The 288358-nt window shown below is 34.0% G+C and overlaps 25 protein-coding genes and 2 long non-coding RNA genes across 46 annotated transcripts in view; 12 read left to right on the top strand and 15 right to left on the bottom strand.

The window, feature by feature from the left end:
- The window catches only part of LOC132604271 (small ribosomal subunit protein eS6), a 3513-nt gene extending 2557 nt beyond the window's left edge, over positions 1-956 (bottom strand). The window contains exons 1-2 of the mRNA XM_060317706.1: positions 810-956; positions 608-672 (exon numbers count right to left, since the gene is read on the bottom strand). Of these exons, the coding sequence (XP_060173689.1) occupies positions 608-672; positions 810-815 (71 nt within the window). The 5' untranslated portion in view covers positions 816-956. The remainder of the gene's footprint in view (positions 1-607; positions 673-809) is intronic.
- Positions 957-18171: 17215 nt separating this feature from the next.
- LOC132602595 (uncharacterized) lies at positions 18172-21295 on the top strand. The gene is made up of 2 exons (XM_060315406.1): positions 18172-18435; positions 20669-21295. The coding sequence occupies exons 1-2, from the start codon at positions 18268-18270 to the stop codon at positions 21212-21214; spliced, it is 714 nt and encodes a 237-aa protein (XP_060171389.1). The 5' UTR covers positions 18172-18267; the 3' UTR covers positions 21215-21295.
- Positions 21296-29642: 8347 nt separating this feature from the next.
- Positions 29643-32362, top strand: LOC132604272 (gamma-glutamylcyclotransferase 2-1-like). 2 transcript variants are annotated; one of them, XM_060317707.1, is made up of 8 exons: positions 29643-29856; positions 30351-30491; positions 30575-30651; positions 31011-31067; positions 31247-31303; positions 31457-31497; positions 31654-31725; positions 31811-32362. In XM_060317707.1, the coding sequence occupies exons 2-8, from the start codon at positions 30383-30385 to the stop codon at positions 32073-32075; spliced, it is 678 nt and encodes a 225-aa protein (XP_060173690.1). In that variant the 5' UTR covers positions 29643-29856; positions 30351-30382; the 3' UTR covers positions 32076-32362. The 2 variants fall into 2 exon arrangements, with proteins under 2 accessions (XP_060173690.1, XP_060173692.1); XM_060317709.1 differs by having other exon boundaries at positions 30356-30491.
- A 145-nt stretch (positions 32363-32507) lies between these two features.
- Positions 32508-39096, bottom strand: LOC132604273 (putative RNA methyltransferase At5g10620). Of its 5 annotated transcripts, none has more exons than XR_009568691.1 (9): positions 38894-39095; positions 38747-38784; positions 37937-38079; positions 36191-36257; positions 35728-35805; positions 35407-35552; positions 34633-34712; positions 33567-33968; positions 32508-32977 (listed from the first exon to the last, which is right to left on the bottom strand). XR_009568691.1 is itself a non-coding variant. In XM_060317711.1 (8 exons), exons 1-7 carry the CDS (start codon positions 38943-38945, stop codon positions 34673-34675), a joined length of 564 nt encoding a protein of 187 aa, XP_060173694.1. In that variant the 5' UTR covers positions 38946-39096; the 3' UTR covers positions 32508-32977; positions 34633-34672. The 5 variants fall into 5 exon arrangements, 3 of the variants coding, with proteins under 3 accessions (XP_060173694.1, XP_060173695.1, XP_060173693.1); XR_009568690.1 differs by having other exon boundaries at positions 32508-33299; XM_060317711.1 differs by lacking the exon at positions 33567-33968 and having other exon boundaries at positions 38894-39096.
- Positions 39097-41055: 1959 nt separating this feature from the next.
- On the top strand, positions 41056-49476 carry LOC132604274 (UDP-galactose/UDP-glucose transporter 7). 5 transcript variants are annotated; one of them, XM_060317713.1, is made up of 8 exons: positions 41056-41212; positions 41875-42010; positions 42854-42998; positions 43095-43340; positions 44416-44526; positions 44634-44792; positions 48782-48925; positions 49031-49476. In XM_060317713.1, the coding sequence occupies exons 2-8, from the start codon at positions 41979-41981 to the stop codon at positions 49193-49195; spliced, it is 1002 nt and encodes a 333-aa protein (XP_060173696.1). In that variant the 5' UTR covers positions 41056-41212; positions 41875-41978; the 3' UTR covers positions 49196-49476. The 5 variants fall into 5 exon arrangements, with proteins under 5 accessions (XP_060173696.1, XP_060173700.1, XP_060173697.1 ...); XM_060317717.1 differs by having other exon boundaries at positions 42893-42998; XM_060317714.1 differs by having other exon boundaries at positions 41058-41274.
- A 12509-nt stretch (positions 49477-61985) lies between these two features.
- On the top strand, positions 61986-64518 carry LOC132604276 (probable WRKY transcription factor 11). The gene is made up of 3 exons (XM_060317718.1): positions 61986-62683; positions 63309-63434; positions 64153-64518. Exons 1-3 carry the CDS (start codon positions 62001-62003, stop codon positions 64334-64336), a joined length of 993 nt encoding a protein of 330 aa, XP_060173701.1. The 5' UTR covers positions 61986-62000; the 3' UTR covers positions 64337-64518.
- Positions 64519-77735: 13217 nt separating this feature from the next.
- Positions 77736-80794, bottom strand: LOC132604277 (exocyst complex component EXO70I). Its single transcript, XM_060317719.1, has one exon. It carries the CDS (start codon positions 80195-80197, stop codon positions 78170-78172), a length of 2028 nt encoding a protein of 675 aa, XP_060173702.1. The 5' UTR covers positions 80198-80794; the 3' UTR covers positions 77736-78169.
- A 1867-nt stretch (positions 80795-82661) lies between these two features.
- LOC132601915 (cationic amino acid transporter 1-like) lies at positions 82662-85420 on the bottom strand. The gene is made up of 3 exons (XM_060314965.1): positions 84843-85420; positions 83390-84163; positions 82662-83266 (listed from the first exon to the last, which is right to left on the bottom strand). Exons 1-3 carry the CDS (start codon positions 85261-85263, stop codon positions 82662-82664), a joined length of 1800 nt encoding a protein of 599 aa, XP_060170948.1. The 5' UTR covers positions 85264-85420.
- A 2464-nt stretch (positions 85421-87884) lies between these two features.
- LOC132604278 (uncharacterized) lies at positions 87885-89576 on the top strand. Its single transcript, XM_060317720.1, has 2 exons — positions 87885-88308; positions 89143-89576. Exons 1-2 carry the CDS (start codon positions 87931-87933, stop codon positions 89323-89325), a joined length of 561 nt encoding a protein of 186 aa, XP_060173703.1. The 5' UTR covers positions 87885-87930; the 3' UTR covers positions 89326-89576.
- A 1809-nt stretch (positions 89577-91385) lies between these two features.
- Positions 91386-92310, bottom strand: LOC132601916 (uncharacterized). The gene is made up of 2 exons (XM_060314966.1): positions 91477-92310; positions 91386-91403 (listed from the first exon to the last, which is right to left on the bottom strand). The coding sequence occupies exons 1-2, from the start codon at positions 92308-92310 to the stop codon at positions 91386-91388; spliced, it is 852 nt and encodes a 283-aa protein (XP_060170949.1).
- Positions 92311-117550: 25240 nt separating this feature from the next.
- LOC132604279 (probable E3 ubiquitin-protein ligase HIP1) lies at positions 117551-122285 on the top strand. The gene is made up of 6 exons (XM_060317722.1): positions 117551-117691; positions 119485-120580; positions 120825-120875; positions 120956-121054; positions 121202-121366; positions 121941-122285. Exons 2-6 carry the CDS (start codon positions 119510-119512, stop codon positions 122082-122084), a joined length of 1530 nt encoding a protein of 509 aa, XP_060173705.1. The 5' UTR covers positions 117551-117691; positions 119485-119509; the 3' UTR covers positions 122085-122285.
- Positions 122286-124140: 1855 nt separating this feature from the next.
- LOC132604280 (delta-aminolevulinic acid dehydratase, chloroplastic-like) lies at positions 124141-130986 on the top strand. Of its 4 annotated transcripts, none has more exons than XM_060317725.1 (13): positions 124141-124291; positions 124878-125209; positions 126385-126496; positions 126576-126649; positions 126934-127002; positions 127409-127492; positions 127611-127680; positions 128296-128351; positions 129243-129364; positions 129873-129944; positions 130057-130138; positions 130220-130297; positions 130618-130986. In XM_060317725.1, the coding sequence occupies exons 2-13, from the start codon at positions 124913-124915 to the stop codon at positions 130780-130782; spliced, it is 1281 nt and encodes a 426-aa protein (XP_060173708.1). In that variant the 5' UTR covers positions 124141-124291; positions 124878-124912; the 3' UTR covers positions 130783-130986. The 4 variants fall into 4 exon arrangements, with proteins under 4 accessions (XP_060173708.1, XP_060173706.1, XP_060173709.1 ...); XM_060317723.1 differs by having other exon boundaries at positions 124177-124534; positions 124900-125209; XM_060317726.1 differs by having other exon boundaries at positions 124178-124466.
- Positions 130987-132917: 1931 nt separating this feature from the next.
- LOC132604281 (ubiquitin carboxyl-terminal hydrolase 18) lies at positions 132918-147598 on the bottom strand. Its single transcript, XM_060317727.1, has 11 exons — positions 147241-147598; positions 143883-144063; positions 143702-143790; positions 143523-143608; positions 143263-143425; positions 142973-143096; positions 142510-142667; positions 141758-141842; positions 136368-136580; positions 135529-135590; positions 132918-134133 (listed from the first exon to the last, which is right to left on the bottom strand). The coding sequence occupies exons 1-11, from the start codon at positions 147327-147329 to the stop codon at positions 133254-133256; spliced, it is 2130 nt and encodes a 709-aa protein (XP_060173710.1). The 5' UTR covers positions 147330-147598; the 3' UTR covers positions 132918-133253.
- A 1355-nt stretch (positions 147599-148953) lies between these two features.
- Positions 148954-153527, top strand: LOC132602596 (beta-1,3-galactosyltransferase 7-like). 2 transcript variants are annotated; one of them, XM_060315408.1, is made up of 12 exons: positions 148954-149354; positions 149751-149859; positions 150367-150413; positions 150649-150866; positions 150956-151019; positions 151614-151686; positions 151768-151888; positions 152102-152189; positions 152278-152403; positions 152683-152792; positions 152906-153071; positions 153181-153527. In XM_060315408.1, the coding sequence occupies exons 1-11, from the start codon at positions 149263-149265 to the stop codon at positions 153052-153054; spliced, it is 1197 nt and encodes a 398-aa protein (XP_060171391.1). In that variant the 5' UTR covers positions 148954-149262; the 3' UTR covers positions 153055-153071; positions 153181-153527. The 2 variants fall into 2 exon arrangements, with proteins under 2 accessions (XP_060171391.1, XP_060171390.1); XM_060315407.1 differs by having other exon boundaries at positions 148956-149354; positions 152906-153525.
- Positions 153528-158955: 5428 nt separating this feature from the next.
- LOC132604282 (cytoplasmic 60S subunit biogenesis factor REI1 homolog 1-like) lies at positions 158956-164259 on the top strand. Its single transcript, XM_060317728.1, has 5 exons — positions 158956-159169; positions 162634-163218; positions 163301-163470; positions 163630-163848; positions 163939-164259. Exons 1-5 carry the CDS (start codon positions 159065-159067, stop codon positions 164096-164098), a joined length of 1239 nt encoding a protein of 412 aa, XP_060173711.1. The 5' UTR covers positions 158956-159064; the 3' UTR covers positions 164099-164259.
- A 2479-nt stretch (positions 164260-166738) lies between these two features.
- On the top strand, positions 166739-173777 carry LOC132604283 (uncharacterized). Of its 5 annotated transcripts, none has more exons than XR_009568693.1 (5): positions 166739-166899; positions 170130-171070; positions 172484-172717; positions 173237-173273; positions 173450-173777. XR_009568693.1 is itself a non-coding variant. In XM_060317731.1 (4 exons), the coding sequence occupies exons 2-3, from the start codon at positions 170232-170234 to the stop codon at positions 173271-173273; spliced, it is 876 nt and encodes a 291-aa protein (XP_060173714.1). In that variant the 5' UTR covers positions 166739-166899; positions 170130-170231; the 3' UTR covers positions 173450-173777. The 5 variants fall into 5 exon arrangements, 2 of the variants coding, with proteins under 2 accessions (XP_060173714.1, XP_060173713.1); XR_009568695.1 differs by having other exon boundaries at positions 173471-173777; XR_009568694.1 differs by having other exon boundaries at positions 166741-166899; positions 170163-171070.
- Positions 173778-174932: 1155 nt separating this feature from the next.
- Positions 174933-182933, bottom strand: LOC132604284 (transcription initiation factor TFIID subunit 10). 2 transcript variants are annotated; one of them, XM_060317732.1, is made up of 6 exons: positions 182636-182933; positions 182477-182541; positions 180627-180689; positions 176303-176360; positions 176191-176244; positions 174933-175304 (listed from the first exon to the last, which is right to left on the bottom strand). In XM_060317732.1, exons 1-6 carry the CDS (start codon positions 182732-182734, stop codon positions 175224-175226), a joined length of 420 nt encoding a protein of 139 aa, XP_060173715.1. In that variant the 5' UTR covers positions 182735-182933; the 3' UTR covers positions 174933-175223. The 2 variants fall into 2 exon arrangements, with proteins under 2 accessions (XP_060173715.1, XP_060173716.1); XM_060317733.1 differs by having other exon boundaries at positions 176191-176241; positions 182636-182925.
- A 7180-nt stretch (positions 182934-190113) lies between these two features.
- LOC132602597 (protein GLUTAMINE DUMPER 5-like) lies at positions 190114-191461 on the bottom strand. The gene has a single exon (XM_060315410.1). The coding sequence runs from the start codon at positions 190772-190774 to the stop codon at positions 190316-190318; it is 459 nt and encodes a 152-aa protein (XP_060171393.1). The 5' UTR covers positions 190775-191461; the 3' UTR covers positions 190114-190315.
- A 4894-nt stretch (positions 191462-196355) lies between these two features.
- Positions 196356-197593, bottom strand: LOC132602598 (protein GLUTAMINE DUMPER 5-like). Its single transcript, XM_060315411.1, has one exon. It carries the CDS (start codon positions 196989-196991, stop codon positions 196533-196535), a length of 459 nt encoding a protein of 152 aa, XP_060171394.1. The 5' UTR covers positions 196992-197593; the 3' UTR covers positions 196356-196532.
- Positions 197594-203499: 5906 nt separating this feature from the next.
- LOC132602599 (protein GLUTAMINE DUMPER 5-like) lies at positions 203500-204722 on the bottom strand. Its single transcript, XM_060315412.1, has one exon. It carries the CDS (start codon positions 204168-204170, stop codon positions 203724-203726), a length of 447 nt encoding a protein of 148 aa, XP_060171395.1. The 5' UTR covers positions 204171-204722; the 3' UTR covers positions 203500-203723.
- An 18932-nt stretch (positions 204723-223654) lies between these two features.
- Positions 223655-228219, bottom strand: LOC132604285 (uncharacterized). The gene is made up of 2 exons (XR_009568696.1): positions 227089-228219; positions 223655-224208 (listed from the first exon to the last, which is right to left on the bottom strand). It is a non-coding gene; the product is annotated as an uncharacterized LOC132604285 (long non-coding RNA).
- A 4776-nt stretch (positions 228220-232995) lies between these two features.
- LOC132604286 (zinc finger protein CONSTANS-LIKE 4-like) lies at positions 232996-234952 on the top strand. The gene is made up of 2 exons (XM_060317734.1): positions 232996-233840; positions 234343-234952. Exons 1-2 carry the CDS (start codon positions 233100-233102, stop codon positions 234667-234669), a joined length of 1068 nt encoding a protein of 355 aa, XP_060173717.1. The 5' UTR covers positions 232996-233099; the 3' UTR covers positions 234670-234952.
- A 15189-nt stretch (positions 234953-250141) lies between these two features.
- LOC132604287 (pentatricopeptide repeat-containing protein At5g66520-like) lies at positions 250142-252383 on the top strand. The gene has a single exon (XM_060317735.1). It carries the CDS (start codon positions 250363-250365, stop codon positions 252250-252252), a length of 1890 nt encoding a protein of 629 aa, XP_060173718.1. The 5' UTR covers positions 250142-250362; the 3' UTR covers positions 252253-252383.
- A 175-nt stretch (positions 252384-252558) lies between these two features.
- LOC132604289 (probable protein phosphatase 2C 59) lies at positions 252559-259394 on the bottom strand. Its single transcript, XM_060317736.1, has 9 exons — positions 259238-259394; positions 258953-259138; positions 257093-257220; positions 254690-254788; positions 254441-254599; positions 253755-253841; positions 253578-253669; positions 253096-253170; positions 252559-252961 (listed from the first exon to the last, which is right to left on the bottom strand). The coding sequence occupies exons 2-9, from the start codon at positions 259033-259035 to the stop codon at positions 252803-252805; spliced, it is 882 nt and encodes a 293-aa protein (XP_060173719.1). The 5' UTR covers positions 259036-259138; positions 259238-259394; the 3' UTR covers positions 252559-252802.
- An 8200-nt stretch (positions 259395-267594) lies between these two features.
- Positions 267595-274008, bottom strand: LOC132604290 (uncharacterized). Of its 2 annotated transcripts, XR_009568698.1 has the most exons (5): positions 273438-274008; positions 270866-273335; positions 270449-270778; positions 268286-268450; positions 267595-267933 (listed from the first exon to the last, which is right to left on the bottom strand). It is a non-coding gene; the product is annotated as an uncharacterized LOC132604290 (long non-coding RNA). The 2 variants fall into 2 exon arrangements; XR_009568697.1 differs by having other exon boundaries at positions 270449-273335; positions 273438-274007.
- A 1219-nt stretch (positions 274009-275227) lies between these two features.
- On the bottom strand, positions 275228-278669 carry LOC132604291 (peroxidase 46). Its single transcript, XM_060317737.1, has 4 exons — positions 278215-278669; positions 277291-277470; positions 276338-276503; positions 275228-275877 (listed from the first exon to the last, which is right to left on the bottom strand). Exons 1-4 carry the CDS (start codon positions 278461-278463, stop codon positions 275462-275464), a joined length of 1011 nt encoding a protein of 336 aa, XP_060173720.1. The 5' UTR covers positions 278464-278669; the 3' UTR covers positions 275228-275461.
- Positions 278670-284934: 6265 nt separating this feature from the next.
- LOC132604292 (small ribosomal subunit protein eS10z-like) lies at positions 284935-288285 on the bottom strand. Its single transcript, XM_060317739.1, has 5 exons — positions 288162-288285; positions 287336-287384; positions 286497-286776; positions 286268-286403; positions 284935-285134 (listed from the first exon to the last, which is right to left on the bottom strand). The coding sequence occupies exons 1-5, from the start codon at positions 288162-288164 to the stop codon at positions 285057-285059; spliced, it is 546 nt and encodes a 181-aa protein (XP_060173722.1). The 5' UTR covers positions 288165-288285; the 3' UTR covers positions 284935-285056.
- Between the last annotated feature and the right edge of the window lie 73 nt (positions 288286-288358).

Raw genomic sequence — 288358 nt, forward strand, 5'->3', positions numbered from 1 at the left:
AATAGCTGAATTGTACTATTTGAGCTTAATTCTTCATAAAGTATAGCAAACAACCTAAACAAACATATCCTTAACTTTAAAACCCCCAAATTATTGATCTTAGCACTCACTTCCATAACTCTATACTTTTTTCGTATATTAGTAGCTGATAGTACTATTTGAGCTTAATTCTTCATACAGTATAGCAAACAACCTAAACAAACATATCCTTAACTTTAAAACCCCAAATTATTCATCTTAACACACACTACCATAACTCGGACTTTTTAAGTATGTTAATAGCCGAATAGTACAATTTTGGTTTTAATTCTTCATTCGTACCAAACAGTATGTTACATCAAAATAACCATAGACTATCAAACTATGAAACATAAATAACTACCACAAAAATACCCCCAAATAAGGTGAATTTTCAAAAATATACAACCCAACATAAATACATAAATCATTACGCCATATAGCCCAATATACAGCATTATACATTATGTACGGACCTTGTATAAAAGTATAACAAGCATGAGCTAAATAGGGTAATAAACTCCAAGTATGGGCTACGTGGCGAAAATATTGCTCGAAAAATAGTAAAAGACGATTGTAGTAGCCTTACAGTTTCTGGTCATCGTCAATCTCGAGCTTTTTTTGGCACCCAGTTGTCGGGTTAGCTATGTTAAACTTCAAAAAAAAAAAAAAAAAAATCACAAAAATCAATATATTGTAAATTGACAACCAACGTAAAACTAGTGAATTCACAATGAAAAATGTAACAAATTAAACAGTGTAATACTAGGATTTAAGGTTAATTAAAGTACCTTCATGTTCGATTAAACTCAAAAGAGCCGCCAAGATGATAATGGAACTCTCAAATTTCACTCTGTGGGTTAGGGTTTAATGGGGGGACGTATTTATTTATAATACAGGCTTTTCTAGGTTACCTACTAATGGGCCCAATTTGGGCTTATTGAATTTTTGGACAGAAATTTTGGCTCAGCAAGGAAGAGTTGGGCTTTTTGTGTATGGGTAAGCCCTATTTACGGATAGAAGTGCACAAAGATATAGTCAAAAGATTCTATATTTTTAAATGTAAATTTTATTTGGCATAATTTACTATGTTACATATTTATGGAATATAACTATACTTTTTAATAATTAAGTTTAGTTAGCTATAATATTATATTTTTACCACTTATAGCTACCTATTTTTCTACCAATTAACTTACCACTCCCCACACTCTTATTTTTTAGCTGCACACTTTCTCTCTCCCCCCTTTTTCTAAATATACACGTTTCTAACTCCCCATCTCCCCTAATTTCATGCTCTTCAAATCAGTTTCTGATTTCTTTCACTTCCTTTTTTTACTCTATATTAACTGCTCATTAATTTCAACCTTTTAGCCCTAAAATTCAACTCTATTTCCTAAAATATGTAAAATTCTCTGTTATTTTTGTGTTCTCCCTCATCATCTTTGTTTCTTTTTGGGCTTTACTAAGCCACATATTTTCATCTTTCCATGTATTCAATGGAAGTCCATTTTCATACCTTTGAAAGAAAAGTTCAACATTTTTTGTGCAATACAAGAGCTTGTTAGCTAGTACAAATTTTTTGCAAATAGTTGGCAAGTTGCAAAGGGTCATTAACCGTTCCCACCCATCTTGTTTCATAATCCATACGTGCAATTCTTTACTCCTGATTTTTCCTCCATATAAACTAAGGCAACCTTTCACAGTAGTCAAAACAAAGAACTCGTCCTCACCTACAAAATCTAAATTTGGTTTTGCATGTTTTTTCACTTCATCTAGAGTCACGTCAAAGTATAAGATTGTAGTAGTTGTACATACGAACCCGTCGATTTTCTCATTCAGAGACCAAAATAAACAATCTTGAGCGCTAATCCCCTCCGTCGCCGGCCACCGGAATTTTTGAATACAGATCTGAAGTTTTTGTTATTGGACAAGAGTAAAAATATTCATGTTCTCCGAGAGTTATTTTTTCTTATTAATGATTCACTTCACCAGATATGTATTTTACTTGCATTTTTAGTATATTTTTATCGTATTTTTCGATGAACTTCAGTTAATTCCTGTTTTTTCAATTCACCAGATCTGTATTTTTGCGTACATTTTAAGTATATTTTTGTGGTATTTTTTATTATTTCAATTAGTTTGTGTTTTTAATTGTGTGTGATATATTTTTTCTACCTAATTTGTTACTTGTAAATTTATATGATTTTGAATTTGTGTTTACTTTTTATCAAAGTATATTTTGTAGTATATATTCAGTGTATTTGACGTGTATTTTTACAGCACAGTCACACACTGTTGTAGTGACAACCACAGTCATTTGACATTGATATATTTGCATTATATTTATAGTATATTTTCAGTATATTTTGAATGTGTTGTTATTTATTGTGGTTAATTTGTTATTTTGTTATTTTTTTATGTTTTGTTAATGTAAAGTTTCAGTATATTTTGACGCATTCCAGCTGAAATTGATGCAAAGTTTCTCCGTATGAGATACGAAGCAAATCGACAAGGCAACCTTGAATGCATTTATTGATAACGAGCAACCACCAATACCTGTCAAGGCTACCGTTGATTATGATGCAGTGATTTTGGTAGATGTTAAGGAGTAGATTTGTAAACAGAACAGTTTATGTTTTAAGTTGTTTTTTTTTTCTCCAACTTTTTTTTGATGTATAACATCACTGTTGCGACATTATTTTATGAAGATTTTAGAAGAAGTTTTATGTATTTTGGTAATGATCCCGCTTGTTGTATAGTTTAATCGTAGATTTGAATTCTGTTTTTATTACATTTATATTTTTCTTGTATAGTTACTGCTAAAAATTTTAAAAGTGCATTTCAATATCAAGTTTGTATTTCCTACACGTTTTCACTATATTTTATTGATGAACCAGGAAGAGTTCTATGCATTTTCTCTATATATTCATGGTACACTTGAATTCATTATTAAACCATAAAATCCATTTTTCTGTACAATATACTTCAAAAATTAAAGAACAATTTTAATACTTCTAAAATACATACGAAATACAAGTGAAATATATTGTAAATATATTCATTACGATTCAAATCTTATGGATCAGTTAGAATACACTCAAAAATACAATCATAATACAGATAAAATACAGTGAATCAAAAGCCACCCTTAGGGATTAAAGTTTTTTTATGGAGTCAAGTTTTCCCTTCTTATTAAAGTTACTAAATAATATTCAATATCAGCTTATTGCACTCAATAACTAATATTTTTTATTTTTAATAATGTAATTTCATTCAATATTTTTAATAACGAACACAAAACCGATGGTCATAGCATCAGGAGACAATCTCAACTTGTCACTATGCAATTCAGTTGATGAACAAATCAAGCTTTGCATGATTTATGGAACATTAAAAAGAGATTTTTTTTTAGTTATATTTTGAGAAAAAATATGAAGAGAGTTTTTGAATTCAAATTTTATGTGAATGATTAGATGTGGAATGAGATATGTGATTACATATGGAAGAGAATGAGGTTTGCGTGATTTATGGAACATTAAAAAACAGATTTCTGTTTAGTTTGAAAAAGATTTTTTCCCCTTAAATAGAGGCATTATTTGCTCAACCGTTCCGTGTATTTAGTCTATATTTTGGCTATATTTATGCGACGCGTCCAGGACCTAAATATAGGTAAAACCAGCTACGAATTGTAAATAATGAACTTGTAGTTATAGCTTGTTAGAAGCAGCTAAAAGATAGCTATTTGTGAAAATTTTACTTTTTAAATATACGTTTTACAATAGGTTTGTCCTGAATTTCCAACCTTAATTAGAGTTTACCATAATTGATTTTACTTTTTTCACGAAAGGAAAAATACAAATCTTCCATATTTAGGTAATCCCTTTCTTGAAGGAAAAGGTTTTGTATTTCTGTAAAGTGAAGATTCTTCCTTCCCGCAAAGAACACGAATAACATCCACAATCTAGTCGCTTAGAATGTTTTGTTTAGGAGGAGATTTTTCGCTCAATAATTGTTATGCTTTCTTTTATGTTAGTCTTTTTATATGTAGGTCACTTGACCAACTCATATTTTTATATTAAATGTTATATTTCTTTTAGTATAGTTTTTTTATCATCTGATTTATCGTCGTTCAAAGTTTGCAACTATTAGCTTCCGCATGACGCCATGTTATTTCGATCCTAACACTTGAGACTTGTGAGTCTACAGTTGTAAAAACTTTCAAATGTACGTGTCCAGATTTTGGCTTGCCAAGCCTAATTTCAGACAATTTAAAAGCAAGCAAATTTCCATCACACGCATTAGACTAAACTTCTAACGTTTTATATGAAGTTATAGGACTATTGCGAAGAAAAAATTAGATAACTGAACTTCGGACATCTATAGAGTGAGTCTTCATCTGAAAAATTATATTCCCTAACAATATGAAGCATGAGCCTGCGAGGTCTATAAGATTGTGTCAATCAATTTTAACAATATATGAAACAGTATACCTACCATGCATCATATAAGAAAATTATTTTCGAATATCTTCTACCAAGTCATAAATTTACTACTGCACAAGAAGATGGACTACTTGTCTATCATCTTTCAAGATGATTGCTCGGTATACCTGAGGCTTCTTTTGAAAAAAAAAAAACGAATTATCAAACAATATGCTTTTTGCTACCAAACATCAAAGCTAACATAAGTTTAGACAAGTATAACAACAATAAGACCCTTAACTGATTATGAATACAATTTTTTATTTTGTTAAAAAAAAAAAAAAGTGATTGCGCCTATTGACGTGTTCATTCAAGAAGGCCTATTGATCCTGTTAAATTATAAGGGCAATATGTTTCAAGAACAGAACTAAAGATATTGAATTGTACTGCTATGGTTTGATTAAATTTGTTTTCTAAAAATTGTTGTCTAGTTAGGCCTTCCACTTTGCCTAGATTAAAAAAGGAAAAATCGAGACAAACTATAAACACTTGAATAATTGAGCAAGATTGTGAGGATATGCAATTGCAACTTTTAGCCTTCGATGGAGTAACTGAGTGGAAGGCTGGATGAATTGGTCTAAAGATATATGCTTGGTGCAATTGTGGATTAGGGCCCGCAATAGGGTATATTAAAAATTTGTGTGTGTGTTAAGTTTCGTCTTCTGAGCCTTTAACAGGCGGCGGTTGCTATTGTACACCGGTGTAGTGACCATGGCTAGAAGACGAGCAAAAACACAGGCACAGGGACAGGAACCGATCCGAGGTCGAGGACGACCACGAAAAGTGCCGCTGGCTACTTTTGGTAGCTCTGTGGGGGCACAGATACCAGATGAGGCTATACAACACGAACCACTGGTGACTAGTGCAGAAACGAGTGAAATTACTTCGAGTTCGGCTGGAACGACACAAAAATTGCAAATAAACACCCCTCCAGCAGCCACTCAAGCGCCTAGTGGAACAGATCTGGCGCCTACCGTAGCTCCTGGTAATGATGCAATAACCGGAACAGTAGCTAAATCTGACCTAGAGGAAGGAGAGCCGCATACAACACCATGGGTGAATATGTTCAAACAAAACAGATCTGCGAACAACGGTATGGTTCTTGAATATATCCCTCCTCAAATCATGGATGGTAAGCCAGTAGTGCAATTGGAAAAAGATGAAGTTGATAGGGAAACATAGAAATGGCGGTGTGCGTTAATTGTGTATGCTATTGGTGAATGCCGGGGGTATAATGCTATGTATCGATTTGTATCACAAAATTGGAATTCTGCTGAGCCTGATATCTTCCTTCATGATGATGGATATTTTATTGTTAAATTTCAGTCACTGGAGGATATGCACAAGGTTTTGACTGAAGGGCCGTATATGTTCAACTTTCGACCTTTGATCCTTAAACCTTGGACAACCGATTTTGATTTTGACAAGGAATTCCCCACAGAAATTCCCTTATGGGTTAAGTTTCCTCAATTGCCTATGAACTGCTGGGGGCCAAATTCTTTGAGTCGGATAGCAAGTTCTATAGGTACCCTTATGTTTGCGGACGAGTGTACAGCCAAGCAGACTAGGGTGTCGTTTGCAAGGATACTTATAGAGGTGAATGTGACTAAGCCACTACCAAATGAAATTACAGTGATGGATCCCAATGGAAGAAGCTTTGCTCAAACTGTCAGGTATGATTAGAAACCATTGTTTTGTGAGGTTTGTCAAACCATAGGTCATAAGTGTGCTCCTACTACTCAGCCTATTGTGCCAGTGAGACCAAGAAGGAACAGGGGTCGGAGGAACCAAACTCAACAATGGACAAACAAGGAGGCAGTAAAGGTCCTTCAAACACCCAACGCACCAGAAAAAACCAATAGCCCTATGGTCCCACTTAAACACCCATCCCCTACCCGAAGTGAACCAAAAGAGACCAACTCACCGAAAGCGAAACCTCAAGATCAACTGGTTAGAGGTAAGGAGATGTGTAATAGCCCAGAATTTACACTTGAAAACTTCCCAATCTTGTATTTTGTGCCTCTTAAGAATAGATTTACAGGTGTCAACAGTGTTGGAGTGTCTACTAGTTCCAACCCTCATGATAAAGGAGGACAATATCAATTATGACATGGTTGTTTTGGAACATAAGAGGGGTGAATAAGAGATACAAGCAGAAAGAAGTGAAAAAACTGCTGAAGAATAAACATATTACATTGGCTGGTCTAATTGAGACGAGAGTTAAGCAACCTAAGGCAAGTAAAGTATTGAATAATATTGTTTCGGGATGGGGGCACATACACAACTATGAATCAGCTAGTAATGGCAGGATATGGGTGATTTGGGACACAAACAGATACAATATTTCTCCCCTTAAAGAGGCTGATCAAATGATACACTGTATGGTCAGGGGTATTGTGGAGCCTACTGAATGTTACTTAACTGTTATATATGGTTTTAATACTATTGAACAGAGGAGAACACTTTGGGAAAATCTTAAAGACCCCACACAAGGTATCTCTGGACCATGGATAATTAGTGGAGACTTTAATGCATTGCTATATCCTCAAGACAGACTCTCCAATACTCCTGTACAGTTTGCTGACATTAAAGATTTTGCTGAATGCATGCATGACACCTTACTTAATGAATTACCGTGGAAGGGGGACTATTACACTTGGAATAATAAACAATATGGGGATGATAGAGTGTGCAGCAGGCTGGATAGAACTTTTGGCAACACTGAATGGATGATGAAATGGGGGCATGTGATTCTTGAATATGATTTGCCAAACATATCAGACCATTCGCCCATGCTGCTGACGCTAACGGAGCCACAGAAAATTACTAGGGTGCCTTTCAGGTTTTTCAACGTCTGGGCTGAGCATAAAAATTTCCTCGCTATTGTGGAAGAAAAATGGAACTCGAGGTTAGCAACATATGGTATGGCAAATGTGTGGTCAAAGCTGATGACACTTAAACCTGGATTCAGGAAGCTAAATAATGAAGAGTACAAAACGATAGTCCAGAAAATAGAGCAAGCAAGGACTGATTTGGCCTATGTGCAACAAAAAATCAGATTACAATGGTGTGAGAGTTTACAACTCCAAGAGAAGGCCATAATTCAGGAATTGGAGAAGTGGTCTATGGTGGAGGAAAGCATCATGAAACAGAAATCCAGGGCCAAGTGGATCAGACTAGGTGATTCTAATACAAAGTATTTTACGGCTGTGGTAAAGGAACGAAGCCAAAGGAAGCAAATCCAACAGCTTACATCTCTCGATGGTCGACAGCTGACAGAGCCACATGATATCAAAGAAGAAATTCTCAGCTTCTACAAAGGACTAATGGGAACATCTGCTCAACACTTGCCAGCTATTAATAAACTAGTTATGAAACAAGGACCAACTCTATCCCACCAGCAACGACTGCAACTCTGTGTACCAGTGACCGAAGCAGAAATTCAGGCTAGCTTGGCCTCTATCGGAGATGAAAAAGCCCCCCGAATAGATGGATTCAACTCTGTGTTTTTCAAAAAATCATGGAGGATCATTAAACAGGATGTCGTAGAAGCAGTTATGGACTTCTTTCGTACAGGTACACTATATAAGTCAATCAACTGTACTACTATTCCTCTTGTACCCAAGAATCCCAACCCTGCAAATATAAAAGAGTTTAGGCCCATAGCATGTTGTTCAGTGATCTACAAACTCATCTCAAAGATATTAGCCTCAAGAATGCAAAAAGTGATGACGACGGTGATATGTAAGGCGCAAGCAGGGTTCATCCCAGGAAGGAAAATAGGTGATAACATAATACTTGCTCACGAATTGGTGAAAGGATATACTAGAAGACATATTTCACCTAGGTGCATGATTAAAATAGACCTCCAAAAGGCGTACGACTCGTTGGAATGGGTTTATCTAGAGCAGTTGCTGCTGGAGCTAGGATTCCCTGTTCAATATACTCATTGGGTCATGGAATGTGTCAAAACAGTTAGCTACAGTGTCCTGATAAATGGTGAACCCTCCACCCCATTCGTAGCTGCTAGAGGACTAAGGCAAGGGGACCCGATGTCCCCCTTTTTGTTTGCAATTGCTATGGAGTATCTCAGCCGGCTATTGAACTTGCTAAAGGATGACAAAGGGTTCAAATTCCATCCAAAATGTGCTAAATTGGGACTGAGCCACCTATGCTTTGCTGACGACCTTTTATTATTTTCCAGAGGTGATTTAGCCTCAATAACAGTTCTTCATCAATGCTTCACTAACTTCTCTCAAGCTTCAGGCCTTCAAGCAAATCTTGGTAAGAGCTCTGTATATTTCGGAGGAGTGTCACAAGCAGAGCAAGAGAGAATACTGCATAAGCTGGGGTATACCCTTGGAGTATTTCCCTTCAAGTATCTCGGGGTTCCTCTTGCAACACAGAAAATATCGCTCATCCAATGGCAGCCACTAATCAACAAGATTACTGCAAAGATAGCCTCCTGGACCGCAAGGAATCTGTCCTACGCAGGAAGAACTCAACTCATCCAAGCAGTCCTTTTTGGAATACAAGCATATTGGTCCCAACTATTTCTAATGCCATTCAAGGTCATGAAACTGATCGAAGCTCACTGTAGAAGCTATCTTTGGTCTGGAAGCAGCACGATTACCAAGAAAGCCTTAGTGGCATGGGAAAACCTTTGTGCTCCTAAATGTGTAGGAGGCCTTAATATCACTAATATGAACTTGTGGAACAGAGCTGCTGTAGCAAAACACTTCTGGGATGTCGCACACAAGACGGATAAGATGTGGATTCGATGGATTCACACTTATTACATCAAGGGCCAACAGATGGAGAATATTACAGTACCTAAGCAGGCGTGTTGGGTGATTAGAAAGATGTTCGAAGCGAGGAATGTTCTTAACCAGATTCATGCCATCAACCCTACTAAGAGTGTGATTAGACAGATTTATCTTCAGCTGTTACAAGACCAACCTAGAGTTCCATGGAAATGTTTCATGTACCGGAATGATGCAAGGCCAAAATCCAGGTTTACCACCTGGTTGCAGCTACAAGGGAGACTATTGACGACTGATAGACTACTAAAATAGGGGATAGATGTGAACTCTAAATGCTGTCTATGCCAATTATATGATGAATCAAGAGAGCACCTATTCGTGCAGTGCCAACTCTCCAGGAATATGTGGGACAGAGCCTTAAATTGGATGCAAAGTCAGCCTTACAATGCTAGTACGTGGGAACAACACTTGAACTGGGCTATTAGCCGAGCAAAAGGCAAGTCTCAAACAGCTCAGATATTCAAAATGTTGTACACAGAAATCACTCATGCCCTATGGATTGAAAGAAACTTGAGAATATTTGAGAAGAAAAGCAGACCATGGGAAACCATTATGAAGGAAATCATCTACGTTATTTGTGTCCGAGCTCCTCCTAGGATTCAGAATATAGCTCATAGTCTTATATTCTAGATTAGCTCATTGTTGTCTGATAGTTTAAGGATGAGTAGCTTAGTTGTGTATAGCTAGCTACAGTTTTGTAAATCCTACACTTTGGTGATTAATAGAAAAGTGATTTAATTACCAAAAAAAAAAAAATAGGGTATATTTTAGGGAATTTTGCATAAATGACTACACTTTGGGGTTTAAAATTTGCCATAGCTACAGTTTCAATACTTACATTGCGTAGCTACAGTTTCCCCGCTGTATTCAAAAAATGGCTCGCTGTATTCATAAAACGGCCTGAATAAAAAAAATTCAAAAATTCTTTTCACTGTATTCAAGTCATATGTATTCAACTCAGCTGTATTCATGTCAAATGTATTCAACTCAGTTGTATTCATCTATAGCTACTTTTACATTGTATTCACTTTATTGTATTTAAAAATCAGTGGTATTCAAACAACATAAATACAAAAAATATTGTATTCAACTTGTTGCATACAAAATATTTTTTAGTGAAAGCAGCGAGTAATACACTAAAAATTGAATACATAAAAAAACATAGATACACTAAAAATTAATAAAAACACTCAAAAAAATTGAATACAAAACAATAAAATGAATACAATAAAAAAAATTAACCAAAAAACTCAAAAATAATGAATACAAATGCTCCGATGATCTCGGAAGATCTGAGAAAAGGGGAAAGAGAGAGATCTGGACAGAGATACACTCAACAAAACAGGCAGAGAGACGAGCTGGTTTAGCCGGAGCTAGTTTGGACGGAGATGGCAGTGGAGGGTAAGATCAGAGAAGAGGTGGCGATTTGAGAAGTGATGGAGGGAATGGTCGGGTTGGTGGTTTCGTAGTGGCTGGAGATGGAGGGCGTGGTGGCAGATCTGGTAGGTGCTATCGGAGTTCCGCCGGCGGTGGTGGTTGTCGGAGCAGAAGAAGACGACTTAGAGAGAGAGGTGATGGAGGAGAGAGAAAATGAAGGAAAATGGGAGGAGATTGTGAGAGAATAGAGAGAAAATAGTTTTTAATTCTAAATACAATATAATTTTACTATACTAGTTACCTTGTGTAATTGACATACAAGATTTAGCTATGAGATGTAGTTTGGGTAAAGTATAGCTACTAAATATAAATAAGGCCTAATGTTCACTACACTATGTAGATTTTCTTATATTTTAGTGTTAATTGCTATCACCGGTCACTTTTGGCACTTTTTTAAAAAGTAGCCATTGATATAGAATCTCTAAATCTACATGTCAAATTCTATGACGATATCTTACAATTTTATATGTGAAATCTGAAACTACGTGATAATGACTAGTGAGTAGTTTTCAATTATAGCAGTTAAAAAGTGAATTTTAAAGGTGTACAGTCAAACCTCTCTATAACAGTATCGTTGGGTCCGAAATTTTTTACTGTTATAGAGAATGACTGTTATACACATATAACATCATTGAAATTTAAATAATATTTCGCCGTTATAGGCAAAAAAGATGTATAAAATCTAATTTTTCTAATTTTTCATTTTTAATTGTCAAATTTTAAGCCTAATCACACTTTCTATAATGAAGGAAAATCTTTTAATGATGAAAATATATATATTCATATGGTATTCTTTGTGATAAATAATATATTAAAGGATCAAATATTTAGTCAAAATCACTACACTTATTATTGGTAATCATAGATAAGTCTATTTTTATAATGATGGTTCATTATTATATTACCAAAAAAAAAAGATTGTTGTTATATAGGGGGTAATTTTATAAAGAGCGTACTGATATAGTGTTGCCTGTTATTGTTATAGGTAAAATACTGTTATAAAGAAGTAAAATATAATATAAAAAATCGGTTTCGAAAAAACTTAGCTATTATAGAGAGATGTTATTATAGAGAGGTTTGACTGTATATCCATCTTCATTTCAGCTGCAATCGCGCATTCCATCGTGGAGGTCTTTGCCTCCTCCCATCTTTTCGCTATCCTCTTTATGTGATTGCAGAATTTGAAAAGATAGTCATATTTTTGAACCGTCAAAGACTAGATGTCAAAAATAAAAAAGTTTCCTTCAAAAGCATTGTCAAATTCTGTCTATCTTCAGAGATATATATTTTTGAAGTTTGACTATGTTTCATTTTTTACAATCTCTTGCACCTCCATGGCTCTAAAGCTCCTATTGTTTTTTAATTCATATGCACCGCATCAATTATTTCATACTTTCCCAATGTATCACACAAATCATTTACTATAATATATTTAGTATGAAATTCACAATAAAATAAAACAAATCCTTAACTCGATTGAATTTAATTTATTGGTCATGTGTTATATATCTGTTGATGTGCGAGATGTGCTTTTTGTACAAGAAAATTTTGATTATTAATAAACTCAACCATCTGATTGATTCTATTTCTAATCACATGGTTATCAACTTATCATCGCAGTAAATCAAATAATGTGAATTCTAAACATTACTTAATTAACATCGAAGTAAATGATCATAATCACGCACATTCTTTTGTAAGACTTTATTTCCTTTTGGTAAATCATCAAATTAAAGATTATTTTCCAGTCATTCAAGTCATTTATAATTTTAGATAGCCCAATTAACACAAGTAGCACTTTTTCTCTAATGAGTTAATTAAGTGGGTCTTCTATGATTTTTTAAATCCATTTTTAATGAACAATCATACAATCTATTATCAATTTTGAAGTTTCCAAGACGTGAGGTACTTAGCTTTCTTTTATCAATTTGTTTAATCAAATAAAAGCTTTGTAATTAAATCTTGTCAACTTTATTAATTCCTAATGTCTTCTTTACAAAAAGCTAGCTAGGGAGAAAAAGACAACGTGATTAAGATACCAATAATTTTTTGAAACAATTACTACTATATGTTATCGTCAATTTAAAAGTTGAGAGGCCGATTTGTTTGACGAAAAGGAAGAACAAGAAAAACGTATAGGCCAGGAAAATTTGTTTATTTTAATTTGATCTAAAAACAGTTATGTGTGATTTAGTTTGTCCTTTTAGCAGTGGCATATGTAGTTCATATGTTGTGCGCTCATCCCAATTAATCTAATATATAATTATGGCTCAAACCTCGATTATTTATTAAAAATTCACTACATAAGTATACATAACATATTTCAATCCCAGTATATAATCGATTGTGATAGAATTTCGGTTATTTCAAACTTATAAAGTTCAAATTTTGAATTCGTCTCACTCAATTAGTTCCAACTAAATGGGCGGTAAATTCTCAATCAATTTCAGTACATGTTATGCACTAATTATAACGACAAACTTATTTTTCTCATTAAAAGAAATCTAAAAGATTAAATTCAAATTAAAGAAAAAGATGGCTACCATCAAGACTTATATGTTGTCTAGTGACATCGGTGAAAGTCTCTCACGTAATAGACGTAGGTTTCAATCTCAATGTTTTCATCCCTGTTTCCCTTCTAATCTAATACTGCGGTGCAGTGACAGAGTTACCTTTGCCTCGGGGAGTCAATTGTCACCTCTTCATTACACTGCACATATACGCGCGTGCGCGCACATGCATTACATGTTTGAATTCCTTAATTTCTTGACGTGTCTAGTTTTTTGTTACTTAAAATTTGCTTACTGAAAATTATGAGTCCATTAGTATTATTTAAATAAACAACAACAATATATCCAGTGTCATTTTACAAGTGGGATCTGGAGAGGACAAGATACACGCAGACCTTACCTCTACTTTTGTTAAAGTAGAGGTAAGTTAAAGGCAAATTGTAAAAATATGATATATGAGAAAGGTGGAATTGCAAAGACAATTTAAAGCTGGCCTGGTGGGAGCATAGTGAGACTCCAACAAGAGAAAATTGACTAGCAAAAGAGAGATAATGTGAAAGATAAGGAATAGTACAAAGGTGGCAAACCAGATAGCACGTATTGCATGCCTCATCATTTGCCTCTTTTTCCTGATCTCCCATGCAATGATTCATTCAACAAAAAGAAATGGAACGTAACGCATTGCCGCAAATGTTTTGTCTCCTTTCGGTTTCTTTCGACAAAACTGAATCATCTTACGGTTAGAGGCGAAGTCAGAATTTAAAATTTATAAATTTTAATTTTTTATCGAACACATAGCTCGTTTAACATATAGCTGGTTTAGTTACTAAATTCGTAATTAAATATATATACATAATACGTGAATTTTCTAATATAAATATAGGATCTCGCAAAAATCACTGAACTTATAAACTGAACTCGTACCTAGTATGGTAGCTCCGCACCTTGCTCATAGTTACGTATGAACTTAATACTACTCACAACCCTTCCTATATAGTCTCCTCCCCCCACCCCCGATCCTCTCGAAATAGTGGCCTTTTGTCTGTGTAATCATTTGGTATTGTGAACATACTGGATGAACTAATTTAAAGTTGTGCCAAGATAAGTAAATCAACACTACAAGAAAAAATATATTTGCTAATATTTTTTTTTTTGTTACCATAGATTGATTATTGTTGCAAAAAGTACTTTTGACAACAAAAAAAAATAATATTTTGTTGCATGAACTTTTCCCAACGGCTGTTATTGCAACAACGTGCAACAACTTGTTTTTTTGTTACCAAAAGTACTTTTTGCAACAATAATCAATACAATGGTAACAAAATTAAATTCTTTGGCAACAAAAATATCATTTGCCAACAATAAAACTAAGTTGTTGCCAAATATAAAAAAATTTGTTGCGATTTCTATACTTTCTTGTAGTGTAAGTAAAATGAGTAATACGCTGGCTATTGAAAGATGTTTTCCTAGAGTTCGAATTCAAGACTAAAAAAAAAGATTGAGGGTAGGGAAGAGAGTAATTCAAGCTGGCTATAAGTTCTTTATATATAATTCAAGCTTTATATATATACTAGTTATGTGAGGCCCGTGCTAAGCCCGGGCCCAAACTCAAGATATAAAAGTAGATATTTTAACTAAAGAAATATAATTTGTGTTAGTACAAGTGTACAACAACAACAACAACAACCATATACCCATTGTAGTCCCACAAGTGGATAGTTATATGAAAGCAAAATTTTCATTCCACTGCTTTAATATTTTAACTTCAATTTTGATGAAATTATTTACTTCAAATCAAATGTGGAGCCAGAATTTGACATTTATAACTTATGTATCCTAATTTTCTGAAGTTATTTAGTTCTAAATAAATAATCTATACATAGTTAATGAACTTTTAAGACAAATACATAATTTAACTTGTGCAGCGGATGGAGCTGCTCCTCTCTTAATTAGGGATTAGGGGTTCGAACATGAATATGGAAAAAATCTTTGGAGGAAGCGCTCCCCCGAATAGGCGCGATACAGTGCGAATTATCTGGATTAATTGGGCTCAAATGCAGATATCAAGCACCAACCAGAAAACCAAAGAACATGAAAAATGAGGTAGGAGGTTCGATAGCTTTTCAAAAGTAGACCTTAAAAACAAAAAACAAAAAAATTGACTTAAATAAATAAGATTAGGACCTAAAAGTAATTAATTAAAAAGTTTTTAAATTTTTTGGAAATTATTGTGAGGACTACAAAAGTCCCCAGGTTCGATAGCTTTTGAAAAGTAGATCTTAAAAACAAAAAACAAAAAAATTGACTTAAATAATAAGATTAGGACCTAAAAGTAATTAATTAAATTTTTTTAAAATTTTTTGGAAATTATTGTGAGGACTACAATAATTTGTGTTAGTACAAGTGTACAACAACAACAACAACAATCATATACCCATTGTAGTCCCACAAGTGGGTAGTAATATGAAAGCAAAATTTTCATTCCACTGCTTTAATATTTTAACTTCAATTTTGATGAAATTATTTACTTCAAATCAAATGTGGAGCCAGAATTTGACATTTATAACTTATGTATCCTAATTTTCTGAAGTTATTTAGTTCTAAATAAATAATCTATACATAGTTAATGAACTTTTTTAAGACAAATACATAATTTAACTTGTGCAGCGGATGGAGCTACTCCTCTCTTAATTAGGGATTAGGGGTTCGAACATGGATATGGAAAAAATCTCTGGAGGAAGCGCTCCCCCCGAATAGGCGCGATACAGTGCGAATTATCTGGATTAATTGGGCTCAAATGGGGATATCGAGCACCAACCAGAAAACCAAAGAACATGAAAAATGAGGTAGGAGGTTCGATAGTTTTTCAAAAGTAGACCTTAAAAACAAAAAACAAAAAAATTGACTTAAATAAATAAGATTAGGACCTACAAGTAATTAATTAAAAAGTTTTAAAAAATTTTGGAAATTATTGTGAGGACTACAAAAGTCCCCAGGTTCGATACCTTTTGAAAAGTAGACCTTAAAAACAAAAAACAAAAAAATTGACTTAAATAAATAAGATTAGAACCTAAAAGTAATTAATTAAAAAGTTTTTAAAATTTTTGAAAATTATTGTGAGGACTACAAAAGTCCCCACATTGAATTTTTCATTGTATACTTCCAACCGGCATTTAGACCAAATTCATGGAATTAGCACAATTGCATGTCTAATTAGATTCATTTTTTATGTTAGAATATAGAGGGGATTTGAGGCTCTAAAACCTCAATTGAACTGAGAGAATGTGAAATATGGTTAAATACTTATTCGTACCGTGTGTTTACATCAAATCATGTAAAATTTTATAGTCAAGTAATTTAATGAGACGTTAACATGTTGTTTAACCATGGTAAGTGCTAATTTATGTATCTATTAACTTGGTGTAAATACGAATATGGCCAATTGGCCAGTAAGTTTTACCTGAAATAGGGGTGAGAAACCAACTATTACATTAAAAAAATTCAAAAGGTCATCCACTTTGGCACAATCCTCAAACTTAAAAATATCTTTGATAAAAATCTAGAATCCTCCTCATATAAATTTATACTGGTTTCCTTCTCATTATTAACTCTACTAGATAAGATGGGTAATTTTTACTTTCACTTCTATTTCTCAAAATGTTCAAACAGCCATATCTTCAAAGCAACCACATATGAATGCACTTCATAAAGTCCTCTATTATATTCTATTTCAAGTAATTTTATGGTTTATCTTTTCATTTTTGATGACCTTTTTGACTAAACTTTGTGAAAATAACAACATAATCAAACAAACAAAAAATCCAAAATCTTAAGTGGTACATGTATGAATCCACTTACCAATTTATCTATTTATTGCATTTTTATATGTGTTTGCTTAAAGAGAAACTATACATTTATAAAACAAAATGCATCATGCCTTTACGTATTTGACACTACTACTTAGATTAGTCGTTTTCTTAATTTGGTGAGTGACAAACTGAATTTATATATGTAATTGCCAGCAGAATTATTGTAAAGATATGTTTATATATTGCCTCTTTTAGAAGCTCTAACTAGTGAATTTTAATTTAATGTCATCTTTACTAGATCGACAATCTGATACTCTCGTCAGTCGACAAAAAAACCAAATATTACAACTTTGAAGAAAATAGTAAAACTGCTTTTTTTTTTTAACTTTCAACGATAAAGATGGCTTTCATTAACTTTAGGAGATATATTTAGTTTTTACTCTCTAAAGATTGTACTTATAAATACAGTAAGGGTATATAGAATACCTTTAATTTGTATTAAAAAGAGAGAGAGAGATTCTTTATATGTGTTGAAAAATACTAGGTCAGGTCTACTCATAAAAGGTGCTAGTTAACCAATTAACCCATTAGCTTGTCTTCCTCTAAATCCTTAATGTAACATAAAAGCAACATAATGAGTGCTGGAAACGACACAATTTTTCATTGCACTACGGCAGCTAGGTCTGCAAAGGAATAAGCTATGCATCTTTAAGAGGATACCTAGGCTGTGAAAATCAAGAAATTAATTAATTCATCCGTTTTGTGGAAATTTTTACCAACCGATAACTCAAACTAATATTTACGTTTAAATGGTACAATACGTGTAGACATCTTTCTAGCTATTGGATGAATTTTCTTTCTCTCAAAGGAAAAAGCATGCAAAGAAGCAACTGAAGAAAATATAAAAATAAAAAGCGAAGAGAAACAGACAAATAATTTCCGACACATGATTAGAAGCATGTTCCTCTAATTTTATGACGAAGTGGAACTCTACTTTTTATTTTATTTTCTTGGACACTCCTTTTTTGCTTTAATTCCGTACATAGCACCCAATATAGTCTATGTTCATTTTATTGCTAACCTATACATATAGTGCAATTGAGAAAGTAACTCATTCTTCTTCAACAAGAGGAAAAGAAAATAGAAACTCACTTTATTAGAAAAAGGGTCAAAAAAGAGAGAAAAAATGGAATGGAGGAAGTGTTACTTGGATGTACTATTGGTGCCATTAGGGTTTATGATATGCATGGGATATCATGTTTGGTTATGGCATAAGGTTAGAACTCAACCTCTTAGTACTATTATTGGAACCAATGCTAATGGAAGGCGTTTGTGGGTTTCAGCCATCATGAAGGTAATTAATAACTTCTTCTTCTTCTTCTTTGAGCAAGCTAGGAGCATACGGTACCATCACTAGCAGAATATCACTAATTTCCAACTGATGTCCCGTCAGAATTTAGCTTGATGATTAGGGATTCTGTCGAAAACGTTACTGATAATCCAAATTTTGACAAAATTAGTTGGAAATTAGCGATCATCTAATAGTGTATATTATATCTAGTGAATAATAAAGACAAATGGGTGAATTTAACTAAGGCTTGTGTTGGCGGAGGAACTGGATTGTGAATTCACCATGCATAGGTTCAATCCTTCCGGACTGAACATTCACTCGTGTAGTAGTTATGTGAGCTAGCTCATGATGCAGTCAGTTGTGATATATTCAACTTTTCTCTCTAGTAGATTTATCTGCAATATGCATGAGGTACAAAAGTTTTTTTTCTACTTTAGCTTCTTGCGAAATTGAGTTGTTTGAATAGTGTGATAATTTAACTTTTTTTCCTCCAAAGTTAATAGAGGAGTATAGAAAATTAATAGTGGCCATTTTGCATTTAGCGTTCGATCTATGGATGAGAATGCATTTTGTAGGCAATGTTATTCTAAAATGTTTATGTTCCTTCAAAGTCGTTTTTTAACTACTTTTCAAATAGTTGATGCTTCAAAACAATGGCACATAATCATCAATGACTTTCTCTAGATGAGAGAGAGAGAGGGGTTAAACGCCACGTACTCCGTCTAAAATGTCTTAAACTTCTTGAAGTATACTTTGTCTAATTAATTGTATGGCTTGCTTGAGTCAAGACAAACCCTTGAAATGCTGAACCTAGCGTCTATCAAGCGAATATAGATTCGGGTCATATGTACCTGACGTTTCCAACTGTCAGTTGAGAGTCAGGCCAGGTGATGCACCTGACATTCCCAGATGGTGGTGGTTAGTCTCAACTTACACGATCTCTTTCATATCTCATAGACCAAATTCATCGCGATTTTAGAGTTTTATCAAAATGTATAAAAAAGAAGAATTCGCCACTACATCACAATATCTATTTCAATTAATTCCTTTTTTTCTTTTATTTTTTATCCTTTTGGGGAGATTTGTTTTGGTTGGTTGGGGGGGGGGGGGGGGGTTGCAGCTTAGAGTTGTTACATCATGATAGAAGCATTTTTCGTGTGTAGCTAATTTTGTAACGGATGAATGAAGGAAGAAAAGAGTTAGAAGCAAGTAATAATCACTTGCAATGTGCAAAGTTGTCCGACAATTAATAATCTTAAGTTAAACAAAAACGTCTTTACATTTAAAGGTGTTTGGCTTCTTACTATGTAAGCTTGCCTGCTTGTGTTTTCTTTCATAGAAAAAGACGGGTAACGTATAACTTTTAGCTTTAAATTGGCTTCATAGTTACAATTAATACAATTCTTCCAATAAACTGTTAATTTGCCGCTATTAAATGTTAAACAAAATATCAACCAAACAGAAACCAGGAAAAAGAACAAATGATAAAAGGCAATAGACTTCCATTACCAAGCTGTGATATCCAACTAAACTTCACGATATATGAATTCAGATAATCTTCTTTAATTCCACTCATTAACCACAGGATTTCAATCCTTTTGGACATTATGCGAATTCCACTGTGTTACTAATGATTATTGAGACTTATAATATTTTTTAGGTAAGTAGTTTCTAATGTATATAAATTTTATTCCAAAACACTTAGCTTGAAGATTCGTTCTATGACTTCCGTACTATGAATCTGGCCACGTTAAATGGAACGTAGCTTAGGAGTATCTTTTGAGTCATCTAATTGTATATAAATACTACTCACTCTATCCCAATTTACCTGATATACTTTCTTTTTTAATCTGTCCCAAAAAGAATGATACATTTTTATATTTAGAAATCATTTAGCTTTAAACTTCCTCTTTTACCCTTAATGAAATAATTTACAACCACACAAATATCTATATATGACTTCTTTTAGACCACAAGTTTCAAAAAAATTCGTTTTTTAAACTCCTTGTCTAGTCAAACTATATCACATAAATTGAGACTGAGGGAGTACTAAAAATCATAAATGCACTCATCATAAATGTTTTTGACGGACAAAAAATCGAAAATTTGCTCATCGTAAACGTTTCTGAAGGACTTTATATCGGAAATCACGGTTTAATACTTTAGATACTTCTTACTCCATCAATACATATAGCTTAAGCTCTTATATATTTTCCTTTCCCTTTCAATTTTGCAGGACAATGAGAAGAAAAACATCTTAGCAGTCCAAACACTGAGAAACACAATTATGGGAGCAACCTTAATGGCCACAACATCAATCCTTCTGTGTTCTGGCCTTGCAGCTGTAATAAGCAGCACTTATAGTGTCAAAAAACCATTAAATGATGTCATTTATGGGGCACATGGTGAATTCATGGTGGCACTAAAATATGTGACACTTTTACTACTTTTCCTGTTCGCATTCCTTTGTCACACATTATCAATTAGGTTCATAAACCAAGTGAATTTCCTCATCAATTGCCCACAAGACAATTTGGGAATAGTGAGTCCAGAATATGTGACAGAGTTATTAGAAAAAGGATTTGCTTTGAACACTGTGGGCAATAGGTTGTTCTATGCAGCTTTGCCTCTATTGCTTTGGATTTTTGGGCCTGTGCTAGTGTTCTTGTGTTTTATTACTATGGTCCCTATGTTTTATAATCTTGATTTTGTGTGTTCCCAAGCAAAGGGTAAAATGGACCCTTGTGAGAATTGTAATGGTGCTGAAATTGTATCTGTGTAAGAAAAGTGATACTTGACTGATGGACTATGTATTATTATCAATATGAACGTTGTAATTGATATATAATTGAACTTTGTCCAATCCACACTAGTTATTTAAGTTACTGTATTTAATCTTGCATTGCAATTTTCAAATTTCAACTCTATTTTGGATTCACTTAGCTTTAAGAATAATTTTCATTTAACCCTGTTAGCATTATTTAATTTGGCAAACCATATCCCATTTACCTTTTGATCGGAAAGAGAACCATACCTAACCACAAAGTCGACGGTGAGATGAGATAATAGTTTTCTAAATACTTTATTTTAAAAGATAAAAAAGAATTTAAGTTATCTCTATACATCATCAGTATATATTGTTTTACACTATCAGGCATCGTCCCTATGCGATATGAAATAGGGGTCTTTCCTTCACATATCGAATGTATTATCTTGACTTTATCCCCAAGGAGGTAAGCATTTGACTTGACACATGCGTATTGAAAGGCCAACAACTACATATAAGCTAAAAAATTACTAGTACAGAAACACCTAGCTCGCTTGCATTTTCATTGGAATCAAATATAGATGAGAAATCTATATAGTAGTAATAGCAAGGCGATTTCTAATTAAACATAAGATACAATTTCTAAAGAATAAGAACGTAGCATTCTTTCAAGCGATTAGCTCTCTTGTATTTTCATTGGAATTGGATATAGTCACAGAGGTGGCAATTTGAGCCCATATTTAGAAAATTAGCCCATTTTACACACATATTAGTGAGTTGGGTCACTCATATTTCAGGTGGGTGAATATGAGCTTCAAGTCTCTCTTTAACTCATAAAAATATGGGCAAATATGGGTATCCATATAAGAACACACTAGACTCAATAACAACTCATTTTGAAAATGAGAAATTTCTTTCTTACCTCCCACCCCAACCCTTACCCCACCACCCACGCCGCCATTCCCCCCACCCCCACACACTTTTTTTTTATTTCATATACTTTATTTTTCTTTTATAAAAAGCTTATAAAAAGGAGAATTTTTTTTTGTTACCTCCCACTCCGATCCCTACCCCCACCATACCCCCCCCCCGCCCAAAAAAAATTCAATTTCATATATTTTACCTTTATAAAATTTTATAAAAAATGAAAAAAAATTCTTACCCCCACCCCTCTCCGAACCCCCCCCCCCTAAAAAAAAAATAAGTTTCAAATATTTTACTTTTATAAAAGTTTTATAAAAAATGAAAAAAAAAAAGAACTCTTACCCCCACCCCACTCCGAAACCCCCCCCCCCCCCCCCCGAAAAAAAACCAGTTTCAAATATTTTACTTTTATAAAAAATGGGAAAAAAAAATTCTTACCCCCACCCCACCCCACCCCTCTCCGAACCCCCCCCCCCCCCCCCAAAAAAAAAATCAATTTCAAATATTTTACTTTTATACAAGTTTTATAAAAAATGGAAAAAAAAAATTCTTAGCCCCGCCCCACCCTCTCCACCCCCCCCCCCCAAATTTCAATTTTCATATATATTACTTCTATAAAAAAAAAAATAGAAATAATGGAAAAGAATTTCTGGTCCCCCACCCCAACCCCCTGCCAAAAAAAAAAATCAATTTCATATATTTTACTTTTATAAAAAAATTATACAAAATGAAAAGAAAAAAATTCTTACCCCCTCCACGACCCCCACCCCTCACCCCTGAAATTTATATGAAAAAATTAATTTAACCTGACAAAAGAAAAAAATTATAAACATAAATTTGAAATAATATTACACTTGTATAATATAGGTTAACACATAACCAACTTAGCCATTTATCACCCAACCCATATTTACCCACATAAAATATGGATTGTTTGAAACCCAACTCATTTTTGTTCAAACCATTTTCAACCAAATCAAACCCATCCATTTGCCACCCCTAGATATAGATAGAGAAAACAATATCGTAGTTTCAGCCGGATAAAAACTTAACCTCAAGGGATTAGCTAGCTTTTCTATTCACTGGAATTGGATATAGAATGAGAAATATCTACTATTTTTCTTTTTTAAATGTAAGTGATTTTTTATCGCGAATTTTGACATATAATGTTTAAGTTTTTAAAAATAAAATTCACTACATACTATAGTAACTTGTCCATTTCTAACTTAAGTAATAAACATAAGATACAGTTTCAACATGATACGAATCTAACCTCAAGCGACTGATTTCTAACTTACTGGATGTAGCTCTGAAATCTATATTGTAGCTTACTGATTTCTAACTAAACATGAGATACAATTTCAACAGAATAAAAACTTACCTCAATGGATGTTATTTTTTACGTCAAATCAATAAATATAAGATATGTGTCTTTTATATTCAAATTTATCACTTGATTAATAGACAAGTAGAAGAGAAAATTAAAGATTTAATTTGATTGATTTGCTGATTCAAACCGAATAGTACCATAATTTGTTGGACTATTGCAATGTGCACGATAGAATTGTGGATTTTTTGAAGCTTGAACCACACATGTTATGTTTATTGATAAGATTGAGATAAAATCATGTGCAATGCCATCAATTTTTGTACGTACCTCATGTCCCTTTTCCTTTTGCCAAAGTTGATCTTGATTAATTTTAACAGTGTTCGGGGTAAATTTTGTGCACATTCAATACTTTAGTAAATGAAATACTACTTGTTATTTTTCACCAGTATAAATGTTGAATATTTCTTCTGATTAAAAATAAGAGTTTACTTAGCTTTTTTATTTTGATTTAAAGAAATGTCCACTTACATAATCAAGAAATAATCAATTTTATTTTTCCAGATTTAAGTGCTAAGTGACCAGATCTCAGTGTGTCAAGTTAATTAATTTACATATCTATATATTATTAAAAAGAGGATAGCTTTAGGACAATAATTAGTTAATTAGTTAACAATTAGTTACTTATTAGTTATTGTTTGAAATTAAATTTAAAAATAATTGAATTGATGAAAAGTTACCAATTTAATTTAAACTAGAAAATTAAAAAAACAAAAACTGCACGACCCCATTCCCTATTCTCCCCACGTCCTCACCAATCACTCACCCACTAAGCGCACACACAAACAAACAATATACACTTTTTATTTTAAAAAGAAAGGGATAAAATCAGGAAAAGACCAAGATAAAAAAAAAAAACTAACCTAAACCAACCAAAAGCTTTCACATACGTAACTTCCCCATTCCCCGTTTCGTGAGTGTAGTTAATTTTAAGTTTGAATTGAAATTTAGTTGTATCATTGTTGAGAGCTCCAAATGTTTGCACCATTATCTCTCACGTATAACTTTAGTTTTAAGTTCTACATTTTTTAAATTCAATAACACACATACAAGTTCTTTTGGGGCTCCTTCATTATAGCAGTTGATCACGAAACACAGTTTTTGCTGGATTGCATGATAAAGGTAAATCAACCGTTTTTGAAATAGAAAATGTGAGTTATGATAGAAAATATATTGCATTCAAATCCTATGGTTGCAGAAATTGTAGGATTTTGTCATCCAAAACTGCATGGTTTATGCACGCTTGGATTTGCAGTTAGGGATGCCATTAAATGCATTTGCGGAGGTGAATAGAACATGATCAAGAGCATATCTGGTAGATTTCTTTTACATGTCTATCCAGGAGAAATATTAATCACAAAAATGCTACCAGAAGGATTGAGAGTTATATGTCAAGTGAAGGCTAAGGAACGTAACAAGTTGGTGCTTTTCGGATTTGTGGATCTTGATCGTTTAAGTTGATTTTTGTGAGTGTTCATGGTTCATCTCACAATGAAAGAATATTTTGTATAATAAATTTAAGTCGTACTTTATGCTATCTATTTATACATTTTGGATTCATAGATCTTGATCATTTTAAATTTAAAAGAAAAGCACATTTTTCTGCTTCCTTCTTAGGAGTAGCAAATTTTATTTCCAGAGAATATAGGCAACAAAGAACATATTCTTTGGCTCCTTTTTTGTAGCAATAAAAACACAAGTTTTTCTTTCCTTCTTTTTACTTTATTTTTTAAAATTCGTATTTATCCAAATCAATATTCGAAGTTCCTAACCAGTTCATGATTTTTAATTTGAAATTATTAACAAATGTCCATCACAACTTTAAAGTTTATCATCATTATCTAGACACAAAGTTTATCTTGAAATGAATTATGCAAATGTTTTTTTTTTCCAGAAAAATATAATCCAATCTCAGTTATATATAAATGACGCAGCCACACTGGACAGTAAGTTTTAGGCTCCTCCTCCACACTTAAGATCATCAATTGATAGGGAGGTGGGACTGATTTTGACTCAGCTATTCACATGCAGATGGATAACAAGCTTAGTATAGTTACTAAGTTGTTGATTCCATTAGGTTCACACCAAATGGTCGTTGGATCGTATCCGACGCACACGTCAATCATGTATGCATATTTTATATTGTACTCTCAAGTTTTGGTAGTTAATGTTATGTTGATCCCATTTACAGGTAGTCCATGTAGCTTTCAGTTTTCCTTTTCTTGGCGAAAGTTATTTTGAAATAAAGGCAAAAATATTATTAGTGGATGTATAGTAAGAAAACTATAAGAAATTGTTTATTCTGAATCCATTGACCATGCTTTTTTGATCTGCCTCTCCTACTTTATGCAATTTAGTAAATACGGGGTATAAATTGTTACAAAATTAATGATTATTTATCTTATCTTTCATATGTGATTATTGCATTACAGGTGTTCACGATAGTAGTAAACTAATTCACATCGGTAACTTTCAAGAAAAGAAGGTTAAACACGGGTATGATTTTCACTCAAGCTCTATGGCTGAGGTATTTTTATTTTTTTCATACGTATACTCAACAATATCAATCTTGATTTTTCTCATAGTATTGATCAGATCAAAAGTTAAATTTGGTGAGAAAGATGTTGAATTAATACAAAAAGATTCGAAATTTTCAAGGCCATCACCTTGGAGTTGTTGTTCTACAAACGTTTTCCGCGTTAAAATGTTCAAAATCTGTCGTGTGGAGTACTTAGTGATTATCAAGTAATTCACATTAATTCAAATTTACTTTTCAATTTCAGGTTCAGTTCGACTTTTTATATTTTATATACTTATTGCAAGTAGCGTTGTATTTTTTCTTAAGCCTAAGTGAATGCAATATCATTTTGAAGCTTGTCGTATCGTACTATCCGTAAATATTATTGTTGCAATATTTGTTATTTGTAAGTGTCGGTGAATATAGTAGATTATGAGATAAATCATAATATCATCGTATTTAAAACCCCATTATTATAAATCTTATTTATTTTTTGGTTCAATAATTATTCTAATCTGTTTTGCAAGCACAATAAGTGGTGATGAATAGGAGCATGATCTTTTTGTGCCAATCAACATAAGGGTAGGAGCATGATCTTTTAGAGCCAATGAACATAAAGGATGAAGTGTTTAATTTACTAAATCAATTCAATTAAAAGTATGTTTTTTTTTATTTCTTATTTCACCGTCTTAATTAATAGATTAGTTTTTTGTATGGTGATGCTAAAAAAATGTAATTCTTCTTACTTTTATAATAGTATAGATAAATAAGAGAACCATTAATATGATAGCAATCAAATATAACCTTCATTTACCTCTTTTCACTTTTTAAAAACTTTAAAAGAAAATAATGAGCTGAAAATGTCGTCTTACATGTTCTTTTTGTGCACCAAAAATAGAAAAAATGCAATTTAAGCAATCAAGATCAGCAAGTTATCGCAGTTGCAATGTAAAAGTATTATAATCAGAGCCGCAATCGACTAATACTTCATCCTATATCAAAACAAGATTGTTCTAAAGAAAATGTCAATTCAACTAAAAGATGAGGTAAATAATTTATTCACATAAGTTTAATAGTTGAATAAAGTAAAAGAAATTGAATTTTAATCTAAAGCTAAAAACCAAAATAAATCGAATAATAAAAAAATCTATATTAAATACAATGAGAATAGTCGGCTTAGGTATTTAAATGTTATATATTATATTACATTTAAAGGAGAGTAGTACACAAGGATTTTATTCTATGATTATATGATTCATTTACCTTAATTTCAAATTTCATTGAGATTTTGTTGAGTATACTCTATTGAGAAAAAAGATGACAATTGAAATTTTAAAAAAGCAATATGATCTAATATGTTCGAACAAGTCATATCACAATTTAACATGATTAATATTTTCTAATGTTTTCCGCGCATCGCGTGGATACGTATACTAGTCTTAATTAAGGATAGTTTAGTCCAAAAAATAATAATCCAGGAGTTAGTATTTTTAAGTGTGTGCTAAAGATTAAAAGAACACTTATTTTGAACCGGAGGGAGTAATTATGCTCGTTAATATTTGAACTATATAAAACGAATTAGAAAAATGTCTTTGAATAGGTAATCGTTCGACAATGCAACTTACATCCACCATAAGCTCGACGATTTCTTCTTCTGGATTTTCCAAAGGTAATGATAGAGTATTTTAAGTACTGACGACTCTCGATGTCAAGAAGAAGATCAGCTAGACGAGACATATTACTCATAGGTTGATAATTACTTCCTCCGGTTTAAAAAGATTGTCTACTTCACCTTTATTTTTTTGGTTTAAAAAAGAGTGTCCATTTACCGAATAAAAAAAAATTAATCTTGTTTTTCAGCTTTGCTTTTATTAAGTGTTAAGTGACAAATCTCAATACCAATTTAATTTAGGATAATTTAGTCAAATTACTTATTTTTCCCTACAAGTTATTTTTTTAAGGTGGGCAAATTACTAAGTAGACACTCTTTTTTAATCGAAGGGAATATAATTTAGTCAAATTAACTATTTTCGCCCCTTAGGCTCTCATTTTGATTTTTTTTTAACCTCCTATTTGTCCTTCAAGAGTCTGTATTCAATGAATTTAATACGTTTAGCACTAGTCTAATCTAAGTACATTTATGGGTAAGATTTTTAAAATCAATTGGGCAACTTGTTTTCAGTTCAAGATTTTTGCCATAAAAATTTAACTCCTCCATATCACCGCATTAAATTCTGGTCCCAAAACGCGGAAAACGAGTTAATTTAATAAACTGTCTAAGTTCAATGAATCTAGGCTTTTCCTTTTTTATTTTTATTTTTTTTCCTTTCTAAATTTTATGAAAAATTCAACTAGGTTGGAAACAACGTTTGTGAAACTCACACACATTACATACATATGTACAAATTTGTTGACTAACTCAAATGTCAAAGATTGAAAAAACTGGAATATAAAATATAATAAGAAGTAAATAAGAAAAAAATAAAATATTAGTTTCACGTGCAAGGCATGACTTTTGATCTTGATGAAATTAGATGAAATTGGTTTGGCATGACCTTGAATTTAGTGGAGTTAGGTGAAATTGAATTTTGTTATATTAGCATTATCTTTAACAAAATGCATTTTACAAACGTTGATCTTAAAAGAACATATTGCTGCGAGATGGTATATATAGAATATTTTCTTTGTAGGTTGTCATTGCATAAAAAAATGAAATACAATGTGATGTCTATACATCTATAAATTATACGGAACTAATTACTTTTTAGTTACATTGCTTAGGGAAATGAAAGTACAATAACTTGTAAGAATGCAAATGTTTTTTTTTTTTTTCAAATGGTGCTATCAGCTATGGCACCATCATCTACACTTATTTTATTCCATATTAAAAAAAAAAAAATCAAGAAGAATATTTCAAAAGTCAACATGGATTTTTTTCTCATTTTTTTAAATTTTGGAAAGCACATTGAAAATATACTTTCATACCACCAAGGGTTGGGGTTGTGTTGCAACGGATCGAATCCCTTCATTCTTGATCAGAGATCTCGAGTTAGAGTCCTGATTGTGGAAAAGAATGTTGATAGGGAGCGTTGTCCCTTTTGATGGGCCTTACAGGGTGTGAATCCAAAATAGTCAGTACCCTAATACGAGTGGGACAAAAACAGAAAGGCACAATGCATCGATAGCTACTTAAACTTGTCAGTGTATTTCAAACACACAAACCACAACATATTTCAATTGAGTACTCGAACACATAATAAAATAAACATGTTAGGCACTTCTGACTTTAATTTTGAAAAAGCTTTTGCTCGTGTTTACATTCGCCTATTATGTAGATAAATTAACCACATAAAAAATGTCAACTCATTTAATCATACACATTAGCCTCAACATATGAGAAGAAAGTGTCTAATAAAAATATTTCATCATACATTCAAGTGGTCAATTAAAACATACCGTAATTCGAGCGTCTAAACGAAATTTATTTCGAGGAAAAAATCATACTTTCAAGAAAGATGCTCATAGATTCTCACATATGCATATACAGAAGGGATATCCATACATACATATATGGTAATTTCTGTTGGTCCCTCTATAAATACTTTATTCTCTTCTTCATAAACCACACACAAAGAGAGAGAGAGAAACCATAAGAATAAGAAGAAAAATACCCACATTGCTCTCTCTTTTTCTCTCCTTAATTTCATACAATTTGCCTGTTTTGAAACCCTCTTCAGTTACATTTTTATCTGAAGAAATTGTGTGAAAGTTTGTCAATTTTTTTTAAAGGCATTGCCTTTATAGATTTGAACATAACAAGATTTATTGGTAAGTATTTAATCAATTCCCATTTTTCCCCTTTTGATTATTTTATAGTTTTTTCTTTTCTGGGTGTTTGTCTTTTTTTAGCAATTCTATGGATCGTGCATCATCATCTTGTACATTGAGCTGCAACACTTGTACTGTCCTATTTTTGTGACCCTCTTTTGCTAGCATAAACTGATTTTGACCTTTTTTGGTGTCTCGCAATGTGACAACTGGTAAAACACTTAGGTGTCGTTTGGTTCGCGGACAAAGTTATACTGAGATTACATTCTGTACTAATTTATCCACCCTTCAATAAGATAAAGTATAAATTTAATCTCAAGTTTAATCCTGGAATATCCCAACTTATCCCATGAACCAAACGTCCTCTTAGCGCCTTTTTATGGCATATTTTGTTCTAATATCTAATTTTTTTCACCATTTAAAAAAAATATTTTTCTGTTTTTTGCCTGATTTGAAAAAAAAATGTATTTTTTAATTGATGTTATGGTCAATAGTGCAGATATTATCTAGAGGAAGATTCAGAATCATGGTATTTTGGATTTTTGGCTATGGTTCATTGGTATGGAACCCTGGATTTGAATATGATGAGAAATTGATTGGTTACATCAAGGATTACAGACGTGTGTTTGATCTTGGTATGTTCTTGTTGCTACTTCAAGTTGTTGACTTTTATTTGTCTAAATAGTAATTTTTTAATGATATTTGTTGAATATATCAGCTTGCATTGATCATAGAGGTACACCTGAAAAACCTGCAAGAACCTGCACTTTGGATGAAAGCAAAGGAGCCATTTGTGTAAGTGAATATTAGCATCTATTGCCTTTTAATCTCAAATCTTTCCCCCATATGTAACCTAACATGTTGAACACTTAATTTATATACACTACCAGTGTAAATACTTAACTTATATACAGTACTATTGAAAATAGCCAATTTCTTTTGGAGTTAATGACTCTGTCATGGATTTCAAACATCATGAGAATGTCCTGGATTTTCACTTGTTTAAGTTTGAAATCCATGATACTGTCACGATGTTTCTGCATCAAAAGTGGCCACTTCTCGACGAATTGCCAAACACTGGCTATTTTTTTGTTTCAAAATTGATCCGAAAAGTTGCTAGACTCAATTTAACTTTTATGTGCATTTTCTTTCAGTGGGGTGCTGCTTATTGTGTGAGAGGAGGACCTGAAAAGGAAAAGAAGGCAATGGAGGTACATTTCTCTTTTCCAACTGTATAGTGTTTGTTTTTCACAGCAAATGTTATGTGGTTGCCTCTGTAGACTTAGCATTACAATTTTGTTACATACCCTCTGATCAATATCACATTTAATCATCTCAGTGTGATATATTGTTTGGAATTGATCCTGATAGTTTCCTTTTCACTTTACAGTACTTAGAAAGAAGAGAGTGCGAGTATGATAGCAAGACCTTGGTGGACTTCTTCACTGTAAGTCGATAACCTTTTGAAGTCTAGTAAAGCTCTTGAAAGCTGTTTGTTATAACTTGATATGTGGAATTTGATTACCCTGCTACCAAAAGGGAAAAGACATACATTGTGTACTTTGCTAACTGGAACATGTTTCCCTTCTTTCTATTTCAGGAAGAAGACTCCTTACATCCTGCCTTAACTGGAGTAATAGTGTAAGTTCTTTGGCTGCTATCCTATTTGTATATCTTGCTAATTTGGCTCTATGCAGAATCCAATAAAGCACTAAAAAACATGCTATTCAAAGAACACAAAAATGGTAAACAATTTAGTAAAATGATCATTGAATTGATTCAAATTATATATTTCAGGTTTACATCCACTCCTGACAAAGAAAATAATAAGTATTATCTTGGTCCTGCCCCACTTGAAGAGATGGCTAGGTGAGTTTTCATTGTTCCGTTATGTGATCTTTGCTCTGAGATAGAATATTTTCAATATATCTTAATTTTCCATATCCATATGCAGGCAAATTGCTACCGCCTCTGGTCCCTGCGGAAATAACAGGGAATACATATTCAAAATGGAGAAGGCTTTACATGACATTAGTCACGAAGACGACTACATCATAGAGCTAGCAAATGAAGTGCGCAAAGTTCTTGGAATCGGGGGATCTGTTCCAAAGGAGAAGAAGTTACCTGGTCCTTCCCAAATCCCACTCAAATCCCACATTTCACCTGTGAAAATCCGCCCCTTGCCAGAAGCTATAGCTGCCGTTGCTGCTGACTCCTGACAAATGAAATGATCTATTGATCTTTAGGAGGATGAGTTTTTCTCTTTTGACCTGACTAGAATTTTTTCTTCCAAAAATGTTACTTACATATTTAGTGATGTGTTTCTTAGAAGTATCCCTTGTGTTTTTTCCTTTTCTCTGAACTTAAGACTAGGAAGCTAGAATGTGGGGTAGGATAATGAGTTGAGTTGACATACTAACCAGCCAGACGACTTTGTGGCCAGTTTGAACATGGATTCTTGAGTGATTATGAGCACAATTTAATGAAATTTGATTAGTTGCTTACATGTTGAAAGTACATGATCAATTTATCTATATATGAGTATGCAAAGATTGTTCACAGGAAGTAAGATGAGCTTTCCTTTCCCTTTTCAAGGTTGACAATAATCCCTTTCTTTTTCATGCTAAAATTCTTAAGTGAGCACGTAAAAATGTTCTAAACTCTGGATATTATTTGATCATATTCATATGTTCTTCCAAGCCTCTAATGTATGCTTGGGGATAATGTTTTCAAAGAGTTCATCAGTTAGGACATTCGAAGGTAGTTTAAAGTTTAAACTATGCCTTTTTTTTGTTTTTGGGTAAGTTAGATACTAATATAAATTAAACCACTGCTATAGCAGCTAAATTGTTTGCCGGAGAGTTCCTTCCGATTTGGTACAAAAGCATCATCAAAAGTACCAAAAGTATCAATGTTACAAACAATGATAATTCTTGTAAAATTAGTTCCTTCCATGTCTGCCCAAAAACTTCTATTCGCATACACCGGAGTAACTATCATTTGCATTGTCGCACCAAAAGTCTGATCCTTTGCCCCTTCTTTAGCTAGAGCATCTAACACTTGGTTCTGCTCCTAGTACACATGCCTGATCTGGGGGTTCCCTAGCTTCGTCATCATAAATCTGCATTCATGAATTAGGGCACTGTAAATTTCATGACCATTGCTGATCATGTGAATTGGCTCAGCTGAATCTCTTTCCACTACAAATGGTTTCAAGTTCTGCTGCACTGCAATGGTGAGGCCTTCCAGTATTGCTGTTTGTAACAAGGGGTAAGCTCTTGGTGAATCCCACTATCCAGTCACCATTGCTATTCCTAATCACCCCTCCCAATCCACCAGATCCCAGGTTTCCTTACATGCCCTATCTGTGTTTAGTTTGTAATACCCCCTATCTGGTGGAATCCATTTAACCAGGATGGTCATGTTGGGAGTTTAAACTATGCCTAAAGAATAAGAAACAAAAGCTCTGGTGAAATTTGCAAAGATTACCATATGATAAATATCAATAGGAGATAAAAAATAACTTATTAATATCAGGTAAGACAGAATTAAAATGTATAATTGAAAAGCAAATATGTTAAGAATAGTTCCGTTAAGTCTTTTGAATATTGTTTTGGCAAACGTCTCAAAGGAATAAATATCTTATCACAAGAAACGAAATAGTTATCTAACTTGGTCTCCAAATACTCAAAAGAGCCCTAGTAGTTTACCGGATAAATTGATAAGTCGGGCATTCCTGGCGCACCAAGCGAAACCAGTGGTTTCTTGGTCACGACCAGCTAAGGCTTCATTAAAACTAGTGAAGATGGCATAACGAATCATTGTAGTGGCTAAAATATGTTGGGGCCGGGCTCGTCAACACAAGAGAAGTGCCATCCCATTTCACAGACCGTGCCGTAAACAAAGTCAAGCATCAACATTTCTTAAGATCTCAGAGTCGAAACCACCTCCTCCTCTTTAGGCGGGAGGTTAGGCACGTCCGATATCTATAAATGGGGATCAAGGTCATCCTCAAAAAGTACTCCAAACCCGACTTTAGTTGCTCTGATGGTGGTTGAACGAAATTTGGAAGTCATTTCAGTTCCTTCTTCCAATTCCAAGAAAGAGAAATCCTGAAAAATCAGTCAATGAATTATCGACTGCATTTCATGGATGGTAACTTTACTAATAAAGGCAATAACCCAACCGTCTTAGGAGGACTTTGACAGGCTTGCCGCCAAAGACATCTAGCTCCTTGATCATGTAGTTAAGTTAGTGAAGATTAGTTTCATCTTTTCGCTGTTTGCATTAAGTTGGCCTAATTCCTTGAGCCGAGGGTCTATCAGAAACAACCTCTTTACCTTTCAAGGTAGGGGTAAGGTCTGCGTACACTCTACCCTCCCCAGACCCCACTTGTGGGATTACACTAGGTTTGTTGTTGTTGTTGCATTTAGTTGGCCTAAAATTTTGATACTATGATTCTGAGGAACATCTCTCTAGGCTTTCAGCAGCAAAAGGACATCTTACATGTCTCAGTTAAGAATATGGTGATTTGCAAGGTTATGAGATGCTAATGCATGTGAATTGTTTGCTAACCAGTTCACTTGAGATACTGCAGCACAACGGGTAATAAAGCTCCTTTTATTTGAATAAGTAATTAAACCATTACTTTCCACACTCATTACTCAAGGCCAACACAACACATATGTCAAAGCCCGACTATTAAACTTATATTACAACGCATCAAGTTCACTATGAAATAGAATAGAAGCTCAAAAATTAAGGCCGAAGTACTACCTGTACATGTATTGCTTTATCATGGATAAGACATCATTGTCTAGTGATGGTATTTCTGTCCTTTAAGAATGGTCCACGCTCTGTCAAAATATTCAGAAAAATGTATCTATTAGGTTCCTGGAAATTTATGCAAGACATGATGGATACACAATCAGATTTGAGACAAAACGATTAACGCCAAGACACTTCCCACATACATGGATGAAAGGAACCAATAAAGAAGGTGCGGGAGGAACTACGTGGCTAGCCATTTTAGCACACTATCCACCGAAGTTGCAGAATACATGTCATGAATCTCATTTCCGGGAAGCTTTTGCTTGACTAAAATGATCCTATCTCAGACAGTATCTAATACCGAGAGGCACTGAGAATAGATGTTTGCTTTTTAGTTCGAAAGATATATGAGGCTTTTAAAAGGAATGGTTTTCTGTTCACTGCCAAGGGTTTTTCGGAAACAGCCGCCCTACCTTTCAAGGTGGGGGTTAGGTCTGCGTACACTCTACCCTCCCTAGACCCAACATGGTGGGATTCTACTGGGCTTGTTGTTGTTGTTGGTTTTCTGTTCACTGTTGTGTTATTATTAAGCGGATAGCTAATGAGTACAGAGCGACTAGGACACATGAACACTTCAAGTTGTGAAACTATGTTCTCAAACAATCTTCTCAACATTGAAATATTTACCGACATAAATGTGTGTGTGTGTGTGTGGGGGGGGGGGGGGGGGGGGGGAGAACAGCACGAACACTTCAAAAGAAGAATAGTTTCCACTCTCACCTGTAAAGTTGTTCTATCAGTACAACTAAGGCAATCTCATGATTTAAGACTAAAGGCGACAATTTGACTGATATGTTGGCTCTTTCTCGCAATTGTCTCCCATGTCCGTAAGGTCCACCTATGCAAAAGAGTAGGCTTGATGCTCCCTACAAGACAGAGAGGAGAAGAATCATTCAAAAAATCTAGTGTCTATTGTCTTTCGCATAGATTCCCTTCCTAGTGATGACTTTAAAATCTGCAAGGTCATTTCATGAAAGAACTTCCATTTCTCAAGGGAGATTTACTGCTGAAGAATGATAGACATGACGATGCATCACTCACCTTGTTTCCAGCATCCCCAATTAAAGAAGCCATCTGCTCAGATCCCACATCATGACCACGCTCATCCAACATTACAACCTGTTTTTAAACAGATTACAGACAGTGAGAGAATTCCAAAAGAGAAAAATAAGGGGAGAAGGTAACCACATTTTGAATACAATGAACATAATAGTAGGGATCATTTTGGAGATCAGCTTTCTTTAGAAAGAATCTTTCAGAACTGCCGTCAGTGCATAATCATTCTTCAGAAAGAATAGTTCTGCAACACTTAATTTTGTCAGTAAGCTCTATATCATTTAATACAAAGAAGGTCCTATAAGTTACGAACTAGAAAGAGTAATGTTCGAAGCAGTTTGTTCCACTTCACCTTTGGCAATTGCAGACAGTTTTTTGACATTTACAAGAACTATATCCACACAAAAAATAAAAACTTGGAGAGAGCTAAATGCTTCTGAACTGTTACCCATTCATCACGCTTGATGAGGCCCATAACAGCCATATCCTCATGTTCGATTTGAGCCACTACATCACTGTTACAAATGTAAATAACAAGCGTCAGAAGAATATTCTGCTTAACAAAAACTGAAGGCTAAGCTTCCAATAGAGGGTAAAATCCGTAATGTAGATACATGATAAAATCGTACAACGACTATGAATTAAAGTTACTCAAATATGCCAAGGCTGTCATTACACTCTAATATGAAGCAGAAATTCAACTGATTCCATTAGTGGCCCAATGAAATAAAATGGAACTTAACCATATAGCAAGGTAGTTGATGTGCTGTGATTTAGATCATAGCTTACTGGTCTATACAAATTCCAAAAGCTTAAGCGAGAAGGCCCGCTACATATAGTTAGGGGCGGATGCAGCTGTATAGCTTCGGATTCATCTAAAACCGGTATATCCAACACAGAAGATAAATATAATAGGTTTAATACTAAACAATTTAAAGGTTGAACCTATAAAACTTAAATTCTGGATCCACCTCTGCATCTAGTGTTCACACAAAAGACCATAATGTTGGATGTTAGATCAATACTGCTACAGTATTTCTAGAATAATTCAGTTTCTTAATTTTAGTAAGAGTAATCCTTTACTAGTTTGTAGGAAGTATCTATTACTTTGTTTATGCAGCTGTTTAAAACCTTATGGTTGATGAAGTTTAAGAGACAGATTTTCATCCTTATTTTAAATTTGCTGCTTGCATCTCTTTTAGAAAGAAAATCATAACCCATATTTCTGCGGTCCCATTTAAGTGTTTTACTTTTCTTTTTGGTTTGTCCCACAAAAGTCTCTTTCTATATTCAGTGAGTTTTCTAATTCCAACATTCTGTTGGAAATCTTACGGAAAATACTTCAACACGAACACGTGTAGGGACTTTTCTTCATCACGAACACTTGTAGGAACTTCTTTTACACTTGAGGAAAATGCTTGATCACGAACAATTGTAGAGAATTCTTTGTAGCTTGAGGCATGCCAATGGCACTGTCCTTAAGGATATTTCACCCGGTATGGGTGTATCCCCAGGATTCAACAAGCTCTTCTAGTACAAAACTAGGAGCTAGAATCTAACAAAGATTTATCTTAAAGAAAACCCAACACACATCTCATAAAAATACGGGGACAAGAACTTGATTTGATCTCTCTACTTCTCAAAAGAAACACAGTAGAAATATATAGAAGGAATTCATCTCGGTCCTATTTCACCCACCAAATGAAAGGACTTTTGCAATATATATATGTAAAAGATCCATAACCTGAGAATGATTGACAGTGTCAATTTTCAAACGGTTATAATGCACTAAAGGGTATATGGTTAATGGCAATAAAGAACCAAATTTAATTGCCAACATTTAATGGTCTGTACCCATATAATGGTCAAAAACGTTAGTGATATACCAAAATAATGGTTAGTTAAGGCTATTAAAGATCAAATGTATGTTACAAAGAAATGATTCAGACATTAGAGATGTTTATGGCCTATTATATTTTGAGATATTAAAAAGAAAAGAATATTTTTCTAACACATTCTACGTGACAAGTTTAAGACCACAAGATTTAAGGACTACACGCATCTTTAATTTAAGACCACAAGATTTAAAAGTTTTCCTTTATTTCTCAAACTCCGTACGGCAATCAAATTAAGACACTTATATTGGGATGGAGGGAGTAGTTAACAAAATTTGAATGGCAGAATTTGAACGCACCGTGCATTTCTGGGATTAGACTTAATCCGTACATCATCAACGCTACAATAATGCTTAAGCTTCTTCATATACTCATCAACAATTAGCTGCACCCCTTTTGACCGCTTCTTTCCCACAGTTAATATGCGTATAGGTATTGCTCTCTGTATCAAAAAAACACCAGAAAAAAATTGCAACCAATTGTTACACATATGATAAATTTCTTTAGCGTAAGGACCCATTTGGCCACGAGAATTATTCACTTTTCCCACTTTATTTGAAAATCAGGTTTCGCCATGAAAATTCCAGATATAACTTGTATTTAAAATTTGGAAAACACCTAGAAACCTGTTTTCACTTTCAGTATATTCAAACAACCAACTATTTTTTTGCAAAAACTATAGTCGAACACAACTCTAACTTCAAAAATTCCAAATAAAGTGAATTTTTTTAGGTTTCTATGGCCAAACACCTGCTTAATTAAAAATTGCAAGCAATTGCATACATATGATGAATTTCTTTAACTTAACCCGTTTGGCCATGAGAATTATTCACTTTTTTCCGAATTCTTTTTCCACTTTATTTGAAAATCAGCGTTTTGCCGTGAAAATTCCAAATACCACTTGTATTTGAAATTTGGAAAATACCCATAACCCCATTTTCACTTTTTTTCACTTTCAGTACGTTCAAACCACCAAACATTTTTCGCAAAAACTATAACCGAACACAACTCCAACTTCAAAATTTCCAAATAAACTGGAAAATATTTGGTTTCTATGTCCAAACACCTACTTAATTAAGCAAAAAGAGAGATAAATTAAGGAACTTTACCACTGATTGGCCAGCAAATTTGGATTGCTGTTGCTTTCCTGGAGAAATTGTAAAAGGATTAAAAACCAAAAATACACACACACACACACAAAAATAAATAAAAATATGGCTATGGGCATATTTGCTAATTGTGAAAGATTGAGGGACCTGAAGGAAGTGAAAACTTTGAGTTGAGACCTGCTAGAGGCAACACTGCCATTTCAGATGAAAAAGTGAAAACTCTGAATTTATTTATCTTATCTAAACTGTGGCTGGTTTTTTAAAGAATTATGGTTTGCACTCAAATTTTTTTAGTTTCTCAATCCAGGGTAAAAATGTTTGTTTGAGTTGGTTTATTAAGTTAATTTTCTTAAGTGAAAAAAATAATCATAATTACCTCTATTTTACGAAAAGGTCTTATATTTATCTTCTGTTTGAAAGTTTGGCTCACTGATACCTTTAGCATAGCCCACATTAATTTATGAAAAAAATTTACTTTTATCCTTTTTGTTAGCAGAGTCATTAAAATAATAAAAATATAAAAGGTTTAAAATTATCCCTCAAGTTTGCCAATTATTTACTTTTGCCGTATAATGATTTGACTAGTTCAAAACTCTTTTGTCATGCTTTCTGTTGAGCCGAGCGGCTTTCAGAAACGGCCTCTATACTCTATCCTCTTCAAACTCACACCGTAAGATTACACAGGGTATGTTGTTGTTAATGTTATTCTATTTTGAACTTTAATTTGTACATATTAAAACTACAAAATAATATTTTTGGCAATCATTAAACCATCTTATGTACTAATAAACAATGACGGAGCCAAGATTTTCGCCGAGGGGGTTCAAAATATAAAAAAGTAAACATACGAAGAAGCCTAAAGGGGTTCAACATCTACTATATATACATAAAAAATAATTTTAACCTTGTAAAAACAGTATTTTTTTCGGCCGAGTGGGTTCGGATGAACACCCTCGGCTCTATGTGGCTCCTCCACTGCTAATAAACACACATATTAAGTCGTTTTTTTAACCTACTCCCTAATAAACACACATAAGTCGTTTGCGAGAATTATTCATTTTTTTCGAAATAATTTTTCACTTTATTTCAAAATCAGTAGTATTTGGTTATAAATAATTCCAAATCTATTTTGAAGTTGGATTCCAAATTTTGAAAAGTACCTCGAACCTGTTTCCAACTCAATAATTTCAAATAAAGTAATACTTTCTTCTCTCCATGCAAAAAATATAAACTCCATCAAATAAAATGAAAAATATTTGGTCTCTATTACCAAAAGCCTGCTTAAATTTCATTTTTTTTTTGCACGGATTGTCCTTCTTTTGGGGTGGTCTTTAAATTTTGCCCCTCATATTTGTGTTCTTTAAGTTTTGCCCTTCGCTCGGATACCTGAGGTTCTGGGTTCGAACTCCCGCTCAGGCATAAAATAAAAAAATAATTTCGCAAGGCAGGGCTGGGGGGAGTGTATGCCGGATCCGACATACAATCCTTAAGGAAAAACTAAAGTTATACCGGAGGGGCAGACTTTGCTTTGAGACATATATTTTATTTTTTTTACTTTTCAAGGCAAACTTTTAATTATGCCTTAAGGAAAAGTTCCGTCTTATGGGGCATACTTTTAGTTATGCCTTAACTAAAAGTGTGCCCCATAAAATATAACTAAAAGTATGCCCCATAAGGCGGAACTTTTAATTAAGACAACACTAAAAGTTTGCCTTAAGAAAAAAATCTGTCTTATAAGGCATACTTTTGGTTATGCCTTAATTAAAAGTCTTTCCCATAAGGCATAGTTCCTTATGGAAAAGTTTTGCCCCATAAGGCATAACTAAAACTATGCTTTGAGGAAAAGTTATGCCCCTCCGGCATAACTTTAGTTTTTCCTTAAGGATTTTATGCCGGATCCGGCATACACTCCCTCCAGCCCTGCCTTGCGAAATTATTTTTTTATTTTATGCCTGAGCGGGGGTTCGAACCCAGAACCTCAGGTATCCAAGCTAAAGGCAAAACTTAAAAAACCACAAATATGAGGGGCAAAATTTAAAGACCGCAAATATGAGGGGCAAAATTTAAAGACCATCCCAAAAGAAGGGCAATTCGCATTTTCCTTTAACTCCTTACAAAGTTTCAATCTGAAAATAATTTTTAGGAGTCATAAAACTGCACAATTTCTAATCTAAAATAGTACAAATAATACAATGACCAAATTCGAACCTCGTAAATAGTAAAGTAAGAGGCACGTTAGAAGTCAATATAATCCCAACCGCAAATACCGGCACATTTCCTTTTACCTTCTAAAGCCGCCCATCAAAATGGACTATACTCATCATCAACCAACAAAAAAAGAAATTTACACTCCACATAGTATACTTTTCCTTTCTCTTGATCCAAAAAAAAAAAGAAAAAAATCAATTCCTATATACTTAACAAATTATGTAATCACAAGAATTACTGTATACTTATAATAAACAGGTGATTTGATTTTGCTATTTTGGGAAAGTGGGTATTGTGATTGTGGGTTTATATTTATCTTGGTATTTTTCATTTTCCTATTTCATGCTTTAATTATAGGTATTTTGATAATTCAATCTTGAATTAATTCCTATATACAAGCATAAATTTAACAATAAATTATGTAATTACAAGAATTACTATATACTAACACATAAAGCAGGTGACTTTGATTTGCTATTTTGGGAAAGTGGTAATTGTGATTTTGGGCTTTAATTATATGTATTTTGATAATTGTTGGTGCAAAAGATTTAATCTTGAGTTAATTACTATATACAAGCACTAATTTCATAACAAATTGTGTAATCACAAGAATTACTATTTACTCATATATAAAGCAGGTGATTTGATTTGCTATTTTGGGAGAGTGGGTATTGTGATTTTGGGTTTATCTTTATCTGGGTGTTTTTTATTTTCCATTTTTGTGCTTTAATTTGTGCAAAAGATTTAATCTTGGTTAATTAAAAGCTGCATTTGAGATTAAATTAAGCAATCTTAAGGATTATAATTGAAAGTTAGGATATTTGGACTGCATGTTGTACTTTTTGGCTTTTATTTATTTATTTATTTATTTATTTCAATCTAGGTATTTTTCTTTTTTAATTTCTTGTTTCAAATTGCAGTTTTTTTTTGGCAAAGGAGTATCAATGAAGTAATGCAAGGCTATCTTTGAGGTTCAAAGACTTTCTGTTACTGAAGAGTTATTTTCTTTTTGTTTGTTGGACAAATGGAAATTATGGATACAAGTCCTTATTTGAGGTTGGTATTCTTTCAAATTCCAACTTTGGTCCTGAAATGAAATATTAGTTTAGCTTTGTGAATAATATCAGTTACTTGCATGCAAATAAATTATGGTTTCTCTAACAATTCGACTTGTCTTCATATTTAGACATTAATTGTTCATCTCTTTGTTGTATCTTTAGCTTTGTTGTTTGCTTTCTATATTTTTGCCTAGTTTGGTATTTTCCTAAGAAAAATCCTTCCACTGAATTCTGTGGCAACTTGATGAAAGCAAAATGTTGAAATGGCTGATTAAGCACCGCTTCACTTAATGACTAAATCTGTTTAAATTTATGGAAAAATTAAGCAAAATGAATGGAACATCATCTATTTCAGTTCACTTAGTGACACATTTCTTCTTCACTATACCGCTCTTCGCAAAACTTTGGGTTTTGAGAGTGTCCTATATCTTTCACACCCCAACAGAATTGCATGATAGACTCGTATAGCTTTGTTAAATAATAGCCTAGTGCAAAAGGTTTATATGTATGGAGGCAGGCATGTCGTTACATCCTTTTAGAAAGCAAAATACATTAGGAAGACCAAATGGTCAGGGAATAAGAGTAGTCACATTCTACTCTTCGCAATCTTAGAACGAAAATGATACATTAAGTGTCAGAACATAGAAGTATATTACGATCATGTTGTTTGGAGTTATATCATTATATTACGATCATGTTGCTTGGAGTTATATCATTCTTTTTATATGATAAACCTTGAAAAATCTAACCTGCTACCTCTTGGTTGTAAATGGAGTATCTTGTAAAGGAGACCAACCTTCTCTCGTCTGTTTGAAGTTATTTTATTGTATATGGTTTCTAGGAACTTATTGACCAACAGAACGCATGTATTAAATGGCAGTTTATTTTCTGCATTCTCCTATGGCATTGCATCAATGGCTATGGTTTTCATCAACAAGGCCGTGATCATGCAATATGCGCACTCCATGACTCTTCTGACGCTCCAGGTACAATAACATGACTTATCAGTATACACACAACATATTGGATTTCTTTTGTTCTTACCTTTTTTCCCTGTTTGCTGGGCTATACACTGTTATTAGCAAATAGCAACAGCTTTGCTCATACACTTTGGTAGAGTCACGGGATACACAAAAGCCAGAGAATTAAATGCAGAGACCGCGAAAAGACTTTTCCCAGTTTCGTTGTTCTACAATGCGAATGTGGGATTTGCTTTAGCAAGCTTGAAAGGAGTAAATATTCCTATGTATATTGCCATCAAAAGGCTTACACCACTTGCTGTACTAGTAGCTGGATTCTTTACTGGAAAGGCTAGACCTACAACTCAGGTTAGACTTACGTAGTTACTTTTGTTTTCGTTTTCTGCGACTTCTACACAAACGTCCGTGCACTTGTCACTATAAATAAGAGGATCCAAATGTTTATACATATTTGTGAACAACAGCAATATGATTCTGCATTTTAGTTTTCTTCAACTTCTTTTGTTTAAAGTCTTTTGGTTTCTTTCCTCCATATGAGGAAACTTAGTGGAAGATTGATACTAATAGTTTGTCGTTTTGTGTCTTTGATGACCTTTGAGAAGTGAAAATCACATATAGGTAACATTTTTCTTTTAGTCTACTATGTAGTTGATATCGCCCAAATTACTCGATGTACGAAAACTGGCTAAAAAGTTTGGGTCGTACACATATATGGGGATTTCAAGTTAAGTGTAGACTTTCTTGCTAGTGAGACTAGTCCAACGGTTGTGGTGACTTTAGACTTACTATTGACTATTCTATCAGCGCAAACAGTCAAAATTAAGCTAATGCAAATAGCAAAATACAGTCAGAAGATTAGTTTGGAGAAGTATCAATTTCCCTCCCTTTCCTGCTAGGATTGGAAATCCTGTATTTTACATACCCATAGGATTGAGTCCTTGGGTTTCCGAAATAGTGTAAAACGAAGTGCTTCGTATCATTGCTATTTGACTCGGACCTGTTCTAAAAAAGTCGAGGTATTTCGAATTGTTTGTTGGCACGGACAAAGGCAGGGAAAACCTCTGAAATTATTTCAATATTGAACCTTGGACATATGAGAGTTCCGAATCGAATCTCTTTAGAAAGAATTAAAGTATAGGGGGGTTTGGCTTGAACTTACACTCAAGTAGAATTTGATACAGTAATAGCGCACAAAACTTGATTTTTGTTTGCTAATAGATATTCTTCTCTACAGATGCCAAATTGATATATTGTTGATTAATGAGCAAGCTATATCCATCTACTATGGCCTGCCAATTTATCACCCATTGAGTTTTTGCCTAACCATGTACTAAGTGCCACCACCTCTAGTGTGTCAATGATAAAAAGAGCGAATAAGGTTGGTACGGTAAACCTACTAATGGGATTTCCTGTCTTATTTCAGGTAACACTTTCCGTTATACTTACTGCTGCCGGAGTTCTTATCGCAGCTCTTGGAGATTTTTCCTTTGATCTTTTTGGATACAACATGGCCTTTATTTCTGTTTTCTTCCAGGTCTCGCCTTTTTTTTATCATTTAGTGCTCTTGTTGCATGTATGCATTCACTTATCGAGATTAAATTATAAATTCGTCCTAGTTACATGTCCTTGTTTCATTTTCAGACCATGTACCTTGTGTTGGTTGAGAAGTCAGGAGCAGAGGATGGGCTTTCGTCGATTGAGATCATGTTTTACAACAGTTTTTTATCTTTGCCATTTCTGCTATTCCTCATCATAGCCACAGGAGAATTTCCAAATTCTTTATCCATTTTATTTGCAAAGGTTAGGTACTTTGCTTTGTTCTGCATAGTCAAACATCGTCCTTTATTTCTACTTAGAAGCAAATGAGTTGGTAGTTACTGCTTGAGTAGTGTTAGACAATTTTGAGAACTTCCTATCATTGCCTTGTCAATCAAGTTAAAGAGAAAAGGGAAAAGTAAAGGGAGATAATACAGAAGTATGTATCAATAATACATAAATTAGAATGATCAATGAAGCTAGAATGAACTATGAGCCACAAGGATTTCAGATCCCAACGGAGAAAAAAATGACTAGGTGATTTCTTCCTGTGTGTCTAGGCTTTGGTGGACATAGTTACTCAGCATATGTGCATGTGGAGGTAGCAAGTACATGGTAGAATAGGCAAGGTGTGTGCATTGACTCGGTCACCACTATTATAAAAGTCTATACTTGTTTATCCTAGTTGAGATCTGCTATATGAATCCTCTATACTTGTTTATCCTAATACTCAAATTCTAGAGGTACGCTAAATCTTATAATTTCCTGATAACATAAAAATTTATAACCAAACTAAAAAGCTCTCGTAAAATGCAAGATCTAATGTAAGTGTAACAATAACAACTATGCTTTAATCTTAACTAATTGGTATTGTCTATATGGATTGTTTGTTTTCATATTTTTCATGTTTATAGCTAAGTCCATTGGGTTTTGAGAGATTATAGGGGTCTTATGAGACAATTTTCGTCCTGTGATTTAAAGTCTACCTCATGCTTTTTAGCATGTTCAATCATCACCAATGCCACACTTAAATAGGTGCATCAAAAGGTTCATGTAGGACATCAACAAACCATCTCAAGCGAGCTTTTCTCATTATTCTATATGTGTGCTACTTGCACCATTTGTCATATGTGATCATCTTTAATCTTATCTAATCTTGTAGGATCGCATATCGGTATTAAGATTCTCATTCCTATGACACTCATCTTGTGGATATGTCGAGCTTTAAAAGACCTAACATTCACTCCCATATGATATTGCTTGTCACACAAAGTTCTATGAAACTTGCCTTACACTTTGATTGGTATTATTCCATCACTAGTACTCCTGTAGTGCTCCCCGTGTTATTAGAAATAAAAGAAGATACATAAATTATCTTATAGATGAATTAATTACTTGCACCATCAAATTGCCATTGAAATTCAACATCCCGTTTAATGACAATATTAATCCAAAACTCAAATTAATCATCACTATAATCTAATTTCTACGAGGCCATAAAGGAGATAACTTTACTTGTAAAATTGATTTTCAATTTTCAATCAATCAACTATAAAATTAATTAATTTGCAGCATGTGGATCCGTCTTTAAGTTCTTTAGGATTTGTATTGAGAGTGTAGGAGAGAGCAGCATAAGAGAAGCCAATAATCAGAAGTAATCGAAGAAGGGACTCACGTACTACAAGAAGAAGAGAAAGAGTGATTGTTTCGATAATGAAAAGGAAAAAAAAAATCAAAAGAACTAGATTTAAAAAATCTAGTAGCCGCATAGGCGTTAGAAACATGAAGGTGGAAGAAACAACAAGAGAGAGAATCCTGAAACATACTATGGCTAGGATTCGTGGTATCAAATAGAAAAGGGTCCTTGTTTTACCTCATTTTTAATTTTTTTTAATCATCTTTAAAGTTGATTCAAAGAAATGGATACTCCTTGCTGGATGACTTAGCACCACAATTGCTTTAAGCTTGCATTACTTCAGAGCACTTGGGTTTACCTGCCTGAAGCTCGCATTACAACACCATGCATGGGTTTACCAGGAATCTATAACCCAACACTTCGCGTTGCTCTGCCGCAAAGTGACGAAGCGATGACTCTACATGACACTAAACACTTATCCAGTTTTATCTTCCTATTTTAATTCCTCGCGTTTTATCTTTATCCATGCCACTCTTTTTGAAGATTGAGCTTAAATAGCTTAATTGTCCGCATTTAGGCAATACGGTCCCATTTAATCTTATTGCAGTTTTATTCTTCTTATGGGGTTGGTACTTTAGTACACGTTTTGTTTTGTTTTACTTCCACTTATCCTAAAACACTTATTCACTTAAGTGCTTCTTCATCGTTTCAGCTTTTGGTTGATTCCCTTGCTAGTTTCGTTAATTAACAACATTTGCAAGTAGCATCTACTGTATAATATCAGTCTGATTAATTTTAGTTAGCTTGTCCATTACTAGTTAAACAAGTACATGCTCAAAGTAGATCCCCATCGTAAACCCTCAGTTTGAGAAACTCCTTTGTTTCTCCTCCAGATGCTGCTCTGTGTACTTAACTTTTATTGCATTTATATATTTGAGAGTGATTCATTTTTTTCTCAAGCACCAACCAAAGACTTCCAAATCTCTGTCATATGTTTTCTTTAAGTCAATGAATATCTTGTGGAGATTGTTTTTCCTCTCCTTATAAATTTTCATCAATCTCACTTCTAGATATTTTCTTTCATAGGTAAGAGGTAATCGATGTTTTAGATATACCAAGCATAATCCAAACTTATTCTTTATCAATAAGTCTGTGTTCTAGTATTCCTAGCCAAAGTTTTATTGTGTGACTCATAAATTCGTTCCTGCGATAGTTTGAGCAACCTTAAATATTTTATCAGAGTCAGTGTCCGTTTCTCTCCACAAGATAAGCATATTTTTACTCCTTATCATAACATTGCGTAGTTTTGTTGCTATAGTTTTCCTTTTCCAATCATTTCCGAACTTCTATAGAGGTGTCATCTAATCCACAGGGTTGTGCAACCTTCATGTTTTTATGGCGTTCTTTACTTAGCAAACGTGAGTGTACGGGTAGAGCTAGTGGTAGTAAGATATGTATTGAAAACCGAATTTTGAAGGTCAGTCGAATTAAAGAATCATTTCACCATTTAATATATGTTGGATATAACCAAGATTTTGCTTAAAGCACATATTTTATTGATAAAAAAAGATATAAACACGGTTTGCAGTAGGTTTTGGGATTACTGTTAATTTCAATGTTGAATAGGCTATTTCATCTTTGGTCTCCAAGTTAATATGGATCACTCTCTCTAGCACAAGCACGTAAATGACTGTACGTATATGAATGATATGTCTATATGTATGTTTTTTCTTTTTTGTTTAGAAATTTCACGAGTGAGACAATAGATTTATGCAAAGATAAATCTTGCCAGGTTTAAACTTGAGTTTACCAAAACAATTTCAGTTGAGCTGAGTTTGTGGAAAGCTTATTTACGTTAGTGAGGGATGCGCCTTCTGGTCATTTTCACTTGTGTGTGTGTGTGTGTTGTATTTATTGTGTCGACTTTTCCTTTCAGCCTCTTAGATTTCATCAGAATGGGATAGTTTTATAAAAGTTATAGAATTAGTGGAGCAAAATCCTCAGACTGATATCAGGATGACATTCCATCTAACGTCCTACCCCTGCTCCATGATCCTCTTTTTCTTTTTCTTTTTTTCACCTCTTTTTCTCCTTTGTACATGTGTCTTTGTGGCGATTCCTTTCCTTGATTTATGTTCATTGTGCGCTATCAGAGTAATAACAAATGAAGAATATGTAGTGTAACAATAGGTGGTTTCAAATTGAAGAATTCTATTGCTACTGGTTTTATGAGACATGCTACTATGCTATTGCCTTCTACATTCTTTCGTGTCTTTTGGATTTTTATGCATCCCTCAAATCCCCCCTATTTATGATCTCCTTAAACGTGTTCATCATTTGGGGACCTGAAATCTGCCTCCTGTTCAATTCATAAATTTTCCTCTTGAACTCCTGTATGGACCAGGCCAGACAAAAGGAAATCTAACTGAGTTGCTAACTCAATATTCAATCTGCAAAATCTGGAAAAGGAACTATTTCTGTCTCATTGGAATTTTAGACACAATTTTGAATGGAAATATTCAAATCTTCCTTTTGGCTGTTGAAGTCTATTTTTATCTTTTCTGAATGCTTTTTCAAATTTTGTGGTTCTAAACTGGTTCTTTTTTCCCATGAACAGAGTAGTTCAATATCATTTCTTGCGATTCTTATTCTTTCATTGGTGATGGGCATTGTCTTGAACTACACGATGTTCTTGTGCACCATTGTTAACTCGGCTTTAACTACCACGATTGTCGGAGTCCTCAAGGGAGTCGGATCTACGGTACGTACGCAGCTTCAAGTTTTCTTTTCTTTCTTCAATAGCGGAAGTAAAAATCTTGGCAATTTGTTTTGTCGATATTTCCTAACAGTATTTCAATATTCACAGACACTTGGATTTGTCATGTTGGGAGGAGTAGAAGTACATGCTTTGAATGTCATAGGTTTAGTGATCAACACAGCTGGGGGTGTGTGGTATTCACTTGCCAAATATCAACAAAAGAAGAGCAAGTTACCCAAGATAATGTCCGATATCGAAGGTCATCGTAAATAAAAGCTTCCAAGTTGGTTCCACAGGGTTCAATATTTTTTTTCCTCCATTCACGTTGTGAATAGGAAACTACAGTTTCATTCACCATTGGTTTTGTCAAGGCAATAACCATGTGTTTTCAAGTGTGGTGAGTAGAATCAGTTCAATTCGATAGTATCTTGAGCAGGGACTACTTGTTACATGTAAACGTTGGAGATGTTGTGTAACCTTTTTCTTTCCTGTTATCCGTTTGGTTTACGAAGAACATGATCAGATACACATCAAAAGAAGAATGTTTCATCTAAGTCTTGGTTGACAGAGTTATTCCGTGCTTGTATTTGTAAGAGAAAATCAAGTTTTCATTGAAATAGGATCCGCATAAGGAAAAACACTGACATCCGTTGGTTATTAGCAGCATCCCTAAAATGTTTGGGGTTGAAATATGGCTTTTAAATTAAGTTTCAAATAGCACTTGTCATTTGTTGGTTCTTAACGGCATCGCGAAAAGGTTCGGGTTGAAATATGGGGTTCAAATTAAGTTCCGATTTAGTGTGTGCAAGTTAGTTCGAACACCATTGTTATCCTAAAAAATAAAGAAGAATAAGCTTGTGAATCCTGTGTCTTTAGACACTTCTTCTCAGCTTCACTTGTTACTCTCTTAATATGACTTTAGCAAATCTCATTGTGGCAACAATATATCCTCTGGTATAAGCTAAAAGAATGGAGAATTTGACATAATCATTTTTTGGAGACATGGCGAAGAAAAATTAAGAAAATGAAAAAGTATACGATTGTCACTATTGTAGTGGTAGAATGGTCATATTCTCTTCGTGTTGAGCAAAACTTGAAATGACCAAAGACTTTCTTTTCAAGGTGACCAAAGACTTGAAAAACAAAAATCGCTAAGGGTGGTTGTGAGATGGCTAAGATTTTTACATTCTTATTCTTAATTAGAGATTTCAAATTTGATTCCTAGAAATGAAAAATATTCTGATAGAGACCATTTTTCCTTTAATGGATTTTACAAAGTGTAAATCAAAATTAATTGAGTCTCAAAATGAATATCAGACATAGTTGGAAAACCAAAAAGAAAAGAAAAAAAAGCAATCACACACATATACGCGTGGGAATGATCTTTTTCCAACATATATTTCATTTGCCATCTGTTGTTTGACAAAGATTTATGAACCATAGTCATAATAAATAGTAGACTCATTCTATGTTCTAACTTAGTCTCTTCAAAGTTGGTTTTAGTCACTTCAATGTTGGTCGTATCAAAGCTCTGTTCCATTGACTACTTTTTTCTCACATAAACTACATATTTCAGTTCATAGTAAAAAACTTCGTACTTTCACATGAAAAAAATCATTTAGACTCATATTTTCAAAGTCATGTTAAGTGATTTCTTCTCATTTATTTTTCTAGTGGACAATTATATAACAGCTATGTTGGTGGATGATAGTAAACGCCATTGAAAATAATTAAAGTACATGCAAATTGGCCTAAACATCACTATACTTAAAAATTTATAATATTAGTGTGGTGCAACATGGTTGATGTTCTCTAGATAATAGGTATCCGGTGAATTTCTGTCTCAGTTTTGATAGCCAAAGTTATTCCATACTTGTACTGGTGAGAGATAATAGATATTTCATGAAATAATCGAGGTGTGCATAAGCCAGTCTGAACATCGCTATTATCCAAAAAAAAATAAAGAAGGCGGCAAGAAGGATGAGCTTGTGACTCCTATGCCTTTAGGCACACCTGAACTTCACTTGCTACTTTCTTGACTGGATAACCTTATTGTGACTTTGTAGTTTTCGTTGCGACAATAGTATGATCCTCAGGTATAAGTTAAAGAATGGGGAATCTTACATAATCATATTTTGGAGACTAAGGAAAGAGAAATTAAGAAAATGAAAAAGTAACCGGTTGTCACTATCGTAGTAGTAGTAGTAGAATGGTCATACTCTCTTCGTGTTGAAAAAAACATGAAACAAGGAAAAAAAAAAAAAAAAAAAAACTATACCAACTGCTCTTTTAAGGTGACCAAAGACTTGTAAAAAGAAGACCCGCGATAGTGATAGTGGAATGTATATTATCGTTTCACCTTTAAAATAATGGTCTTGAATTCGAGTCTTAGGAGTGGTAGATTGGCGTTCACTACTAGAAAAATATGTTTTTCCCACTGATATATGTTATAAAACATGATTTTCCACTTCATTTTCATCGAACCAGTTCACTGGAAAAACGCATGGTGGGAAAAAGTTCTCATTGAAAAGCTGGTAAGCTTCCTACTTTTTTCCGTGTAAAAATGCTATTATTTAAGTTTTTCTCACCGACGTTCAGTGGGAAATAGTCATTGAACATTTTTCACTAAGAAATAGATGGAAAAATAGAGATTTTTTAGTAGTGCTTACGTAGTACGACTTCAGATTAATTAATCCCAGTGCGGACTATCGAATACCGTGTGAGAAAAAACAAAAAGAAAAAAATTCACATACATAGACGCGTAGGAAAAGGTCGTTTTCCAACAAATTTCATTTGCCATTGTTGCTTAACAAAGATTTATGGACCAAAGTCATGATAGTAGACTTATTCCATGTTCTAACCTTAGTCGCTTCGAAAGTTGGTCATGCCAAAACTCTGTTCCATTTACTACTTTTTTTCTCACATCACATTTTTCCGTTCATATTAAGAAGAAAGTTAATATATCAAATCAAAGTTAAAATCTTATATTGAGTTTTTTATTTATTTATCTAAATTTTGGTGGAAATATGACATTTATTTCTGTGGAAAATTAAACATAATTATAATATTAAATTACATGCAAACTATCCCGAATATCCTTGTAGTTAAAAAATTATAATATTAGTTATTTTTGGTACATAAAAATTCGTAATATTAGTGGTGCAACATGGTTGATTGTTTCTAGTTTATTAATAAAAGTCAAGTCAACTCCTATCAGAGAATCTCAGCCGTCTAATCTCACCTCGCTAATCAACGGTCAGGATGCTACGCAAAGCTGTTACTGGCCATAGCCGGTTGACAGAAGTCAGTCAACGACTAGGCAAAAAGATATAGGTTTCCACACAGAGTCAGCTTTAATATGTATGCTTTATTTAAATGTCAAATGTAGCTTCGTGTATTGTTTCTTAATTGGAAAAATACAAAGAAGTCAATCGTTTAAAGATTTTATTCTCTTATTCTATGCCTTTTTTTATTTGGGAAACTTCGGTAAATGTACTCGGATAATTAATTAACATGTCCGAAGTATACATTATCTATACATCTCGATTGCAATAGCGGCAGATCCTAAATTTTAAGCTAGTGAATGCTTTTCTTTTCATATAAAGTTACTATAAATCACATAGTATAGGTGCACAAATATTTAAATACGGTAGTTTGAAAAGTTAATGAAGAAAGCACACAAAAAAAAACTCTTAGCTTCTTAGGAAAAAACGAATTCGTTTGAAGGATTTTTTAACCAATTAGCCAGACTTTCTTAAAAAAAAAAATATATTAAAACGCTGTTTTTTTCTTTTCTTTTTCTTTGTTAAAAGAAGTTACATGAATATAAAAGAAAATCAAAAGCTAAAGTAAGTAAAACAGAGGTGGAGGAGAAATCACTAAGTTGAAACTGAGTTAAAATGGAAAGCCATATATAAAGTATAAGTAAAGGAATTGAAGAATCTGCATGGGCAGAAAGAAGGTTTGTTGGAAGAAAAAAAAAAGAGAAAAAGTAGAAAAAAATTGACTTTAAAGCAGAAAAAGATGATTTGAGTTACAAAACATTTTGTATCATACCAGGTTCAAACCCGCACACTTCTTCCCAAGGTAGGCTTTCATGCCAGCCATCCAATCAAAGCACCCATCAGGATTTTCGTTCACTGGGTGCTTTTTGTTTAATATATCTATCATTTGAAAAGTTTCTATACAAATATACATAATTTACGTCGGGTTAATGGGTGCTCGAGCACCGGTAGATTGCATGTGGGTCCGCCCCTGCTCGGATGTATATATTGTGCATAGATATGTATATTATGTCGAGTGTATATATAATATATGTATATTTAGTGTAAAGTATATAATACCTATACATTGGTTGAATGATATTTAGCTGCAACATTTTCTATTTATTTTCCATTCCATTTTTTGGAATTCATTTTTTGCCTCAATTAACTTTGGCTCTTCACTATAAGATCCATTAAAAGGAAAACGCTTCTTATCAGGTTCTTTTTTATTTTCAAATTTCAATTCTGAGAATGCTAACGCCCCTTTCATTTCCCTTTTGAGTTGGCCTGTCATAAAAGCAGAAGAAAAACGAGTGAATAGGCTAGATATTTATCGTTTTTTTCTTCAAATTTACTATATTGGCTTAGATCTAATTGAGGTTGAAAAGATCTTATCCATCAGACTAGGGGTGTTAAATAGGCGAGTTAGAGCTAAATTTGAGTGAGTTAAAATGAGCTAAGTTAAAGAATTCCCATAAATGAATGAGTCATTAACTTGTCCAAAAATTACATGGGCTGAAATGAGCTGAGCTAAAATGACTAAATAATGGATCATAACCCAACTTGTTCGACACTTACCAAGTTCTAATTTTCTGTTTGTTTCACTTATAATTAGTTTAATTACATAATAAAACTTTTATTTTATTACGACTATGAAAACATATAAAAGTCTTCAAAAAGAAATGGCTAAACCCATCGATAGACACCTGTGGTCATCCGGTTCTTTCACTTGAACACCTCAACTAAACTTTGTTTCATTTAGACACCTAAGGTAGGGTCCGACTGTGTCATTTAGACTTTTTTTCGCTGAATCAACCAAATTTACAAAGTGTGTGCAATACACTCACTGCTGACGTGGCGAATTACGAATAAAATAAGGACATGTGTCTTTCTAAATAAAAAAAAATTATTTAAAAATATTTAATAACAAATTAAAAGTAATACTCTCAAAAAGAAAATTTTGATTTACACCCAATCATAAAAGGACACATTATTAACAAAAAGAAAAAGAAAAAAAGGACACATTGAAAATTCTAAAATGAATAGTTGTTCTTGGTGTTTTTCACCATCTTGATGTTGTTCTTGTTACAATCACGATTTTAATCCAAATTTTCAAGAGAAACTCCTCCAAATTTGTTATAACTTTAGCTAAAGATTCCCCACCAAGACCCAAAGACAATCCAACATTAATTTCTCAAAATTTTCATCAAATCAATTAACCTATTTTAAACCTTCAAGCTTTCTAAAGACTCCACTAATGGCAAGTTTTTTTTTTTTTAAAATCTTTTTGGGAATTTTATTTTTCTTTTGTTTATTAAATAGATTTATCCAAAGAAAAATCATTTTCTTGTCCCGTAAACGCTTAGGGAGAGAGAGGGTGGTGGCGGTCTTTATTTTTTCCAGTGAACAAGATAGCAACGGTGGAATGTTTGTTAAACGGAGAAGAAAGAGAGAAAGAATAAAGAAGAAGAAGAAGAAGAAGAAGAAGGAGGAGGAGGAGGAGGAAATAAAAAGAATTAAAAAAAGAAAGATAAAAACTGTTTTTTGGTCTCTTCATTCACCAGTTTGGTGTGGAATCACGCAAGTTGTCAAGTCAGCGAAAAGTGTCTAAATGACATAGTCGGACCCTACCTTAGGTGTATAAATGAAACAAGGCTTAATTAAGGTGTTCTAGTGAAAGAACCGGACGACCACAGGTGTCTATCGATGAGTTTGGCCAAAAGAAATAGTCTAACGAGATTTTTTATTGAATCAATATGGACTATATATCAACCCAACTTTTAGATGACTGAATTAGACAAATCAAAATAAAATGATTTAGTAAATGGACGGGTCATTAACCTGTCTAAACTTGAACAAATTAAACAAATACTCCCTCCGTCCCAAAAAGATTGTCCTCTTTTTACTTCGCACAAAGTTTAAGAAATAAAGGAAGACTTTTGAAATGTGTGGTCCAAAACAAGCTTTAGATATTTATGTGGTTGTAACTCATCTCATAAAGTTAAATTGTTTTCATAGAAAGGAGACAATTTTTTTGGAATAGAGGGAGTATTATTTTTATGAGTTAATTTTATCCCTACTTGGTGTTCTCTTATTCGATTCGTACAATATTGCTGCAACCTTTAATACCTATCAGAATACAAGTGGTGGCTTATATTTTATTATTCTCTGGTGTATTATGATCTTGTTTAGTCAATGATCCTAGGAATCATTTGCAAGTGGGTGAAAAGCAAAACCAGATACGATGATTTTTTATTGATTATTGGATGCCAGCAAGCCTTATTTTATCTTTTGAAGATATTTTGTGATTTTTTCTGTGATTTCTTTTGCAACATGTTGGATTTGGGACATACTTTGTGTAAACGATATGCTTTCCAATAGTCTTTTTATCCATGTATACATTTTTTAAATTTGTTAGATTGATTTTGATCAATGTTATCTGGTTCAACAAATAGATTTTACTCTCAAATTATAGAATATTAGAGACTTTATAGCCTTACTATTGCCCCCAACTTGGTCCAACATTTTTAAATTCTCGTAATGCTTCCACTATAAATTGGTAGCTTTCTATCGAATTGGCATGATGAAGATATAAAAATGATAAAATCGCTTAATTTGTTCAATTAATATATGATGAGATGATAATCTAATATAATTGTACTAATTAACTATGAGTGCTACATGGCGATATCATCGGGATTTTAGGGAAATCATATATATATCAATGTCTCAGCAATTGCTCATAACAAGAGATATAAATTCTTGAATACTTGTTATATTTGAAGATTTTTCACTAAGGGGATTGAAAGTATAAAATAAAAAAATAAACAAACATGAAATCAAGGATATTCAATATTTAGTATAGATACATTAAAAAATGAGTTATCCATAAAATATAATTTTCTGGTGAAAGGGACGCCAATTGTGATGTGCAAAATACTAGATTGAAGTCTCTCCTCGAAGTCTTGGACACATGAGATAGCTCCGCGCTGCTTGCGACATGCAAAATACTAGATTGAAGTCTATAATTGTATTGAATAAATTGGATTATAGGGACAATAGTATATATAAGGACCACATTAAAAATGTTAGGTATCTCCTAGTAATTAATAAAATTTGTGTGTTATATAATGGTACTTAGCTCTAATAGAATCACAAACAGACTAAATTGAAAAATAAATATACCGACTTTAGAAAAGTTCCGAAAAGACGAATGCGAAAAGGATAAAAAAGAAGAGAAAAAAAAAAGTTATCAGAATTCCATTTTACTATTATAAAGTAGGATTAAACACGAAATATTTGTATTTTGTGATGTCTCGACTCACTAGTTACTAGTCCCTCTATGTAAACTAATTACTCCCTCCGGATAAAAAAAAGAGTCCACTTAGTTTTTTTTTTTTTTATCAAAAAAAGAGCTCACTTATCAAATCAAGAAAGAATTAACCCTGTTTTTCCATATTTGCCCCTATTAAGTATTATATGATCAAATCCCAATGCTTATTAATTAGGGGTAATTTAGTCAAATTACCTATTTTTGTCTAGGGTTAGTGTTTTCTTAAGAGATGTGCAAATGACTAAGTGGACTTTTTTTTTTTTTTATCTGGAGGGAGTATTTTTTAAAGTATTTTACAAAGATTATACTATGGTAACAATTTTAGAATAATCGGACCAAGTCAATTATATCTCTATAAAATTTGACATCAGGGATTGTAAGTTATTGGTTAGCTGGGAGCAACTATAGATATTTCCCTACTTCTAAAATATAGTAATTGTTTAGGAAAAATGTTCTTTTAATTTTCTTTTTATTACAATGTTATGTTCAAGGTCAACTCACAACGACACAACAATATTGTACAAATTATAAAGAAGTATTTAATCAGTTTTTGGTTTAGGCTAATCAATCTTTGTATTGAGATATCATCGACATGTTAGTCAAGTTGAAGTGGCTTAAATGAATTGAGTTGATAAGTATATTTTAGAATAACTCAGCTCAAAGTTTGTTTCGTTATTTGTTCAATTGTTTGTCTAGTTTACTTTAGTCGACCAAGTGAAAAAGAGGTCCTTTTCGTTTAGGTAAATAACTAGCAAACTATGCCCGTGCGATGCATGAGGCTCAACGTGATTAATTTGGTTACTCAATTTAGTTAATATTTATGATTTGTATATATTGCAAACGATACTGCGATTTTCCTTAGTGAGTCTCCATTTTTTTTTTATTTTCCTCTTATTTTTCCCCTTAATTTCTCAATTGTTGTTAAAATTTATCTTATTTTGGTTATGTCCGCCTCTTTTTATATTTAGTAAGTTGACAAATTAAATATCCTACATTTCATGTTTATAATTACAAGATTCAAAGAATATTTTATTATATTATACATATTTTTAATTTAGAACCACAAGATTTGAAAGTTTATCTTTATTTCTTAAACTCTGTGTCTAGTCAAACGCAGACACTTAAATTGAGTACAACTGAAATTGTACTCTAAGTAGAATTAATGTTCAACTTCTGAAATGTACACAAGTTAGTCCCTGCTTAGAGTACAATTTCAGTTGCTTTTTGTACAACTTATGGTTGCTGTGTTCGTCCACCTTGGACGTTTATATATAATTGAAATATAAAAAAATATAAGAAAAATATAGAATAGAACGGAGGAAATAAATATGTCGGAGAATTAAAATTGAAGTGCATACATGTATACATGAGAAGAGAATAAATATTCATCAAGAACGTGAAAAGTCAAAAGTGAATAAGTAAAAGTGCACGGAGGAAATAAATGTGTTGGAGAATTAAAATTGAAGTGCATACGTGTATACATGAGAAAAGAATAAATATTTAGTACTATGACATATGTCCACGTGAGATTTATTAATTCTTAAAGAACGTGAAAAGTCAAAAGTGAACAAGTAAAAGTACACGGAGGAAATAAATTTGTGTAGGAAAGTTAAAATTGAACTGCATACGTCTATACATGAGAAGAGAATAAATATGAAGCAAGAACGTGAAAAGTCAAAAGTGAACAATTAAAAGTGCAACGAGAAAATAAATGTGTCGGAGAATTAAAATTGAAATGCATACGTCTATACATGAGAAAAGAATAAATATTAAGTACTACGTATGACATATGCACATATTCAGCAAGAACGTAAAAAGTCAAAAGTGAACAAGTAAAAGTGCACGGAGAAAATAAATATGTGACGGAGAATTAAAATTGAAGTGCATACGTGTATACACGAGAACAGAATAAATATTCAATACTATGGCATATGTCCACGTGAGATTTATTAATTCTTAAAGAACGTGAAAAGTCAAAAGTGAACGAGTAAAAGTGCACGGAGGAAATAAATTTGTGTAGGATAATTAAAATTGAACTGCATACGTTTATGCATGAGAAGAGAATAAATATTCAGCAAGAACGTGAAAAGTCAAAAGTGAACAAGTAAAAGTACACGGAGGAAATAAATGTGTCGGAGAATTAAAATTGAAGTGCACACATGTATACATGAGAACGGAATAAATATTAAGCACTATGACATATGTCCACGTGGGATAAAAAAACAATTAGTTAAAATGTACAAGTTATAGAGTTTTTGGTACAAGCATTCATTGCGTGTACAATTTGTAAAACTTTAGGTACAAGTAGGTATTGCTGTGTGGTCCTCTTGGCCACTTATATATAATAGAAAAGTGCGTGAAAGTATAGAAAAGTAAGAATGTACACCATATACGATATACAAGTACTCCTTTTCTTATGAATTAATTTGGATTAGAATTTTTGGGTAAGTTAGACTATGGTCGTATCAACCTTTCAATTTGTATATCTTTGTTTAACCCGCTCAATTGTGGACGGTTGAACATGTTACATTTTTTACATTTTGGTAAATTTATCTAATACCCCATTCTCAGGTTTTAACTGAGGATCCTCAATTAGGGATGACAATGAGGCGGTACGGGTTGACAGTATACAGGAGGGGCCGATTGCGGGCGGAGGTCTATGGGCCCCAATCCACACCTCCCCATCTCCCATTTTATGAAATTTACGATTTTACTTTGTTTGTTTTCTTACCTAAATGAAAAACGAACTAATCATATAAGGTTTCTTTGTTTTTTTTTTTTCCAACAAATTTTATTACATGAAATACAAAATAATCAACTCAATATACTAGATTTACGGATAAAGTTTTCCATAAGTTGATAGATGTGTATTCTCTTTTTCTCTCACTCTCTGAAGAAGATCAACGAACAACTGATTTTTCTTGATTCTTTTAAATCAAATTTTGCACACCTGAAAGTCAGTTACGATTTGACCTCGAATGCCTAAACTTCATAAAAGATCACTGATTCTTTTAGCCGCTAGCGGCATCCCAATTTAACAAATACGTAATTCTTAAAAATTATTTAAAAATTTAGCCAATTTTGATAACCTTCATATTGACCTTGTTATTGATACTTCTTCCTCTTTTAATCTTCAAGTTTGAAGTTGGGGCAATGGGCTTTGCCAAACCCCAACTTCATCTCCTAAGGTCTAAATTTGAAATTTAATCTCGCTATAAATTTCAAAGTTAAGTTGGACAAAACCCAACTTTAATCCCTACTGTCTGAATTCAGATATTTTAGACACCCTATTTCAACTTCAACCTCCCATATATGAAGTTGATTATGAGCCAACTAAAGTTAAAAATCTTTATTAATTTTAATTATTATTTAAATAGGGGTAATAAAATGGTTATTTTTGCACTTCAGCCCGTTCATTGCTGTATGAACCATCCACTTCTTTTTTTTTTCTCCCTCTGGTTATTCTTCTATGTAAGTGCAATATCTTTCTGATTCGATCGATTCAGTTATCATTCTTATTATGAGAAATCTCTAATTAAGAATAAAAGAACATCCAAGCACCATTATTTTGTATAATTTGTTCGAGTATATAATACGTATATGATCAAACACATATGTGGATAACCGTTAAAAGTTAAATAAAATGTACGACTTTATGATCTAATATAATATCTTTATATGAGAAAATGTTTCAATTATTCATGATAATTATGTACTTTTCATTAATCTAACATGCATTAATCTTATATTCATTTATACTTTCATGTTTACCATATTTTAATAACATTTTTTTTTAATCAAATAACTTCTAAAGCATCAATATAGAATACAAAAGTTGGGCTAATAGGCATCAAATACCATTATATAAGAAAAGAATATTTCATTGAGAGATGAATGACTAAATATTCAAGAATAATCTAGGTGGGAATATAGTTTGCATTATATTTATGTAATCTTAAACTCTTACTTTTCGGTTAGGAACTTAGTAATTATCTAATAGAACAACTTTTGTTTGTAGTTCGAGAGTGCATAACATGTGTTGTTGCAACCTCTGCTTTGAAATCAAATTTCCTTTGGCCATTGTGTGTAACTGTGTATACAAGCTAGCTCTCGAGTAAAAATTGTTCTCGTTGAACATATAATATTCTCAATATATATTTTATGTGTTATATTAAACTTGTATAATCACGCACATAACTAAGGACAGACCCTAAAAATAGTATGACTCTTACACGACAAGTTAAATATGAAAATCAATCGAATAATAGTGATATTAAAGAAAAACCGAGATGATTGAGACGATTTTGAAAGTTTTAATTTTAGTTATGTACCATTGAGTAATCGCAAATATGTATAGCATAATTTTTTAAAAACTGCCTAACTGAATTATTGACACCTAAGTACCAAATCATTATACAAATAAAAAAGTATTTCAACAAAAATGAATGGTTAAAGATTTGAGCGATAATCTGGGTGGAGATGATATAATCTGCATTATATTTTTGTAATTTTGAACTATCAATTTTCCGTTAGGAACTTAGTAGTCGTTTAAGATAGAACAATTTTTGTTTTAATGTTCGAGAGTGCATAACATGTGCTATTGCAACCTCTGCTACGAAATAAAAAAAAACTCCCTTGAGCATTGTATGTATACAATCTCTCGTAATAAAAATTGCACTCATCAAACATGTAATACTCGTAATATATACTTTATGTGCTATATTAAAATTTATTAATATCTTACATATACAAACAAGAGATCCTAAAAGTAATATGAATCTTACATGACATTTTAAAAATAAATTCGAAAGCTAATTGATTGTACCAATATCAAAGAAAAATTGATATAATTGGACGGTTCTGGAAAACTTAATTTTGATTATATACAGAGTAACCAAAAAATTAATATAATATAATTTTTTATGAATAATTAATTGAACCGAATTATTAACACCCCTAAATATCAAGTATTAGATAGTCATACAAAAATATCTTTCACATGAAAATGAATGGCTGTTGGAAATAATCTGCATTATATTTTATGTAATCTTGTTGGGGATTACCACTATTTGCATTATACATTTATGTAATATAATAAGTTAGATAACCCAAGCATTATATTACAACAATCCTCAATATTTGTCCCTTTCTTACCAGCTAACTCTCCCTGGCCCCATCCAAAAAATATTAAAATATACGCATATAACCTTGTACCATCTGCTTCTAGAGATGTACCCTTATTTAATCAAAAAACAAAAATCAGAGTAATGATTTTATTGTCAGTGGGTCCACCACTTCTGCTACCAGCAAAGAAAGAGAAGCTTTTATTTTGTCTTTTTGGTCATCGCATAGATATTATCAAACAAATCTCAGCCGTTAGATCAAACAATTATTTGACCTTACCTGGTTTCCCGGTTCCCGGTCATCATTTTTTGCCCTTTATATTTCCCACCCTTGTGCTTGAAAAAAGAATATCACAAAAATGGCATTAAAAATGATGGGTTATTCAAAAATGAATGAGCAATTAGCTATACAAGAGGCTGCTTCAGCTGGTTTAAAATCAATGGATCATTTAATCCAGTTGGTTTCTCATCAACAACAAGAGAAAAACCCGGTTCAGCTTGGTGAGATAACTGATTTTACTGTTTCGAAGTTTAAGAATGTTATTTCTATGTTGGACCGAACCGGTCATGCCCGGTTCAGACGTGGTCCTGTTCATGTTCCGGTTCAGGCTCCGGTTCATCCTGATTCTTTTACTTCCTTATCTCTATCGCCGTATGTTCCTACGGCGAAAGAGACAGTACCTCCTCCTGTTGCGGCGGCGCAACAGACAGTTGTTGCGCCGCGGCAGCAGACAGGGTTGACGCTTGACTTTACGAAGCCAAGCGTTGACCGTCAATCTAGTGCTGCTGCTGCTGCTGTGAAACCGAAGCTTTTTGAAGCTGGTGTTTCGATGGCGACAACTTCCACGACGACGAATTCGTCGTCGTTTATGTCGTCGATTACTGGTGAAGGAAGTGTATCGAATGGTAAGCAAGGTTTGGTGCTTCAGGCTGTTCCCGCTGGGAAACCCCCAATCGCCGGTAAAAGATGCCGTGAGCACGAACACTATGAAGGTGTCTCCAGCAAAATCTCCGGCTCCGCCAAGTGTCACTGCAAAAAGAGGTTCGTTTTAAATATTATTTTGGCTTAAAAATAACTCAATTCGCCTTGTTGCATGAACATATAAGTTATGGTTTATAAGCATATAATAATTCATATTAATTTGGTTTATTGTTGTTGTTTTGACTTAAAAATAAATATTTAATTTTTTTTATATAAGGCGAGATTTTTCGAAAGCAATCTCTATGACTCAGAAAGAGGTCGTAGGATTTGCGTACATCTATCCTACCCTTCTCAATTGTGGGATCACGCTAGCATCATGTTATTGTTGTTATTTTACCAAACTTACGAGCTATTGTGACTTAGAACGCCTAAAATAGATCAATCGAAACGGCTCTTAGTCTGCTATCTCTGTCTCTCACCGACTTGAGCACTTTAGCAAAACCTAAGACAAATACAAATCTCCTCATTGACCAAAATAACGCGTGATATCCACGTTCCATCGAGCGCGTCGTCCTAGAATATCGTACCTTTGATGCTTTGTTTTTTCTCCGTCTTTGTTGACTTCATCATTGAATTTACGTTTGTCCAAACTCCCTTTACAGCTACGTGTTTAAAAAAATATATTAATTTATAAATTTTAGACATTTTTAATTAATATTTTTTTGTTTGTATTTTTTAAAAACAGGAAATCTCGTGTTAAGAAAGTGGTAAGACTCCCAGCGGTAAGTTCAAGAATCGCAGATATACCAGGAGATGAGTTTTCATGGAGAAAGTATGGTCAAAAGCCAATCAAAGGTTCTGCATACCCACGGTAACTACCATGCACCTTCAATCACACCTGTTTATTTTTGTTATCATAGAAAATGAACGGATCAGATCTGATGTAAAAAAAATTGATAAATTACTATGACATAACAAACATTTAGAGTATTTACGAAATTGATATATTACTCTGACATAACAAACATTTACGAAACTTAACTAATTTTATAAAATTACGAAACATAGATATTGTATTTTCTACGTAACGTACCTATCAGCGCTTATACAACTCTTTGACGCGATTTCCAGCTGATACCTGCTTGCTACAATTACTCAACATGACAAACGTTTAGACTGTATTTACGAAACGTAACTAGTTTTAAAAAAATTACGAAATGTTGCTACTGTATTTACAAAATACAGGTAGCGCTGATACAACTCTTTCACACGATTTTCACGTGATACCCGCTTGATATAATTACTCAACATGACAAACATTTAAACTGTATTTACAATACGTAACTAGTTTTCTAAAAAATTATGACACGTAGCTACTGTATTTAAGTAACATAGCCATATTAAAGCAAAAAAAATAAAAAACATAGCTATCAGTGCTGATACAATTTTTTTTACATGATTTTCGGTTGATATCCGCTTGATACAGTTCTTTCATTGATATTGCTAATATCCACTAGATACAACAACTATAACTACGTGATTATGCTTTGAACTATAGTCATTTATGAATTTTTTGTTTTAATTCTCAGGGGTTATTACAAGTGTAGCAGTGTACGAGGATGTCCAGCTAGGAAACATGTGGAAAGGGCAATGGATGATCCTGCGATGTTGATTGTGACTTATGAAGGGGAACATCGTCATACGCAAGTCGCGATGCAGGAGAACAATTCTCAAATGGTGACTTTTGGGTCAACGGAAGAGAGGAAGGAGTGAAATGAAATATAGGGTTAAGGGTATTTTTGTAGTTTGGATGTAGTGGAGGGGTGGAATTGATATTTAGAAAAGTTAGAGGTTAAAAGGAGTAGAGAGTTGTAGTTGTGGGATTGGGTTGTTATGTAAATTTGGAAAATTTTAGGGGCTGAATGAGACAAAGGAAAAGTTTAGAATGTTGCAAATTTTGATTCCTTTGTTTAATTTAATACTCATATCGAAAAAATTAGCGTGCAATGACTAAAAAAAATTAGTAGACGCTTTAAGATTGAACTTTTAAAAAAGAACTTATGAAGTTAAGTTGGAAAAAATTACTATTTGAAAATTAGAGTAGTGTTTGAATATGCATCACCCTTAAAGTTAAACATTGTGAATGGAAATTTCTTTTCTTTTTTTAAATCAAATTTATTAATTTGACAAAACACATCTTTGAATTCAATTGTTTGCTTACAAATTTTGCCATCGAATGATCTTTGTCTTCTTCCGAGAGTCTTGCCTTTGTTTTAATAATATTACTTAATGAGGAAGTCAAAAAGGTTGTGCAATCAATGGGGTAGGAATATTGAATTCGATCATATTCTAAACTAAATATTTGACAAAGTTGGGATTCTTAGTCATCACCAACTAACAAGATTCTATTCTTTGAAGGACTGCTTCAATTAATTAATAAAAGTACAAAATGCTTGTTTATGCATATATTAGAAGCTGCTGAATATTTGATGGATGTATATAAACTCTTTAATAAATTCTTTTTTTCCAATTTATATCTAGGTTGCTGCATTTTAGGAAGAATTTGTTTCTAGCAGAATAGGGAAGTAGTTTTAGAAAATAAATGTGGTATTTAGGAAGCAAGCCTTACGCACACTTCAATTAAATTTCACGAGGTATCCGCTATCGCTGTCTACAAAGACTTTGACAGGTAGGAAAGTGGTTCTAAAAAATAAACGTGGTAATTGGGATATCTAGCCTTGCACGCACTTCAACTAAATTTCACGAGGTATTCGCTACATCTGTCTACAAAGACTTTGACAGGTAGAAAAGTGGTTCTAAAAAATAAATATGATACTTGGGATATTTAGCCTTGCACACACTTCAACTAAATTTCACGAGTTTCACGAGGTATCCGCTACCTCTATCTACAAAGACTTTGACATGTAGGAAAGTGGTTCTAAAAAATTAAATGTGGTACTTGGGATATCTAGCCCTGCATGCACTTCAACTAAATTTCACGAGGTATCCGCTACATCTGTCTACAAAGACTTTGACAGGTAGAAAAGTGGTTCTAAAAAATAAATATGATACTTGGGATATTTAGCCTTGCACACACTTCAACTAAATTTCACGAGTTTCACGAGGTATCCTCTACCTCTATCTACAAAGACTTTGACATGTAGAAGAGCGGTTCTAAAAAATTAAATGTGGTACTTGGGATATCTAGCCCTGCACGCACTTCAACTAAATTTCATTAGTTTCATGAGGCATCCGCTACCTATGTCTACAAAGACTTTGACAGGTAAGACAGTGGTTCTACAAAATAAATGTGGTAAATGTGATACGATCCCGAGGAGCACACATGACTCAAATCGAGCGTATGACATATATTGCTCAGTTGTGTGGAGTGAAGATAAGATGGATGGGACGATGGTAGCTAGCCATGCAAAGAAGCTATTCTCGAAATTCAAGTCATCATCCCTAAAGAAGACTACCAAACAAGGCTTTTATTTCATTAAGAGTATTTTTGTAATAACTAGCTTAGTCTTCATTAGACTATTATAAATACCATACTTGGTCATTTCATTACTTAGTTAATGATGAATTGAGAGTTGATATGAGTATCATAGTTTGTTTGGCTTACTAGCCTTAGTTTTAGACTTAGTTGATGGAGTGTGATTCCATTGTTGGCTTTTCAACCCAATTTCCATTGATTTCATGAAGAATTGTTCATTTGTGGATATCAATTGAATTTCTCTTGACTTAATTTCAAATAGTATAGGTTCTCTTAGGTTGAATTCAATTGGGAGGGTTTGGAGAATTCAATTGAGAGGGTTTGGATTTCATATATCCAGGTTTGCCCATAAAAAATTAAACTTGTCATATTTTATTTGATCTTGGACCCAATTGATAAAAAAGGGGTACTACCTTCTACCTAAAAGAAAAAAAAGACCATTTTCTTTCACTCCCACTCTCTACTTGTTCTTCTTCTTCTCCTAAACCCTCCATTAGAGACTTCAATACACATAAAGTACTTTCCAAATATCATCAAGATCCTTCTAATTTTCATACTTTGAATATATTTTGGAATGTTGCCACCAAGAATCAAATAGGTTAAGCCTTGTTTTGAAAATTCTAGGTTTTGGGTTTGTGGAGAAGCTCAATCAATGTTGTGGTAAGCTTGTTATTCCACATATTTTGGGTGAAATATTCAAGTTTTTGTTAGAGATTTTGAAACTTTGAAGTAAGGAAATTTAATCCCGTTTTTGGAGCTGGCTAGCAATTAGTAGTTTGACCATAACTTTTTATCTATAAGTTGGAATTTGGTGATTCAAAAGGCTGTGGAAAGATAAGAAAATTATCCACAACTTTCGTGTTTTGCAAAAATCCTAATTCCTCTGTTTACTATGTCAAAAATGGGCTGCAAGGCAGCACATAACTGCTGTCCAGAAATTTTTCTACTAAAAAATTAGCAATAATGGTGACCCATTTAGCCCGTTTTTGTTCGTCATGATTTACTTCTATATCGTTAAATTCCAGTCCTTAAGTGAGTATTCCATTGTGTATTTAAGGTACAAGAGGCACTTGTAAAAGCTAAGGAAGTTGATATAATAGCTTGATCGTTGCTTTGGGGATTTGTAACTTCTTGGTGTTTGTTTGAGCTTCAGTTAGAGGCACTAAAGCTCCAAGGTTTACACATATTCTTGAATTTCACATTTTATTTAGTTGGAGTATTTTGAATATCTTAAGCTTGGGTAAAACTTGTCTTTACTTTAATTTGCTATCCTATTAGGTTGTTGCTAGTTAAATTCTTGTTTCGCTATGTTTAATTAAGTATGAATACTTTGAGTCAGTCGGCAACTTTGAATATCATTTAGTATCATGTGGAATGCTTTTGTAAGACAAACTAACTCGCCCACATATACGGATTGCTTAAGCATTATTGCATTCTCGTTGGGACTTTGTCCTTCTTGTGAAAGTGACTTTGTCACTTATATTGGCATGCCTCTTGAGGCTATTCGGATCTTATCCAATCTTGACTTTGGATTCACATTTCATCTTAATTATGGATTGTGGTCCATCATAAGTATGAATGGGGAAGCCACTCTCAACATAGTTCTTGATTCTCTTGATTATTGGGTGATGACCCTACTTGATTTGGGACTCCGGTCCTTCTTGTTATTTGATTATGCTTTGATGTGATTGCATGATGTATGTGTTGGGCGAAATTAACCAAATGGTGAACTTGCTTGGATTTACTTTGGAAAGCTTCTTGATATTTGAGATTTTGAATATTGATATCTTGAACTATTTTGATATTTGATATTTTATTCTCTTGAAAGGATTGTACCTTCATTTAGTTCTTGATGGTGATTTTGACAAGCTTATTCCTAGAATTAGCGATATGTGCCACTATTTTGATATTTGATATTTTATTCTCTTTGACAAGCTTATTCCTATCGTTAAGTTTATGTGCCACTAAGCTTTATGATTAGCGATAGTTTGTTACTATCGTAGGTGATGTTCCGAAAGAGACTTGAGGATGGCCATTCGAAGTAGACTCTTTGGATGCTAAGATGAATATCACATTTGCATGAGCACGTTTATTTTGTATACTTTTGGGGACTTGCACGTGATCCATGTGATACACTTAGATATGCATTTTTGAATGAAATTTGGGTCATGATGCTAATATTTTGTAACTTGGTTTTGATGAATGACTTGACAATTTTGAGAGTGTCCATGCCCAAGTCTTGTAATATATTAAATTCAGTACTTGTATTGAACTTGGGAACTTAACTAGTTTGTATTTGAGATTGGAAGTTGAATTTCATGCTTGGTATGAGCCTTGGATGTTGTAGCATGAAAAATATTTCTCTACTACGTGTTTGATGAATTCTAAAGTGTTGATTTAACTCATAATAGGTGTTGTCCATTTTTATGATTGGATATTTCTATTTTGTTTTAGGAGGTTTCTTTTAGATCCTACTATGTTGAGATGTCGTATTTGGAAACTTGTTCACATGGGCCTATTTCTGCTACCACATGATAAAGTCATTGTTTTAAATTTGTTTATTCTACACTTTGTTGTACGCTTGAATACATATGTATTTATTATTTTGTTCTATTCGTGAACATGTTGTCAAATAAATTTTATCCTTAAATTTAGTTACTAGTCTATTTTGGAAAAAAAAAAAAATAGGTTCGGGACGATTATTGAAATTACTTAGTATGGATTAATTTGTTAAGTAGCATCCTCCCTAGGGGGTTGCTACAATTCTCATCCCAATTTCTTCAATTCTCACCCCCAATTTCTTGTTATTTTAGTTTCCGCGTCTTTGTTGTTTGAATCCATGTCTTCCACAAGCCGGATCGCTATCAACTTGGAATATCTAGCCTTGCAAGCACTTCAACTAAATTTCACTAGTTGCACGAGGTATCCACTACCTCTATCTACAAAGACTTTGACAGGTAAGAAAGTGGTTCTAAAAAATAAATGTGGTATTTGGGATATTTAGCCTTGCATGCACTTCAACTAAATACGAGTTTCACGAGGTATCCGCTACCTCTGTCTACAAAGATTTTGACAAGTTCTACAAAGTCTTTTACAGGTAGGAAAGTGGTTCTAAAAAATAAATGTGGTACTTGGGATATGTAGCTTTGCATGCACTTCAACTAAATTTCATGAGTTTTACGAGGTATCCGCTACCTCTGTCTACAAAGACTTTAACAGGTAGGGAAGTGGTTTCAAAAAATAAATGTGGTACTTGGAATATCTAGCCTTGCACGCACTTCAACTAAATTTCACGAGGTATCCACTACCTGTCTACAAAGACTTTGACAGGTAGGAAAGTGGTTTTAAAAAATAAATGTGATACTCGGGATATCTAGCCTTACGTGCACTTCAACTAAATTTCGCGAGTTTCACGAGGTATCCGCTACCTCTGTCTACAAAGACTTTGACAGGTAGGAAAATGGTTCTAAAAAATAAATGTGGTACTTGAGATGTGTAGCTTTGCACGCACTTCAACTAAATTTCATGAGTTTTACGAGGTATCCGCTACTTCTGTCCAAAAAGACTTTGACAGGTAGGGAAGTGATTTCAAAAAATAAATGTGGTATTTGTGATAACTAGCCTTGTGCGCATTTCAACTAAATTTCACAAGTTTCACGAGATATCTGCTATTTCTGTCTACTAACTTTGACAGATAGAAAGAAATTACGTATTTTTGTCTCCATGAAGATTTACACTTGAGACATGTTCTCAAGCCACTTCATTGACCACTAGGTCATATCCTTACTTGCTATATATCATGGTTCTTTACAAATTTAACCTTAAAATCTTTGTTAATACAAGGGAGTGAGGGATAATGAGAAAGATTATACCTGTAAAGCTGTCACTGAGATAAAACTAATTACATTATGGTGTAGGGACGTTATTTTTAGTATTATAACGGAAGAGAAACTAGAGTGAAAACCTTTTTGGATGTATCACAATGTAAATAATTGTGTATGTATGTATGGAGATTAGTTTTTGGGCACGTGCATTGCACGTATACCCCATGTCAATCAGCACATTCTTAGTACAGTACAAATAATAATAAACATGTAAGTAATCAATATTTTAAAATTCGAAAGGGAAATACAAGTTGAAATTGATGAATAGTAGTCTATTTAAACGACTTGATCGTCGATCGTTATTGTAGTTTGTAGCTATCCACAATCAACTAAGTTGGTATAACCTTTTTTCTGATGCAATCTTTTAATATATCAAATATTATTCAGGTTGACAGTTCTCTCACTTTTTGATATACCGCGTAATTTAAATGTAAATATGAGTAGCTTTCATTAGTCTTTGGAAAGTGACTTTTCTTCACTATCTCCTTTTTTATGGAGCAATTTTCTTCACTATTTAGGAGCCGTTTGGACATGCAATTTGGATTTCTTAAATTATAATTTTTTTAATAAACATAAAAACCCCACAAGTTTTGAAAATCATCAAAATTTTCTCAATTCTTATACAATCTTACCAAATGAGTAAATCATAGTTCATAATAAAATTAATACGCTACTAGAAGGCCTTTCTGAAAAATACAACATCAATTGATCAAACTTTAGTTCAATAAAATGGAAAATTTAACATAAATAGTAATGTAACTATTCTTTAATATAATCATCCCACATGGTACGAACAATATATCTACCAACTTATGATTGGTAAACAACAACAACAACAACAACAACAACAACCCAGTGAAATCCCACATCGTGGGGTCTGGGGAGGGTAGAGTGTACGCAGACCTTACTCCTACCAAGGTAGGACGGCTGTTTCCGAAAGACCCTCGGCTCAAGAAAAGCATAAAAGCATAAAAAAGTCAGATAAGACTAAGAAATTCAAAGCGACATGGCAAAGCAATAATATAAAATAAAATAATGCAGTCGACACAGATACCACAGGATAGTGAAAGCACACGAAATAGCAGATAATAGCATAAATCGGAGCACAAGAAATTATATTGCGATACTGCGACTACTATAAGAACGGATAACGAGACTATCTACTAGCCTTCTACCCTAATTTGGGTCCTCCAAACCCTCCTATCTAAGGTCATGTCCTCGGTAAGCTGTAATTGCGTCATGTCGTGTCTAATTACCTCTCCCCAATACTTCTTCGGTCTACCCCTACCTCTTCTGAAACCATCCATGGCCAACCTCTCACACCTCCGCACTAGGGCATCTGTGTCTCTCCTCTTCACATGCCCAAACCATCTCACTCTCGCTTCTCGCATCTTGTCTTCCACCGAGGCCACCCCCACCTTAACCCGAATATCCTCATTCCTAATCCTGTCGCTCCTGGTGTGGCCACACATCCATCTCAACATTCTCATCTCGGCAACTTTCATCTTTTGAACGTGAGAGATCTTAACTGGCCAGCACTCCGCCCCATACAACATAGTCAGTCTAACCACCGCTTTGTAGAACTTGCCCTTAAGTTTTGGTGGCACCTTCTTGTCACATAGCACTCCGGAAGCAAGCCTCCATTTCATCCACCCTGCCCCAATACGATGTGTGACATCATCGTCAATCTCCCCACTGCCTTGCACAATAGACCCAAGGTACTTAAAACTACTTTTCTTCTGGATGGCCTGGGTACCAAGCCTCACTTCCATGCCAACCTCCTAAGGTGCTTCACTGAACTTACACTCCAAGTACTCTGTCTTGGTCCTACTCAGCTTAAACCCTTTAGCCTCCAGAGTATGTCTCCAACCCTCCAGCTTAGCGTTAACTCCGCTACGAGTCTCGTCAATCAGGACTATGTCGTCCGCGAAAAGCATACACCATGACACCTCACTTTGAATTTGCCGTGTCAATCCATTCATCACTAAGGCAAATAGAAACGGACTAAGAACTGATCCCTGATGCAACCCCATCACAACTGGAAAGTGCTCTGAGTCTCCTCCTACTGTCCTTACTTTAGTTTTGGCTCCCTCATACATATCCTTGATCACCCTAATGTACGCCACAGGTACACTTTTAGCCTCCAAGCATTTCCATAGGATCTCTCTTGGAACTTTGTCATAAGCCTTTTCTAGGTCGATGAATACCATGTGTAAGTCTCTCAACCTCTCCCTATACTGCTCCACCAACCTTCTCACAAGATGGATGGCTTCTGTAGTTGAGCGTCCCGGCATGAATCCGAACTGGTTCTTTGAAATAGACACACCTCTCCTCACCCTCATCTCCACCACCCTTTCCCACACTTTCATAGTATGGCTTAGCAGTTTGATACCTCTATAGTTGTTACAACTCTGGATATCTCCCTTATTCTTGTACAGAGGGATCATTACACTCGCCCTCCATTCTTCGGGCATCAATGTCGTCTTAAAGATGACATTAAACAACCTAGTCAGCCACTCCAAACCTGCCGGCCCCGCGCTCTTCCAAAATTCCACAGGAATCCCGTCAGGTCCGATCGCTTTTCCCCTGCGCATCCTACGAACAACACCCCTAACCTCCTCGACCTTAATACTCCTGCAATACCCAAAATCACGCCGCCTTCCTGTATGTTCTAAATCTCCCAACACAATGTCTCTGTCCCCTTCTTCATTCAAGAGTTTGTAGAAGTATGACTGCCATCTCCGTCTAATGAGAGTCTCCTCTACCAATACTTTGCCATGCTCGTCCTTGATGCACTTTACTTGATCCACATCACGTGCCATTCTCTCCCTCGCCTTGGCTAGCCTGAACAATTTCTGGTCCCCTCCTTTCTATTCTAGTTCAGCATACATGCGTTCAAAAGCTGCCGCTTTTGCCGTCGAAATCGCCAACTTCGCCTCCTTCCTCGCCATCTTATAAAGCTCCGTGTTTGTCCACTTCTCCACCTCATCCTTGCTTTCTATCAACTTCGCATACGCCACCTTCTTTGCTTCCACTTTCTCTTGAACTTCTCCATTCCACCACCAGTCTCCTTTATGCTGGCCACGACTACCTGTCGAGACCCCCAACACTTCCCTTGCTACCACCCTAATGCAACTAGCCGTCTTATCCCACATACTGGTCGCATCCCCACTACTATCCCAAGCCCCCATATCCTCCAATTTCTCTCCCATCTCCAGTGCACTAATCGTGGTCAAACTACCCCATCTGATCCTAGGTCGGTCATCCACGACCCTCTTCTTCCTCGTCCTCTTGATCCCTAAATCCATCACCAAGAGCTTATGTCGGGTTGTAAGATAGTCGCTCGGAATGACTTTACAATCTTTGCACAGACCTTTATCATCCTTCCGAAGGAGTAAAAAGTCTATCTGAGTTTTAGCCACCGAACTACGGAAGGTTACCAAGTGTTCCTCCTTCTTTGGGAAACTCGAATTGGCTATCACCAACCCAAAAACTCTTGCAAAATCCAAAAGTGAGACTCCTCCTCCATTTCTGTCCCCGAAGCCAAAGCCTCCATGCACATCATCATAACCTCCCGAAATAGGCCCGATGTGTCCATTGAAATCACCTCCCACGAATAGCTTCTCAGTAGGCAGTATGCCTCCCACTAACTCGTCCAAATCCTCCCAAAAGCGCCTCTTCTCCTCCTCGCCTAAGCCCGCTTGCGACGCATATGCACTAATAATGTTCAAAGTGAGTCCTTCATCCTATCAGTGACCCTCCTAACCTCTACCACCTGATCCCTTAATTCACTATCCACTAAAATGCCCACCCCATTTCTATACTTCGACCTACCAGAGAACCACAACTTATACCCATCTACCTCCTTAGCTTTAGGACCTACCCATTTGGTCTCTTGGATACAAGCTATATTAATCTTCCTCTTCTTAAGAATCTTAACTAGCTCTATGGACTTCCCCGTTAACGTCCCAATGTTCCAAGAACCTACTCTCAACCTAGACGCTCCTTTAACCCACTTATCCCTCCTAACCCTCGCCCCCGTCCCCGAACGAGAACATGACCCTAGTCTACCATCACTAAGCAAAGCCACAAGAAAGAGTATGAACTAATAAATTCAAAAGTCTAAAGTTAGCAAAATGTTACTACAAATGTATGGACAAATAATGGATATAGCAACCGGAGGTACCAACTCCAGTTGAACTGAACCTGGTTGCCGCCGGAAAACACTGTTCAACGTCCGAGTTACTGTTCACTGTTCACCGTTGAAATTCTGTTCCCAAATACCTGAAACAGGAGAAGAGAAGAGAGGGGGGGGGGGGGGGGGGGGGGGGGAAAGAAAAAAGGAACAGGAAAAGAAAAAGGAAAAAGAGAAAACAGTAGGGAAAAAGAGGGGGCTGCCGGAAGATGGTGCCGGAAAATTCTCCGGCGATGGCGCGACTGAGTTCTTGCAGCGCCAACAGCAGCTAGAAAAAAAAATGAGAGAAAAGGGAAAAAAAGGAGAAGAGAAGAAGAATAGGAGATGAAGAAAAGGGGAGGAGAAAAAGTAAATCTGGCCGGAAAAGTGGCCGGCGTTACCTGATCGCCGGAGTTACCTGGTCGCCGGACGCGGTCTGGTCGCCGGACGTGGTGGCAGGTTGGGTGGGGGGGGGGGGGGGGGGGGGGGAGAGGGGATGTTACCGTTGAGGGTAGAGGGGAGAGAAGAGAGAGAAAGCAGTTAACAGTAGTGGAATAATGTTTAAAAATATGATTGGTAAATATATCTACCAACTTATGAGTTTTTTTTTTTTACAAAATATAAACGTATGAGTCAAATTTTATATTTATATTTTTTGAAATCATAATTTCAAATCCCAAATCATGCCTTTTTGGATGATTTGGGATTTCATCTCATGAGATGAAATCAGAGATGAAATCGCATGTCCAAACGTTGATTCCATCTCATGATTTCATCTCATCAGATGAAATCGCATGTCCAAACGCCTACTTAATTTCTCTAAATGTAATTGATTGGTAGAGCTTCTTCTTTTAATAAATCTTCCATAGTATGGCTTACAGATGTTACAACTTCGAAATTTTTCCCCAGTTAAATGATGATGAACGCGTTTTTAACATCACTAGTTTTCGATACGTGTGTTGCACATGAATTCCATGTTAATCAGTACAAACTTTTTAAAATGATACACATAAAATCTCTAAAGACAATACTTGCACTTGTGACACAACCATATATTCAAGTATTCAGATATGTTTTTTTTGTAATTATTCAGAACTTCTCTAATATAAGTGCAGTTATAGATGCTTTTTTCACGTTAAAAGTTTCACAAATTCTGATTAAAAATATTTTTCAGTTTAATAGCAACTCGTATGAGTATGTTTAGTCCAGGAAAGTGCATTAAATCACTGTGATGTATATAATGTGTCTATGTTTACAATCTTCATGTCTAATATATGCCAAATTAAGAACATAACCTACAGGTTGTTGTAGCTCTCAGCACAAACATTAAAGGTATGTAATAACATAATTACAGAGGTTATTTTATCAACATTGGTACCAGAATGAGTTTTTCAACCTAAGCTCGTTGTTCTCAACAGTTCTAAAACACTCAAAAGCAAGCTATGCCTATCCAAGAACCAAACTGCTATGGGCTTCTCCTCTATTGAATAAGTGGCTTCCCCAATTTTACTCGACATTGAATTGACTAGCTTTTGACTGCTGAACTCGATCCAATTTGTTTCATAGCCGTAGCTTATTGGCTTGAGATTATGCATTGAATGGTTAGCAGTAGTACTTACAATTCAGATTATCTGTTTCATGGCTCACATGAAATTATTCTATTGAAAAATTCATTATAAAACAATTTTCTCTATTGGATTCTCAGTTAGTTAGTTAACTAGAAATTGTATGTGCCCGTCTGATTCGATGTTGTCTTCCCACTTGACTAAGATAGAGCCTCGACTAACTCAATATTGACTTGTTGTATGTAAGTTTTGGCTTTCCAATGACCGCTAGACGAAAGATCTCTATTGATAAAAGTTCTAGAGTAAATTGTATCAATACATATCCCGCGGCACAAAATTGGAGAGCCATCATCGCATCCATTAAGCCTAACGCTCACCGAGCTAATATGTTACGTATGGTATCCTAATAAGCATAAAACATACAATAGCGTAAAACGACTCACAGATAGCAGAAGGCACTGAGTTGTCATGTACCATCTTGATGAAAGATTGTGACTCAAGTGTTTAAAAAGTGGGTCAGTGGACGCTACTTTTACTGAAACGTGTATGTGCGAATACGTCCCAAAATCATAAATATCCACCAAGTCCTTGGAGCTTCTAAAAAGCACAAGTCTACAAGAACATCATTTAATTAATGATTGTTTTAAGGTTGTCATTGAGAGGGGACACTACTATAAAATCTCCATTATCCCACTGAAATTTTTTCTCGTTGGGAAAAACCTAAATAGTAGTGTTTTCACACGAAAAAATTAAGAAGTCTCCCAGCGTTTCAATGGAAACTTATTTTCGACCATGCGTGTTTCCAGTGAGCTTGTTCGGTGGGAATGAGGTGGGAAAATCATGTTTTATAGCACAAATTTCCCACGGAATGTCAGTAGGAAAACCTCTTTTTCTCGTAGTGGGAAAAGGCATTCAATAACCATGATTGGATAGAGAAGAAGAAAGGCAACCCATGATTCAATAACCATGATTGAAATGGAATTTGAATATTCTCATCATTTTAGTATTGATTGCAATGATTTTTTATTGGGATAAGGTACCGTAAATAGTACCGATTGTTTTAATCTCCTTTCCACTGTAGGAAATGGTGTTCAATACAGAGAATGGAAAACAAAGCATAGGAAGTGAAAAAGAATCCTCAAAAGGCAAGAAGCTAGTAGGATAAAATCTAACAAAGAAACATAAGAGAATCATCATTACAAGACAAATCTTGTATAACTCATAGTCAATTGCCTCAGCTAAAAAGTCTAGAGTCCAGTAAGAAACGTAAGTAAAAAAGCATTCATAACCAATTATCAAACGGAAAAGGGTCAAATACACCCTTGTATATCAGAAAAGGGTTAAATATACCCCTCGTTATACTCTGAGTCCATATATATCTCTGTCGTTATACTTTCGATCCAAATATACCTCTCTCATTATACTTTGGCACAAATATGCCCTTAATTTTAACACTCAGAATCAAATGACCCATCCCCAATTTATTTAGAAAACCACCTGTTTAACCCGACCCAACCGTTTTCTTTTTCATCTTCTTCTCTTTTGTGAACTAAACTATGAAATGTGCTTATTTAGCTGGTGGATAAACTTCGATTTTATATTCTGTTTGATTATCTGTATAAGCTTCAAGATTGAAAACATTCCTAGTGTCTGATTAGGATTTTAATTGTCCTCATCTTCTTCATGTGTTTTCTCTAGATTATTGTTTCACTTTATCCTGATTAATTTGATTTGTGGATACGTGATAGATGCGAACACTACAGGAGAAGATGCAAAATCAGAACCTTGCTGCAATGAGGTCTCTTTTCTGGTGTATCCTTGGAGACGAATTAAAGTAACAAAAGTGCCATTTTCTCCGGCTACAAAAGAGAAGAAGATGAAAAGGAAAACGGGTCGGGTCGGGTCGGGTTAAACGGGTGGTTTTCTAAATAAAGCAGCCAAGCAGGTATTTAAAATTGGGGGACGGGTCATTTGATTCTAAGCTTGACACGTGTCCATCCATTAAAATGGGCCTGATCCAATCAGCAGAGGATATTTCATGATCAAATAGTAATTGCTAGTAAAGAAGACAGCATATTATCTTTATTGATAAACATCGTTCCAACTACGGTTCAAAGCTCTACTTCAACTGACATTTCCATCTAACAGGAATAAATAACATGTTGCTATGTAAAGATCATAAAGATACATATAAGAATTGGTAAAAACTCTAGAAATGAAAATTACCTATATTGTACAAGACAGCTGCAACAAATTGGAGGACAGTACTGCTTCTTCTTACTTCGTCACTGAATTAATCAGTAAGTATGCGGAGACATACCTCCATCGATCTAACTTAGGGGGCCCACTTTTGCGCTGCGAAGATGTGCTCATGAATTGAACGACCAAAAGCTTCTTTATGCTTGTAAATCTGACCTGGCTAAATGGTAATCAAATGAATCCTTCATAAACTTACTATACACAAAGCGACTGATGGCCATCTACCAACTAGTTAACAGTAGGAGAAGTCTGATTCTGATCTGTAATAACATTGCTGAATTTTCCACTAGGATGCCGGACTTTGAAACTACCATGTTTAACAGGTTTTGGATGAAACAAACCATTCAGCATTTTTTCCAAAGACTGAGCCGTATATTTCACATATTTGCTACTTCCTTCTTGTTCAACCAACGGCCCGTAGTTCTGCAGGTAACTCCGGTAAACAGGCACAATTGCCTGAATGATTAGCTGGCATGTCTTATCCCGTAGGTCTTTGTCCATCATTACCCAATTAGACTGCTTCTTATACATTTCATCAAATGCTTCATTAAAAGCTTTTAACCGTTTCTTCACAAGATCACGAGCTGTGGCACGCCCACCAGAAAACAGAATAAGACCTTCCCTGCTTAATAAAGCAGGAAGCTTTCCCCAGCTCTCTTTCAAGAAAAACGTGGAATAGTACTCCTTGTACTTTTCGTGTTCTCTTAACCAAGGATCTCCCAGCAAACCTCCAAGCTTTGTTCCTTTCAGATGCTTATATAGATGCCAATGATTATTCATCAAGAACACATACGATAAACTAAGGTCTTGATAAGCTTTCGACCATGTCTCTAAATTCACATCAACAGCTCTCATTATATTCATTAGCTCATTTATGAGAAGGCGCTCTTGAAATTTTTCCTGCTTCCAACTTCTTTCAATAATCAGAACTTGCGTGAGGATCGACTTATAATCGTCACCAAGCAGCTTATTGCAGTAGTCGGTGATGAAAACGATAAGTTTCGGTACACTGCCATCAGGAGGAGGCGGCATTTGCCTTTGCAACTCAACTTGAACCAGAAGTTCCCAAAAGATCTCGCTAGCCCCTTCAATCACGCTCTTGATTAAATCCCTCGTCAAATTTTGTATTTCCACACACGCGGCCCCACCGAATAGCCGATTGAAATCCAATCTTAACTTGTTTAGAGATGCAAATATGTCCAACAGCTTTAAGAGCTTGATAGGATCTTTCTTACTCTCTGTAACAGTTTTTCCAAATTGAAGGAATGCTAGAATTCCCGCTTGGGCAGCTATTTTAGCGAAACAGCTCATCCAAACATCCAACCCTATTCTCTCGAAAACATCGTTGCAAAGTTTATATTCAGCTTCAAAAAGATGCTTTACAGCAAATTCTAAATGCTTACCCCACTGAGCAATATGACCCTCTATGCTCTGCACATCATTGAACTCAGAGACCGAGATCTCTAGATAATCCAAATTAAGTGCTTGCAAACTTGCCCGGACATTAGAGCTCCTCACCTCAACATAAATAGATATGCACTTATCCAGCCTGTTATTAGCAATTAATCTTCCGATTATAGCTTGTAGCTTCTGGATAACGGGCACTGGCAAAGGGGACGGAGCAATGCAGGGCTGTTCACCGGGCAAAGCTGGATCGGACATTGGCAATGGAATAGTATTTTCAACCAAAAGCCGTCGAAATTCACTTTCTAATCTGTCCAAAGCAACTTCAAGAAGCCCTCCATCAAGCCGACCCTTTTCCTCCCCGTTATGCAATTCCCTTAGGGAACTCAATGCTTCTTTCATACTCGAAGTAAACCTATCATCCGCAACAGCATGGTCTTCTAGATACTCTACAATATCCGCCAACCATTGAATTGCCATCTCACAGTTCTCCCCTAAAAATCTTAATGCCTCTTCTAGCCTCTTAAGCACACCAAGGTACCCCGGGAGGTCCGACTGAGGATCGGACAACGACTTCTCTAGCCCATGAATAGCATCAAACACTTTTAGAACCGCCGTCGCGGGGACCACGGCACGGTTAATATGGCCCCCAACAGCACCAAGTGCATCTTTTTGAGCCATAATTGGCCTTATTGCTGCCTCCAAAGATGGCAATCTCTGAATTATCTCATCAAATCTAGGCCCAGCTTTTTCAATAGATATCCCTAAAGCTTTTGACTTTTCAAAATTTGCCCTCAAACATTTTCTTGCAGACATCAAATTTTCAATACTTTTCTCCATTTGGGTCATCATTAAATCAACCAAAAACACACAAAACCAACAAAAACCCAGTAATCCACTAATGAATCAAACAATTTAACACATAAAGATTGTATCTTTCCCCTTATATATGCAATATACATAAACAAACTTCAAAAAACTCAATCTTGGTCCTTATAAGACTAAGTTACAATCACTTTTGTCAACAAAGTTCACCAAACAATTACCAACCCACAACCAAGAAACTAAAAAACTATTCATACAAAAAAAAAAAAAGACTAATAAAGAAAAGGGGTTGTCAAAAACAACTCACGGATAAATTATTGCAAGTGAAGATCCAGTAAAAATATGAGCAAGATTTGAATTTGGGATTTTTTGTATATACTGTAATGAATATTTGGAAAAAAGAAAGAGGGTTTGAGAAAGTAAACCCTAAAGATAAATCGGGAAATGAAAAGAGAGTGCTTTTTTTACAGTACACTCTTTGCTTAGTCCAAGAATTGTCCTGGAAATGACAAAGTGCTGGACAGTAGGCTACTTACTGCACATTCATTTTCTCTCTCTTGTTTCTTTCTCTCTCTTAAACTTTTTGACAAACTGAGATTTATGACATCAATTTTGAGTTGATTCTACTTGTTGTCACACCTTTTGTTTTCTTGTGCCGTTGCTATTGCCACTTTTGGAAATTTTTGTTTCATTTTTATGAATTTATCGCGGACAAGATAAGGGAGACGAGACTGAGATGATTCCAATATGTGAGGAGAAGGTGCGAGCAGGGGCGGGGCTAGGTAGGGTTGAGGGGTTTTGGTGGAAAATTATTTTGTATATACAAGGTTAATATTTTTTAATGTATATATAATAGATGTTGAACCTTTTTGACTTTTTCGTGTATTTACTTTTTCATTTTTTTAAACCCTCTTAATGAAAATTCTGGCTCCGCCTAAATGCGAAGATACGTCAATGAAGAGGTGTGAGAGGTTGGCTATAACAAACACCAGTTGGTTGATGACATGACCTTGGATAAGAAGTTGTAAAGGTCGAGGATTAGGGTAGATGGTTTGTAGGTAACAGAGTGTTATCGTACTTTTAGTAGTATAATTTAGGGTCATCGCGTGGTTTTTTTTCCCGCTAATGTGTATTATCTCGGTTACTACGTACTACATTTGTTTTGTACTTTTGCTATTTTGTTGTCCCTTTTTATTTCCTACATTTCTGCATCGGTTACATTTCTTTTGAACCAAGGGTCTATCAGAAACAACCTCTCTATCCAATAAAGGTAGAGATAAGGTCTCCGTACATCTTACCCTTTTCAGACCCCCACTTTTAGGATTACACTGATATTCAGTTATTGTTGTTTCATTTTTAAGATTTTTCTGCCCAACCCATTTTTAAGAAGGAACAAGACTTGCTTGAATATCAATAAGTTGTGATTTTGAGTCATGTGAAAAGTAAATAGAAATATTGTTAAATTTTTAGACTGGAGTAAAGAACAATAAAATAATTAACGTTCCATAAAAGATTGATAAAATGATAATCATTCAGGGTTGAATAAGAGTTTATTCTTAGATGATATTACTTCCTCTCGGAAAAAATGTATTTGGAATAAGTGGCCAAACTATCTATTATTTGAATCAATTTGGACATTGTTCCTCGATTTTGTTTTTTTTGAAATAATCATACAAATTTGGAATTACATAAAATTTACTAAGAATTAATTTTTAAAAACAAATATATTTTGGGAATGTTGAAAGCAAAAATTGTAGGAACACTAGTTTGATTCTAAAAAAATTGATTTCTTAATGTTGGTATAGAAACACGACGGATATACTCAATTCAAACTCTATGAACTAGGTCTTCAAGGAAGGCCAAGAAGTAAAAGGTCGAAGGAAAGACGTTAGTCTTGAAACAACTATCAAGGCTGAGAAATCGAAAGCTTACATGTCGAAAATCTAATTAATTCTTTTTTCCTCTTAAAACTAATTAATCTATAGTTTAATTTATATACACAGATTATATTACCTAAGTTTAGTGGTTACAAATACCATGACTACCATGTCATACACAGCGAAAACATTTCATTATCCAAACAAATCACGTATGAACATAAAAGCTCCAATCAATACGCTTAGTGATATTCAATTTTTTAAAAGTATGAGCATATACAATATACATTATGAAAGAAGGCTTAGGCCCTCAATATTTGTGCTAAAAACAATAAAATCTTTCATGCTACAAGCCAACACATTCTCGATCAGATTGGAACACAATAAACTAAGACAAAAATTTGAGACCATACTAATCAGACGACGCCATTTCATTACCGGAAATAATAGGAGCACAATAAATATCTACCTACATCGGGTGCTTACACCATGGTTAAGTAATTTAATAAAGTAAAATATGTATTAATTAACCATGTTAAAGTGCTAGAGGTGTATGTGCAAACACATGTCATGCATTTATTGGTTTGATGTAAATACCCAAAACAGGCAAATCTTTACCTAGGAGCACTAGGAACATCTTTGCTATCTACACCATTTCCTTCTTCAATATTCTTCCACCCTCTACCCTTTTCAAACTCTTTTGCAGTGTCATAAGAAGCATGAAGCCCAAAAAACAAGTAATACACCAACAAAAAACCAGTCCAAGCACCAAACCTAATGAATGAAGCCTTATCTATTGATCCTAAGAGGAAAATGTTAATAGCAATAGAAGCTGATGGTAACCATGGCACTAGTGGTACACCCCAAAGCTTTGGATTTCTAGCATGAGGAACAAAATACCAAAGTCCAATTGTTGCTAGTAACCAAATAGGCACAGTAATGCAATAGCCAATCCATCCATGTTTACTTAGTCCCCAATAAGTAGCTGTGGCAATGGAGGATGCAAGAATAATCAAGAGAAACGCGATAAGCTTGTTGCGATTTGCAATCGTTGTCTCCCCACGAACATAGTAACGTCGAACGAGGAGAGCAAGTGCCACGAGCATGAAGATGAAGAGGGTGGAAATTGAGAGAAGATTGGACAGAATATCGAGTTTCGTGAATAAGGCAACGATTGCAGTAGCACATGACATGACAGCCGTGGCATTGACTGGTGTACCTACACAGACAAATCCAAAAAGTCACTACAATCACTAAAATTTCAACAAATCTGAATCAATGATCTCAAAAGTGCATTGGACTTGTCAATCAAATTTGAATTCTAGATCCGGCTCTGATGTACCTGTCTTGGCATTTACTTGAGAAAACCATGGAGGCATCATGTGAGTTCTTGAAATATGAGTTAGATAACGCGCTTGACCAACTGCGCCCACTAGCAAAACCGATGTCATTCCTTTCAATGCCCCTGCAGCCACAATATATTGTGCCCAATTCCATCCCACAGATTTAAACGCCACGGAAAATGGAGCCTTAGTATCGATGTTCTGATATGGTTGCATAAGGCACAAAGTAATGGCTAGTAAACAGTACAAAAAAGTAGTGATCACCATAGAACCAATTAGTCCAATTGGAACATCTCTGCCAGGATTTTTAGTTTCCTCAGCCATAGTGGAAACAGCGTCGAAACCAACATATGCAAAGAACAGAACTGCAGAAGCTTTAAAAATCCCACGAACGCCATATGGTGCAAAATGGGAGTAGTTCTTGGTATCCGACTTTATTAGGCCACATATGATGATGAAGAAGATCACGAAAATGTGAACGATTGTGGCAATATAGTTGAGACGAGATGAACCCTTTGTACTAAGAATTGCAATTATACAGATGATGATGCAAACTCCAACAGCAATCGGATCTAGTTCATTGTATCCGTCTGCTAAACTATCCACCTTGATGAGGAATTTGTCCGAGTCGAAGTTTAGTAGAGTGGCAAAATAGGAAGTCCATGTACGAGCTACTGCAGCACCAGCGATACCATATTCAAGAAGTATATTACCAGCAGCAATGAAGGCAACAAAGTCGCCTAGCTCCACCCTCAAGTAGGCAAATGAACCACCTAAAACATCATTATTCAACTTCATTAGTGTTACTTGAGTTAACCATCCATAAAAGGTGAAACTAGTAATCTGAAAAATAAGATAGGCTACCTACTAATGCATCATAGATAACAAGTTCATAGTACCTTACCTAATGTTTGTTGCCATAGATGAGCCTCAGCCCCTATGCATGAATCATCACGACACACTATAAATCACCAGTTGGGGCGGGCAGACCATTTAGGATCTAGTGAGACTCACTTATAAAGGCACAAATTTGACATGGAATGAGTCGGATGTCAAAGGGACACAAGTGAGCGGAGGGTTGAGGGACGGAAATCAGGCAAGAAGCAACACATTTATACCCTTAGCGAGTTTCTAGGTCACACGTGTGAGATAGAGTGTGGGTGTTAGAGCAGCCTCAAAATCAAGACTAGTCGTTGGAATGCAATGAATAGATAATCGGGGGAAGTTGACAGGATACCCAGGTAAGATCAAACCTACCTCAAGTCTCGTTACAGAACTTTTGAGCATTAAACAAGGGCTAAAACATAGGCTCAATAAGTGCAACAAAATTTAAAATCTTTAGTTCTCTGTTTAACTATTCTCATAGCTGATTGTTATATCCCCCATCCCCTTCCAGACACACACAAAAACAATGAAATTTATGTACTAATATAAATTTAAACCATCTATTACCTGCTACAGGAATCTCGACAGCAAACTCCGTGTAGCAAAACACAGAGAGCAAAGCGGAGACACCAGACACAACATAGGATAAAACAACAGCCGGGCCAGCTTCTTGATTAGCTTCAAGACCTGTGAGAACAAATATTCCAGCTCCAATAACAGCTCCCATGCCAAACCATATCAAATCCCACCAAGTAAGTGTCTTCTTCATTTCATTCTGGCTCCGCGCCTTCGCCTCCAACTCTTCCTCATCTTCGGAACGTGTCAGGATTCTATCTATTAGCCTCGTTGGCGTTTGTATCAGCGCATTTGCGTAATTTCCCCAGCTTTTAAATGATTCCTCGGGGAGAAAATCATCTTTCGTGCATGAACATACTCTTTTCCTTATTCCTCCATCTGACTTTGTCTGTTGATCAGCCTTTGTACTCATTCTTCACCACTTGCCTGCTAAATTTAAAAAGTTTCAACACAAAGAAAGAGAGAGAAAAAAAAAAAAAAAAAAAAAAAGGAAAAGCCCATGCAACGATAGAAATGCGGCACAAACATGTACATAGGAGAATACATAATTTAATGTTTAACAAGAAAAACACATATTTGTAATGGAATACTTACACTATCAGATAGATCCATCACAAAATTGTGTTGAGACTATTTTATGACGGAATTCATCGATTTGTGACGGTTTTAACTTCCGACACAAACTTTTTATAACTTGAATTGTGACGAATTCTTTTGTTACTATCCATAACACTTTAAACTTCATAGAAAAGCTACTTTAAGAAGAAAGAAAAAAATTAGATGCCTCTTTAAGATGGACCAGGAGTAAAATGATTACTCCCTCTGTCCATTTTATATGACATTGTTTCTTTAATTATTAGTCTGTTCCAGAAAAAATGACACATTTTTATATTAGAAATCAGTTTATCTTTATATTTCCTACTTTACTCTTGATGACATGTTTTATAGCCACAAAAATGTTATTAAGACCATAAGCTTTAAAAGTTTTTCTTCTTTTCGTGTCGAGTCATACACCGCAAGATAAGTTGAAGTTAGAAACAACAACAAAAAATGGCGTAAGATCATGTACCTATGAGAGACCTCTGGTTGATCACAAGAACAAAGAGAGCTCTAACAGAAATTCAGAATATAGTAGTATGTGGCTAAACTTATATAACTAGGAAAAAGAGTGTGTTTCTTAACGATAGTTTCTCTGAATTCATCGTCCGGCAAAAGATACTAAACAACAAGCTATATAGAGTCCAAATAAAAAGAAGTCTTTTTCAAGATCATCTATAAAAGTTAGATTCATACAATAGAATTTTGGTTTAATTAATTAGTATGTGAAGAATATCATTTTAAGCTTGGGTATGAGGGATGTATGAGTGTTTGAGTGGTAAATATGTTTGCCTTGAATTATTATTTTCACCTTATGCTTATAAAGCATTTACGAATTTAATTGGCCTGTTTTTGTACTATTCAAAATTGAGTAATTTTGCTTATTTAACATTTGATTAATATCACTCAACCACTAAGAAAAAAGTCTTTTTTTTTTGTCTTTGACGCTTAATAAAACTCAAACTAAAATTTTAAATCAAGTGAAAAGGTTGAATTTGAATCTTTTTGCCTCGAAGAAATTTGAACACTCGCATAGTCGCATTTCGTGTTTGATCTGCATTAGTGGTAAGGACAAATACAAAATACTAATATGAATGTCACGAATATACCAAAAATGTAACAGAAGGCAAAATTGAACTATTTGGAATGATACAAGCACAGATTTACACATTTTCTCTTTGGCTAAAATGAGCATAGTTTTAATCCCACACATATATAGGCTACAATTAATAAATTAAAATGACCTAAACAGCAAAGAATCAAAAATTAAAAATGATTAATAAATATTAGAATAAAATATAAATAAATACAAAGATATTATCTTAAAGCAATACAATCGACACAATCTAATGTTTGCATTTTAATTCTTATGATTAAAAAATTTAGTGGTAAAAAACACATGAACTATTACTTTTTGCGCGAGTTACACACCTTAACCATCAATTGTTTTCCTTTCCTATTTGAACTATCATCATCTGTGTATTGAAACACACTTCAAAACTGATTAGGCCATTTATCAAATGTTCCTTTTTATACTTGAATTATCACCATCTAGTTTACTTGAATTATCACCATCTAATCAACTACATGTGTTCTAATATATACTCTCTCCATCTCATAATAAGTGTCATCTTAATCAAAAAAGATTGTCCCATAATAAGTGTTAATTTAGAAAACCAAGACATAAATTTACTAGTTTTTTTCAACCCTACTCTTCGACAAAAACTGATAAGTTAAAGTAACATCTAAATGAATGATTAGAAAAGCCACACAGTAACTTGATATTATTCGATTCCCAATGTCAAAAGGATTACTACTTGTGTATGCTCTAATCAAGAGTAAAAAGTAATTTATTTTTTATTATATATGAGTAATTTAATAAACTTCACATTGCATTATTAATTTCTTAATAGGGAAAAGGGTCAAAAATACCTATTTACTTTAGGAAAAGGGCTAAAAATATCCTCCATTACAAATGTATGTCAAAAATACCCCTCCCGTCATTAAAGTTTTCAAATATATCCCATCTTAAAGGAAATCCCCAACATAACTAGATTTCATTTTTAAACTCGCTTCATTTAAACCCGACCCAACTAAATAAAAAATCCATATGGGTTACCCGCTCCTGTGTCTAGTGGCTCCAGATGTAGGACTCGGGAACAAGTTGGTCGCATATGAACTTTTTATGTAGTTGGATCGGGTTTAAATGGAGCGGATTTAAAAATAAAATCGGGTTATGCTAGAGATTTTCGTTACGACAGGAGTATATTTGAAAATTTTAGTGACGGAAGGGGTATTTTTTACCCAAATTTATAATGGAAGATATTTTTAATCCTTTTTCCGAAGTGGGGAGGCATTTTTGACCCTTTTTCCTTTTTAATATGTCTGTTTTTTTTTTGCTAAGATAGACACTTATTTTGGCACGGAGGGAGTAATTAGAAAGGGCAAAAAGGAAAACACAGAAAAAACTTGAAAAGCAGAAATGGGAACTCCATTCTGCTCCCGTTATGTTACGTCCTTTATTCCCACCTTAACCCCGTCAATTCCGTTAAAACTCCCAACTAATCTCCGTCCGCTAAACGTCGTCGTTTCATCTCGAATGGAATCCAACAACTCCACCACAACCACCGTTACCGGCGGCGACAACACAACAACAACAACAACCGTTAACAATGAGAACTCCGTTACTGATACGGTTGTTCAGTACGTTGTTTTACGGAGAGATTTAATTGACACGTGGCCGTTAGGTAGTGTGGTTACGCAAGGCTGTCATGCTGCCGTGGCAGCTATTTGGTCTCATAAAGATGATGACGTTACTCTTCAGTATTGTAGCCCTTCCAATCTCGATTCAATGCACAAGGTAGATTATTGTTTAATATTCCCTCCGTCTCAATTTATGTGATTCAATTAGAATTTCGAGAGTCAAACCGTTAATTCGAATATATAATAAGTTTTTTTAAAAATAAATTTACATATTTAAAAAATAGTACAATATAAAAAGTATTATAAGTCATAATAATTAATAATTTAAAATATTTAAAGGACATGCTAGTAAAATCACGGTCAAAGATTCTCGTGGTTGACTCACAAAATATTGGGAATTGGGATAGAGGGAGGAATATTCATCATTTTTCTTTCAGATTCACCAGATCAATTAATTATACTCCCTCGGTCCCAATTTTAGTGTTTTAGTTTCCTTATTCGTATCTCCCAAAAAGAGTGTCTCTTTCTGTATTTTAATAAGTTTGACAATTCAAACATCCTACGTGTCAAGCTTAAAACTAAAAGATTCAAATAACATTTTAGTACATTACACACATCTTTAATTTAGGTATTACAAGATTTAAAAGTCTCTTTTTATTCCTTAAACTTTGTGGTCTGACAGTTAAATTGGGAGGGTTGGAGTAATACATTGATCATGTAAATATATCTATACAATCAGACAGCTAGAAGCTAAGTAGAGGTAGCTCTCTGTAAAAAACAATGATTGAACCTGAGAAAAATGTTCAATAGCGTTTATTGACCCCAATTCTAGTTTACTTGTGGTTAACTTATATTATGCAATGAAGTAAGATTATTTGTAAGAAACTTCATTATAGTCAGGAAATAATTTTCAGAATGTACTTTTTGTCTCGGTATAGAGAATTTAGACAAGATCAAAGATTCAATGCAACTTTCTTTCTTGGTTATGTAGGTAACTCTTGAAGTGAAGGGTGAAGCCCAGATATTGAACCTGGCAGAAAAGCTAAAAGCTGGGGGCATTGCTCATAAACTGTGGATTGAACAACCAGAAAACATACCAACCTGTCTTGCTACAAAACCTTATCCGAAATCCCTGGTATCTTCATTTTTCAAGAAGCTAAAACTTTGTAAATGATGAATTTCAAGTTCCAATCGGTAATGTGACACCGACACAAGTAGGCTTAGTTTCGGTATAAAAGAATTGGACCTAGTTTGCTAATGATGAGCTTCAGTATTTGTAATGATTATTATTCCTCACTGAACCTGTTGACCTTTGTATGTGGTTCATCTGGATTTATTAACCTGGTGATTCTGGCCAGACGAATATTGGTCTTATCTTCAGCTATATCTGAAGTCTTATTGATTTATGCTCATAATCTTTTGGTAGTGGGGATGGGCTTGTGTGTTTTCTACTGTGGCTTCACAACATTATTGCTGCTGTGCCACTGTGCCATTCTGCTTATTTTCTTAATTATCAGCCCAAAATTTTCATGTTTGGTCTGTCTCTCCATAAGTTGTAGTGGCGTTGGGTTGGTTGAGGATTGCAGTACATAAAGAACCTACTACAGCCTAGTTGGTTGAGGAACCTGGTAATTCAAGTTCCTTCCGAATTCTTTTGGGAAATTCGTTCGTGGCATTATTTTTTTTGGCTATAAAAGTCTGTTACCATAGAGTGAGCCATCATAATTGGTTGCCTTCCGTATTGTCTCTATCGCCAGTTGCCTTCTATGAAATGTTAAAAAAATTAAGGTTCTTTGCATCTTTTTAGATTAAATGAAAAAAAAATCACGTCTTCTGAATTATTTTGTCGTGCACTGAAATGGATATACTGCAGCAGCTTTTTGGCCGTTGCCGTAAACTGGTATATGTAGCCCTTATTTTGAAGGATGTGATCGAGTAGTTTGGGAAACTTTCCAATTTAGTCTATAACTAGGTAGCAATTGGATCATCTAATCAATCATTACAACTGTCAATCCAATCATTTCCATTTCAGTTCATCTAAACATGTCGTTTTACTTTCAATTACAAGTACACTGTGTTAGTTATCAGTTAAGTCCAATTCTTTCATTAATGCAAATTTCGCTATTAGGATGATATCAAGAAGTCTAGGAATTGAAAGTTGAGAAGTAGAATCTCCTTTCTAGGTCAGTGTTCTAATGACAGTTGAGAGTCGTTCAGTGATAGTTTTGAGTTAACATTCAATCTGATACGTTACCATTTTGACCACCAATAATCCTATAAAATAAATTTCACTACCCACATTCAAAGGGAAATTTTACACGCGTGTACAAATCTGATTAATACACGGAACACCAGGTTTTTTTTCTCACTGGTACTTCTATACATAGCCGTTCAAGATAAAAGCTATAAAGCAACACAAAAGTAAAACCACATATATGTCCTATCTCGTTCATTTTTTCTTGTTTTTTTTTTCTTTCTAAAATTCTTTTCTTTTTTTTTTTTTTTTTTTTTTTGGATGAAAAGAATTGTATGGTCCTAGAATTTACTTACGGAAATACCCTTCTGACCTACAATTATAGATGAATACAATTTTGGTGATGCATTCCCTATCAGCCAAACTGTAGCAGCATGTTTGATCTTCCACTCAAAGCATGTCCAGGTCTACCAAAAGTTCTAATTTACACCCTGAAATTAGAATATTTCCAAAACGTTTATCAGAAAACTATGCACGATTAAACTGCAAATGATAAATATATTTTTATGTCACAAGCATCAGTTTCTCAACAGAAACACATATTCATTATATTTAGAAATCAAGACACATGATAAAAACATGAAGTGATTTGATTACAGTTATGTTATTGTTACTATTCATGTTGATACTATGATTTTATCATTATCATCATCATCATTTCCATTGGCTTCTGAACAAAAATTGTAATACAGAAAGTTTCTCAAAGCTGGGAACAGAAGAAACTGAATAGTACCTTTTTCATTTTATCATACAGCTACCAATGAATATATGCATACACAAAAGCAGATATACTCACTTGGGCTCCTGCAAGGAGATGACAGTTTCAAAGGCACCAGCCAGTGCTCTCACTCTGTTCTTCCTTTGCTCTCTAAGCATACTTGCAGTCTCTTCAATCACATCATTGGAGACCACAGATTCTTTCTTCCCTTGCACCACTTGACGCTGAGGTTTTGATGATGCCACAGTAGTATTAGTCTCCTTCACTGCTTCAACTTCCTCTGCCATTACAGCTTCCTTTTCTTGATTTCTTCCTTCATCCTCTTCTTTCTCTTGTTGATTCTCGTCCATTACTTCTACTGTGTTCTCTTCAAGATGAAGCTCATTGGTAATTGCTTCTGGTTCTTTAGGGTTGCTGGTTTCTTCAACAAGTTGTTCCTCTTCTGGTTCTTCCATCTTAATGATTTCTTGGTTATCTACAACTATTTCAGCATTATTTACATTTCCATTATGCTCTTCTTGATCTTCAATGGCTGAATCGTCTTCTCCTGCATCAGTGTCAGCATTTTCACTGTTGTCAATGATCACGTCGCTCTCAGTATCAGTAACTGGCAATTCTTGATTATCTTCTTGCTCTGGTAGTTCAGCATGAGGAATAATATCCTCGGTTGCATGTGGAGAATTAGCTATTATTGATGCTTTAGGTGTTAAATCATCAGGACCACCCTGATCATCTGTCGATATGTACGTGTCTTCTTGACCAGTTTCAGCCTGAGGAATAACATCCTCCACTACATGTGAAGAATTAGTTATTGACGCTTTTGTTGTAGAAACATTATGACCATCCTGATCGTTTCTTGATTTGTGCATATCATTATGACTAGTACTGCTAGCATCCTGTTTCTTGGAGATGGTGCCAGTGATTGTGGTCTTCTTTATGGTCCCTGGTCTAGCAGACATGCTGGTGCCACGTTGTTTACCGGTTGCATCCTTAGTCATATGAGGTACTCTAGATACTGGTTTCTGGGAAGTTGAACTAGTCTTGCCTGAAAACGACGAGGATGACCGAAGAATTCTCTCTTTGGGGTTAGCGTTTTTTTGCAAAGTAGCAAGAGGAGGCTTATCAAATGATCTTCTTCGAGTTAGAGTAGGTTTATTGTGAATGCTGGAGTCACCTGATGAAGACATTGTAGGCTTGAGATAGTTAGGAACATTCTTGTTTGATGTAGTTGAATCTGCTCGTTTCCGCACCGGAGAGTTTGTAGTTGATGAATTGGGACTTCTGAGATGATGAGGAATGGGATGTGAAGGAGATATCCCTCTCTTCTCCTTTCCTGGTGGAGCAGTGTCCTTTGCCCTAGTTGCCATTATATTCTTTGGCTTAACGAGATTTTGAACTTGTATTTTGCTGCAAAAGAGTAATAATAGGTTAGAGTCATAAAGAAATCATCTAATGGACTTTTGACACAGCCTCTATAAGCATTTTTTTCTTTTTTATGTCAGTGTTGTTAGGTTTGAAATTCCACTGTGTATGTTTACTCACATTGTTGGTTCTAAGTATGAATAAAGGAGGCGGCTTGCTATAAGTTGACAGTCAGTTGGCATAAAATTTGTCAATTTATAATGGATTCTCCCTAAGTTATTAGATGTACTTGTTCGTGCTCATAATGTTTTTGTGTTTGTTCGAAGTCCTAAGACTGGACATTAGAATATACTGATTGGCACCTTTATAACATTCGTTTAAATTTAATATTTTAACTCTGCCTCTTTTAAGTTCGAATCACCACTAACCTCATAGGAGTTCTAAGCCTGGTAATCTCAAATAAATCATCAACAAAAAATTAGAAAATGGGAATTCTCCAATTCAATGTAGAGATATTGGACTATTTCCTATTAGTTAATACTTTTTCTGACTTTTACCCCTAAAGAATACAATAATGAAAATAAATAAATAAAAGGCTACATAGTGCACAGATAAGCAAAAACAGCAAAGTGTGTATGTTGGTTGAATATTTGTAGCTTAGACTAAGTAGCCCTTAACAAACATACAAGCAAATGATCAAACACAGAAAAGGACCTTTGGTAGAATATTTATCATCATTATATTCAATGAAATGACAAATGCAAGCACTCTTCAAAATCTAGCCAAATTTCTACTATAGTTGGAAATATAATAAACTTTTCATGCATTTTGGTCACTGGGTATGTTGTTATTTATTTCATGTATTTTTTTATCCCAAAAAAAAAATCTTGTGCTCCTCCTTTCAACCCTTCTTTTATTACCATTGCCTTTTTTCTTTTCTTATCCTAAACCATACAACCCCCACCCCCACGCCCCACCCCGCGGCCCGCCGGTTTAATTATCTGCCAAACCAAAAAGAATGTACTAGTGGAAATTTGTTGCTCGTATTGTGAAGCAACTACCAATGGATAAGAAGAATCTTTAAGGTATGCTCAGAAATTACAAAATAAAACAACAACAATAACATATCCAGTGAAATCCCATAATGTGAGTCTGGGGAGGGTAAAGTGTACGCAGACCTTAACCCTGCCTTGGAAGGTAGGGAGGCTGTTTCCGAAAGACTCTCGGCTCAAGAGAAAACATGGCAAAAAAGGTCAGATAAGGACAAACAATTCAAAGCAGTACGAAAATGAAAATAACGGAAGCGGAAAACGCCATGCTAAAGCACTAAAACGCTTGTCTGGCAATCATGATTTAATGCAATATCTTACATTTTCATATAAGGAAAATATACAAATTTAACAAAAGAAAACAGTCAGAGGGAACAGAAAGAGACTGAGGAAACAACACCTTTTATGATAAATGATGATCCATTGCCTGCAGTACTATAGATAGATAATTGTGACGGGAAATAAAACTAAAGGTATTTGTGAAGAAAAGAGTTTATAAGTAGGAAGGAACAAAAAAGAAAGTGAAGAAGAAAGAGATTGATGAATTTGGAAAGAGTTATTTTTGGCAGTTTGGTTGTTATATTATGTACGAAAATTATGGACAACGTCCCAAGGTTATGGAAGCACATAAACACAAAGATGTGATTATCATTACAGCTCACAGGAAATTATTAAATATAGGAGTATTGATTTGGCTATTTCAGAAAGGAATATCTGTCCAACTTCTATTAATTAGTCTAAATGATTTTTTTTTTCAGTTTGTTGGTGTATCCTCTTAATTAAATAATTAGTAATGGGCAGCACAACATAGTATGGTGCTCGGCCTGCACTTTCCCTCACTTCATAATCTAATTTTATGCATTGGTTTGTCAACAACGATTGAGTTGGTTGACATTGAAATACCATATAATTTAGATAAACAACTAATTAACAACATCAGAACTAATCATATAATTTAGATAAACAACTAATTAACAACATCAGAACTAATCAATCTTTAAAGTCAAATTAGCTTCTATTAAATTATTTTTGTCTGAAAATGAAACTTTAGAATTAAAAAAAATAAAAATAAAAACTAAAAAGTCACACCAATGTACAGATGGTAGCCAAGAAAGGGGGCACTATAATTAACTAACGAAAGTGATCGCACCTCTTCTACAAATCCTTTTTTTTGGGAGGCAATGGTGGTGTGCGTGGTAACTTGTACGTACCTCAATTATTTTATCGGGTATTTATTATTTCTCACCAAATAGGTACTAAATATTTCTTGCCTCCAAAATTTAGGCAAATGATAAAAAGTCGCCTAGTATTTCTTGTTTTTGTTGAGATTTGACTTCTCTAGCAACTACATAGCCGATTTCGGGACCCCTATTTAAGGTATAACATATGTTTATAAACTTTGTAAGTTTTTCCAAGATCAAAAATCAACACCATCATGTAAAAATCACATATTTAGTGATAAATTCGCCTAAAGTTTAGCATATTGCTTGTGCAAGTAAATTTTAAATTATTTTGTTTGAGGTTTAGACATTAGTGGCTGAAGTTTGGCTTGCCTAAAGTCAAACTTCAGACATCTATTCACGAACTTAAGGCATATATGAATCACGAGGTTGATGCTGAAAACTTAAAAAGACTACAATCCAATTGCCATTTACTCGTTAATGCACAAGTTTATTATTCTACAAGAAGTCCCATAAACAAAATTACCAACTGACCACCTTATACAGTACTCAACTCACAAAGATTGGTCAAATTTGAACAATCCATGTTGAGCTACTGGACTTCAAATGCTTCTGGCAGTTGCAGAATATCATCAACAAAATTAGCATTCGTGGAAAAAAGAATTAGCATTCAATTGTAGTTAAGGGTGTCAAGTGGGCCGGGCCCGGTAAACCCGGCCCACCACCGGCCCAGCCCATACCCACTAAGAGGTGTAAGGGGCTAGGCTAGGTGGGTTTTATTAGGAGGCTGGGCCGGACAAGGTGGACAGCCCACCAGCCTGGCCCACCAGTAGCCCTGGTGATGGCCCACCGGGGCATCGGCCCGGTCCGGCCCACTTCAAATAAAAAAAAAAACAAGATAACTACTACATTTATTACTAATAATAAGTATTTTAAAAACATTGTATCCCACTAAATTAGGAGTCTCTTTTTACGGGGCACTTTAGTTTTCTTTAAAATTGTATTTTAACGCTAGGCAATCTTGTTTTCTCAACAAATATACCTTTGATACATTTTCAGTATATAGTATATATTAGATTGTGATAGCACTTATCTCAACAAATATACCTTTGATAAATCATTCAGTTCAATTTCATGTCTTTTCACAAGTGTCTACACAACACACCGGTACCCCCCTCCACCCCCCCCCCCCCCCCCTAATAGGCTAATACCCGACGCTTCGAACTTGTGGAGATATATGTCACCATAATGTTGACATTTAACATGTTCCTCATTTACTTGCTCAAAATGCATCCACACCGCACTTGAAGTTGATCTTCGAACTCGAGGAGAAGGTGGAGGTGAAGTAATGTACACTAGTTGAATAACAAATTTAGATAAAGAGAGAATTGTGGAAGAATTGTGTGAAAACGAAGAAGAATGGAGGGGTATTTATAGTTTGAAAATATGACCAAAGTGAAGTTATTCATAAATTTAGGGGTTCAAATAAAATTAGCAACAACTAGTTTTTTAAATTTACAACGGCTAGCTTTTTGAATTTGACGACGACTAAACTTTTTTTAATTTAGCAATTTTATCATTAGATGTAAATGTTAATTCTATTATTATTAGTAAATGTAAATGTCTATTTTTGTGTTAGAACTTAAAAAAAAAAAAAAAAAAAAAAACCCAACCCACTAACTATAACCCGGCCCGGCCCGGTTAGCCCAAGGTGTAGCCCTTATCCGGGGTGGGCTGGGCCGGACACCCTTTTCCCCTCTCCAAGCCCGGCCTCCGAACTTACGGCCCGGCCCCTTGTGGCCCACGTTTAAATGGCCCGGCCCAGCCCACTTGACACCCTTAATTGTAGTTGCCTTAATCTAGAAACAAGGATGGCATTATTCTTTCTCAAGAGCTTCCATATTGGTTAAGATCAATATCATATGAGCAACTAAGAACAAGGAGGAGGAGGAGGAGGAGAAGAAGAAGCGGGGTAGTCTTGTCTAAAGTTTATCAATACGGAATACAAGTTAAATATTTTGGAAAAACTAATAATTTCTTAAATAACATGGTCAAAACTGACTACCAAGTGAAATTAACACAAGGAAGAGTGTACGACTATACTCGATTATAACTATAAATTATGGTACCTATAAAATCGGCTGAAGTGAACAGACACCCCCGAAGTTGTAGTCATATTTGCTTGAACGTCAGTCATATGTAACCTCAAAAGTTAGGCTTCTCTACATGTCTGAAGTTGTTTCGAAGTGGATAAATGTGCCAAAAAAAAAAAAAAAGGGTACAGATTAAATAGTAGTGTCCAAATAAGATATCCCGTGAATCTTTCACCCTGAAATCAAAGAAAGGGTGTCGCATTAGTAAAAAGACTCTTACTAAGCATTTTGTGTTTAAAAAGGGGGAAATAACCCATATATACGGGCCACACATCTAGTTTGCAGCCGATGTAGTCCACTATCCCACTGATGTATAGATAATGTATATTTTCTGTATAACTATATATAAACATTACATATACTCTGTATATATAATGTGTATGCTTTGTATAATCATGTATAAATACAGGAAACCAACTCAAATTTTAGCAGAATATCATTAGTGTATGGATAATCTATCTGTGATGTATAACTATAAAATCCATCATTTCGATCCAATTGTACATTTTAACACAACAATCTTCATTTACAGTAGATAAACGCCATTTAAATAAAATAAAAAAAGAACTTAAAGCCACCATTTTTGAGTGTTCGAATCCTTATTCATATTTTAGATCTAGAAAATTCATTACAATATGAATTGGTAACTTGAATTTGACATGACTTGCTATTTTACGACCTAATTTTGTTGTGATTACTGCATTTAAATGGACATAATCTAGATGAAAAGGGAATAAGACAAAATTCGAAACTCCATTGTTGGCGCCTATAAGTTCTTTGAGTTTAAAAGCGAATTTGAAATTCATTGGATGAGGATCGAGTGGGTGTCGTATGATTGTTGAAAATAATATTATGAGTCAAAATATGAAGTTTCCAGTAGATTGGGATTGATTTGAAGTGAACTAAAGAGGGATACTGAATGGCTATTGGGCTAAACATGTGATAAACTAATAGTTAGGTCAAATCTAGTAAACAAGATGACCGAATGGCTATTGGGCTTAATTATCCCTTTGCAATTTTTACTTGGTGTAACTTTTTCTAAGAGGTAATTATTAATAATAACTACCTTTCAATTTATTTATATTTAGTAGGTACAATGATTTTGTAAATTACCATTCATAGTTATATCAAAATACATCAAGTTGGATTGGTTTAACCCAGGTTCGAACCCAGCCAACAACATTACTTTTCTTATATATTTTTCCTAACTTATTCTCCTTATATTTTGAGTGTATTTAGGTGTATTTCGCCATATGTATCATCAAGTGGAGTGGATGAAGTGGTTATTGGGCGTGGCTCTACCCATTCTCACCCAGTTCGAACCCAACCAACAACATTACTTTTCTTACATATTTTTTCTAGCTTTTTCTCTTTGTATTTGAGTGTATTTTTCGTCATATGTATTTGACTCATATTGTATCTCATATGTATTTGGCCTGAGTAATGTATATGAGCCAAATATATATGAGGTGAGTGTATTTGGCCAAGTCAAATACATATAAGCCAAATAGTATTTGGTCAAGTCAAATACATTAGCTACGAATTGTAATTTGGCAAATGACAGTTGTATAGTAAGAGTCTCATATAAGGTAGTTATATCTATAAGTTTGTCTTTTAAAAAAGAAATATTGTTAAACTGGACTGGACCAATAAATCCTTGGGCTAGAATAATTTGGGAATTTAGAAGCCTATTGTGATAAGCCCAATGCCAGCAGCACTTGGGGAAGAGGCTCAAATCATCAATTGAACTGCTTTGGGCAATTCGCAGTAATATCCTTATTTTGGAGCGGTCTTTAATTTTTGTCCATAAAATAAAGTATTTAACTTTTGTCCTTCGCCTAATATCTCAGGGTTCTGGGTTTCAACCCTACTCAGGCGAAAATTTAAAAAAAAAAAATTGTTAGACAGAAGTTGCCTAAAAACTCTGCCCCATTAAGTATAGTTTGCCGGCAAATTATGCTTGATGAGGCAGAGTTGCCTACAAAACTCTCCTTAAGGTAAAGTTTGCAGGAGGCAAATTATGCATGATGACACAGAGTTTGCCTGCAACCTATGCCTTAGGGTAGAGTTTTGGGCAAAAATCTGCCGCCTTCAAAATTCTGCCTTAAAGCAAAGTTTTGAAGGCAAAATTCTTCCTTAAGGCAGAGTTTCATAGGCAAAATTTTGTCTAGCGAATTCAAGTTCTACCTAGCGAATTTTTTAAAACATTTTACTGAGCGGGGGTTCAAACCCCGAACCTAGGAGTTTTAGGCAAATGACAAAAATTAATGATCAGCAATTTGAGGGGAAAACTTAAAGACCAGTGCATTTGAAGGGCAATCCGCACAAAAAAAATGAACTGCTTTTTTTTTTTTGCGCAGATTGTTCTTCAAAGGCACGGGTCTTAAATTTATGCCCCTCAAATTGGTGGTCTTTAATTTTTGAATTGCTAATTTTTGCTTAACTTCTTGTTCAACTAAACCGTAGTAATACGGATTGGATTTCCTAGCACCTTTTCTTTGAATTTAACCTTTTGACTTAAATTTTTAAGTGGTAGAAACTTAGGAGCTACTTCAAAAGGGATTCTTTTTATCTAAAAGTTGTAACTTAGAAAATTTATGAAGCAAAAAAGATCAGTTGACTTGGCACACTTAGAACGAGTTTTGAATGTCCAAGCTAGTTTATGTTTAATTTTCAAATGAAAATCCAATTAATTGTTAAAGAAAACAGGACAAAAATCATTTTTAATCCAAAGAAATGTTGGGATTAGTGAATTTGGTGTACTAACAAATGTTTGGTTAGGGAACAATGTAACTCCTCCCCTATACTTGCTTCACTACAATTCCTCCGCCCAACCCTTTAAAAGAGGTTAACACGCGTGGCTGGGTAACACTTATGTCTAACATAATGTGATATTATCTAATTTGAATTAGGTTTGTAATGTTTTTTCCGAAAAACTGAACTATTGAAAGTATTCAACCTCTTTTAAGTAATTTTTTTTATTTTTTATTTTCCACGTGAATTTGTTCATGCACACCCATTAAAATGAATCAGTTGACCTTTGATGAAGGATAGCAGTCTTTTTAAAAGAAATTGTCTCTTTCGGGTAAGAAAATAGGTTTCATGAGCGGGAAAAAAATCATCTATCTATGATAGAGTAATCTATGTCCTTCAGGAATTTAAGTTTGTCAATTGTTGCTGCAGGGATAGCGGTAGAATTCCTCCAGGATTTTACAAAGCCAATGAAATTATAGTTTTCAGCAATTAACTTGAATTTTTCACAAGAACGGAACTGTATTTTGTAATGAGTATCTAGTGAAGAAGAGAAGAAATGAGTCATCTTTTTGTTGTATTTTCGTATTGGAGGAGATACGATACTTATAATACTTTTAGAAGTCTGTTGGTAACAGACCCAACCATTTCCAACGGGTGCCTTTTCAAACACCAATAGGGAAATTTGGATGCCGTTCTGCGTCACCCCAACCATCGCACACTACAGTGGCCACGCATTGGCCACCACGCCCGTTGGGTTGCTTCGTCGAGTACGGCGCACCGGCCTTCTCCTCGCTTCAAAATTCACTCTCTCATATGCTCCCATCAATACTAACTATTCCAACATTTAATTTGATCATAATTTTCTTTGGAAGTCTAAGTTGGAAAGTTACTAGAACCTTTGATGGACTAGACTTTTTTCAAGGAAAAGATACATCCCACAGTTGATAGACCAAATTTGTGACCTTGATCTCACTAGTCTTGATTGCATATGATATAAATACTATATTAATAATTCTCAACCAACCTTTTTTTTAAAGAGGGAAATAATAGCACAGCAAGTCCCCACCAAATGCCGGTTTTTATGCTATTTATTATTAAGGCCGTGTTAGTTGCTGATTGTAATTTGTTCCCTTCTTTTTAAATAAAGCTCCGCAAAGCAGTTCTGACCGAATATGTTTGTCCCATTAATGGGCCATTAACATTCACGGACTAAATGAATAACTTTAATCTATAATGAGATTATTCTTAAGAAATTAAAAAGTACGATTCGCATTAGAACATATAATGTAATTTCAGAATTAAATGAATGAACTACTCTCTCAGTCCAAAATAAGTGTCAACTTAACAAAAATCACGTTAATTAAGAAATCAACAAATACAATGCGATGTTTACTAAACTTCCCATAGTTATTAGATGTGTTTTGATAATTGAGCAATAATAAAGAGACACCTTTAATGCTAAGGACATAATTGGAAACATATGTCAACTTTTGTCTTGAATTCCTACAGTGATATTTATTTTAGGGCAAATTCTTATTGCTAAGATGTCATTTATTTTGAGACGGGGATGTAATCTTGAAGGGAATAAACTATATATACATATAAGTGATTAAATAGATCTTAGATTCTTTTGTGAGAGTCAGAGATCTATCTATTCGAAAAAGAAAAAAAAAAAGTGAAAAGGAGAAAAGAACAACTAAGAAAAACTTGACCAAATGATATTCCTTGTGACTTGCACGAAGAAAATCACGAGAATCAAAAGAAGAGAGGGAGGTGACATCCAGAATTCTATGAGACAATTCTCATTTATTTTACATTGGGAAGGAGCAAACTTAAAATTTATTGAAATTTAATAAAGACACTTTATAAGTTTGATATACTCCTTTGTTCACTTTTACTTGTCCACTATTTCTAAAATAGATTTTCATTTTTACTTGTCATTTTTCACATATCAAAATAAGATAATTACTTTTTTCCTGTTTTACCCTTAGCATTAATTACTCATTCTAAATCATTTTCCAAATCCAATACAATTACTCTACTAATTAATATGGGCATCATGGTAAAATATACACTTTATTTATTATTTCTTAAATAGCGTGAAAAGTTAAAAGTGGACAAATAAAAGTGAACGGAGGGAGTATATGTCTAGCGGGAGTTACAGTGAGATGGATTAAATCTCTTCACTTTTAATTAAAGGTTTCGAATTCGAGTCTGATATAAAAAAGATCTGGCAGAGAGTGGAAAGAAATTGCACGATTTTCCCTTCAAAGGGGCTGATCTTTAATTTTTAGCCTTTTGGCAATTGAACGTATGCCTAGTGGGTATGTAAGCTTTTTAAGGGCATGGAACATAATTTGTGGAATATTATAATGCGAAAATATAAGTTTATCCCTGCAAAAAATGTTATTTTTATAAAGGATAAAAATCAAACAACAACACAAAATAGGGGTATAAGAGCCAATGACCAAGTGTGTCCCCTTCAATGACGCTTACATATTATGAGTCTAGATTAATCGGGATTTAATGCGAGCACCAATTATCGGGTGGAAAAACAGAACATAGTGGGGGGAATCTTTCATTCTCTTCAACAACAAATATCTTTGCTCTCATATGTTCATCTCTAACAACAACAAGCTAAAATATTTTATTTGTAACTGTTCCCAATCTCACCATCAATAACTAGACATTATAAGTGGAATTGTATCGTAAGATTTTTTATTATAATAATCACTTTGAACAAGAATGAAATAATTAAGTTATAGTTGTCAACCATACCATTAAGGGGCTTTATAAACATTAAAAGTCAAATAAATCCCCTTTATAAGAGTAATTTTTTCATGGGCTAAAATATATTCATACAAGTAGCGGTCAAAGTAATTTGTCATGAATTTAACTTATAGTATAACTTAACAATGTTTTTTTTTTAGATTAGTTAATATATTTTAACTTATTGTGACAAATTAACTGCAATATTCTTTAAGTTGTTAATGCCACTTACTATGAGTTGTTATTTAATAATTATCTAGATGATTTAATAGTATAAAAATTCTTTTATATTGTCAGTGGATAAAAATTAAACTTACTCATGTCATTTCCTAGTTGCATTATAACCATAGTGCATCAAAAAGACTTCTTTCCACTATATCATAGTACCCTTGGAACCTTAGTTCATATAGACTTAATTCTTCTCTTAAAATCTTTTATAAATTATTTTGCCCTTTGACTCTTAAGAATAAAACATACCCTCGTGACGATGCCCTTAGATTTCTAGAAAATATGATGAGGGCACTGTGCTTTAAACTTTAATGGATAACTTAATAAATAAATAAAATATAAATGTTGAGTCTTTCAAGATTGATGGAAAATATACTTAAAAAGAATAGCTTAAGAACAAATTATCAATATTGAAGAAGATGTTTGTGTTTCCTGTGCATTTTTATAATGGCAAAATGTACAAAGTTTACAGAGTTTGTTAAGTTAAATTTCTTTTCATATACCAAACACGGAGTTTAATGAATTTGAAGTACCTAAAAAACCTTTATGTATCAAACACAAACCAGTAATAGCATTTTGTTTGAACTCAAAGTATTTGTGTCAATAACAAGTGGAGCTGTTAATTTGGAAAATGATGTTATTTAGGTCATAATCTCAACAATAGCACTAAGACATATGTGCTAATTATTAGATCCACACAAATATAATGGTCAAGACTATGTGTCATTGGTTAGTTGCCTAACTAAAGTGCATCAAAACCTCACAGGCTCACACTAATTAGGTCATTAAATTGTTTGTTCTTTTCGAAAACAGAGAACAATATATTGCACTAAGAGAAAAAGGAAAAAGAGAAAACTTGACTTATTTAAGAAACTCATAAAGTTATTAGTAAAGTAATAGTTAATTCATCTAATAACACTAACAATGTGGGTGAACACCCCCCCCCCCAGGCCCCTAAGTTAGATTTAGGACCTAAAACTAGCACGACTTTGCACCAATATATACGGAAGTCTATAAGATTGCTCCTATTTTACTTCATGATTACAAAGAACACCCTCTTTAAGTAGAAACTAATAATAATAAATCAACTTATCGATAATTAAGCAAAAAGATAAAGAAAAGAGGTTAAAATATTGTATATTTTATTTAACCATCCGATATTCGATACTAGCCGCGCTGGTGTTAGTAGACGAAACGAAAGCGAGAATTCGCAAACATCAATGAAAATCCAATACCCCCAAATCCTAAGGATTAATCCTTTGCAAGGTTCACCCATGAAGGGTGAGTCGAGACCCAAGAGCTTCAGCCTGCAGGCCAAAAAGACGTAATCGATGGACAAACATCTGAATATTTTTGTACTACCCTTGTTAGTCTTGGGACGAAGCAAGTTAACCAGCTTGAGTAATATAAATCCGCGTCGATAAGTCCATTAAGAGATAAACTGCTTCTTATCTAGTAGTTCTTTATTTTCGGGGCTCAAACTCAAGACGTGATCAAAGGCGAAGAGATCACAATCATCCCACCAGATCCCTCGATAGAAAAAAGGAGTAAATTGCACTCCAGAAAGAAATCTTCATATTATTCCAAAAATTCCCCCAACACCTCCCCTCTCCCACCAAAAAAAAATTTGAGAAAGAAAATGAAAATCTTAGACTATATCTTTTTATTGGATAATTGTGACTTGTGAGGTGGTCAAATACAAGATGACAATTAGTCAATAGTATTGGGTCCGCAGGACAGTTCGTGTACACAAGTCTTTGTGTTAAGTCTATATCCCTTCGTGTTCCACCTAAACTCCAATTATTTGAATGAAAACAAATCATTTGTAGCCGAATATAGAGATTTTATATAAGAATTTAAACTTAATGCACTGACAATATACAATTATAAACTAGTATTAGACTGTTAAAAATAATTAGACGTAATTACTATAATAAGTAGTATATGTTGCTTGCCGACAGTAACTTTCTATAATAGATTAAGCTACACTAATAGTGCAATTATTTCTACCGTATAGATATACATATGTAATTAAATCATAATTTCATAATTTCTTAAAATAATAATGATAAGTCTCACTTAACCCGGGACAGAAAAAACGGGTATATAATGCTCACAGGAAGTGTAAGTTTAACTAATATTATGTTGTTAATAGTAATATACTTAATCATAACTCTTAAAATATTTTCTCAATCACAGCCATAAAGGCGTACAATATATATAATGCATACTTATTCTTCTTTTTAAAATAAAAAATAAAAAAATACAGCCTTTTGAATTCCCCACGAACTCAAATGATTGTGTCACCACCTTATTTTATTGTAAGAAGAGATCAAGTATAAGTACTCTTCATTAACAAATATAATATTTTATCTAATAAAATTTATTTTTTGTACAGATATTTCTATATGATGTTGTTTAAATTTTTAATAGGTGTTACCCACTAATACTGGTTATAATTATACTGCCTAGTTTGCTCCCTGGATTTGTACTCTGATTTATGTCTATTTATCAAATAATAGTGTACTATGTACTTATTTTAGCATAAATAAATCTGTTAAATGCCTTTTTTAAGAAAATGTGTGTAGCATATAATTGTGACGCTCATAATGGAGGGCGGGCCAAAGATATAGAATGATAAGATTCTGGCAGACTACCAAAGAAGTGTACATGTTACATCTTAGACGAATCCTACATCGGAATAAAATTGAAAAATGATGAGTTTTATAAGGCATATTATAAGTTTACATGGTACACTTATTTTTGAGTTCGATAATGCTGTAGACCAAAAGAGATATCTGTGAGGTCTGTTAGGCGAAAGGTACAATATATGTCATGGACTTAGGTCATGATGACATATACGATATCAAAGTCTATTGGTCCGTCATACGGTGATTGGGCAAACTTCACTAAGGACACGAAGAGGGTCGAAGAGAAGAACCGTAAGGCTTCAAGTTTCCAAAGAAGAAGTGCATGTTACATTTTAGATAAATCTCACATTTATAAAGTATATATAACATAAGGTTAAATTTATAAAGTATATATAACATAAGGTTAAATCAAATTCATGAGAATTATTAGATCAAAACAAATAATACGTGTCATCGGATCGTAATAATAATGATAAATCTAACAGAAGAAAGAGGTTGTAAATTGCTGGATTAGGAAGTAGCCTTTTATTTCTTTTCTTTTTTTCCTTCCATATTGTTAATGGTGGGGTTTTCTTCTGTCCACAAAAGCAACAGCTATAGTATATGGCTTCAGATATTTGGAGTTGGCCACTCATTCTTTTTCTTCTTTTTTTTTCATTTTTTTATTATTAGAGATTAATACATTTGTGGTTCTTCTAATTATCAAATAGTTCTCTGTATTTATCCTAGATTATATATATTAGACCTCAGCCAATCTAAAAGGCTTACATATAAACACGTCTTTGTAAGATACAATTTTCTGCAAATACTTTTTGGCTGAAAATTGTTGTGCGCTTCTGCTTAACATTACTAAATATAAGTTATAACAATCGACTAATTGTACTCTTTCCACAAACTTCAATAAATATCAAAATGGCACCCTAAAATGACTGCCCGATTAGTTTTAAATTAGGATTCAAATACAAATCTCAATGATTCGACACAAATATTTTCAACCCAAAATCAATGAGTTAAGGTTACTGCACATACAATGCACATACAAATCTCAATATATTTCATGTGACAAGAGTTTATGCTAATTAAATATGGTGATCTAGAATTAGTTTTAGATGAAATTAAGGGAGATAATCTAAATTCATTAAATAAACTTTAAGAATCAATTTAGTTCTTCATATATATTTTATGCTTAAAATATTAATTCTCAGTTAACCAAATAAAAGACTTAAAGATAATTTAATCTTAACTGATAACACTATCTTCATTTTCAACACTGTCTATATATTCTACTTTTAATATTTGCAATATGTCATATATATTTTCTTCATCAAAAAATATGTCATATACTCCTATATTTTAAAGGTGATGGCATAGTCCACAAGAGATCTTTATTCAGTTAAAAAGGATTAGTTAGGAAAAAGAACTAATTACATGAATCACACTTGGTTCAACAAGAACAAAATATAACCAAATACAATCATCAAAATTAAGGATAGTTTAACCCCTTCTTCTTTTCCTCTTCTTTATCACCCAGGAGTCAATTCCTCAAATGATCATTGAACTTGTAGAGAAATCTCACAAAAGTAACTTTTGAAATTTTTTGGACAATAAGATCGTCAAACTATGTCATTGTTTCCAATAAAGTAAACCATTCCATTTTTAGATGTAAGACCCCTTAACCCATATATAAATTATAAAATCTATTACCTAGGTACAATTTTTCGATACTCTAAAATTCTTGTTCAAATTAACATTTTTCATACTTTAATAATAAAATAGAAATATTCAACGTAATTTTTCAAGCTATAAAGAACAAAACAATATAACCATTTAAGTATGCTATAAGGCTTTCTTTGTTATATCAACTTATGTAGAACTGTTTTGATTTTTTTATATTGCTCAAATCCAGAAGTTAAACATTTTACTAAATAGAAATGCTTGGACATAATTGAGATCCATGAGACGTTATGTAGATGCATGATGCGTGTTATTATTATTAGTTTGTAAGAATTAGAATAAACTTGCTTTATTGGGAGAATATTTGGATAAATTTTCTCAAGGATTTTTTTTTTTTGTTGGATAACTACTTTGTAAAAATAAAAACATTTATATATGCTTTCTAAAGCTTAATATATTACAATCAAAATAATAAAACATATTTTTGTTCAGTTTACAATTAGCCGTATAAAATATTTTTATATTAATTGTAATCCACTTATTTATAAAACTTAAATAAAATTACAATATTACAAGTTCATCTTCAAGAATATAAAAATAGTAAATATTATTTTTGATAATTTAAATTTTATATATCAAGGAAAATTATTTACAGTAAGTTAAAAAAATCTATAGTTAAGTACCGTGCTCAATTCTACTATCATTCAACCGTATCCTTTTATTGGCTACTTAGACACAATTTTGCAATATTCTGAAACTTTTGTTCGAATTAATATTTTTCATATTATGAAAATAAAGTAGAAATATTCAAATGAATTTGTTAATTTAAAGAATAGGTTAAGGGTCTTGTGTCTAAAAATAGAATGGTTTACTTTATTGGAAATAATAATATAGTTTGATGACCTTATTGTCCAAAAAAATTTAAAAGTTACTTTTGTGAGATTTCTCTACAAGTTTAATGACCATTTGAGGAATTGACTCATCACCCATTGTAATTGTGCAAAGCTCTTACATAGGGGAAAAAAAACATTTATACAAATTCTACCAAAAAAAAAAAATCTTAAAAAAAAAGGCAGGACTTGTGCAAAAAGGAAGAAAGTTCTCCAAAAAACAATACTCCCTCCGTTCCATAATAAGTGATTTTTTAGGCTCATACACACCCTTAAGAAATTGTTCAATTCTAAAAAATTAGTAGTGTTTTTACTAACTTACCCCTAATCAAGTTTTACTACTTTCTAAAAAAAGAAAAAGTAGTTAATGAATCTTGACTATTTAAATAAGGGTAATCTTGAAAGAATCTTCCCAAAATCTTTTTGAAATTCTAAAACACCACTTATTTTAAAAAAAATTGAAAAGCCTCAAAAAAATCCTAATTATGGAACAGGAAGTAATGTGTTTGTCATAAAGAACACTTATCATGTCAAAGATCTTTAAATGATTTCAGATATCTTTTCAAACAATTTTTTAATCAAAACCATAGAAGAGTAGGTTTTGATTTTCCTTCAAGAAAAATATGAAGAAAGGTGCATTGAGAAATTAGTGGTAGATAAGATAATTTTTTTGAAAATAAGTAAAATAATAATCTCACATTAATTAAGAACTTAAATAATATTATTTTCAATCTATAAAATCAAAACTTTATTTTACTCGTTTAACATATAATGTTCATTGTTGATAGAATTATTTACTTCAAACTTATTTGATGTCTATCTGGAACTCATTTAAGATTTTAATACTCCTTCCGTCTCCATTTATGTTACACTCTTTCATATAATATTCAAATGATTTATAACCACACAAACATTTATGGAGTATTTTGGATCACAAGTTTCAAAAGTCTTTTTTCATTCTTAAACTCTGTGTCCAGTCAGACACCTTCCATAAACTGAGACGAATAGAGTAATATATTTTATTTTCATCGGTATTAGGAAAACTCATATTTTCATATTTTAATTTCTTTGCCACATCTTTTAAAATCATTTAACATAAATGATTTCACGTTTATACTACAACATTTATAGCATGTCTTTACACAAATTAACCTAATGATATCATAAGGATATTAATAAATAATAACTAGAACTTATTAATAAAGTAAAAGATATTTAAAAAAATACCTGAAAATAAATTAGGAGATTTTATAAGCACATATTAGCTCATTAAAATAAGCAAAACTTTGGAGTTTAAAGTAAATAGAGAGAAAAATAATGCGGGACATGTTTAAATTATACTTTCTCCGTTCCAAATCACATGGCATCTTTTACTTTTGTGAGGTTCAAACCATGTAAACTTGTCAACTTTTCTTTAAACATATTAGCATTGCAAATCTGTGGTACTTTTTTTGTCACGCCCCGAACCATGGCCTGGGCGAAACAAAGCACTCGGTGCCTTACTACATGTGACCGAGCAAACCACATGGCTTGCTGAATCATCATAAGGCATAACATGAGCGGAATATAACGTGAATGCATGATGAGCCTTTATAAAATGTAGTAAGTCATAATACTTAATAAAAATACTTGTTTAAACATGAGTGCGGAAATAACATGAATGAGCCAAAATGGCTATACGACTCCGAATGTCTGACATAACCCAACTGATTTGTCTAGTCTATGAAACCTCTATCATGAGTCTGACTGGAAAACATACTTACTGGGACAAGGCCCCCAGCATACCTTAGATGCATAACTAATCATAAAACAAAAGTTGACTAAACCCCGAATGAGATGGGGCTCACCAATAAGCTGATACGAATGATGTCATATTGAGCAGATGTGTCGTCCTGTATATCAGTACCTGCATCGTGAAATGCAGGCCCCGAGCAATAAAAGGGGACGTCAGCACATTGAATGTACTGGTATGTAAAGCAACTGAAAGAAATAACATGGGACATGGAATAACATGATAAGAACTGAAACTGAAAACCTGGACATGAGCATGAGCATGAGCATGGGTATATATATATATATATATATATATATAACATAAGTAAAACATGATAAGTAGGGAGAGCATTTCATAAACCGACACATGATATCACCACGTGGATACGTGGAGTCTGGTACCTCGCCGGACCAGCAGAGCCCTTATACCTTGCCAGGGTATAAGGTGTTAACGTGCCTGATGGATCCATTCAGTGTAAAATTAAGGTATCGTCCTAACTGGGCGGAGCGATCCTTGTCCTATGGTGGCTACATAGTTTCAGGCTATCTGAGCCTTCTCAGTAATTCGTGCAACTCCCAAAAACATGAACATAATATAGTTGGCTAAGAAGCCCATGATTTTCGTGAATTAACTTGTACTTGTCTTGTAATCATGATTTCACGAAATAACTTGTAAACATGGTCTCATGAAATAACTTGTAAACATGGTGTCATGAAATAACTTGTATTTAACATGTATGTATCTTGTATCATAGCATGAAAGTAATTATATAATATAGTTGCATGAAAACTTGTAGACATGTAGGATATTCATGAAATAATCATTTTTATTTAAAAACATGCATGCAAGAACCCATGGAATACAAGATATGGGTTTTCATGCATTACGGACGGATTCTCAATAATCATAAAGAAATATTAAGAACTCAATGATGGAATTATAACAAATCATACATAATATAATCATGGACATGGACCTAGGGTTATCATGAGCATGGTATAGGAACCCTAGTTTTAGTAGAGAATCATAATTTTATGTATTATGAGGCGTGGGGAAGAACAAGGATGTTCCCACACGTAGATCGTAACTCTACATACCTTAGTCGCTCCAAAACTTGAATTAAAGACTTGAGCTTTGAAGAAGGTTTCCAAAATCTTGGATTCTTGAACCTTGAGATGGGTTTTCTTGAAAACCCTAGTTTAGGAATGATAATTTCTTGTTTAGCTTACAAAGAGAGGTATTAGAATTGATTTGGAATAATTAGAGTAGGCTTACCTTGGTGTTCTTGATGATGGAGGGGGGTAGGAGGTCATTCTAGGGTTTGAAGGAATGAAAAATAATGATTTGAACTGATACGGACGAATATATACTGTTATTGAAAATTAAAATTTCGGCCCAGTTAAATACTGGCCGTATTTTGAAATACGGACTGCACAGCGTCTCTTCAGTAAAATGACTATAACTCTTTGCACAGATGTCCGTTTGACCCCCATAATATACCGTTGGAAAGGTATTTCAAAGCTCTACAACTTTTATCAAGGACGTTTTCCCAAATTCCAAATACGTTTTGAAATACGGGCCGTATTTTGAAATACGGTCCGTATTTAACCATATGACATCTAACTGCCAAATTCCAGAATGCTCAGAAATCCTTGGTAACAGTTTACGACTTGAATTACGGGCCGTATACTGAAATACAATCACTGTTTATGGGCGTAAACCACCATCTTACAACTGAACAGAAAATTTCCAATTTCTACATTCTTTATCTGATTTTCTAAGTCTAGGATCATGGTCAAAGCTTAGGTTAAAGGTACGGGGTGTTATATTTTTTGTATAATTTTTTAATATCTAAATTATAATTTAAAAATATTAAGTTGAACTTAATAAGTAAGAAGTATTTTCACCTTAATTAAATGGTGCCAATTTAATATGAATTCTTGATTATGGAAAAAAATTAGTTATTTAAAAAATTCGAGAAAAAAATACTATTAATGATGTAAAAATTTATAAAGCACCATATAATATGAATCAGATTAATTAAGGAGTAAGAACATATTGACAAAAATTACTGCAATGTCAATATACACTAATTACAGAGGTCCAAATAGGAATAGACTTAAGAAAAAGAATAAGTGCATAGTGAGAATATGCAAGAAAAAGGTAACGACAACTACATGTAGTAGCTTGATATCATCAAAGATCAAAATTTTGTACTATCCATGTGAGAACGATAAAACTTTATATTCTCCTTTATATATAGTAGTATTATGTTTTTATACCAACTTGGTATCAGAGCCAAGTTAGCTTAGAATAACTTAGGAAAATCTTTCCTTATTTAGAACTAGTGAAATTATTCGCGTTTCGCGCGGTTATTAAAATATTAATGAATTTGTTATATTTGCACTTTATATACATACAAAAACTAATTGTATGGATTGATAGTTTCTTATTATAATTAAGGAGTATGTAACATATATTTACTTCTTTTTAATTATTGACCATTCATATGTACATAGTAGAAGTAATAATAATAATTTAGGGTGGGTGGGTGGGTGGTGAAGTCAATGGAATCAGAGGTCATATTTTGAAACAACATTTTATCGTATTAAGTTGCAAATAATTATTTTTTGTTTCAATCCCGTCATTAAATACATTAATCATTACGCATTTGATTTTTTTAATAGAAAAGATAACTCGGTTATAATATCATGCATATGCTTACTCATGATCAACAGAAAGTAGCAAAGCTGTACAAGTTCTTTTCAAGAAGAAACATGGAAACATAAAAAAGAGAACAAAAAGTGAAGACCTTTTATATTTTCTTTCTTTTATTTCATCTCTCGGATTAAAAAATAGATAAAGGGGGGAAATATGGAGAAAAAGGCATAAAAAAAATGTATTTGATGGCAGAGGTGTCACATCACTATTTCAAAGATCACAATTATATAATATATATAAATTTTCTTAGTTATGTAGTTAAATGTATGTAAAAATAACCTGCACTATATAAACAACGAAAAGAAAAGCAACAAAAAAAAAAGATTGTTAAATACGCAAAAGAGTAGAAAATAAATAAATTAAACAATGACATCATAAAATAAATTAGTTCATCTTTTAATTTTCGTTATGAGAATAATAAAACTCTTCATCACATCCTACCAGTTAAACTAAAAAGTTTTAATACAATTATGAATAAATAAAATAAATTCTCTAATTAAAATAACACAAAACACAAAAAATAAACTAATTTTATTTAATATAAAAATACCAAACCCTTTTTTCCTTCTTCTTTTCTTGAATAAAAAATCTAGACAATTGTTAATATGATACTACTAAACACTATGTATGATATTTACAATATTTCTATTCTAATCATACCTACCAAAGAATAATTATTTCATAAAGAGGAAAGAAATCTAAACTATACAAGTCTCTACAAATCATTTCTTCGGTTGTAACTAACTATCAAAAGTTTCTTGAGATCTATCAAATATTGTAATCAAACTACACAATCTGATTAAAAAGTTAGTGTCCGTCGCAAAATAACTTTCGGAAAAAGCAACCACACAAGTGTCAATCGCAAAATAACAATACTACTAAAAGTACCTCACCGAGAAAATATTTTTGATCATGGTTCGTTGGAGCTTGGAGGATGATAATACATACAAGCGTAAAGAAAATATGCTAAAGAAAGAGCGACCAAGCACATAAAGTTGAACGGAAGACTTGCAAACGAAATTTTTTCTTACCTATATAGTCCTTGCCTTGACACATTAGTTAATCCAAAAGCTAAAATGATAGAGAAGAGAATTTTGGATGAGAGTCTTCATGAAACAAAATATGAATTTATTTAGGCAGAATGGAAGAATACCATAAGGTATCACAAACTTACAAATTAAAATATGGGGGTTATGGGCATGAAAAATTAAAGTATGAGAGTTATGGCTATTACTAAGAGGGATTAAAGAGGTGTGAGTTATGAGTAGTTACTCCTTGTAAAAATATTATATACAAAAGAGAAAAATACTTAAAGTAATAGGTGATATTCTCATTTAATAATTACAATAAGGCCAAGAGAACAAAATAAAAAATAAGTTTGTTAATTGAACGCAAAGATTTGAGACAATTTTTGGACATGACAGAAAGGTGATCAACTCTTTAAATAACCAAAAAAAAAAAAAATCAAAGAAACTTAGGAGTTATGAGTCTCAGACGTGGGCAGGGGATGAGTTTTTTTGCTTTTTACTAACATTTAGTATACATTAATTGGAGGAGAAAGAGAAAAGATTTAAAAATATAGTTAGAGACTAAAAAATCTCAAAAAAAGGAGAAAAAAGATAAATGGTTTTCTAGGCCATAGAGAGGTGCCACATCACCTTGTCTATGCCTAGCTTTATATTATATATAGATTTAAAATTATACAATTTTCAGCACGATGCAATAGTCAAATATGAGAGAAAAATATGATTCTTTGCTAATGACTACATCAGATGAAGAGTTTGAACCTGATAAAATGTATCTAAGAATGTTATGGACAAATCAAAAAAATAATTTAATGCGAAATTATAACTATTTGTAGTGGGTAAGAATCCTCGTAAGTTAATATATTTATAATTAGACATTTATCCAAATTGATTTAAGTTTGGTCGGGAAGTATAATCAAACTTTATTGTTTACCATGTCGAAATTCTATAGTTAAAAATCTAATACAAAATATGTATTTATTTTATAAATTATATTTAAAAATTCAAACTTAGTGACACGGCTATCTTAGGAACATATGTTTTGAAACTAAAGTTTTAACTTTTTTTTTTTTTGTACCGACGTCTTTTACTGCTTTGCAATCAACTCTTAATGAAACTCTTTGTTTATTAAACCATGTCGAAATTTGATAATATATGCCACTGCATATAAAATCTCCTTATTATATTATTATACTTCTTGTGCGATCCATTCAAATTTTTGAGCAATAACAAATTAATTGTTTTGTGATTGTGGAGAGAATTTTTGCTTAGGGATGCTGGTATGTCCCATGTGTGAGAATACCAAGATAATTGTATCATTAATCAATCACAATGTCAATAAGTAATGTGACTTCAAATTCTCAAAATTAAGAAGAATTTCATAATAATTTAGGCCTCATTTATTTTATTAAGAAGATTAAGACGTTTAAATTTAAAATGCACATTTGAATATTCTGATGCATTAAGATTTAGATGTCTAAATCTGAATACACAGCTAATATTAAGATAGTGTATTAAGATCTAATATCAAATAATTAAAAAATAATTCGATATTTATATGTATAAACTTTGTCTATATTAAAAAATTAATATATGAAAATTCTAGTAAAGTACGGACTGATGTGATATCATATTAATTAAAATATTTTAAAGAAATTATATGGTGGTCGGTAATAGTGATGACAAGTGGTCGTTGTGGTGCAGATAGAGGATGTGTTGACTAATGGTGGTGTTGTGACTAGTAGTTAGGAATGTTGATGGTTGACAATAGTGGTTGATGGTGGTAGTATGGTGACGACTAATAATGGTGGACGATGGTGATCGTGATTGAGGATGGTGGTTGTGGGTGCTATAGTAGGCCCTTTCTTACTTGATTGAAATTGAGATACAGGATATCAGAGGGAGGGACTCAAAGCGAGTCTAGTATCTTGCAGCATCACTAGCCAGAAGCCATTCATTAGGCGCATTTGCTTTAATTGAATGCTTCCATGCCCGATAAAATTGATAAACTGAATAAAAATTCTTTTGTTTGGGTCAAAGAAGAAGGAAAGAAGAAAAATCATGTTGGTAACCGAAATGGATGATATTGATGAATTTTCAGTCTTTATAAAATCTTTAAGTATACATCTAAATTATAGTAATCTTTTCTACAAAGCCTAATCATTCATATATATTTCAGACTGATTAAGTGGTTGAAACATAAAAAAAAAAAATACCCTTACTGATTAAAATTTGAGTGATTAAGTTTTAGACCAAAAAAAAAAAAAACTTCATATTAAGATCTAAATAATTATAATTAATACTTCATTAAGTGTAATAGCTTATTTGGCCAAGCTTCTAAAAATAACTTATTTTAAAAAGTACTTTTAGCTAAAAGCAGTTTTTGTTTGACCAATTAATTTAAAAAGTACTTTTGAGCAGTAATTAGTGTTTGGCCAAACTTTTAAAAAGTGTTTCAATGTGTATTTTTCTCAAAAGTATTTTTCAAAAAGTACTTTTGGGCAAAAGCTATTGTTTTTAGCTTCTGAAAAACTGCTTCTGCTACTCCTCAAAAACACTTATTTTTTCCCAAAAACTTGGCCAAACACCTCACTTTTTTTTAAAATAAGCACTTGTTGAAAAAATAAGTACTTTAGATGGAAAAATAAGCTTGGCCAAACAGGCTATAAGCAAATTAGGCGTTAATAGCATTATCAATTTATTTTTTGGGGTTGAGGGAAAATTAGTGTTAATAATTAGTTTTCACTAGAAATGCTCAAAAGTGCCCTTAATTTATTGGAAATGGCTCAAAAATGCCCTCCATCATGCTATTGGTTTAAAATTGCCCTCAACGTTTATTTTGGGTTCAAATTTGCCCTTTTTTAGACGGAAAAAGGTCATGGCAATGGGATGGGGTCTCATTTAACACGTGGCTAGTTCTTATTCGCCCATGTGGAATGGTGACCCAAAACAAATGGGCACCGACCCGAAAGACTCCACTTGACCCGTAAACCTAAACCCACAATAAAGGACACAACCCAAAAGACTCTTATCGTCTCCCAAGCCATCTCCGGCCAAATTCCGGCAGCCAACGAGCTCAACAAGAGAGCTGCATTCACCACAACTTGTTAGTTCAAAAATGGTAATCGAGACTTTTAATAAACGAAAACGATTACATTTTACCAGAAAATTAGCTTAAAACCCACAAAATGGACGAAAAACAAACACACCCACGTAACAAAAACAGTGAAATTTTGCATAAGATTCAAGAAAGACAACACAGTAAAAAGAGAGAGCAAGATGGGCATCTAGAGTCCAGCAAAGAAAAGAGAGCCAGCAAAATAAAACCCTAGTGGTAGAGAGAGAGTTTTTAGGAAGGCTACAACTTTAAGCTACTTAGCAAAAATGGTGATGAGTGGGAATTTCGGCTGCCGGAATTTGGCCGGAGACGGCTTTTATCACTTTTTGTTTTTTCATACCATCCCTATCATCAATACTTCCCCAAAATTGGTCCAAAAAGCATGTAATAAAGTTAATATCCGAATCAATCTTATTATTGAGAAGGGCGCTCTTTACCAACGTATGTAAAAAATGTCGTTTCACCATTGCTTAAATGCTTTGACATGCCTCAACAGTACTCAGCATTCATTAAGTTCGAGTAACATTTTCATATAGACAACCTAAGCTCGTTGCAGGAATTTGGCCGGAGATGGCTTGGGAGATGATGAAAGTCTTTTGGGTTGTGTCCTTGATTGTGGGTTTAGGTTTACGGGTCAAGTGGAGTCTTTCGGGTCGGTGCCCATTTGTTTTGAGTCACCATTCCACATGGGCAAATAAGAACTAGCCACGTGTTAAATGAGACCCCATCCCATTGCCATGTCCTTTTTCGGTCTAAAAAAGGGCAAATTTGAACCCAAAATGAACGTTGAGGGCAATTTTAAACCAATAGATGGATGAAGTGTATTTTTAAGTCATTTTCAATAGGTTAAAGGACATTTTTGAGCATTTTCCGCTTTTAGATTAGTTGGGGACCAAGTAAAGAAGGAGTCAATGACTACTTCAAAGATGGCAATTGAAACATGACGTATACCTCATCAAGAGCCGTCAATTTCGTAACTTTCTAAACACAAATTTAATCCAACGGCTCACATCTATTTACAAGACTCAATTGGCAATACGTCATTTCAGCATTTGTTTGTTGAGGACTTGTTAAGTCTCTCTATTTAAGTCTTCATTCATTTTCATCAAAGCTTCCAATCCTACTCTTTCTCTCTCTCTCTCTCTTTCATTTTTTTTTTTTTTAAAAAGCCTTTTAATTTTGTTAAAGAAGAAGAATAACAAGAAAAGAAGAGAAAAAGGTGGATAAAGAAATAAGATATATATATATATATATATATATATATATATATATATATATGGATTGATTATGATACTGTAATTATCACTTTGTTGTGATTTTTTTTTTTTTTTTGGAATTGGGTTTGGAAGTAATGAGGCAAAAAATGAATTTTGAATCGTTTTTGGTTGATTATGAATTTATTATACTGTAGTTCACTTTCTTGTGATTTTCTTGAATTGGGTTTGGAAATAGAAAGGCAAAAAAAAAAAAAAAAAAAAAAAAATTTCAGTAGTTTTTTTCAATAATGTTTTGATTGATTATGGTGCTATAGTTTTCACTTTCTTGTTATTTGTTGAATCGTTTTTTGAATTGGGTTTGGAAGTAGAGAGGCAAAAAATAATTTTTCAGTTGTGTTTCTCAATAATTTTTTTGTAGATTATGATGTTATAGTTAAGTTTCCTGCAATTTCTTGAATTGGTTTTGGAAATAGAGAGGCAAAAATGAGTTTTCAATTGTTTTTCTCAATCATTTTTGGTTGATTATGGTGCTGTAGTTTAGTTTCCTGTGATTTCTTGAATGTGGTTTTCAAGAAGAGAGGCAAATTAGAAATTTTCACTTGTTTTGTCAGTCGTTTTTGGTTGATTATGATGTTATACTTCAGTTTAATGTGATTTCTTGAATTGGTTTTGAAGTTTATAGAGGGGGAAAAGGAATTTCAATCATTTTTGTTTCCAATTTTTTTTATTCATTTTTATTTTGTGTTTGTATAGCTTCCCTGATTGACTTCCTTGGTGACTTTTCATTTACTTTTTACTTTTTTATTTTTTCTACTCTTTGCTTCTTGTCTTGTTGATCAGTTTTATTGGGATTCTTTATGTTATGTCATATGTGTGTTTAGTCTTTTTTTTTATTTATTGGTGAACTTTACTTGCCTCTGATGAAAGTTTTGGAATCTACTTTTGTTGGTTTCAAGTCTCTTGATGGCTTTTAGTTTCACTTTTTTATTGGCTCAGTGTTTGAGTTCACAAGTTATACTATCTGGCCTATACTATTTTTTACTTCTGTATTCTTCTTAATTCTTCTGGCTGGTTCTTTTAGGTTAATATTTATGTTATTTTCTTGTATTTCATTAATTTCTTTCATTTGTTTTGGAGTTTGACACCCCTTTGTGCTTTATCTAAGTATGATCATGTCAAATATTCTCAAAGGAACTGTGGTTTAGCAAATGATTCTTGTCATTTATATTGTTTTAGCTGTGGGGTTTTGGTAGAATTTAGGAGATATGTTGATCTTTGAATTCAGTTTAAAGACTTGTGGATTATTGACTTGATGGGGTTTTATTCTGTTGAAGCCGATGAGTTTATTTGCTAGAAAAAAAAAGCATGTAGATTGTAGGGAAAGAAGAAAGAGAAAGTGTTTTTGGTTGTGTTAGTACTAATAATATCCCTCTAGAGAAGGTTCATAAGTTTTAGAGAATCTAGTGGAACTATTTTTTATGATATTATGAGTTAGACAGAGTTTTAGTGATCTACTTGTATATGAACTGTTATGAATTTCAATATGATTTATGCTTGAAGATTTTTGATGTTGATCGCCTTAAAAATCAGATGTCTGCTTAATATGGATGGAGTTTCACTTAGCTAATTGCTAACGATACTTCGAACAACTGAACTTGATCATTGTTCTTGTACTTTAGTATTTTACTGAAATCCCGTTCTCTAATGAGAGTTGTCATTAGCTGCAAAATTAATAACCTCCTTGTGGCAAGGCCTAGTCAATAATTACTAATTCTGGACTATATGTTTTACGCAGAAATAAATGGTGCTTTGTGTAAGACATGGATGAATATTCTGTTAAAAGAGCTGCCAACGGGCTTGTTGCCCCGAGAAGAGGTTTAAGGGAAACGACTGACAACAAAGACAAAAATGTTCAGTATTGTCCTCGACTTGGATGTAGTGGCCGAGGCAATTATATGAAGAGTACCAGACTCGGAGGAATGGAGAAACCTAGACCACTAAGGCCTACTTTCGGTTCTTCAAATGGAAAGGAAGTAGTTGGTAGTTCATCTTTGACATCTTCTGGAATGACTAGTGCGAGAAGGTCTTGTAAGGAATTTCACAAAAAATCCTCTTCTAACATTGAAAATAAGCTATCAAATAGCAGTTCCTTACATGAAGAGCAAGAAGTTGGTTCCTCTAGTGGAACATTGAACAGTAGACCTCGAAAAATATTTGGTCATGCACCTGGTTCTTCCAATCAAAAGAGTCCAATGGATTCCACTGTTTCTTCATCGTCTAAATCCATTAGTGCTGGGACGAAAGGCGGTAGTAGTAGTGGGGAGGGATATAGGTTGAGAAATCTGAAGTGCAATTCCATATCGGATGTCCTCCCGTATAGTCGTTCGCCATCAGAATCAAGTACTAGTAGAAGGGAAACAGTAAAAAGGAGAAATGCTGAGGGTGAAAGCAGTTCATCTTCTAAAGGGAAGAAAATGAGCGGGGCATCACCAAATGAAGGACGTGCTATTCGTCCCGCTACTGGAATCTCCATCTCTGATTCAAGGAATAGTAGAAGCTCGGATTTTAGTGAGGGTAATCGTGCTGTATCGGTTAGGACCCGCAGTTCAATAAATGTGAATACTAGGTCTAAGTCTTCTGGCTTAAGCCAAAATTTACCTGAGCCTGAAACTCCAACTCTGGATATGCCTAGTTCGTCCAGTCATTTTTTCACAGATTCCTCATCAAGTGATTATAGTGCTTATAGTTTACCTGGAAATGATGATGATGATGACGATGATGAAGATGATGATTTACCTGGTGTAGTACCCTTCAGTTCTGCAGATATCGACATTAACCGATTTATGAATCGTGAAGCATTGCAGCGATATAACATGGACGGAGTTGCTCAGGTATTTTTTTGGAGGAATTCAGATTGAATCTACAGTGAAACCTCTATATAACATCGTCGTTTGTTCCGATATATTTTGGGTGCTATAGTGAAATGCGGTTATAGAAAACGTATAATATAACATAACATGAAAGATTGATTCCACAGAAAACACGTTTGTTATAATGAAATGTTATAGAGAGATCTGACTGTACTTCCTAAAGCTTACTGATAGTTAAGTATATTCGTCTTGATTTACTTTACAGGTATTGCTGGCACTTGAGAGAATTGAACAGGATGAAGAGTTATCTTATGAGGTAGTTAGTGTTGATTATTTTTCTTCTCCTGGGAATTTCCTATTTGGGTTTGTGATAGAGCTCTTATTTTCTATCTACAGCGACTACTTGCATTGGAGACCAATTTGTTCCTCAGTGGCCTTAACTTCTATGACCAGCATAGAGACATGAGACTAGATATCGATGACATGTCCTATGAGGTCTGTATTTTTTTTTTATTTCTTCTCTCACAAATTATAAAGAGACATTAATACCATTTAGAGGCTTCAGAGAAGATAGTTCCCACTAGTCTAGCATGATATCTTGTACATAGTCTGAGAAATGATTTATTGCTTTTATTTTTATAGGAATTATTAGCACTTGAGGAGAGGATTGGCTCGGTTAGTACAGCTCTGCCTGAGGAAGCACTATCAAAGTGCCTCAGGAGAAGCATTTATCAGGGTATGGCTTCAGAAACAGAACCACTAGAAGCTGATGGGGATAGAGATGATGTCAAGTGCAGCATTTGTCAGGTTGTCGTCCTATTTTTAGCATGTTTATCTTTTGATTCATCATACAAAAGGTTTTCTTTTTCATGTTTGAAATTTATAGCATTGCGTTAGGTATAAGCCTATGACATATATTTTCAAGTATAGTGAAGCCAAATGTTATTATATAACATGCATCTCACGACATTAATATTTTTTGGTTAAGCAGGTCAACTAGTTTCCTCTAGTAATTCCTTGTTAAATTTCCTCATGCTTACTAGTTTATATTTGGAGGACTTCATTAGAACCTAAAAAACTGGTGCATCTTTTCTGAAGAAAGAATATGTTCCTCGATCTCTAAGATGCTTCAAAAAACTTTTGTAATGGCGTTTGAACGATTGAATGTAGATCTCTTGTCAACGCTTCTTTTCTTTGACCTTTTGAGGGCGTAATTTAGGCAGTTGACAGTTCCAATCTTCTCGCATATGCTATATATGAATCCTCAACAAGCTGCTGTTGACTCAATGAATCCCTCACTGATTATGTCGCTCTATTTAAGCTCATCCATGTCCAAATGAATCGGGTTACTAAGCACTGTGATAATCATATGTTTTTGCAGGAGGAGTACGCGATCGGAGATGAAATAGGGAACTTGGGATGCGAGCATGGGTATCATATGGAGTGCATAAAACAGTGGTTTGAGCTCAAGAACTGGTGCCCTATCTGTAAGGCTGCAGCAGAATTATCGAAAACGCCATCTTAATAGTTTCAGAATCTTTAGATACCTTAAGCCCAGATGTGGGAAGCTGTAACAGTTTTCCTGTGTACAAATTCATCTGGGGTTGGTTTTTGTGGATTCCTGCAATTCATTTTTCCTGTACTTAATTGTTCTTGCCATATGAACCAATAAACCCAGGCCCTTTGTTGGCTTTGTGGTGAATGTTTTCATATTCATTTCCTTCAACCTGTGCTAAAGTGTTTGAATGATTTGCTTGCTCTAATCGTGTTTTTATATCGCTAATCACACCCCTTAAAAGTTGTTTGTGCTTTTTTGTTTTTTTGGTGGAAGCCTTTGAAAACAGCCATCTTAGACCATTAGTCCATAAAATATCAGCCCAACTAAGAGGTGAGCCAGTGAACAGCAAGAAAGGGGAATGAATGGATTTTGCATCCTATAATAAGTGTGTAAAAGATTAATGTTTTCAAGTGTTTTAGTAGTTTACTAGTATCTCCATTTTTATCTTTTATGTTAGTTTGTACAGACCGGAGGTACTGTTTATCTCTGAATTTGGATTTTTTTTTTTTTTTTTGGAATTTCATCTTAAACTTTAGGTAGTGGTGAAGCATTGCTGAGCAATTCACGTATCACTTGATATAGATAACTTTTGCTTTTCCGTCAGAGTACCATCTTGACCACTAACCGAGCTACGAACATGAGTAAATAAGCGATTGCGGCAGGGGAACAGGGTTGGCTAGGCCTACCGTTTCAATCGAGTAGATAGGCGATTACGGGAAGGGGAGAGGGTTGGCTGGGCTGCCTTTTCAAGACAATCTATGGCCATTCAATTGAGATGACATTTCATTCTCGTAAGTCGTACCGGGAATGCAGTATCAATCTCTGACCGTTCAATTGAGGAGCCATTTCATTCTTGTAAGTTGTAATGGGAATGAGTGCATTGCAAGACCAGACAAGTTGCTTCCTCACCTTACTGTGCTAACATTTGTCTTTTAAGTCAAGTCATTTTCAATCCATCCAGATCATTATCAATTTATCATCTTCCTCACATTCTTGAAATACTTCAGTGTAACCTTTGTGAGTATGAGGCTGAAGAGGAAAAAGTTCAACATTGAGAAAATCAAATGCTCCATGACTTTATCTGTTTACTCAAATAATACAAGAGGGATATGTACCGAAGGTGATCCAAACCCCTATAATAACATTTAGCAAGAATTAACTTAACTTCGAAGTAAACTCAAATAATAATCTTTTCAGTCAAATGTAAAGTTGAACAATTGAGAAATCACAAAATATGTGCTACAATATACAACTTTTCACTTTTTTTTTTTTTTAAAAAAGTAAAAAAATAAAAACAAAGGGGCAACTCGGTGCACGAAGCATCCTATGTTCATGTATCAATGATTGATTTTACGATTTGAACTCATGATGTATGGTAAGTTTTTCTCTTGAAATAGTAAACGGGACATTCAATTTGATATTAGAAACAACGAATTAATCAACGTATGTATGCTGATTTTGTAACTTATATCTAAATAACATACAAAAGAATAAAAACTTAAAACATAAGAAAAGGTCATAAAGAATCCCACATATTTGCTTAGTATTAGAGCCCGTTTGGATTGACTTATAAGTTGCTTATAAGTTGCTTATAAGCTGTTTTTAGCTTTTTTGAGTGTTTGGCTGGCCAGCTTAAAGTCATTTTGTGCTTAAAATAAGCTCAAAAAAATAATTGGGCCCATTTGACTTAGCTTATCTAAAGCAGCTTATAAGCTGAAAACAGCTTATAAGCCAAAAAAAATAAATTAGACTACCCAACTTATTTTTTTTAGCTTATAAGCTGATAGGCATAAGCCCATCCAAACAGGCTCTTAGTCAATACTTTTGACCTCGAACTAAATCTAACTTAATATTTCAAATGATTGCCAAACGTAAGAAAGTTACACTTTTGCCCTTCAAGCAGGCTAGTCTTTATTTTTTGCCCTTCAAACGGTTTTTAATTTTTTACTTATAAACTTACACCGTGAAAAAATTATTTATTACGAAGTGCAAACATTAAAGGTCAACACAAAGTAGGGCCAAAAGTGCCATTGACCCATTAAAAGCTGCTCAAATCTTATTCAGTTCTAATATATCTCACCAAATCCAATTTTTTTTTTCCTGACACCAAATCCTAATTTACTAATCATGAGGCAACTTACCAACTAACAAAACCATGATTCTACATTTGACAGGTTGAATAGACTATGGACATGCAAAATGCCATAACAAATCTATCTTCTTGTCAGAATTCACATCAGATTATTAACTTCTAGATAAGAACACCCCCCCACCCCCCCAAAAAAAAAACCTTTCAAAGTTGAGAACTTTCTGCCCTCTTTGTGAAGACAATTCTTGAATTTTGCAAATGTATCAAGAATATCACATCTTAAGTTCAAATATGCTTTACCAATGCTCAAATTTTCAATTCTTGAAATGTAATCTTTTATGTGTTTCTTTTGTAATTGAGTTTGCTGCAGTTAATTGACACATTTGAATTTTTCTTGTTCTTTTCCAGATAACTCTAGCAAAACCAATTATTATGCTGAATTATGCTTTCTAATGTTCAAATTTTGATTCTAGTAATATAAGCTATTAGGGTCTTTTTGGGTAGGAAAAAACGTTACTGTATTTGGTGTTTATGCCTGAATAAATGCTAAACAATGTCTTTTACATAAATTTAAATCACATTTAAGTAATGTCTGAGTTTGTAACTAGTGCTATGGGATTTTTTGTGGTTAATTGATGCATTTTCTCTGTAAATCTTTCTTTTTTATACAGTCCTACTGTGATACTATTGTAGTACTGTCAGAGCTATGATGGCTACAGCAACAATGTTGAACTCACCTTATAGTATTGGAGCTGTGAAAGTTAAGCCATTACTTCATTTTTCCCATAAACTGCCTCCTATGAGGTTGAATAGGAGGCAAATGCTAACCATAAAGGCTAGTGATGAAGGGTGTAACAACGGGTCCGGGCCCGGGGTTTCGAGAAAAATGGGCTTGAGTGATGAGGAGTGTGAGGCTGCTGTAGTTGCTGGAAACGTGCCTGAAGCGCCACCGGTGCCACCCAAGCCGGCTGCACCGGCTGGTACTCCTGTTGTGTCTTCACTGGTCAGTTTCCAGCTTAGCATACTTGTCATATATACTGATTTTTGTCTTTTGGATGTTGTGAGGAAAAATTGTAGCTTTTTGTCCTTAGCTTGCTTTTCATTGGCTTTGGAGGGATTAGAAAATAGATATTTCTAGTAAACATAGTAGCTTTTTGTCCTTAATTTTCCTTACATTGGTTTTTGAGGGGATTAGAGTTGATTGTCGTGGAAAGAATTATTAATATCTGCTTTTTTATTTTATTTGGTTCAGTAGATTTATAGGAGCAGTTGACCTGGCACAATCAGTCGTCAGACAAATTTACCTTGCATTCATTTTGAAGTGACAATTCAGTTACCAACTTACCATTTAAGTACCACTTCTGAGTTTTGGAAATGATGAGAACTATAACTTAGTAATCATTGGGTTCCGGATTGGCATCTTTCTGATTGATAACTAGCTTACTATTGAACTTATGTGGCGGGAATCTCTGTAAAGTATATTACCGGTTCTCTATATTCTCAAGGTTGTTGTAATCTTTTCTAGGCATTTGATTACATTTTCAAGAGTTTCTACTACTGAAAGTTATGTTTCTCGGACTCTTCAAAAATATCGATGGGTGCGTGTCGGACACTCCAAAACTAGTGCATTTCTGGAGAATCTGATACTGGTGCGGCAACGAAAGTGAAGAGTTCGCGCAACTTAGACTGGAAGAAGCTTGTAAAGAACAAACATCTTACAGGTGCTTTAAAACCGGTACACATAGTTGTGAAATCTTGAAATGATACAATAAGGAACTTCTCCTTTATTGTCTCGCAACAGCTTCTTTGGATATGTTTGCTATTACCGAATTGTCAATTCTATAGCTCTTAGATAAAGTAAAGATTGATTTGAAAGGCTTCCTATTACATTTCTGCTCGTGATGCGATAACCCAAAACCTGGGGGGATCTTTGTGATTTCTGCTATAGGAATGAGTACTGACTTTTAAGTAGTTGAATCTTATTTGCTGAATTGATATTTTCGGCCCTCAACATGAATGTAAGCAGAAAAAATGTTGTTTATGTGGTAAGCAGCACTGCTTGCTCGTTTGGTGTGACCAATGATATAATCATCCGTGAACTGTATTGGGTTTTACTGAGAAACAACGTTGAAATTGTTATTTCTGCATTGTAATAAATGACACCTTTTGCTTGTGAAGCCAATCAATCAGCGACCTCGCCGTAATCGGAGATCGCCTGCAGTTAGAGCTGCATTCCAGGAAATAAATTTAACCCCTGCAAATCTTGTATATCCACTTTTTATTCATGAGGGTGAGTATTTGTGTTTTTTCTCTGTTAAGTATCTCTGTCTCTACCTGTTCTTCAAATGCACATGTTACAAGACTTGCAGGAGAAGAAGACATGCCTATTGGAGCAATGCCCGGATGTTATAGGCTCGGATGGAGGCACGGGCTTATTGAAGAGGTTAGTGAGATCTTGCCTGTATTCTTTATCCTCCGTAATGGTAATACATTTCTTGAGGAGGCTCACATATCCGTGATCGAAAAATGACTAAAATCTTGGACAAGACATTAGATACTCTAATGACTCATCTGTGAACCTTCTAATCAATCATATTCTTGGTTATGGTACCGATAATCTGTCTTTGCAGATTTCTACTTATGATAAGTTTGTACAGGTTCTTTTTTTTGTTTCTCCGTTTTTTGTGCATTCGGTGTAGCAATTTGACCACTCTTGTCCTTATGTAGGTCTCAAAGGCCAGGGATGTTGGTGTCAATAGCATTGTGCTCTTCCCAAAAGTTTCAGATTCTCTAAAGGTCTTCTGGTTCCCACAAATAATCCTCTACCATCTTAGTGACATTAAGTAGGCTTTTGGACATAAAAATATTTGACATTTGAAAAAAGGTAGTATTTGAAAAAGGATATTTGGAAGTTTTGTTTTGACATACAATTTTTTTTGTTAAGGTAAAATATGTTTTTTGACATACATTTAACTTGAAAAAAGGTAGAAGTTTTGTGAGTGGAAAAAAAAAAATTCACTTGAAAAACTGGTCAAAATAACTTTTTCAAACTTGAAACTTGTCTTCAATTTTTTTTTTCTTCCAAAAAACAGTCCAATGTATAACCAAACGCTGTTTTGATTTATTTATTTTTTTGAAAAAAAAAAAAGGAAAGAAAAATTCATGTCCAAACGGGTAAATGATTGGTTTTTTGTGTCCTCAGTCTCCTACAGGAGATGAAGCTTACAATGAAAATGGATTGGTGCCACGGACAATTCGTTTGCTGAAAGACAAGTACCCAGATCTTGTATGTAAATATACCTTGCCTCGTTTCTGTTTATTTATTCAAATTCAAGGAGGTAACCTTCTCGGTATGTTCCTCATTGGAAATCCGGAAAGTCCTAATGTTTGATGTATGCTCATAGGTTATCTATACTGATGTTGCTTTAGATCCATATTCATCTGATGGTCATGATGGTATTGTCAGAGAAGATGGTAAGACGTCTATCCATTGCTACCAGTCTAAAACCAAACTTAATAAAACCTAATAGTTCTTGAGTGGTATAATTACTTCATAGAGAAAAGTTTGCTGAAATTTCTTCGTTTGACAAGTCGTGGTGAATAAGATATATTGTCATTTTAGTATTGCTGAGCCTTCTATGCTATATTAAAACAAAATCTGTTAATCAAAACTAGGTGAGACATTCCAGAATTTTTGTGCAGGAGTTCTGAAAATATACACAGTAGTGTTAAAATTGAAAATTTCCTGTTACCCTTAGTTCTGTATCTTCTTTGCTCTATCAATAATATATTCTTTTCTAAATTAAAAGTTGGAGTTATGACACAAATAACTATAGGAAATATCAACTTGATCATGGACTTGACTTTTCATGAGTAAAAGGATAAAGAAAGGAATAAAGGAGAAGAAAACGATATTCACCTTTCAGCTGTTTATTATTAAACGGTATTCACCTTTCAGCTGTTTATTATTAAACGGTATTCACCTTTCAGCTGTTTATTATTGATAAACTTACACTTCTTACCTACCAAGTTAATCGGCATTTCTTGCATGATGTTGGTTTGACTTGACAAGTTAATAATGGTTTGCAGGAGTTATCATGAATGATGAGACTGTGCATCAGTTGTGTAAGCAAGCAGTTGCCCAGGTAATCTTAGACATGATGACCTGCCTTTACTATATACTAGCTTCTCTCGTCATTTCTAGACTAATAGAAAACATACGAAGTCGTTGTCTTAGATGACTTGCATCTTTATTTATTTAATAATTATATATGTACCTCAGGTCCTTCAGGATTCAAGCAAATCCTTAGTTTTGTTACCAAATAGAGAATTCTAAATTATTTAAATGAAGGAAGAATTTGGAGCGAAAAGATGATCTAGTTGCTTAAAGTGAAATATACTGGATTTTGAGCTGCCTTATTCGGCATAATGAAATTACTTACCACATTGTATGTGTCCTAAATCTCCCATATGAGGAACCCTTCTGGTCCATTGTTAATTAATCAAACTAATAAAACATATTTACTAGTCAACCTCTTAACAGGCGCGGGAAAAGAAGGTACCATCACCCCTAACGACTAACAGAACTACCTTAACATCAAATTATTAAAATAAAAACAACTAAAGATTAATAATATCTTGGAGAGATTTAATTGAAGAAACATTCCTAATAATATTGCTAGCTCTTGAACTTTGTTTCTTCCTAGGCATATAATGCTTTTCAACACTTGAAAGTATAAGTGTTCTTGCACCCAAGGTTATGGCCTAGCGGTCAATGAAGTGGGTTGGGAACTCTGAGATCTCAGGTTCAAATCCCAGCGGAGGCAAAAACACTAGGTGATTTCTCCCCATCTGTTTAAGTCTTGGTGGAAAAGTTTCCCGGTACCTATGTTGGTGGGAGGTAGCAGGTACTCCATGAAATTAGTCGAGGTTCACACAAGTTAGCCTAAACGTCACGGTTATAAAAAAAACACATAATTTGGATTTTTATTTTTCTATTTAAGAAGTGATCCTATGACTTTCTTCTTTTACCTTAGGCCAGAGCAGGAGCTGATGTTGTCAGTCCCAGTGACATGATGGATGGCCGCGTTGGAGCAATTCGAACAGCTCTTGATGCTGAAGGGTTTCAGCATGTGTCTATCATGTCTTATACAGCGAAGTAATTTTCCAAAACTCTTATGTTTCCTTTCGAAATGGTTTTGACCTTAACTGGCTTTATAATGATTTGCAAATCTTATATATTAATCCTAGAATTTTGGCTCTCTACTCTATTGATATGAGTTACTTTCCTTCTTTTGATCCATTTGCCTATACATTAGCCAATTCAATATGGATCTCCATACTGAAAAGGATGAACACCAGATATAGTAAATTCTCCATCATGTCATTTAAATGGGAAGTTAAACTTAAATAGCCACTAGCTTGAAAAAAAAGTCGGCAGATATATAATATATGTATAATTAGCACATGTTATATGTATATTGGCTAGCAGCTGAGACTCTTGGCTGGGTGGCCAAATGTGTAACTTGCCCTTCTTTAAAAGCAATCACTCTCTAGAATCCCCTCATACTTACAATTTGAGAAACTGGTCTTCTTCATGGAAGAACATTCAATAAGTCATACGCTTGAATTTTTTATTTCTTCATCTTTTAGCTTGGTTATTGCAGGTATGCAAGTTCGTTTTATGGGCCATTCAGGGAAGCTTTAGATTCAAATCCACGGTTTGGCGACAAGAAAACGTACTTCATCACAACTAGCCAAAGTGACTCTTTTGTTTTGTCAGCTATTGTTTGTTTTCATTATTTAGTCAAAACAATCTTACTTGTGCATGAACTTCGTTTTCACATGAAGGTATCAGATGAATCCCGCAAATTATAGAGAAGCTTTAGTTGAGATGCAAGCAGATGAGTCTGAAGGAGCTGATATTCTCCTGGTCAGTATTGCTTGTATTATTGCCGCAAATCTGTGGAAATTACTGCTCGTATCATTAAAAGGTGTTTTACTTGGGGATCAGGTTAAACCAGGTTTGCCTTATTTGGATATTATAAGGCTTCTTCGCGATAAATCTCCTCTGCCAATTGCAGCATATCAGGTTACTCCACATGATCCTTTTTTGGTTGCTTTCATATTATATTTTTAATGCACCTAGCGCGAGTCACTATTAGGTCTGTAAAATTGAAGAGCCAACTTCTTCTTTGTTAGTGCTGTAAATCTTTACATGATGACGCCCTATGTTGGGCTGCTTCATCGGAACAAAATAAAATATTTGAGGATGTTGTGGAATTCTGAAGCATTTATTTTTGTTTTTTGTCTGAGATGAGTTACTTCACCAAAATCATTTAACGTTAGTTTTTCTTAGCATGGTCAACTGTAATTTTTTTTGGTGTGATTGTAGTTATACTCCCGTTACAGGTTTCAGGTGAATACTCGATGATTAAAGCCGGTGGTGTTCTGAAAATGATCGATGAAGAGAGGGTGATGATGGAATCGTTGATGTGCCTCCGCCGAGCTGGTGCAAACATCATTTTGACCTATTTTGCTCTTCAAGCTGGTAGATGTCTTTGTGGAGTGAAGTGAGAACTTGGTCAAGCACATAACAATAGTTTGTGTAGGGAGAATAATTCTTACTTGACCTCTGTATATTATTTTATGAGATCTTGTTTTTGAAAGAAAAAACAGCCGAAGATGACAAAAATCTTAAGCTATTGTCCAATTTTTCTTGCCAACATCTATCTGTATAAATAAATTTATGGGCTCAAGGGATATTGATCGTTTTATGCATTTTACGACTACTCCAAATTAGTCTATTGCACTCAATTCTGATCTACTTCTTCGTTGACTTTTGAAACTTATTGTCTTAAATATGCCATAACATTTATGTGGCAGCTTTTGAGACTTGTGGTCTCAAATCTCTAGCTATAAAAGCTTCTCACTAAGAGAGAGCCTGTTTGGATGGGCTTATTTTAAGCAGCTTATAAGTTGCAAATAACTTAGGTACGAATTGCCCTTCTTTTGGGATGGTCTTTAAATTTTGCCCCTCATATTTGAAATCTTTAAATTTTGCCCTTCGCTAAATCCCATGGGTTTCAGGTTCGAACCCCCACACAGTCAAAATTTTAAAAAAAATTTGCAAGGCAGAGTTTAAATTTCGCTATGCCCCCATCGGCATACACTTGTGAAGGAATTAACAAAGTTATGCTGGACCCGGCATACTTATGCCTTATGGGCAGACTTGGCATAAGTATGCCGGTTCCGGCATAAGTATGCCGGTTCCGGCATAACTTTGATAATTCCTTCACAAGTTTATGCCGGATCCGACATAAAAATTTGCCCATTAAAAGTATGCCTCCATCGGCACAAACTTGTTCAGGAATTACCAAACTTATGCCGATGGGGGCATACTTATGCCTTATCGGCAAACTTTGCCTTGAAGCATATATATGTATTTTTTTTTAACTTTTCAAGGTAAACCTTTAGTAATGCCTTAAACAAAAGTGTGCCCATAAAACATAACTAAAAGTATGCCCCATAAGGCGTAAGTTTCCCTTAAGACATAACTAAAAGTTTGTCTTACAAGGCAAAGTTTAAATTTTGTATGCCCCCTCCGGCAGACTTTTAGTTATGTTTAACTAAAAGTCTGCCGGAGGGGGCAGACTTTGCCTTGAGGGGCAGACTTTTAGTTATGCCGGATCCGGCATAACTTTAACTTTTTCTTAAAGATTGTATGCTGGATCCGGCATACACTCCCCAGTCCTGCCTTGCGAAATTATTTTTTTATTTTATGCCTGAGCGGGGGTTCGAACCCAGAACTTCATGTATTCGCTCATCTTTCCAAGCAATGGGCAAAATTTAAAGACCACAAATATGAAGGGTAAAATTTAAAGACCACAAATTTGAGGGGCAAAATTTAAAGACCACCCCAAACGAAGGGCAATCCGTGCAAAAAAATGAATAACTTATAAGCTGTTTTAGATAAGCTAAGTCAAACGGGCCCAATAATTTTTTTTTGAGTTTATTTTAAGCACAAAATGACTTTAAACTGGCCACCCAAACACTCAAAAAAGCTGAAAACAACTTATAAGCCAATCCAAACGGGCTCTAAGAGCAAAATGAGAAGATTAATGAAATTATTTTAAATTTAGAAAAGATCATTTTTTCTTAAAAGGACTAAAAAGGGAATAAGTTCACATAAATTAAAAATAAGTTCATATTTTGAAAAAGAAAAAATTATTCATGGTACGGATCAAAATTGAGTTTAATTGATTCTCTTTGTGGAGGGTTGTATTGTGTTAAAAGGGGAAGCACTTCCTATCAGAATTTTTCCCATCACGAATCCAAAAAATTTAGTTAAGGGTAGAGAGATCTTTATCCATCCACCGTAACCCTTGGTGGTAAAAAATGTAGCATGCAACTTTACAATAGTACACACAAAATCGAACAACTCTTTAAGTTTCTATAATGGCTTCATATGTCAATTTTTGTATAATGCATAAAGGTGCATACCCCTCGATCATTCATGTAAAAGGAATATACAATTCATGTCTACAAAATGAACTTCTCTAAATCTAACTATCCAGTCTAAGTATTTGTACATTTGAAAAGTCCTTGCATAGGAATCTTCGTGCAAACAAGATTTTGTAATGAATTTAGACAGTCAAGTATCATCAGAGTACAAATTGAGGGAAATAAAGGACTTGGCATTTACAGGAGACTGCAATTAACAATGAGTAAAGTATCAAGCAGAGTCCAAAATGTGGACCACAGTTTCTCAGGACTTATAACCCCTCTCATGTTTTCCTCTATATTATCGATAAAGAAAAGAATGCTACACTTTGTTATTTCTCTCTATACAACTTTGATCTCCAACACTATTGTAAATCAGAATTATTCTATCTATACAACTTTAATCTCCTATACTATCGTAAACTACAATTAGAACCTGATATAAGGCCCATGATTGCAGGACATCTAGTTTTCTGTCATCATGATATCCTAGTTTAATAATGTCCAACATCTGAACAGGGTGCTCAATTACCCAGATCAGAGAATTAAATCTTGCCAAGGGTCATTTCAGTATGTTCATTCACAGCATTACTAGATGGTGAACTTTCTTCCTCAGACTTATGCTCGTTGCCCGCTGCATCACGACTTTCACAAGATAAGCCCATCTCTGCACATGCATTCGTTGGACCAGAAAGAGTGCTATTCTGACAGACTTCCCCTGTGACTTCCTTCCTAGCACATTCGTCCCGTGGGCATTTCCCAAGAAAACCAGGGGTTAACAGTGGCTTTAACTTTTTTCCAGGAGGAGTACATCCATCTGTTTTCTGGATCACATCGTGGATGCCTTGAGATGAAAATTCTTTTTCGCGGTTAGCCTTCTCCAGCAAAAGAGTGGAATTGTCGACCTCCATGTCTTCTGAAATTTCAGATGAGCTTGAGGCAGAGGCAGAGGCAGACGCAGAAGCATCATACTGCATTTCACCATTTGTGTCTACAGAATCCTCACCCAAACTTTCTAATAGAGACTCATTGCTGGTTCCTTCACATGTCTCAGTTTTTTCCTCAATGTCAGAAATAAGGACTCGCCCTTCAGGTTTCTGTATTTCTGCACTGGATACTCCAACATCCTGAACTTCCTGCAAGACAAAACGACTTGCCCCAGATTCCACCATATCTTGATCCTCCTTTCCACCCTCAGAGTTAGTAATTGAGGACAAGCCCTCTTTGGCCCTGACAACCTTTATCTCTGAATTATTTTCAGTTGGCAATGAACCAGAATCAACACATATAGCAGGAGACACCGTTGTGTTATGACAATCAAGAGGTTGAAGTGAGGAATGCTTCTTGACTTCCGCTTTGACTATATCACGGTCCTCTTTATTTAATGATTCAAGAGGATATAAGGATGTCGGCCTGGCACTAATCCTGTCAAAATCAAAGGCAACAAGATTATTTGATGCCAAGTAGTTAGCTTCCAAAGGTTAGCATGAGATGTCAAACAGAAGCAAAAGTGAGATGCATACATCATTCAGTTAAATGAGAAAGAAAAAACCGGCAAAAGAACATTCAAGTGTACTTTCCTGAAATTAATTTTAGATTTAGAATAAGAGAGAATTTCATACGTCCCTTCAAGTTTCATTTTGTAATATGTACCTCATTCTTGGTCTTAAGAACCTTTAAGCCAATATTCCCTAGGCTAATGTTACCAGATATTCACCATTCTGAGAATTGCTTTGATGCCTTTTGCATTGATTTATGTGCCATAGACCTTCCAACAAAGCCTAGTTTGTTTAATGCTCGTTTAAAACTACTAATCGACATGTTATCCTTGTAAATACTAAGGCAAACACATTATTTACTCCCTAATTTCTAAGACAAGCTTCTAGTACTTCATATTTACTTCTAAAGTCTTTATATACACTTCTCCACGTTCTAACTGGTGCAAACACGCTCTTCAAGCCTTAAGAACCTCTAAGTATGTCCCCTGAGCTAATATTAAACTTCCCTTCATCCAAGTTTCGTGTGACAAATCTATTATTTGATTGACGAGTTGACAAATTTAGCCCTTGCGTTTTAATCCTATTGCTATTTGTATCAAAACTACGTTTCATATTTTATAGGAACATGCATTCTTTCCATCCTCGATCCAACTTTTTCAAATAATTCCATACTTGAAAATGATATATAAAATTAAAACTGAAATTATTGCAAAAAAAGAAGGGAAAGACAAACTCAAAGATAGCAAAAAATAAAAGAACAAAAAAGGACAAGATTAAAAGAGTGTAAGGAACTACATTTTGTAGCTTAATTTGTAATTTTTATTTTCCATCTGTGTTTTCATCATCATTTTTTATGTACAGCAACAACGTATACCCAGTGTAATCCCACTAGTGGGGTTTGGGAAGGGTGGTTGTACACAGCCTTACCCCTACCTTATGAAGGTACAGGGGCGTAAAATCAGTCTGTTTTGTTACACAATATAGAAGAAAAATTGAAGCTACTTATAAAACAAGTTGTCCATTCACAGATTACAGTATAGTTCTGTTACATAAATATGTTAGATGGAAAGTCCGTGTTTGAGACCAGAAGAGAGGTATACGTAACAAGTTGAAACCTCAGAAGAGGTATGTGTAATTCTCCAAGAATAAAAATAATAAGTACTATAAAATTCAACTCTCAAATTCAAAGATGCTATAGATTTACTTGAGAAATGGTCAAAGATAAACTCATTTGACTTTTTAAAGTAAAAGGGTTAAGTTTTATTTGCAGAGGAGTAGTTAGCTTAAAGAGATCAATTAGACCATGGTTGGATGAAGATACCTGCTATATAACAGCAGGTATGCTCTTTGTGAAAGCACCTCACCAATATCTACATTAACAACCTGAAATGAATTGTATTAAGACTTCAAAATTAGAAAATGAGAGGAAAAAGAAGGTGACAAATGCGCGATATGTATGGAATCATAAATTTCTTGTCATAGGAAGCTCATGAATGGTTAAGGCTAGTCAAGTATGAATACATACTTCATTAGACTTTGACAGAAACAACTTTACTACAATTCACCCCAAGCACTTGTGTCAGTAAAATGCTAGCTTAAACATTATTGCAAAAATGAGACATAGAATGTCAAATAACAAAGAGTCTCAAAAATGAATTTCTTGTTATAGGAAGCTCATGAATGGTTAAGGCTAGTCAAGCGTGAATACATACTTATTAATGACTTTGACAGAAACAACTTTATTATTTTACCCCAAGCACTTGTGTAAGCATAATATGCTAGCTTCAACATTATTGCAAAAATGTGACAAGATTTTTTGCTTTCCTTGCAGTTTAGACCCATCTATTAAACCATGCAAAGACCAAAAGGATCAGAAGGTTGCCTCTAAAGCTTCATTCTTGACAAATAGTATACATCCTTTAGATGTGAAGAGCACACCACTATCAACCTTTTGGGAGAACACAACAACAACAACATACCCTAGTATATTCCCATGAGAGGGATCTGGGAAGGGTGAGGTGTGCGCAGACCTTACCCCTAGCTTTGTGGGTTAGAGAAGTTGTTTTTGAGAGACTCTCGGCTCAAGAAACTTGATTTTCTCTTTTGGGAGAACACATAAAGTAAAAAAGAGGAGACAAATCCAGGGAAACAGATGCCTACCTTACTGTCATCGAACCTATACCAATTCCCACTGAAATCCTTGATGTAGCAGATATAATGACCAAAATATGATGCGTTCGACACATCCACATGAACAATCACTGCATACAGCTTGAAAATATAATTGCCATCTCCTGCTTCAATCATGTAAGGACAAAGATCTAAAGTTTCAGGGAAAGTCACCATCTTATTTAGTTTGCCAAACTGACCTCTCTGCAAAAAAAAAATTAGGCCCAATTAGATGATGCTATTAAATCTAAAACAATGACTCATCCACGATTTGCTGCTTAAGAAAAAAAAAATCTAGACAGAACAAGATGGGAGAGGGCAACAGAGAGAAAGACACTTATCCAAGAAAACAAGAAAGGCATAAGATAGACTTGAGCAACTATACATTGCAGACCTAAATTCGGTGCATCTGTAATTTGTAAACATCATACATAGCTTCAGCTGGACTTTCACGAGATGCTTTTGAAGATTTTTAGCAAGAAGAAAGGGCTTCTTGTATTTCTGAATGAATACACAATCCATAAGAATGGGTACTTATACATGAGTTCTAAGACTAAATAAGGAAAGACAATATTACACAATCAATTCCTAATCATTTACATCAATACAATATATTCCTCAAATTAAGCTATCAATCTTAATCATCAATATCAAATCAACATCTCAATCTTAATCATTAATACCAAATCAACACTCCCCCTCAAGTTGGTGCAAAGATGTCGCACATGCCCAACTTGCAAACCAGTGTATGAAAAGTCCATTTGTTGAGGCCTTTAGTAAACACATCAGCTAGTTATTTTTCTGATGACACGTTGAATAAACTCAAGACACCACCCGTGACTTTTTCTTTGATGAAGTGTCGATCAATTTCAAAGTGCTTTGTTCGGTCATGCTGGACTGGATTTCGAGCTATACTGATTGCAGCCTTGTTGTGACAATACAAGGAAAGTTTCCTTTTTCAGACAATCTCAATTCTTCTAGTAACTTTTGTAACCACAAAAGTTCGCAAACACCCTGGGCCATAGCTCTATATTCTGCCTCCGCACTTGATCTAGCAACTACACTTTGCTTCTTGCTTCTCCAAGTGACCAAGTTTCCTCCTACGAGTGTACAGTAACTGGATGTAGACCTTCTGTCATCTAAAGACCAGCCCAATCTGCATCGGTAAAGGCTTCTATTTGGAGGTGACCATGTCTGGAGTAAAATAGACCTTTTCCTGGAGCAAACTTCAGATACCGCAAAATGTGAAAGACAGCTTGCATATGAGGATCTCGAGGATCATGCATAAACTGACTCACTAGGCTGAATAGGCTATGTCTAGTCTATTGTGAGAGAGATAAATGAGTCTTCCAACCAGCCTCTGATATCTCTCTTTATCAACTGACTTTCCAACTCCGCTTTGTAGTTTGTGATTGCTTTCAATGGGTGATTCTGCTGGTTTGCAACCTATCATACCCGTTTCTTTCAAGAGATCCAGAATATACTTTCTTTGAGAAATAAAGATTCCTCTTTTTGATCTAGCAACTTCAATTCCCAAGAAGTACTGCAATTTTCCTAGATCCTTGATCTCAAATTCCTGTGCCAACAACTTCTTCAATTGGGTCATCTCCTCTTTGTCATCTCCTGTCATTACTATGTCATCAACATAAACTATGAGAAGAGTGAGTTTACCCTTTAAATGTCTTATAAAGAGGGTGTGATCCGCATTGCTTTGTTGGTAACCAAAGGAGATCATTGCTTTATAGATAGGCAAATCTAACTCATTAGGAAGTATAGATAACTCACTAGAAGAAGAAGGTTCGGCTTCGACAGGTTGCATGATAGCTTCTTCTGCTCTATTTCTCCTTGAGTAAGTTATCAAATCAGGCCTATCCAAACGCCCAACAGTCTCCCCCTGAATTCTTTCTCCAATTTCACTTTCTCTTATGGCAGTAGTTTTAATAGTCTCCCCCTGAATTCTTTCTCCAATTTCGCTTTCCCTTGTGGCAGTAGTTTCAACAATAGAACTAGGAAAAACCATCTCTTCTTCCTTATGATTCTCCCCTGAAGAGGTGATGGTGTAATACTGAAATAGGGCTCAGATTCCCGAAAGGTAACATCCATACTGACAAAGAATCTCCTAGAAGGAGGGTGATAACATTTGTACCCTTTCTGTGTTGGAGAATACCCAATAAAGACACATTTAAGAGCTCTAGGTTCAAGTTTCCCAGAGTTCCTAGCGTGAACAAAGCAAACACACCCAAATATCTTTGGAGGAACAGTATAGTCATTTTTACCCTTTAAAGCTTCTAAAGGACTCTGGAAATTAAGAGTTTTAAGTGGCATTCTATTGATGAGGTAGGAAGCTACTAGAATGGCATCCCCCAGTAAGGCTTCGGCAGATTCATGACAAACAAAAGGGATCTTGCTACTTCAGCAAATGCCAATTTTTTCTTTCAGTAACCCCATTTTGTGCACTAGTATAAGGACAACTAGTTTGATGGATTATCCCAAAAGACTCCAAGTAAGCTCCACAAGTTTTATCCATGTATTCTGTGCCATTGTCAGTTCAAAATATCTTTATCTTAGCCTCAAACTGAGTATAAGTCATCTTATGAAATGACTTAAAACAGGAGAAAACTTCATTTTTGGCTTTAACAGATATACCCATGTCATTCTAGTGCAACAATCGATAAAAGTAACAAACCATTGACTATCAGACAAAGAAAGTATTTGAGTAGGACCCCAGACATCAGAATGAATAGTCGAAAAGAGAATTGTGCTTTTATTGTCACTCAGAGGATAAGAGTTTTTAGTGTGCTTGTTATATTCACATGCATCACAAGACAAAGATTCAAACTCAGTTCTAGAAAATAAACCAGGGTATAACTTTTTTAAAGCAAAAAAAGATGGGTGTCCCAACCGTCTATGTCACTGTATTATTTCTCGATTGACATCCTTATTTCCTACAAAAAAGGCCTGACCAGAGTCTCGAGTTCCATCAATCAAATATAAGCCATCATGCAATCTACCACTGCCAATCTTCTTCCCTGTATGAAGGTCTTCAAAAACACAATAATCAGGAAAGAATCTGACACTACAGTTTAGTTCTTTGGTGATAGCGCTAACAAATAATAGGTTAATAGGAAAATCAGGCACATGAAGAATGGATGATAAAGATTGAACCTGTTCCAGAGACAGGGGTTAGGGAGCCATTGGCTATTCTAACATAATCCCCTTTGGGACTAGGAGAGTAATTTTGAAGGCCTTTAGAAGAGCCTGTCATGTGTCTTCGCACCAGAATCAATAATCCAACAATTAAGCTGAGCATTAAAAGCAATACCTGACTGCACATAATTGGGGCTAGCAACACTAGAAGAGTCAACTTTGTTCAGAAGACGGCGAAGATGTTGAATTTCATCGTGAGACAAAGTCTCTCCAGAAGTAGTGTCACCCATATTATCTGAATCGGAAGGGTTAGAATAGGCCTACGACCCGAGAACTGGAAAAAAAATCGCCGGAAAGTTGGCTGCCACGCCGGAATCCTAATTCCGGTGATCGGAAAAAATCAAAACTGATAGGGATAGGCTCAGAATGTTCCAGCAACCCCAACAGAAAAAAATCTAGAAACGAACTGAACGGGAGAAGTTTTTTGTGCGGACAGCCACAAAGAGAGAAAAACTCGACCTCTTTGATAAAACACAGAACCCTAGTGCTGCGAGGGAGAAAACTCACCTCAAAAAGGCAACAATGGCTCTGATACCATGAAGATTTTTAGCAAGAAGAAAGGGCTTCTTGTATTTCTGAATGAATATACAATCCATAAAAATGGGTACTTATACATGAGTTCTAAGACTAAATAAGGAAAGACTTACACAATCAATTCCTAATCATTTACATCAATACAATATATTCCTAAAATTAAGCTAAATTAGCAATATCAAATCAACATCTCAATCTTAATCATTAATACCAAATCAACAGCTTTCTTTTCTATGCAGTGTCTATATTTTTCGTGTACAATTTTGATGTTAAAACAGCTACCGAGCAAAGTTCCATAGAAATGCTCAGAAGAGATTCTAGCTGTTATGACTTGTTGAAAAAAGTCATTCTAGCTATATATGTTGCATAACTAAAATGTGGCATTTGCATCACTCACGGGAATTCCATTAAAAATGATGAAGAGCTTGAAAAAACATATTAATAGTCACTTTTCACCTATGAGGAAGGATTAGATTATGTTCAACACCAAATATCTGCAATGTTCATTCCCATATGCTATGGTTAAACAAACTGAAAGTAGTCACACATTCTAATTATAAAACCTAGCTAGCTAAATTAAGCTGATATACCTCGATAGTATCATAGAGAGTTAAGGATGAAACCTTTGTGCCCATCATTGTACAGAGACAATTAAAGATGCTGCATCCTAGAATAGTTTAGTCAACAGTGAGAGGTGCATTTAGGTAAGCACTTCAACCTTCAAACTATTATTTGGTACATACTCAAAAGACAAACCAAAACCCTTCTGTCATAAGTTGCCCATTCTTTATGTGATTCATGTGCCTCTTAAGTGGAAAAACAGGGAGTATTTCAATCCCTTCCGTATCAAACAACTATGGTCAATTCTCATTTCCGGAGTTCAACCCTGCCGGTTGGTCTCGCTGGTTTATTTATAACACAAACATATCAAAGTCTCTTTTAATTTTACATTTGGTGGTTTTGGCTGCAATGCTCTAGCCAGAAAAAAACTTTGGCAAACAACATTTGGTGGTTTCGGGTTTAGACTTCATTAGTTAAGAGCAGCATACTAGTCCGCTGGATCTGCAACTTTGTCCTTCAATTTGGCAAACAAAATTCCATTTCAACAGAAAGAAAGAAAATGATTCTTGGATGACATATAGGGAGTTGAAAATTGGACATGTATCGTTTCTTTAATTCTCTATGATGTTCTGCTTTCCTTAGGAATTATTGGTGCTACAAATCATCCTTGTAAATTACTAAGCTATCCCCTTGTTTTGTCACATTAGGCACAGATCTTCATCTATGCTGAAAAAGTGATCAGGATGGTGGTCATTTGTTCCAATCAATGAAACTTAGTTTATAGGCCAAAGAGCTACTCCCTCCGTTCCATAATAAGTAGTGTTTTAGGCCTTTCATTTTGTTTCAAAATAAGTGGTGTTTTAGGATTTCAAGAAGAAATTGATCTTTTTCTTCCAAACTTACCCTTATTTATAATCAAGAATCATTAAGTAGCTTTTCTTTTTCTAGGCATTAATTAGGGGTATGTTCGTAAAAACACTCATAATTTTCTAGGAGCGAGCAATTTCTTAAGGGGTGTGCATACGCTAAAAACACTACTTATTAGGGAGTAATATAGACAAACAGGAAATGAGATCTACCTGAAACCTTTTCAAAGCAATTGTTAGGATATTTGGTGCCTTCTGGATCATTAGCCTCTTCCATGCCTTGACATAATCATTGCATCTGCAAGAACAAGTCATTCATCAGTGTTAGTGCAGGGTAGCAATAACAGAAAGGAAACCGACTGAAGATGCAATGAAGAAACAAATGGATGAACCTTTAAAATATCACATCAAAGCAAATATAATTTCAAACAATCAATAACTGAGAATACACAGTGAGCACAAACATGAAGAGCAACATTTTGTAGTAAGCGTGATGTCCAAAGACACCAGATATTATAGGTAAATTAAATGGGAAGGGTGCACTGGAGTAAGAATATAGTATACACAAAAAAGATACACCTGCTGTCATGCTGTTACAAAAAGAATGTAGGTGATGCTTGACTAATTTAATGATTAACATAAGAAGTACTACCAACAAGAAATATTGAGAATATTTCCAAAAAGGAAAGAAAGACTGGCATCAAAAAGTTCAGATTTTCCACTAGGAATTAGGTCAAACCAGATGTGACAGAGTGAACCGGAACTTTATGTACTAGCCACGTAGCTAGTCATGTTATTAAAATGGATTTACATTGAGAATAAGAACAACAATCAGCGTTGCATAAGCAGAATATGAACAGACATGTCTTCCCTTGAAGGAATAACCAACTGGTATATAAAAGTATAGACAAAGGTCACAGGTCAACTTTTGAAGAAGAAAGTCAGCATTGAAGAGAAGAAGATACCTATCACATTTATACATATTTTCACCATCCATACACTCTTCAGCAGTGAATTGATCTAAGCATTCCTCCAAAGATTCAGCATCCCCATGAATCTCTACGGTCAGATCCATCATATTCTCTAACTGATTCGAGAGATTACTGCATTTTGTACATATGACCTAAAAATAGCAATAGCCCATTATGCCAGAAAAGATGGAAGGAAGATTGACATTATACAGAAGTGTAAACACTGTCAGCTTGAATGTTTTTTTTTTTGTTTTTTTTTTTAAAAGCACATGTTTATCAATCAACCAACTTGGGGATCAGGTATATGAATCCACTGTATTAGAAAGCACCATACAGAAAATTGTTTGGCCAAACAACAAATATCATGATGGTAAACTTTTCTAGTAACATTTTGTTTCACGTTGCACAAATCACAATCACACTGAATATCTTTTTTCTCTCATGAATTAAAGATTACCTGAGATTGAAGATGACCACCAAATATATGCTGAATAAGAGTTGTTTCCTGAGTGCTAGGAGGTACAGCCTTTTCTCCACCAAATTCATCAAGGGACACCAATTGCATTGTGTCAATAGCAAACCTACCAAGCAGGCAATTTTTATTATCACTCTAAAACATGTTTACTGCCATACAACACAAATGATTACATAATTGGTCGTTACGACACATTCTTCTAGATAAATTAGGTTTCCATGTTGTGCATTATCCCAAAAATACGCATCAACTCAGCTCAGACAACAACATACCTCATGAACTCATGGGCATCCTCCTGCTTTCCACAAGTAAGATTACCACCAATATTAGGCAACCGTGATAGTCTGCTAACTGCTAAAAAGGGCTGCCTACTCTGGCTAGCCCGTTCAACATGGAGTTGAAATTCGCAAAGGAAGCACCAACCATTCAATCTACCTGGGTGAAAGAGATAAAATGCATGATATAAGGAATTATTCCAATAATTTAATACAAAGGGTTAATTCATCATAATTATTTAATTCGTCGTAGTTACATTCTCTTCGATGGCCTTTCTCCAATAAGTAGGCAACAAGTGGTTTAGTGTGTGTTAGACATTGCAGAACCACATTAGCAAAACAGCTGTATAAGAACCAAAGAATGACATTAGAAAAATTCAAAGGATAGACTGAAATGTAGATAATTCTTGGTAGTTAGTGTCTAAACTAGAGATACCTGTTACCACTATTTATGAGTCCACAAGGAGGGAAGCCTGGATTGTCCCAGTAAAAGAATTCCAAGAATTCTTCATATGGAAAAAGTACCTGAAATAGGTTAAATCCAAACTCTGGTCAGGTCTTAAAAGTACATGTGTATTTGTGTTCATAAGAAGCCAATTAAGGAAGAAAATGTGTACCTTCTTTGGCTGGTTTAGTATCTTAGTTTTTCCACTAGAAGGAACAAGCGAAATGGCAAAAGACTTCCTCCTTTGCAAAGTCGATACTGATTGCTCAGAACTACCTTTAACAGATGATCGAAAATCTCTACAGATAGACTTGTGCCCCGAATTCCAATGGGATCTTTGGCAAGCTTCAGAACTAGAAAGATAAATGGACACACACAAAGAGACAGACAGAGAAAGAGAAATGAAACAATTAGCCACTATCCTACACTCAGAGTCAAATTTATATAAAGAAAAGCAAAAAGATTATGGTTACTCCAAGCAAAGAAAAGAAAACCAGAAGAACTCGGAAATGGACAGAAAAGTGGAAGTAAAGCTGAAAGAGAAAAATAAAGCAAGACCGTATACGTAAAGTGAAGTAACTAGCAAAATTGCTTGGTGTGAAGAAAGATGTACGGGTATCAACAACAACTTTTTTTCATAGAAGGTAATTAAAAGTTCTATTACTGCAAAAGTCAGTCAACTACGACGGTACAGTTCTGTACAAAAGTGAGGATGTATGTATATCGACAACTCTATCAGTGAAGTTGCAACTGAGCTTGTCTGACCCAGAGAAGCAAACACACAAAATAAAAAGAAGCTCAAAACAGTCAATTCAGCACTAAATATCTGGAATATAAGATCTTAATGAATCCCAACATGATTTGACAAGGACAGATGCGCAAAAGGATATACGTCTACTTATGTAGAATTTCTCTTTAGTGTTGATTTGACGATGTTGTCAAATCAACCCTTGAGCTTAAACTTTAAAGCAAGGAGGCACCTTCGTGTACTCACACACACACACACAAAAATATATAGAGAGAGGGCAGGGTTCATAAAATTGCTAGTCTTCTGCCCAATTATAGGCTAGATATGCCCCTTGTCCGACACCACACACTCCACTTGTTGGCTAATTTTAAGAGCACTCTATCAATTTGGACTTAACTTTTGGTGTTTGACACCTTGTAAAGTGGATATTAATCTAAAGAAAGATGACACGTGCAAGACTAGCGTATGACGCCTTACAAACACTTCCAGCTGTCCTCCTAACAACCAGTATTTTGTTTTCAACTAAATTATCCAGAAGACCTCATAGGCATCATTCCCTATGGAATAAGCAAATCAGACGGGTGGAAAGGTTCCTTTTTTTTTTTTTTTTTCTGTTTTGGTACTCGACGAGACTGGGCAGGGTCTATAGTTCAGATATTAGAGCACGTGGCTACAAACCACAGGTTTTGGGGTTCGAATCCCTCCTCACCCAGAACATGCTTACTCTGTCTCTTCTCACTATCATACATTCTACTATGGATACCCCTCCCACCCATAACACGAGTAATCCCCGGCAATTGAGCAACATGGAGGAAGAACTCTTGGCCTCAACAATTACGTATGTAAAGTTTACTATGTAGAATACGGCTATAGTGATCCGACTTGGAAAAAAAATTCACTACTATTTAATGCTTAATTACCAGTAGTATAAGATAGGAGGGCAGCAGAAGATAGTAGGACTTATACAACCCAGTTTAGTGGTCCAACAGAGCGGGTACTAGGTGAATTCTGCAACAGGTACCTGATGGACCGTACACCACCATTATAAAGTAAATTTAGAAAGGGGAAAAAAGATAGCAGGAATTGCACTTGCCATTTCATGTATACTTAAAAAATAAGGCTATTATTCAATATACATGTTTTAAGATTCTTCTATTATTCCCACAATTTTCTCCCCTTTATAGAGGTGATGATGACAAGAATTCAAGAAACAACAACATTCATTCCCAAAAAGGATAAGAGCCCAGTGATATTAAATCCACCTAATGATCAGAAAAGATTTAAAAGAGTCTGACATAAATAAATCTTGCTAAATGGAATGAACAAAAACCATTTGCTACTCTATCACTAAGAATGGAAATCAACTGGTCCATCAAATTATTTTTCCAATATTCCATCCTTCACAGAATTAAACAAATTTACCAACTTTCCCTTTTAATTCCCCCCAAACCCTTTCTTCTTTTTTTGTCAACCAATAGATAAAAGGAGAAGACTAATTTCTAGTCCAGGTATATCTTAATTTTATGGCAGTTTCCTCTTTAAATCACATATCTCTAAATACATAGTTAAAACCGTATAATAACACTCATCAAATTCACCTTGAATTGTATGTAAACTTTCACTTTGATTAAACAGAAACTAACAGCTCTTTAGACAAACCAAAGACTTCAGTATCTTGCATCTTTTCTACCAAATACGTATACATTGACAATTCGAAACTATGTCTAGGCCCCATTTCTAGTTATAAGAACAATCATCCAAGTTTACCTTGAATTGTATGTAAACTTTCACTTCAATTAAAATAACTAATATCAACACCATTCCAGACAAACTAAAGACTTCACTATTTTGTATCTTTTCTACCAAATATGTACCAATCCGAAACAATATCTAGTGCGGCATTTCTAGTTATTACTAAAACAATAGTAATTTATTTGTATTGTTAATCACACATCCACTAAATAAAGTATTAACACCCAGTGGCGGACCTAGTAAGAGCCAGGGGTTCATTCGACGAAAAATTGCACTGTATATACAAGGTAAAAATTATTTTTTATGTATATATAGTAGATGTTGAACCCCCTTAGCTTCTTCATTTATGGCTTCTTTATATTTTTGAACCCCCTTGGCATAAATCCTGGCTCCGCCACTGTTAACACCATTTCGGACAAACTAAAGACTTCAGTATCTTGCATCTTTTTTACCAAATATGTATATATTGACAATTTGAAACAATGTCTACAGCATCATTTCTAGTTATTACTAAAATGATAATAATTTGCTTGTATTGTTAATCACACATTCACTACGAATTATCAATATCTTGATCACAAAAAAAAAACATGTAATATAGTATAGATACCAATATTTACCTTGAATTATATGTGAACTTTCACTTTGATTTTACAAAAAAAAAAAAAAAATTACAAAAATTAAAACTTTCAGTATCTTGTTTTTATATTGCTAATTCAAAACAACTTCTAGTGCGGCATTTCTAGTTATTACTAAAAGATAAGTACAGTAAATTACTAGTATCGTCAATCACATATCCACTACGAATTATCAATATCTTGATTCTTGATCACGAAAAAAGAAAAGAAAAGAAACATGCAGTAGAGTATACATACCATTATTTAACCTTCTTGCAACGTGAGCATTGCTTATATGTTACGTTACCGATACTACTTTACTTGTATTGTTAATCACACCTTCACTACGAATTATCAATATCTTGATCACGAAAAAAAAAAAGTAAAAGAAACACGTAGTACAGCAAACATACCAGTATTTAACCTTCTTGCAACGTGAGCATTGCTTAGATGTAACTTTGCCGCAAACGGCGCAACCAACCGCCGGTGACGGAATATCCATATTCCGATCAAAGTTACCGTCGTTAAAGTAGTGGGAGGCGGTGTTGGTGTTGTTCGCTATGTAAAGTAGAGTACCTGTTAAAAGAAGTAGCAAGAAAATGAAGTGTAAGTACGAATTTCCACATGCATTGAATTTATATAATATTCTTTTCTTCAAGCCTCTTTACAGTAAAAAGCCTTGTTTCTAGAGCTTTATGGAAGCTTCCTAGAACCGGAAAATTTCTAAATTCCTAAAATTTGGACATTTTCAAGAAAATACATGCAAACAGTTGAAGGATTGACTGTTGAATTGGTGTGTGTTGGTTAGAGTAAAGTACATACTAAAAGCCGGTTTGGATTGGCTTATTTTAGGTGTTTTAAAGTAAAAATTGCTTTTAAACACTTTTGTAATATTTGGTAAATTAAAAGCGTAAGTTAGAATTTTAGCTTATGACTTTTAGCTTATAAACTATAATTCGTAAGCTCATTTAAACAAGCTCTAAGTAGTGCTCCCTCCGTCTCAGTCTCAATTTATGTAGCGCTTTGACTTTTCAAGAATCAATTTGACTAAATTTTAAAGCTAAATTTAATTAGATTAACTCAATATTTTAATATTAAAATTTATATATTTGAAAATTTCATGAAAAATACTATAAAGTGCAATTTTTCTCATATCAATTTGGTGAAAAAATACATTTTAAAATGTTGGTCAAAATTCATGCAGTTTGAATCTCAGAAGCCAAAAGTGTCACATAAATTGGGACAGAGAGAGCACTAAATTAAGTCTTTTGAGTAGTTATTTGGGTTATTTGTTCTACTTTACCCCTATTAAGGTTTTTTTTCTTTTCCATCCGGTGTCGATACCCCCATTGAAGTTGTATCTGAATTCGCGTCGCGTAAAACATCTCCATTTGGAGGAAGGCGTAAAACATCTCCATTTGGAGGAAGCATTCTCTACTAAAGATTTTTCCATACCCACGCAGTTGTTATTTCATCTTGTCAAATATATTTTGGTGTCTAAGTATTGCACTTGTAATATTACATTTTGGAGTTTCATGAGTCGTAGCCCCTACAAGAAATTGTTTCAAAACATTTGTCACTTTAAAAGTAAATAATACAAAAAATAATCCACTTCACCCTTACTCTTTCAAAAAGGCATAAAGTTATCAATTACTCATTTAAAGGATTTTCTTAATGAGGGTGGCAAAACTTTAAAAGACAGATAAAAAGTATCAAAGGTAATTTTGGCTTTCTTGCAGCCCCTTTCCCAATCTTTATTTCTTCATTAAAAGGCGCCTGAGTTAAGATAAAGAAATGGCATCACTCACGGAGAATTCGTACTATATTTAAATGTGAATAGTCACAAACACAATTTTTTTTTTTTTATATATTAGTCAAGATGCGTAAGCTAACCAAACGATATGACTAAAAAATAAATAAATTTATAAAATGATTTTCAAATTTGTATCATAAAGCGTTTAATCAACATGGACTAAAGTCGAAGAGTTAGTTTTTAACTGATTTGCGGATAAAATGAATATTTAAGTAAGTTTTCTAACTAATTTATGGATAAAATGAATATTTAATTGAAAAAAGGTACAAATCACAAAAAGTTGTTAAAGCTGAGAAAAGATTTAAATCTTAGCTTTGTGTAAGTAGAAATAAACAAAATACTTAATCCTACTTAACGTCAACGTTTATCCTATAAATCTGGAAAAAGAGAAACAAAATCTCATAATCTTCGATTAAGAACAACCAAACTATCCCAAGTGTTTGGCTTTGGTTTCTCATTTCATAATAATTGGCCAATTGTCATTACAAGAATCAACCTTACAATTATTATTAATCCAAGCAAGTGGAAAAAAAGGAGAAGAAGAAAAAGAAAAAAAAGACAGAGTAGAGGAAATTAAAATAAAGAACTCTATTACCTTAATTTTACTATACAGCAAAAAAGTATGAAAAACCGAAGCAAAGGAAAAATCTCACCTCAATGTATTTTTATTTTATGTTTCTGCAGTTTCACGCTTGGCGTGCTTTTCTCTAAGAGGTACAATTTTATTTTTTTCCTTTTTCACTATTTCATTTGTCATTTTCTGGATAAAATTCTGTGAAGGGATTACTTTTGAACCATTTTGATGCATGTGTTCTCAAGAAATATAGCCTTTTGGTTTAGTCTGTTTAAATTGTTAAAGAAATTAATGCTTACCACTGAGGGGTGTGCCAGAGTGTGGGGTTCAAGCCCTGAATTAAAAAAAAAAAATCCTGTTAGCAGTACTTTCCCCTCAAATGTTATGTCTGAATTAGTTGGAGGTATGCGGGTCCTAGACAACGAGTGGAAAACCAACAAAAAGAATACTTGCATTGCTTTGGTGTTTGTTTGTTATTCAGTTTATTGACATTCATATTGAACCATTTTTTATGTGTTAATCATTGTATTTATTAGAATTTGGGCTCCACAAGAATCAGACGGACGGATCACATTTCCAAGGCGGTACAACCGAGAGAAAAAACTGAGTTCTGTTTCTGATGATTGTGAAACCAAAAAGATCCAGGTTCAAGCTTTTTATGTTCTTTTATTAACTGATATATGTATCTAATTTCATTCACCCCACTGTTGAGAAATTAATGATTAGCTCTATCTATAAAGATTTTGGATTTGTTCATGGAATGATGTTGAAAATCGGTTAATAAGTTAAGAAAAAGACCTATTTCTCTAACCTTTGAATTGTCGAAAAAAGAACTGTATGTGCGTGTTGATCAACACTATCTAATCGCCTATATATCCGTTGCCAAAAAAAAAAAAAAAAAGAGAAGATAATCATCATTAATTCAGTACCACCTCTATCTAATACTCCTATATCATTTGATACAAGCGGACACACACATGTACTATCATTTAATACGCACTGACACACCTGATACACATGAATGTATGTAGGTTATATATGTGTGTATATCTTATGAGTTTAAGTTTTATTCACCGTTAGTGTAAACAATTTTTTACTATCAGGTCATCTTTATCCATTGTAACAGGTAAAATATCTTTCCTTTTATACCAGGAGGATGATGTGCTGGGAGAGTTTAACAAAGCCCATGAAGCTATTAGGTGAGTTTCGTACGTAAATGATAAGTTTGGAACTTCTTTCCTTCTGTGTTTTACATTTGAGCTAAACTAAAATTTCAGACAAGATAATATAGAAATACCTTTATACAATATCAATAAGAAGTTGTGATCTTAAACTTGTCAACTGTGCTGAAGAAAAAAAAGAACAGAGTAGAAACATTTTCCAAACTTATATTGTTTCTCCATAATCTTGGTCTCATGGCCCTTCGCTTGACAGGTCGTTAGATAGTTCAATTGCTAAAATCCGATTTGAGCTGCCTTCAACTAAGGCTTTCCTTGGTATGAAGAAAATGGAAGATTTACCTACCATGATCACCACAGATTCTGAAAGAACTGGGATCATGATAAGGAAGCCTTTTATGGTAATCGGAATAAACACTGCCTTCAGCGGTAGAAGGAGGCGTGATTCCATTAGAGAAACTTGGATGCCTCAAGGTAGTAATAGTAACATATTTTATACTTTCATGTTGTTTTTGTCTGGTTGCCTCTTCCTTTAATAATAAATTAAATTCCATGTTGATTAGGCGAAAAGCTACTCCGATTAGAACAAGAAAAGGGGATCATTGTCCGCTTCATGATAGGCCACAGGTGAAATATATCGCTCCATGTATTCTGGAATTAGACCTTATGTATTTTTTTTTTCCATTTAAGTATGAACCATTCTAAAGTCTATAGGTTCATGTGAATATTTCTGCTTGACAGCTTGATCACTTAGTCTCTCGTGCCAAATTTGTGTTCTAAAGTTTTCATTTTGAAATGATTTGATATTATTCCGTTTAGCCTTTTTCTCATCCAAAGAAAACGCTAGTGCTCTCATATGCTATATTGCTCGGACTCTTCAAAATACTGTTGGGCGTGTCTCGGATTCTCCAAATTTGGAGGATCCGACACATGCATTGCAACATATTTGGCAGGTCCGAGCAACACAACTCAGATTCCATTGTCTTTTCTTTTTTCGTTTTGCCTTTTTAGTTGAATCGTTGGTGGTGGTATCATTAGTAGTTGTTTTTAAGTGTAAATAATTACATATTGAACAAATTGCGCATATTCTTTATTTATCAACTTGCAGAAAGAACTTGAGGTTACAACAGACTGAAAGAATCTTGTTGTTTATCTCTGGTCTATAAATTCTCTGCAAGATCGAAAATTTTGGCCTAAAAGTTCGTGTGTTATTTTGTACAGCGCTACATCCAATAGCATTTTAGATCGAGCAGTTGATCTTGAAGATGCTCAGCACAAAGACATTCTTCGCCTAGTGAGCACAAACTACAATTTGATTTGCATTTTCTGTAATTGGTTTGTGCTTATATTGTCATCTCGTATTGCTTTTTTACAGGATCACATAGAAGGATACCATGAGTTATCTGCAAAGACAAAAGCCTTCTTTACCACTGCAGTTGCACAGTGGGATGCCGAGTTCTATGTAAAGGTCGATGACGATGTTCATGTTAATTTAGGTATATCCACTCTACGTTTGACCTATCATGTGTTTAACAATATGATAGTAATTTTACTTGTTGTGGCACGTCACTAATTCTACTTATAATGGCGCTATAAATTATCTGTATTTTTACTTTGAAGTGAATTGATAATGTAGAGTTCTTTTAAACTATCAGTGTATAGAAGTTAAACTCTTTGGAAACTTGCACCTAATTGCCATGACGTTGTAGGTACTCTGGCTGCAACTCTAGCCAGGCAACGGTTGAAATCCAGGGTGTATATAGGATGCATGAAATCGGGACCAGTTCTTCATCGGAAGTAATTTTGTTGGAAACTTCCAGTTTCAGTCCAATTTCAAGATATCCAGTTGGTAAAATTCATATGTATAATTTCCTTTCCTGTGTAGAAATGTTAAGTACCATGAACCTGAGTTCTGGAAATTCGGAGAGGCAGGAAATAAGTACTTCCGACATGCAACTGGCCAAATATATGCCATCTCGAGAGACCTCGCAAAATACATTGCCAATAACCGGTGAGATAATTTGTTGATGTATATTTCCTTAATGTCTGGATCTAGTGTTACATCTTGCTATAATGCTCTACATTGATTGATTTGTGATTGGTCTCTTTTGAAGTTCTTAAAAGATTTTGTAAATCGACGAAAAGAGTACTTCTTTTGAGTCACTGACACCGATGACAAGTTTTAATCAGACAGAAGATTGTTCTTGTAGAATTGCTTCAGTCTAATCTAAATAATCAGAAACTGGTCTTGTATCTGGTTATCCTGTAGTGAATAATATGGTGATTTCAGGCCCATTTTGCATAAGTTTGCAAATGAAGATGTGTCGCTCGGGGCATGGTTAATTGGTCTTGAAGTCGAGCACATTGATGAACGTAGCATGTGTTGTGGCACTCCACCTGGTAAACAACTTGTAATTGCCTTATAAATTACCTGATTGTGCAAACATTAGTTATATTGTGTGCATAAAATCATCTGGGACTAATGGCGTCTGCAACTTCTTATAATGTTGCAGAATGCGAATGGAAAGCGCAAGCAGGTAATGTTTGTGTAGCATCATTTGAGTGGACCTGCAGTGGAATTTGCAGATCGGTCGAGAGAATCAAGCTTGTACACGCCAAGTGTGGCGAAAGTGCTGCTACTCTTTGGGGTGCTCTCTTGTAGTTGGCATTACACAGAAGGTACTATAGAACCAGAGGCGGATTTTGAGTTTATAGGTTAAGAATTCTAGAAAAGCCAGCTATTGATAAAGTATTTATACATATTAAATGGAATTTTAACATAATGTAGGGTATGGGTCAAAGATAATGGGTTCTGCTGAATCCATAAGTATAATTGTAGCGCCACCCTGTCTAGAGCCACAATATCTTTCTTTCTTTTTTTGAGATATCTTGGTGATGGAAGGCTGTCAAAGAAAGGAGGAGCATACAAATTGTTGGAGTAGCTTTTGTTTGTATTAGCTACATATCTTTCCACATAAGATTAATTCTTTTTGGATGTTAGAATTACAGAATTTTGTACTTCCAAATTTTGATTCCACAATGTATATTGTGATCTAGTATTCAGTGGAATTCTTTGGTTAGATTTGCTAGTTTTTCTTTTCTTTTCGCAAGTTTTTACATCTTCATATATGACAAGCTATAAATGTGATGTACAAATGAGCAACATCACATAAAAGATTGCCGATTTCACGAGCATTAGGTTTCACTTATAGTTAACCTATGGTAATCTATCTTCTACATCTATCTATCTATATTATTATAAAAGTATGAATATAAATGTTGGTTGATCAAAATATCCTTTGTATATTGAACGACTTTTATACCCTTAAAGATAAATAATGTCTTGATAAAATAATTTCATATTGGATAAAATTGTAATATTAAAACTTTTTCTAATGTGAATTCGAGCACTTCTAATTTTAATCAACTTACAACCTGTTTTAAAATTAGTGTCCTACTAATGGTGAAGCTTTAAAGCAGCCCTACCAATTCAACGTGTACTAAGGCTTTTGATAATTTTAATTCTTTGAAAATGTATTAAATTTGGTTTATTGTATTTCCTCTAATATCATATTATCCAATATTTTCATTCCTTTGAAGAGTCTCTGGCCACGTGTACGGATACTTAAGCTTATGATCTTTTTAAATCTTTGACAGTACATAATATATTTCGTAAGAAGTTGTAGTAATCATCATAGAACTAATTTTGAGAATTGGAAATCAATCATTTTAAACAAAAAAATTGGATGAACTATTTTTCAGGACTTGGAATCTACTGCTATGAGTTTTTCAGTTTGAGTACCCTACAATTTTTTATTTTTTTTACCTTATACAATCAACAAATAAGAATTTTATTTCCTTTTATAAAAAAATTTAGTGGAATTAATTCACCACGTCGGATTCCAAAGTTTTCCTAACGACTACATAATGACTTATTATGTAAAAAAATACATATTTCCTGTTAACCAAAAAAAAATATATACTCCCATTAATTATCAGATGGTAGAAAGATATGATCATCCTTCAATAAAGTCCAAATATATATATGGAAAAATACAAAGACTTGATTATATATATAAAATAGATACGTGTGTAAAAATTAGACAAAGATAGGAAAAATAATAATTTAGAACTAGAAAATTTATAATATTAGACCTAGAGCTTTACCATTTTGTTCTACATGAAATTATCTTTGGAGAAATAATTTAATTTTCGTAGGATATAAAAATCGGTCTGGAACTTGATGTCTTGATTGGATCTATAAAACTATGAAAATCCATAACACTATGCCTAATTTTATAGTTTTATCTTACATGGAATAAGTTTTTTAAGAAATAATATAACTTTCAAAGGATATAGAATTAATTTGGAACTTGATTAGATTTAGAAGCCTATGAAATTCATAATAGTACACCTAATCTTACAAGTTATCTTTCATGGAATTATCTTTTGAAGAAATAATATAATTTTTTAAGGGTATACAAGTCGGTAAACATTTTTGTTATCATCCCTTTTTTTTTTTTTTTTTTATAAAGCAACTCTCAAAATAATTTTATGTTGTACAGGTGAATTTTAATTGTAGTTTGGTTTAATATTTATTGGATTCCTGAGTACTTAATACATTTTTTCTTTCTCTTTCTCTCTTGATATTCTCAAATAATATTTTGTTTGTCAATTAGGTTTTATTTTAATTTATCGATTCTGTTATAATATTCAAGTTGCAAAATTGAAGCATATAGTACTATTTGCAAATTGTATTTGGTGCAGCATTTGTATTTAGGGTTGAAATCGGTAAGATTGAGACGCTATGATGCATAATAATTTTAAGGACAAAAACTTCCTATAATGGAGCTGTTGGTTAATATACAAATTTACTTTAGATTACCACCTAATTATAATTCTGATACTTACAAATGGTCTTGTGATTCAAAGCACTTGCTAATAATTAACACGATATTAACGCGCGAAGCACGTTCGTAGAAACTAGTCTATGTTATTTTAAAAGCATGAATATAAATATTTGTTGACCAAAATAGCCTTCAAATATTGAACGACTTTTATATCCTTTAAAACTTAAAAGCTCCATCCAAGTCAGTTAAAGATTGAAACACCAGTTTCACCGTAAAAAAAAGAAGATTAATATAAAACCAAAGGACTCCGAGTCAGAATAGAAGACTAAAACCAAGGAGGTGCTAATACACCACACATGTAAGAAGACAGTGAAAACATATCAACGTGTTTTGCTCCAAAAATTTTATAGCGCGCGATTTTGTTCCTTCCGGAGAAATTAAGGTACATTCTTATAGCTTAGCTATAGAAGAAAGATGAGCCACAATATTCTTTATCATGAACTCTTTAACGAGTATTATTTTTAAGATGTGTGCTGCAAAAGAATGTGATTTAAAACTCAGTAAAACTTCTCAAAATATATTAGCATCAGATATTTCCTTTCAAAATATTAGTTGCAAAAGAAAGAGGGTCTTTTTTTTTTTTTTTTTTTTAATCTTCTCATGTTTGGGGTATTACATGCGATATTCTTGGGGTTTCAATAATTAGTAATAATTTTATAACCATTAGAAACCCATTATTTCAATTTCCAATTTAGTGAGAATTTGATTTTATGACGAAAAATTTCTTATTAGCCAAATGCAACGAGCATCAGTTAAAAAGTTTATTACTTTTCAAGGAGATATACAGGACAAAGGAGATCCAATCATACTATTATGAATTTTTACAAACTTTTGAAGCTGAAAATCGAATAAAAACTTCTTATTTATGATTTTATTTTATTTTTAATAATTATATTTTAATATATTTAGTTACGGATATTCTTCATAAGGATGTAAGTGTTAAATTTCTATTATATTGATATAAGTATTTGATTTTAAAATTCAGAGGGTATATAAAAAATTGAGTCATATTATAGGAATTTTTAATGTAATTTTGATGTAAACGTAAATTACATTCCTATTATAGGAATGTTTAATGTTTAATGTCGAGGGGAAAAAGAGATCTCCGTAAGGAAGTAAGAAATTCAGTGGACTCTTGTAAGAATTTTGATACCCAACATAGACAATCACTTTAAAAAAAAACGTAAGACTATGAATGAACTATTTAGCTTATCTCGAAAATCAAGAGAAATTAAGGCATAAGATTTCATGTATGATGGAGATCTGGATCTAATATTTTAGGTTGCAAAATTGAAGTCCAAAGGTGTTGAATTTATTTGCAAAGTGTATTTGATGCAGCGTCTACATTTAGGACTAAAATAAGTAGATTGAAATGCTATGATGCATAATGATTTTAAGAACCAAAACTTCCTATATTTGAGTTGTTGGTTATTAACGTTAGATTACTTTCTAATTATAGTTATGATATTTCACGAAGTATTTTTAATTCAAAGCACTTGCTAATAATTGACATGGTAGTATCGTGCAAGGCACGATTGTAGAAACTAGTTATTATAAAAGCATGAATATCAATGTTGGTTGACCAAAATAACCTTCAAATTTTAAATGATTTTTATATCCTTTTAGTCTAATTCTACCATATTTCTGTTGGTTATTTTGGTAATATCAAAAAATATCATAAATTAAAAATAGAGGTTTAAACGAATACTACTTCTAAACTAAAAGTCTTTGCAGTCACGTTCAAATCCGTCTTGCCAATTGACTATAATTGGGAAACTAGAAATCATAAAATAAATATACTTAAGTTTTCTCCCAATGTGGCAATCCTTTCCGTAAGATAACTTTAACAATATTGTTGAGTTATATTTGAAAGAGGGATAACTTTTTTATTTTCTATTTTAATCGCCATAGGAATTTCAATCAATATTTTGTATTTACAGTTCCGTGTTGGATAAATTGTGTTATTTCTTGAGATAAGAAATGCTAAATAATACTCCTACTGTTAAGTAAGTTTGTAAAATAGCTAAATAAACATTTTTTTTTTGCTAACTAATCACTAATTTGACTATATTTGATTCAAGGCGTTTCTTTTTAAGTTGCTTAACAGTGGAGAAAAGAAAAGAGTGCTTTGTAGTGTAAGATCTCATAATTAGAAAATTAGAGAACTCAACATTTAAGGTTATGATAATATCTAATTATGTTAAATATTAGATATTAGGTGCCACATGCAAGTACAATTATTATTTCGGCAGAATATTATAACGCAAAGCACGTATATAGAGACTAGTTTATTCATACGTTTGTATTGAACATTAAAATTTTACCACCTCTAAGTCCCAATGTGCCTCACACGAGAGGAATGCCATCATAAATACACAAAATTCAATGAAGCAATGTAGCATATAGATGTTGAAAAAAAAATGTAGCATATATATAGATGAACAAAAACCTCTCTTTCACTTGTAAGAAATTCTCACATCCCATAGAAAATTAATATAAGGTTGTTCATTTTGACATTTTCCACCAATATAGGAAGACTTAATATAAGATCTCGCAGGACTTTTTCACGATTGTAATGTCGGCTTAGAGATAGGTAGCATATAGTATAGAAGTGACTCACAAACTTTCATCAGGCACTACAAATTTCGATTTACACTCTTATCCTCTTTTTGCATATTTACCCCCTCATTTCTATATTAAACTTATCTATTTTGTTTCACTTCTACCGATAATAAATAATTTTTTTATTCGATGTATTTTTATAATTGTGGTTAGAAAAAGGATGCCATTTTTCTATCAATATATGATCCCTTTAGTCCCACATTAACCAAACAACTATGTCTCACCACAACACCCTCACACTTGGATATTTCATACACACATGTTTATAGTGTCTTTTGGGGTGGTCTTTAATTATTGTCCCTCAAACTGCTGGTCTTTAATTTTGGCCTTCGCTTAAAAAGGTGGCCGAAAATACCCTGAGGTTCTGGATTCGAATTTCCGCTCAGTCCAAAAAAAAGAAGCCACAATTGCCTTAAGACATATCTAAAAGACTGTCAGGCAGGCTTTACCTTAAGGCATAACTATAAGGCAAACTTTTATTTATGCCTTAAGGAAAAGTCTGCCGCATAACTAAAAGTTTGCCTTATAAGGCAAAGTCTGCCGTCTCCGATAGACTTTTAGTTATGCCTTAAAGCAAAGTCTGCCTCAAAAAGCGGACCTTTTGCAAAACCTTGCCTTGCAATTTTTTTTTTTTTACTGAGCGGGAATTTGAATCCAAAACCTCGAGGTATTTTAGACGAAGGACAAAAATTAAAGACCAACAATTTGAGGGCCAAAAATTAAAGACCATCCACAACGAAGGTTAATTGTGCAAATTGCCTTAATATAAATTTATGTCGAGCTTGCCGCGTGAAAAGTGGTGAAGGACCAAAATTAAAGATCACATATTTAAGGGACCAAAATTAAAGATCACATATTTAAGGGACCAAAATTAAAGACGACCCCAAAATAGGGACATTTGTGCGAATGACCAATACTATATCTTGGTCCAAAATTCAGTGGAGATCTTTTAAATTTTAGTCAAAATTTGGAGCACATATTGAAGACGTGACCAATTTCTGATATTTGGTCTAAATACTGACCTCTAGCGTCCTCACCTCCTTGAAGCATTTTGTGATACAAACAAACCCTCACACGCAGCTTAACTATATATATATAAACCTACAACAAAGCTCGCTATTTTTGAATCACAATATTAAAATGTCAGGATTAACTTGTAATGCTTGTGATAAGGAATTTGCTGATGATACTGAGCAAAAATTCCATTACAAATCTGAATGGCACCGTTACAATCTTAAACGCAAGGTATTTTTGCTGAAATCCCCTTTTTTATACCTTTGTTAATAGTAAAATCGCTTGTTTGAATGATTTACATGTATTAATTTATATATATCGTGTATTATAATTCAGATTCGAATTGTTCCGAACCTCTGTAACTAGGTAGATTTAATCTCCGCCCTTCGTTTAGGCAGGGCAGTTACGTGTAATGATATGAAGAGCTCAACAAGATAATGGTCACACAAACAAATGAAATATCACTTTTTTACGAGTTTCCTACCTAAATTATCACTAGCTATTTGTCAAAACACACCTGAACGATCACCAACTATTTATCAAAACACGCCTTGACTAGTATCTGATGGTGCTGGAAACTTCAAAAAAGTGGTACTTCAGGTGTTTTTTTTTTTTTTTTTACCATTATCTCTTTTTTTTTTTTACATTTTCCTATTAATTCCTTTAATTATCCGTGTGGAGTACCATTTGGCACCATTTTTAAACAAAAAAAAAAAAAAAGAGAGAGAATGTACACCACACACCATCAGATACTAGTCGAGGTGTGTTTTGATAAATAGTTAGCGATATTTCAGGTTGGAAATGCAAACATCTGGTAGTTCAGGTAGAAAACTCGCAAAAAAGTGATACTTCAAGTGTGTTTTTGATCATTATCTCATATTTTTCATTCAAACATAGGGTACAATTACCTTTGGTACTGAAATATAAAGACAACTAATCCATTAAAGGAGTCTATTAGGCTATAAGCAATTATAGAACCTAAGGGTCTATTATGCAAATAATTAAAACTCCTAACAATCCCAAGCTGTAATGTCTGGGCAGCTTGCATGTACCTCGACTAGTTCATATGATACTTGCTAATTTATTGCCCACCAAAATAGGACTTTGTACAGCAAGGTGTAGATAGTTGGAAAAAAATCAAGTAGGTTTTTTTTTTAGCCTCAGCTAGGATAAGCTATGCCCTTCCCGTTGTGCCTCCTTTTAGGGGGCTGATAATCAAAGGATGAAGGGGTGAAAGAATTGAGAGGGTTGAGGATAGAGTTTCATTTGTCGTTTTCAGGGTAGTTAGCAAGAGTCATAGCATGCCAGTTAACATAATATATGTTTTTATTTTACTATAACTACATATAATCTGTTAAGAGTCCCACATCGGATATGACATAAGTAATTGGTCCCCTTACATGGATTTGGACAATCTTCACCCTATGAGCTAGTTTTTGGGGTTGAGTTAGGCCCTAGGTCCGTTTTTTAACATAATATGTGTGGGTTAGGTGCATGTCACGGGTATATTTAATTGGAGAAGGATAGAGGGGACACCCATTTCTCACCATGTTTTGCACTTCATATGAGTTGTAAAAATATTGACATTTGCTTAGAGGATGTTCTAAGCAGACAGGCTAGTTTGGATCAATAGCAGGGTTAAATTATTTTCAGTCAAAACTTGCTATGAACTGTTTTTTACCGCAGAATAAATCAGGGGATTCCTAACTGGCCCTGGAAAAACAAGGCGCCTACAAAAGCAGCTTGCTTTGGTTGGTTAGCAGCCAGGGATGCTTGTTTAACCCAAAATAACCTGTAAAGGAGAGGCTATTCCATGTGCAACAGATGCTTTTTTTGTAACAGGGAGCAGGAGACAGTTGAGCATTTGTTCCCGCATTGCAATTTCTCAAGACAATGCTGGGAATTGTTTCCGAACATTATGGGTGTGTCTCTGGTTACACCACAGAAGACCAACAATCTGTTGGAAATTTGGCAAGCTCAAAGAGTAAAAAGAAGTGTGGAAAAGATACGGACTGTTTGGCTGGAAAGGAACAAGACATGCTTTGAGGGGAAAAGATTGCAGATTGATGGAGTCAAAAACAAATGTATCAAAAACTTGTTTTTTGGGTGTTATAGCAGTACTCTAGATAGGATGGACCAATATTTGGACTTTTTGGATCTTTTTGGGGGGGAAATCTAGTATGATTGTGGATATGTGCTAGCTTTGTCTTGTACTTGATACTGTACCATATTAATAAAACTTTTACTTTTTTTTTTTTTTTTTTTTTTAAAAAGGATGTTCTATGAATACAGAGGGTGCTATTCATGATTCCAATTCAATTTGTTCTGTAGTTGGTTGCGCTTCTAGTAGAGCCTTAGTTTGTGAAGTAAGCTTAGAAGATTAGTGATAGGAAGGACATAGATGGTAGAAAAAATACGGGAAGGACTCTTTTTTTTTTTTTTTTTTTTTGGGGGAACTTTAAGCTTATGCAAAGTTCAGTAAGGTCACGACTTATGTAGCTATAAGTTGATTACTGACTTGGGAATTATTATGGATAAATTTGTCATTGGTCTCTACGTTTTTGAATAAGGTATTGATCAATCTGTATTGACGAACAACTAAGGTGATTGAGGAAATCCATGCTGTATGAGGTGTTTGCTTTACATAACGAAAGCATTCTTATTATAGTCCCAATGAAGTAGATTTTAGGGGAGGGGGGAAGTATGAGAGACTACACTATTTCTCCGCTAGGAAAGTGATAAGTGGTGGAGGATTTAGAAGGAAATGGGTGAAGGGAAGGAATATAGAGGCCGATACTAGGGGGAATGTTTTGTTGAATTTCAGAATTTAATAGGAATGGTAACTGGGAGACCAAGGTGCATCTCTAGCTGCTGGAAGACGTCAACAAAAAAACTGATATTATAGTGGAGAAGGGTAGAGTGTCAAGCTCATTGTCTGTCGAGTTTCGTACCATCCAGAGCTGGCCATGGAGGATTTCTTGGTTATCAAAAAGGGGCTTGAGGGGTGCGTGGTGGTTGGAGGAGGGAAATGTTTGGCAATTGGTCTTGTGTCTTACAAGCCAGTCATCTTCTTTCTGTTCTTTGTAACTTAAAAGGATAAATTTCTAGTTTGCTTTTGTTGGGCATATGAAATATTGTTACCCTTTTAACTTGGTGACAGAAAAATGGCAAGTTAAATGCAATTGTTTTGTTAGTACATCTTTCTTCAACTCTATCAAGTTGGGTTTTTTTAGTCACTGACCTTGATTCTGTCATTTTGTCAGTCATTCAATAAATCAATTCTGTCATTTTGTTGGTCATTGAATAATCAATGTCTTACCAGAGGGGTACATCCGATATACCTGTGTGCCTTCGCACACTACTTGACAGTCACTGAAGAAACCAAAAACTAGCTGAGAAATACATATATGGAATGTTCTGTTGTGAAAAAGGAATATGGATCAAGCTTATCAAAAAGCAATTTCACCTGGTAAAAAAGAAAAAATGGATTATACTAGAAAATACACTACTTATACAATGCATAATAGAGTTTTATCATTTTATATCTCTTGTATAGTAAATAAAATACCACCTATCCCTGGCCTATTTACGTATTGTTTTCATAGGCCAGGAAGAGTATCAGACTGGTAAAGGAACCTGTGTCCAATTGAGATTTTTCAACAGAATTAATGTTTTTGCTCATGCATGTTTTTTAGGTCGCGGGAGTTCCCGGAGTGAGAGAGACTATTTTTCTAGCCAGACAGGCTGCACTTGCAGAAGAGAAGGAAAAGTTAAGTGAAACTCCATTGCTGTATGCCTGTGGTCTGTGTGGCAGAGAGTATAGAAGCTCCAAGGCTCATGCTCAGCATCTGAAATCTAAAAGTCACCTAACACGGGCTTCTCAACAACCAGGTCATCATGATGAGAATAGTGTTACAATCAAGCCGCTTCTACGCCATCCTCGAAATGAAACTTCACGGAAGGCAAGAGAAGATGTTGAGGAAAGTGATGAAAGTGAGTGGGAGGAGATTGATCCAGATGAAGAGATGATTGGTGAAGCCGCCGATTCTTTAACAGACTTAAAGATGAATGAGCATACATCTAATGACAATATGGATGAAGATAGTGATGTTGATGAATACATTGGAAACTTAGATCCATCATGTTGCTTCATGTGTGATAAAGAACACAAGACCATTGAGAGCTGCATGGTTCACATGCACAAGAAGCATGGGTTCTTCATACCTGATGTTGAGTATCTGAAGGATCCCAAAGGTTTCCTGACTTACCTTAGTCTCAAGGTAGAATATGTGCTTCCTCTCGTCTTCCAGCCTGTCTTAACTATTATCTGTGTTCACAATCTTTCTCTTTTTTTCTGTGCAGGTTAAAAGGGATTTCATGTGCTTGTATTGCAACTACAGATGTCATCCTTTCAGCAGTTTAGAAGCAGTTCGGAAGCATATGGAAGCAAAGAGTCATTGCAGAGTGCATTATGGTGATGGCGATGATGATGAAGAAGCTGAATTAGAAGAGTTTTATGACTATAGCAGCAGGTATGGTTTCTAATACAATGCTTTCCATGTAATTTGGGCAGGATGAGTGTCATAAGCAGCATCTTCTTTTGTAGATTTTTTAGAAGTAATTTAGGTAAGATATATATATTTAGCTCTGCACCTTTTGTTATTGATTCTGAGACTTCTCTTCATTCGTAGCTTTGTGGATGAAACTGGGAAACAGCTCATTTTATCGGATGACACGGGCAATAGTGTGGAACTTGGAAGTGGTGGATCTGAGCTCATAATAACAACAAGAAATGATAATGGAAGATCTGTTAAGACTCTTGGATCAAGAGAGTTTTTACGATACTACCGACAGAAACTGAGGCCTACACGGACCAATGATGTGGCTATAAGTGCTGCAGTTGCCGCAAGGTATGCATTTGACTTGTTAAAAAAATCATCCATTATTGTCATGTTCCTTCATGTTAAACTGTCAATTGAGCAAAAAACCTTTTCCTCCAGGTACCGAAGCATGGGTCTCGCAACTGTGCAGTCCAAGGAGCAAATGGTTAAGTTGAAGGTGTTGAAGGCCATGAATAAATCTGGTGTGGAGATTATGCGCAGTAAGATTGGCATGAAAAGCAATGTCATCCGTAACCTCCCTAAGAATATACCATATTAGTCCTTTCCAAAGCTGATATTAGCCTTGTAATATTCTTGGAGATCGTTTGGTACTTCTATGGTTCCAACTTATGTAATTCCCCGTCATATTTAACTTTCTGGTTTGCGTTATCATATAGATTGTTTGGTATTTCTATAAAAGGGTGAATTGATTGAACCAAATCTTGGATCTCAAGTTTTCCCGGTCTCTGATTGCTGGAAATGTTAAATGTTTGTATTAGAGTCTAGAGATGTTCTTAAGTTGATATTGCGTCACATTACGTAAGGAATATATGTGCTTTGTGTTTTGACACCTTGAAAGCAGAGTCTCTTGCATCCATTTTGTTATTATGTTAGCAAGATAACTTCCTCTCTCATATTTCTCATATGTAGCTAATCGTCAATGATCGTATAAGTGACTTAAGTAGCTTATCTTGCTAGAGACTTGAGTAGTTTTTTTTTACGTAAGCTATCTTATACTTATTTGCTATGTCAAAGTACTTTTTGTTAGCATTTTTCTTTCTTTTTATGATTGATGACCAGTGTGGTGACGTTGCACGTTTGATGATTGTTCTAGTGCCACTGTGCCTTTTTTTTTTTTAGTGACTTTTAGGCGTGGTTTGTGCCTCTTTTTTGTGACTTTTGAAACTTGATAGAAGTCAAAATAGGAAAAAATAAAACTGCCTAGCAACTTTTTTCTATATGATGGTACATTATTTCTTTTGTTGTGCTTCTTTTATGGTGACTATTTTGGCAATACTGCATCTTTTTGGCCATTGTTGACAATAACTTGTTTAGATTCCAACGACCAAGACTTACCGGTTGTGTTCTAATTACCAAATAATTTTAACCGAATTTTGTTGATCATAGGCATCGCTTTTATCCGTAAGAACTAGTTCTATCACTAACCCTCTGTGTGGATGGTTGTTTCACGTGGTTCATTAATGTACAATATGATATGGTACAGTATGGTGTTGTATTGTATTGTATTAATGAACACAATGTTTTGATAGACTGTATCGTTTGTTGTGGTTTAATAACATTTGTATTGTTTGTTTTGACTGTATGGTACTGTATAATAACTTGTAAGTTTACTAAAATACCTTTAACTCTTAATTAGAAATTAGTTTATATATATTAATAAAACTCAGGTAAAGAACAAAACAGGAACTTTAAAAAATAAGTAGGTAGTGAGTGGGAGTGGTGGAGGGGTGGGTGGTTGTGAGATGAAGGTGGGGTAGTGGGTGGTAAGGTGGGGGTGGGCGGTGGTGAGGGGTAGTGGGTGGCGGTGGTGGAGGAGTGGTTGGTTGGGGGATGAGGGTGGGGATAGTGGGTGGTAGGTGGGGATGAGTGGTTGTGGGGTGGGGTTAGGGGTGGTGAGGGGTAGTGGGTGGTGGTTGCGGTGGTGGGGGTGGGTGGCAGAGGAGTGGGGTAGTTGGGAGTGGGGGTGGGGTGGGTGGTAGGGTGAAGGTATGATGGGAGTGAGTGGCGGGGGTGAGTGGTAGGGTGGGGTGGATGGTGGAGGGTGGGGTATAATAGAGAAATGAAATATGTAGCCACGAAAAAACCACCAAATCCGTGGTTACAAAAATTGGAACTTTTCATGATTATATAACCATAGGATGAACCACGGGTTTACAACACCATACCACATAATTTTAAGAACAATGAAAACAAACATGGTTTCATAGAGAACCATACATTAATGAACCACGGGAAACCTCCATCCAAACAAGGGGTAAGGATTAAATTGAAAAAAATGAGATTTCTACACTCTTAAATAGGGTTCTTCAATTCGAGCCAATTCAAATATCGAATGGTTAAATAAAAGTTCTTATATTAAAGACCAACCCTTGCATTTGAGCCAATTCAGATATCGGACGGTTAAATTAAAAATAATTAGTTCTTATATCAGAGAGTATATATGAAAGTGAAATCTAGCTATAATAAAATAGTTCTTACCAAGTGTGTATAAGTATTTATCTTCCACGACTTCATCTAACCAACCAAACAAGAAAACGAAATTAATTGTAAAAATTATGCAACAAAAAATGTCACAATTTCTTAATGTGAAATAACCCCAAATAAGTTTGACTTCATTCCTCTAATTGTTCTAATGAATCATCCAAGTAAGTTTGACTATCGATAATTTGGTAAGCCAAATCTTTAGTCTTCCTTGACAATGGACAATTTTAATGATTAATATAAAAAAATGACAAAGTTATTGTTGAAACGAAAAAACGTGACATAGTACTCCTCCGCATAAAAAAAGAGTGTCCATTTAACAAATTTTAAAAAAATCTTATTTTTTTAAATTTGCAATTATTAAGTATTAAGTGATCAAATCCCAACATCTATTTAATTATAAATAGTATAGCCAAATTATCTATTTTTATCTATGATTTAATATTTTATTAAGGAATATCTAAATGGTACGGAGGGAATATATTCTAATATTCTACCAAGATTAGATCAAAATGGAAATGTAATTAAAATTTAAAATAAAATAGAAACATAAAACCTCTTTTTGTAGAACTTTACTCACTTTCTATGGTTTAATATTTTATTAAGGAATATGTAAATGGTACGGAGGGAATATATTCTAATATTCTACCAAGATTAGATCAAAATGGAAATGTAATTAAAATTTAAAATAAAATAGAAACACAAAACCTCTTTTCGTAGAACTTTACTCACTTTCCTATTTCACTTTTCTTTTGCTTCTTTTCAGCATCATCAAAATATAAATAGGTTAATTTATTTTTCTGCTCTTTCCCTTCAATCTTCATCTTGGGTGTTCTTGATTTCTTATCAATTTATCAGGTTTGATCTGTTCTTTAATTTTTTTTTACTTTTTCTCTCTAAGAGTGTTTTAATTTGAGTTTGAATGATCCATCACTGTTATCATTTTGGGTTGACTTTGTTTTCCATAAAAAATGAATCTTTCTTGGTTAAAATTGATCTTTTTTAGGTTATATGTTAATGGGTGTCTTTCTTGATTCCAATTGATGCTATATTTATCAATTTTGGTCTTTGAGCATACCCCTTTTCTTGTTTTGATTTTCTTTTTAGGTTGGCTATTTTTTTGCTTTGTGAATTGGTTAAATGATGCAATAAGAAATGATTATTATTTATATTGAAGTATTCATTAATCTGATAGTTATGTAGAGGTGTAAAGTGGGAAATTACAAGTTTTCAGTAATATGAGTTTGGGGGTTTGTAAGTATTTGAATTGTTTGTTGCAAATAATAGTCAATAATTTGGTATTGGGGTTGCTATAGGTAACATGGAAATGAAAAAAGATTTTACAATCAACAACTGGTATTAGTCCTGAGAGTGAAGAAATGACAATTATAATTATAATAACTTAATAAGAAATTCTCCTTGTCATATTTGGTAGTTTGGTTTCGAAGGATTTGAATATCTTTTTTCATGTTGTGAGTTGAAAATGTAAATATAGCTAAGTATTACCCTATGAGTTTTCGTGGAAATAGCCTCTTGCAGAAATGCAGAGTACGGCTGCGTACAATAGACCCTTGTGGTCTGACCCTTCCCCTTATCCCGCGCATAGCAGGAGGTTAGTGCACTGGGCTGCCCTTTTTTATTACTCTATGAGTTTTAAGGTAGTTGTGAATCGTGATGTCACATGAAGTTGTAGCTAGAAAGAGCGGAACTGGTGGTAGAGCAACAAATGTCATAAGATGATTTACTATTTACTCTGTATGTCTGTGCAGTTTAGGAAAATAGATGCTGAGAGTATGGGATCATGTCCCTACTCTATCATGCAATCTTTAACAAAGCTTAATTTCTATGATAAGATAATAAACTTTATTAATGTTGTGGGGAAGTCCTCGTATAAAAGACTCAAAAGAGGTATAGAGAATCTAAAGAATATGATTATCTACGAGAGATATCTATTCATCTGTAACCCTCAGGGGTTGGCCTGGTGGCAATTGGCTTGAGCCTTGGGGTGCTCCCTTTCAAGGTCTCAAGTTCGAAACCCACTAGGTGCAAACAATTTCTGAGGGCCATCGGATTGGGTAAAACCCTGAATTACCCGTGGTGCACTTGCGGGAAACTCCTTGCCGAGGGCCTGTGCACCCCCGGGATTAGTCGGGGCTCAAAGAGCCTCGGACACCCGGTGCTTAATAAAAAAAAAAAAGAGATATCTATTCATCTGTACTAATTGGAATCTCATAGCCGCAAAAAATATACAATTAGCAAAAGAATGGCTCTCAGTATGAAAGTATTTTCCATTGTCTCAAAAGTTATCCTATTCCTTTTTTTTTTTTTTTGGAGAAATGGCAAGTGTATTACTAATGTAGTACCAAGACGTGCTGTCAAAAGTATTTACGATGCGCCAAAAGTATATGCCTTCTATTTGAAATTTGTAAATGGATTCAATGAGATCTATCACTGGTTCAGTATCATTTACATAGCTCTATTTACACCAAAAATAAAACAAAAGCAAACAATTCATTTTGATCTTTTGATTTGAATTTCCTTTGTCTTCAAAACATCTGGAGTTTCTGTCCCTCCAAATAGTCCACCAAATGCATGTTGGGATAGTTTGCCACCATTTCTTTCATCTGGAATTCTTCTTTTGATGTTTCAACAATTCAATAGCTTACTCGTATGTCCTAACTTGCTCCATTTAAGTCCCACCTTATTAAGAAACAGCTGCCATAGTTGATCCATGAAGTGATAATGGACAAAAAAGAAGGTGATTAAGGGTGTCTATATGGTCCAAATACCAAACACACCCTAATACTCTCTGGCTTTCCTCCACATAAAAATTATTTAGAGCATAACTGAAATCCTCTCCTTTGAAGGTTGTCATGTCATGTGTTAAGCATGCCTCTCGAGCAACCAACCAGGTAAAGGATGCCACTTTATATCGAGCATTAGAACGTCCTTTTTCTCCAACTACCTTCTCTCTGAACTGTAAGAGCCCAAGGGGAAACTTCGCAAGCTCTGCATCTTTTCCCACGCTTGAAGGTCCAATTGAGTATCACATCCTTGACTATAGCTGGCATCATCAAATGTATGCAGAACATGTTCAAAAAAGTTTACCACCAAGTAGCTAGTGACCTGCGATGCAACAATAGGTGCTCTAAATCTTCTCCCACGCACTTGCACATGTGACCAATTCTTGCATCTTATCCCTTATTCTTTCTCAGATTTTAAGTTGTGAGGATAGCCCCTCTTGCTGCCAACAAGTCATGTCATTCTCCTGAAAGACTTGAGTACAAATATCTAATATGTCTGCATTTGAGTTCAATAGTTGATCATTTGGCCTTTTGATATACAAATTATTTTTTAGTATTTGAATCCTCTTATACAAGAATCAATATTTGCATCTTCTTATGGAAGCTTTTCCGTACCAATATTTTGGTTGCTTGTAATTGATAAAAGAAATGGTGAGTATTATGAGGTGAAATGACAATCGGCATTTTGGTGTAGTGAAGTCATATAATGATCGCTTTACCTTTGCTCAATAATATTTTTAATTCTCTTTTTGGGTTAAGTTGCAATTGATGATGACTCAATTGTCTGCCTCCAGAGATTAATAGCCTTCACTGATCAGCTTCCTCTTCTTTTGGCTTTGTTGGGGAATTTTCATTAATAGCACTATTATGCCCCTAATAACAAATTATGGCGATATTATTGGGTTTTCAAATATAGCAATTTTTTTTTTTTTCCAAAAGAGATCATACACACAAACATACACCAGCGGTACATACATAAAGTCATGCATGCATATATACATGCACTAGCCGTTGCCAGTCGTACATACATAGTCATACACACACTGGTCGTCATACATGTAAAATCTTCTATAAAATTAAAAATCTAGCTACTTTTTATAAGTATTGCTAAAACGGAGTCATTATATCACGTAATTTTCCCTTTTATCTCTTTCTTTTTTGGTTAACGGTTCTGAGATATTCTTGCTCTTCTATCTAGCTGTTGACCCATGAGTTCAGCTTGTTTTAGTGGACATGTTTGCTTACTCATGGTATACTGTTGCTTTTGTTTGCAAAATTTCACAGTTTGTCAGCTCAGTTTTATTTAATTCTGACCAGAGGAAGGGAGATGCTGTATGCTGACAGGAACTTGGACTTTACTCTCTCCCATCATTGAAACTTCGGGCTATGACAAATTTTTCTATGGAAGAGGTGGAGCTCTATACCAACTGGGATGATGTGTTTTGTCCCATTTGCTTGGACTTCCCTCACAATGGTGTACTCCTCCAGTGTTCATCATATGACAAGGGTTGCAGGCCTTTTTTGTGTGACACAGATCATATGCATTCCAACTGTTTAGAACGCTTCAAACAATCACTTTCGACATCCAGTGAGAAAGAAGATGTGATAAAATCGGAAGCCAACAGCTGGCCCACCTGCCCCTTGTGTAGGGGAGAAGTTACTGGATGGGTTGTTGTTGAGAAGGCTCGCACGCATCTCGATGTCAAGGAACGCTGTTGTGAAGAGGATAAATGTGGATTTAAAGGAACCTATGTGGAACTTCAGAAACATGCTAATCTTGACCACCCTCATGCACGTCCCTCAAAAATAGATCCTGCTCGACAGGTTGATTGGGAAAATTTTCAGCAGTCCTCTGAAATAATAGACGTCTTGAGTACTATTCATGCAGAAGTTCCCCGAGGGGTTGTGTTAGGTGACTATGTGATTGAATATGGAAATGATAATTCTGATGATGAATTTGAGAATTTCCCTTCGGCGGAAAGGAATTGGTGGACATCATGTATCTTGTATCAGGTATTTAATAACTTTAGGACATCTAGAAACAGAAGAAGATCTAGAGTAAGTAATAATACAAGAAGAGGAAACCGCCATTTGGGTTATGATGGTTCTAACTCTGATGAGAGTTCTGTGGCATCCGTAGAGTATGTAGATTATGGGGTTGATGAGACCGATGATGAACTTGTAACTGTTGCTGGCTTCTCAAGGAGAAGAGCTGATAGTCACAGGTCAGTAACTTCAAGATAGGCCTTTATTTTCATTATGCACTACATTTTCTTAAGCTAATCTTGATTTGAGGATGTTTTAGTCACTGTAAAATGTGAAAATCCATTATTGTAGATCTCATTCAGGATTCCTCAAGCTGTTGTCTTTCATTCCCTATAAGATTGAGCAAAATATCGATTTTTCTTTTTTAATTTAGAAATATTCAGCCATCTAGTTTACATGCCATAAAGTAAGCATGTGAGAACACATCCTTGTAAATTTGTGGGCAGATTGTTCACACATTTCGATGCATTAGATATTCTTTTTATGATTCTTATAAACTCTTCTAAGTTTTTCAGTCGAGTGCTCATCAGATTGCTTCATTTGGATTCTTACAAATATACACATGCTAGGAAAGTTGACCTCACGAAATAAAAAGGTATCATTAATGAACAAAGTACTTAATCGCCTTAGCAAAATTATTCAAGACGCAAGACTGGGAGTTTGAAGAATTTCAAAACTTGATTGGTTTGCTTCACCAACAAAAAACTACTATGGATAGTCAAAATGTATGGAGATGGGGGGAGGGGGAAAATGGTGTCTTTTCAAGTGAAGTCATTTTATGAGAAGCTTCTAACTAGATAGGAGTGTGTTTTTCCACATATATCGGTATGGATCCCTAGGGGTACCGAGAAAGGTGGGTTTTTTCACTTGGCTAGCTACAAGGGGAGTGATCCTGACAGCGGGAATTTGAGGAAGAGAAAGATTACTTGTGTCAGTTGGTGTTTCATATGCAAAGAATCAGGAGAAGATGTGAATCACCTCTTTTACATTGACGGATAGCTTCTTGTTTATGGTGGGAAATTTTGAGATGGTTTAGACTTGAGTAGGTGATGCCGGGCACCGTGAAAGAAACAATTTTTAGTTGGGCATTTAGAAGAAGGAAGAGATGACGCACCGCTAGCACTTATGTGGATCGTATCGAGAGAGGAATAGGAGAGCTTTTGAGGGAATAGAGAAATACTTTGTACACTTGAGGAAGAGTCTTTTTTCCCTTATTTCCTGTTGGGTGCACCCATTGGATTCCTACGTGTATAGATGATTGGGTGTTATTTGTAGAACACCATGTCTTCTTGTAAGGTTTTACTTTTTTGGTATACTTCTTGAGTTCTGGTATAGGGGCAAACTTTTGCCTGTCCTTAATGAAATTTGTTACTTTATTCAAAAAAAGGAATAAATTTCATTTATATGTATACAAAAATTAATTTTATAAATAGATTAGATCGCAAATAATTATATCCCCGGTAAGCTCTAACACTCTCCGTATCACTAATTCCATGTGAAAAACCCATAAAGTTTATAATCTGAAAGTAACAAAATGAGTTGTAGAAAAAGCTCTCATTATCTGGAGATAAGAGTGTCGCTTTCCGTTGCAGGTTCTTTCATCTAAGCTGGCACTCCTTCCATTTTTCATAAAATGATCAAACAACAAATAACTTCTACTGTTTAGAGTCATCACACAAAAATTGAGATATAAGTTCTAAATTATATTTAGATATGAAGGTGAAGAAAAGTATTAGTCTTGGAAGTCCAACCAACAAAGTATCAAGGGAATAGACCAGGAAAAGGAGTAAAAGAGACCTTTCTTCTTCATTCTCTGATCCTCACCGGTAAGATTGGTATTTGCATTTCAGCTATTTCCACCATTTCTAACATTATACCATCCACCTTATTGGCTTTTTGCTATTTCCAGAGTTAAGATATTGGGGTTAGTGACTATAGTGTGGTTGTGAAAACCATGCTGTTAGTACTGGCCTACCGGGAGCCTTTTCTTCTGCCTCATAAATTGTGTTCAATGGAAACATTTGACTGCCAATCATTTGCTATGGCCTGAATCTTCAGATAGTGAAAACTGATTCTATCATGAGAATATAGCAATTATAATTTTCTTGCTTTGTAGGAGGATACACTGCTAACCTCTCAAACTGGACCAGTTCCTAATCTAACAATAGTTCACCAATTAGTGTCATTAAAGGCTGGTCCAGTTTAAGCATTGTATTGTATAAGCATAGAAATAACACATGTTGTGGAGATTGCTTTAGCCAATTTGCATAGTCAATAGTGTCTTTGTCATTAATGTTCAGTGTGATCCACAATATTTATTTTTTCATGCTTCTTTTGTGGTGCAGTTCTCGAAGGCGACGTTCCCGCTTCTATGACAATTAGGTAAGTAGTGTAATTGAATCCCCCCACCCTCACCCCGCCCCCCACGAGTTCCCCTTCTCCCTCCCCCTGCCTCACCCCCAGTAGAGATTGACTCAATTTAATGACTCCCCCCAACTACGATGGTGCAATCCATGCTTCCCGTTGCTCCAGTAACTAGATCTGTCCATTTCTGACAGGTGATTTTTTGCATGTTCTAGGAATAATAAGGATCCAACGGAAAGACTGGAGCGTATCTTCATTCGCCTGAAAACTAGCAATCACTCACCAAGTGTTTGTATTCACTGTGGACTAGTGGCCACGAAGTGAAAAGGGAAAGGTTAAACCCCTCTTCTTTTAGTTGTGGTGTGAACGACTGTAAGCTTGATGCTTGCTCATGATAAAGTGAAGGCTTTATAGATAGTCTTTAGACAATTTAACTTCTGTAATCATGACGTTTCAAATCGATCTATTATCTTTGCAGACTCCAAAAGGGTAAATATTAACTTCCAATATTGCTTTTGTTCATAGTATGAATATTGCACTTTTTTCACTAATGATGGATTGATAACTAAGTTTGGTGAGTGATCTCCGTTTTGATCTTTAAAGTACGTACCTCGACTTGTTATTAAGTAAAAGGTTCCGGTCATCGAAAATAAAATGAAACATTTTCTAAAGCCCCTGCATAATGATCTACAAACTCATTTTTATGAAAGTCTTTTTACTATGCTGGAAGGTAAGGTACATGATACAGTGACTAATTCTTTTATTAATGACTGCATCCATGTTGACTGTTTCCCTCATGTCCCTTGCAAACCATGTTGATTGTTTCAAGGGAAATTGTTGCTGAGCTTAACAAAAATGAAAACTTCAAAGGTGACAATTTTGAAACCTGGAGCATGAAACTGCAATTTTATGAGAACAAAAGTATTTTTAAAATTCTAAATTATGTCATGAACGAGCCTAAAGAGGACGATAAGACCCTTCGTACGCAATGCTACGAAGTCTACGACACTGAGGAAAAAGATTTTCTAATTGATACTTATTACGTTGTTGAGCAATATGGACGATGATGAAAGCCATCATTGTCTCCAATCAATTCATATCATCTCCTTGGTTACATTCTGTACAAAACTCTGCCTAAATAACAACATAACCAGTATAATCCCATGAAATGAGGTCTTAAAAAATTCTGTCCAAATCTGGGAAGAAATATTGAGTGATCGTTTCATTAAATGAGATTATTCAATAGTTTGGGGAGGCCATTGCGTTCTACTAGTTTGCTTGGACAGGGAATTCCGTTTGTCACTTACAAAAATGGTCTTGGAGGTGGGTGGTCTTGAACTTTTGACCTCATTTGCCCCATGGACAAAACTCAAGATTAACGAGTTTTGACATTGACCTTGAAGATTTGCCCATGGGACAAGCGGGGCCAAAATTTCAAGGCGACCCACCTCTAAGGCGATTGAGTATAACTTCCTCGATTTATGCTCCTTTCGTTTATTTTTGCCAACGCACAATAAATACACACACCATGAGCAGTGTTTATATTATCTCCCAGGTGTTCTACAAAAGAAAGTTTAAAAGAGACTAGAATGAGGTACCAACCCAAAGATGTTTGGTCTTCAGAAACAGCGCAAGAAAAGAAACAAGGAAAGAAAAATGAAGAATCCAGCCAACCCACAGCCAAAATAAAGTACATTCATCAACCAGTTGAAAGCAAATTTAAACATCTGCGCTAGTTGTCATTTGTTAATATCACCCCTGTCGCTACCACGGAAGGAACCTCAAAACAAGCAATCTATAAATGGTGGCAACTGCAGCTAATATTGGTAAGTGAATCAGATACATATATAGGTACATAGTAATCAAGAGTTGTATCCTCCAACACCCATATAGCTTTTGCGATTTTGAGAAATCATGAGGACGACGAGGCAATGACCTCCCGAACAGAAATTTCTTGCAGGCTTTAGATCATTCCTCTCTTGAAGCAGGATCTAACCCAGCAGACGGGCTATCAGCAAAGTATTCTTGATGTTTGACGTTTACACCATACTGCAATGCAAATCAAAAGGTTACAGAGAACTACGGTAAGCAAGTTGAAACACCAAATATCTTTGCAAAGAATAGCACTGAATCGATAAAACTATTGGCATCACAAGGACAACCTTTGGAGAGGAAGAAACAAGGGGAGGTTCTAAAGGGACGGAGAACACCTTTCTACCCATTAGAGAATGTCTTTTGCTTCTAAAATATTTTGCAGCATCCATAAGGTCCCAGTTGGTATAGATAATTTAGTTGCTCTCTGTAGATAATCACATTTTTTATCTAAGGTTACTTTTATATACCCACAATATACTGCCCGATCGCATCAATAAAATCTTTAACTTATCAAAAGTATTAAACAACAAAAAAAAATTAATTCCAAAAAGGAATTATAGACCAAGAACTTCAAGGACACAGATGACCGCACACAATGTGAATCACTTCTTTTCTTTTATGACAGTGGTGACTGAACGAGCTTGCACGCACCTCGATTATTTTACCAGGTACCTGCTACCTCCCACCAGTCTTAACTTGATGATGTAAAAGAATAGATACATTATCAGATGCAGAGAAATTAAGCTCACTTAATGTTCAATATCTCATGCTTTGGCTTCAATCCATCGCTTATGCATGGAGCTTCATCCTTTTTTCTTGATTATCTGGTCACTAGCTCTAAGGGTACTCACTACTCACTGTACACAACTATTTAACTAGCAATATCATTTCGAAAGAAAAAGTAAAAACAAGTATATACCACTTCAACAAATAACTATTGGTCAAAAAGCACTATACAGGAGACTGCTTACAGAGTAAATGAGATGAAATTACAGTGCTGAATAATAGTTTTTTTATTTTTTGATAGGTCAGCAAAAAACGATTCGAATCTGATGCTTACCTCTCGTAGAGATTTTGAAAGATCATCCATCGTCAAGATAAGGCGTTTGTCCTGCTGAAACAGAGTTAGAACCAATAAGCTTAAAAAATGAAAAGAGAAATAGGTGAGGCACCTTTTGCTGCTTATCTCTTTTATCCTTGACAACAGCTGACTGCCTTGCCTTGCAATGCCTGCATCATCAAGAAAATAAGAAAGTTACTATACTAGAAGCTCGATTTCCGAGAAACATAAACCAAAGAAATGTCTTAGCTCTATTAGTCTTGTCTTGTACAAGGTTATTTCCTCCATTGATATATATAAATTTTCTGCTCATTTCGTCTTTTTGGTCTCATTTAACATATAATAGTAAAGGGAAAAGACTTCTCTTATAGATTATATAGAAAATACTTATATACAATTATATACAAAATATATAAATACAGAACCCGTCGTAAAAATAAATTAGTAATTTCAGATATTCTCAGATAAGAGATATAGGGCTAAAGAGAGCCAAAAAGGGATATTTTGGGTATAATCCTGCATAATCTCGAATTTATCAGTTTCAGAACGTAGACCAAATAATACAATGCAAGCAAAAGTTCCTAAATACAACAAGACAGTGCTTTTACAACTCTCTCGGAAATGAATTATTCCAAGCATATGTCATAGTTCCTTGCTTCGACAGGGTACAAATATCTAAATGTGATGCTTTTAGATATATTTTCCGACCTATTGCCAATACTTAGCAGCAGTCACAATTTTGTATCTATTTTTCATGATATTATACATGGATCAGATATACCATGGCGAACTCCTCAGAAAAAAAAATGTGGCTTCCAGAATGGAACCTGATAAGTTAGATCTTGAGTGAGTGTTTACATAATATTCTACTAATCGAAGGAATGATTCACCGAGATAATGAGTCGCCATTGATACTAACACATCTGAGATCGCCAAATGATCAGGAGTTCCTCCATTCAATACTTTTCCTTCTGTTTGTTTGCTGGATTTGTTTTGTTTGATCACGTTTTGTTGCTGGATATCTTGTTCGTATACATTTTTTCTTTGTTTTCTGGGCCTCTACTGAGTTACAGACAGTTAAAAAAAGGCCAAATCTTTGATGATTCCATCATCTATGATTGAGTTGCGAAAACTTTTGGATATGCATCCAACATCTAAACCAATTTTTTTCTGGTTAAAGAATCTATTTCTTGTTGATTTGGAACAATTAGGAGATTCTCTAGAGGAAATATGGGGTTCTGCATCTGATGGCAACATGTTTGCTCCCGCTTAAGGGGTCAAATCAATACATTCTAAGAAGAAAGATTGGAATATCAATCTTATCACGATAATCAATGTCATACCAAATCTCATCAATTGAATCTTCTCTTCTTTTTTTTTTGAGAAATAAGATAATCAATGTCATACCAAATCTCATCAATTGAATCTTCTCTTCTTTTTTTTGAGAAATACGAGACATCTAAGTCATACAACAAGTAAAGAGATCTATTCATCGATAAGAAGAAGAAAAAACGTGAACTAGATTGGATTGATGATGAAATAGAATCCTGAGTTGTGAAGAGTGATTTGATTATGATGAAGAAAGAAAATTCTTGGTTCAGTTGCATAAAGAGATTTTATGCGATGAGGAATTGAAGAATTGGTTAATTACCTCTTTTTGAGCTGAAATGGGACTGTTCACTCACATTGGGGAAAAAGAGATCTGGAGGTTTGTGATAGCGACACATGCATTATGGAGGAGGGAATTGAAATTGTTTGTTTGGAAATCTCCCGAAAAGCGATCTACTATGATTGTTTTTTTTTCTCTTGATTCTTTTATTCTGAGTCTTTGCTAGGCAAGAGGGCGAATGTAGCCAAGTGGATCAATGCAGTGGATTCCTTATTGCACTAAAATATTGAGTTCAAATGTGGGATGATGAACAATCCTTACCACGTCACTCTATGGTATGGGTCTATGAAAGAAAGTAATGAAGTATTCAGAGGATTTTGATTGTAATATTGACTACAAAATTGGTGGCAGAACCACACTCAGTTTCTGAAACCAGAAATTTGTATGATGATGCCCTGAATGTGAAGCGTTTCTGTCAATTATTTGCATTACCAGCCAGCAAATGGCAGTAATAGCCAACATTTACCAAGAACAAGAAGGCAGAATCCTATGGGATCTAGAGAAACTTGCAAGACTAGAAGATAGAGGAGCTTGCCAGTTAACTAACATTATTTACAAGAGCGGAAAAACGAGATGGATATTGGAAGGAGAGAATATGGTATTTAACTGCTTACATTTTTCTACGAGAACTTCTAAATAAAACAGAAGGAACTCCCTTATTACTCAATATGGATTCCTAGAGCCTAGAGCGTAGAGAAAAGTAACAAGAGTAGAAAAAGGGTAGAAACCTAGAAGGTAGTTAACTACAGGCCATGACGCACTCCTTCTGCAGATTATATTTTCAACTAAGAAGAGATTATGTGGCAAAGACGATCAGATGCTGCAAATAAGGGGGAGTTCAAATCATGCGGAAGAAACATAATATCTTCCTCTCCGGAACTAGTTAGCTAAGTAGTTTAACAGATACTTGTATCTCCTCCACTATTTACATAAAAGTCAGACAAGCCCAGTCTTGTTAAAAGCTACAGCTTGAGACATGGTTAAACTCAAAAGCTAGATGTAGAATTAGTTAGACACTTAATCTTGCCTAGACAGCGCTATAATGCCAGCACCAAGGCTTTAAGGGATGTCTCCTTGTATGCGCTTGTCGGCCCATGTTTTCTTATCTTATTGAGGAATAAGTAAAGGTGGCAACCGGTTGCAACCGGAACCGGACCGGTAACCGTTTAGGGAACCGGACCGGTAACCGTTTAGGGAACCGGCCGGTTTCCGGTTAAAAACCGGAACCGCTTAACCGGTTCCGGTTTACCGGTTTGAAATCCCAAACCGGAACCGGTCCGGTTCAAAGTGGTTAAAACCTTTTTTTTTTTTTTGTATTATATATATATATATATATATCATAGTATTTATTAGTATATTGTAGGTATATTTACATATGTTATACAAGTTTATAATTAAAGTTTAAATATTTACTGACTAACAGGCTAACAGCAAGTCAGCAATACATAATAGTGCTTTTCGTATACATATATATGTATAACTTATATATACTTATATATATGTATAACTTAATATATATACTATATATACTTATATAAGTATATATATACTTATATATATGTATAACTTAATATATATACTTATATATATGTATATATACTTATATATATGTATATAAGTATATATATACTTATATATATGTATAACTTAATATATACACTATATATACTTATATACTATATATACTTATATATATGTATATAAGTATATATATATATATATACTCTTTTTTTTTTTTTTTAATTTCACCGGTTAAACCGGTCCGGTTCCGGTTTCAAAAATATTGGAACCAGACCGGTAATTTTTAAATGGTTAACCGGAACCGGTTAACCGGTTCCGGTTCCGGTTTAACTGGTCCGGTTACCGGTTTTAACCGGTTAACAGGTTTAGGAATAAGTTAAACAATGATTATAGGTGATACATTAATTTTTAAGAAATTTTTATGAACAAATTCCTTGAACGATTAGGAATAAGAAATTAGAAATGAAGTAAAAAACCAACCACTTAGTTAGCTTGAATTAGAAACTTAAAACTACATCTTTTTTTAAATCCCCGAGAGCATCGGCACTTGGTTTGAAACTTGGTGGATAATGGACCCACCCCTCTACTCTTCTTCACTTAAACTGCATCTTTGCATTAGAATAGATATTTAAAATGAGTTATATTCACTTAATAGTAATTTTTCAATTCCTTTGCCATAAAATTGGAATTTATAGTTAATGATTCTTGCTTACACACAGATATAATCTTCATTTGCAAATCTTTACACTAAAGCTTGTGTTCTGAATGCGCTTAAAAGCACCGACACATTATTCTATGCTTTTCGCCTTTCCAGTACTGGACAAGCCTCCTCCACCCTCCCAAACGCACACACCAAAAAAGAGCTTCCTGTTAGAGGTTTTTTTGGGTGGATGGGGGTGTGTGTGTGGCGGTGGTAGTGTTGCGGGGGGAGGGGGGGGGGGGGGGGGGGAACTTCCTTTACGACATTGGACAAATTGGAGGTGCTACTAAACTTTGCTCGTGTTTGTGTGCTATATTGTGTTAAAGTTAGGGTCTTTTTGGTATGAACGAGGGGGGGGGGGGGGGGGGTGTCACCCTGGACACTTAAAAATTAGAAGTATCATAGAAAAGAAAACACTTAGACAGGCACAACTATCGCGCAAGGGACAATTAATGAGCAATATGCCGAAGAAGTAGCAGCCTGCTTAACAATAGATGGAGGAGAAAAATAGAATAAGAAAGAAGGATCTATAATTCATGAACATACTGGAGAGCATCAGTGGCAACATCTGCAATAAACTTCTGTGTAGCAACTGCCACCAACCTTATTCTGCATGCACAGAGGAAAAACTCAATAAAAAATTACAGTGTCTGAAACTGATACAAAACAGCAAAAATGAATCATGCATCGCTACCAAAAGAAACATCAAATGCTACAATATAAAAAATTACAACTATAAAAGAGCAAATACAAACCCAATTCATATATTCATTAATTTTACTAAAAGTTACTACCAGACCAGAAAAAATTAAAGAAGATCAAAAGAAACAGAACTTAAAGCATGAAATATTGTCTCTAAGTCACTATTTGATAGTTATAAGTATAAAGATATAAAGATATTATTGTTTACCGATGCGGGCTTTCAGGTGGATGCTAGACTGGCAAGTATTGGTCTTGCGGCTTTGGATAGCCAGAAACTGATTCATACCCATGGGTCCGCAATCCGGTTTGTGGGAAAAGGTAGGACTGTTAAAGCGTTGCTAAAGGAATAGCTCTTGAACGTGCAATCAAGAATGGTTGGAAGAATGTGAAGATTTTCTCGGATGCAAAGAGGGTTATAGATGTGATTCAGAAAAATATTACTACCTCAGGGAGATAGAAGTGACTAGCAAAGACATTCGGAATCTATCGACTTTGCTTGATCATGTAGGCTTTGTTAATATTCCTAAAAATCTAAACAAAACTAGCACATAACTTAGCTAACTTTTCTATTATTTCGCAGAAGGAAATATCCTGGGAGCACTTCTTCCCAAGTTGGATTATACAGGATGATATGGGCACCTTTGCTCAATTTGTTTGTTTGCTGCAATAATATAATATCTCCCTTTGGACCCAGGGCTTAGCTCACTTGGCAAAGGTTGAGAGATTTGAGGCTTCGTAAGTTAGAGCCCTACGCCAAGAGAACTAAGCCTAGTATTTAACTACTTGTTTGGATGGTTGTTACACATCATTTCAGAATGTATCGTATTGTATTGCATTATTTTGCTGAATATAACGTTTGGATGGATTGTATTGTTTTCTATCGTTACCTAATGCCACATATTAACAATATGACAAATAAACTTACAACATTTATAAAGAAAAGTAGGATACTAAGTAGAACAATGGATTTAATGATACGATACAATAAAGTTTAAGTAATAATCAAAACAAACATTGCATTTAAAATAACAATACAATAAATAACAACCATCCAAAAAGCTATAAGTGGAGACGCATAGAGGGGCGGGCCCATCATACCCGAGTTTCGACGACTACAGTTGGTCCTAATGGTTGGTTCCAGATAGATTTCTCGGAATTAAAAACAAAAAACAAAAAAGAGGATAAACCTAGTAAAAAATAGTTCACCATAAACCCATGAAAATACCTCCACGAGGTAGGGAGTTAGTCTGAGTCAAGGGCGAATTTAGGTAGAAAATTCGGGGCACGCGAAACCCATGATCTCTTTGTAAAAATAGGTATTTTATGTATATATTTTCTAAAATTGGTATAATATTATCTGCTAGAACCCATGCTACAAGAACGCTAAACGGTGCACTTGGTTGAAGGTTGAGTTATTTATCTAGACGACAAGGGATCAATGCCCACTTAACACATTTTTTTCCTTCTTTTCCTAGTGGTGAACCCATGTTCTAAAAATTCTAAATTCGCCTCTGGTCTGCTTAGACCACCCCACTTGTTGGATTACACTGAGTATGTTGTTATTGTTCTTGTATAAACACACGAAAATCATACAATGGTAATTTCATTTACTTCTTTTTGAACAATCCAAACTATCCCTAATCTTAGCAGCAAGTAAAATAATTAAATTGCAAGAACGAGAAAAGGGTACATACAATCGAACGTCAGGACATTGGAACCCACTTTTACCCAAGTAATGCTCCACTAATTCATCAGGAATCTGATCAAAACGATTAACCATCACAAAAACATAACATAAAATTGTATATACCTAAAATTGCACAACAATTAAAAAAGGGTAAAAAGTAAGTTACAGTGGGAGTATAGTCCATTAATGAAGCAAGGAAATCGGTTAAGGCAGCATCATCTTCGTGTCTACCTTCACTTGTTTGTTGACCTTGACTTTGATTCATCTTTCACACAGCAAAATCAGAGATAAATTGAAGAAAAAGCTTTTTATTTTTTTTTATTTACCCTTCCTCTTTTCCTTCCTTTGTTACTGTAGGCTTTTTATTCTTTTTTTCTTAAAATTCGAAAGAAATAACTCGGAAATTTGGGAGAAAAAACAAAAAACAGAAACAAAGAGACAAATGGTGTGTTCGGTACGGGGAGGGGGGATGTTTTCTTAAAATATAATTAAATTTCTTAATTATTTTCGCATGTTAATAACTTTTGAAAAATGTCCACGCTCCCAACCTCATCACTTAGTATATAGGAGTGGGGTCGGGGTGTAAGAAAAAATTTCTCATTTTTTATAATAGTAAAATAAAATATATAAAATGGAATATTAGGGTAAGGGGCAGGGTGGGTGGTGGGGTTGGGGGTAAGAAAAAATTCTCATTTTTTATAATTTTTTTTATAAAAGTAAAATAAAATATTTGAATACCTTGAGGAAAATATCAGATTGACTTCTAATTATAGCGAATCTTACTTACATGATTCTAGCAAAATAAAAAATTCGAATGGTGGGTGCAAGGGTTAAGAATTCTTTTTTCTATATTTTATAAATAAAAATAAATATATATGAATAAAAATTTGAAAATAGCGTTGGAGTATAGTCCATTAAGGAAGCAAAGAAATCGGTTAGGGCAGCAATCAGCATCATTTTCGTGTCTTCCTTCACTTGTTTGCTGACCTTGACTTTGGTTCATCTTTCACAGAGGAAAATTGGAGTAAAAAGTTTATTTGTTTTTTGTATTGTTTTTCTTCTTTTTGTTTGGCTTGACAGGAAAATAGAAATAATGTGGGTTTTTTTTTTCCTTCAAATTCCAAAGATATTAACTCGAAGGAAATTGTTTTTTTCTCATCTATTTGTGCATAAAACCAAAGAGCCCAAAAAAGATGAAAATTTGTACAGTCCGTTCACTTTTACTTGTGATGTTTCGCTTCTGAAGCATCAATTTGACTAATATTTAGAGTTAAAATAAATTAAATTAATTTAATATTTTAAATTGAAATTTAGATAAAGAAAATTTTTATAAGTTACAATTCTTCTCATATAAATATGATGAAAATATACATATTAAAATGTTAATCAAAGTCTATATAATTTGACTCCCGAAAAATGAAACTTGACGAGCAATAGTGAACGGGAGGAAATATATTTTTGCTTTTGTTTCTTTATTTTTCTCTATTTTTATTTCTAAAGTGAGAAATCCTACTGTAGACTTATTGATGGATCAGATTAGACACAACCAAAACTAATTCATCCAAAAGTCTCTGTCAATTTGGACTACAGCAGAAAATAGTTTCATTTTTAGTTTGTTGTGCACTCGCACACTTTCCTCTTTATAGTTTTTTTTCTTTTGAAAAAACTGAACTTCTTTTCCCAGTTTGATGATTAAACAATTTCTGTAAAAAAATGTGCAAGAAAAAAACACCATATGGATATTTTATTTAACTTTGATTCGGACGAGTTAATCTATGACATATTTTTTTAACTTGTCTTGATCTTTTTTCCATTGTGATTCCAACCGGCCACCATCCAGAAAAACACCACGAGAAATGACATGATTAATTTATTTTTTTCTCTTATGCGCCAAACGCAATTAAAACCCACATTAAAGCATATATACTCCTAATCACTTCTGTCAATCACTTTATTCTCCTCTATGATGGGGGATTAAAATGCAGGATATTATAATTTACTAAATTAATAAAGGAACTTTGGATAATATATCTAAACTGATATTTTTCTTTTTTCAATTATAAACAAAAAACTTTCGACTTAATGGACGCACAAGATTATCTTATTGAAATCCGGAAAAGGGTCAAATATACCCCTGTACTATCAGATAAGGGTCAAATATACCCCTCGTTATACTTTGGGTCCAAATATACCTCTCCAGTTATACTTTCGGTTCAAATATACCCTTTATCCGTTAAGTTTTCTAAAGTGGGCATATACTCACATGTGGTATTAACATTTTTGATGAGGTGGACGCCACGTGGCATGCCACCTCACACTCCCAATGCATTTTACCTCCTCCCTTTACTTCTTCCACCACCGTTGCAAGTCATCCAACTTAACAAATCAAAATGATTTTTTTTTTTTTGCTATGTTTGCATCAATCCACAAAAATAAATAAAGTTAAAACCAACCAAAAAAACATGTGCAGAATTGCTTATTTACGAACACCTTTGTAACACACAAAACCACATCCAAGATTAAAATTTACTTTCCCAGAAAAATGAATCAGAAACAGTTTTTGTATGTGCATTAATTTCCAAAAACGTACATGTCAATAATTGCTTACTTATTAATTGGCTTGGTATCTAGATTGGACAAGAAGCCGGTATATTTGTGATTTTCGGTGATGAAAGTGACGTCCTTGTCTGATAGTTGATGAGTGGTTTGTTCTTGAGAACAAGGAAACAGGGGAATCGGGGACGGGGATCACGTTCTCCTTACACCGGCGGCACTTCGCCGTACCTCCGCCAAGACCACTTCGCTGGACAAAAACATAGCACAATCCAACCCATATTTGCAATGGTGGCGGAAGAAGAAGGTGAAGGGAAGAAGTAAAATGGGTTGGGGGTGTGAGGTGACATGCCACGTGACGTCCATCTCATCAAAAATGTCAATGCCACATGTGAATAGATGTCCATTTTGGGAAACTTAACGGACGAAGGGTATATTTGAACCGAAAGTATAACTGGTAGGGTATATTTGAACCGAAAGTATAACTGGTAGGGTATATTTGGACCCAAAGTATAACGAGGGGTATATTTGGCCATTTTCTGATAGTACAGGGTTATTTTTGACCCTTTTCCGATTGAAATTCCTAGCTCTTTTTAAAGTATCAAATATAAACTCATTATAAGCTTAACCGTTAAAGCTTTCATATCAAGACTTCACTAAAAAAGGCAGCAAGGTGCACTAAGCTTTCGCAATGCATGAGATTCAGGGACAGATCGGATTACAAGGGTCTATTGCACGCAGCTTTATCCTGTATTTCTGCAAGAGGTTGTTTTCACGACTCGAACATGTGAAAACATGTACATGTAAAAAATGGCAGCAATATTAAGACTTCACTTGTACGTGTAAAAAATGGCAGCACAGTGCACTAACCTCCTGTTATGCGCGGGATTCAGGGAAGGATTGGACCACAAGGGTCTATTGCACGCAGTTTTACCCTGCATTTCTGCAAGAGGTTGTTTCCACGACTCGAACCGTGACCTCCTGGTCACATGGCAGCAATATTAAGACTTCGCTTGTACATTAAAAATTAGCAACACGGTGCACTAAGCTCCCGCTATGCGCGGGATTCAAGGAAGGGTCGGACCACAAGGGTCTATTGCACGCCGCTTTACCCTCCATTTCTACAAGAGGTTGTTTTCACGATTCAAACCCGTGACTTCCTAATCACGTGACAATAACTTTACCAATTACGCCAAGATTCCCCTATCACTTGAACATGTTCAATTTTCAAATTAATTGGAATCACCTCAAATTTTATCAATAAATGACCCTATCAAGTAGTAAAAAAAGATGTTCACGAGGAAAATAAGGTTAGTGGAGAACATCACAGTTACATGTAAAGGTAAAAATTTGTATTCTTTATAACAAATCATAGATGAACGCCATGTTTACACATGTACTTTTGTCAATTAATCATTGTTATATATTATATATCCAGTTAAATCACTTAACATGAAAAGTTATAATAACCGCATGCTCAGGAATAAACATTCGAAGCTTTACAAAATAATATAGGGGCTCAAATTGAATAAACCCAATAATAAAGATGAATCCTACATACCATGATAAGATTATTTACATTAATCATAAGTCATAACTCAACTCGAAAAATTAGTTTCATCGAAGTTAATTGTTCGTAGTTTAATTATTATTAATGACAACCAGAAAAAAAAAAAAAAAACTCAAATTCCACTTCAAGATCAAACTATAAATCATATTCAATTATTACGACTTATAAATCACATTCGATAAATATTGACTTGTACACAACTACTAAGAAAGATGCAACATATAAATCGCCTTCGCAAATCTATATATAATATAAAGTTAGACAGAGATAAGGTGATGTGACACCAGAGGCGGATCCACCCTTTAGGGTGGGGATGGCATGGCACCCTCTCGATTAATAAATTTTTTATATACTTATGTTGTAATTTGTTTAAATTAGGTTAAATATTTGATCCTGCCACCCCCAATCGTAAATTAGACAAAGGTGTCACGGCTGACTGACACAAGTTTAAATCTATCTTGGACATTTTTCGACTCCTATTTTTCTTTGCGCTTTTTACTTCCTTTGTACCAGTACTTCCCTTTTCGACCCTCCCAATTTTTTATTTATCTTTTTATTATTTATATTGCCTTTTCTGTTTTCTATTATTTTATTTGTGATCTCTAGCGAGAACACATAAATAGAAACTTCAAAATCCCTTAAATTAAGCATTTCTCTTAATGTCAAATATGTGAGTAGTTAATTCGAAAAACTTGGGTCTCAATGGGAATTTTGGATTGAGATCAAAAAAAAAAAAAAATGTTTATAATTTCTTTTGTTTATTACCCCCTCCGTCCATGTTTACTTGTCTATATTTGACTTGGGATACTCTTAATAAGCAATAAATAACACGAGAAATGAATTGGAGTACTTAATAATAAAATGATAAATGAATTAGAGTACGTATAATTTCAATTTAAATCACTTTTACTACTTAAATTGTGATGAAAATTTCGTAATCACTGCTTAGAAAAAACATGAAATTTATGATTTATTTTTGAGAACTTGTTGTTTATCTAATTCTACATTTACTTATGGGGTGTATTTACCTATTGAAGAGTTTTTCTATTATTTTTCTTATTTTAATTGGTGTAATTCTCTTATTGAAGATGTTATTTTACTTGTGCAAATTCATTTTTTTTAATATACATAAGAGATGCAAGTCCCTGGTGAAAATGTTGATTTTACTTCTGTTGTTAATGGGTGTTAATGAGTGTGATTCCTTGTTTAGATGCTAATTATGTTCGTTTCTTGATTTTTGAGATGTAATTTTCATATTTGCAAATAAAAAAAAACCTATTAATTTGACCTGAATAAATTAAAAAGAGATGGACCCGACCCAAATATACGTTTCTAACAAGATGTACATTGAAGAAAATAGTGGCACCCGCCACCTTCAAATTCTAGATCCGCCTCTGTGTGACACCTCTCTATGGCCTAGAACCCTAATTATCTTTTTTCTCCTTTTTTTGAATTTTCTCTCATTTTAAAATCAATATACTATCTATTAAATAATTCAAAAGCCACTCTATTAATTAGCTTAATTACACCTCTTAATTATTTAATTGCACCTTTTCATCCACTTCTATCCGTTTGATTTTTCCAACTTTTCCTAATAAGTCATTTGTAACCGTTTTTCTTAATTCTTAATTAATAGAGCATAAAAGCTCTTCTACTATTTAAGTTGGAAACAAGAAGGTTGCAAACAATCATTCAATTAAATTCTTCCAAATGATAGAGTAATAGTGTGTTCTTTTGTTCTTCCAACGACGGAGAAATATTATTTATTTTTGTTTGATTATTTTGTTTTCCTACATTGTTGTTTTATTTCTAATATTAGATTGATTTGTTTTATCATACATCTTTATGTTTAATTTTTGTGCGATTGTTGTATTTTTTGTCTTCCCCTGCTTCAACAAAAGTCTAGGAACTATGATTCAATTAAATATGCTTTGGTTTCATCTACCCTTTACGAAATTAATGTTATGTACAAGATTTTTCTTTGTTCTTCTTCTATTTTGTCCGCTTTTAGGATGAAGACCTTAAAGGAGATTCCTTGAGTTTTCCGGTAATTCAAGCAGGAGTAAAATATTGTCGAAAGACCGGAAGAGACAAGGCAATTCTTGAGGTCCTTGATGTAATTATGTTATAATCTCAAAAAGTTACAAATGCAATTCCATAAGTTATTGTATTCTTTTTCGCCTTTATATAGATTCGCAGTAATTTTATGTCCAAAAGGAATATTGAAGAGGTATTTTATCTTTAACATATTCGGTTTCATAGCTTTTCTTTTCTTAATTATTCTCTATATATGTGAAGACAATAATTAATTGACTAACGAAGAAAAAAATGGAAGAAGGAAGACAAAAGGTGGAGTTGTAGAAATGGAAGGCTGTAAAATCTTCTTATTTCATTCATTATAGTATATCTATTTTAGTAGTTATATTCTTTTTTCCAAAACCCTCTGTCACTCTTTGAACAATTAAAATCATTTTATTTGGAATAAGTCCTTTTAATTTGATAGTACGTATATTTTTCTGAAATAATTTAATTATTCTGACATAGATGAGGAGTTTTAATCATATTTTAGGTTTAAGTGATGGTTCAATAAAATAGATGTTATTTATGATTTAATCTTCTAAAAATATCTAATTAAAATAAAAAACCTTAAATTTTCAATTTTATTTACAAAAATAATCCAAACAATTGTATTCTCAAAATTATTATAAACTAAAAGCATAAGACATCCAGAGTATTCCAAGGTGAAAACTGACGAGCATACTCTCGGGTGAGAGATATAAATGAATAATAAAAACTAAAATAATTTTGAGTGTGTAAATTGTTTAAGAAGCATTTTGTGAGTATATACAATAAAACAATGTAATAGTATATTGAATTTACAGTGCTCCCCTCCACTTGCGCATAAACGAATTTGATATTTAGTGGAAAATGAGCGGGTAGGGAATTAAGAAAGAAAATGAAAATACAAAAATAAAAATAAAAGGAAAATGGATAAGACAATATATATACGAGATTTTGAAAATTTTATTCACTGGATTTCAGATTATATGTATTCAGTTTGGTTTTAGTTTTTCCTTTTCTTCTTCTTTTATTGTTGTTATTAGTAGTTTAGAATGAAACATAAAGAAAATCATAAAGTAAGCGTTAAAATTTAAAATAAGTTAACATTAAAACGTTAAATTGAATCTATTTAGATGTGAAGTCAAAGCTTTTAAATAAGAAAATGACTATAAAATTTATATATACCTATACTTTTTCATTTATCTATTTTTTTTATATGTGCTAATGAAAAATTCACTTCATCTAAGTCTACTTTTTTTAAAAATATATATATAATTTTTATTTAATATAAATTAAATTACTATTTATATGCATAAGAAATTTAACATATTCCATCTTGAGCAAATTTATAATGGTATCAATTATATCCTTTATTTATTAATGTCGTGGCTGTACCGTGCAAAGCGCAGGTACTTCACTAATACCATTTATAAATCATGATATCAATATGAATCATTCTAACAATTACAATAAATACCAAAAACGCATATATTACTAAAAAATTAGAAAATTTTCTAACTCTTACTCATCTCAACCAAAAATTACAATTTCCCGGATCTCAAAATTGAAATATAAACCAAAATAGAGAATTCTTAAAGAAGAAGAAAAAAAAAAGGAGGAAGATGAAAAAGCTCTTCTTAATTTTTTTTTGGCTTAGTTGCTTTATAAATGGCTCTCTTGAGATTCTTCATTAACTTGATCCCTAACTTCCATTGTAATCACTTCTTCTTTAACCTTCTCATCAGTTAATTCTTCACTTTCCTTTTCCATTTTCTTCTCACAATTATCTCCACCACCAAAAGAATTACCTCTACTTGAAATAGGTGTAGCTAAAAAAGTTGGATTCAAATCACCAGCCATTATAACTACAATTTTCTCTTCAAATATCGGCACAACCTTCAACTTCTCTCCTTCCCCGGATTCAGTATCACTATTTTCTCTTGGATAACCAGAGTGTTTCCAGTAAGAACAAGCCAAAATTACTAGAGCAAAAGTTATCAAAACTAGCATGGCTGCTACTCCGGCGAATAGATATGGCGCCGGAGAATACCATGGCGATCTTTGAATGATCGCTGGCGGTGAAATTGATGGAGAAGCAATGAAGGTACTCACTGTTCTCATTTCTTTCTTTAAATTTGCTCTGTTTAAAGGAAAATTTAGAACTGTTTTTTTTTTTTTTTTTTGGCTTAGCTTGAGAAGTGCAAAGATGGTAGATGTGTATTTATATGAAATGATTTTAGTGGAGGAATAGGGAAGAGAGAAAAGGGAGGTTAAAAAAGAAGGAAGTTTGAAGTTCTTTCTCAATGGGGAATCATCATGCAATTTTATAATGAGAAAAATGAAAGGCACTTTTTCTTTTTACTCCATTGGTTCAAAATATTTTCACTTTTTGAACTCGTTTGCCATGAGAATTTTTCATTTTTGGGGGAATTTTTTTTTTTTTTTTTTTGGAAACCAGCGTTTGGCAAAACTTTGTTTTCACTTTTTTCAGTTTCAATATATTGAAACAATCAAATATTCTTTGCAAAGACAATAATTAAACACAATTCAATCTTCAACTCTAATTTTAAAATTTCAAATAAAGTAAAAAATATTTTATTTTCATGGTCAAAAGCCCACTGAGTATCCACTCAACCTTTAGTACATCCTTAAGAAAATATTAATTCTTAGAATAAAAATGGAGTATTTTGATTAAATTATCTTTAATTAAATATTACCTAGTTAATATAGTTTCTTGATTATATAAAAACTCACTTATCTAAATATTGAAAATTAAAAAAAAAGAATAATTAACTGATCTTTTTTATTATGTAAATGGATACTTATTTTTGAACCAAAATAAAAAAGGTAAGTGAACACTTATTATGAACCGGAGGGAGTAATAATCATCCTGTATTTTGATACTCCATCTGCAAATTTGGTTAATTTTGATTCGTGTCACGTAGGATAATAGTAGAGTTATAATTTTAAAAGACAATTAATTAGAAAATGTCATAATATCGCCGCTCGTTTGATCAGTGCTCTCAACATTGGGGAACACGTACTAATATGTATGTGCAACTCATTTTGATCCTAAGCTCATTAAAATGATTCAAACTTTATAGGCTAGCTCACCCTTCTCGTATTCGCTAATTCGATTAATATGGATTCGTGTTGCGTAGGACAATAGAAGAGCTAAAAATTTATAAAACAATTAATTAGAAATGTCATAATATCCCTCTAGTTTTTTGAGGAGCCCTCGGCGTCGTGAAACATATATCAGAGTGTATGTGTGACTCATTTAAATCTTGACCTCATTAAAATGATTCAACTTTTTATATGCTAGCTCAAGCTTCTGTTTCATGTCAAAGGAATTTAACCCTTATATATATGATACATTTTATTGTTTTTAATTTATAATATACACATATATAAATAAATAAAATTTTGGGTGAAAGGGTATCATTTGAACCCCTTGCTTCTAGATGGCTCTGCCCTTGTGTAGGGCCCACTAAAAATGAAGCACTTTTTATTACTGTGAAAAAAATTCTCTATTTTAATTTTTCTAACTCAAGACCTGTAGTAGAAGTCATATTATCACCTTGCTTTGATGATAAAATAAACTATCTTTCGTTTGAATTACTAGTGGTGCTAAGTTAAAAAAGCACTGAGCTTATGAGTAGGGCACCAATAATCATTGAGCAAAGACGCTAATTAAAAATGTCATTAGTGGTGTAAAGTGATCCTATAATTACAATGCTTTATGAACTACAATATCATTATCTCATACTTATCAACTATGATTGAGCCTTTGGAGATGGTATTAGTATTTTATGCAGGTAAATGTGAAGTAGTATTGCACTCACCATTCATTTGAACTAATAATAACAATCGTAGACTTAATATGAATATATATTTCAACAATTTTTAGTAATATATATTTCTTTTGTTTTATTTTATGTAGCACTTTTTTGGGGAAACTTAACGGACGAAGGGTATATTTGAACCGAAAGTATAACTGGAAGGGTATATTTGGACCCAAAGTATAACGAAGGGTATATTTGGCCATTTTCTGATAGTACAGGGTTATTTTTTACCCTTTTCCGATTGAAATTCCTAGCTCCTTTTAAAGTGTCAAATATAAACTCATTATAAGCTTAACCGTTAAAGCTTTCATATCAAGACTTCACTCGTACATGTAAAAAAGGCAGCAAGGTGCACTAAGCTTTCACAATGCATGAGATTTAGGGACAGATCGGATCACAAGGGTCTATTGCAAGCAGCTTTATCCTGCATTTCTACAAGTGGTTGTTTTCACGACTCGAACATGTGAAAACATGTACATGTAAAAAATGGCAGCAATATTAAGACTTCACTTTGTACATGTAAAAAATGGCAGCACGGTGCACTAACCTCCCGTTATGCGCGGGATTCAGGGAAGGATTGGACCACAAGGGTTTATTGCACACAGCTTTACCCTGCATTTCTGCAAGAGGTTGTTTTCACGACTCGAACCGTGACCACCTGGTCACATGGCATCAATATTAAGACTTCACTTGTACATTAAAAAATGGCAGCACGATGCACCTAGCTCCCGCTATGCGCGAGATTTAGGGAAGGATCGTACCACAAAGGTCTATTGCACGCAGATTTACCTTGCATTTCTGCAAGAGGTTGTTTCCACGAATCGAACCATGACCTCCTGATCACATGACAACAATATTAAGACTTCGCTTGTACATTAAAATTTAGCAACACGATACACTAAGCTCCCGCTATGCGCGGGATTCAAGGAAGGATCGGACCACAAGGGTCTATTGCACGCCGCTTTACCCTCCATTTCTACAAGAGGTTGTTTTCACGATTCAAACCCGTGACTTCCTAATCACGTGATAATAACTTTACCAATTACGCTAAGATTTCCCTATCACTTGAACATGTTCACTTTTCAAATTAATTGGAATCACCTCAAATTTTATCAATAAATGACCCTATCAAGTAGTAAAAAAAGATGTTCACGAGGAAAATAAGGTTAGTGGAGAACATCAGAGTTACATGTAAAGGTAAAAATTTGTATTCTTTATAACAAATTATAGATGAACGCCATGTTTACACATGTACTTTTGTCAATTAATCATTGTTATATATCGTATATCCAGTTAAATCACTTAACATGAAAAATTATAATAACCGCATGCTCAGGAATAAACATTCGAAGCTTTACAAAATAATATAGGGGCTCAAATTGAATAAACCCAACAATAAAGATGAATCCTACATACCATGATAAGATTATTTACATTAATCATAAGTCATAACTCAACTCGAAAAATTAGTTTCATCGAAGTTAATTGTTCGTAGTTTAATTATTATTAGTGACAACCAGAAAAAAAAGCTCAAATTTCACTTCAAGATCAAACTATAAATCATATTCAATTATTACGACTTATAAATCACATTCGATAAATACTGACTTGTACACAGCTACTAGAAAAATGCAACATATAAATCGCCTTCGCAAATCTATATATAATATAAAGCTAGGCATAGACAAGGTGATGTGACACCTCTCTATGGCCTAGAACCCTAATTATCTTTTATCTCCTTTTTTTGAATTTTTTCTCATTTTAAAATCAATATACTATCTATTAAATAATTCAAAAGCCACTCTATTAATTAGCTTAATTACACCTCTTAATTATTTAATTGCACCTTTTCATCCACTTCTATCCGTTTGGTTTTTTCAACTTTTCCTAATAAGTCATTTGTAACCGTTTTTCTTAATTCTTAATTAATAGAGAATAAAAGTTCTTCTACTATTTAAGTTGGAAACAAGAAGGTTGCAAACAATCATTCAATTAAATTCTTCCAAATGATAGAGTAATAGTGTGTTCTTTTGTTCTTCCAACGACGGAGAAATATTATTTATTTTTGTTTGATTATTTTGTTTTCCTACATTGTTGTTTTATTTCTAATATTAGATTGATTTGTTTTATCATACATCTTTATGTTTAATTTTTGTGCTATTGCGAATTTTAGATTGTTGTATTTTTGTCTTCCCCTGCTTCGACAAAAGTCTAGGAACTATGATTCAATTAAATATGCTTTGGTTTCATCTACCCTTTACGAAATTAATGTTATGTACAAGATTTTTCTTTGTTCTTCTTCTATTTTGTCTGCTTTTAGGATGAAGACCTTAAAGGAGATTCCTTGAGTTTTCCGGTAATTCAAGCAGGAGTAAAATATTGTTGAAAGACCGGAAGAGACAAGACAATTCTCGAGGTCCTTGATGTAATTATGTTATAATCTCAAAAAGTTACAAATGCAATTCCATAAGTTATTGTATTCTTTTTCGCCTTTATATAGATTCATAGTAATTTTATGTCCAAAAGGAACATTGAAGAGGGGTTTTATCTTTAACATATTCGGTTTCATAGCTTTTCTTTTCTTAATTATTCTCTATATATGTGAAGACAATAATTAATTGACTAGCGAAGAAAAAAATGGAAGAAGGAAGACAAAAGGTGGAGTTGTAGAAATGGAAGGCTGTAAAATCTGCTTATTTCATTCATTATAGTATATCTATTTTAGTAGTTATATTCTTTTTTTCAAAACCCTCGGTCACTTTTTGAAAAATTAAAGTCATTTTATTTAGAATAAGTCCTTTAATTTGATAGTACGTATATTTTTCTGAAATAATTTAATTATTCTGACATATATGATGAGTTTTAATCATATTTTAGGTTTAAGTGATGGTTCAATAAAATAGATGTTATTTATGATTTAATCTTCTAAAAATATCTAATTAAAATAAAAAACCTTAAATTTTCAATTTTATTTACAAAACTAATCCAAACAATTGTATTCTCAAAATTATTATAAACTAAAAGCACAAGACATCCAGAGTATTCCAAGGTGAAAACTGACGAGCATACTCTCGGGTGAGAGATATAAATGAAGAATAAAAACTAAAATAATTTTGAGTGTGTAATTGTTTAAGAAGCATTTTGTGAGTATATACAATAAAACAATGTAATAATATATTGAATTTACAGTGCTCCCCTCCACTTGCGCATAAATGAATTTGATATTTAGTGGAAAATGAGCAGGTAGGGAATTAAGAAAGAAAATGAAAATACAAAAATAAAAATAAAAGGAAAACGGACAAGACAATATATATACGAGATTTTGAAAATTTTATTCAGTGGATTTCAGATTATATGTATTCAGTTTGGTTTTAGTTTTTCCTTTTCTTCTTCTTTTGTTGTTGTTATTATTAGTTTAGAATGAAACATAAAGAAAATCATAAAGTAAGCGTTAAAATTTAAAATAAATTAACATTAAAACGTTAAATTGCATCTATTTAGATGTGAAGTCAAAGCTTTTAAATAAAAAAATGTCTATAAAATTTATATATACCTATACTTTTTCATTTATCTATTTTTTTTAGATCTGCTAATGCAAAATCCACTTCATCTAAGTCTACTTTAAAAAAAATATATATAATTTTTATTTAATATAAATTAAATTACTATTTATATGCATAAGAAATTTAACATATTCCATCTTGAGCAAATTTATAATGATATCAATTATATCCTTTATTTATTAATGTCGTGGCTGTACCGTGCAAAGCCCGGGATACTTCACTAGTACTATTTATAAATCATGATATCAATATGAATCATTCTAACAATTACAATAAATACCAAAAACGCATATATTACTAGAAAATTAGAAAATTTTCTAACTCTTACTTATCTCAACCAAAAATTACAATTTCCCGGATCTCAAAATTGAAATATAAACCAAAATACAGAATTCTTGAAGAAGAAGAAAAAAAAAAAGGAGGAAGATGAAAAAGCTCTTCTTATTTTTTTTTTTTTTTGGCTTAGTTGCTTTATAAATGGCTCTCTTGAGATTCTTCATTAACTTGATCCCTAACTTCCATTGTAATTACTTCTTCTTTAACCTTCTCATCAGTTAATTCTTCACTTTCCTTTTCCATTTTCTTCTCACATTTATCTCCACCACCAAAAGAATTACCTCTACTTGAAATAGGTGTAGCTAAAAAAGTTGGATTCAAATCACCAGCCATTATAACTACAATTTTCTCTTCAAATATCGGCACAACCTTCAACTTCTCTCCTTCCCCGGATTCAGTATCACTATTTTCTCTTGGATAACCAGAGTGTTTCCAGTAAGAACAAGCCAAAATTACTAGAGCAAAAGTTATCAAAACTAGCATGGCTGCTACTCCGGCGAATAGATATGGCGCCGGAGAATACCATGGCGATCTTTGAATGATCGCTGGCGGTGAAATTGATGGAGAAGCAATGAAGGTACTCACTGTTCTCATTTCTTTCTTTAAATTTGCTCTGTTTAAAGGAAAATTTAGAACTGTTTTTTTTTTTTTTTTTGCTTAGCTTGAGAAGTGCAAAGATGGTAGATGTGTATTTATATGAAATGATTTTAGTGGAGGAATAGGGAAGAGAGAAAAGGGAGGTTAAAAAAGAAGGAAGGTTGAAGTTCTTTCTCAATGGGGAATCATCATGCAATTTTATAATGAGAAAAATGAAAGGCACTTTTTCTTTTTACTCCATTGGTTCAAAATATTTTCACTTTTTGAACTCGTTTGCCAATGAGAATTTTTCATTTTTGGGGGAATTTTTTTTTTTTTTTTGGAAACCAGCATTTGGCAAAACTTTGTTTTCACTTTTTTCAGTTTCAATATATTCAAACAATCAAATATTCTTTACAAAGATAATAATTAAACACAATTCAATCTTCAACTCCAATTTTAAAATTTCAAATAAAGTGAAAAATATTTTATTTTCATGGTCAAAAGCCCACTGAGTATCCACTCAACCTTTAATACATCCTTAAGAAAATATTAATTCTTAGAATAAAAATGAAGTATTTTGATTTAATTATCTTTAATTAAATATTACCTAGTTAATATAGTTTCTTGATTATATAAAAACTCACTTATCTAAATATTGAAAATTAAATAAAAAAAGAATAATTAACTGATCTTTTTTATTATGTAAGTGGATACTTATTTTTTAACCAAAATAAAAAAGGTAAGTGGGCATTTATTATGAACTGGAGGGAGTAATAATCATTCTGTATTTTGATACTCCATCTGCAAATTTGGTTAATTTTGATTCATGTCACGTAGGATAATAGTAGAGTTATAATTTTAAAAGACAATTAATTAGAAAATGTCATAATATCACCGCTCATTTGATCGGTGCTCTCTACATCGTGGAACACGTGCTAATGTGTGTGCAACTCATTTTGATCTTAAGCTCATTAAAATGATTCAACTTTATAGGCTAGCTCACCCTTCTCGTATTCACTAATTCGATTAATATGGATTCGTGTTGCGTAGGACAATAGAAGAGCTAAAAATTTATAAAACAATCAATTAGAAATGTCATAATATCCCTCTAGTTTTTTGAGGAGCCCTCGGCGTCGTGAAACATATATCAAAGTGTATGTGCGACTCATTTAAATCTTGAGCTCATTAAAATGATTCAACTTTTTATATGCTAGCTCACGCTTCTGTTTCATGTCAAAGGAATTTAACCCTTATATATATATAAATAAAATTTTGGGTGAAAGGGTATCATTTGAACCCCTCGCTTCTAGATGGCTCTGCCCTTGTGTAGGGCCCACTAAAAATGAAGCACTTCTTATTACTGTGAATAAATTTCTCTATTTTAAATTTTCTAACTCAAGACCTCTAGTAGAAGTCATATTATCACCTTGCTTTGATGATAAAATAAACTATCTTTCGTTTGAATTACTAGTGGTGCTAAGTTAAAAAAGGCACTGAGCTTATGAGTAGGGCACCAATAATCATTGAGCAAAGACGCGAATTAAAAATGTCATTAGTAGTGTAAAGTGATCCTATAATTACAATGCTTTATGAACTACAATATCATTATCTCATACTTATCAACTATGCTTGAGCCTTTGGAGATGGTATTAGTATTTTGTGCAGGTAAATGTGAAGTAGTATTGCGCTCACCATTCATTTGAACTAATAATAACAATCGTAGACTTAATATGAATATATATTTCAACAATTTTTAATAATATATATTTCTTTTGTTTTATTTTATGTAGCACCTTTTTTCGTTTCATTTGGCTCAAAAAATGTCATCTTTATATATTTAGAAGTAACTTAATTTTATATTTCTATTTTATTTTTAATAATATGTTTTATAACGACAAAAACATTACGATATAATTTAAAATCACAAGTTTTAATTCTTATTTTTTCTTAAACTTTGTAATAATTCAAATTGTGTCATACAAAACGAAAGAGAGAGAGAGAGAGAGAGTTCGTAATTTGCAATATAGCCAAATAGGTTCGTGTGCTCCCCTTGCTTATAAACTTATAAGTATGCATTTGCCTCAGTATAGTACTATAAAGATGGTTGCAATTCCTTTTTTCACTTCTTTTAATTGTATAAAAATATTATAGAATTGTAATAGTTTTCAAAAATAAAAGTTGAACTACTTTCATTTTCATAGTGGACAAATTATACCTTCGTCACTAACTTTATACATTTGTTGGCGAAGTATAATACGCCTTTTCATGTATTGGTTGTAGAATATTTGATAATTTATATGGAGCCCTTCATGGTTCGCCACATCTAATTAAGAAAATGTTAAGTAACATAGCACTAACATACTTTTGTTGTAGAGGAGATTTGCTTTTTAAGGTTAAATGAGTGCGGTGGGATAACCGGAATTTCTAAATAATGGTCTCGGGTTCAAATTATAGAAATGAAAAGAATTCTTGATAGGAAACATTTCTCTCTTTAATGTGTCCCAAGTAATACAAATCTAATTAATCACACTGGTGAATATCGAATACCATATAGTTATCAAAAATAAAATTAAGAAGATTTGCCTTTCGCTTTGTGCCGTCCTTTTCTAATCGATTCTGCAATCGAAATGTATTAAAGATTCTCAGAAGATTAATTTGTTTTTGTAAGTGGAAGTATTCCAATGGATAATCTTTGAGCCACTTTTTTCAAGTTGGATGACGACATAAATATCAAAATGCTTAATGAACCTGTTCCAAACTGAATGTTTTGTTTATTTTCTCAAAACCAAATTTAATTTGATTTTTAATTATTTTAAGAAAAAAATGAAAATTATAGTATATTGTTAAATGTTTTTTTGGATACTTGGGTCTATTTGAAATAAATTATTCATTTTAATCATCAAATATTGTGGTGGAATAGATAGAATCCGTCCACTCCTAATTAGAGAGCTATGCTTCTAGCCTAAAGAATGGAAACAACTCTGATAGGAAGCGCTTCCCTCTTAATGACCCTTATACGACGTGAATTCATACTAGTCGGTGTCCTAAAATGGATACCAGAGTCCCAAAGAAACAAAAAAAATATAAAAATTGTTCATTTCAAAACAAATGACAGGATTGACAAATGGTAGGACTACATTATTCAGTAATTGGGAGACTATAGTTCGTACATTGATGTACTATACTATAATCTGAGATGATCAAGACGTAAATTAGAGAAAGTACAAATTGTGAAAAGAGGATAGAATTATTGGACGCTTTTTATCCTCTATTTAACTCTATTATTATTGTTCTAGTTGCATGAGATCCGGGCTTAACTCATGATCTAAAAATAAGAAAAATTAATTATAAAACTATAAATTGGATAAAGTACAAATTGTGAAAAGAGGATAGAATTATTGGACGCTTTTTATCCTCTATTTAACTCTATTATTGTACTAGTTGCATGAGACACAAGCTTAACTCATGATCTAAAAATAAGAAAATTTAATTATAAAACTATAAATTATTTGTATCACATTTTTCTATTGTAGAATTAATTTAATTTAACGACACATTAATCGTGTCTTATTGGTAATTATTAAAGTTTCTTAGTCATAATTGAATAATTTTAAAGAACAAATTATTTATGAGGAAGTTTTGAAGGAGAATTAGCAAACACAAAGGGACACAATATTCAATATTCACTAAAGAAGCAAAATTTTGGAGGTTTAAAACAAATAAAGTGTGTGTTTGGTATGGAGAAGAATATTTATCAAAAAATATTTTTTAATTTTTTCATATTGGGTTGGTCAAAATTATTTAAAAACATTTTCTCTAGTAGAAGCAGGAAAATCGAGTTCCACAAATGAAATTCCACATTCATTGTGTCTTCCCCGCCCTCCAATACACCTCATTTTTAGTACCCCACCCCCGTAGCCCCCATCCCCACCACCCATCGCACCCCAGCCCCAACCCCACATCCCATAGTACTTGTTTAGATTATATACAAATGATTTTAAGATAATATTTTTTGCTTACGTACCAATACAAGAAAATAAGTAGGAACACACTTATTTTTGATGAAAAATAGTTTTAACATAATATTTTCCTTCATAAACACATCCAAAGAAAAGAATTGGGGTACTAAGTAGTAAGATCTAATAAATGCTCTGATTGAAATGAAACAGTGACTCCAAAGTGGCATAAATTTTAGGAAAATATGTAATAACAATTAATGGAACAGGTACTCCCTTGATTCTTTTTTACTTGTCTCTCGTTGACTCAGCACTTCTCTTAAGAAATTATTTATTAGGAGTAAAATATACTAATTACCCTTATTAATTATACTTTGAAAATTTAAGTTTGATTATTAATACTCTATATAGTTACTTAATGATAAGGGTAATATAGGAAGAATTAATAAAGCTTTCGTGATTTGTTAAAATAAACAAGTAAAAGAAATACTCCCCTGTTTCAATTTATGTGAACCTTTTACTGTTTGGAGAGTCTAAGAGATGCTTCTTTGATCACGTTTTTCTTACATTTTTTTTAAATTATTTGAATTATAAAGTATCATGACTTATAATATTTTTTATATAGTTTATAAATATATAAAATATATTTTTACCAACTTGAGAAATTTATGTCAAAATTTACGATCAAAGTTATAAAGTTTGATCTCTCACATTTCGAAAAGGTTCACATAAATTAAAACGGGAGGAGTGTATTTTTAGACATCCACGAAAGAAGAAAGAAAAAAAAAGCCATATGATCCAATTAGAGAGGCCCAAGTGGGCATGACTATGAAAGAAAGCAAAAGTAAGCAGCCACATGGTGCAGCATCACAGGGCAAAGCATAATGTGAGGACTACAAAAAGTCCCACATTTGCTCTTATATATAATGGTAATATTAGACTACTTTTAGTCCCACAACTGTTCAAGTTTACACATTTAACTCTCATTTTAGCCCTTTTGATCTGATTGATAAATAAACTTTTTCTTCATTCTTTTTCAATAGAATATTTAAATAGATTGTAGACATCAAAATTGTTGATCTTGGAATTGGAGAAGAAGAGGAGATGAGGAGAAAAAATATCTACAGCTAAGGTGCTATTCAACTGCTTAACTAATCTCCTTTACAAAGCTGATCACTAATTGCAGAACTAACCATTACTCATATGGCTCATTCTGCTATCTCCAATAAAAAAGTTATTAAATTGATTCGTACAAAATTTGGGCTAAAAATATATTGGACAAAACCAACACTTCGAGGCAATTAAATTAAACTATTTATTTAAGTCAAAATTACATAACTTACCGATTCTATTTTGCCCTTCTTTTGGGGTGATCTTTAAATTTTACCCCTCATATTTGAAATCTTTAAGTTTTGCCCTTCGACTAAAACTCATGAGTTCCAGGTTCGAACTCCCACACAGTCAAAATTTTAATGCAAGACAGAGTTTAAATTTCGCTATACCCCTACCGACATACACTTGTGAAGGAATTACCAAAGTTATGTCGGACCCGGCATACTTATGCCTTATGGGCAGACTTGGCATAAGTATGCCGGGTTCGACATAACTTTGGTAATTCCTTCACAAGTTTATGCCGGGTTCGGCATAAAGTTTGCCCATAAGTATGCCCCCACCGGCATAAACTTATTAAAGAATTATCAAAGTTATGCCGGACCCGGCATACTTATGCCAATTCTGCCCATAAGGCATGAGTATGCCGGGTCCGACATAAATTTGGTAATTCCTTAGCAAGTGTATGCCGGATCCGGCATACACGCGACCCAAACTTTACCTTGTATTTTTTTTTTTTAATTTATGCTTGAGCGGGGGTTCGAACTCAGAACCTCATGATTTCTGCGTGAACGCTCAGAGTTGCAATGCGAAGGGCAAAAATTAAAGACCAGTAATATAAGGGGCATAATTTAAAGATCACAAATATGAGGGGCAAAATTTAAAGACCACCACAAAAGAAGGGCAATCCGCGCAAAAAAATGTTTTGGTTAAATTGGACTTCAACCATATAAACCAATTTACGTGAATTGCATTAGTCTGATTTTATATTCCGCCAAATTCTAAAATATACAAATTACAAGAAAATGAAAATTTCTCTCAATCTTTCTTCGTCTCAAATAAAATTACAATTTCCGAAACCCCAAAATTGAAAATCCAAACTAAAAGTAGGATTTTTTAAATAAATAAATAAAAAAAACATATTTCTCTGTTTTGAGCTCAGTGGCTTTCTTCATGAATTTGGTCCCTAATTACCTCCATAATTACTGCTTTAACCTTCTTATCATCTAATGCTTCACTCTCCATTTCCAATTTCTTCTCAATTTTATTCCCATTTTCATCCCCAATCGAAAAACCTTTACTCAAAATAGGCGTAGCCAAATAACTCGGATTCAAATCACCAACCATTATAACTACAATTTTCTCTTCAAATATCGGGAAAATCTTCAATTTTTTTTTTTTTTCCAATTAAATGTATGTTCAAGCACAACTACATATTTCAAATATCACTCACTTCATGTCCAACGTGGCAACCGGCAACGCCTACTAAATTCTGTCAAATCCCAAAATACAAATTACAGGAAAATGAGAATTTCTCGCACTCTTTCTTGTCTCAATCAAAAATTAAAACTTCCAGAAACTCAAAATTTAAAATCCAAATAAAAAACAGGATTTTAAGAAAAGGAAAAAAAAACAAATACCAAAAAAAAATAACAAATGAAGAAAAGGCTCTGTTTTGAGATTAACTATCTTGTAATTCTTCATCAATTTGCTCTCTAACTTCCATAATTACTTCTTCTTTAAGCTTCTCATCACCTGATTCTTCACTTTCCATTTCCAATTTCTTCTCAACTTTACTTCCATTTTCATCCCCAATCGTAATAGGCATAGCCAAATAACTCGGATTCAAATCACCCGCCATTATCACTACAATTTTCTCTTCAAATATCGGCGAAACCTTCAATTTCTCGCCGGCGCCGGCATCATCTCCGGCGCGTGTAATCTCGCCGGAGCGTTCGCCGGCGCTTTTCCAGTAAGAACAAGCTAAGATTAAAAGTGCAAAAGCTATTAACCCTAACATAGCTGCTAAACCGGCAAATAAGTACGGTGCCGGTGAATGCCACGTGGATAATGTGGTTTTTATGGTTGGTTTTGGCGGTTCAGCAATAAAGGTACTCACACTTCTCATTTTCTTAAAGTTTTTGGACTGATTTGCTATTTTCCTTTCTTTTCTACTTAGCTTGTGAAGTGAAGAGATGGTATATGTGTATATTATTTATATACAAGGAGGTTGTAAGAATAGAATAAATTGTTAATTGTTAATGGGGGATCAAATAAGGTTCTCTTCGTCATAAATTTTTAGGAGGGAATAAACATTTTTTCTTTTATAATCTTTCTCTTTTATGCATGAATAATATAGAATTTCCCATTTTCTATTCAAAATGTTTGTTTTTCTTTTATTTAATTTCATTCATCTGTTATTGCTTCAGAACTCATTTCTTAACTGAAGTTAACTTATATTTGTTGACGGCATACCGCCATCAGGGTATTATAGTTTGTTATAGTAGGTAGCTTGTTTTATTTTTTAATATTACTAGTCTCACTCCTTATGAATGATTATTTTTAGTTATACTTTAGGTGATTTTGAGCCCGTTTGGATTAACTGAAGAAAAAATGATTTTTAAGTAGGGATAAGGCATCATTACCCCTCAACTTGTAGCGTTTTTGTTACGACACACCTTACCTAATTTTTAGTTCTATCACCCCCCTAAACTATTTAAAACCGTAATATTTTATCCCCTAAACGCTGATGCTCACTCTTATATGGGAGAGTGACATACACTCTCCTTGCCACATGTGCATTTATTTATTTAAAAAAATTCAGCTTACGTGTCAATTTTTAAAGTTTGCTTTTTACGATTAATGAGTGTGGTGGGATAGACGGAATTTATGTACTTCTAAATAATGGTTTGGGGTTCAAATTCAAATGAAAAGAATTTTTGATAGGAAATGTTTCTCTCTTTAATGTGTCCCACGGAATATAAATCTAAATTAATCACACCCGTGAATATCGAATACCATATAATTATAAAAAATAAAATTAAGAAGATTTGCCTTTCGCTTTGTGCCGTCCTTTTCTAATGGATTCTGCAATCGAAATGTATTAAAGAGGTTCTAAAAGATTAATTTGTTTTTGTAAGTGGAAGCATTACAACGGATAATCTTTGAGCCACTTTCTTTAAGTTGGATGACGACATAAATATCAAAATGCTTAATAAACCAGTTTCAAACTGAGAGCACGTTTGGATTGGCTTATAAGTTGCTTATAAGCTGTTTTCAGTTTTTTTTTTAGTGTTTGACCGGTTAGCTTAAAGTTATTTTGTGCTTAAAATAAGGTCAAAAAAATAATTTGGCCCATTTGACTTAGCTTATCTAAAGCAGCTTATAAGCTGAAAACAGCTTATAAGCTAAAAAAAATAAGTTAGTCTATCCCAACTTATTTTTTTAGCTTATAAGCTGTTTGCAGCTTATAGGCATAAGCCCATCCAAACAGGCTCTGAATGTGTCGTTTATTTTCTCAAAACCAAATTTAATTTGATTTTTAATTGTTTTAAGAAAAAAATTTGAAAATTATAGTATATTGTTAAATGTTTTTTTTTTTTGGATACTTAGGGTCTATTTGAAAATAAAGAGTAAATCCCACTTTACCCCCCTGACTTTAAGGGTTGGGAAATGATACCCCCTCCACATATTGAATGGGAACGATAACTCCATTATGTAATATTTTCCAGTGAGAATTTTCTTTTTTCTGACTAGAATTAAATTACAAAAATATATAACTCTTATTATTGTCCCGTTCACCTATTCCGTCGAAAATAATGTACTTATATTTTAGAATATAAAAACTACTTGGAATAGTTTGTTAATAAATTTCAAGCTACGTGACATTCGTTTTATCAATAATTTTTCATACCATAAGTTAATAACAAATGTTGTATCAATATTTTTTCTTCCTTAATTTTAATTGGTTGGATATATTGGTGTTTAAAGATTTAGAGTTTTTGAAAAAAGATTGCATGAACTAAAATTTGAAAAATGATTGGTTTTCTCTTATAGAGCTATGCTATTTAGGACATCTTTCGGACCATTCGATACTTCTATTTAGGACACATATAAATCTCATTCAACGTGTGCGTTTTATGCCAAATTACAAATTTTGGTAAACTTCTACTCTTCGTACAAATTGATATGAAAGTTTTGGCTAGACACAGAGTTTAAAAAAGAACTCTTAAAATTTGTGGTCTAAAATAAATTATAAGATATATGTATGTTTATAAATCATCTTATTAATAGTGAAATGAAAATTTTAAAATTATATTACTCCCTCAGATTCAAAAAATTAGTTCATTTAACCTTTAACACACCCTTTAAGAAAATACTAACTCCCAGTGTGAAATTTATTAACAAATTATTCTAAGTAGTTATATCCTAAAAAATAATTACATTATTTGCAGCGGAATAGGTACATGTGACAATAAAAAGAGTTATATATTTTTGTAATTTAATTCTAGAAAGAAAAAAAAAAGATCTTTATTCAAAACAAAAAAAAATTCTCACCGAAAAATATTACATAAGGGGGTTATCGTTCCCATTCAATATGTGGAGGGGGTATCGTTTCCCATCCCTTAAATTTTAGGGGGGTAAAGTGGGATTGACTCGAAAATAAATTATTCATTTCAATCATCAAGGATTGTGGTGAAATAGATAAAATCCGTTCACTCTTAACTAGAAATGCTTCTAGCCCATAGAAACAATTCTATACGAGACACTTCCCCCTTGGTGACCCTACGTGAATTCATATTAGTTACCGTCCCAAAACGGATTCCAGACTCCTGAAGAAACAAAAAAGAAAAAATTGTTCATTTCAAAACAAACGACAGGATTAACAAATGGTAGGACTACATTATTCAGTAATTGGGAGACTATAGTTCGTACCGTGATGTACTATACTATGAATCTGAGATGATCAAGATGTAAATTAGAGAAAGTACAAATTGTAAAAAGAGGATAGAATTATTGGACGCTTTTTATTCCTCTATTATATGTATTAGACTACTTCTAGTCCCATAATTGTTCAAGTTTACACATTTAACTCTCATTTTAGCCCTTTTGATCTGATTGATAAATAAGCTTTTCCTTCATTCTTATTCAATAGAATATTTAAATAGACTGTAGACATCAAAATTGTTGATATTGGAATTGGAGAAGAAGAGGAGATGAGGAGAAAAAATATCTACAGCAAAGGTACTATTTAACTGCTTAACTAATCTTCTTTACAAAGCTGATCACTAATTGCAGAACTAGCCATTACTCATATGGTCCATTCTGCTATCTCCAATCAAAAAATTATTAAATTGATTCGTACAAAATTTGAGCTAAAAATATATTGGACAAAACCAACATTTGAGTCAATTAAATTAAATTAAACTAGTTATTTAAGTCAAAATTACATAACTTACCAATTGCATTTTGGTTAAGTTGGACTTCAACCATATAAACCAATTTACGTGAATTGCATTAGTCTGATTTTATATTCCGCCAAATTCTAAAATATACAAATTACAAGAAAATGAAAATTTCTCTCAATCTTTCTTCGTCTCAAATAAAATTACAATTTCCGAAACCCCAAAATTGAAAATCCAAACTAAAAGTAGGATTTTTTAAATAAATAAAAAAAGAGTAACATATTTCTCTGTTTTGAGCTCAGTGGCTTTCTTCATGAATTTGGTCCCTAATTACCTCCATAATTACTGCTTTAACCTTCTTATCATCTAATGCTTCACTCTCCATTTCCAATTTCTTCTCAATTTTATTCCCATTTTCATCCCCAATCGAAAAACCTTTACTCAAATAGGCGTAGCTAAATAACTCGGATTCAAATCACCAACCATTATAACTACAATTTTCTCTTCAAATATCGGGAAAATCTTCAAAATTTTAATATTTTTTTTTCCAGTAAAATGTATGTCCAAACACAATTACATATCTCAAATATCACTCACTTCATGTCCAACTTGGCAACTGTCAATGCCTACTAAATTCAGTCAAATCCCAAAATACAAATTACAGGAAAATGAGAATTTCTCGCACTCTTTCTTGTCTCAATCAAAAATTAAAACTTCCAGAAACTCAAAATTTAAAATCCAAATAAAAACCAGGATTTTAAGAAAAGGAAAAAAAAAAACAAATACCAAAAAAAAAAAAAAGGCTCTGTTTTGAGATTAACTATCTTGTAATTCTTCATCAATTTGCTCTCTAACTTCCATAATTACTTCTTCTTTAAGCTTCTCATCACCTGATTCTTCACTTTCCATTTCCAATTTCTTCTCAACTTTACTTCCATTTTCATCCCCAATCAATATAGGCGTAGCCAAATAACTCGGATTCAAATCAGCCGCCATTATCACTACAATTTTCTCTTCAAATATCGGCGAAACCTTCAATTCCTCGCCGGCGCTGGCATCATCACCGGCGCGTGTAATCTCGCCGGCGCGTTTCCAGTAAGAACAAGCTAAGATTAAAAGTGCAAAAGCTATTAACCCTAACATACCTGCTAAACCGGCAAATAAGTACGGTGCCGGTGAATGCCACGTGGATACTGTGGTTTTTATGGTTGGTTTTGGCGGTTCTACTGTTGATGGAGCAATAAAGGTACTCACACTTCTCATTTTCTTAAAGTTTTTGGACTGATTTGCTATTTTCCTTTCTTTTCTGCTTAGCTTGTGAAGTGAAGAGATGGTATATGTGTATATTATTTATATACAAGGAGGTTGTAAGAATAGAATAAATTGTTAATTGTTAATGGGGGATCAAATAAGGTTCTCTTCGTCATAAATTTTTAGGAGGGAATAAACAATAGTATTTTATAATCTTTCTCTTTTATGTTATTTAATTTCATCTGTTATTGCTTCAGAACTTATTTCTTAACTGAAGTTAACTTACGGCATATATAATTTTTGCGCCATCAGGGTATTATAATTTGTTACAGTTGGTAGCTTGTTTTATTTTTTAATATTACTAGTTTCACTCCTTATGAATGATTATTTGTAGCTATACTTTAGGTGATTTTGAGCCCGTTTGGATTAGGTGAAAAAAGAGTGGCTTTTAAGCATAAGTGCTGAAAGTTATTTTATAAATAAGTAGTTACGTGTTTGGATGAAAGTGCTTAAAGGGTTTTTAAAAGTAAGGCTAGTATTGAAATTAATAAAAAGTATAAGGGATAAAAGAGTAAAGTTGTTGGTCAAATAAAAATGACTTTGAAGCCAAAAAAAAAATAAGCTGGGGTTGAACAACTTCTTGGTTTTGGCTTATTTTAAGCACTTTTTAACTTAATTTAAAGTCGTTTTCTATTTTTGCCAAACACTCAAATAAGTGTAAAATGGCTTATAAGCTGGTTTGACTTATTTTAAACACTTTTTAACTTAATTTAAGCCGTTTTCTATTTTTGCTAAACCCTTTAATAGATTAAAAATGGCTTATAAACTGATTTGACCAGCTTATAAGCCAATCCAAACGGGCTCTTTATAGGGTAACTATGGTAGAATACTTGTTACAATTACAATTTGACTACAGTAAGTGTTACTCAACCAAATAGATACTTGAGGAAATGAAAAGAATTTATAATGCAGATGTGCAAGTGTAATTTCATTTTAGATACAAATTATCAGTTGTATGAACATAGTTCGATTGGATTGCGCAAGTGTAACTTGAAATGTTAACTGTTATCTTCCTGTGTAATAGAATGGAAAACTATTCTGCAATAGCTGTAATGTAAATTGTAGAACTTCAGTGAACTCAAATGGCGGCAGCAAATTACACTAGATACTAACATTTTGCTTTTGAAAACGATACAGAATGCAAGAGTGAGAGGAGATATAAAAGTAGGTAATTTTTCAGTAGTCAAAGACGGAGACGAAGCCTCAGAATTTATAGCTAACAAATGGGTGTTATGAAAATGCGTGGTGACTTAACGAAAAAGTCACATCCTTTGTTGCCGGTGCCTTTGCAAGAAAATCACTCAATTTCCCATTCACACCACACAAAACCCAACATTAACCACCACACTCAACTTAGAGTAAACAAACAAATAAAAAGTAAAGAGAAGTCAGATTCATAATTCTTTCTTTCTCCTAGCATGGTTGGACAGGCATGATATTCACCGGCAAAGTATATATCCTTAAACTTGGCAGGATATTTTATTTTTGCCCGCTGCCTATTTGAACACCTCATTTTGCAAATATTGTATTTATTAAACACATATTGACAGTTTCAAACTATTTAAGGTCCATGACTATGACGTATGAATTCGGTTAAATTCAATACCTTTAGCTTAAATTCTTCACCCATTAACTCAAATGGTTGATGAGTTTAACGACATTTCAAGCTCATAAACTTTAAATGAAAAGGCAGGAGTTGACAGGGTTGTGTGTCAATTTGCATGCTTTCTTTCTTAAATGTCAATATGTTACAGATTTGGCCAAATGAAGCTAAACATGGGAAAGCCTAGATGTAACTCTGATCCTATCTGCTTCCATCTAATTCACTCAACTTTAATCATATTCCTATTTCCCACAAGGAATATGTCTCTCTCATGATAATGAAAAAAATGAAAATGGATCTTATTTTGGGCCCCAGTTAGTGGGCCTAGTGTTGGGCTCAGGTGCAACAGTTAAGTCCACATCTAAGCTACAGAAAAAAAACACTCAGATTTTTCTCTTTTTCAATCCTTAAGCAAACAAGTGAATAAACAATAGGATTGGTGGGTAAAGCAACTGCAAAACATAGATCGTATACATTTTGCATTTGGATTTGATTCCATTCTTATTCATACATATCCATAGATTAGATATTTGTTTTTCATTTTAATTCTTTTGATTTTCAATTAGTCTCATCAGTACTTTTTATTTTTAACACTTTTTGCTTGTTAGAATCAATTATGCTGATTCATAGACTAAAATATTACTAAATTAATATACAATTTTAAATTTAGAATCATAAATATCAGAAGCTACATGAAAAATTCCCGATAAATTGTAATTTTCTCATATTAAAATTTTAAAAGATACGTATTAAAATATTACTCTGTACACTTACTATGAATCTCATGAAGCAAAACGTCACAAACGTTTTGAGACAGAGAAATTATGAGAATCTCCATCAACGATATTGCATCATTTTCTTAAAATAAAAAAAGAACTACCTACTTCTGATATACTTAATTAACGGTGTAAAATTCTTTTAATGCATTGGTGCTTTAAATAAACGTATTATTAAAATATCAATAATATATTTTGTTCTAGATGGCATTTACTTTTTGCTTCGTCCTTTATTATGTGTTCCGCATGCCAAAAGGGCAAAAGAGGCCTATCCCATCATTAAAATTGTTGCAAGTGGTAACAATGGTTCAATCACTAACGCAAAATAAAACAAAAAGAGGAACAAGATAGAGCATTAGAGTAGAAATGTCTTCAAAATATTCTCAAAGTTACAGAGTATAAGAGTTGTATGCATTTTTGCACCCTCAGTATAACTACCTTCTTTTTTTATTTGCATCATGTTATTTATCTTTTCAAAGTTTGTCACCGAATGTACATCCAAAAATATATATGGTCATAGAGAATACACTTTTAATTATTACTTAATTTTGCCTTTAGTACACCTCTTCACGTGGGGGCTTGATTATTTTTTCATGGACCAAGCACGTGAAAATTTATTTTTGCTAACGGGTGAGAGTGAGATTTGGACCCAATGCATCTACATGCTTTGGTAGCACATTGAAGTATGTAATCATTTAATTTAAAAGTTTAAGCTGTTAGAACTGACCGACTCAATCGATAGTGAAAGAAGTGAAATGAGATTCACTTGAGGAAATTAAATTTGTTACCACATTTTGTTGGAATTGGACTTACATTAATTGGTTATAGCGTGAAAGGATAGTAACGTGACTCAAGTGATGAATAAATAAAGGCCTGATTAATATTTTAAATGGTTGTGTGGATAAGCAAAACCCGATAACTATTATCTTGTGATGGATAGGCACTTTTTATATATAAAAGCCAACAACCTTTCCTTAGCTAATAGAAAAATCCATTATCTTCTTGAATACGCGGTAGCGATTGACGTCCCATCAGTTTGAGTTCACGAAACAGAGAGAGTGTAGTAGCTAGTGGATTAAGGAAGTTGATCTTTGATTTAATCGCTGATTGATGTTATTGTATGAATGGAATTGAATGATACGCTTCCTTAATCTTAGCTCAAGATTATGATTTGGTGCATGCATAATTGTGTCTCAATCTCTATGATATATGGCAGTTGAATTAATATCTTAATTACACTTTTTGCTTTTGGTAATCCTAATCCTCCTTTAGCATTGCCATGGGCAAATGATTATGATACAAGATTACAAGTAGATTAAATGCCCGTACATTTGAGTGAAAGGACAGACACTGTTTTAGATTTGGAAACTTACAAGTTACAACCATATCCAAATCTGTGCACTTTTGTTGAATATCATTTCATCATCTAACACTAACTAGTGTCTGCTCACTTTCTAAAAGTTTTGTATTATAATATTAAAAGGAAAAATTCTTTTTGAACGCTACATGAAGTTATGAAAACAGCAGGCAAATGTTATATGGTAAGTAGTATTTTTGGTGGGGTAGAAGTAGAAGCCAAGTTGGTCATGAGCCCTGATTTCAGCAAACAAGCTAGAATCTTTGAGCAGCCTTTATCATTAAGAGCCCGTTTGGATTGGTTTACAGCTTAAAGCTGTTTGCAGCTTATAAGCTGAAAAACATAAGTTGGGGTAGTCCAATTTATTTTTTTGGCTTATAAGCTGTTTTCAGCTTATAAGCTGCTTTAGATAAACTAAGTCAAATGGGTCCAATTATTTTTTTGAGCTTATTTTAAGCATAAAATGACTTTAAGCTGACCAGCCAAACACTCAAAAAAGCTAAAAACAGCTTATAAGTCAACTTATAAGCCAATCCAAACGGGCTCTAAGTCAATGTTTCCCCTTTCAATTTTATTTTCATAGTGCAAAAAGATTTTAATTTGTTGTGTAGTATGACATCATCACCTATCCAGCAACATACTACAACAACACTACTACGATTCAAATTTAAAGTTTAAACTAGTTGGAGCTAATGATATGAACTCTTGGAATACTAATTAGGGTCATTTGCACTTTTTTCCCTATTTTGTGCCGGTCTTTAATTTTTGTCCCTCAATGCATACAACCTTTTCGCGGGGCATAATTTATATTTTCGTATCTTGATATTCTATAAATTATGCTCCGTATCATTAAAAATTTATATTCACTAGGCATAAGCTCAATTTTTAAGGATACAAATCAAAGACTAGCCTATTTGAAGGACAAAAATTAAAGACCAACCCTTTTGAAGGGAAAACCCTGCATTTTCTTTTACTTATTTCGATTGGAGAATTTGCAGGATTGCCCTTCATTGGGGGTGGTCTTTAATTTTTGTCCCTCATATTGGTGGTCTCTAATTTTTGTTCTTCGCTATAAATCTCTTAGTTTCAGGTTCGAACCCCCCTTCAGTCAAAATTTTAAAAAAAATTCTCAAGGTAGAGTTTGGATTCACAAGGCAGAATTTTGGCCTGAAGGTAAAATTTTGCCTTGCTGCAAAATTCTGCCTTAAGGCAGAGTTTTGAAGGCCTTGCGAATCCAAACATCTACCTTACGAAAATTTCTTTTTTTTTTAACTGAGTTATTGTTCGAACCAAGAACCTCGGAGTTAAGGCGAAGGGAAAAATTAAAGACCACCCAAATGAAGGGCAATCCGTGAAAAAGAAAAAGTTTCTCTTGGTCGTTCGCACAAATGCCCCTATCTTGGGGTGGTTTTTAATTTTTGTCCCTCAAATCGCTGATCTTTATTTTTTTGTCCTTCGGTACCTTAAGTAACAAAAAAGTGGTCGAAAATACCCTAACATTGAGAAGAAAAAAAAAGAAAGAAATTCGGCCTACCCTTATCTATGACCTAATTTCGCAAGGCATAAGTTTATAGAAATATTGTCTTGTTTGACATAAGTTCTGTAGAAATTAAGTTATCCCGGATAACTTCATTTCTACAAAATTTATGCTGGACAAGACCAAGTTTCTCTAAACTTATGCCGAGCGAATTAGTTACTACACAACTTATGCCGGATAACTTCAATTTTACAGGATCTCTGGTTTCATAGACTAACGGATAAGGATACTTTGGCCCGCAAAGTTTCATTAAATGAGAAGCAGGGGCAAAAATTAAAGACCAACAATTTGAGGGGAAAAAATTAAGAACCAGTCCGTATGAAGGCATTCTGCCCAAAAAATTGATTTCGCTCTGATCAGGTCCCGTGTCATTGCACTACTCCATAATTTATTAGGGAAAGATCATGGATGCCCCCCTCAAATAAAAAAAAATTAGCCGCCCATACCCCCATTATTTTCATGCCCCAGAAAAAATTAATAATATTACCCTAGATGCCCCCCAGTTATGATACCAACATGATATATAAATATATTAAGATGATATCATGGAAGATGCTTCAGTCCTTCGCTTAATCCTCAATCATACCATCATGGTATATAAATATACTGAGATAGTATCATGGAAGATGCTTCAGTCCTTCTCCTAGTCCTCCATGACACCATCATGGTATATAAATATTTCGAGATAATATTATGAATGATCATGTTCATTTATTAAAAATGACACACTTTTTTCGAAAAAACCCCTCTATGATACCATCATCTTATATACATATATCGTGATGGTATCATGAAGGACTGCTTTAGTCCTTCAATGAGACACTCCTCAGGATCATGATACCATCATAGTATATAAATATACTGAGATGGTATCATGGAGGATTGTTTCAATCCTTCTCTTAGTCCTTCATGTTATCATCGTGATATATAAATATATTGTGATGGTATCACAGAGAGGAAAGGGTTTGACCGAGGGATATGCCGGATAAATGCTTTCAGCCGGTGGGGGTAAAAGCGAAAATACTTTGGGAGGAGCCATGGGCGGTAAATATTTTGTATTTTGGGGACAATTAGTGATGTTTTCCCCAATTTATTTTGTTGGATAAATTAGGACCATCTAAAATTGTGCACTGATAATCAATTTTGGGCTAACCATTTAATTTGTAGCCGTAGTTTACCAAGATTTAAAAATTTAGTATCCATTTTTTGTGTGGATTGCCGTTTTTTGGCGTGGTCTTTAAATTTTGTCCCTCATATTTGTGGTTTTTAGATTTTGCCCCTCATATTTGTGGTATTTAAGTTTTGCACTTCGTTTGAAAAGGTGGAAGAATATCTAAGGTTCTGGGTTCAAACCCCCGCTCAGGCATAAAATAAAAAATAATTTCTCAAGGCAAGGCTGGGAGGCGTGTATGCCTGATCCGACATACACTCCTTAAGGAAAAACTAAAGTTATGCCGGATCCGGCATAACTAAAAGTCTGCCCCATAAGGCAGAACAAGAAGCACCTTTTGCTGCTTATCTCTTTTATCCTTGACAACAACTGACTGCCGTGCAATGCCTGCATTACCGTGAAAAATAAGAAAGTTCATCTGAGAGAAACTCTGTTTCCAAGAAACAAAAATCAAGAAAATGTGAAGTTCTCAAAATTCAACTTTCTATTTGTTGTCTGAAAACAAAAAATGGTGGTATCCCTTTATCCCGATCTACCCACAACTTCAGAATTGTCATCTTGTTGTCTCAACCCTATTTCTAGTCTCTACACAGATTATCAATATCCCTTACTAGGATATATCTCCAGCTTCCGTCAACCTTCCTGCCTTCAACCGCTGTCATTATGTTGTTTTGCCATTGGAATGATTCGTTTTCATAAATATCCACTTCTTTGGAAACACGGATGATAGATAAGAGACCAATCTCAAACCCTTATTGATTCTCCTAATGACAAGGTTATACTCTTCTTAAGAGATTGACAAGTTGAACCTAAATTCATCCAGGATTCATTTGTAAGCATTTTGTTGTAAATCATTGATCAATCACAGCCCACGAGTTTCACTTTGATTTAAACTATTGAAGGCAGAATAGAGAGTGAACTGAGACATTCACGAAGTCTTGAGTCTATAACGAAACAAAACACCACTGACTTGTCACAGTTGGGAAGGTCCACTGTAATCCCTCAGCAACATAAGAAAAAGGAAGTCCAGAGAAAGCGCAACTGTTGGATACTTTGTTGTTTAAATTTTTAATCATTGATATTCTGGAACTGGGTCTTTCTACATGTTCTCTATAGTCACGTCTTAATACAATGATAACATGCCCAGTGTATTCCCACAAGTGAGGTAAGGGAGGATAAAATGTACATAGACCTTACCCCTACCTTTGTGGGGTAGAGAGGACTGTCGTGTCTTAATGTCTGTATATTATATTTTTCTGTTTCTTTGTCTCTTTTCTATGGTATTGGAGTGTCAAAGTAATCTCTTGAGATAGTAGAAGTATTATTGCACTAACAATAGAGAATCTCAGGAGAAAATCAGATTCAATTTCGGGATGATAGAAGAATAAAGTTTTGAACAAATTGGGTTGTATTCTGTTTAAGGACATCATCCCGACTTATTTAGATTTGTATAGACACAAAAAGTTGATATTGTGCAGAATGTTGCATATTCAGGAGACAACTATTTTGGGATGAGAGGTTACATAAGAATGTAATGATTGGGAGATAACATCGGTGAGGCAACTATTATCAATGTTACATGGCCTTAAGTGTTTGGGCTGTAGCCTGATAAACTTATATGGACAGTGGAGAAGTAAAGAAATTTGAGGATGAAGCCGTTTCATAACCTACATGACCCAGGTAAGGAGGTGACGAGAAGTTACTGGGAGACCTATTTGAAAGACAAAGACACCTGATGTAGCTTATGGACTGTTGTCTGGATACCATTCTCAGTTTGGAGAATCCAGGATGGTGACTAGCAATTTCTGTGAAGACCTATTCATATTCAGCTCTCGATGTAACATTTCCATGCAAACCATTTTCGCTTTTGGATTATCTCCAAAGAAGAGGCAGAATCTTGTGTAAGAGATGTTTCTCCATAAAATTGGTATCTACAATTATTCTTTCTTGCTTACTCACAGAGATATTTTCTTGCGCGCCAAATGCGCTTAAAAGCACCAACACAGTGTTCTATGTTTTTCGAATTTACAGTACTAGACAAGCCTCCACCACACCCCACACCCTACCCCAACAAAAAGAGAGTTTCTTTTTAGAGGTTTGGGAGGGGGCAAATTAACAATTAGATGTACCATAGAATGGAACACATTAGACAGGCACAACAATTGCGTTGAAGCCTCGAGAAGTAAGGGACGTAAAGAAATGGATCATGGGCCTAACTCAACCCCAAAAGCTAGTTCATGAGGGGAGAATTTCCCAAGTCCATATAAGGAGACCACCCATCTCATTAACCACCGGTGATGGACTTTTTGTCATTCTTCAACACCCCACCTCACGCCCAAGACTGGAAATCTGGAGCATGAGCAATTTAATTTGGGGGCCCAACATCGGGTGAGATAGATCCTGCTCTGATACCATATAAAGAAATGGATCATGGGCCTAACTTAACCCCAAAAGCTAGCTCATGAGGGAAGGATTGCCCAAGTCCATAAAAAGAGACCACCCAACTCATTAACCACCAATGAGGGGCTTTTAATAATTCTTCAATACCCCACCTCACGTCTAGGGCTGGACATCTGGAGTGTGGGAAATTTAATTTGGGGGCCCAACATCGGGTGAGATAGGTCCTGCTCTGATACCATGTAAAGAGATGAATCCTGGGCCTAATTCAACCCCAAAAGCTAGCTCATGAGGGGAGGATTGCCCAAGTCCATATAAGGAGACCACTTATCTCATTAACCATCGATAAGGGACTTTTTTTCCTTCTTCAACCAAAATAGTAAGATTTGAGTTTCCTAACGAACCAGTCACAGAATGGAAGGACAATTTAGTAGTACCTCGGGGCAGATTTATTTTCTATCTCAAAGCCAGAAAGATGATTTTCCTAGGGTATATCTATCACTTAGTCCAAGTCAGGGATACAGATACCCAGACTCCGGCTCTCCAAACCGTACAACCTGTTGGGTCAACTCAATAAACGGGTCATGACCCTATCCGTAGAAACATCGAACGGGTTGGGCCGTTTTTAGTTTGATTTTGCCACCCCTATTTTTGATTATAGGGAAACTCACATAAAAAGCTACAAATTTGCAATTCACAAACCGTAGCTACCTTTTATGTGGTTTCGGCTATATTTTCGTGTTTTTAAATACAGCGAAATACATGTATCATTAAAATAAAGTGAAGTAAATCCCTTAAATACACGAAGGAGTTTCGGCTGCATTCCGTATTTTAAATACATGTATCATAAAAATAGAGTGGAGTAAATCCTTTAAATACACCAAGGAGTTGTGTATTTCATAGTATTTAAATACTGATAATCCTTTTGTTTTAGCTGTATTTAAATGTATTCGCCGCTTGTCATCATATTAGTTGAATGTATTCAACTGTATTTTAATGTATTACACTAAAAAATGACAAAAATGAAGAATATAATCAAATCTGGTCATATCTCCGGCGAAAATATAAAATAAATTATATTTAAAAAGGAAAATACAATAACACTAGTCGAATTTCCAACGAAATACAAAATATTATCGTGTTTACACTCAAAAAATGAAAAATACATTCAAATCCTATTAAAGGACCAGATCTGGCCATAATGGCTAGGATTCTCGCTGCCATTTCCAGCATGAATAGGACCAGATCTTAGAAAGAGAGAAGAGCGACGCTGCTCGCCGGTAGCGTGGCGGTTGCTGTTGCTTCGTTTTCCGGCAGAGAGTTGATATTTTCAATCAACGGCGAATATATTTTCAAAAAGCACTATATTTTGTAGGCTTCTAACCAATTGGAGGCGTGGATCTGGTGGGTTAGTGTAGAAAGGTCAGAGGTTGGTGCGCTGCGGTGGTTTTTTGGCTGGGCAGTGAAGGGATGGCGTGAGAAGATGGGGGTTTGGCAAAGCAGTAGTGAGCATCGAGGTTGGTGGAGCGAAGGTTGGCTCAATGGTTTGTGGTGACGAGGGACGATGGCGGAAGAGATTGGTGGTGAAGACCAGCCTAGTTGCCCTGTTCTCTGTCTCTATTTTTCTTTGTTTCTGTAGAGGAGGATCGGAGAGAGGGAGGTGAGAGGCAAGGAGAGAGAGGGAATGCAGGGAGAAAATATGCCATACAGCCTAATGTGATATAGCTATGATAGGTAAATTAAAAATTCACTATAGCTATGAAAAGTAATTAAATTAAATGGTAGTTACTAATCATAAATACCTCTTAGAGTTAGTCAAGTCAAGTAAATATTCCTTGACTATATATCTTTAAAATTTTGTAAGTTGGCAAATTTAGCCGTAGAGCCTATTTGGATTGGCTTATTTCAGGTGTTTTAAAGTCAAAATTACTTTTAAACACTTTTGTAGTGTTTGAATTAAAAAATATTTTTTAAAATCAAAACAACAAAAATAAGTTAAAAATCACAAGTTACAATTCCTAACTTAGAGCCCGTTTGGATTGGCTTATAAGCTGTTTTCAGCTTTTTTGAGTGTTTGGATAACCACCTTAAAATTATTTTGTGCTTAAAATAAGGTTAAAAAAATAATTGGGCTTGTTTGACTTAACTTATCTAAAGCAGTACAACTTATAAGCCAAAAAAATTAAATTGGGCTACCCAACTTATTTTTATAAGCAAGCCCATCCAAAAAGGCTCTTACTATATTAAGGAAAAAACGTAAGCCCATGCAAACCAAATGGGCTATTAGTTTGGGTGATTAGACAAAACACAATTCGGCCTAATCGACCTTTAAAAGGAAAAAGTGTGAAGGGTAAACAAATCGGTTGTTGTTTTGTTGAAGAGGCAAAACGTTGAAGGAGCAAAAATATGCAGAAGGAGAAGGATCTGTGACACCGGAGAAGAGTGGAAACGGATCTGATCAGGCGGAGAAGAGTGAAAACGAGGGATCTGAGCCCTTGCAGAATGCGTGAACAAGTTTAGTCTAAGCCCTAACGACGAGGGTTACGAGGAGTTTTTTTATTATAAGTTGAAACATGGCAAAGGCGGTCTCATGAGATGTTGACTTCATTTGGTTGTTAGGAATTGTTACTGCTACCTTTTTCAGGGATAAAATAATCATGCAACTCTTGTGTGGCTTCCTTTACATTCTGTTTGGATGCTCGGAATGTTTGGATACACTATGTATCGTTTGTTGTGGTTTAAAAACATTTTTATTGTAACCACGCAAAAGCCGTGGTTACAAATATTCATGTTTATATAACAACGCGTTTACAACACCATAATACAATAAATATGATTTTAAGAATAATGGAAATAAACATGATATCAATGAACCACGGGAAATAACCATCCACATGGGTTAAAACTAAAAGTATTTTAGCTTCCTGTGTCCAATTCCATTATGATCTCTCTTCTTTTTTCCAGTTTGGTGGATAGGTTTAAATCACTGTTGGCTTGTTTGACAGGGTTTTTGATTGTCATGATTGGCCCTGTGGCTAGTTGGCTTCTAATTTACAACCAATGCTTCCCACTCCCAGCGAGTATGAGATAATGATGGAACTTGCGAAGCTTGCTATCCAGAGACATAATGTGGAAAGTGTATGTATTTGCCCGTATGCACCCTTGCATGTAATTATTAAGTCTCCCTCACCCCGGCTATCCATAATTTATTTTCAAGTGATATTTAGTGACTGATCTCCTTGCAGCGTTTCAAGTACAAGGTTTTGAAGATTGAGAAAGTGAACTATCAGATGTCGCTATATTTTCTATATTACATGACTGTTAAAGTTCTAAATGTCACTCTTGGTACTGTTATTGAAACTTTTCGAATCCTTGCTGCTAAAGGAATCAAGAGTGGTGAAAAACTAATCGCGGATTGCCGGCCAAAAGAAGGGGTAAACACCTAATAAGGCTTACAAAATGCCTCCCTTTTTGTTTTATGTGTGTGTGTGTGTGGGGGGGGGGGGGGGGGGGGGTGAAATTTAGGCCAAAATGAATCTTTTATTTGTTTTCCTTGTGTTTCAGGGGTAATTGGTCTTTTAGTTACACAATTGTTGTGGGTATTGGTACTATGAGATGATTGCTTAAAATCTGGAGAGCTTAATAAAGTAATTAAAACAAAATAAGCAACAATAAACAGTGGACTACTAGAAATCATCTTATTCAAGTTCAATTTGCATATTTTTAATGCCTGAATCATGATAAATAATAGGGGAGTCAATTGAATTTGATTCCCAAAAGAACTAGCAAGATCTTCATAATAATTGAGGCATCTTTCTACACAAGCACTTATAAATACTACGCAACTATATATCTTTCTGCTGAAATAGTTTTGCTCCCTATTTCTAGTAGCTGACTATTAATGTGAGTTTGCTTCTGTCTCTCTTTCGCGCGTGGGGGCACACACACATCTGGAGAGCTCAGTAGAGTAATTAAAACATAATAAGCAACAATAAACAGTGGACTAACCAGAAATCTTCTTATGCATTTTTATATTCAATTTTTATTTGTTTCTTTTGTTATCTGAAATGCCTGAATCATGATAAATAATAGGAGTCAATTTAATTTGATCCCCTAAAGTACTAGCAAGATCTTCATAATACAGAGTAGGGAAACAATTGAGACATCTTTCTACAGAGGCACTTGCAAATTCTACGCAACTATCTTCCTGCTGAAATAGTTTTGCTCCCTATTTCTAGTAGCTAATCAATTTTGTGATGCAGGTTACACATGAAATTGTTAGATGATGTAAGTTTGCTCCTCTCTCTCTTCCTGTCTCTCTATCTCTCTTGCGCGCACACAGCCACACACGCGCAAACAAATGTGTACAAATTAAAGCAGAACAAGACATAATTCAGTTATTATCTCTCTCGAAAATAGTTTTCAAAAAAAGATAAATTATATTTCTCGGGAAAAACTTTAATAGAAAAAAAAAAAAGTTACACCCTCCATCCATTTTTACTTATCTGTATATTAAAATTAGATGTCTACTTTGAAAAACAAAGAGATAATTTATCATTTCATATTTATTTTATCCTTATTATTAATTATTGAGTTGGCAACTTTAAGAAATTGTTAGTGACTCAACTACTTTTAAAGTATTTTTGATTAATTTCAACCATTAGATGACTTAGTAATAATTAGCGGTAATATAATAAAACTATCATTCTGTTTTTATGGCTCCTTAAGGAGTGGAGTAATACTTCAATGTTGGATTATGGGCGGTTTTTTCTATAAGAGGTTTCTAATTTATTTTTGTGTGATTACGTTGAAGTATGTATTTGGGTGTGGGTGCAAGGTGGATAATTATAAAGTGAACTTTTAATTCATTAAATAGAGAACATCACCAATATTTCGCTATCCGTTGTCAAAATAAAAAATTCCAATTACTTCAACGCACCGCCTAAAATTTGATTAATAACCTTTACATAACTCATGAAATACTAAAAAATAAACAAATTTAATAAATCAATCTTTACATAAAGCTAAAGTAATTAATTATACCCTCTTAATCCTACGAGTAATTAAGAACAAAAATTAACTACGTACTAAACAAACTAAAAGTTGCATCGTAAATTAAAAACAAAAAGGGTATGGCAATTGCTAGAAAAATGGCTAGAAAAATAATGCTAGTAATAATAAGGCAAATTTTCTCACTGCGATAACGCCGTTTACGACCATAACGTCCGTCATAACCCTTGGGAATAAAACTAGCCATTGAAAGACTCCGTTTGTTGAGGTTAGAACAAGCTGCAGAAAGTATCCTTGAATGTGACGGCGCCATTAATTAATTGTTTTGAAAAGAACACACAAAAAAATTGACTAGATTTTTTATTTTACTTGTGTTAATTTGCTTCTTGTTGATATGTTTCATGCATTGCATAAGATACGTATATTTATAGGTAGCTAAATTAAACCTTGTCCGAAATTACTAAGGAATTAATAGGGTTTATTATTAGTTTTTCTTATTCTTTAACTGATTCCTAGTTGAAATAGATTTGTATTTTTTTTTCTCTCGTAAGAGAGTTGTTGACTAATGAGGAATCAAGTTATTATTTTCCTTTTTCCTTGTGAAAAAGGAAATGGATTCCTCACAGGGTATTGGAGAAGAAAACGATGGTGCAACAACGGAGTCTTCGACTTCATCGAAGACCAAATGAAATTGAAGGTTCTGGACTGTCCAATCTTGTGTTTGGGCTGATATTGTGTTGTTGGGTTTATTGGGCTGATACTGTGTGTACCACATTGGGCCTCTGCAAAGATGACCACGAGCAGCCCATTTATGATCTCATATCCATGATATCCCAAGTCAAGTGCATTGTACGTGCTACACCTAGTATTAGCTTAGTATTCTTTTGGATGATTTTAGAATAGTGATCAGTACAAATTAGTTTCAGAGTTTGTTATTAGTTTTTTAGGATTTTATTTCTTATCATTTAGCTTTTGATTATTTGCAAAGTTTAGGTAGTCCGAGAATTGAATATTTGCACAACTAGTAGCTCAATACTTGTATAAATATAGGAACAGTCTTCTTCAATAAATAGACAGAAAATTTCATATTACATTTCTCTTTATGGTATAAGAGCAGTAAGTTTTTTTTTTTTCATTCTTCTCCTCTTTTGTTTTTCTACTGTGAACCATGGAATCAACTGCTGCTGATCTCACTTCTTCCACTATTGGAGTTTTTCCACCATCTTCATCAACTGAAAAAAAACACTAGCTATGATTCAACTCACCCCTTTTTCATTCACCCTTCTAACTCACCTGGGATGGTGCTTGTCAATACACCATTTGCTGGGAAGAATTATGGAGGATGGAGGAGAGCAGTGTTACATTGCATTTTCTGCCAAAAATAAACTGGGATTCATAGATGGTTCCATTAAAGAACCTTCGCCTTTAGATCCATCATTCCATCTTTGGAACAGATGTAATGACATGGTGATCTCGTGGCTGCTCAACTCCCTTTCAAAGGATATTGGAGAGAGTGTCTTGTACTCCAAGACAGCTAGGAACATATGGAAGGATCTGGAAGACAGATTTGGACAGAGCAATAGTGCTCTTCTCTATCAGCTGCAAAAATAGTTAGAGTGATTCAATTCAAGGTAATTCTGACATAGCAACTTATTACACTAAGGTTAAGAGAGTTTGGGATGAATTGGATACTCTTGACACTTGCAACCATTGCTCTTGTGACTATTCTTGTGGAGGAAAATCCAAGACAGCCAAATCTCAGCAAGATAACAGACTCATTCAGTTCCTTATGGGACTGAATGAGACATATTCAAATGTCAAAAGCAACATATTAATGATCTCACCTTTGCCCAACGTAAACCAAGCATATTCCCTTTTGATCCAAGATGAGAAGCAGAGGGAAATGCATGTTGGCCTCTAGAGAACAACATGGAAATCAAAGGAACTTCAACACAGAGAGGAGAATTAATAATGAAACAAGGAAGAACAACTATTTTGATGGAAGGAAGGCACACATCTTCTGTGACCACTGTAAGAAAACAAGTCATACTGAGGACAAATGCTACAGGATAATTGGGTTTCCTGCAAATTTTAAGTTCACAAAAGGGAAAAAGGGACAACAGGGACATGCTTATGGCAACATAGCATTAATGAACAACTATGAGAAGGTTTCTAGCAGTGGAACATTAGCAGACAAAGGAATCACACAGGATCAATACAATCATCTAGTGCAGTTATTGCGACAGGTCAAGACTGAGACTCAAGATGAAATAAACTCTGAGGTCACTATGACTGCCAACTGTGCTGGTATACCTTAACATTCTACCCTTTTGAACTCTAATTCGATGTTTTGGATATTAGATACAGGTGCCTCAGAACACATGACTTGTGATCTGAAACTCATGTTCAATGTCTATACATTAAACAAACCTGTTTATGTTACTCTCCTTAATTTACAAAGAGTTAAAGTGACTCAGGCAGGGATTGTGCATGTTCTTCCTAATCTCTCAGTTTCTAATGTTTTATATCTTCCCACTTTCAAATACAATCTCCTATCAGTTCACAGGTTTTGTCAAAAGACTGATTCTATTCTAATGTTTTCTGCTTGTGTTGCAATCTTTCAGGCCCCTTCAATGAAGAGACCAATGGTCCTTGGTAGAGAGAAGCAAGGACTCTATCACTCCATTCACTCAAGCTTAGATCCACTCATTTAAGAAGCACCAGACTCTCCACTCACAGTTCAATCAAGTCTGATGTCAATAGATTAGCAGCAAACAAGAACAATTGTATTACTTTTCCTTTTAGTTGTAAAATCAAGGACAATAGTCCATTAGTTTCTAATTATGTTAAGTCCAGTGATCAGTCTTTACATTCAGTTTTGTGTTCTTCAGTTGAGACAAAAGATGTAATCATTTAGCATAATAGGTTGGGGCATTTGCCTGTTTCAAATATGAGAAAAATTCCAAAAATTCCTTACTCTTCTTCTTTACTTAATCATTGTGCTGTTTTTGCAAAAACAAGACAAGTGAGATTGCCTTTTCAGGCTAGTGAAATTTCTACCAAAGGAATTTTTGACCTTATTCATATTGACACTTGGGGCCCTTATAAACAAACTACCCATGATGGATATAGGTTTTTCCTAACTATTGTTGATGACTTTAGTAGAGGCACTTGGACCTATCTTTTAACCACTAAATCCAATGCTTTCACTATCCTTAAACAGTTTCTTGTCATGGTAGAGAGGCAATTCTCAAAGAAAGTTAAAATCATTAGGTCAGACAATGCTTTTGAATTAGGAAGCAGTATGAAACACTTTTTTTTTTTTTTACTTCCAATGAAATAATTCATCAGACAACTTGTGCTTACTCTCCACAACAGAATGGAGTGGTTGAGAAGAAGCACAAGCATCTTTTGGAAACTTGTAGGGCTTTGCTCTATCAATCACATCTGCCTTCTAAGTTCTTGGGAGAATGCCTCCTAACATCTACTTATCTCATTAACAGATTCCCTTTAAGAGCACTGAATTTTAAAAATCCTTATCAACTTTTGTTTGGTGTCACTCCTAAGTATACATCTTTGAAAGATTTTGGTTGTCTAGCCTATGCATGCACAATCCCTGTACATAAAAGCAAATTGAACCCTGGAGCTATACCCTGTGTTTTTCTTGGTTACCCTACTGGGAAGAAAGGTTTCAAGCTCTTAAATTTAGAAACTAAACAAATTTTTGTATCCAGGGATGTTAAGGTTCATGAGTCTATCTTTCCTTTTTCTCATGTCAAGGAATGGCCAAAAAGTTTAAGGCCCTTGAGCTCAACAAGACCTGGGAAGTTGTACCTTTACCGACAGGCAAAAGAGTACTCCCATGTAAGTGGGTATATAAGGTAAAATATAAATCAGATGGATCCTTGGAGAGATTTAAAGCACGATTGGTTATCAGGGATGACACACAAAGGGAAAGAATTGATTTTACGGAGACCTATTCCCCAGTTATGAAGATGACAACAATTAGGTGTATCCTAGCAGTGGCAGTTAAGCAGAATTAGGATATTTTTCAGTTAGACGTTAACAATGCCTTCCTGCATGGAGAGTTGCAGGAAGAGGTATACATGAGATGTCCACCAGGTATGAATGCCCCATCACCCAATCATGTTTGTCTCTTGCAAAAGTCACTTTATGGACTCCGGCAAGCTTCGAGACAACAGTATGCTCGACTCACAGCAGCTTTAAGTTTCAAAAGTTATATTCACTCAATGAACGACTATTCCCTTTTTTTAAGAAGTCCAAAGACCGGATCACTATTATTGCGGTTTATGTTGACGACATTTTGATTACTGGAGATGATTTACTTGAACAGACTAGTGTCAAGAGTATTCTTGACTCTGAATTTCGCATCAAAGACCTTGGATTAGCCAATTTTTTCCTAGGGATGGAAATTATTAGAGAATCACATGGGTTAATTCTAACTCAGAAACGATTTACCTTGGAGTTGTTAGCAGAATTTGATTGCCTTGTTTTAAAGCCTCCATCTTCCCCACTTGATCCTTCTATCAAGCTCATAATGGATCAAGGTTCTTCTTTGATTGATCCCACTTATTATCGGCGTCTTTTGGGGAAATTGAATTTCTTGACGCATACTCGACCAGATTTATCCTACTCCATTCAGCATCTCAGTCAGTATATGCAGACACCTCGTCAACCTCACCTTGATGCTGCATTTCATTGTTTACGATATCTTCTTGGAGCTCCAAATTTGGAGCTTTATATGAACTCTGGTCCATCTTCTTAACTCAGTGCCTTTTGCGATTCCGATTGGGGTTCTCGCCCGGAATCACGTCGATCTATCAGTGGCTATTTTGTAAACTTTAGTGGTTCGCCGATCTCATGGAAATCCAAGAAACAGACCATGGTTTCTTTGTCCTCTGCAGAAGCAGAGTATCGATCTATGAGGCTAGTTGTGGCAGAAGTGACTTGGCTGGTGCGTTAGTTTGATGATTTATCCATTAAACCCTCATTACCGGTGACTTTACACGAACGTATGAAGCATGTCGACCTCGATTTCCATTTTGTCCGGCAACAGTATCTCGCCGGCATCATTTCCCTCTCTTACTTACCTTCCAAATCTCAAGTCGCCGACATTTTCACAAAACCATTGTTTGGACCTGCTCATCGTTTTCTTGTGGACAAGTTGGGTGTTACTACGTCCCCCTCCAACTTGAGGGGGGATATTGGAGAAGAAAACGATGGTGCAGCAATGGAGTCTTCGACTTCATCAAAGACCAAATGAAACTGAAGGTTCTGGACTGTCCAATCTTGTGTTTGGGCTGATATTGTGTTGTTGGGTTTATTGGGCTGATATTGTGTGTACCACATTGGGCCTCTGCAAAGATGACCACGAGCAGCCCATTTATGATCTCATATCCATGATATCCCAAGTCAAGTAGTGCACTGTACGTGCTACACTTAGTATTAGCTTAGTATTCTTTTGGATGATTCTAGAATAGTGATCTGTACAAATTAGTTTCAGAGTTTGTTATTAGCTTTTTAGGATTTTATTTCTTATCCTTTAGCTTTTGATTATTTGCAAAGTTTAGGTAGTCCCAGAATTGAATATTTGCACAACTAGTAGCTCAATACTTGTATAAATATAGGAACAGTCTTCTTCAATAAATAGACAGAAAATTTCATATTACATTTCTCTTTATAGGGCAAGGAGTGCGTATAAATGTTAATTAGAGATAATTTACGTCAAATTTTATGTGGCAACGGATCCTTTTATTGGATATCCAAACAGTTGCCGTTTTAATTCACCATGGTATATGTTTATTTATTAGTTTATAAATTATTTAGGATTTGGTAGTTGCTACTTATCTTTGAATTCATGTCTATTTAGGTTTGGTAGTCAAAATTATATGGGATTAACTTCTCTAATTTCTAGATAAAGTAGATTTTAAGGAAAAAGAAAATTTTAAAGTTCCACACCGGGAGTAGCAAAATACACATAAAAGTCCTTCCATATTAGTCAGGATTGTACGCAGATTATATTTTGTTAGAGTATCGTTATTCTGAATAATGAAATAATAAAGCATTAATTGTGACTAACATTTTATACTTTTGTTTACCCCGTCAACCATTAACTTTTGCTTGTTAGAATTTTTGATTGAATTTTTTTTTTCAAAAGATTGTATTATTGTTGTTAGTAATAATAAACAATGGATTATTTATGTTAAAAATTCTGAATAATACATATATATATTAAACGCATAAATAAGTTAAAAAATACTTATAAGTTGATTCAGTTTGCATGTAAGCTTATCCAAACACAAGATAGCGGCGTGCCATAGATACGTAGAAGAGATGAAAAATTAGGGCCTAGGGGTCTTTATTATTATTATATATATATATATATATATATATTTTGTGTGTGTGTGTGTGAAAAGGGGTATCGTCAATTGCAGGAGTGAATGAGTTTAACCATTAAATTAACGTGCAAGTCACCTAGTATGTTTATCTTAATCCAAATCAACGAACTTTTGAAGGTAGAGTGTAACCTTCCCACCACGATTAATCATTCTGTTTTGTTTCCACTTGATATTGCTAAGTGTTGTTCCTATTGAACCCCTAAACTCGTCCTAAGTATGTCTATCAAATCCTCTAAGTCTGATTTTTATTAGAAGCAGAAATTAAATTAGAGAAATGAAGGTCGAGTAATATTTTAGACATGTGGTAAGCTATTCTTTAGGTCATGGATGTGTCAGTTTCTGCTGGTTCTGCTCTTTCACTGCGAGCTTAATTAAGAGTTACTCTTTTTCCCCCCTCTCAATTGCTGTTAATCTTAGCTAAAAGATGACATAATTATATTAGAAATTAGCATGTTCTTACATTCAAGATGGAATACTATGTAAGTCGGATTGTGTTTGATAGACATACTTAGGATGAGTTCAGGAATTCAATAGGAACAACACTTCGTTAAGGTGTTAAAATGAAAAAAAAAAGAATAAGTTTAGGGGGCGCGTATGCATTAAGCCTAATAAAAAAAACTAGTTATGACGTCTTGATGAAAGGTACATCATGGGCAAAAGATGCATGTATATATTGTCGTTGTTCACCGTCCCACGTGATGCATTTGTTGCTATTGGATAATACTAAAGTCCCAAAGCAATGAAACACCCTATACGGGGCATGGGTATTCAGCCATTCAGGGTCCCATGCACTTTTTTTTTATAATATAATTTTGTGAAAAATATTCTATAGTCGGTAGGTGAAAATATTTTCCTGATAAAATATTTATAAAAAAACACTCCATAATATTATTAATATTACTAGAGTAGTACTAGAGATTGATCATAATGTTTTAGCCGTTAGGTTGAGACAGTGATACCAAGAGAGGAAGCAGATAGTTCTTCTCCCTTTGATAAAAATATTATAGGAAAGTATTTTTTGCCAATCAAACAAAATTTAAATATTGACTTTAAGTTTATAAATCAAACGCTAGAAGTATTTATCAAAGAGCTGGGTCAAGCATTTAATTAAATTATTATTATTATTATTATTAGAAGTCGATTACTAAAATCCGACTTAAAAGGGTACTTTAAGTAACTATCACATCCCTACCAAATTGTAGTCATTTGCATAAAAGAATGAACACGTTTACCATAATTGCAGAACCTTTTACATACTCAATTTGTGCTAATTTATATGACACAGTTTGAATTTCAAGAGTCAGATTTTTTAATTTTAATCGTAAATTTGGACATACAGCCTTTTAAATACTCAATCCGTCCCAATTTATATGACATAGTTTGAATTTCGAGAGTCAAACTTCTTTATTTTGATCGTGAATTTAGATATACAATCTTTAATCTTTTTTTAAAAATAATTTTTATATTTAGAAGCTACACAAAAGCACTATAAATCACAATAATTAATAACTCAAAATAGTTAAAGATCATACGAATAAACCGCTGTCAAATATTTTCTTGTTTGACTCTCAAAATCCGTACTATATCATATTAATTTGAATTGAGAGAGTAATTTACTTCATTAACCTTATCAATTTCTTTCTACTTTTAATTAATCAATCGATCAATCAAGAAGCTTCTCTTTTTCATTTCAGCTAGCATACAAAAGAAAGTCGATCACTTTTTGTTGAACAAGAGAAGGGCAAATAACATTAGCTTCACTTGACCAAGACAAAAGAGTAGATTAGGCGAAGTATAGAGAATTGTCAAGTAGTAATGGAAAATATGTCGACGGAACTTATAAGGCAAGGGACGAAAAATATTTACTTCTTATGTCTCAATTTATCCGACACATTTCTTTTTTAAGTATATCCCAAATAGAATGTAATCTTTTTTTTTTTTAATCTTTTTTTTTATAATTAGAAACAACTAAACTTTAAAAAATTTATTTCTCTTTAATGAAATAATTTACAATCACATAAATATCTAAAATTTATTTTAGATAAATTTTAAAAATCTTATTTTTCTAAACTTTGTGCCTAACATTAGTGTCATATAAATTGGAAGGGGAGTACTATATTAGACTTCATTACTTTCTATCTGACAACCAATTAGGGATAGATTTTGGCTCGGAAACTCGTGGATGAATAAATGGATATTTTGTTAAATGATGATTTCTTCCTATGCTCTTTCTTGTTTGGTCAAATGAATTTCTATATAGGTGTTTGTGTTCCTTGAGAATTTAGATTTTATAATAAAAAAATGTGGATAGATCTTAAGTCATATATCATAGCCTTATCTCAGCATGAGATTTGTGTTACAATCAACTCATTCTAGCATCAGATTTTGATTTTAAGTTATTACCCTATGTGTGGTGCATTTTCCTTTTTAGCTGTTTCAAAAAGAATGTTGCGCTGAATTTTTATATTTAGAAATGATTTAATATGAGATGATTTACAATCACATATTTATCTAAGGTATGTTTTAGATCACAAGTTTCAATTTTCAAAATTCTTCATTTCTTTCTTAAATTTCGATCCAAATCAAATGATGTCACATAAATTATAATTAAGAGAGTATTTCTTATTTCGATTTACATGTCTACATCTCGTAAGATCTTAATTCTAATATTTTTATCCTAACCTTAGTCATACCTCCTTACAAGGAATAACATAACATGTCTAAATTCTAAAATAACAAAATTCAAAAACTAATTCTCATATATTATGCTCATATCTTTAATTATAAGAATACGCGATTCAAAAGATTTATTTTTATCATTCTTCCCTACTTAGCAAGTACACCATCAATGGTCGACATGTCGAGTACTAAGTATCTTTTCATCCTTAACCAAATACCTCAAATTTGAGTTTTGAGTATGAAATTATCTTTATTAGGGAATATTTTACTTCATTTCCAACTAATACAAAGAATATCGAATGACGAATATCGAATGAATACCGAGTAAGAGATCAAAATTATTTAGCAGTACACCTCTCGTGAGTCACGAGTGACTCTCCAAAAGCTTCAAAAGCCAACCTTATACTCCTTTTAGCCAGAGTGTACAACATAGTCACGAACATATTTTAAAGGTGGGACACCCTGTAAAAATTGCCATAATCTCATTCACGAGCGACGGGTCCCATATTCCATTATGAAGTACGAGTTTTTTCTACCCCTTTTGATACAACACTCACAAAAAGCCAAACATGTCCTTAGTTAAAGACCCACTATCACGCTCCCTTCAATCCAAACACGGCTCTTTTCCTTATGGGGGTTGAAGGAGAGTATAATTATGACACACTATTTTTTCTTAATCTATTTAAAAAAGAATGTATCAATTTTATAATTAAAAATATATAATTTAATTTTAAAATTTTTATTTTACTCTATTAAGAAATGATTTGATCTCATATTGTGAAGTTTTAATGGGTATGCCGCTGTTGTCTTAACTCTTAATGAAATGATTGATAGGTATACAAATATCTAACGTTTATTTTAAAAATTTCAAACTCTTTCTTCTTCCTTAAATTTTTTGTCTAATTAAATGTTATCACATAAAATGGAACAAAAGAAGTACATATGCATCTGGACGAATTCAATAACTTTTGTTCACACTGCATATTCGTGGTAGCATTTTATCAATTTTTATGAATATTTAGTTGCGAATTCAGTAACTATGAAGACATAAATTCGACGCGATGTTCAAAACTCATAAGTTTTAAATTCTCATCGTACCCTCCCTCTTCTCATAAGCGACAATTTCTTATTTTTCCAACATTGTTTAATGCCAAAATTTGTTTGGCTATAAACCGTTCCACGTTGCGATCCCTCATTCGTCATCTTCCAGATATCCCTCCCACTGGAGATAACTTCGTTTAACTAAAGCAGTTGAGTCACTATTTTATACTTGTATATATATTAGTCAGTCTTAGTAATCAAAAAAAATAATTTTGACAAAATAAAAAAGCAATTCCACTTTTAGTTCCCTCACTAAAAAAGAAAAGAAAACGAAAGAGAAACAATATAAAAATGGGATCGGAAAATTGGAGTTTAACGGCGAAGTTATGCGACTCATGCAAAACGACGTCGGCTACAGTGTTTTGCCGTGCAGATTCTGCGTTTTTATGCTTAAGTTGCGATTGCAAAATCCACGCGGCGAACAAGCTCGCGTCGTGTCACGCGCGCGTTTGGGTCTGCGAAGTGTGTGAGCAAGCACCGGCTAGCGTCACGTGCAAGGCTGATGCTGCCGCACTCTGCGTCACGTGCGATCGCGATATCCATTCCGCGAATCCGTTAGCTCGTAGACACGAGCGTTTTCCTGTTGTTCCGTTTTACGACTCAGCCATCGCCGTGAAATGTCACGGCGGCGATGGTGGTGAGGGAAGTACGAATTTCACTCCTCCTCATGAACATGAAGAGGAAGCTGAAGCGGCGTCGTGGATACTCCCGACGCCGAAAGAAGCTGGAAATGATGATAATAATAATCAGTATAAAACAGCTGATTATTTGTTTAATGATATGGATTCGTATTTAGATTTAGATATTATGTCTTGTGAGCAAAAACCGAATATTCATCATCAGCAGCAGCAGCATCAACAACATGGACATAATTATAGTTCAGATGGAGTTGTGCCTGTGCAGAATAACAACGAGGCGACACATTTGCAATTAGGTCATCAGGTTGTTGATGGATTTCCAACTTATGAAATGGATTTTGGTGGATCTAAACCTTACTTGTACAACTTCAACTCTCAATCCATTAGCCAAAGTGTATGTCCTCTTCTCTCTCTTCATTTTTTTCACTACAATAATTCAGTTAGGCATATTTTTTTTTCTTTTCCCTTTTTGATTTACCATGCTAATAACAATAATTACGCTGTAATCCTGAATATGTTAGGATCAATTATGTAAAACATATAGTTTCATTTAAACTCAACTGATATCAGTTTTACACAAAAGGAAAATGAGATACTAGAAATTCTCTGTATTTTTTATCGGTACATAAATCTCATAAGATGTAAACAGGGATGTAGTTAAAAGGTTAGCTTACTGATAGATTATTTCCTACAATCTCTAATGTATAAGGTTCAAATTCCAACTTTCTAAATCTAAATATGTATAATAAAAAAAAATTGATAGGATTAAAAGACCTCTCGAAATCATAAGATCTAAATAAACTTATTAACGTAACGTAATATTTCAATAAATTAATATCATCTATGTAAAAGAAATAAAAAAAATCTCTCATATTGCCTTTGTTTAACTAAAACAGGTGTCATCATCATCTATGGACGTTGGAGTTGTGCCTGACCACAGTACAATGGGTGATGTATCAAACACCTTCGTGATGAACTCATCGACCGCAGGGGCTGACGTACCGAACCCGGTCTCGGGGGTAGACAGGGAAGCTAGGGTAATGAGGTACAGAGAGAAAAGGAAGAATAGAAAGTTCGAGAAGACTATTCGATATGCTTCTAGAAAGGCTTACGCTGAGACCCGACCTAGAATCAAAGGCCGATTCGCTAAACGTACTGAGATTGAAATTGACTCACTCCTTAATGTCCCCCATGTGTCTTACGGCGTCGTTCCGTCGTTTTAATGCGATAACAAATAACAAAATACCCAGTGAAATCCTATAAAATGGGGTCTAGGTAGGATACAGTGTACGTAGATCTTATCCTTACTTGGAAGGTAGAGAGGTTGTTTCCGGTAGATTCTCGGTTCTGTCGTTTTAATTCTTATGTGTAGTTAAAAAAGAGAAAAAAAATCGAATTTTGTTTTTCTTCCTTTTTCCATGTTGTTGTTGCAGAGGAGGATCGTAAGTTTGTAACCATGTGTATATATCTAATTTTGTGTTATGTCAATAGCTGTTTTTTCTGAAAGTTTTTGCAGTAGGGATTAAGGAACACCATTTATTTTCTCTAAAAATTTGATTTATATTTGTTTGTACAATGAATCCGGAACCTGGTTCAGGAAAAGAATAAATTTTAAATAATAATTGTGCAAAGAAATTAAAACTACGTAAATTTCTGACATGTGTTTAAATATCTATAATAAGGACGTACCGAAATACCTGAACCATTAAATCCATGAATTATGTACAACAGCTATTTGGTAATTTAACCCGGAATGTGCTTTCTAAATTATAAATAAATATTCCATCCATCAGTTTGAACGATGTGAATCAGAATCTCGAAGTTTTTTGGATTCTTTAGTATAATATACTAAATTAACGGAACACTTTTGGGAGCTAAAGGGCACATTTTTGCACCCAAAAGACCAGAGGAGTTTGGCATTTTCACGATAAATCATTTTTGGTTTATTGCGGACTGCCCCACGTTTTGCAACTCCTCCTTTAACACGGAGCATCCTGATGCCTCTGTCTGTTTCGTTAAACAAAATTAAAAAAAAAAATTATAAGGCAAAACATGAATTGGTCCACGAGTTGAAAAAAGGTTTTTTGTAAATCATGGACCAGCCCACGTTTTACCAAAAACTTTTTGGCAATCGTAGACCGGTCCACATTTTGCCTCAAATTTTTGAAAGATGGTTTAATTATTCCAGATATTCCTTTTATAAATGTACTACAACTGTCACAATCAGGATAAAGAGAGATCAGTAGCATATATTTAAAATTTTAGTTAATTATATGTAATCAATTATGTTTTCGCAACTCGTAATAAGAATACTCTGTCCATAATGTAGACTTGCTTCGCCTAGCTCGAGTTGGTAGTAACTGCTATCCATAAAGGAAGAAGACGTATACTCAAGTCTAAAATCTTTCTTGCAATGTTATAGTCAAGTTTGAGTGCCTTTTTGCCTCAAAACGTGGACTGGTCCACGATTTACCTGGGTTGGTCCACAATTTACAAATTGTTTTTTTGCAACTCATGGATCAGTTCACGTTTTGCCTTATAATTTTTTTTTTTGTTTAACGAAACAGACGAACGCGTCAGGATGTTCCGTTAAAAGAGCTACAAAATGTGGGGAAGTCCACGATAAACCCCTTTTGATTTATCATGAAAATGCCAGCCCCTTTTGGTTTTTTGGGTGCAAAAATGTGCCCTTTAGGTTCCGAACTCACACTTTGGCCTTTTAGAGAATATTTTGATTCAAGTGCTGGCTTGGTTAGCGTGAGATCTTAATACATGATATCCCCTCAAATTTTTCAATAAATTTCATTTAGACACTCAAATTATGATTTATTCTAAGTGAGCATTTAAACACATTAAATATTCCTATTTGACACCTTTCGTTCAAGTTTTGGAATTTTTTTTGCGCGTGTTTATCAAGTGTCAATTACGTAGATAAGTTAATCATTTAAAATATATCACATTCTTTTATTATATACGTTAGCTAGTCTCAGTTTGTCGTAAAACCTTGGGCATGTTTCGATTGAGGTTGACGTGTATAATTAACTAGAATAGGTGACACATTTTAGGTGGTTAACTTAGGGGTTAAGGATCAAAAACACACCTCAAGTATTACATTCTTTTGAGTTTCGTACATAAACTATCAGGTGTGAGAGTTTCCTACCTAAACTGTCACCAACTAGTTTGCAAAACACTCCTCATTAAAAGTGAACAACTATCACCAACTAGTTTGCGGTAGGAAAAGTGAACAACTGATAGTTGAGGTGTGTTTTGAAAACTAATTGGTGATAGTTTAGGTAGGAAACTCTCACACCTGATAGTTTAGATAGGAAAATCAAAAAAAGGTGATACATGAGGTGTGTTTTTTACCATTATCTCTTAACTTAACTATCTGATAGACGTTTGAGAAAAAGGCAAATGTTTTTTCAAAATTTAAACCAGAAGTATTTACTATGAATATTTTATCATGTGTTTGGGTACTCAATTCGAGAGGCGGTAATCTAAATATCTAAATGAAATTTATTGATAAATTTAGAGAATGTCTATATATTAAGCCTAAAATATGTTCGGCAAAGCATATTTGAAGCATAAGCACATACATGTCTTTTTTTTTCTTCTCTTTTTCTTGATTTGGTGGGTGGGAGGATGGGAGGGAAGATAAGATAGAAAGATGCAACTTTTGTAAGGTTCTAAACGCACTTTGAAGAATTTCAAATTAATGGTTTTACTTTCCTACGTAATATTTTCAAACGACATGATAATTCAATACTCTAATTTGCATTATGGGATAATAAGATCGCACAATAAATTTAATTTAGTCCAATCAATTTCTCGAAATAAAAAAAGATCTTGCATTCACGCAGGGCCGACAGAGGATTGCATCTTAATGGGCATAATATAGGCAGCCTATCCTACCATGATACAAGTATTAGTTGCTGATTGTATGGTTCGATTCCGTAACTGAACTATAAGTCACACGAAAAATAATTTTACCGTTGTTTCGAGATTGTCCTTCATTTTTTCGAATATAAACTATACCTAAAGTTTAGTATACTAAATTTTCTAAAGCCTCAACATTACATAGCGGTAAGAAAAAGTCACTCAATGAATAAGGAAAAATTGCTTCTTACCAAAAACTTATTTTTTTTATGAATTTAAATCTGATACTTCTACTTAGGTAAATAAAAATTTCATTTATCTCACCGCATATCACGATAATATCAATCGACTCGTCCAACGTTGCATGTGCAGGCATTGAAGGATAAGATCAATGGACTTTTCACGACACTGCTGTCCTTTTACTTGGACAAAAATTATGAGAAGACTGTTTGATTAATCATTATTTTATTTCTAATTTTTGTGTGGACACAAAATTAAGTTCTGACACTCTAGTCAACGTCCAAAATAATTGCTAAAATACAGGGCTTATGTTCACGCGTTTGTCTCTTTCATTGAGCAACCTAAAACGAAAAAAAATAAGAACTTAGTTGAATTTGGTACAGTATATTGTATTAGCATTAAAATATTAGATTTATGAGGACACATCGTATCAAAATGTGAAAGCTTATTGGTAGCTTAGATTCCCTCATATCTTGACCAGATGAACGGTAAAGTTAAAAAGACACAAAAAGGTGCTACAATATTTTATAACTTTATGCACTGAATTTTCTGTATCACGTTTCATTATGTTAATACTCCTGTGCTTGGACAATTTGTGATCACATTATATGAATATAAAATTGAACTAGATTAATACTCGTTTTAACTTGTCTAATTTTACATGCATTACATGGTCAAATAGCTAAAAACTTACTCGCACCGGTTTTTACACCCAATGAATAAACAAATGACACATGTCATTTTATTTAACTACAATTATTAATATTAACCATTGTTAAAAACCATATATTTTGCACATATATTAAATACTAGTGGCATTTGACTCGGACTTAACCTAAGATAAAAAGTTAAATTTGTAATTACTTTTATTATTTTCCACTCTTCGTGACATTAAGTTATAGAAAAATTAGTTTGATAGTTTCGCAAAACTCTAGCACTGGCCCAAAACCAAGATTTAAAGTTAAATTTGTAATTCTTTCTTATTTTTTTCCCGCTTTTTGTGATATTAAGTTATTGAAAGATTAGTTTGATATTTTCTGTAAACTCTTAAAAACTAAAGACTTCCCATATATTTAGATTGCATAAAAATATTTAAAAATTGAACAAAATTTCTTTTTTTGTCCTTACTTTAGACTTTTTTTTTAACCTTCAAAGAATTACGTGACATAAAGTCCTTAATTTCTAACATCATCTAATATGAACTACAACGTTTTCTTCCAAAAATAAGCCATCAACTATATATGCTATATTTATTCTTTCATTGAAATTTTAACGAGGTTACTTATAAACAAAGATAAATTTTAAATAAATAAAACTAAAATTTTACACTTTACTAATATTTGGAGATGACAATTAATTAGATTATACAAAGTATATTGAAACGATGAAAAAAATTATTCACAATTTCTTAAGCGTTTTAAGAAGACTTTAAAAGTTTCTAAATTTATCAAAATTAGGTGTGGCACCTCAAGTAATTAAGAAATAAAGTAAAAGTAAAATAAAATATATGAAGAAGTTAGTACATGTTACATCACCTTAAAAAAATGTTAGTCTAGGGAGTTTTGTATTTTTTTTTTTTTAAAGTGCCTAGATATTTTTAAAGCACCCTATAATAGATGAAACAATATAAGACAAATATAGGGATAAATTTGAAAGAGACAATCTTTAGTTGGCAACCCTTAGTTGTAATGTAACCAAGAGCCCGTTTGGATTGGCTTATAAGTTAGCTTATAAGCTGTTTTCAGTTTTTTTGAGTGTTTGGCTGGCCAGCTTAAAGTCATTTTGTGCTTAAAATAAGCTCAAAAAAATAATTGGGCCCATTTGACTTAGCTTATCTAAAGCAGCTTATAAGCTGAAAACAGCTTATAAGCCAAAAAAAATAAGTTAGACTACCCCAACTTATTTTTTTTAGCTTATAAGCTGCAAACAGCTTATAGGCATAAGCCCATCCAAACAGGCTCCAAGACTCTAACTAAAAGGACTATAAAAAAGTTACATTAGCCCTTATTAGATATATAGTAATATAAAATACTAGTAACATTTAAATAACTTAACAATCTTGCAAGTCACAAGTATTAACAGCAACGTAATCGCTACCATCTGTAGTCATCTTTGCGTATGTAGACTAACTTTTTTGAATATTCATACTGCTCAATTTTTAGAGTTTTTTTAAAAACTAGTTTGAGAGTACGTGCGTTGTACGTGTCAATAAATTTTTAAAAAAATTATACAAAAAAAAAAAAAAACAAATTATGTGAAATAGCAATGGACGTTAAACATGTAAATTTGAGTTATAATTCCTATTAATAATATTACCTATACTTTTCTTAAAGCAGTCAAGATATGAATTTTTATATTTATATTTAACCTCTGTTTTTGGTTGAAATTCTTTGATGGTTTAGTTCAATCATAAAATAAATTAGATACCCCGACGTTATCATACCCCTCTTCGTATGCTATTTTTGTATTGTGACATTTTGATTCATCACCTTTATTGTTTGACATATGTAGCACTTTTATTGAAATTTAAATGGCAAAATATTATACCAGGACTTCCCACTTTTCCTAGATGGCTAGACAATAAAACTTAAGCCACTATCTAATTGAATGTAATGTTGACTTGGACAATGATCTACTTCCGTGTAAAGGTACAACTTTTATATAAATGAAGCTAATTATTTTTTGAAGTTTTCGCATCTTTTCGTCCTATTTATAACATATAATCGGATAAAATAGTGTGAGATCAAACTACACATACATAATCCTGCTTAATCTTAAAAACATAAATGTTAGATTTTTCTATCTATACATTTTAAATAAGGGAAGATTTATTAATAACTAAAATTTTAAATAAGTTCAATGCTCTAAATATTAGGAAATAATTAAATGACTATTTTGTTTAGTGTGAAATAAAATTTTAAATTATATTATGTGAATTTTTAAAATTTTAATTTTATGTCTAAGTTATAAATTGAAATATATTATTATTATATTATGCTAATTTGTTTATCTAAAATTTTAATTATTTGGTCTCAATATTATAGAACATTTATTTTTTGTTGGTCTAAATTCTTCTTATTAATTATTTCATCCCAAATTTTATAAATATCTAATCTTAAAGTTTTACGTGAACTCTACGACGGAGAAGATAACTTTAGAAAAAATATAAGACATTGTTGTTTGTACACACTTTGTGCATGACAAAAGCGCGCACATCATTCGACAACAAATACTAAAGTATAAAAAATAACTTAGCTATGAACTTTGTTGTTAATCTATGGCTAAATTGCTCGTCATCAAAAGAAATTTCTGGTAATTCATTACTAATACCTCACTATATAAAATTAGTGATGAATTTTCTGATAATTCATTACTAATACCTCGCTATATAAAATTTGTGACGAATTTTACTGGGTAACTTTCCATCGATAATTCTTGTTCATTTAGTAGTGAAATAAATTAATATATAAAAGAATATTGAGAGTTTTCATTTGTTAGAGTAAATGTAATAAAAAAATATGGCTATAAAGTTTAAATTTTCAATTCAAGCGTGAAAAAATAGATTTACGCAATCAATAGATGTAGAATAATAAATTACATTTCTCACTATTATATTTCAGAAATTAATCACAGTTTCAATAAATCATCAATTGTCATAGAAAAAAAAATCAATTATCACATCCAGCTTAAATACGTCGATGAATGCATATAAACAAGAATCACACGTTTAGAAACTAAATAAACTTAGATAAATACGCAATCATGTCAATATTGGAAGAAAAATAAATGACTTGAGACATAATTTTTTGTTAAAATGTAAAAGCTCAATATTGTTAGTAGAATTTGAGAACATGATAAAAATAAACCACCCACCTTGATATTACCGCTATAGAATTTCTATAATTGTCCTAGAATATTATAATATATCCTTTTTTGCAAAAAAATGAACATAAAAGTAAAAATAATAGGTAATTGTTAACAAAAGTTAGAACCTAAAAAATATGAAGTAAAATTAATCAAGTTAATCGTGATGAAAATTTTACCCAACGGAATGTTAGGCGCACGAAATGTTCCTACTTTGATTTTTTTTTTTTTTAATTTTTGGTGTTATTTTTTAAATAAGGAGGGCTTTAAGAATACATAATATTATAGAAATATGCTGCAAAAAAAAAAAAAAAAAAAATTAGAATCACGAACTTCACTAACTGAATCTTTTATAGAAATGTTTGTCTATTTAATTTTCCAAATACACAAAGAAGAGATATTTTTCAAGTACACAAGGAAAATTTGTTAAAAGTCTACAACCTACAAGTTATGTGAGAGAAAAACAAAGGAAGAGTCCTATACCTTAAACAAAGACTCATGTAATCACTTATAAATGAATGATGCAAACGACAACTTTACAAAATAATGCTATTTTCTTGTGTTAAGATTTACCTTTGCAAATACATTATATTATATAGTTCAAATAAGACAAAAATATTTTTTAAATAATTAGTTGATTAAAAGTCTTAATCTGTTGAAAAATAAATAAATATTTTCTACAAGTCTTGAACTTTGAAGCCCATTTTTTTAGTTTTGTAACCATGTCTAATTATAAAATAAACTATGTTTTTTGAAGAATAACTAAATGTCTCCCTCACAATAAATAAATATTATCCACAAGTTTTGAACTCTGAACTCTAGTTTTGTAACCATATCTAAACATAACTGGTAAAGTTGCTGCCATGTGACCAGGAGGTCACGGGTTCGAGCCGTGGAAACAACATTTTGCAGAAATGCAAGGTAAGACTGCGTACAATAGACCCTTGTGGTCCGATCCTTCCCCGGACCCCGCGCATAGCGGGAGCTTAGTGCACCGGGCTGCCCCTTTATCTAATTATCAAATAGACCATGTCATTCCATATACATGAAAAATAATAGATATTTATGAAAATTGTAATTGATACGTACAATTTTCTTTTTGCAAACAATTCTCTACTTTCTTTATAAGTGTGGTTCCAACAAAAAAAAAAAGAATTAACTTGAACATATTAGATATAAAAACAGACAATAAAAAACTTAACAACATAAATAGAAATAATATGAATGAGAAATAAATTTCAGAATAGAAGCATATCTTTAATTCCAAGCTTAATCAACATGAAGTCTCAATCACATACTCGAATCTTCTTTCGTCTGTATAAAAATATATGAAGAATCAATTGAGAAACAGTACCCTCTTCCAGAGTCTCTATTGGTACCCATGTGACTATCCTCTTCCACGTTAACAATTGAAAATCTCTAAATTATAGTTGATGATTTGAAAATAATAGGATCGAATATCTCATTCTTGACCTTCTCAAAATATTGGCAAGAAATAAATAATAAATAATAATACTCTGAAGGAAAAAATCATGGACAAATAATACTTACTGAAGCTATCAATTATCTAATCATGACCAGGCTGTGAAGATAAAGGTTCTTTTTGGGTTGGCCAAATTGTTCCCTGAAACAACAAAATCTAGGAATAAATCACCAAAAACTAATAAAAATACTACAAATAAAAAAATATTTATGAGACTCTGTGAACCATATAAGGAACGAAAAAAAAAGTATGTAACTGAAAATAATCTGCAAATATATATATATCATAGAGCTAACAGATTGGTATACTAAATATATGAATGTTTATGTATCACACAACATAAGAAGCTTGACATTCAAGATAAAGAAAGATGGCAGTGGGAGTGAAATTGAGAAGAATGAACAGAAAATTGTTAATGTGCCTATATAGAGGCATAGCCGACTCAAAGTAGTCTTGTGCATTTAGAATTTTTATGGCTTTTAGAATTCAAGAATTACTATTTTACATTTACTAAAAAAGTTTTACAGGTTTAAATAAGGAAATATTGCATAAGCAAGAATTTTTTAGATTTGTAATTAATGATTGGTTGTAATTTAATTCTAGGAGTGAAATTACGTGGCAACTTCTTAAAGTTTGTCCTTAATGTTCTTGCTATTATTGTAATGTTTTATAATTTGTATCATCCAAAGTTTAGACAACTTGTTAGAGTTAGCAATTAATGTCTCGTGTAAATTATTTTCTGATTTTGTATAATTTCAGTTTTTAATTGTTAGACTATTTTTATGGAGTCCTACGTGGAAAGGAAAGCATTCATAGTAGTCCTAATTAATACTGTAGTGTCTATTGATTTCAAAGTGTTAAATATTAGGGTTTCTACCTATGTAAAATAATGAATGATTTAATAATACGTTTTTCTTGAATTATTTTTAATAAGGTAAGTATTAATTGATTTTAAAGTGTTAAATATCAGGGTTTTTACTTAATTAGTAAATGACTATTTTGTCTATTGTGGAGTTTTTTAATGAAGGGTAAAAAGTTCAATTAATATTTTTAAGACTCTTTACACTTTTAATATAGTATAGATTATTTTTATATCCTTTTCAAGCGCATTGTATTGGAAGTCAACTAACTTTTTCAGCCAATTCTTTTCCTTTTTTAAAAATAAATAAATAAATAAAATCACCATGTAAGATGAGATTCTTCCTACTCCCAGACAATACTAGCTACAACTTTTAAAAAATAAAAATAAAAAATCCAATTTTAACCTTATGACAAACACACTTACCCTTATACACCCTCCATATCACACATCTAAAGATTAACAGAGCAAAATACAATCATCTTTTATGAAAGATTACCATGAAGAATAAGTTTAGGAAATTAATGAAAGAAGAAGAAGATCAGGAAATTGAAGAAAGAAAGGTTGGCGGCAACCCTAAGTCTTTATACGTTTGATAGCTAGTATGATCTTACTTCCTTTTAGATTAATTAGTGTTTACTGCCTTTTTAAAGTTTCTTTATTTAAAATAAAAATCTTAATAAACTTTAGTCTGTCTTCTATGGTTAACTTAACTATATTGGGAGTAAACATCCGGTGCCGGTAAGTTTTTACCTGGTAAAATACTTGTTGATTTTAGTAAGACAAATAAAATATTACATTCAAATTTTAAAATTTGTAGGGTTTAATGAATTTATTTTGTGACAGCATGAAATGGAATAATGCCAAATATCTTGGACGCTCCAAAATGCAAAAAGTGCCATATTCTCTAAGTTAGAAAATGTAGTATAAGTACTTTTTTCTTTTCACTTCATCTACTTTCTTTTTGTTTGAGCTTATTCCATTCTTTCTTGCCTACATGTTTAAGTCAACTTAAGGAGAAATATGGAGTAGTATTTGGTAAGGACTCATAGGCGCAACCGGGATTTTCAATAAGAGGGTTTAAAAATATAAAGGAGTAAACAAATTAAGAAGTCGAGGGGGTTCAACATCTACTATATAATGTAAAAAATAATTTTAATCTGGTCTATACTGGGTAATTTTTTGCTGAAGGGGGCGAACCCCCTGAGCACCACCTGGCTCCGCCCCTGGCCGTAAGGTATGGTTTATCTGTAAAGTGAGATTTTTCAACATAAACTTATATTAGTCAAACCTCAAAGTGGGTATCAAATACCAAAAGGAAAACCCACAAGGAAAGCCATACCTTATAGAAATAGCTCTTCCAACTGAGTTATTTAGTGTTTCAAATTCTATTACATGATTATGAAGAAGGTAATCACAAGCATTTGACAAATAAAAGCAGTAGGAGTATTTGATATTTATCTTTATCTTCATTTAATGTGTTGCTAACTTTCATGTATATATATATTCAATCTGGCTCCCAATTTTCTGCCAAATAGGCCAGTCGTCTTATTTCTACACTTTCATACTGCACTGCAAAGGCCACATTTCAATCAAGCAGACTGGTCTTAGTTCTAGACACTTTCAATTTTTTTTTTTTTTCAAATAATGCTGGTGTCCGGAACAATTTACATGTATTTCTGTTCCATTTAATTCTATTTACTTCTTACTAAAATAGATATCGCATAACTCTGTTCATCAAACTTAGACAAATGAAAAGAAATCACAAAGTATTTAGGTATTTCTATTAAGATTTGAATCTTGATAGATCTTATTAAGGATTGAGGAAATTCTATCCATTCGATCATACCAATGGTTGATTGAATCCCTCTCCTTTATATATGGAAGACACCTTACTATTCATTCATTTTATTGAACTTACATCTCATTTTTTTTTTCATTCTAGTTACAATGTGAATACATGAAGTAACTTGTATTGATTTTCATCTCAACTATTGCATTTAAATCTATTTTATTAACTTGAGATCGTTGAATATAATTGGTCAAAGTCAAAAGTCATATTACTCCTTATTTCCAAACACTTTGTTGAGTATCCAGTTCTATTACACGCCCATATATATCATTAGTTTCAACACAAATTAGAAAAACATGTCACACATATCGTCAGTAGCAATAGTATTCTCCTAAAAGTCACATTGACCTTATTATGGGAAAATTTGAAGAAATAGTTAGCATTTCAAATCAATGCAATCAACTTCAAAATCCAATTCCAAATTAGCTCAAATTGCGTAAAAAAAAATTGACTTTGAAGACAAATTAAGATTTCCAACTAGAGGCTCCGTAAAGCTCATAATTACTCCTACACGCGAACATACAAGTATCTAACTAGAATAAGAACACCCATAACAATGAATAAGAACGCTCATAACAGCGTACATATAACAGCGAGAAGCAAACCCAAATCCCATTAGTGGTGACCTTTTCTTCTTGGTTTTTGAGTCTTCACGAAAGTTTCAGTACGTTACTGTCACAATCCAAGCTCATGAAATATATTGTCCGATTTGGTTCAGCAAATTTCACGAATTCGTTCTTTAAGCTACATCGTCATTTAGTTCAAAGCTTATGTATTATGTGAACTTGTGTTATGCTTTATAAAACATTTCACTTTCCTTCATTTCAATGTGGAATTCGTCTAAGGTGTCATGTGCACCCCTTCTTTAGAAGCTTAGTAGCCTAAAAGCTTGCAAATCGCTCTCTTTGATCTGCCTCTTCTTTGATTTTCCTTCCTCGGCAGTATCATATACTTCCCTCACATGGACTTGGTGTCCTCACTGAGGTTTGCCGTATAACCTTATTGAGGAAGTGCCATGCTCTGATACTATATGTAACACCTCGTAAACTTGAACTAGGTGTGAATGTGTAAAAATCTAGTATTAAGATGATATTATATCTATATGAATCCATTCTTGATGAATTCGGGTGGAGGATGGTCGTTTTGAAGTCAAACCAACTAGTGAAGTTCTTAAGGGCTCATAAATTCGTCTAAGTTTTGGTAGGTCTGTCTTCTGAGCGATTTTCATGAAAATGTGTTGCGAATTTGGAAAAACTTCCTTCATGAAAGTTGTATATCTTTGAAATATCTTTCCAACGGTAGGTCGCCCGGCCCAAACAAAGCTACGTACAAAAAGTTATGCCCATTTTACTAAAGCCTGTCTTCGCTGAAAATTTTGCCTGTGTTACGGTGAGACGTTACGGACCGTAACACGTGTTACGGGCCGTAACATGAACCGTAACGTCTCAAAAATTTCCAGAAACTCTCTGGAAATTTCCACCAAGGGACGGTCCAAAGGACGGTCCGTAACATGAAGGACGGTCCGTCCTTCAGAGGCGTCCTTTGGCCCGTTTTCACCAGAAAAATATAAATAAGACCCTTGTTTTGTTTATTCCTCCACTTCCTAAACAACCCTAACGACGAAAATCATTCCCCCAAGTCTTCAAATCAAAGGTAAGGGCATCCTTAACATTACTAAATCATTCTAACATCAAACCCATGATTCTTAACATGATTTGTGTGATCAAAACCTAGGGTTTGCAACATAATTCTTCCCAAAGTGATTCAAGCTAGGGTTTGGGTGTTCTTCATTAGAAAAGTGAATTGTTAAACCTTGTTTAACAAATTAAGGTATGTCTCTTTTGAAAATCTTATTTTGGAATGCATGACTTCTTTTCTTGAAAGTTCTTTATTGAATAAAAAGGGTGAACTTCTCATACAAAACCCTAATGTATGTCTCTCTTTTAAAAACTTATTTTGAATGAAAGTCACTTTTGAAACTATTGTTGGAAGTAAAATTTTTATTCAAGATTCTTTAATGAATGAAAGTAAAAGTGATCTTTTCATGTTTCTTGGACTCTAATTCATGTCTAAATGATGGCTAATGTGTGTGAGGGGACAAACCCACATTAAACTTAGATTGTAACAAACCCTATATATGTATAAGATATTATGAATGTTTTCATCTATGAGAGATGCTTAATAATGATGGTTAAAAGTTGGTGATGACATTCTCAGTGATGAATTGGGACATGGAAATCTTTTGTAAAGAAGTTATACGTTTTCAAAACTTTGATTGGAATGACTTATTCTTTCGATATGGCATAATGAACTTTAATGTTATTGACGGTGTGACTACTTTGAGACAAATTGTGAATCGGCTTCTATGCCATGGACTTTGTTGTTGTGTTTGCCTTGCTATTCGGGAGGAAGAGTAGCCACTATGGATCCTAGTGTATTAATTGCCTTGCCATTCGGGAGGAAGAGTGGCCACTTCCGGGTTCGCTACCTGGGGTGTATTAATTGCCTTGCTATTCGGGAGGAAGAGTAGCCACCGTGAATCCATATTCCGGTGAATTGCGCAGTGTGCCTTGCTATTCAGGAGGAAGAGTAGCCACCGTGAATCCATATTCCGGTGTATTACGCAATGTTGTTGATATTGAGTTGGGCCTATATGGGTGATTGTGATATCCATCTTTATTATGGAACTGATATTTATGCCTGATCGATTTAAAGCATAATTGAAACCGGGATTTTGGAATGGCTTTATAAACTATTCAACAAATGATATTAAGAATCATAAAATGGAATGACAGTTTTTATACTATCTTTTCAGAACTGATTTCTGTATGTATTATTATATTTTAAGTACTCAGGCATACCATTGTTGTTTTTGATGGTATGTTAGGTAACGAAGGAGAGCAGGTTCTTGATACTTCAGGCGCTTAGGAAGGACTTGCTGTTGCTGCTGATTTGGTGAGCCCACACGTTCATTCGTGGGACACCCTGTTATGTTGCTCATTTATTATTAGTTTTTGGGCTGTGTCCCGATGAGTCGAACTATTACCTCTTTATCCTAGAAGCTCCATAGTATACATTCTTGTGGGTAGTTGTTGAGTTTTGTTAACTCTTGGGCGTTGTCACGTTTTGATTAACTTTTATGATATTAAAGACTTCCGCTGATTTAGTTCATGTATTCAGGATTTGTTACATTTAATTTATAAACTATTGGAGGCGAATGGTGAACTTGGCGGGTTCAAGTATTATTATTGTGTTGTTTAGGTTCTTCCGATGTTATTCATGACGTCGGATGTCGGTCACGTCTAGGGTGGGTTTTGGGGCGTGACACTATACTTGTCGCTGGCCAAGCCCATCATATATTATCCACTTTGGCCCAATAGACCTTACACTTTTTTTTTTTTATTCATATGGACATTGGTATTTAATTTTTGTACCTCAAATCGCCGGTATTTAAATTTTGCCCCTACGTCTCATTTAGTGAAAATTTGTGGGCCAAAGTATCCTTATTTGCTAGTCTATGAAATCAGAGATTCTGGGTTCAAACCTCAACAGAGTAAAAAAATAAAAATAATTTCGCAAGACAAGATTTTCATAGAAACTATGTCCATTCGGGTAAAGTAACATTGAAACTATGCCTTGTCCAGCATAGTTCCGTAGGATAACTTAATTTCTATAGAAACTATGCCGGACAAGGACATAGTTTTTATGTAGTTACATAGAAACTATTTTATGTAGTTACATAGAAACTATGTCGGGTGTCATAGTTCTGTAGGATAACTTAATTTCTACAGAACTATGCCGGACAATGCATAGTTTCTATGTAACTTTGCCCAAATAAGCATAGTTTCTATGAAATCTTGACTTGCATTTTTTTTATTTTTTTATTTATTTGTTTTTTTTCAATGTCAGGGATATTTTCCGCTACATTGTTATTACTTAAAGTGTCGAAGGGCAAAAATTAAAGACTTGGGATCTGAGGGGCAAAAATTAAAGACTACCCCTAGATAAGGGCATTCATACGAATTGCCCTTTGTCCTTTAGCGCACGTCATCATCGAGCCCAAAAGCGCACATACCATGTGAACTTATGTTATTTCTTATAAAGCTGTTCATTTTACTCTCCAATTTCATTGTGGATTCGCCTAAGGTGTCATGTGTACTCCTTCATAAGCTTGCTAACCTAAAAGTCTGTCAGTCTTTCTTTTTGACTTGCCCTCATAAGCTCGCCCCTCCATCATGGGCGTCACATATTAGAAAAATTTCATATAGGCAAAACACGAGAGAAATGTTAGATATATAAAAAAATAAAATTTAGACCATAGTGACGCATTTCAAAATCTTGCAGGTCTAGGCCCAAAAGAAACAATATCACTAGTGGACAAATATCCTCAAAGTGAATTACACATGAGAAATCTTTGCATGATCATTTTCTTCTATTCAACTCGTAAATTATTGTGTTCACCCATTTCCTTAAATCTTGCTTGGACTCATCAAAGACAAGTGATGTGTTCGTAACTTAGCATGGTCCTTAGTTTTCTAGAGTGCGCTAGTTGGGTTCTTACAAAACATTGGAAGCAACATAACATCTCACATTACTCTCAAATCGGATGTTTGTCCTGTAGTATAATCTTTAAATATTAAATAACTCCCTTAGCTTATCCCAGAAATATCTGTATTTTCTTCATGGCACAAACTTACTAATCAAATTAGCCAAAAAAAAAATAAAAAAATACAACATACAATATGGCATCTGTACTTCAATTTATTCCTACCCCACAATCTAAATCATCATCAAGCAAAATCACCAACACTGTTAACACACCATTAAGGGGCATAGAATCATGCTCAACAATGTTAGAACTAAAACAATTCCATGCCCAAATTATCAAACTAGGACTGTCCAATGACAATGACACAATGGGTCGAGTCATTAAGTTCTGTGCAATATTTGAATCAGGCGATTTAAACTATGCACTCCAAGTGTTCGATAAATTGCCTAAACCAGACACTTTTATATACAACACTGTTATTAGAGGTTTCTTGAAATCTCAAATGCTTAAAGATACTTTACTCTTTTATGGGTATATGTTAGAATGTAAAGTTATGCCAAATAATTTCACTTTTCCACCACTTATTAGAGCTTGTTGTATAGATAATGCTGTTGAACAAGGCAAGCAAATTCATGGGCATGTGATGAAATTTGGGTTCGGTTTCGATAGGTTTTCGATGAATAATTTGATTCATATGTATGTGAATTTTGGTTGTTTGGAGGAAGCAAAGAAGGTTTTTGATAACATGTGTGAGAGAGATGATGTTTCTTGGACTACATTGATTAGTGGATATGCACAATTGGGGTATCTTGATGAAGCTTTTCGAGTGTTCGATTCGATTAAGGAGAAAAAAAGTTCTGTTTGTTGGAATGCTATCATATCAGCTTATGTACAGAGGAACAAGTTTCAAGAGGGGTTTGCTTTGTTCGAAAGAATGATGTCTGAGGATGTTGTTATTGATAGATTTATTGCTTCAAGCATGTTATCGGCTTGTACACGAGTTGGAGCGTTAAAGCAAGGTGAATGGATTGTCGAACATGTTGAGAAGAGTGGGATTGATTTGGATTCGAAGTTGGCTACAACGATTATCGATATGTATTGCAAATGTGGTTGTTTGGATAAGGCTATTCAGTTCTTTAAAGGGTTGCCAAGAAAAGGGATTTCTTCGTGGAATTGTATGATTGGAGGGTTAGCGATACACGGGAAAGGTGAGGCTGCTATTGAGGTTTTCAAGGAAATGGAGAGTAAGAGGGTAGCTCCGGATTATATTACGTTTGTGAATCTACTGAGTGCTTGTGCTCATTCAGGGTTGGTTGAAGAAGGAAAACATTATTTTCGTTATATGAAAGAAGTGTATGGCATTGAACCTGGAATGGAGCATTATGGGTGCTTGGTTGATTTGCTTGGAAGAGCTGGATTACTGGAAGAAGCAAGAAGGGTCGTAAACGAAATGCCTATGAGTCCCAATGTAGGTGTATTGGGCGCTCTTCTTGGTGCATGTAGAATTCACAAGAACATAGAACTCGGAGAGGTAATAGGGAAGGAGGTGATCGAATTAGAACCTCACAACAGTGGTCGATATGTGTTGTTAGCTAATTTATATGCCTATGCCGGTAGATGGGAAGATGTTGCCAATATAAGAAAGTTGATGAATGACAGAGGAGTGAAAAAGGTTCCCGGCTTCTCCATGGTTGAATTAGAAGGCGTTGTTAGCGAGTTCATTGCAGGAGGAAGAACCCATCCTCAAGCCAAAGAGATATATGCCAAAGTAAACGAAATGTTGGACAGTATTAAATCTGCAGGCTATGTTCCAGATTCTGATGGAATGCAACAGGATATTGATGAGGAGGAAAGTGAAAATCCTTTGAATTACCATAGTGAGAAACTGGCTATTGCTTTTGGATTATTGAAGAGTAAGCCTGGTGAAATTCTTCGAATTACAAAGAATTTGCGCGTCTGCAAAGACTGTCATCAAGCAAGCAAGTTAATCTCAAAGGTTTATGATCGAGAAATCATCGTTAGAGATAGAAACCGGTTTCATCATTTTAAAGGTGGAGAATGTTCTTGTAAAGACTATTGGTAAAGTTTTGGTGGAAACGGATGCAATGGTCAAAAAAGTATATTCTTTTGTAACGCCGTCGTTTGTCTAGATGTTTTTTAGCTGTCATTTGTCTAGATGTTTTTTAGCTGCTATAATGAAATACATATATAGAACATAACATGAAAATCGATTCCAAAGTAAACTTGGTTGTTATATATCACATATTATGTTATCTACTACTGAATCAAAATGCAATAAGATGAAAACTACAAGAAAACACAGCATAGATGAGTGGAATACTTTAAACCATACTACATTCATTTTTAGCAAGCTACTGTATGTAACAGGTGACTGAAAATGCGATGTTAAATTGAACACAGAACAGCAACAAATTTCGGATTGACCCGGCCGGATTCACTCTTGAACATTTGTTACAAGTTAGAGAAAGCTTTCACAATGTTCAATTCTAAAGGTTTCCTTGCATCATAATCCCAGAAAGTCTATCTATATTCAATATTTACGTAACGTCCTATGCGTTTTCTTGTCTTCTAATTACCACAAGTTAGAAGTGGCAATCGAAAGCAAGTACTTCTTAAGCCGCAACACCACGTGAGGAACCCTCTTGGTTACTCAGAAAACGGACAACCACGATGGTGATGTTATCCGCACTTCCTCTTTGATATGCTTCTTGCATCAGCCTCTTTGCTGCTTCCTCAGGATCTTGGATCGGCTTAACCATCGAGACAGCTTCCTGCAAATTTATATGTAATGATCAAATTGATAATTGACTATAACTGCTTGATATTTAAAGTGAAACCATGGCTATTCAATAGTTATCTAGCTCTGAATCTTGATTATTTGAAGAAAAAGGGAAGAATTATGAACCTCATTCGTCACAACATCCCAGAGTCCATCACTTGCAAGGATCAGAAATTCAAGAGAGCCATCAACCTTTTCCTCCTATGTTTTGAACAGAAAATTAAGCCCACAATTACACAAAAAAAATAGGTGTAAAAGATGGGGAAAAAAATAAAGAGCCGTAACAATTCAATCGAAGTGACTCCCAAGAGACGAGCTATCAGCTGTAATCCAAAAGTTACCCATGCCCTAAAATTACTATGAGACAGACAAAGGTAATAAAGCAGCAAATGTTTGCTGCGCATAAGGCTGAAAGAGATGAGGATGTGTTTCAGGATACAATGAAAGACTAACTATTGAACAGTTCCATAAATCTACCAAAATATATATCTAGGGAATAGGTCCAAAGATACAAATACACGCACAAAGCAAATTTGATATGCATCTCAAAAACATCTCTCTTTTTCCTTATTCATCTATTGAAACAATAAATAAGTTCGTCCAGTTACCTGTATTTCTGGATCAGCAACAACGTACTGCTTTAAAAGCCTGTCGCCAAAAGCACGAGAAACAGCAAGTACACCTCCAACTCTCCAGGTACCTGCACACAATACATTATGTTTGGAACTGTACGACATTTGGAACCAATTCAACTGATACAGGACTAAGCAATGTGATAGGCTTACCGGCCCACATCACAAAACCTCCAGCATCTTCAATGCGCTGTCGCTCATCTGTTTGGTCAGGCTTATGGTCTCGAGAAACAGCAATAGCTGAGAATGAAATTAGCATCCCCAATCAGGTGACAGAGCAAAACTACAGGATCGTAATGAATTAGTAATCAAAGATTATACCGTACTGGAACAAACATTAAGAAAAATTCCTGCTATACGCGGGAGTCCAGTGAAGGGCCGAACCACATTGGGTCTTATGTACGCAACCTTACCTTGCATTTCTGCAAGAGGCTGTTTTTGTGACTTGAACCCATGACCTTGTCATATGGCAAAAACTTTTACCGTTGCATTCATTCACCAAGATAGTATAGCAGGATTATAAAAATTACCAAATCAACTTAGCAAGTAACAACAACAAAGATGCTGTTGGTAACAACATGACGGTAGATGCATCCCAATGCACTCGAGCAGAAACTTCAAAGAGGAGTTAAGATATACAAACTCATTGAAAATGACCAACCTAGCTTTCAGCATACATCAAGGGCAAAATCACAAAAGCATTAGCTATCAAGTTAATGGCCCAAAGAGTATGCCTTCTTCAGATGAAAGGGACCAAAATGCATCATACTTTTGGGGTGAAATATTCTGAGCAGAAGCCAAAAACCAAATAAGAAATAATCAAATTGCTTAAGCCTTACCTGTGCCACCCCTGCAGATAACAGCTCTAGAATCGCCAACATTTGCAACCAGTAGACGATCGCCCACAAGGATTGCTGTGGAAGCAGTTGATCCAGCATCTTTGTGCTGATTGTTTTCTGATTTCAGAAACTCAGAGTCTGTATGGCTGTATGCATCAGCTGCAGAACAAATATATGAATGACAACGATAGAGATAAGTTGTTTGTGAAAAGGAACATAGCAACTATACTTCACAGTACATCAAGATACCTATGGCTGATCTGGTGTCCGAGATAAATTTCGGATGCCTTATCAGGTTACTGAAAAGGTTGTGTTTCACATATTCTGCAGCCCGAGCACCACCATGACCTGAAATAAGAGCAAAATGCAGGTAAAAATACCAAATTGGAAAACATTTGACCAACTTGGCATGAAATTGGAATTATCTGATTATTTGCTTTTAGCAGCATGAAAAAAGAAAAATAACAAAGATAAGCAAATTGATAGATAAAGTGATAGGGATCGTCGTGCAATCCCTGTTACACTACAGCTCATATGCCAATAGAGCGGCCTCAGCTTGCTGCAGCATATGAAGCATGCCTGAACAATGAGTGGCAAGTGATAGCAAGGAATAAGGAAAATAATGCCCATTTTTTTACTCTAGTAAACATGCCATCACTACGAACTGATAAAAGCATACGCAAATTATAGAGCACTGATATAGGGAAGTTTGAGCGAGATGCCATAAACGTTTTCATGATTGACCATCAGTGCTTTGATATTGCTTCATCCTGCGAAGTATTACAGGTAAGAGGCAACTATAGTAGAAATGTGTCAAGGGGTCAGTTCACAGAGGAGTTCAACCAGGTAAGGAAATCCTGGCAGAATAAGGAGGCTCATTATTTTCTTCTATTTCTCCTCCTTTTCACTGTTTTACATCCATCCCACCCCACTCCCTCGAAACCCAAGAAGGGATTTTCGCCCCAGACTCTTTCCTGCTGCACCTTCAGGCTGTTGCTTTCCCTTCTTTTATCCTGCATGCTGCTCCACCGCATTACTTACCAGTTGCCACCATGAACACTACCTCGTCCTTCCAAATTTTTCCTTCCTTTACAATCTCTAAGCATCATCCAACCGCACACTCGAGGACAATTAACTATGAGAGCTTCCAACATAGACAAATTCCTATTCTTTAAGCATGTTAGAACAGGCCGAACAGGCCTTTTTTCCTATTTCAGAAAGAACTTATAAAGGAAAAAGAGGACTTAGGTATGATCAAACTTTGGTCAAACACATCTATCCATAATGTCATGGGTATCATATCAGACACTATATGCCAGGACCACTTTTGCTTTTGTCGTCAGCAAAATCATATGTCATGCATGTTTCATGATGTGACATTTTCCGTAGTGGGACACAATTAAAATATTCATTAAATAAGCTCCAAGTGTCCCTCCGTCGATTCATACTACTGAATATTAAATGAAAATGACTATGTTTACCTATATATATTGCAAGCATCTCTCAAGTGAATCTTTATATAATATTAACAAATTACCAAGCGAAAACCAAAAATACATTGAGAGCACTTATGCCATTATTCTTCTAGTGCTACCAGATGAAAACAGTTGGTGAGCAAGAAATCAATGTAAGTAGAAACAGGAGAAACACAGAGGAGATGGGGTTCCAAGCAAAAGCACTAATCCACAGCCAAAATATGGATTTGGCATGTGGTTTACCTCAACATATGCTTTCATCTTTCTTATTCTAAATGCCTAAAAGTCAGATCATATCAGTTCTGCACTCCGGTTCATCAACTCCCATTCTTTTGGGTTACCACTACTAGAAAATCAGATATTTTTTCAGTTGCAAGTGGAAGACATGGGATCCAGTGTAGTTCAATCAGGTAGATTTGTGAGGTGTGCTAGAACATTGAACGTGTCCGAGGCAGGAAGGGCAGCAAGGACTTGCAGAGGGTTTTCCAATTTTCTTACGTATATAGTATACTAACCGATTCCATAATGCAAAGATGTAAGCTAGATTATGCAATACATAAAGAACGAAAATGAAAAAGATGGGGAAAAGGGAGTAGAAGCTATGATCAATCCAAATACCCAGCTGACTCCTATTCTTTGGAAGCAATTCGTAGTTGTTACAGAAAGAACTAAAAGTAGGAAACAGAGGGGCACCGGACAACATGGCTAGAACCAAGACAAGCCATTGACCATCTCACATACTCAAAGGCAAGACAATTTCCAAGCATTTAGAAGTTAACTGATCATTCAGACATTCTTTTTGGAAGATACTTTGCTTCCCACATAGAACAGGTTCTGAATGAAGAACGAAGACTGGATGATTCTTAGATCCAGCAGAAAATATAAAAAAAAAATGCTTGTAGAAGACAATGGACGCAATCCTCAAACCTCTCCTTCAAAACCCAATATAAATGGTTCAAATATAAGGATCTATGAAGTATCAAACAGCAGTAATCTGACATGCAAAAATTAAGACATCTTTTATAGTCATCAGATTCAATGTCTTATTACTTGCCAAAGCTTAAGTGACACAGAAATGCTTAAACATATAAACAAATGAAGATCTGTCTTTTCTCATTTATTCTAGTGCGGGCACTTTATTCCAGTCAGGTAGAAGTTACAGAGAAAGAAGAGTTACCATCAAAAACTCCAAAGAGACCAACTATCTCTCCTTCTACGCCATCAATTCTTGTCTCATAGAAATCCTCCATGGAGGACCTTTTTCCCGGGGAGCTAGCATATCCATAGCTGAACTTTCCATTCTGACTGCAATGCATAGCACCTGTTAGACTACAGCTTTGCAGCATTGCTTGTATTACATAAAACTATATTAAAGCCCAAACAATCACAATGATAGCAATTTGAATTCAAAGATAGATGGGGGTTTCTGGATAAGATGACATGTAGAAAGATCAGCCAGAATATAATGTCAAATGGTCCTGAACAACTGCAAATAATCTGAATCGCCATAAATTAGTTTTATGGTCAGAAAATTGTCAAAATGATATGGACTAAACGGTAACCTAATTAAGAGCTTAATTTGATATTCACATGAGGCATGATGCACTTGGAAAGCATGTAAACGGGTAACTACTTATTAGAGTACGAAATTGGTATAAAATAAATTAGCAGTTTCTTTAAATATGGTTTTTATAAATAGTAAGATAAGAAATATTAGTAAATAAGACATCATTGTATCTACAAAACAACAAGGGTTTAGAGTCATAGCTATCATGCATAATCAAACTTTTGATTTTCTCTACAGTTTTTTTTTTTTTTTTGATCAAGTAAAAGAAAAAATAACTGGAGAGAAAATCAAAAGTTATTTTTCATATTCAATAACACATCGATAGCAACTTAAGCACCGACTTCCTTATCTTCAGGGACATATGGCAACATAATAATTCTTTGAATGCGGAGACAATTTGAACACGTGTTTCAATAGCAAATATGAATTGTTACTTGCTTATTTACATATATCTCTATGACGAACACTCATCAACTAATAAAAGTAAAAGCTGACCAATGATACAGATTGCACATTTCATTCACAAATACAACTCATAACCACATTCCAAGGAGAAGAAACGACATCAACCCACCATGTCCAATCATCTCTCTTTTTGCTAACTTTACCCATATATCTCGCTCTCTGTCTTAATCTGTCTCCCTCTTCTCTTAGTTTCCTAAATGAGTGAGCAAATCCAAACTCAATCCAAATGTCAAATCTATTTGGAAGTCAGCGAACGTGAAACCAATTTTAGCTCAACGGCATATTACTCTAGTTAAGGGTTCCGACAACTAAAACAAGACCGGGCACGGGCATACATCATCCAAGAGGAAAACAAATCAAGCAAATATCACACAAATGAGAAAGGACAATTCATAACTATCTAACGTAACACAGCCAGCAGAATTTTCAACAGCCATAAAGAATTAAACACAAGTAAATATATGATTGTGTGTTATTTATATCAGGGGCGGAGCTAGAGTTTTAGTTACGGGTTCGGCAGAATCCAGCAACTTTGGCTAAAAACTTCGGATTTGTGCTAAGAAATCTAGTATTTAATATCTATCAATAACTTATATAACCTTGTGATCCAGCTCTTCCCCCGACCACACACATAGAGGGAGATTAGTGCACCGGGCTGCCCTTTTTGAAGGGTAGCCTTGGAGCAACGTCTCCGTGCGACCTATAGGTCACAAATTCGAGTTGTGAAAGCAGCCACTAATGCTTGCATTAGGTAGACTCTCTACATCACACCCCTTGGGTGCGGCCCTTCCCTGGACCCTTCTAACGCGGGATGTTTTATGCACCGGGCTGTCCTGCCCTTTAATTTATTAAGAACCCAATAAACTGCCTTTTTCAAGAATCAAGAACCCATAAACTCAAAATTCTGGATCCGCCTATAACTTACGCGGGATTTTCCCATCTAATTAAAAAAAAAAATTATAACTTTATCAAAAACAAATAAATCTATATTAAAGAGGATATTACCTTAAACCACCACCACTAACAGGTGCATCATCAGCATGAACTTGATTAGAAGATGATGACAATACTGAATTCAAATAACCCATTATAATCCAATAAATCAAGATTATCACCAATTTGCAAATGCTTTAATTATTATCACCAAAATCCCAAACTTTCATTTCAATCAGCAAAATTATCAATTCAGCTCTGCAAAGAAAATATCAAGATCCTATTCAGATCTACAGCTAAGAACATAATCAATCTTGAAATTAAATGTAACTAAACATAATTATGTAGAGAAATTACCTAGTGGAAAAGAATTAAAAGAGGAAAATAACCCATTAGAGAGAGAAAAATAATAATAATAAGCAAATGAATTTTAGAGAAAATGGACAAGAAAGAAACAAAAGGTGAGGTGGGGGTTGTTAATTTTTTTCTTTTTTTTAATGAATTAGGTAAATGATTGTACATTAGGGACACAAAGACCAAAAATTATGTCAAAGCAAAGGTTTGGGTGGTTAATTTTTCCCTTAACAAAAGACCAAAAGTTATGTCAAAGCAAAGATTCGGGTTAATAGCACTTTGAGTCCTTCGGTTATTATTAAATCATAATTTTAATCCCTGTGATATCTGACTAAATATATTTAAGCTTGAATTACTTGATATGTACTCTTTTGATCCTTTTTTTTTTTTAAATGAATATTCACAGATTGTCCGTATGTTATGTTAAATTTGTATTATTGCTTCATACTTAATGGTAATATAAATTTAAAAATATTCAAATATAAGATGTTTCCTTCAGCAAGGGATCCAAAAATACATATTTTAATTAATTAAAGGTTGAATATGCTAAATTATATATTACGAGGATCATATTCAAAATTTATCATTAATTGAGGAATCAAATATGTTATTTATCCCCTTTTTTTTTTTAGGCGTGGGAAGGGGGTTGTTGTTGGTGATGTCAAAGATTGGGGACCAAGCTAACAAGTAAATGACCTAAAAATGAGGTAAGAGGTAAGGTGATGATATAGAATTGGTCAAAAGACAAGAAAACTTGTCCAAATAAAACTGCCATTAAGGTTGCCCAACACTTGGCAATGCATAGAGCAATGAGGTGTTTACAACTCTAAAATATATTACAATCAATATTTATGTTCTATCACTAATTCAATGATTGATCCTCATGGATTAGTTTTGAGTGTTTTATTTTCCACCGCAAGTATTATTGGGAATTAATTTTGTTTTTGGTTGAGGATTAGAAAGAATAAGTGCTATCTCGACATATCGGTTCAAATAGTATAAATGAAGGATTGTCATTTAAGATGATTTATTTGGTCATGTTATGCATCAAAATCTAAATAAATCGGTCTATAAGCGTAATATCATGGTGAGTAAGGTAAAAGAGATGAGACAAACCTATAATAATATGAAAGAAAATTGTCTCGAAAGAATTACAACTCCTTGAAATTCACATAGACCTAGCGAAAAGTAGGACACAATGAAAAAACATTATATGAAAGTTCAATCGTGTTAGTAAATCCATTTTGGTTCTTATGGTTTGAAAAGTGTTTTAATCCTATCTGGGATTATATATTAATAGAAAATATAGAGAAGTTTTTAAGTCTTTATTATTATTGTTATTTATGGTATATGTGTGAAATTTTAAATAGAACAGCATGATCAATAATAATTTATATAATTGATCTCAAACTTATTTGAGATTGAGAAATAATCGTTGTTGAGAAATAGAAAGGATAAAATCAAGAGTTCAATTAATATTCATCGAACGGTGTAAACCTTTTTTCTTACATCTTTTACCATCCAAACTTTCAGCTTTCCAAGCCAATAAAGTGCATTTTCATGCATTTAGTGTCTTGGTAGTCTACTACTGTTTTTTTTTTTTTTTTTTTTTTTTAAAAAAAAAAATTATTCTTCCTTAATACTCTAAAAATAGAACTGTTGCTGAATCATAAAATGACACGCCGTATTTTAACTTTTAGTAAGTTAAGAGGGGTAAGTCACAACTATGGATACCTTCTTCTCTTGTTTCTAAACTTACACTAAAGATCTCTTCGATCGAGTTATTGAATTTATAATACAAACTTCTCTATCAAGTGTGATATTTGGCACAAATATCATGTTTTGTGTCATTCTACATCCTATTCTTATGACTTTTATCGCTTAATTCATGAAGCAATCGTCATATTTGAACTTATGTCGTTATATTTCATGTGTATAGGTACGATGATGACAAACAATGGAAAACTGTGCTTAAAGTGAGTGATTTTGGAGCATATGACGATTAGACGAGGTGACGAGTCGAAGACCACAAGTGATGAACTAAAAGGAAAAATAACTGAACTGAAGGTCTCGCTTTTCATCCGCATCGCGTGAAGAAAGCGGACAAGACCAGCCCAGGCATTACCATCAGGCAATCCTTCCGCATCGCGGAAGGAAAGCGGGAGGTCTCAGGACATTGCGCTTTTCATCCGCATCGCGGAAGGAAAGCGGGGTTCTGCGCAGCTTTCCCGGTTCGACTAGGATTAGGTTTACTTATTTTTTGTTTTTACCCTAGACTATATATAGACGTTTTATTAGCTGAAAACGGTGTGCTGGGATTACTCAAAGACTTGTAAGCCACCGTTCTATTTTCTCTTTCTAGGTTTATTTTATTTTTCATCTTTTTCAACCCTAGATTATTCATGAATTCTTTTGTCTATGATCGAATCATGAGTAGCTAAACTTCTTAATTATGGGGTTGTGGCGAAAGACTTGAAAGTTGGTTTGATGACAATTATTATTTATTGATTTTCCATATTTTGGGTTGCTTATTTATTCTTGATCTTAATTGTTTGATTATCTGGCCAATAGTTAGACACTATCTGTGGTGCGCGAAATGGACTTGAGAAAGGGAATTCACGTACGTAATAAGAATAAATAGAGTTTGTTCGATTTAATCGTTTCGCTACTGAGGATAGAGATATACCCTTTAGCCCTACTTAGTTGAATACGGAGAAATAAATGCGTTCTTGTTACCTCTGATGACCATAGAGATATAGGCGTTATAGTAACATCTACATGCTTGTGAGTAGTTTGAGAGAATATCATAAAGTATAATTAACCCGTCAACTAGTAACCTAGGAAATAAAATAGGTGGAATTGTCCGCAGATCAACTGGATTGTCGAAAGCCATGACCCTAGATCTTTCTCTCGTCTGATAATTCTTACAATCTTTGTCACGATATTCCCAGTCACAAAAACACCCATCACAAATTGTTTACTTTTCAGTTTTAGTTCAGTACAACAAACATCTTGATTTTCACTTTCTTGAATAGTTTCATTCGAATTTGAATTAGCTTAACAGTAGAATCTAAGTCTCTGTGGGATCGATATCTGGACTTAACAGTCTATATTACTTGTACGATCATGTATACTTGCGTGTGCGTTAGGGAGCAACAAGTTTTTGGCGCCGTTGCCGGGGACTTAACAGTATTACTGTTTTTCTAATTTGGATTTTTGAATTTCTATTCAAGTTTTTATTTATTTATTATTATTTTATTTTATTTTTAATTTAATATTTTGGTTAGCTTGCTTGACATGGCATCTTGGAGTAACAATTGGTCAAATATTGGTTGTTCCTATTTTGGTGATCCTTGTCTGATTTGTGGAGGACCCCACTTATGGCAACACTGTCAAAATATTTCCGAGAATGGGTTGTGTGCACCTTCCCAATATTTTGAGTGGAATATCTGTAATATATGTGGTGGTCAAGACGGTCATTCGAATGGTTGTCCTAACTCTTACTCCCCATCCTCGAGCCCCTATTATGATTCTCCTGTTATTTGTGATGTTGACAGGAGTAACGAAGTGGAGGATGCGGAAAGTCTTGCTCGGGTTAGCGATATGATGAAGCAAATAGGGGAGAAAATGATGGAGCATGATGCATTAATGAGAGAGCAAAACGCAGAAATGTGGAAAGCCATAGAGAGGATTCGTGCCAAACTCACAGAGATGCAGGCCGAGGCCGAAACTTGTAATGATCTACAAGTTATAGGCTTAGCCAATACTCAAGACGAACCTCAAACAGAAGAAGAGAGCGAGTTCCCACAAGTAGATAGCTTTGAAGAAGCAGAGATAGTGAGCCAATCTTGGCTAACAGAACAAGCTCAACAAATGAAATTTCATGGGTTTCTCCGTGATGGTTTTATAAAACATGGCTACACAACTGATAGAAGGTAGAACTGAGCTCGGACATGAGATAGACCAATTTGGCTCAGATATCCATGGCTTGCAGGCACAAATGAATAAAAAGGTTGAGGTGTCTGATGCCCAACTACATATTACCTTGGATAATGGCCCGCATGTGGAGCAGATAGAGGAACTCCACCCATTCGATCAGATCTTTGTTGATGATGTCATTGTTAAGGAGGTATACAAAAGTGAGGATGTCAGAAATAATGCAGTTTTAGAGTTAGGGCGTGTTAGTCCTCGTTCTAAACATTTTTCTACATTATGCGTGGTTGGCGACATGGAAATCAAGCCTTCCACACTGATGAAGAAGTGTATAGATGAGGAACAAGAGTCTTACATCCTGAAATTTGCCACACCGAAAAGACAAAGCGACATTCCTCACTTAAGGGCCAAGAAGTTCAAGAAACGATATCTATTACTTGGTTCCTTTATTTTCACACCACCGCCCCAGAAGCTTGATAGAAAATTGGATGCAAAATTAGGAGTGAAATTCATAAGTTCGAGGTGGAGGAAAAAGTTTATTCATATCGTGCCATGACGATTAGGGGAAGTTTGAGTACCCAAAGTTGAAAGCTGAGGAGCATGCCAGAGTTTTAAGTGTGAGGTCATTCGCCCCTTGATGATGAGAGCATGTTGTTAGCTAGGCCCTAGTGGGCCTCAGGGAGTATTTCTTACCTTGCTTGCGCTTTGTTTGTATTCAAATATATATGCATTGAGGGCATTGCATAATTTTAAGTGTGGGGTGGGAAAATACGTCCCTGGTTTGTAACAACATGTTTTGAGGTCGCGGATGATGATTAGTATGCCTTAGGATTATTTTTTTTTAGTAGTTTTGAATCTTAGTGTCGAAAAAAAAAATTAGAAAAAGTTGAAAAAAAATTCAAAAAGATTTTATTTTCCTTATTTTTCTTTGATAACTTTTTAAGTTCCTCATTAGTAGGCATTCATCATCCACCCCTTTGGGTTTTCTTATGGCCTCGGTTCTTTCCCGAGGGGGGCCTTTGAACCGGGCGTAGGTAGATTTTTTTTCTTTAGTCATAGAAAGGGCTTTTCCTGATGACGGGTGGATGACAACCTGCTTGAGGGAAAATTAGTCCTTAAGATAGGTGTATTCAAATGCTAGGTGCAAATTTAGGTGAAGTATTGACATATGAGTGATCTTGAATTTTTTTGTGAAAACATGTCGTGAAATTGTATCACTTTTCTTGAAAGCACTTGAAAATGGTTTTTGTTTGACTCGTATGACCCACTTGGCATTGTTGATTTTCATTGTTGTTTGATTCGAGGGACAACCGGATCCCTCTTGCATTTATTGTGTGCCATGTGTGAGTAAGGTTTTGCATTTGAATCCATGTTTGGTATTGACGTCTAGAACTTGCCCTGTGTGTTCACAAAGCGAAATGAAGTTCGGTTGAGCCTAGAAAATGATAGAGGCGTTTCTTTGATTAGTCACTAAAAAGACTAAAAAGTCATCCCACCAACTTGCAAATAGCACCCTAGTTAACCCTTTTGAGCCTTTAGCCTTTTCTTTGATAGCAGTTAATTAGCCTTTACCCCTTCGTTCTATAAAACTTGATTTTTGATCCAAATACTCTATGAGCACTTTAATCATTTACATGTATAATGGGAGTTGGGATGTGAAATAAAGAGGGGAAATGGTTGTTAATTGTAATCTAGGAAGATAATGGGAGCACCGAATGAACAGAACTAATTCACTTGTTAGTTGGGAATTGAAAGAAAAAGAAAAAGAAAAGAGAAAAAAAAGAAATCTGAAAAAGACAGAAAAAATGTAGCGAAAAAGTTTCCCCTCTAACCTGTGCGACTTTTAAAAAGAGTGGTGCTTAAACAAAGAAAATGGGTGAATTGGGAGAAATTTAAAGGTTGGTTGGTGTTGAATAAGGGCTAATGAAGAAATTGTGCAATAATGATAAAAGTATATGTATTAAAGTGCTTAGGGAGGTTAGTCACTATTATCCAAATAATTCCTACCCGTCCCTTAGCCTACATTACAACCCTCGAAGTCCTACTTAATTCTAGGTTCGTCTTACTTGTATTAGTGGAGTGGTTACACTACGGGCAAGCCTATGGTATGTCGTATTTTACATGTGATATTCTTTGTGAGAGTGAGCTCACTTATTGATTTTAGGTCCATTGATTTAAACATATGGGATTCTTGAGAGATATGGACTACTTTATTTTGGTGAGGGCACATAATTAGCAATAGAGTGGTGAAGTGTTGATTTCTTGATCATAAGGTTGCTTACATGCTTTAAAGTGGTGTCGTTGGGTCAATTGGTTTTAAAATTGAAGTGTTTTTTTAGGAAGGTGGTCCTTGGTGCTAAAAATGAGGGTTTTAAATCTTTGGCATGGCTTTCACAACTTGGTTTATTGTTTTGGTTTTGAAAATTTTCTTTTGAGATAGTCATACTAGCCGAATCCCGTTGAGCTAGAAGTGTAGTTTGGTGTTGGTTTGTGTTGGCTAGAGGGCGAGCAAAGTCTAAGTGGGGGGTGGTGATATTTGGCACAAATATCATGTTTTGTGTCATTCTGCATCCTATTCTTATGACTTTTATTGCTTAATTCATGAGGCAATCGTCGTATTTGAACTTATGTCGTTATATTTCATGTGTATAGGTACGATGATGACAAACAATGGAAAACTGTGCTTAAAGTGAGTGATTTTGGAGCATATGACGATTAGACGAGGTGACGAGTCGAAGACCACAAGTGATGAACTAAAAGGAAAAATAACTGAACTGAAGGTCTCGCTTTTCATCCGCATCGCGTGAAGAAAGCGGACAAGACCAGCCCAGGCATTACCATCAGGCGATCCTTCCGCATCGCGGAAGGAAAGCGGGAGGCCTCAGGACATTGCGCTTTTCATCCGCATCGCGGAAGGAAAGCGGGGTTCTGTGCAGCTTTCCCGGTTCGACTAGGATTAGGTTTACTTATTTTTTGTTTTTACCCTAGGACTATATATAGACGTTTTATTAGCTAAGTCGGCAAGACTATATATTAACTAAGTCGGCAAGACTATATATGGACTCACTACTTTAAAATCACCGTTTTCCCACTGAAAAATGTGGCTATTCCCATTTGAATGTCAGTGAACAAAAACCTAAATAGTAGTGTTTTCACATTAAAAAATTAGGAAGTATTCCAGCGTTTCAATGAGTCACCATACATTTTCCCAGTGAGCTGGTCTGGTGGAAATGAGGTGGGAAAATCATATTTTATAATACATATTTTCCGCTGAATGTCGGTAAAAAAAAACCTCTATTTCTAGTAGTGACTCAACAGTTTGGCTTCACCGGCCTCAAATCAACCAATAGAGATCCGAGTCATTTCCCATACAAAACTTTAAAAAGATTCGACTGATAACAGTTGTGTATATGTTAACTCGAAGACTAGAGACATATAGCTAACCAATTGTCTCTGCTACTTGCAAAGTCATAAATACATGATCTTAACATGTCTTCTAATATTTGAATGGTGTGTTAGATTGCTCGTCCGTCCGTGAAAGGAACTTGTACTACGATCCGCTCGGATGATATCGCTTCGTGGAATGCCCTTAAAAATGCAAAGTCATCACCAAGCGAGATGGTCGAAATTATTATTGAACGCTTCGCCAGCAAAGATGCCTATAATGCCAACAAACCCAATGCCCCTAGGGCGCATTATAGGCACTTGAAGGCTTGGTGAACTTCTATTCTTTATTTGAGATGATAGACATAAGAACTTATGCAAGCTGGCATTCACATCAAGATAAATTTGTGCTTATTATACCACGTCGTATGTGATCTTAATCGATAAAAAGTGCATCAATTCGTGAGCCTGTCAACAGTCACTCAAACTGAATTAAGTTTCATGACTGTTCGTCGCAATTGCCGTTCACAAAATCATAGTGAGTTTCTCTAATTTCCACTCAAATACCTCAAGTCTTTTGATGGTGTCTTGCCGACTTAGTTGTCAATCTTGACCTAAGCATTTAGAATAAGCTCCTTTAAGGTGCTTTACCACGTGCTGTGAGCAACTTTTGGACTTCATGTTCTCAATTTCTTGCTAATTTATAGGCCATTCTAACATATCTCACGTTCTGCAACTTACTTTGAGCTTTGAAAACGTAAACCTTTGGGCATACTTTACCATGACAACTAGTACATTGTACTCAATTCTAGTACTAGAACTAGATAGCATTAGCCCGTGCAAGCACGGGCCCAACTTTGCATTAACTTGTGTATTTTATTTGGGAAAATGTTAGTATATGATTTGTTGAAAGCAATATTGTAATTCAATAGAAGCAAGTTTTGATTCTTGAAATGCGCGGGCTCAACATTTTGCATTAGATTATTTTTATTTGCACAAACGTTATACTATGAAATATCAAAAACAGTGTAATTCATTACAAGTGCAAAAGAAGATCATTCATTTAGTAGCCCAGGATCATGGTTAAATTACAAACTACTCTATACTTATACAGGTCACACCAGCTTTCACTGATCCTCCTCTGGAAGCTTTCACTAATCTTCCTCTGGAATTAAGACAGGAAAGCAAAAACCTTTCAGGCATATCATTTGGGTGAAGCGGGCCTGTACTTTCCTTGAATAGTATGAGCAGATGGCTTCAAGCAAATGATATTTTACTCTTTACAGAACCCAGAGGCTTCGGGATGTTATAAAGCCAGAAGATCTAATTGGCAGCGCAATCTTTGAGCAAACCACTTGAAAGAATGCCTATAGTCGACATCCCTGCACTTACACAGAATGGTTTGATCGATTAGAGTAATTGATCTGTCAACATTTTAAATCATAATCTAAGAAAAAATCTTTCACTAAATAGCAAAGACGTTTATATTGTGTAGAAGCAGTTGAACACGAAGTCTTAATGATCGTTCTTGCTAGCTGGACCGTACACATCACCCAGAAACAAAGTCAAGAGTAACAGAGAAATCAATAGTATGCCATTTCACTTCCAAACAATTGATTAATCTTCAACCAAAACATAATGATTTTGAAATACTACGTAAAGAAAGAGTAAGCTAAGCATTAGAGAAGAAGCAGTCTCTTAAAAGGCTTTGGCATAAAGCCAGTAGAAACTTACCAGCAAAATGGGCAAGAAGTTCTTGAACGGATATTTCACTCTTCTCGTGAAGCATGAGTTTATTACGTGAAGAGGAAACTCAACAACACCATAGTTCTAGATGTGGCATAAGAACTCAAGTATCATTCTATCACTGCTCCGTTGAATGCCTCCAAATATTTAATCCTGAAAGCAACATATGAGGGCAAAAAAATCAAGAGTCGATAAATACTCTTTCATCAAATGGGGAAAAAATAGGACTATAGTAGCTAGTGTAACAAAATATGACGAATACTTAATGTTGAGGCAAGCAACTTGGTTAAGAAAAGAGAGAAAATGAGAATAGTTCCCAAAGAAGGAAGAGAAAATGCAGATCAAGATAATAGAAATAGGCGCAACAGTTGAGTAAGCAGCCAATAAAAGCATAGAAATAGGCAACAAAAAATTAAATGAAACAGCATGTGAGAGGACTGCTAAGCAAATTTACTTATTTTGATAGAATTGACAGAGCAAGTCAAGAGCTGAACTTGTTTTTGAAGGACAATTCTGCTAAAGAAGAAAACATGCAAAATAACACGCTGTTGGTTAATATTCAAAAGAAACACATAATCTATCTAGAAAGATAAATAGACAAAGTTAAGAAAAGTACGAAGAGATAGCTGCAAAATCAAAGGAGCAAACTATGATCCATCTACATATTTAACATCTACAACCTTCTGGCTTGAAGATGTAAAATAAGCATCCGACAATCTTTCCTCATGTTGAAGATCTAAATTTATTAATGAAGATCTTTATTTCCAGCTTTAAAGGACACATAAGTTAGTTCCACATAGTAGATTATAATTCCCCAAAAAAAACTTTGCTCTCAGATTTGATTTAAATTAATACCAAGAGGCAGATGTATCGAACATGAGCTGCTTCTTGGCTATTGAGACCATCACATGTTGTAATTTCCAAAGAGGTAAAAGGTGTACACTCCAATAACACACACACACTAAATGAATTTATTCAATTGCAAGGTAAAAGTAATATCTAAATGTAAGTACATTGGTTCCAAGCAAGAAAATGTTTTATTTCTATTACCATAAATCTAGTTTACAACATTTTAGTAGTGAAATCAAAATTAGCTTAAAATAACTAACAAAACTTATAGACACATATAAAGTACTAAAAAATTACCTTTTTCAATAAAAAGGCGTTTCATTCTCTAGTCTCTCACAGCGAACAGAGAATTTGAGAACAAACAGATGGCGTCCAATGATCCACTCCTCATCTAGTTCACCTAGGTTTTCATCAGCCTCATTGCCTCTATAAGTCCAACTGTTTCTTGTTCTCAGTTCATTCTTAAAAATTAGAACAAATTAACTTATTCTGGTTCTTGGTAAAGGTAAAATTACTCACTTTGGGAACTACAAACCATCTCAATGCAGGATTACTTACATGTTAGTCAGAAACACAACAAATTCATAGACAAAGTCGAATTAAAATTGAGATTTTATTTATATCAAATTTTACTTTGTCTTGGGTTCGAAAATACTGAAAAGAAGTGATGATGAATACAACGTAGCAAGGGAATAAGATGTTGTACTTTTCCTTTGGTCAGACCTTTTTCTAGAGCCAAGGATCCATTCTATTTGGTTTTGATTTTCCGTACTTAGGAACCGAAAAATTCTTTTTTCAAACGTAGAACAAAATTTCTTTTGTTTTGCTGAAAATGGAACTTTGTATCCACCAATTGAGTGAAGTCGAGTCACAAAATCCCTTGAAATGCTTTTTCTCCAAATTGCCCCATAAAAGCACATAAAATGTTAAAACTTTGTTAGTCTAACCTTGTCAAAGAGATATGACACATTTTTGCAGGAGTCGTCATTAGTTGAGAAGTTAGAATCGCCCAGAATTTGAACTTTTTTATTGGATTCTTCTCTATAGTTTCAGATCTTTAAAGAGGCTTTTAAAGTCAAGGCATTTAATTCAAGGTTAATATCCTACTTATATCTCATTAACATCAGTCATTAAACTTGAGCAAAAACAAAGAGCACTGAAATTGCAGATTGAACTTTGTGAAGCATTAATCATTTGTAAAAGAGAATACAATTTGATTAAAAGATATATAGCTGGTCTTAACTATATATCCACCTAAACAGATTCTAATGTGTAAAATACATGTTTGACAGTTACTTTTACCTTTGATGTGTAGAATTAGGAACCCGGTTCCAGTCCGGTCCTTCAGAGAATTCTGAAGAGCTGCATCAGGCGAATAACCCTAATTTATGTGAAATTCCAAGAGATTCCCCAATGTTCATTTCTTGTCCAACTCCTGAAGATATTTCATGAAATTTTATACAGCTCCTTCAATCCTGTTACACACCATCACAAAAAGTCCCAGCATTTTGCATTTGCAATTGACAACAGACATAATACACAGTACATACCATCAAACCTTGTAATGGGTGAAGGCATCTTGCACCTCCCTTTTGAGAGCTTCCATGTTCCCATGTCTAGCTACTTCAATTTCTATAAATCTTAGAATTAAAACATATCCATCAACCAAAAATATACATCAATCTTCGAATTAAGAAAACAAAAAAGCATATAGAATACCGAAAGAAGAGCTATCCAATTTGAGGACGGTAAGCTTAAGGGGTTGCTGCCGGAAACTTTTCCGTTCAAGTTTAAGGAGAAAATTCTATGTGTGGAGAATCCAAGAGAGATGAGCATGATCTGGCTATTCTCATAAAAAAAAATATCTGCACAAAGGACATACGGACGATGCCTCTCCAATAACCAATACAGAGCCTCAGTTACAGCATCTTTATACCATGCCTTCTTGTTGTGGCAAGCCTGTTCCGTTATCTGCATTATGCTATTAAGTAGCTTTCAGAATTGTGTAGACTACTTTCTTCCTCGCATTTTCCTAAGGTGATTTACATTCCTAGCAATTTCTGAGCAGAGACACCTGTAGAATTACGTTGAACTGATCAAATAGTAGTGTCCATATCTCAAATAGACTAAATGCAAACTTGTCCCACTAATATAGTGGAAAATGAAATTATGTTCTGCAGATTTTATTGGTGAAAGGCATATATTTTCAAACATCATCAATCGTTGCACATATGATTGTAATTGTGCCGGTTTAACAAAAATCTGATTTACTGAGAAGATCACTTTCATCAACAAAGGTCAAAGAGCATGTAATGATAATTACTATGCCAAAGGAGCCAAGAAAGACGATAAACATTGGAGCTAACCGTAAGACAACTTCCAAAGTGATAAGTGAACAACACAGAACAAAGGGGTCTAACAATTCTCTAAGTCTCGTCATTTTGCGCTCATATCTGTTGGACTAATTTCTTCTATGTTTACAGTTAAGGATAGATCCCAAAAGAGCGTACATCATTAATGTGGTTCATCAGTTTCTCTCATAGCTACAGGTAAAAAAGAGCAAACAACTCAACACAATATTATTTTTTAATATTTTTATATGTTTATGGGTGATCAAACAGTAGTCTCGACATGAACTCTTTCTTTTCTGTTTTAGCAGATGGAACACTTATCATTGGACATTCTTAATGCAAGGAAGTATTTACTAACTACACAAGGAAAGGGCCAAAATACCTCTAACTTATGAAAAATGGGTCACAAATACCCTTGTTGCACCTTTTGGTCTATAAATACCCTCAACCTTCCAGAGTTACAGAGCAATCTGAATCATTCTTATGGATTCTCTTGGCTAAGTATTCTTATTATGTTTATTTGTCAAAATCATAAAGTTTTAGAATCATGGATTCTTGTCGACATATTTTAGGGGTATTTTTGGCCCTTTTCCGTTCTATATATATAAATCAAAGTTTGGAAAAGAAGTTTTTTATATGACATCACATTTCAAGCTCAGCATCCTAGTGAGGTAAAGACAAAAATTATTACTACGATTTTAAAGAAACTCTGTAGTCGAACACTTGGAAAAAATAATCCATTATTAAAAAAAAGAATCTAAGTAAAAGAGCTCAAAGACACAGAGCGTCTGTTCTGTAAAAGCTCTATAGTTTGTTACATCTAACAGTCAGTTTGAAAGAGGCATAAACATTTTAATAAACCATGGAAAATGAGTTAGCAGAATAATGTGCGAACTGGGAATGCCATAGGAACATGGCAAACACGTGCTCTAACCTAAAGATCACCATAGCCAAAAGTGCATTCAACCACATCCAAAAACAGCAGGAAACATACAAACGAAGAACAAAAAAATTAAATAGCAGATAGATTATAATACTAATCTGAAAATTGTAAGAGGCAACAAAGAAAACAATCAACACCAAAAGAGAAGAACGATAGAAGGGATTTTGTGCTGAAGAAAATTCTATAATCCGTGGAGAATTTGAGAGAAATGAAAAGGCAACAGACAACTGACACAATAGATTAGATATATTCACACACCGTAGGAATAATGAGGTGGATGCAGGAACGAAAGGCACGTAAAAAGCATGATTAGCTATTGCCTAATAGACAAAATGACTAATATACCATTAATAATCAATTCTATGGACAAAAAACTAACATGTCGAAACCAGGTGCTAAATACTCAAGGGCAAGAAATTGCAGCATAAGTTGCCTACAAATTTGCAATAAAATAGAGAAATAATAAGGGAAATCAAAAGCTCAAGGACAAACTTCTATTATGAAAGAAGAAAGACAATAAAAACTGAGATTTGGGCTAAGATGAAGAAATAATTGAGATGATGAACACCGCGGGAGAGATCTATGAAAAAATATGAAAGAAGGAACTTTGTAATATAACTACGCGCCGGCAGCAACTAATGCCACATACAACAACTAATGCCACACATGATAATAGCTACCAGGTTCTTAGACTCGTATGTATACCCACAAATTAAAAGTTTGGAGCTAAACTAACTAAAAGACAAAAATATTTGACATCAGAAGGGCTTATTATACTTGTATATATCAATTTTCCAGTTCTATGCTTCAGTTATGGGGGATTATTGTGCTTCTCTTTCTTGATTATTGCTTTGTTTGCTAACCCATACTGTGGTTCTCGAATTATGCCTTTTTGCTGTTCCAGAACAAAAGCCACGTAATCATTAGTTAGCTGATCTATAAACACGTAAATAGACCTATAAAAGTGAAGAATGAAAATGGACCTAGAAAGCCATACCCGTTGCTTTACTGGAGATACCGATGTCCGGGTCAACGTGCTTCAGCACCTTGAAGATGTAGATCATTTAACAAAGGAGAATACGAAGGACGCGCCGGTGCTTCACGACCAGGACACATCGCTTCTATTATAGCTTACCCAAAAAAGAAAATTTTATCATTGCCCCCTGGGCAGATACAAATTTCAAGCTCGGATCCTCAAATCCGAACTCTATGTCCTAAAGTTTGAGCTCCGTAGTTAAAAGTATATATGTCATCTTATATTTACTATAATGGCTTGAAGACAAACAAATTAAAAATCTTTCCAATCTTTGTTATATTTATCAATAGTGCATAAATTATTGAGATTGTTAACTAATCTTACTTTATTGGGGAAACATCACCTTCAAGGCATGTAAATATGCATATACTCCTTTCTGCTAACAATATAATCTATCAATGTGTCGCAATTCACAAACCAATGTTATATTCTTATGTTACTTTCTATTGCTGCTTTTAAGATGATTAGCTAGTGATCAAGATTAATAGCTTTTATTCGTATGTCTTCATTATAAATCACAGAGTTTACACAGAATTGAACTTCAAATACATACAATAATATTTGAAAAGAAAAGGTAAAATGCGAAGATAATAATCATGATATATATATATATATATATATATATCCTTTAAGTTTAAAATGTGGAACTCAAACTGAAGGTATGTGTGTCCTGAAATTTGAATTGTTTTGTTAAAACTTCAAGTCTATGTGTCCTGAAGTTTGAGCTTTGGAATTCGAACTTCAGGCTTGTGTGCCCGAGATTGCAAGACTAAAAGTTTACATGAATTCCACAATCAGTAGATGCCAAATATATGCCATCTTTCACTTCTTAGTATCGACTTAATAACATCGTTAACTTTCGCTCCTCTTCTATCGGGAGGAAGATGGTATTATCAAGTAACCACTTCAAGACTAATTAACTAAATCTAGAACATATCTTCCTCTCCCAGTCTCTCAAATTTATTCACAAAATATCGACCCTTGAGTAAATTTTCAATTTGACTCCGTTGTATTCAAGTCCAATCTGAATATCTACCAATATAGTACAGATTTTTCATCTGCAAGATGTGTCCCTTAGGAATTTTCAGACCCCAAAAGTTCAGATTAGATGCCCAACCAAAATAAACCCCTCTAATAGTCAGAAGAAAGAGCACCGTAGAAACATAAGTAAAGAATTAGAAAGAAGATTTGGCATAAAAATTGAAAAATGGGTAGACCTGAATTGAGGCTTTGACAGCTTTACAATGAGAAAACAACTCTGAGGTTTTGAAGAAAGAAACCCGATAATAAAAAGTTGAAGAAATAGACTAACGATGGTAAATTTCTAGATCTATGTTGTGCTGTCTATTTGGAGTAAAAGCCACCTGGAATGGATTGAGCCTACAATTTACGCGTAATGCAAACTTACAGTAACCATATGATAGAATGACTAAAATGCCCCTTGGACGACGAAACCATGGTGTAACTCGTGTTTCTATATAGTAGAAATATAATACTAAAGGAAAAGTTGACAAATTCACTTGCCAAACGCTTATTCCTTTCGACAATTGAAGTCGAAAGAATTTTAAATTATATACACTGACGTCTTATTACATCGGATCCGAATGCTTTTACGGATAGATTACTTACTATCTTTATTTTTTGTTAGTTATAGCCTATCGGGCAAAAAATCTAGTGACCGTTCATATTCGCTACTTCTTTCTGTCTCATGTATATATCATGCCAGTAGGAGAGATACTCCTTAGAAAGGATTTTTAAAAACATGAATAGATATAACAGATCTACGTTTCTTGAAAATAATACAAAGTAAATATCAGTTGATACATAAAATAAAGCTTTAAAATCAACTTAATCCTAAAGCAAACCTAATTACAAGCCGAATTATGACAATAAGCTGACACACACCGCCTATATAAGTATCTATCGGAAACACTATAATTTTACACCATTTATATAAAATTTTGCGTACCCCACTTCATTACACATTAATTAACGACCGAACAAGAAGCTCTAACCTCTCCATCATCTCCAGACTTAACTCCAAGACTAGCAAGCCTGACAAAAGACTGACTCCAACTTCGAAAAAATCCATTCTGATCATTCGCGAATTCCAGGACTCTTTCCTTAGTTCGTCCATCGCTAAACAAAACAGAATCGGACTGAAAAAGCCCCTTATGGGCTAATAAATCTTTGTAATATTGATTGTCAAAGAGTTGAGGTGTTTCAGGATCATTCTTGACAGTAATTGGGGAACTTGCTGCCCCTGCTGGGCACTGTTTTGTTAACTCAGCTGCATATTCTCTGTCTAATGAATTATCAATGAAAGTGAAATTGCCCTTTGAGTCCACACGAAAACGATTACTAAAAGCATTGCAATGTGCTGATCCTATTGTGTGCGCACCTACAATATTTGGCACAAAACAAAAGTATAATTAGCTTCTAATATCACTCTCACAAACAAACATACATCAACTTAAGTGAACAGGCAACAACAACGTACATACCAAGTATAATCTCACAAGTAGGGTCTGGAAAACAGGAAAACGGTTAAATTTTTGTGACCCTACCAATTAAATTTCACGCCTATGTAACATTACTACCAACTCATAAAGTGTGTGACCCTAACATTAAATACTTTTGGCAGCGTATTAATAGTTTTCTCACTGTTCTCAGTTTCCAAATTATTGACATCTTTTTTAATTTGGTTATGTATGGAAGCCGCCTCTCATTACTCAAATTAACATATCTAATTTTGGTTATGTATTGATATCTTTTTTTGTTTGTACCTCTAATGCCTAAAAATTTAATCATATTAAATGAGTTTATGAAAGAAATTTGGGATTTAGAGAAAGTATATGTACCTGATAGGATAACAAGGTCATCTAAAGACAATCCCTTAGCAGAAAATATATTAATCATCTGATCAATTGTGAAACTTGTGTCCACTATATTTGGTCTCACATTTGTAGCCAAACTAACCCTTCCATCTCTTCTCCCTGTTGGAATTTGCACACTTGGCCCTCCAGCCTGTTAATATCAACAGCAATGTATTCACAATTTATAAATTTTCTTTTATCAAAACAGCAAAAATTAACACATTAATCTAAAGCAGATTAACTACTATAAATAGGCGAATTTCCGAGAAACATTTCCATTGGAACGCTACGAAAATATGAGATTTTTGGTGGAAAATCCATCAAATATACATTTCCGACAAGTCAATTTCAGACGAACTCATCAGAAATTTAGTAGTGATTAGAATCGATTATATGAATCAGAATTGTCTATATCCCTCCATTTATATTCGTCTCAAGCTAATATTGTATAATTTTAGTTTTCTCTAATACAACAATTTCTCTATCTTTTCAACAAAAATATATATCAAACGTGTGAAAAAATGAAAAAAGTCATAATAGTGATAAGTATAATTACTTTCCGGGTAGTTTTTCCCAATTCTTGCCCTAAATTCTCGAGGACCTGACACATTATTCAGAATTTGGTGGATAATGAGCATATCCCTCTATCCTTCTCCATTTAAATAGCATGCAAACAAATGAATTCTTTTATCACAAATAAATATGTTGTTGCTTTATCACATATTAAATAAACTAATAAGCAAAAAATTCACTACAAAAAAATAGGAATCATCGACGGACAACTTCTGTCACTAAACAACAAAAATCTATCACCAATCCTAATCAACAACTGATTAGCTACCGCTTATCAGAAAATATTGTTAGCTACATGCTAATTAGCGATATATTAGCAACGAATTAGTATTAAAAGAAAAAAGAGGATAAGTTTTGGAGCATACGAATTCAACAGCATCTCTAGCAGCCAATGCAACAATATCAGCACAAGAAACAGTAGCAGGGCAAAAGAATTCCAACACCCTTTTGGCAGATTCTATTACTGGATATCCTCCAACTGATCTGTTTGCTGGATCACTTCTCTCTGTATTATTGCCTTCTAAAAGTATAGATGCATCACAACCCTGATCAATCAAAAACATAATTTAATCTTACCCAAAGTACTAATTTATTTATTTATTTGGTTATTTTTTCATGTACTATCATTCAATGAAGATTTAAAATCTTCATCAAACTTAGGTAAAAGTCTATCCGATGTTTATACCAAACCGATGGAATTTACTACGGTTGAGTGTAAACTGAGTGAAAATACATATTAATTGCATGGTTAAGTAATAAAGTGTATATAAAAGCTATGATGCTCAGAGTACACTTCAAAAATTATACCAGTTGCCTATAGGATCTTCAAAAGGTATGTATTTTTTTGAAGAATCCGATACCGGCACACTATCTTGTTTGAAGAGGCCGCACAGCATAGTATAGAAACACATGTCATGTTATGATTTGTCCGATAACACCAGGTAATTGCTCATAATAATTAAGTTGAATTAAGTAGCATTGCCACATACAGAATGAAGGGTGGTTAGCTGACCGCCTGACCCTTCATCGGAATATTATATTAAGTATATAGAAAATAATTATATTATGTATATGGCCAAAAATTACTTCTAATAATTATATATATTAAATCATTAATACTCTTAGCGAAATTCCTAGCGGTTTCACCACCTGTTGAATTAGCAACCTAAAAAAATAACACAAGTAGCCTACTAAAATAGGTTAATTATGTTGATACTGTAAAATGCTTGCAAGCAATATAAATTAAAGTACACTGATAATGTAAAATTTGATGACAAGTAGATATTTACCTCAACGAAGCAATCATGAAAAAGGAGACGAAGAAGTTTTCCAGGGAGTGTTGGATCCATAGAAGAAGCTGATCTCACTGTATTTTTCACCATTAATTCAGCTGTAGGACAAGATAGTGCATAAAAATCAAAGGAAAGGCTTGAACATGAAGTTGGAAACTGTGTCAAAAACAATAAACCAAGGAACAAAAGTTTGTAATACTTGAATAAACATAGTGTTTGGCTCAAATATTTTTGCAGTTTCTCCATATATTTTTGGTAATTCCTTTGTTTTCTGTTTCTTGCCCAGTAACAATGAAGGAATAAAGGAAAAAGAAGAAGGGAAATGAGGGTTGAATATTTATGGGCGCATTTATTTGGTTTGGTTATATGGCAGGAGATAGTAAATGATTTTAATTATTTTCTGACAATGTGGGAAACAGATGAATTCTAAAATAAGTACTTGTGAAGATTTTTTTGGGTTTTATGAACTGTATTCTTGCATGTTCCAGTATGATTGTTCCATACTTTTTAAGGTGTAACATTAATCTACCCCTTTAGAAGCTTGCTACCCATATTTGTGATAAGTAACACATTTCTTTATTACTTTTTTGCACATTTTTATAGTATTAACTAATGTTAGCAGGCAGTTGAATAATCTTAAATTTGGTTTGACGTATATTCGTAGTTTCTCCATATATTACAGCTAGGTGTTATATATAAACAATCCTTTTCTTCTGTTTAAATTCTTTCCCGGTCTGTTTCTATTTCTTTCACAGACGATAAGTTTTAAATCAACACAAGCAAGGCATATCGTATTGAATCAGGAAATGACAGGAATTAGCTATAAAATTCGTCACTAGTCTTTCGCTAAATAGCCTATAGCTAACAAGCATGATTTATTATAATCCATCATTAAATAAGATTAGCGATGGATTTTTATTGTTTAACCACAAAAGTTATATATTCGTTGATAATTTCAATTATTTTTTTCTATAGTGACCAGAATCGAACCCCCTCTATTATTGTTGTCAGGCAAATGTATAATGTATTACTTTGATCCAACGTACAATTTGTTAGAAGTAGGTTTTGTCTTGTCTCTTTCTTCTCATTAGTTGGATAGATTTGGAACCTTTTTCTCATTAACAGTGGAAGTCATGGAGAAAAAAGGAAGAGGGAATGGGAGCAGCAAGGAGGCAGAAGGAAGAAGAATCATTATGATTATAAGGCTGCATTTATTTGGTTTGGTAATGAGTCATGACAAGGAGTAGATCAATGATTATTACTCATTTCTGACAAGGTGGAAAACAGATGAGCTCTAAATACTAGTCAACATTATCATTACCTTTTTTTAAAAGACATGTTTTTTATATTAAAAAGGTGTTCGGATCAGCATACATCCAGGTTGACTATTCTCTCTAAAATAGTATTATATCTTCTATCAGTACATACATAAGTTTGCCTTCCAAAATCTACACAAATAAAATGAAAAAATCACCTAATATCTTTAATTATTATTAAAATTTGAACTCTGACCCGTGATCTCCCATAATTTTCATCCATTTTATTGACGGATAGGCCAACCTTGATTACCTATTTTTAATGTTTTATAAGCTCCGTTGTTGCATTTACTAGTGTAATGCTCCCATACTATGTAAGGTAACCATTCCACCCCTTTAGAGGCTCCCCATATTGTGTTAATAAATCACACGTGCATTTCTTTATTAACCTTTTGGCACATTTTCTGTCTTAACTTTAATATTAAAAAGACAGTGCAATGAGCGAATAATTTTGAATTCACTTAGGGTTCAAGAAAGAGTCGCTTTCTAAAGGCGTGTAATGTCCGCTACTTACTATGAGACATATATTAGTGGTTGATTTTATGACTCAGGCTCATGACCTATAACTCATACTAAGATAATTTTCTCAAATTAGTTTTGCTTTTATTGAAATTTGAACTGAAGACGTCTCACTTTGTTGACCAGTAGACCACAAAGTGCAAGTTTGACTTTTCAAGTGTCTTTCGGGTATAACAGTTTATATTGAAGCAAGTAGTCTGAATGTAAACTTTATTTTATTTTTATATAGGAGCAGTTTTTTAGGGAATTAAACAGCTATAGCAAGTGTGCAGGGCAATTTTATGTTCGAATTTACGACGTTTCTGAGATGGCAGGAAAACAAATCATTAAACTACTTTCATACCATATGATCTTTCTGCCAAGGTTTGACTTCTGGATTTTGATAGCATTGAGCACTCTAGATTCTTTTGAGCTGCATCATTACTGAAGGATTCATCATTCCATCTGTGACCTTATTTCCTTCTCATAATATATATATATATATATATATATATATATATATATATATATATATATATATATATACATATATATACGTGTGTGTGTATATATATATATAACAAAGTAGCTCGGTGCATGAAATATATCCAGGAGTACTATTCAAACAGGGACCAGAAAAGATATTGCATCCTGAGGAATGTAATATAGAGCCTCATCCATAACCACCTGTGCAAGTTTCTCTGCATGTGGCTTGTCGTGCTTTTCGAGGCCTTGCCCGTGACTCATCATGGGAGAAGAAGAACGCATGCAAACTTGTAAAAGAAGGAGCGGCTCTCGTCCCTAAATAACATTCCAGTCATAGTTTACTTTCTTTCTAACATAAAATATACCGTGATGTAAGCATCAATTGTTGATTCGAATAGATATAGTTTTTTTTTAAAAACAATAATGCATTCAAAATAGCGGATTGAAAATATGAATGAATGGCAATATTTAAGATTCCAATTAACACACACCAAATAGCGAATCAGAAAATACCATACACCTATATTTATGCATTGCATATTGCAAGGTGCAAGGTGTGTGGTCATAAAACATATGTATAATAATAATGCAATTAAAGTGGCATAAACAAGAATTAGTTGCCATCGATATTGATCGACTTAAGTATTTCAAAGTCAAAAGAGAGGCAACAAAGGCAAGAATTAGGCAATATAATGCTTCCTATACGTTCAAAAAAATTCTCTTATTTTACGTAGTCACTATTTCTAATGAATTACTGAAATGTAACTAGCAAAAGATATATAATTAGCTATTCCAATTCATTTATTGCTTGCTCAGCTTTCCTCCGATCTACTTTTGCTTCTTTATTACTTTCTCTGTTCCAATTCATGTTTCTTAATTACTTTTCACAAGATTCAAAATTGTTCTTTACATTCTTAAATTTCTGTGTCGATCAGTCAAAACTAAAACAAACATAAATGGCTGCAGTATCTAATTACTAATGTACCTGTAAAATTCTTTATCAGATTTTCTGATGAACCATTCTTCATGCTTTCGATGATCTCGTAAATTATTCTCCTTTAGAACTCTTTCAGCTTCTTCCATCAAAACATTGATAAATCTTTCAAACTCTTGATCATCCTCAAAAAGACTTTTTATTGCATGATCATCTTGTCCATTATGAATCATTGACTTCCCTTCTTTCCCCTTTTTCAATAGATCAGTTTCTTGACCTTTTTGATAATAATCATTGTCATGATCATGCATGGAATCTTTTAAATGAGAATTTCCTTTCATATTAACCCTAAAAAGCACATGATCATCAGTTTCTGAATTAATTTTCATCTCGAGATTATCAAGAATGGAATCTTTAGCAAGGCAAGTTTTAGACTTGGAGCTTCTTCTTGCGCAGTACCCTTTCATGATCCCTTCCTTCTTGGCAAAATTTGTACACTTATTCCCACTTGAAACCCTATGCAATTTATTCTTGAACCTTTGGTAATTCAGTTCTCTACTATAACCTTCTAAAACCCCTAAAGGATTATACACCATGGATATTTTATTGCCCTTCATGAACAAAGTCACAAACTATAAAAGAAAAAAAAGAAAGGAAATTGCAGGAAAATTAAGAGTATGATTCGGCAAGGGTTAATGAAAATGTGGGAGGGTTTGTTTAATATATATCCAGTTGATGATCAATGAGTAAATTTATGGTTCCATTTAGAGAAGAGCATTGTTTTCTTGTAAGAGTATGATTCGGCAAGGGTTAATGAAAATGTGGGAGGGTTTGTGGAATATATATCCAGTTGATGATCAATGAGTAAATTTATGGTTCCATTTAGAGAAGAGCATTGTTTTCTTGTAGGGTTTTGGCCTCCAAAATTTACTAGGTGTAGGTTAATTTCCTTCCTTTGCTTTTGGCCCAAGCAAAAATTATGAGTCTAGACTTGAGTTACAAGAAAAAGAGCTTAAGTTATTACTATGAGGCGACTAAGCTAGTAAAAGATTTGTCACCTCCTATGTATCTTTACTAAAAACCAATGAAAGATTAGTAAAAAATAAACTAAGAAAATGGAATAAGGAACTTTGGAACCTAGAATCTCAATTAAGCTCAAGTCTAATCCAATGTCATGACTAACCGTCATTAATTATTCATAAGCCAATGTTACCGAAAATCCAAAAGATATATATAGACCCTTCTGAAAATAAAGCAGGTTATATGAGACTTAAAAATAAGTTTGATATTGTAAAAAGAAAGTAATTATATTCAAGGATGTGTATATATAAATTCAAAAAACATGGGAAAATTCTTGAATATTAGATTGACTGCATGTGTATTATACTTAATTTAAAATGATCTGATGGTATTTTTTTTTTACGCAGATAGTGTATAAAAGTCAAACACTTAGGCTCAACCCTGGTTCACATCCTTAAGACATTAATACACATTTTCTTAGCCCCCGTTTGGCCATGAGAATTATTCACTTTATTCCGGAATTTTTTTTTTACTTTTTTCTGGAATCAGCGTTTGGCCATGAGAATTCCGAATACAACTTGAAGTTGTATTCCGGAATACCAAAAACTCAAAAAACTTGTTTTTAAAAAAAAAATCACTTTTTTACAACTACATTTCACCAAAAACTACAATTTCAAAAACTATGGTTAAACACAACTCCAACTTCAAAATTCCAAAAAAATGATTTTTTTTTTTTTTGATATCTATGGACAAACGGGGTCTTAGTGTGGCGTGGCAGCAATATGGGAATCTAATCTGACAGTTAGTCCAACGATGTACTGTTTCAGTTCACCAACTCTGTTTCCTGCAGTTAAATGTTACTTGTGTGTGTAGTTAATATATTATAACGTGTTATATTTATTGTACACTTCTATACTTTCATCTTATTAAAATTACACAAAATAAATTCCCCAACCCCTACTCTAGATTTATGTTCTGTGTCGGTCGCTACTAAAGTGAAATCTTCCATAGTTTAGCGTACATGAGTCAAATTGTATAATTTAAAAGTGTTTTGGGATACTTTACCTTAATGTTTTGAAATAAACTTTTTATTTTAAAAAGTTCTTCAGAGAAATGGTAGATATTATGTGTTGCAGTTTCTTTTAAAAATATAAAACTTCTCAACATGTTGAAAGATAATACAGTCAACGTATATTTTCTTTTGTAGTGAGAATGGACAAGTGGAGCACGGGCAGGGATGTGAGGAGTTATTTATGTATATATAGTTGTGTCTTGTAACTTCTTCCTGCGTTTACTTCTTGATATTTTAAATTTTTTTAGTTCTCCTAGTAAAAATCCTAACGCCCCCACTAAAGTGGATTACTAGTTTGTTTTGCGCAACTTTATGGTTCTGAAGCTTGCAGTTGCTATGAATTATGGTTCTGAAGCTTGCAGTTAATATGAATTTCCTAGACCATCGGACCCGATGAACATAGCAAAGAGTCTTATAACTAAGCTTATATTTTTTCAACTAAGTTAATGCTATGTACATTAAAACTATGCATTGATTTGGTTTCTGCACAAGATCTCAATATAGTACTTTATATAAAATGTATATATCACAAAGTATAAGAAGTTACATACGGAGTATATCAATTTCGAAACAATGAGAACGTGCAATGACAGTCTCTGATAAGAAGTTAACAACTTCAAGAACCCAGCCGACAGTAGCCTTGTGTCATGCCAAACTTTTTTGAACTGACATGCCAACCTTTACAAAAACATGTCGGAAGTTTTGGACCGTCAGGTCAAACTTCAAACCAAAATGTCGAAAGCTTTGGACTGTCATGTCAAACTTCAAACAAATGTGCCGGAAGTTTGGAGTTGCAAGCCAAACTTTAGACGAGAATATCGGAAGTCTGGGACTGCAAGGTCTAACTTCAAACAAATGTCTGAAGTTTACTTGCTCCTCTTATGTTAGGCTATGGCAAGCCACACTTTATATGTGTATGTCTGAAATTCAAACGCGAGGGTCTAAAGTTGATTTAAAACGGTTATACTTGCAAAAATTTAGGAACTTCCGCTATGGCTCAAATGGGGGTCCTGAAATGGGCTCTCTGTTCACTTCCCCCAGAAAGACCTGCAATGGCTGAAGATCCACATAGCCAAAAGCAAAAAGATAACTTTGTATCAACTTTCTGTTCAAAGTTGACACTCAGCAGAATCCTTTTCGGAGGAAATTTATAAATGGACTCCCATAAATCTTTTCAAGATTAGCAGATTCCATTTGCTTCTTAATTTTGTTGAAGAAACCAATGGAGTTCTTCAAGGATCACAGAGAAGGTTAACCCTTTCTTCTGAAGTTAAAGCAATGGAAAGATCTATCATTGCTGGGAGACTATTTTACTTTGAAATAGAACAGATTGCAAGTGCTTCGTCGTGCCATAACACAATAACCACAACAAGTGAATCTATAGAAGTTCATTAAAGATCAAACATGATGAAATTGCTTCATTGCACAGTACTTTCGGGAGAATAATAGTCAAGTTGATTCCAACATCTGATGATCAAAATTTTGATAAAACATGAAGTACAAGAATAGCAACCTAAGAGAAGCTTGAACTAGGGGGTGCGCCACCGAAACCTCCAGCCCCACGCCCAAATCCAGGTCTTCCACCACCACCCTACAGAAATAAAATTATAGTTTAAATTTAATACTGTTCTCAGACGACAAAGGAGCCTAAAATCTTGGGAAAACAAACAAAATTAGATGGTTCTTACTCTAGATTAATCAAGACTAAGAGAGCCAATGATCCAAAAGCAAGAAGAATGAGAGAGCATCCACAAGATTAGTACATTAATTAACAGAAACCCAAACGTTAGAGGACATCAGAACATTAGTGTCCACTAACGAATTGTTTTGAACAGGTAACATTTCCACCACATCAATTGCCATGCGGATCACATATTGCTCAAAGCAAAAAAGTTCAAGGAAATAGACAAGGTGTACCAAGAGTACTAAGCAATCAACATCCTGAAATACATTTTTCTACTTCCATAAAAGTTCAGCGATGGGGAAACCCAAAATGATACGGGCAATATGGGAAGTTCAGCATAGGAGAGAACTAATATGGGGACATCTGAATAAAATCCACCACAGTGCAATATTCTAAAGGGAATCTTTGTAGTGTAACTGTTACCCCATTGGCAGCTATTAAATGCATCAAGGGGGAAAAACAAGGTAGAAAGCAAGATAACAACAACACCAGGATTTTAAAATTCAGCAAGTAAATGACACATTGGCACCAAAGGATTGCAGGAACCTTTTACCGTGGTATGTTTTCCCCCATTTCAATTCCCCTTGAGGTGAAGGAAAGTGACTTTAGTTAAACAGGAAAAAATGAAAGAAATGTTGGTAAGCCTCATGCAATACAGAAAATCTACGAAACGGTGCACGTGCACTCTTATATCAACAACAACAACAACAACAAGAAGCCCAGTATAATCCCACCATGTGGGGTCTGGGGAGGGTAGAGTGTACGTAGACCTAACCCCCACCTTGAAAGGTAGGGCGGCTGTTTCCGAAAGACCCTCGGCTCAAGAGAGGAGACGTGCACTCTTATATCATACTTGATAATCCAGCTAAACGGATTGAAAACATAAGGACGTGAGGGCAACTAAAATAGGTTTTGCTATGTACTAGGGCGGAATTTAAAGTCACTACATAACAATTGCTATTTCATTCCCTACAAGCCTCAATACTAAACATCCTTCGAAAATCTAACACAATAAATAAAGGAAAATCATTTCTACTTACCCTAAATGCAGGCTGGTAGTCAGCTGGAGCTCCACCCTTCTCGCCTCCAAATTCACCAGGTGGACCTCTTGGACCAGCACGATACCCTTCCCTATCACCAAACCTTGGCCTATCACCCTCGAACCTTGGTGGTCCACTGCAAATACAAAGGAAGATACACCAAAATCAATTCAATAACTCAAATATTTATTTTTTCAACTCAAGTAACACATAAGGTTGTGAAAGTTACCGGGGCCTATCGCCTGGAGGTCCACCCATGGGACGACCAAGGGGCTTGGCGGACTTCTTCAAAGTAGCAGGAACAATTTCAGAAGGAAGATTGAGGTAAGTCCTGAGGAACTCAATGCCATCATTGGTAAGATACCAGTAGTAGTGCATCCAAGCAAAGGTCTCACGCACATACTCCTTCGACTTAAAGCTCTGCATCAGCTTGATCACTTGTAGGTTCGGCACATCAATGTTGGGATGTTTTGCCAAATTGTAGTCCTTCTTAGCAAAGCATACTCCCTCTACACCGCCGTAAATGTAAAATTCACAATAAATATCAACATCATTTAACTATTTCCGAAAGCATCCATATATAAAAGGGAAAAGGGTCAAAAATGCCCCTCTACTTTGGGAAAAGGGCTAAAAATAACCTCCGAACTAATTTTGGGTCAAAAATACCCCTCCTGTCATTAAAGTTTTCAAATATACCCCTGTCTTAACGGAAATCCGCAACATAACCCGATTTCATTTTTAAAACCGACCCAAATAAATAAAAAACGCATATGGGTTGCCCGCTCCTATGCCTAGTGGCTCCAGATGTAGGACTCGGGAACAAGTTGGTCGCATATGGGGTTTTTATGTAGTTGGGTCGATTTTAAATGGAGCGGGTTTAAAAATAAAATTGGATTATGTTGCGGATTTCCGTTATGACAGGGGTATATTTGAAAACTTTAATGACGGGAGGGGTATTTTTGACCCAAAATTAGTTCGGAGGATATTTTTAGCCCTTTTCCCAAAGTAGAGGGGCATTTTTGACCCTTTTCCCTACATAAAAACCAGAAGTAATAATGAAAGCCAAACCTTGGAAGAGGTACTTGGAGATCTCTCTCCTGTTCTTCTCTGGGATAATCTGAAAAACATTTTAATGAAATGCATAAACTATTCTGAAAGAGCTATTTTTTCTTTGTAATTAGTCAGTTAGATATTCAAACAAAAGAAAAATTACTTCTTATATGCAAATTAGTACTGATATTTCATAACAACTTTGAGCTATTAGCATGAGACGAAAACAAGAATTTATATTAATTAGTAAAAATCACTAGGAAAGTCATTTAACTTAACAAAAAATAGATTTTTACTTCTTAAACGCAAATTAACACTGCTATTTTCACCACGATTTTGAGCTAAGAACTCACAATTAACGTGTAAAAATCACTAAGAAAATCATTTAGATTTACAAAAAGTATATCTTTACAAAAATCATCACGATATTAATTTGTAAAATTCACTAGGAAAGTAATTAGATTTACACAAAGTATAATTTTACTGCTTAAACGCAAATTAGTACTGATATTTCATTACAATTTTGAGCTATTACCATGGGAAGAAAATAAAAACGTATATTAATTTTGTAAAAATCACTAGGAAAGTCATAAAAAAAAACAGATTTTTACTTCTTAAACGCAAATTAGTACTGATATTTTCATCAAACGTATATTTAACATGTAAAAATCACTAGGAATTAAGAATTAATTTGGTAAATAGAAGCAAACACAACATTATTATTATCCGACTTGAGTAAAACAACATAATATATATCAAAAAGGATATATTTTTTTGGGTCTAGTTACTAGAGATAAATAGAAATAAGAATATCTTAGAGCGAATGTAGAAATAAAAAACATACCATATTGATTTCGTTAGAGAGAAAAAAAAAAAAAAAAAGTGAAGAGTTGCTTGCAGAAAGAGGAAGAAATTAGGGTTTGGCAGAGATTTTAGGACCAAAAAAGCCTGTTCGGATTTGGGCTCTAAATTGTTTTCAACCCGCTATGTGCAATTTGGGCTTGGACAAGGTGATACCCGAGGCTTCTTATCGGGTGGATC

The sequence above is a fragment of the Lycium barbarum genome, chromosome 7, assembly GCF_019175385.1.
Source record: "Lycium barbarum isolate Lr01 chromosome 7, ASM1917538v2, whole genome shotgun sequence".
Classification (NCBI taxonomy): Eukaryota; Viridiplantae; Streptophyta; class Magnoliopsida; order Solanales; family Solanaceae; genus Lycium; species Lycium barbarum.

What these genes read in the sequence shown, in the direction of transcription:
- LOC132604287 (XM_060317735.1), top strand. Translation starts at nt 250,363, where the DNA reads ATGGCATCTGTACTTCAATTTATTCCTACCCCACAATCTAAATCATCA.
- LOC132604281 (XM_060317727.1), bottom strand. Translation starts at nt 147,329, where the DNA reads ATGGATATTCCGTCACCGGCGGTTGGTTGCGCCGTTTGCGGCAAAGTT. An exon ending in TGCAAGAAGGTTAAATACTG is followed by an intron (nt 144,064 to 147,240) that starts GTATGTTTGCTG and finishes TTATCTTTCTAG; the next exon opens with TTCTGAAGCTTGCCAAAGAT. An exon ending in AATATGTATAAATGTGATAG is followed by an intron (nt 141,843 to 142,509) that starts GTATCTTCTTCT and finishes TTGTTCTTGCAG; the next exon opens with ATGCAATGATTATGTCAAGG.
- LOC132602597 (XM_060315410.1), bottom strand. Translation starts at nt 190,774, where the DNA reads ATGAGAACAGTGAGTACCTTCATTGCTTCTCCATCAATTTCACCGCCA.
- LOC132601916 (XM_060314966.1), bottom strand. Translation starts at nt 92,310, where the DNA reads ATGTCTTCATCAGGTGACTCCAGCATTCACAATAAACCTACTCTAACT.
- LOC132604282 (XM_060317728.1), top strand. Translation starts at nt 159,065, where the DNA reads ATGTCAGGATTAACTTGTAATGCTTGTGATAAGGAATTTGCTGATGAT. An exon ending in GTTACAATCTTAAACGCAAG is followed by an intron (nt 159,170 to 162,633) that starts GTATTTTTGCTG and finishes CATGTTTTTTAG; the next exon opens with GTCGCGGGAGTTCCCGGAGT. An exon ending in AGTGCTGCAGTTGCCGCAAG is followed by an intron (nt 163,849 to 163,938) that starts GTATGCATTTGA and finishes CTTTTCCTCCAG; the next exon opens with GTACCGAAGCATGGGTCTCG.
- LOC132604292 (XM_060317739.1), bottom strand. An exon ending in CTCCAAGTACCTCTTCCAAG is followed by an intron (nt 286,777 to 287,335) that starts GTTTGGCTTTCA and finishes ACGGCGGTGTAG; the next exon opens with AGGGAGTATGCTTTGCTAAG. An exon ending in ACTACCAGCCTGCATTTAGG is followed by an intron (nt 285,135 to 286,267) that starts GTAAGTAGAAAT and finishes TTATTTCTGTAG; the next exon opens with GGTGGTGGTGGAAGACCTGG.
- LOC132602595 (XM_060315406.1), top strand. Translation starts at nt 18,268, where the DNA reads ATGGAATGGAGGAAGTGTTACTTGGATGTACTATTGGTGCCATTAGGG. An exon ending in GGGTTTCAGCCATCATGAAG is followed by an intron (nt 18,436 to 20,668) that starts GTAATTAATAAC and finishes TCAATTTTGCAG; the next exon opens with GACAATGAGAAGAAAAACAT.
- LOC132604284 (XM_060317732.1), bottom strand. Translation starts at nt 182,734, where the DNA reads ATGAATCAAAGTCAAGGTCAACAAACAAGTGAAGGTAGACACGAAGAT. An exon ending in GTTGCCACTGATGCTCTCCA is followed by an intron (nt 176,361 to 180,626) that starts GTATGTTCATGA and finishes TTGATGATGCAG; the next exon opens with GCATTGCAAGGCAAGGCAGT. An exon ending in TTTCAAAATCTCTACGAGAG is followed by an intron (nt 175,305 to 176,190) that starts GTAAGCATCAGA and finishes TTTGCATTGCAG; the next exon opens with TATGGTGTAAACGTCAAACA.
- LOC132604279 (XM_060317722.1), top strand. Translation starts at nt 119,510, where the DNA reads ATGGATGAATATTCTGTTAAAAGAGCTGCCAACGGGCTTGTTGCCCCG. An exon ending in ACATGGACGGAGTTGCTCAG is followed by an intron (nt 120,581 to 120,824) that starts GTATTTTTTTGG and finishes TTTACTTTACAG; the next exon opens with GTATTGCTGGCACTTGAGAG. An exon ending in TCAAGTGCAGCATTTGTCAG is followed by an intron (nt 121,367 to 121,940) that starts GTTGTCGTCCTA and finishes ATGTTTTTGCAG; the next exon opens with GAGGAGTACGCGATCGGAGA.
- LOC132604280 (XM_060317723.1), top strand. Translation starts at nt 124,509, where the DNA reads ATGCTCAAATTTTCAATTCTTGAAAT. An exon ending in GGCACGGGCTTATTGAAGAG is followed by an intron (nt 126,650 to 126,933) that starts GTTAGTGAGATC and finishes GTCCTTATGTAG; the next exon opens with GTCTCAAAGGCCAGGGATGT. An exon ending in AAGGAGCTGATATTCTCCTG is followed by an intron (nt 130,139 to 130,219) that starts GTCAGTATTGCT and finishes CTTGGGGATCAG; the next exon opens with GTTAAACCAGGTTTGCCTTA.
- LOC132602599 (XM_060315412.1), bottom strand. Translation starts at nt 204,170, where the DNA reads ATGAGAAGTGTGAGTACCTTTATTGCTGAACCGCCAAAACCAACCATA.
- LOC132604274 (XM_060317713.1), top strand. Translation starts at nt 41,979, where the DNA reads ATGGAAATTATGGATACAAGTCCTTATTTGAG. An exon ending in TGACTCTTCTGACGCTCCAG is followed by an intron (nt 42,999 to 43,094) that starts GTACAATAACAT and finishes CACTGTTATTAG; the next exon opens with CAAATAGCAACAGCTTTGCT. An exon ending in TCAAGGGAGTCGGATCTACG is followed by an intron (nt 48,926 to 49,030) that starts GTACGTACGCAG and finishes CAATATTCACAG; the next exon opens with ACACTTGGATTTGTCATGTT.
- LOC132604272 (XM_060317707.1), top strand. Translation starts at nt 30,383, where the DNA reads ATGGTATTTTGGATTTTTGGCTATGGTTCATTGGTATGGAACCCTGGA. An exon ending in CCTTGGTGGACTTCTTCACT is followed by an intron (nt 31,304 to 31,456) that starts GTAAGTCGATAA and finishes TTTCTATTTCAG; the next exon opens with GAAGAAGACTCCTTACATCC. An exon ending in GCCTTAACTGGAGTAATAGT is followed by an intron (nt 31,498 to 31,653) that starts GTAAGTTCTTTG and finishes TATATATTTCAG; the next exon opens with GTTTACATCCACTCCTGACA.
- LOC132604278 (XM_060317720.1), top strand. Translation starts at nt 87,931, where the DNA reads ATGGGAACTCCATTCTGCTCCCGTTATGTTACGTCCTTTATTCCCACC. An exon ending in ATCTCGATTCAATGCACAAG is followed by an intron (nt 88,309 to 89,142) that starts GTAGATTATTGT and finishes TTGGTTATGTAG; the next exon opens with GTAACTCTTGAAGTGAAGGG.
- LOC132604276 (XM_060317718.1), top strand. Translation starts at nt 62,001, where the DNA reads ATGGCATTAAAAATGATGGGTTATTCAAAAATGAATGAGCAATTAGCT. An exon ending in AAGTGTCACTGCAAAAAGAG is followed by an intron (nt 62,684 to 63,308) that starts GTTCGTTTTAAA and finishes TTTTAAAAACAG; the next exon opens with GAAATCTCGTGTTAAGAAAG. An exon ending in AAAGGTTCTGCATACCCACG is followed by an intron (nt 63,435 to 64,152) that starts GTAACTACCATG and finishes TTTAATTCTCAG; the next exon opens with GGGTTATTACAAGTGTAGCA.
- LOC132604283 (XM_060317731.1), top strand. Translation starts at nt 170,232, where the DNA reads ATGACAAATTTTTCTATGGAAGAGGTGGAGCTCTATACCAACTGGGAT. An exon ending in AGAAGAGCTGATAGTCACAG is followed by an intron (nt 171,071 to 173,236) that starts GTCAGTAACTTC and finishes TTTGTGGTGCAG; the next exon opens with TTCTCGAAGGCGACGTTCCC.
- LOC132604289 (XM_060317736.1), bottom strand. Translation starts at nt 259,035, where the DNA reads ATGGGTTATTTGAATTCAGTATTGTCATCATCTTCTAATCAAGTTCAT. An exon ending in GGACACCAGATCAGCCATAG is followed by an intron (nt 254,600 to 254,689) that starts GTATCTTGATGT and finishes TTTGTTCTGCAG; the next exon opens with CTGATGCATACAGCCATACA. An exon ending in AGGTTTTGTGATGTGGGCCG is followed by an intron (nt 253,670 to 253,754) that starts GTAAGCCTATCA and finishes TATTGTGTGCAG; the next exon opens with GTACCTGGAGAGTTGGAGGT.
- LOC132602598 (XM_060315411.1), bottom strand. Translation starts at nt 196,991, where the DNA reads ATGAGAACAGTGAGTACCTTCATTGCTTCTCCATCAATTTCACCGCCA.
- LOC132602596 (XM_060315408.1), top strand. Translation starts at nt 149,263, where the DNA reads ATGAAAAACCGAAGCAAAGGAAAAATCTCACCTCAATGTATTTTTATT. An exon ending in AGAAACTTGGATGCCTCAAG is followed by an intron (nt 150,867 to 150,955) that starts GTAGTAATAGTA and finishes CATGTTGATTAG; the next exon opens with GCGAAAAGCTACTCCGATTA. An exon ending in GGACCAGTTCTTCATCGGAA is followed by an intron (nt 152,190 to 152,277) that starts GTAATTTTGTTG and finishes TTTCCTGTGTAG; the next exon opens with AAATGTTAAGTACCATGAAC.
- LOC132604291 (XM_060317737.1), bottom strand. Translation starts at nt 278,463, where the DNA reads ATGGAGAAACTGCAAAAATATTTGAGCCAAACACTATGTTTATTCAAG. An exon ending in CTAGAGATGCTGTTGAATTC is followed by an intron (nt 276,504 to 277,290) that starts GTATGCTCCAAA and finishes TGATATTAACAG; the next exon opens with GCTGGAGGGCCAAGTGTGCA. An exon ending in TGACCTTGTTATCCTATCAG is followed by an intron (nt 275,878 to 276,337) that starts GTACATATACTT and finishes CAAATATTGTAG; the next exon opens with GTGCGCACACAATAGGATCA.
- LOC132604273 (XM_060317711.1), bottom strand. Translation starts at nt 38,945, where the DNA reads ATGGCAGTGTTGCCTCTAGCAGGTCTCAACTCAAAGTTTTCACTTCCT. An exon ending in TCTAATCCCAGAAATGCACG is followed by an intron (nt 36,258 to 37,936) that starts GTGCGTTCAAAT and finishes CATTTGTAACAG; the next exon opens with TGATGTAGTGGCTCAAATCG. An exon ending in TTGGGGATGCTGGAAACAAG is followed by an intron (nt 35,553 to 35,727) that starts GTGAGTGATGCA and finishes TCTGTCTTGTAG; the next exon opens with GGAGCATCAAGCCTACTCTT.
- LOC132604286 (XM_060317734.1), top strand. Translation starts at nt 233,100, where the DNA reads ATGGGATCGGAAAATTGGAGTTTAACGGCGAAGTTATGCGACTCATGC. An exon ending in CTCAATCCATTAGCCAAAGT is followed by an intron (nt 233,841 to 234,342) that starts GTATGTCCTCTT and finishes TAACTAAAACAG; the next exon opens with GTGTCATCATCATCTATGGA.
- LOC132601915 (XM_060314965.1), bottom strand. Translation starts at nt 85,263, where the DNA reads ATGAGTACAAAGGCTGATCAACAGACAAAGTCAGATGGAGGAATAAGG. An exon ending in TGTCGAGATTCCTGTAGCAG is followed by an intron (nt 84,164 to 84,842) that starts GTAATAGATGGT and finishes ATGATGTTTTAG; the next exon opens with GTGGTTCATTTGCCTACTTG. An exon ending in TCAAGTAAATGCCAAGACAG is followed by an intron (nt 83,267 to 83,389) that starts GTACATCAGAGC and finishes TTGTCTGTGTAG; the next exon opens with GTACACCAGTCAATGCCACG.
- LOC132604277 (XM_060317719.1), bottom strand. Translation starts at nt 80,197, where the DNA reads ATGATGACCCAAATGGAGAAAAGTATTGAAAATTTGATGTCTGCAAGA.